Source organism: Pseudophryne corroboree, chromosome 4 (assembly GCF_028390025.1).
Source record: "Pseudophryne corroboree isolate aPseCor3 chromosome 4, aPseCor3.hap2, whole genome shotgun sequence".
In the NCBI taxonomy this organism is placed as follows: Eukaryota; Metazoa; Chordata; class Amphibia; order Anura; family Myobatrachidae; genus Pseudophryne; species Pseudophryne corroboree.
Window position 1 is genome coordinate 484,096,629 of NC_086447.1, and position 288,358 is coordinate 484,384,986.

The 288,358-nt window shown below is 44.8% G+C and overlaps 1 protein-coding gene across 3 annotated transcripts; it reads right to left on the reverse strand.

Moving 5' to 3' along the window:
- Window positions 1-21,346: 21,346 nt before the first annotated feature.
- SCML4 (Scm polycomb group protein like 4) lies at window positions 21,347-223,392 on the reverse strand. 3 transcript variants are annotated; one of them, XM_063919689.1, is made up of 9 exons: window positions 222,990-223,392; window positions 97,313-97,524; window positions 74,766-74,885; window positions 64,883-65,012; window positions 63,860-64,060; window positions 51,727-51,921; window positions 32,166-32,438; window positions 23,534-23,679; window positions 21,347-22,636 (listed from the first exon to the last, which is right to left on the reverse strand). In XM_063919689.1, the coding sequence occupies exons 1-9, from the start codon at window positions 223,069-223,071 to the stop codon at window positions 22,511-22,513; spliced, it is 1,485 nt and encodes a 494-aa protein (XP_063775759.1). In that variant the 5' UTR covers window positions 223,072-223,392; the 3' UTR covers window positions 21,347-22,510. The 3 variants fall into 3 exon arrangements, with proteins under 3 accessions (XP_063775759.1, XP_063775757.1, XP_063775758.1); XM_063919687.1 differs by lacking the exon at window positions 74,766-74,885 and having other exon boundaries at window positions 32,166-32,441; window positions 222,990-223,386; XM_063919688.1 differs by lacking the exon at window positions 74,766-74,885 and having other exon boundaries at window positions 222,990-223,385.
- Window positions 223,393-288,358: the final 64,966 nt, after the last annotated feature.

Consider the following 288,358-nt stretch of genomic DNA (forward strand, 5'->3'; position numbering starts at 1 on the left):
TTCGGCATACAGGACTGGATCCTGGTGACCACGGATGCCAGCCTTCGAGGTTGGGGGGCAGTCACACAGGGAAGAAACTTCCAGGGACAATGGTCGAGTCAGGAGACTTCCCTACACATAAATATTCTGGAACTAATTGCCATTTACAATGCCCTAAGTCAGGCAAGACCCCTGCTTCAACACCAGCCGGTGCTGATCCAGTCAGACAACATCACGGCGGTCGACCATGTAAATCGACAGGGCGGCACAAGAAGCAGGATGGCAATGGCAGAAGCCACAAGGATTCTCCGATGGGCGGAAAATCATGTGTTAGCACTGTCAGCAGTGTTCATTCCCGGAGTGGACAACTGGGAAGCAGACTTTCTCAGCAGACACGACCTCCACCCGGGAGAGTGGGGACTTCATCCAGAAGTCTTCCAGATGATTGTACACCGGTGGGAAAGGCCACAGGTGGACATGATGGCGTCCCGCCTCAACAAAAAGCTAAAAAGATATTGCGCCAGGTCAAGGGACCCTCAGGCGATAGCTGTGGACGCTTTAGTGACACCGTGGGTGTACCAGTCGGTTTATGTGTTCCCTCCTCTTCCTCTCATACCCAAGGTACTGAGGATAATAAGAAGGAGAGGAATAAGAACTATAATCATTGTTCCGGATTGGCCAAGAAGGGCTTGGTACCCAGAACTTCAAGAAATGATATCAGAGGAACCATGGCCTCTGCCGCTCAGACAGGACCTGCTGCAGCAGGGACCCTGTCTGTTCCAAGACTTACAGAAACTGCGTTTGACGGCATGGCGGTTGAACGCCGGATCCTGAAGGAAAAGGGCATTCCGGAGGAAGTCATCCCTGCGCTGATTAAAGCTAGGAAGGAGGGGACCGCAAACCATTATCACCGCATTTGGTGAAAATATGTTGCGTGGTGTGAGGCCAGAAGGGCCCCAACGGAGGAATTTCAGCTGGGTCAATTTCTGCACTTCCTACAGTCAGGGTTGACTATGGGCCTCAAATTTGGTTCCATTAAGGTCCAGATTTCGGCTCTGTCTATTTTCTTCCAAAAAGAACTGGCTTCACTGCCTGAAGTTCAGACGTTTGTTAAAGGAGTGCTGCATATTCAGCCCCCTTTTGTGCCCCCAGTGGCACCTTGGGATCTCAACGTGGTGTTGGATTTCCTTAAGTCACATTGGTTTGAGCCACTTAAAACCGTGGAACTAAAATATCTCACGTGGAAAGTGGTCATGCTGTTGGCCTTGGCTTCAGCCAGGCGTGTGTCAGAATTGGCGGCTTTGTCATGTAAAAGCCCTTATCTGATTTTCCATATGGATAGGGCAGAATTGAGGACTCGTCCCCAATTTCTTCCTAAGGTGGTATCAGCTTTTCATTTGAACCAACCTATTGTGGTGCCTGCGGCTACTAAGGTCTTGGAGGATTCCAAGTTGCTGGACGTAGTCAGGGCCCTGAAAATCTATGTTTCCAGGACGGCTGGAGTCAGGAAAACTGACTCGCTATTTATCCTGTATGCGCACACCAAACAGGGTGCTCCTGATTCAAAGCAGTCTATTGCTCGCTGGATCTGTAGTACGATTCAACTTGCACATTCTGCGGCTGGACTGCCGCATCCTAAATCTGTAAAAGCCCATTCCACGAGGAAAGTGGCTCTTCTTGGGCGGCTGCCCGAGGGGTCTCGGCTTTACAACTTTGCCGAGCTGCTACTTGGTCGGGGTCAAACACATTTGCTAAATTCTACAAGTTTGATACCCTGGCTGAGGAGGACCTTGAGTTTGCTCATTCGGTGCTGCAGAGTCATCCGCACTCTCCCGCCCGTTTGGGAGCTTTGGTATAATCCCCATGGTCCTTACGGAGTCCCCAGCATCCACTAGGACGTCAGAGAAAATAAGAATTTACTCACCGGTAATTCTATTTCTTGTAGTCCGTAGTGGATGCTGGGCGCCCATCCCAAGTGCGGATTGTCTGCAAAACTTGTATATAGTTATTGCTAACTAAAAGGGTTTTTGTTATGAGCCATCTGTTCGTGAGGCTCAGTTGTTATTCATACTGTTAACTGGGTATAGTATCACGAGTTATACGGTGTGATTGGTGTGGCTGGTATGAGTCTTACCCGGGATTCCAAAATCCTTTCCTTATTGTGTCAGCTCTTCCGGGCACAGTATCCTAACTGAGGTCTGGAGGAGGGGCATAGTGGGAGGAGCCAGTGCACACCAGGTAGTCCTAAATCTTTCTTAGTTGTGCCGAGTCTCCTGCGGAGCCGCTATTCCCCATGGTCCTTACGGAGTCCCCAGCATCCACTACGGACTATGAGAAATAGAATTACCGGTGAGTAAATTCTTATTATATATATATATATATATATATAATCCTCTGAGGTGTCAATACATTAAATTAACCATTTATAAAATAGGATTTTAATTATCTACCGGTAAATCCTTTTCTCGAAGTCGGTAGAGGATGCTGGGGTCCATTTTAGTACCATGGGGTATAGACGGTTCCGTAGGAGCCTTCGGCACTTTAAGACTTTTCATCAGTGTGAACTGGCTCCTCCCTCTATGTCCCTCCTCCAGACCTCAGTATAGGAACTGTGCCCGAGGAGACGGACAACTTCGAGAGAAGAATTTACATTAAACTAGTGGCGAGATTCACACCAGCTCACACCATACAAAACATTCCGCCTAACATGGCTTTCAACATAACCAATGCTAACGTGTATGCATAACGCAACAGCTGTGAACATCTTAACACATGAGAACCTGTGTAAAAAGATAAAACGTAATTCTGCAGGAAAAATTAGCACTGGGCGGGTGCCCAGGATCCTCTATGGACTACGAGAACAGGATTTACTGGTAGGTAATTAAAATCCTATTTTCTCTTACGTCCTAGAGGATGCTGGGGTCCATTTTAGTACCATGGCTCCCAGTATGGGCGGGAAAGTGCTAATGTTCCTGCAGAACTGACTGACCAAACTGAAGGTTGTCAATAGCCAAGGTGTCAAACCTGTAAACTTAGCAAACGTGTTTGCCCCTGACCAAGTAGCTGCTCGGCAAATTTGCAACGCCGAGACACCCCGGGAAGCCGCCTAGGAAGAACCCACTTTCCTTGTAGAGTGGGCCTTTACCGAACTCGGTAACAGCAATCCTGCCGTGGAATAAGCGTGCTGAATGGTACCTCCGATCCAGCATGCAATAGTCTGCTTAGAAGCAGGACTCCCAATCTTGTTGGGGTCATAAAGGACAAACATAGATTCTGTTTTCCTTATCCGAGCCGTTCTTGCAACATAAGTCCTCAACGCTCTGACAACATCCAATGACTTTGAAACGGCTGAGGGTGAGAAGCCACTGGCACCACCACAGGTTGCTTGATATGGAAATAAGACACAACCTTTGGAAGAAAATGCTGACTCATCCGCAGTTCAGCTCTATCTTCATGAAAAATCAAATAAAGGCTCTTGTATGACAGAGCCCCTAATTCAGACACTTGTCTGCCTGAGGCCAACAGCATGACCACTTTCGAAGTGAGAAACTTCAACTCTACCTCTTGTAGAGGCTCAAACCAGTCAGATTTAAGGAACTGCAACACCACATTAAGATCCCATGGCTTGCTGGAGGCACATAGGGAGGTTGGATGCGCAGAACCCCCTTCACGAACATCTGGACCTCAGGAAGGGAAGCCAACTGTTTCTGAAAGAAAATGGACAAGGCCGAAATTTGGACCTTGATAGACCCTAATCTCAAGCCAGCATCCATACCCACCTGTAGAAATAGGAGAAGACGTCCTAATTTAAACTCCACCGCAGGAGACTTCTTGGATTCACACCAAGATACATATTTTCTCCAAATACGATGGTAATGTTTGGACGTTACCCCTTTCCTGGCCAGAATAAGTGTGGGAATGACTTCATTGGGAATACCCTTACGGGCTAGGATCTGGCGCTCAACAGCCATGCCATCAAACGCAGCCGCGGTAAGTCTTGATAAACAAACGGCCCCTGCTGAAGCAGGTCCTCGCGAAGTGGAAGAGGCTGAGGATTTTCCAGTAATAACTCCTGAAGATCTGGATACCAAGCCCTCCTTGGCCAGTCTGGAGCAATGAGAATTGCTTGAACCCTCGTTCTTCTGATGATCTTGAGAACCTTTGGTATTAGTGGAAGTGGAGGGAACAGATACACCGACTGAAACACCCACTGGGTCACCAGTGCATCCACTGCTCTTGCTTGTGGGTCTCTCGACCTGGAACAATATTTCTGAAGCTTCTTGTTGAGACGTGATGCCGTCATATCTACTTGAGGAACGCCCCAACGATCTGCTACCTCTTTAAAGACTTCTGGGTGGAGGCCCCATTCTCCTGGATGGAGATCGTGTCTGCTTCCCAGTTGTCCACTCCCGGAATGAAAATTGCCGACAGAGCTTTTGCATGTCTTTCTGCCCAGAGGAGTATCTTTGTCACCTCTACCATTGCCGCTCTGCTTTTTGTTCCGCCCTGGCGGTTTATGTAAGCTACTGCCGTTACATTGTCTGACTGGATCTTTATGGGACGACCTTGAAGAACGTGTGCTGCTTGATGAAGGCTGTTGTACACAGCTCTCAATTCCAGAATGTTTATGTGAAAGAGTACTTCTTGACTTGACCATCGTCCTTGGAAGCTTTCCCCTTGCATGACTGCTCCCCAACCTCGGAGGCTTGCATCTGTGGTCACCAGGATCCAAGTCTGAATCCCGAACCTGCGACCCTCCAGGAGGTGAGACCTTTGAAGCCACCACAAGAGTGCAATACTGGCTTTTGTTGACAGGATTATCCTCTGATGCATGTTTAGGTGCGATCCGGACCACTTGTCCAGTAGGTCCCATTGGAACACCCTGGCGTGGAATCGGCCAAATTGTAGAGCCTCGTAGGCCGCTACCATCTTCCCCAGCAGGCGGATGCACTGATGAATCACGTGCTGGTTTTAAAACTTGTTTGACCATCCTCTGGATCTCCAGAGCCTTTTCCACTGGTAGGAATACTTTCTGTGCTTCCGTGTCCAATATCATTCCCAGAAATGATAACCTCATTGTGGGTTCCAATTGTGATTTTGGAAGGTTTATGATCCAACCGTACTGTTGAAGCACCGTCAGGGAAAGTGCAATATTCTGCACTAGTTTCTCCCTGGATCTCGCTTTTATGAGATCGTCCAAGTATGGGATGACTTTGACTCCTTTCTAGCGAAGAAGAGCCATCATCTCCGCCATCACCATGGTGAATATTCTCTGAGCCGTGGAGAGCCCGAAAGGCAATGTTTGGAACTGGTAGTGGCAGTCCTGCATCACAAACCTCAGGTATGCCTGATGCGGCGGGTAGATGGGAACATGTCCCTCGATACTAGAAATTCCTTTTCCTCCAAGCTGGAGATCACCGCTCTCAGGGATTCCATCTTGAATTTGAACCTTTTCAAATAAAGTCTTCAGGTTTAAAATCGGTCTGACCGAGCCATCCGGTTTCGGCACTACAAACAGGCTTGAATAAAACCCTTTTTCCTGTTGTGACACAGAAACTAAGGAAATTACGTTATCTTGACATAATTTTTGTATTGCGTTCAGCACTTTTGCTCTGTCCTGAACAGACGCTAGTAAGGCTGATTTGAAAAAATTGGCATGGGGAAGTTCCTGAAATTCCAATTTGTACCCGTGGGATACTATCTGCAATACCCAAGGATCCAGATCTGAGTGAACCCAGAACTGGCTGAAAGACAGTAGATGTGCCCCCACCTGATCTTACTCCCGCAGGGTAGCCCCAGCATCATGCTGAGGTTTTAGCAGAAGTAGCTGTTGACTTCTGCTCCTGCGAGCCTGATGGTGTTGTCGATTTTTTTTCGACCTGTCCTCGACCTCTTCCTGCGAAGAAGGAGGTACCCTTTGCCTTTTTGGACTTGTTGGGTCGAAAGGATTGCATCGTATGAGAATGAAATCCTTTCCTAGGTGGAGCAGCTGCGGAAGGCAGAAATGCTGACCTGCCTGATGTAGTTGTTGAAATCATGGCATCCAGCTTGTCTCCAAAGAGGGCTTCTCCATTGTAAGGAAGTGCCTCAATATTCTTTTTTGATTCCACATCAGTATTCCGTTGGCGGATTCTCAGCGCCCTGCGGGCTGAAATCGCCATAGCGGAGGATCTTGAACTCAGCAACCCAATATCCTTCATAGCTTCAACTAAGTAACCTGCAGCATCTTTGATATGGCCGAGAGTTAGGACTATTTCATCCCTGTCAACTGTGTCTATGTTAACAAGCAAGTTGTCAGACCATTTTTCCACAGTATTACCTACCCACGCACAAGCAATGGTGGGCCTGAGCACCATTCCGTTAGCCGTATATATGGATTTTAGGGTTGTTTCTAATTTACGGTCAGCTGGATCTTTTAAACAGGCTGAACCAGGGGCAGGCAAAACTATTTTCTTAGACAGCCGAGAAACTGAGGTGTCTATCATTGGGGGTGTCGCCCATTTGTGCCTGTCTTCCTCAGGGAAAGGGTACGCTACACGTATCCTTCTGGGAAGGGTACATTTCTTCTCAGGGTTAGCCCAGGATTCTTCAAAGAACGCATTCTAATCCTTTGAAGGAGGAAAAGTCACAACCTGCTTTTTATTTAATTTAAAATAATCCTTTTCCTCTGGGACCAGTGTTGTTTCAGGAAACTCCAACACTTCCTTTATAGCAACTATCATACATTGTATGCTTTTGGCTAATTTGGGGTCTACCCCTCTCAAATCCCCAGTGTCGACATCGGAGTCGAAATCTGTGTCTGTTTCCCCTTGCATTATCTGGGCCAGAGACCTTTTCTGGGAACTGGATGGGACCCGAGTGGATGATATGGAGGGGTCAGTAAACAGTGCATCCTCCACAGACTGCCTCCAATATTGAGTTGTTGTTCAGATAATTTCTTTGCAAGCATTGACATATTCTTTTGCAACATTCTCACCCACTCCGGCTCCTTCTGAGAGGGAAGGGCCACCACATTACCCTCTTGTGCATCTAAAATGAGTTCTTCCTGGGAAGAAACCTCCCCAATGTCTGACATGTTACACACTTGTACACACACACACACACACACACACACACACGGGAGCTATTGGGGACAGACCCACACCAAAGTCTGTCAGAGAGACACAGAGGGATTTGCCAGTCCACACCCTGCGCCTTATTGTGAATTGTGGAAATATTACCCACTTACAGCGTATATACCAATAATAGGCCCACAGACCTAATTATAATGAACACTCTCTGCCCTTTCTATAACACCCTGTACTTGTATCAGCGTTGTCATGAGGAGAAACAGCGTTCAGGAGCTTCACATTGGAGTTTCTGCAGGAGAAAATGGTACCCAGTGAGTGTTCTGGCAAGTCTGAGGAGAAGCCCCGCCCTTCAGCCTCAGCAATGTAATATTTATACTGGCTGGGGATGGCACATCAGTGGCTGTACCTGTATGTACCCTTTTTGCCAGTGAGAGTAAGGTTTTAAAACACGCCCTCAGAGCGCGCCCCCCCCCCGCACTCTGCACCCTTGTGCTGGGAGACGTGGCGTGCAGCGTGCACGTGTACCTGTATGCCGCCAACGATGACCGGAGGATCCCCTCTCTGCAGGACTCCGGTAATATACTCACCAGCCTTCTGACTTCTGGCTCTGTTAGGGGGTGGCGGCAGTGCTGTGGGAGTGAACGTTGGCCAGGCTTGGGCTGTGTTCAGTACCCTTCAGGAGCTAATGGTGTCCTGTCAGTGGAAGCAGAACCATTAACTAATTGAGAAGTTGGTTCCTACTCCCCCCCCCCCCCCTAAGTCCCATGAAGCAGGGAAGCTGTTGCCAGCAGCTTCCCTTTAAAATAAAAAAACCTAAGAGTCTTTTTCTAGCAAAGCTCTGTAGAGCTCCACTAGTGTGCATCCAGTCTCCTGGGCACATTTTTTAAACTGAGGTCTGGAGGAGGGGCATAGTGGGAGGAGCCAGTTCACACTGTTGAAAAGTCTTAAAGTGCCGAAGGCTCCTGCGGAACCGTCTATACCACATGGTACTAAAATGGACCCAGCATCCTCTAGGACGTAAGAGAAGTATGCCAAGTAATATGCCCAGCAACGAGTCATGTACATGCCCAACAAGACTTCATGGATGTATGACGCAACATGCTTTCACTTTGTGCCCAGTAAGATGCTCTGTTGCATGCAGCAAGTATTGTTCTGCCCAGCAGCATATCATGGGAATGTCCAGCAAGAAGGCAAACATGTGCCCAACAACAGTATAATCAATCAAATCAAAATAAGCAGCAATAATGAAGCGGCCATGAAAAACCGGGGTTTTTCACATTTTTTTTTTACATTTTATCACTGATTTTTTTTTATCGTCCCCAATTAACTCACAAGAAAAGCTGCAGACCATGTATTTTTCGCTGCACTTATCGCTGCAAAAAGTAGTCACTTATCAGGGCTTTGGAAACCAAGCCCCAATAAGTGCCGGTATCGGGAGATAAGCACTAGCTCTTGGGGTTAATTTGATAGCCCCCGGGGGAACCACTTAGCTATGGGGGTCATTCAGACCTGATCGCTAGGCTGCTAAAATTGTAGTCCTGCAATCAGATAGTCGCCGCCCAAGAGGAGTGTATATTTGCCGTGCAAGTGTGCGATCGCATTTGTACGTCGAGCTGCTAAAAAAAAACCTCAGTCGGTGGACAGCTGCAAATCCGTTCGCACCTAACTCACCAGTGAGTGATTTCACAGCCCAGGACTTACTCCTCCAGTGCGATGAGAAGAGGCTGATCAGACCGGAGCGGACGTCACACATCCTCCCTGAAAACGCTTGGACACGCCTTCAAATTCTCTGATACTCCCAGAAAATGGCCAGTTACCACCCACAAACGGCTTCCTCCTGTCAATCAGCATGCAAATGGCTGTGCGATTAGAATTTTCGCACCATCCTGTCGTGTTTGCCGATGCGCATGCACATTGTGGTGCATATGCATGCGCAATAATTACCTGATTGCCCGCTGTGCGAAAACGCACAGCATCGATCAGGTCTGAATCGGACCCTATGTCTCTAACTTTTCAGCTAAAGTAATACACATCAGAAAGTGAGGGTTTAATTAAATTGTGTTTAATCATAGTAATTTAATAGTATTGAAAACATAAAGCATCAAATATGAAAGAAACTTAAAAAGTTACCTTTATTAGAATTAAAAACATTAAGGCCAGGTATATTCCATTTTTTAATTACTATGCAAACATCAAAGATACAATCCACATAACAGTAAATGTACAATTACAATATTGAAAACATGCCTCTAATCAGTGACATTGTACACTTTAATAAATTACAAATAAAATATATGAAAAACGTAAAGCACATTTGACACTTTTTACATTGTACAATTGGTAGTATTTCTCCTGGCACACTGCGTACATCAATGATTGGCACCACCCATAGAAAGCATGCTGCTATGCAATCCTTGGCTGTGAGCAGGAGGTACTCCATGTATGGCAGACTGGTGCATATATAAAGTTTCATCATACACCTAGTTTTACGCTGGTATGTTTAAGTATTTTAATGTATATTGTACTTACATACATACATGTATATAGAAAATACACATAACCTCTATGGGGCCATTATTCACACATTAGAAAGCTGAATGTTGCTGGAAACACTTCTTCCATTCATCCACTGTTTGACAGACACAGGATCTTCTGGTCACGATGCCTGGTTTGGTCATGGCTGCCAAACAACAGATTGCAGGTGTTGGCAACAGCAAAATCAAACTTGATGGCATAGGTATTCAACCTGTGGCCCTCCAGCTTCTATAGAACTACACATCCCAGCATGCCCTTCCTCAGTTTTAGCATGCCTTAATAGCAAAACTGTGGCAGGGCATGCTGGGATGTGTAGTTCCACAGCACCTTGAGGGCCACTGGTTGAAGACCCATGCTTTATGGCGTACTTAATTTTAAACAAAGTTCTGTGAAGGTAAAGTCCTGTTTAACTGTCAATGAGACATGATATACTGTATATGGATATATTTCATTGCCATCTTTTATGTGCACACTGGTCAAACACGATGCAACTGTATATGAGTCTTGGAGCATCTAATTATATGATTACATTTTCTGTACATACAGTCTGAAGTTACTTTATTGCAAAATAAATTAACATACAAAACACATGAATTATATTTAGATGTGAAAAACAGTTTTCCCTGAGCTTTATAAGCCCAAACAGACAAAAGACATTGCTACAGTCTTGTTCCTATTGCATCTAAAAGCTACATTTTGTAAGCATGAAACATGTTTTGATATATGTCAACAATGGGCCTCATTGATTATGTAAACATTTCCATACCTGCCCTCTAGGGCAGTCCTCTTCCCACCTCGTCACATTATTTATTCTCTATCATAAACCACTGCAAATAGACTTTTAATATGGGATTATTTGGAAATAGCACCATGTGTGTTATAGTTTAATATATAATTTATACATATTACCCACCACAAAATAATGTGAGTCTTACCTTACTATAGCACCAAACTGACCAATAGTAGAGTAGGTGGGAAACAAATAGACACTGACATATTGCCTTCTATTTTAGCACCAATTGAAAAAATAATTTACTAAGTATTGAAATCTTTGTGGCTATTTGGCTATTACTAATGCCCCTAGCAGATATACTGTACTGAAGTATTTTGTGTAACAAAGGTATTCCTAACTCAATGAGGCTCATTTGTTAAGCACAGAATATGCTAATTTAGTTATGGACAAATGCAACAATTTGTCTAACAGATCCTAAGAGAATCTTAACAGTGCATGTTTTCCATGTTTCCCATACTCTGCGCCACTGCACAGGTGTATTTATTACTTACTTGAAACATTTTAAACAGTACTAATTGTTTCTCTTATGATTATGTGAGGAGACCTGGAACACATGCACTGTTAGGGATCCATGAGCACAGACGTAACTCCTAAGGCAATGGACCAAGCTGTCAGGGGGGCCACCCACCCATCCTGCCCCCTCAGAACTCTAGAGTGGAGTACGCACTGATGCTGCAGTTGCTGCTGGACTATAGGTGCCACACGTGGCTGAATGCAGCGAGGGACACACATCTTCTTCAGTGAACTGACATGTGGGGTAATCAATGTGCATTTTTTTTCTGTAGGAGCCCATGTTTTTTTTCCCCGCTGTACATTACCGGGGGTAATGATATCGCCCGTGGCTCCGATAAGCTGGCACGAGCCACACCTATCAGGGATTGTGTCATCTGCCAAAGCAACGGGCATCGGATCCTGACTGCTCCGGCTTCTGACTGCTCCCGCTCCTCCAACAGCTCCAGCTCCCCTGTCACATGACACCTGCCTGGGGTTTCACTGAACCTGTTTGTTTTCGCAAATATATATTTTTTTTTTACAGATCTCATTGGATGCAACGTAAAAAAATATCTGTGAATCATTTGGAAAAATCACGAAAAACTCCAGTTTTCCTCTCCCGATGTTTCATCGTATCTAATTGGATACCCCCTAAAGAGTTTTTTTTTGTTCACTGAGAGACAATGGGGTATATTTACTAAGCTCCCGATTTTGACCGAGATGCCGTTTTTTCTTCAAAGTGTCATCTCGGTTAATCTCGGTAATTTACTAAACACTAATCACGGCAGTGATGAGGGCATTCGTAATTTTTTGCAAGTTCAGGTAAAAAATTACGAATGAATACACCATCGGTCAAAACGCGGCTGTTTAAGTATGAATCTCGGTCATTTACTAAGAAGTGCAAAGCCAAAAAAGAACAAACACTGCCGTGAAAAATTACAACTCGTAAAAAAGTGCTAAAAAAAAACAGACCTTTTTTTTTTATTCGTGATTGGATAGGCATGCACGGATCCATGAGATCCGTGCATGTATATCAGTGGGAAGGGGTGGGAAAGTGCTTATTTTTTCAAAAAAAATTGCGTGGGGTCCCCCCTCCTAAGCATAACCAGCCTCGGGCTCTTTGAGCCGATCCTGGTTGCAGAAATATGGTGAAAAAAATGACAGGGGTTCCCCCATATTTAAGCAACCAGCATCGGGCTCTGCGCCTGGTCCTGGTCCCAAAAATACGGGGGGAAAAAAGAGTAGGGGTCCCCCGTATTTTTAAAACCAGCACCGGGCTCCACTAGCTGGACAGATAATGCCACAGCCGGGGGTCACTTTTATACAGCGCCCTGCGGCCGTGGCATCAAAAATCCAACTAGTCACCCCTGGCCGGGGTACCCTGGGGGAGTGGGAACCCCTTCAATCAAGGGGTCCCCCCCCCCCAGCCACCCAAGGGCCAGGGGTGAAGCCCGAGGCTGTCCCCCCCCATCCAATGGGCTGCGGATGGGAGGGCTGATAGCCTTTGTTGTAAAATAAAAGATATTGTTTTTAGTAGCAGTACTACAAGTCCCAGCAAGCCTCCCCCGCATGCTGGTACTTGGAGAACCACAAGTACCAGCATGCGGCGGAAAAACGGGCCCGCTGGTACCTGTAGTACTACCACTAAAAAAATACCCAAAAAAACACAAGACACACACACCGTGAAAGTATAATTTTATTACATACATACACACATACATACATACTTACCTTATGTTCCCACGCAGGTCGGTCCTCTTCTCCAGTAGAATCCAAGGGGTACCTGTTGAATAAATTCTACTCACGAGATCCAGGGGTCCAGGCTCCTCGGCAAATCCAGGGATAATCCACGTACTTGAATAAAACAAAAAAACGGTTGCCCGACCACGAACTGAAAGGTGACCCATGTTTGCACATGGGTCACCTTCCCACGAATGCCAGAAACCCACTTTGCCTTCTGGCTAAGTGGGTTTCTTCAGCCAATCAGGGAGTGCCACGTTGTAGCACCCTCCTGATCGGCTGTGTGCTCTTGTCCTCACTGACAGGCAGCACACGGCAGTGTTACAATGTAGCGCCTATGCGCTACATTGTAACCAATGGTGGGAACTTTCTGCCCTGCGGTTGACCTAAAGTGACGTCACCGCTGAGCAGAAAGTTCCCACCATTGGTTACAATGTAGCGCATAGGCGCAACATTGTAACACTGCCGCGTGCTGCCTGTCAGTGAGGACAGCAGCACACAGCTGATCAGGAGAGTGCTACAACGTGGCACTCCCTGATTGGCTGAAGAAACCCACTTAGCCAGAAGGCAAAGTGGGTTTCTGGCATTCGTGGGAAGGTGACCCATGTGCAAACATGGGTCACCTTTCAGTTCGTGGTCGGGCAACCGTTTTTTTGTTTTATTCAAGTACGTGGATTATCCCTGGATTTGCCGAGGAGCCTGGACCCCTGGATCTCGTGAGTAGAATTTATTCAACAGGTACCCCTTGGATTCTACTGGAGAAGAGGACCGACCTGCGTGGGAACATAAGGTAAGTATGTATGTATGTGTGTATGTATGTAATAAAATTATACTTTCACGGTGTGTGTGTCTTGTGTTTTTTTGGGTATTTTTTTAGTGGTAGTACTACAGGTACCAGCGGGCCCGTTTTTCCGCCGCATGCTGGTACTTGTGGTTCTCCAAGTACCAGCATGCGGGGGAGGCTTGCTGGGACTTGTAGTACTGCTACTAAAAACAATATCTTTTATTTTACAACAAAGGCTATCAGCCCCCCCATCCGCAGCCCATTGGATGGGGGGGGACAGCCTCGGGCTTCACCCCTGGCCCTTGGGTGGCTGGGGGGGGGGGACCCCTTGATTGAAGGGGTCCCCACTCCCCCATGGTACCCCGGCCAGGGGTGACTAGTTGGATTTTTGATGCCACGGCCGCAGGGCACTATATAAAAGTGACCCCCGGCTGTGGCATTATCTGTCCAGCTAGTGGAGCCCGGTGCTGGTTTTAAAAATACGGGGGACCCCTACTCTTTTTGTCCCCCGTATTTTTGGGACCAGGACCAGGCGCAGAGCCCGATGCTGGTTGCTTAAATATGGGGGAACCCCTGTCATTTTTTTCCCATATTTCTGCAACCAGGATCGGCTCAAAGAGCCCGAGGCTGGTTATGCTTAGGAGGGGGGACCCCACGCATTTTTTGGGGGGATTTTACATTGTTTAATTAAAAATAAAAAATAAAAAGAACCCCAGCACGGATCACACAGATCCGGCCGAGATTGATTGTAAAAAAAAACGGCAGTGTTTTGCTAATCACTGCCGTAAAATTAGGAAAAAAAAAACGAATGACATCGACATCGGAAGAAAAGAAAAACACGAATACGACAGCTTAGTAAATCCATCGTAATAAATTCAAAAAGTTGCAGTTTTACACTCTCGATGTCATTCGTGATTGAACTTTGACCTATTTTCGGAAATTACGAATCTTAGTAAATATACCCCAATGTGTATATTTTTACACTGGGGAAATATTTTGTTTTGTTTTTTACTAGGGAACAATGTGAGTTTTTTCTCACTGGGGGACAATGTAATGTGACAATCTGATCACATTACTTTATCATTTGCTCCATAAGCTGTGTTACTTACTGTGCATGCACCGACAGAAATTGGGGAGGAGGACACCACCCTTTATTTCACCTCCTGCCGACTGGTATGAACTTACACCCCTGTCCACGAGGACTACAGTTGGGTAACACTGACCTACCTAGTTCATACATAGTTACATTGTTCTGTCTGACTGTGGCCCAGAAGGAAAAAAAGTAAAATGTAATTTCAAAGTGTAATTGCTGTCAAAACTCCTTTCCTTTTTCCCCTTTCTTTTGGTTTTATTTCGTATGAACATTTGTACATTCAAATTGAGTGATTACATTGGGGGGTATATGCAATTGCGGTCGAATTCCCGAAATTGGCGAAAAACTGGACTTTTTCGCCCCAAAAAAAAAATCGTCAATGCAATTCAGTACTTTCCGTCAAAAAAACGGACTTTCAAAATTCGACTTTTTGAAATTCGACTTTTGTCAAATTCGACTTTTCTGCAATGATACAAGTGCTGCAATTCGACCAAAGTATATTCAATTGAAGTTTGGAAATTCGACAACAGTGCTTTTAGACAGTAAATTCGTCATTTTCAATCCGCCACACTTTGCTGGGTGAAACTAATAAAAAAAATTTAAAACATGTTTTTTTTGGTGTTTTTTTTTATTGATAATAGCATATCTATTTATATTAGAAGGGATTAGGTACTTGGTTTGTCTTTTTTGGAGGCACAAGTATTATTTATATATTTTTAAAAATAATATATATTTTTTTTTTAGATGGAATGGTAAAATTCCGGAAAAAAATGGCGTGAGGTCCCCCCTCCAAAGCATAACCAGCCTGGGGCTCTTTGAGCCGGTCCTGGTTCTAAAAATCCGGGGGGAAATTGACATGGGATCCCCCGTATTTTTAAAACCAGCACCGGGCTCTGCACCTGGTGCTGGTGCAAAAAATACGGGGGACAAAAAGAGTAGGGGTCCCCCGTATTTTATACACCAGCATCGGGCTCCACTAGCTGGACAGATAATGCCACAGCCGGGGGTCACTTTTATACAGCGCCCTGCGGCCGTGGCATTAAATATCCAACTAGTCACCCCTGGCCGGGGTACCCTGGGGGAGTGGGGACCCCTTCAATCAAGGGGTCCCCCCCCCAGCCACCCAAGGGCCAGGGGTGAAGCCCGAGGCTGTGCCCCCCATCCAAGGGCTGTGGATGGGGGGCTGATAGCCTTGAGAAAATGACATGAATATTGTTTTTCCCAGTAGTACCACAAGTCCCAGCAAGCCTCCCCGCAAGCTGGTACTTGGAGAACCACAAGTACCAGCATGCGGGAGAAAAACTGGCCCGCTGGTACCTGTTGTACTACTGGGGAAAAAATACCCAAATAAAAACAGGACACGCACACCGTGACAGTAAAACTTTATTGCACACCTGCCGACACACACACATACTTACCTATGTTGACGCGCCGACTGCCACGTCTCGTCTCCGACGATTCGGGGTACCTGTGAAAAAAAATACACTCACCTGATCCAGTGTCCAGAGATAAATCCACGTACTTGGCAAAAAAAAAAACACGAACACCCGACCAGCGGACTGAAACGGGTCCCATGTTGACACATGAGACCCCTTTCCCTGAATGCAGAGAGACCCCTTCGTGACTGCTGTCACTGAAAGGTCTCTTAAGCCAATCAGCGAGCGCAACGTCCTTGCACTCTGCTGATTGGCTGCACTTCTGAGCTGTCAGACAGTGCCTCGCAAAGCCTCTCCATTATATTCAATGGTGGGAACTTTGCGGCTAGTGGTGGGGTCACCCGCGGTCAGCGGCTGACCGCGGGTGACCCCACCGCTGACGGCAAAGTTCCCACCATTGAAAGTAATGGAGGGAGCTGTGCGATGCGCTGTCTGACCTCAGACGCGCACAGCCAATCAGGTGAGCGCTACGACGTGGCACTTCCTGATTGGCTGAAGGGACCTCAGTGACAGCAGTCACGTGGGGTCCCGGCACATTCAGGGAAAGGGGTCCTGTCAACATGGGACCCATTTCAGTCCGCTGGTCGGGTGTTCGTGTTTTTTTTTTGCCAAGTACGTGGATTTATCTCTGGACACTGGATCAGGTGAGTGTGTCTTTTTTCACGGCTACCCCGGATCGTCGGAAACGAGACGTGGCAGTCGGCGTGTCAACATAGGTAAGTATGTGTGTGTGTCGGCAGGTGTGCAATAAAGTTTTACTGTCACGGTGTGCGTGTCCTGTTTTTATTTGGGTATTTTTTTCCCAGTAGTACTACAGGTACCAGCGGGCCCGTTTTTCTCCCGCATGCTGGTACTTGTGGTTCTCCAAGTACCAGCTTGCGGGGGAGGCTTGCTGGGACTTGTAGTACTACTGGGAAAAACAATATTCTTGACATTTTCACAAGGCTATCAGCCCCCCATCTGCAGCCCTTGGATGGGGGGGACAGCCTCGGGCTTCACCCCTGGCCCTTGGGTGGCTGGGGGGGGATCCCTTGATTGAAGGGGTCCCCACTCCCCCAGGGTACCCCGGCCAGGGGTGACTAGTTGGATATTTAATGCCACGGCCGCAGGGCGCTGTATAAAAGTGACCCCCGGCTGTGGCATTATCTGTCCAGCTAGTGGAGCCCGATGCTGGTGTATAAAATACGGGGGACCCCTACTCTTTTTGTCCCCCGTATTTTTTGCACCAGCACCAGGCGCAGAGCCCGGTACTGGTTTTAAAAATACGGGGGATCCCATGTCAGTTTTTCCCCGCATTTTTAGAACCAGGACCAGTTCGAAGAGCCCGAGGCTGGTTATGCTTTGGAGGGGGGACCCCACGCCATTTTTTTTCGGGTTTTTCCTGTTTTTTCACGTTTTTAAAAAACTGGATCAAAATCCGTCAAATCGGCCGTTTTTCGCCCGCGGGACTGTCGAATCCGTTTTTCATTGAATATGGTGAATTCCGGCACCCACCTGCCGGAATTCACCTGTCGAATTGTGTCGAATTGAAAAACGGGCGAAAAAATTGCAGCGATTCGCCCTGGGACTTCTGTTCTTATTAATGCATGTTCCTGAAGAATTCTCACCAGGCTGCTACAAAACATGCAACCGCAATTTTGTAAAAAAAAATAAAAAATAGCTGGCCATTATTTACTGGGAGCCATCTTAAGCACGTGATAGCCATGTGGTTATAACATAGGTCATATGCATTAATTTGCAAAGCATGACGATCCCCAGATAAAAAAAAAAGTCCTAAGAAAGCTACTGTACAATATAAGTATAAACTTGTGCTATCAAGGGGACTCACAGGCTGAAATAGTAATGCTGCACTATACTGTGAAGTGAGGCCTCATAGGCAGATGTCTGCCTCCGCAGTGGAAGGCCGGCAGTGTATGGGGGCGAGCAATGATATGTGGTAATGGTATGGGTAGACACCCATAATATGTTTTACACAACAACGCTGTTATGGGGGCAGGAACAGAAGCACACTAGCAGCTCATAGACCATGACCTCCTATATTATAATCGTGACTGCAGCTTTGTCTGTACCGAGGTCTGTGATTGCTGCTAGGGCCTGGGAGCACATAACACTGACTACAGTAATCGTAAAAGAGAAAGAAGTCTTGTTTTTTCTTTGTGCTAGACCTTATCTTTAAAAACAAGTACTTCCCTCCTCGTAGTGACTCTGCCCAGTGCTATATTACCATTTATCATTCTACTTTATAGCAGGTGATAAATAAAAACTAAAATTCCAATGATATTGTATCCTTGAGAGATCTGAGTGCTAATTGTGGGATGCAGTTAAGATGCTGACTGTCGGGATCCCAACAGTTGGCATACCGATGCCGGAATCCGGACACTCGTCAAAATGCCGACAGCGGAATCCTGACAGATGGCATCCCAACCGTAAGTATAGAGGGTGGGTTAGGGCCAGGGAGGGGGGAGTTAGATTTAGGCGCCACCCAGGGGGGTTAGGCTGCGGGTGGGAGGTTAGGGTTAGGCTGACGCGAGGCGGGGGTTAGGGTTAGGCACCAGCGGAGGGAGGTTAGGTTTAGGCACTAAGGGGGGAGAGTTAGGGTTAAGCTTTGGGGATGGTGAGGTTAGGTTTAGGCAATACCCGGGGAGGATAGGGTTAGGCACTAGAGGGGGAGATTATGGTTAGGCACTACAGGGGGAGGTTAGGGTTAGGCCGTGGAAAGGGAGCGTTAGGGAAGAGGGGGGAACATACTTACCTCGCCCCTGTCGGGATTTCACAGATCGGAAATTCCAGCTTTGGTATCAATCATACTGAATTCTTAATAGCAACAATGACTCCATTTCTGTAATGTTCTTATCTCATGGGTGAGCATGCATGGTTGCCCCTATGTTTTTTTGATGCACTGCAGTGATCTATAGTAGTTCTCTGCAAAATGAACTCACACATTATTGAACAGAAACTAATAATGTCACTCACAAATTGCATGCGAAGTGTACTGGCAGACAGGCTGGCAATGTCATATGCCATAGCACCATTTAGTAATAATGATATGTGTACTGTATGCTTCTTTTGGTATGGTTCAATGATAAACTGACTGTTTTATGCAGACAGGGTGCTTAGGCCGACTTATTTATTTATATAAAGTAATAATTATAATTAAAAGTATTTTTTGAATGACTACAATGACCTATTCTAATAAAAGGTACTTTCTTTCAGCAATGTACAGTATATTAATGTGGCTGCGAGGCATTGAAATATACAAAAAAAATTTCTAGAACAAAAATATTTTCAGATTATACATTTTCTTTTATATAAAGCTGAATGTAGAACTGGGAAACAAAACAATGAGCCAAATTTTCCCTTTTTTCATTTTGGAGGTTAATTCTTTAGCTCGTGCAGAAAGAGAATTGATGGGAGTATCCAATTAGCCACGATGCTGCATTTTTTATGATACATTATCACAAATACGATCATTTGGTATCCTATTAGTGGTGATAAGTTAATGCTGATAAGTCTCCATAGGGTTTATCACGGATTTCTCTTCACCAGCTCTGAGCTGGTGATAAGTAGTGCAAAATTCCTATTTTAAGCTAAAAGTGTTGGGATTTGGTTCAGTGCACCTGCCCCCCTAATGACTAATTAGGCACTTAATTAAAAGTTTTCAATTATTTTAAGTAGCCAATAATGACATGTCATTTTTGGCAATAAAAAATGCAAAGTGATGGCATTCACGGTACAGAGTATGGGACAGGTATATTGAGGTGCTATATTAGTGGGACAAGTGTTAGACTTACAGGTCAGAGTAATCGGTCCGTTTCCACCTTTTTTTTTAAATGTCCCCTAAAATGACCCAAATATATACTTATACCCATTTTTATGTACCAAAAAATTTAATGTGATCACTTATTTTACAGGAAATGAATAGCATATATCAGCCATTTGACCCGATTTAATGAATTAGTTATATTATGGCCACTAATAGACTTCTGTAATGTTTTCCAATATTAGTTTGGCATTTTTGGGGGTACAGGCACATTTCCCAACTTTTTTTCTATGCTTTTCCCATGCGATTGCCTTTATCGCCAATTTTAATAGGATAGGTGCTATTTTTTGGGAGATAGGTGCGATAACATTAGTCACGATCGTGGATCCCGTTATCATGGCTAATAACATACCCCCTTAAGTATTTCAGTGTTGTAATAGTAAAAAATACACGTTCTTCTTTAATACTTGTGAAAACCGCAACAAAAACGTTATCATGTTGAGTTTTCTATATAAAATACCATAACTTAATTTCATGTTCATGACATTGGGTCTAAAATCATTGATGTATGTAAATGCAATGTTTATGCACATCTCCAATGTTTTTAGATTTGCACATGTATAGAAGCTGGACTGCGCACTGCAAACGCAGCAGCATGACTGACATGGTGCTGGCATTTGGGGACAGTGCCAAGACATCATCAGGAAGCTTCTCAGAAAATAGGAGCATGTCTGCCCGTTTCCTGGACATGCCAAAGCCAGTGGCGTTAACCAAACTTCCTGAGGATGTCTGATGGTCGCACAGTTGATCCGATGCTGCTTCATCGGACGCAGCAGCGAATCACAGAAGCCGGCAGTAGGCGTCTTCTAACTCTAGATGCCTCCTGCAACTTTTGCATACTTTAGCACAGCTGCTGCGTACAAAGAGGCAGCAGAGGTGCCAACTGCTTCCATCTTTGAATCAGGCCCATCGTTGGGTAAATCGCCACCTACATTTATGAAATTAAAAGAAAAGAATTCAAATGCAACAGCACAAGCATGCTGTTCCAAGCATTTCAAGAAGCAGAGGCCTAAACATATTAGCACCATGCAGGTGTCTGATACATGGCAGTTACATTTAATAATTCATTTTATTATTATTCCATTTTATTTATAAAGAACATCAAAGATAGATCTCAAATAATGTATCTAACTTCAAAGCAACCTATTTACTGCATAGTTCAAAATGCACATATTTACTTATATAGAATAATCATCTTTTTACAGGAACTGTGTCAGACTGATTAAACTGGATGTTAGGGAGATTCTCTATGGAGCTCAGTGCTTGAAACAATGCCCCCTAATGTACTGACCATGCCCTTTCCCAGTACAATTCTGTGGGCCCCTGCAAGCGGCGTTTCTAGAGAGTAGGGGACCTTTGTGCAGACTCGGTGTGTGGGCCCCCTCCTCTCCTGTAGCCGTCACCGCCACTGTCAGCGCTGAGACTCTGACACAGTGCCAAAGTCTACAGCGCATGCGCAGGACTCCGAAAAATGGCCGCTGTGCCATCTTTCCGAAGTCCTGTGCATGCGCTGTAGACTCTGGCACTGTACCAGAGTCTCTAGCGCTCAGTGCGCTAGCAACGGCGGTGACGGCTACAGGAGAGGAGGGGGCCCACACACAGTCACCAATGGACGCCGGAAAGGTAAGTATAGAAGAAATGGGTGCAGTGTGTGCAGTGTGGGCCCCCTCTGGACTCAGGGGCCCGTGTGCACCGCACACATTGCACCCTTTATAGATATGCCAGTGGTCCCTGCTTACCCAGTGGGCCCTTCATACCTTAATCTGGCTCTGTACAGAATTGTACTTAAACAGACCAAAAAATAGTAACAAAACCAAATGTATTAATTAAAACACATTTACAATCAATCTATTTTGGGGTCTGATTGATGGATTACATTGGAGGAAATAGTTTTTTTCCTGTATGTGGATTTATATTTTTAAATGACCATATTATTTGTGGCTGGTACATATTATACTGTAGTATAGTCAGATGATGTAGATATGCACTAATTTAAAACTGTAATAATCTGCTTTGAGAATGAATAAATATCTGATCAATATATAAACAATAACATAAAAATACATTTTTTTAGATGAAATGTGAAGAGAGTTTTAAGTGACCACCTAACGAGTGTATACATATTTGAAAACATAATTTTCACTGTATACAGCAAAACTACAAGACCTACAGTATATAGTTACCACTCTGTACAGTAAATGCCTATTTAAGGATGGTAAACTGTAACAGTTATGTACCGGTAGTTAAAAATGATTGGAGTTGAGTTTTAGCTACAGTACAACCATCCTTAGAAGCACTGCACAGTGTAATCCTGTGATAGATGAGAGCTATATAAAAATGTTATTTGAGTAGTAGACACTTTATAAGAGTGAAATTTGATATTCCTGAAAAACCAAAGTGATACTTTCAGGTTTCCAAGAGACCCAGTTGATATGGCAATTATTTCTTTGATATTGGCTATCCAATTGTTGAACAATGCTAATTGGAGTCTCATTGCTTCTGCCATACAAATAGTTCAGTGTTTGCTAGTAATTACATGCTTGCTTTGGCAATGCTTTACACTAGCCATCTACAGTAATGTCAACCACATTCAGAGCAATGACTTGCACACCTTTTCAGTAAAAAAGATAGGCTGATATGAAAATTACACAACCATTTTTAAAACACAAGCTTATGACAAAAATAAAAAGGTGTCAAAATGGCCTTTTCATAAGGCAACATGTTACCACTCTACCATGTGACAGTGCTGTGTTACGAACATTGAAACATCAGAATTTTGCTTGTTTCAGCTTATCGATATGATAGCAAAGCTTCAGGGCAGGCCCCAGTTTTAGTCCCAAATACTTCATAACCATGTCACTCCTTAGAAGAAGCAATGCATTGCCATCAATCTCCTATAGAGAAGAGAAACAGAAGGCAGGTCACTATATAAATGCATGGTCAGTTGTTATGTTTGTATTTGGTGATACTGTAATACACATATATGGACAGCTCCTTTATGGTGCCCGTCGTTCAGGCAGAAATCGCAGAAATTCCCCGTTCTGCCAACACAAAGGTCGGGGGATCACGGATTTGCGAAATGGGGAATTGAGGCCATAGATTTATGGCCTGTATTTCGTAGATGCATTGATGTATTCCTCTTGTAATTCTGTCATGCACTTACAAAGTAAAAAAGGAATATTTCCAGACATGTTGTTTTTGTTCGTTCAAATCCCAAGATTTCTGTGCACAATACTACATGCCACAGGCAATCACTATAGATTTGTGCCTAGCTTACTGTAGAACCTCACTCATCTATCTCATCACTGAATGTCAGTAATCAATAGACTGTGGAGAAAAGTCAATGATCACAGTTAAGCAGTGAAATACAGAGTACTGGTTGTAGAAGATTCATTTCTCTTGTTAGTTTTTATTGTTCATAGCAGAAACAGGGTTTTTTTTTAAAGAACAAAATATATTGAATAAGATTTCAGAGAAAAATTTAAGGAACATTTCTCAAAAGAAATTAGCTTAATACAATATGATGTAGCGAAAGTTGATCCTCAAATTTATTTTAACTGATTATATTAAATTTAGAATAGTAAGAGAGTCTGGAAAGAAAATCAGTTATTCTGAAATCAAATACATTTTGTATTGCCATTATTGCTTATAAAAACAAGAGTACATCTAAGGTTGACATATGAATAATTCTAAAGTTAGTATTTTGTAAGGCTAAGTAAGTGTTCTGCAATTGTTAATGCAAACTTGATTACTTGGTATCACTATTGTATTGTGGTCAAAAAGTAACTTACATGCTTTCTGAAAAGGTCAACATGGGGGCCTAGCGATTGTGGATCTGCATCTTTCACAAACCAGACTACATCTTCCACACTCCAGTTTGATGGATCCTTGCTAGTCGGTCTGACTGTTTCCTGGTTTTCAGGAGAAGGGCTTGACGCTGTAATGAGGGAAATTAATTTACTGTCATTTCAATTTGTCAAATGGCACCAAATGCAGAACTTGTTTCATTCTGAATGGAATGAATTTATGTATTACCTACCTAGGCTTTTGATCACATTTATATAACAGTTTTGCACTTTGATAGACTTTACATGTCATACTTATGCTGTTGTCAGCAAGAGAATTTTAAAACATCTGGCCGCAGGAATCAGTAGTGGTCATGTGGAGGTAGTAAAAAAAAGAAAAAAGAAACACACAAAAAGGGCTTCCTAGTTACCCCACTTCTCCCAGTGCATACTCCGAATAAAGCTTTCAGTTAGTAAATGTGACTGCACTAAACCATTGTGTTATTGGATATCTACTATGAATTTTAAACATAATATATAAAACCAAATAACATAAATGATAACCACACACGCACTGCCACACACACTGCATGGAGAGGGACACTGGCAAAACAGTTGTCTGCTTGAAACAGACAAGAAAAAGTAAGGGCAAACATCATAGTGCTGGGATGTTAGCAAGTTGCCTGACTGAAATTAATGCTTGGCATCAGGTAAGAGTCATTCAGTACTTGGGTAACTTACTAAACTCCCCCTAAAAATAAGTTATGATTGAAGTATGTTTTTCACATATAAAAGATCACCTAAAATAAAAGAAAAAGTAAATGTTATATCAAAATGAATTTTGCATCATTTGGCAAACATATACTAAATGTCAGATTGTCCCATCGGGAAACCTAGTCAGTCCCACTGCGTAATTCTCGGTGGTGATGAGTCAAAGACTGGAAGCCAATAATAACAGTGCAGCTAAGCACACACTGTCTGATTTTTTTGGGTCAGTCCGACAATCGGGCTACATACTAAAATAATTTTTTTGTTTCAAAGTTATTGATTTTCTGCCACATCACACTGCATTTGCCCACAAGGAGGATGATATAGTGACAAGAAAACATAGGAAATATGGGCAGATTATTAAGAATGCACACACCTTGGGGTATATTTACTAAGATCCCGATTTTGACCGAGATGATGTTTTTTCTTCAAAGTGTCATCTCGGGAATTTACTAAACTCAAATCACGGCAGTGATGAGGGCATTCGTATTATTTTGGAAGTCCTAGGAAAAAATTACGAATCAATACACCATCGGCCAAATACGCCTGGAATTTGGTAGAAATCAGTCATTTACTAAAAAGTGCAAATCACAAACACTGCCGACAATAGCCAAACACTGCCGTGATAAAATACAAATCGTGAAAAAGTGCTAAAAAAAAACAGACCTGCTTTTTTTACCGTGTTCGGATAGGCATGCACGGATCCATGAGATCCGTGCATGTTTTTCAGTGGGAAGGGGTGGGAAAGTGTTATTTTTTTTTTTTAAAAATGCGCGGGGTCCCCCCTCCTAAGCCAAACCAGCCTCGGGCTCTTTGAGCCGGCCCTGGTTGAAAAAATATGGGGGAAAAAATGACAGGGGTTCCCCCATATTTAAACAACCAGCACCGGGCTCTGCGCCTGGTCCTGGTTCCAAAAATACGGGGGACAAAAAGCGTAGGGGTCCCCCGTATTTCTGAAACCAGCACCGGGCTCCACTAGCCAGATACATAATGCCACAGCCGGGGGACACTTTTATATAGGTCCCTGCGGCCCTGGCATTACATACCCAACTAGTCACCCCTGGCCGGGGTACCCTGGAGGAGTGGGGACCCCTTCAATCAAGGGGTCCCCCCCTCCAGCCACCCAAGGGCCAGGGGTGAAGCCCGAGGCTGTCCCCCCCATCCAAGGGCTGCGGATGGGGGGCTGATAGCCTTTTTGTAAAAAAATGAATATTGTTTTTAGTAGCAGTACTACAAGTCCCAGCAAGCCTCCCCCGCAAGCTGGTACTTGGAGAACCACAAGTACCAGCATGCGGTGGAAAACCGGGCCCGCTGGTACCTGTAGTACTACTACTAAAAAAAAAAACCCAATAAAAACAGAAGACACACACCTTGAAAGTAAAAGTTTAATACATACATCCACACCTCCATACACACATACTTACCTATGTTCACACGAGGGTCAGTCCTCTTCTCCATGTAGAATCCATGGGGTACCTGTTGGAAAAATTATACTCACATAATCCAGTGTAGATGGCTCCTCTTCTTTTCTATTTGTAATCCTGGTACTTTGCAAAATAACAAAACGGACACCCGACCTCGCACTGAAAGGGGCCCCATGTTTTCACATGGGACCCCTTTCCCCAAATGCCACGAACCCCCGCTGACTTTTGTCTAAGAGGGTTCCATCAGCCAATCAGGGAGCGCCACGTTGTGGCACCCTCCTGATTGGCTGTGTGCTCCTGTAGTGTATGACAGGCAGCACACGGCAGTGATACAATGTAGCGCCTATGCGCTCCATTGTAACCAATGGTGGGAACTTTGTGGTCAGCGGTTGACCGAAAGTAACCTCACCGCTGACCACAAAGTTCCCACCATTGGTTACAATGGAGTGCATAGGCGCTACATTGTATCACTGCCGTGTGCTGCCTGTCATACACTACAGGAGCAGACAGCCAATCAGGAGGGTGCCACAACGTTTTCCACGATTTTCCAGATTTATTGGCAAAATGCCAAAACGATTGTTTTGTTTGTACACAGTATACTATAAATCAGGCCGATGTCCCAATTATTGGCAAATTGGCTAAATAATTGTATAGTGTGTACTTAGATTAAGTGTGTCTTTTTCTATCAATCTCTCCTGCCTGTGCCATTTTCTCATCCCTTCTCCTGTCTGCACTAGACTCTCTGCTCTCTACCCTTGCCCTGTCTGTCACAGCTTCTCTGTCCTTGCCTTGTCTGTGTCAGTCTCCATGCCTTGTCTGCACCAGCCTCTCTACCCTTGTGCTGTATGTCACAGCTTCTCTGTCCTTGCCTTGTCTGTGTCAGTCTCCATGCCTTGTCTGCACCAGCCTCTCTACCCCTGTGCTGTATGTCACAGCTTCTCTGTCCTTGCCTTGTCTGTGTCAGTCTCCATGCCTTGTCTGCACCAGCCTCTCTACCCCTGTTCTGCCTGTTTCAGCTTCTCTGTCCTTGTCTTGTCTTTGTCAGTCTCCATGCCTTGTCTGCACCAGCCTCTCTACCCCTGTCCTGCCTGTTTCAGCTTCTCTGTCCATGCCTTGTCTATGTCAGTCTCTTTGCCTTGTCTGCCCCAGCCTGTCTGCCCTTGCCCTGTCTGTGTCAGTTTCTTGCCCTTCTCCTATCTTCTCCTATTTAATTCTGCTGGTGGGCACTTCATTACCCAGTTTGTCACTGCATATATTGGCCACAGTTAAGTATCTGACAAGTAAAATGTCTCCGAATGATTGTATATAAAATTGTCTGTGTGATTAGTCTAATCAGATATATACTGAAAGCAATGTAAATAAATGGTCTATTAGTTTTGCAGCGTAGCGGTCTAAATTATTAAAATGGCACAGTGAGCAATAATATGCCTTAACCTATAACAGTCAATTAGATATCAACTTATAGAAATGTTACTGTATTAAAAATTCTTCTCTGATTGCATCACTACATGTAGCAATATGTTATTAAATAAACTACAATGAACATATTACCTGTTCTTGAATATGTCACTAATGACTGTTTTGTTGTTGTTGCCAAATAAATAGTTGGTGATACAAGTCTTCAAATATTACTCAGCCAAACACATTATTATTGGCAGACGCCTATAAATTATTAGGTGCATAGCGGATGTAAGTAAGGAAGTTAGTCCACATGTTAATTCCAAACCAGATTAGGTGTTATTAAATATAACAGGACACACATTATAGAAAACAGCTGTCAATATGATAAGGTATCAATCTCTCTTAAGCCAAGTACTATACAACAGTAAAGCACTATGGCGCTCCAATAACACAGTGACATGTATATACTTTTATAGAGGCATGTAAACAAGTCCTGCACCTGAAGTCTAAACAGTCTGACCTTTAAATTTGGTGATTAATATTTGCTCAGACATGTGACGTTATTTAGACAGATGAGTCACGCACAATAATGCACTGTTAAGAGACAGCATGTGGGTATAATCCATTTAACTATATACATATATATATGCAGCGGTGAAGCCTGGCACTCTCGATGGGTTTACTGATTACTTGTTGCGGTGCCTTCTGTGGACCATAATGATGGTCCCTTTATAGACAGCTGGAAAACAGCGGCACTCCACAGGCTGATATGATGAAAAATAGAAACTAATAAAATTAAAAGCATCTAGCAATAACAATCATTAATCATCACATTTCAGGCCACATTTTTCACGAAATGCTCTCAGCATTTTGGCTATACAGTAAGACTATTAGTGAGTATCATGGCAATATATTGCTCGCTCATGATAAAGATCACAGTAATTAACTTATTCTTAACAAGTTCTCTAATAATATGATGTTTTATAGCGATGTGCTTTGATCTGTCATGGTGCTTTGTACTAGCAGATAAATCTATAGCACCTTTATTGTCACATAGGATGTTGATAGTTTCTTTAGAGTTTAAAGTGTTTAGTTCAATTAAAGTACTTTTAATCCAAAGTGCCTCTTTTGCTGTTTCAGTCAAAGCCATAAATTCTGCTTCTGTTGAATATAAAGCAACTGTTGGTTGTTTCTTACTTGACCAGATTATCGCTGCACCTACTAATTTAACTAGGTATCAAGTATATGAACATCTACTGTCTTCATCTGCTCCCCATTCTGTATAGCAGAATATTTCAAGTTTTAAAGCTTTTGTCCTTGAAAACATAAGTTTTAACAAACTAGTATCATATCTCAAGAGCCTCTTAACTACTAACAAATGCTGTTTTCCAGGATTCAGTGAAATCTGGCTAATGTGGTTCACTGCAATGTGTGATGTACGGGTGACTTTCAACCTTCCATACACCCTATACTCCCAACTGCATTTTGATATGGGATAGATTTCATCTCCTCTATTTCATATATTGTGTAGTTAGTGACATGCTTCTTGCTGGTTTTGTACTTTTGTCGACAGTAATACACACTGGTCTTGCATCTTACATGCCATATTTCAGTAGTACAGTTTCAATATAGTTTGGCTGATCTATACTGAATGGTCCAAATTTTAGATCTGAATAATCCATATTCCCAGCAAGTGATTTGTGGGACCTGTGTCTTTCAATCTAAATTTTTCTTCTAAAAGTCTCTTTACATTTTCAATTTGACTTTCTTTACGCACTAGAAGCAAATTATCCTCATACACAACAACAAGGAATAGCATCCGTGTATAATTTTGTGGTATAGACCATAATCTGTTCCTGATCTTTTAAAGTCTATTTCTAGCAACACGGTGTCTAGTTTAATCAGCCAACATCTGCTGCTTTTTTAAGCTGTATAATGATTTCTCAAGTAACATTCTTGAAACAAAGTTTGATCACAGTGCTCTTGTTGCTCCACAAAGATTTCTTCAGCTAGTTCATCATTAAGAAATGGCAAATCAAAATCTAGTTGATATACAGTAACAACAAGTCATATAGCGCAGATATAGCAATTATCAAATGTAGGGTACTGTACCTTGTGACAGGGGAGAACACTTCACTGTAATCAATTCCATGCCTTTGAGTAAATCCCTTTGCAACAAAGTGAGACTTGTAACATGCAATTGATTCGTCTCTATTTCACTTTCTACAGAAAATCCATTCGCTTTTAATTGTTTCTGGTGAGTCGTTCTGTTCACAATAGTCCAAGCCCATTTTCATCTAAAGATGCCATTTCCTTATCTACAGCAGACTTCCATTTGGACCACTCACTACTTAATTTTGCTTCTTCTAAACTTTGGGGCTGAGAATTCGATATTGGAAAATATGGGGGTTTTCTTTGTTATGTCTTGTTGCAATACGTGTTTGCTATTGGTTTTTCAAGGTTTAAAGTCTCTTGGTTAGTAGTATTGGTATTCACAAGTAGTTCAAGCATTACACATTTCTCAGGCACTTCACAGTCTGATTCATGAACATGACAGCTTGGTATTTAACAAGTTTTTTGTTAGCAATGTCCCTAGTCTATATCCCTTCCATTCTCTAGACAATATCCAAGAAAAACCAGTCTTGTGATTTGTAATCCAACTTGTTTCTTCTTTCTTCTGGATTATGCACATAAATTTTGCAACCAAATACTCTTAAACAATTTATGGCAGGTTTCTTACCAGTCCACAATTCAGTCAATGTTTTCCCTATCACTGCAACAGTGGGTGAATTGTTCTTTAGATAAACTGCTGTTTGAACTGATGCAGCAAAACATATCTTTTCAAGGCCATTATTCAGCATTGCTCAAGCTCTTTCCAATACAATGCGATTTACACGCTCACTAACACCATTTTGTTCTGGCTTACCTGATGCTTGATCCCATATTTTCTCATGAAGTTCAAAAAACTTTTGTTTTGGTAATCTACTCCATTGTCGTCTCTCAAAGTTTTTAGTTTATAACGCTTTGGGGTTTCTACTAAATTCTTCTAGTCCACAAATTTGTGTATCACTTAATTTTTTACTTTTAGAAAGTACACATCGGTCAGCCTTGTAAAATGATTTATTAGTGTCATGAAATGCCTGAATCCACTGAATGATTCATGTTCCACAGGATCACATAAATCTGTGTGCATCAACGATAATGGTGCATCAGCTCTAGTTGCTGATTTCGGGAATGGGTATAATTTGTTAACCCTTGATGCAACTGTCACATATTAGACGATCAGGATTGCTTATTGCCATTCCTGTCACCATCCCTTCTTGAGATTTTTCTCTACATCATCATACCCTAAATGTCCCAATCGCATTTGCCTACGTACCATAGTCTGGCTAGAATCCAAAGCAGTCATCGCATAACACTGTGTTGTTGGCATTTAGTAGCAGAAGCTATTATTGTCCCTTATTGCGCATGATGCACATGCCTTCTGTAAAGTTGATTTTGTATTTTTTCTTCTCAAGGATACTCATGGTGATTAAGTTACTTCCAAGGTCTTGTACAAATAAAACTTTTTCAATATCTGTGACTAGTTTTGCTTTTGATTTTTTATGTTCACTGTAATTGTCCCGATTTTAGATGATGTGAGGACGTAATTCCTGATTTCTTTGACTGTAATGGGTTCCCATTCACTCTATGAATTGAACCATTTTTTTTATTTCAAAATGTCTAGTGGCCCCCAAGTACATATACCAGCAGTTTCTCCTATGCTGGTCTGCTCTCTTCAAAGGTGACTCAATTTTGTTATAACGCTTTTTCAGTGTACCGCTTTAGTCTTTTAGTCTGCAATCGGAAGCCTTGTGCCTTACTTTATTACAAATAAAGTATTTGTACTTTTTGTTTTTTAAACTAAGTGTCTTTAGTATATAAGACAGATGTTCCAGCAATATTGTCCCCAGGTATCTGCTCCATGAATTATAGCAGCTTTGCCCTAACAATATCAGTAGTTAATTCAGTAGTATTGACTCCAATGCCACTATCATAAAATCAAATTCTGTGGTCAGGTTCTACAACATAGCCATAGCGACCTCTTCATCGTCTACCTGGACTTCAAAGGATACCAATTGCTGGGTAATGGACATCTTAAAGGCTTATTTAGTTATGTCCTTACATTAATTTAGTTTAGTACCGTACAAAGTGCATTTGAGGTTTATTCTCCTCATAAGACCCTTATCTTTGTAAGCTCTTTGAAGGGCTACCCACATTTCCTTTGTAGACGCCTTCTTTTTGATGATGGAATATACTTGCTGTTCTACAACTAAGCCAATGGTTCCAATGTCTCTATCCACCGCATCAGGATTTTGACCTTCCACATCTTCTCACACTTTAAAGTAACTTCATTTCTATAGCAAATTTCCAAGTAAAGTATCCTCTGAGCCTTTCAATTTTATGAAACTAATACTTACACTTTGAGTATACATGTTCACCTTCAATATGAAATTGTAATCCTGTTGTACGTGTCCTTCACAGCTGCAGAAATGGGCCCATAACCTACTGGCAGATTCCTACAAGCTGGTAGGTGTATAGCAGATGTGAGCAAGGAGGTTAGTCCACATGTTGATTATATAACAGGATACACATGATAAAAGGCAAACAGCAGTCAATACAATAAGGTATCAATCGCTTTTGGGCTAAGAACTGTACAACCATGCAGCTCTGTGGCACTCCCATATGACAGACTTGTGAACATGCAGATACTTCTATAAAGACATGTAAACAAGTCCTGCACCTGGAGTCTAGACAGTCTGTCCTTTAAGTTTGTTGAAAAATATTACTCAGAAATGTGATGATATTTAGACAGATGATAATGTGCAATAAGACACAGTTAAAAGTCAGCACATAGTGATTAACCATTTAACCACATATCAACAATTATATGGACATGGAAATTAATGGCAGGTATGACATGAAATCATCACATTAACAGTAATAACTTATACCAGGGACCTTTATAGTCATTAAAAAAAGTCACAAAATATAAATTTTGTTACCATTTCTGTTTCCCTCAAGGTAACTTCCGCTTCGAGTGGGACTTGATGTTTGGCGCCTTAATCCTGCTGATGATTGACCTCCTGAAGACATCTGGCTGGAGCGATGGTTGCATGAAGAAGAGGAACTACCTCCCCCACCCAGACGCCCTTCTCCAGAGTTCTGTCTCATGGGGTAAAGGGAACCCATATAGTTGAAGGCAGAATCAGAGGGATCAACATTGTATCGCTTTGTATTTACAGGATCAACCAAGTAATCTTCTGGTATGACAGTTTCTGCTGAGAAAAAGGCAACTACATAAACACTTAAATAGTCAAATAAATATTGCTGCTAGCAAATCAGTAACAAATTTCAGGAAAGGGCTGGATGTTAGAAAATTAAAACGGGATGCGGTCAAGATCCCGCCGGACAGGATCCCGGAGGTCGGAATCCCGACATATTCTCCCTCTGTGGGTGACCACGACACCCATAGAGGGAGAATAAATTAGTGTGCCAAGCATAGCAAGGCACCGGGCCCGCAGCGGGGTGAGCGCAGCGAGCACGCAAGGGGCTGCCTTGCGCTCGACCTCCTGTCGGGATTGTGCCGGTCGGGATCCCGGTGTCGGTATACCGGCGGGACCTCATACTGATCCCATTAAAACATAAACATGCATATATTTTACAATTTTTTATGAGTTAGCTCCACCTTAGAGCATACTTGCATATCTGACAGTGATGTATTTCAAACTTTTCCTGTCCTTTTTCCTTTACCATGATCTCTGTAGCCTCAAGTACATTTTGCATTCTTCACCGCACCTCTACCTTGGGTGCTAAGAATGACCCTTAGTGAGTTCTTCACTGGCCTCCATTTGTTGAGAACCCATCCTATCCTCTATATGGCATATTTCTTGTAAAGGTACAGCCACAGTGGATGAAAAGATTGGTGCCAATCTATTAGGGAAGAGCTCTGTACATGTATTTATGTGAAAAGGGTCCTGTGTGTGCTATAGCTTAATGCTCACATATTAAAAAATAGGATTTTAATTACCTACCAGTAAATCCTTTTCTCGTAGTCCATAGGGGATACTGGGAATCCATTTAGTACCATGGGGTATAGACGGGTCCACTAGGATCCATGGCACTATAGACGTTTGATTGTGTGTGATGGCCCCTCCTACCAGACTCAGCCTAGGAAACTGTGCCCGAGGAGACGGACATACTTTGAGAGAAGGATATAGAAAAGGAAAATGGTGAGAATTCGAACCCACAACCAGAACAAGAGGAAAGCCATGCTAAGCAAACTTGCAAATAGGGACAGCAACAGCTGAACCAAACAACATTACTGAATCAACTAATAGAGCAGGAAGAGCGAAGCACCGGGCGGGCACCCAGTATCCCTTATGGACAATGAGAAAAGGTTTTACCGGGAGGTTATTAAAATCCTATTTTCTCTTACGTCCTAGGGCAGTGGTTCCCAAACTGTGTGCCGTGGCTCCCTGGGGTGCCTCGGGACACTTGCAGGGGTGCCTTAGATTGGTGGTCCAGGACCAAATTATTTATGGTCAATATAATAGGCAAAACTAGTGCTAGTAGCTGTCAGTCATAAAATATGGGGACAAACAGAAGCAAATCTTGTCCCTCACCACACAATTGAGCCTAAGGATGACATATAAACACAATCTACTTAATTTAATATTTCTTTCTAAATTTCTCAATAAGAAATTTTTGCCTAGGGGTGACATGAAAAAAATTCTGATACTCTAGGGCGCCGTGATTCAAAAAAGTTTGGAAACCACTGTCCTAGGGGATACTGGGAATCCATTTAGTACCATGGGTAAGTACCAAAGCTCCCAAACCGGATGGGAGAGTGCTGAGGTTCCTGCAGAACTGATTGACCAAACTGAAGGTCCTCAGAGGCCAAAGTATCGAACTTGTAAAACTTAGCAAACGTGTTCGAACCCGGCAGAGCTGTAAAGACGAGACACCCCGGGCAGCCACCCAAGAGGAACCCACCGACCTAGTAGAGTGGGCTTGAACAGATTTCGGAATCCGCAAACCTGCCATGGAATAAGCATGTTGGATAGTGAGCCTGATCCAGCGTGCAATGGACTACTTTGAAGCAGGGCATCCAATTTTATTGGGATCATAAAGAACGAACTGCGAGTCCTATTTTCTGTGACGAGCTGTTCTCTTCACATAGACCTTCAAAGCCCTTACAATATCCAAAGACTTTGAAGTAGCAGAGGCGTCCCTAACAGCCAGAACCACAATAGGTTGGTTGATGTGAAACGCGGATACCACCTTAGGAAGAAATTGCTGACAAGTCCTGAGTTCAGCTCTGTCCTCATGGAAAATTAAGTGGGGGCTCTTCTGAGACAACGCCCCCAGCTCCAACACACATCTTGCTGAAGCCAAGGCCAACAGTGTGACGGTCTACCATGTTAGGAACTTTACGTCTATCTCCTGCAACGGTTCAAACCAGTCTGATTGAAGGAACTGCAGTACCAAATTGAGATCCCAAGGTGCCGTAGGAGGCACAAAGGGAGGCTTTAAGTGCAGAACACCTTTTAAGATCGTCTGGACCTCAGGGAGAGAAGCCAATTGTTTCTGAAAGAAAATAGACAAGGCCGAAATCTGAACTTTAATGGAGCCTAGGCTTAGGCCCACGTCAACTCCCGACTGCAGAAAAAGCAGGAAACGTTCCAGATGAAATTCCACCGCAGACTATTGTCTGCTCTCACACCAAGAGACATGTTTCTTCTAAATACAATGGTAATGTTTAGACGTTACCCCCTTTCTGGCTTGGATCATAGTCGGGATGACCTTGTCAGGAATCCCTCTCCTGGCTAGAATCAACCTTTCAACTTCAATGCCGTTAAACGTAGCCATGGTAAGTCTTGATAGACGAACGGGCCCTGCTGCAAAAGACCCTCTCGAAGAGGTAGAGTCCATGGATCTTCGATCAGAGTCTCGAGAAGATAAGCATACCAGGCCCTTCATGGCCAGTCCGGAGCAATGAGGATTGCTTGAACATTTTCCCTTTTTATTCTTTTTTTAGAATTCTTGAGATCAGAGAAATGGGAGGAAACAAGTACACCAGCTGCTAAACCCATGGAGTTGTCAGGGCATCTACCGCTACTGCCTGTGGGTCCCTCGACCTGGAACAATACCTCTTGAGCTACTTGTTGAGTCAAGAGGCCATCATGTCAATTTGTGGATACCCCCACCGACGTGTTAACCACCGGAACACCTCTGGGTGGAGGTTCCAGATCGTGTCTGCTGAGGAAGTCTGCTTCCCAGTTGTCTACTCCCGGAATGAAGATCGCCGACAATGCCATGGATTGTTTTTCCGCCCAGAGGAGAATTCTTGACACCTCTGACATTGCGGCTCTGCTTTTCATTCCGCCTTGTCGGTTTATGTACGTCACCGCTGTCACATTGTCCGACTGGACCTGAATGGCCTGATTCTGAAGAAGAGATGAGGCCTGCAGAAGGGCGTTGGAGATAGCCCTGAGTTCCAGGATGTTTACTGGAAGGACAACTTCTTGACATGACCATCTTCCCTGAAACTGCACCCCCTGGGTGACTGCTCCACAACTTCTAAGGCTTGCGTCTGTGGTTAGCAGAATCCAATTGTGAATCCCAAACCTCTGACCCTCGACTAGGTGAGAAGTCTGTAGCCACCACAGGAGGGAGATCCTGGCTTTTGGTGAAAGACGAATCCTCTGGTGCATGAGAAGATGCGATCCGGACCATTTGTCCAACAGATCCAGCTGGAAGGGCCTTGCATGAAACCTTCCATACTAAATTGCTTCATAAGAAGCCACCATTTTCCCTAGAAGGCGTATGCAGAGATGCACTGAGATTCTGGTCAGCTTAAAGACAGCCCAAACCATCGACTGGATTACCATTGCCGTTTCCAAGGGAAGGAATACTTTCTGAGACTCTGAGTCCAGTATCATTCACAGGAACTGAAGCCTCTGCATTGGTTCTAGGTGAGATTTTGGCAGGTTAAGAATCCACCCATGATCCAGGAGTATTCTGGTTGAGACGGCAATGTTATCCAACAGCTGTTCCCTGGACGGTGCCTTTATCAGAAGATCATCTGAGTACGGAACTATGTTCACTCCCTGTCTGCGGAGTAACAGCAACATCTCCTCCATCACTTTGGTGAACACCCTCGGTGCCGTGGAGAGACCAAATGGCAGGGCCTGAAACTGGTAAGGGCAGTCCTGCAATGCAAACCGTAGATAAGCCTGATGAGGCGGCCAGATCGGAATGTGAAGGTACGCATCCTTGACATCCAGAGACGCTAGGAATTCCCTCTCCTCCAGACCTGTGATTACCACTCTCAACGACTCCATCTTGAATTTGAACACTCGTAAATATGGGTTCAATGACTTGAGGATCAGAATCGGTCTTACAGAACTGTCAGGTTTTGGTACTATAAACAAGCTGGAATAGTAACCCTTGCTGTGTAGATGAGGTGGAACTGGAATAATGACCTGGGTCTGTAACAGTTTTTGAATGGCATTATGTAAGTTTACTCTCACCTCTTGTGAAACTGGTAAGCCTGATTTGAAGAATCTGTGAGGTGGGAGCTCCTGGAACTCCAGTCCGTAGCCCTGGGATATAAGGTCTATGACCCAGGGATCCTGGCACGATCCTGTACAGATGTGACTGAAGAATTTTAGCCGGGCTCCCAACCGCATGGCTTCCAGGCATCGCGGTCCACCATCATGTGGAAGATTTTGAGGAAGCAGAGACTGAGCCCTGTTCCTGTGAACCAGCAGTCGCTGGTTTGCGTGGTTTACCTCTAGCACCTCTGGCGGCAGTAGAAGAACCTCTGGCCTTGCCCCTAAACTTGGCAGTCCGAAAGGACTGTAGATTAGGTCCTGAGTAGGCCTTCCTAGCTGGCGGAGCTGCAGAAGGTAGGTATGTGGACTTACCTGTAGTAGCTCGGGAGATCCATTTGTCGAGTTCATCTCTAAATAAGGCCTCTCCTGTGAAAGGAAGGCCTTCCACTCCTTTCCTGGAGTCCGCGTCAGCAGTCCACTGACATAGCCATAATCCTCTGTGTGCCGACACTGCCATAGCTGTAGTGCGTGCATTAAGTAAACCTATTTCTTTTATGGCTTCCACCATAAAGTTCGCAGGAGCAAAATAATTTCCGCTTGTGGTAAGGTGTCTAACCCCTCAATTAAATTACCTGACCATTTAGCAATGGTTCTTGTAATCCACCCACATGTTATAGTGGGTCTATGGGCCACCATGGCAGCAGTATACAAAGATTTGAGTGTAGTCTCAATCTTGCGATCAGCCGCATCTTTTAGGGAGGCTGCACCAGGCACAGGTAGTATAATTTTACGTGAGAGCCTGGAGACAGGCGCATCCACTATCGTGGATTTTCCCATTTTTTCCTATCCTCAGGAGGAAAAGGAAAAGATGATGATAACAACCTCCTAGGAATTTGAAATTTCTTATCTGGATTAACCCACGGTTCTTCAAACAGGGTATTTAGTTCCTTTGACACAGGAAAAGTGGCTGAGGATTTTTTCTTAATATTAAAGTAAGATTCCTCACTCTCCTCTATCACCTTATCAGGGATATTTAGAATTTCTCTGATTGCATCTATGAGAGCCTCTACACCCTGTGACAGAGTACCCTCCCCTACCTCTGTGTCCACCTCACCTTCCTCCATTTCTGACCCTTCATTATCAGAGTCAGAATGCAGTATATGGGCCAAAGTACGTTTTTGCGGACAAATGGTAGAGGACTGAGACTCTGGTCTGGGTACTGAGTCCTTTTTCATAAACTCATCCATAGACTGCCTTAAGTATTGCGTCTCTTTCTCATTACGAGATAATTTTGTAGAAATGGTGGAAATCATTCCCTTAATGGAGTCCCGCCATGCTGGTTCTGGCCCACTAGCCTGGGAAGGGATACTACACTGAGCACACACTAGTGAACCCCCTGGAGTAGAGGAACACTGTGCCTTACATGAAACACACTCTTTGCCTGACATACTGCAGTAGTGACAGCACACACACAGGAAAAGGTTAAAAGCACAATTAACCCCCAAAGAGCCCTTCCAGAGAGACACAGGGGTATATTCAATTAGGGTCGGATCCATTCCGACATGCATTTGTCGGAATGGATCCGACAACCCCTATTCAATCTCATCTCAATCCAACTTTTAAAAAGTCGAATTGAGATGAGGGACCCAGAGGAGGAGAGGGGGGGGGGGGGGGGAGCCGCGGGGAGACCAGCGGGAACAGCCGCGAGCAGACAGAGGAGAGCAGAGCTACAGTAGCGCTGCAGGAGGTTGTCTCACAGCCGCCAGACCTCACGGCATTGTCCACCCGGCTCCAGCAAGCGTGACCTCACTTGCTGGAGCCGGGTGGACGCTGCAGTGAGCGGTGCAGCTGTGAGACATCCTGCTGCAGCGCTGTGCTGTAGCGCTGCTCTCCCCTGTATGCCCACGGCTGTCCCCCATCTCCCCATGGCTCCCCCCCTCGCCTCCTCTGGGTCCCACATCTCAGTCCGCCATTTTTTTTATGTCGGACTGAGATGGTCGGAAACGGGGCCAAATCCTGACGAATTTGGCCCCGTTTCACTGAAAAGTACGTGAATCGGCAGCTATACTGCCGATTCACGTACTATTCAACAAGTCGAATTCCACGACTTGTCAAATAAACACTGATGGGATTGAATAGGTCAAATCACTATTCGACCTTAAAAAGTCGAAAACTGCCGTCTTTTCGACAGACGGCAGCTTTCGACCCTAATTGAATATACCCCACAGAGAGAGTATGAAACCAGCACACGGCGCCCTTATCGCTAATGCCAAGCTTAGCCGGGTCGCAGACGAAGTACCTAGATTAGGGATTTAGGGGGTCATTTCGAGTTGATCGCTCGCTAGCTACTTTTTGCAGCCGTGCAAACGCATAGTTGCCGCCCACTGGGGAGTGTATTTTAGCTTTGCAAATGTGCGAACGCCTGTGCAGCCAAGCACTACAAAAATAGTTTGTGCAGTTTCTGAGTAGGTCTGAACTTACTCAGCCGCTGCGACCACTACAGCCTGTCCGGTCCCGGAATTGACGTCAGACACCCGCCCTGCAAACGCTTGGACACGCCTGCGTTTTTCCAACCACTCCCTGAAAACGTTCAGTTGACACCCATAAATGCCTTCTTCCTGTCAATCGTCTTGCGATCGGCTGTGCGTATGGATTCTTCGTTAAATCCATCGCCCATGCAACGATCCGCTTTGTACCCGTACGATGCGCCTGCGCATAGCGGTGCATACGCATGCGCAGTAGTGACCTGATCGCTGCGCTGCGAAAAACAGCAGCATGCGATCAGGTCAGAATGACCCCTTTAGTACACTAGTAAACCGCTCCCCCCTGCTATAACCCCCTGGTACCGCTGAGGTAAACTGGAGGCTTTCCAGAGGAGCTGCGCGTCCCTGTCAGTCAGCGTCTGTGTCAACTGCAATAGGGAAAATGGTGCTTGTGAGTTGCTGGATCAGCTCAAAGTGATGCACTGCCCCTTCAATGGCGCGCGGTCTTCCCACTCTTCTTTATACTGGTTTATGTGTCTGTGCATAAAATGAAGACATTCCCCTTTTATGGCTGTAGTGCCAGTCTGGGTACTGTGTAGAGATGAGCGCCTGAAATTTTTCGGGTTTTGTGTTTTGGTTTTGGGTTCGGTTCCGCGGCCGTGTTTTGGGTTCGAACGCATTTGGCAAAACCTCACCGAATTTTTTTTGTCGGATTCGGGTGTGTTTTGGATTCGGGTGTTTTTTTTCAAAAAACACTAAAAAACAGCTTAAATCATAGAATTTGGGGGTCATTTTGATCCCAAAGTATTATTAACCTCAAAAACCATAATTTACACTCATTTTCAGTCTATTCTGAATACCTCACACCTCACAATATTATTTTTAGTCCTAAAATTTGCACCGAGGTCGCTGTGTGAGTAAGATAAGCGACCCTAGTGGCCGACACAAACACCGGGCCCATCTAGGAGTGGCACTGCAGTGTCACGCAGGATGTCCCTTCTAAAAAACCCTCCCCAAACAGCACATGACGCAAAGAAAAAAAGAGGCGCAATGAGGTAGCTGTGTGAGTAAGATTAGCGACCCTAGTGGCCGACACAAACACCGGGCCCATCTAGGAGTGGCACTGCAGTGTCACGCAGGATGGCCCTTCCAAAAAACCCTCCCCAAACAGCACATGACGCAAAGAAAAAAAGAGGCGCAATGAGGTAGCTGTGTGAGTAAGATTAGCGACCCTAGTGGCCGACACAAACACCGGGCCCATCTAGGAGTGGCACTGCAGTGTCACGCAGGATGTCCCTTCCAAAAAACCCTCCCCAAACAGCACATGACGCAAAGAAAAAAAGAGGCGCAATGAGGTAGCTGTGTGAGTAAGATTAGCGACCCTAGTGGCCGACACAAACACCGGGCCCATCTAGGAGTGGCACTGCAGTGTCACGCAGGATGTCCCTTCCAAAAAACCCTCCCCAAACAGCACATGACGCAAAGAAAAAAAGAGGCGCAATGAGGTAGCTGACTGTGTGAGTAAGATTAGCGACCCTAGTGGCCGACACAAACACCGGGCCCATTTAGGAGTGGCACTGCAGTGTCACGCAGGATGTCCCTTCCAAAAAACCCTCCCCAATCAGCACATGATGCAAAGAAAAAGAAAAGAAAAAAGAGGTGCAAGATGGAATTGTCCTTGGGCCCTCCCACCCACCCTTATGTTGTATAAACAAAACAGGACATGCACACTTTAACCAACCCATCATTTCAGTGACAGGGTCTGCCACACGACTGTGACTGATATGACGGGTTGGTTTGGACCCCCCCCCAAAAAAGAAGCAATTAATCTCTCCTTGCACAAACTGGCTCTACAGAGGCAAGATGTCCACCTCATCATCACCCTCCGATATATCACCGTGTACATCCCCCTCCTCACAGATTATCAATTCGTCCCCACTGGAATCCACCATCTCAGCTCCCTGTGTACTTTGTGGAGGCAATTGCTGCTGGTCAATGTCTCCGCGGAGGAATTGATTATAATTCATTTTAATGAACATCATCTTCTCCACATTTTCTGGATGTAACCTCGTACGCCGATTGCTGACAAGGTGAGCGGCGGCACTAAACACTCTTTCGGAGTACACACTTGTGGGAGGGCAACTTAGGTAGAATAAAGCCAGTTTGTGCAAGGGCCTCCAAATTGCCTCTTTTTCCTGCCAGTATAAGTACGGACTGTGTGACGTGCCTACTTGGATGCGGTCACTCATATAATCCTCCACCATTCTATCAATGTTGAGAGAATCATATGCAGTGACAGTAGACGACATGTCCGTAATCGTTGTCAGGTCCTTCAGTCCGGACCAGATGTCAGCATCAGCAGTCGCTCCAGACTGCCCTGCATCACCGCCAGCGGGTGGGCTCGGAATTCTGAGCCTTTTCCTCGCACCCCCAGTTGCGGGAGAATGTGAAGGAGGAGATGTTGACAGGTCGCGTTCCGCTTGACTTGACAATTTTCTCACCAGCAGGTCTTTCAACCCCAGCAGACTTGTGTCTGCCGGAAAGAGAGATCCAAGGTAGGCTTTAAATCTAGGATCGAGCACGGTGGCCAAAATGTAGTGCTCTGATTTCAACAGATTGACCACCCGTGAATCCTTGTTAAGCGAATTAAGGGCTCCATCCACAAGTCCCACATGCCTAGCGGAATCGCTCCGTGTTAGCTCCTCCTTCAATGTCTCCAGCTTCTTCTGCAAAAGCCTGATGAGGGGAATGACCTGACTCAGGCTGGCAGTGTCTGAACTGACTTCACGTGTGGCAAGTTCAAAGGGCATCAGAACCTTGCACAACGTTGAAATCATTCTCCACTGCGCCTGAGACAGGTGCATTCCACCTACTATATCGTGCTCAATTGTATAGGCTTGAATGGCCTTTTGCTGCTCCTCCAACCTCTGAAGCATATAGAGGGTTGAATTCCACCTCGTTACCACTTCTTGCTTCAGATGATGGCAGGGCAGGTTCAGTAGTTTTTGGTGGTGCTCCAGTCTTCTGTACGTGGTGCCTGTACGCCGAAAGTGTCCCGCAATTCTTCTGGCCACCGACAGCATCTCTTGCACGCCCCTGTCGTTTTTTAAAAAATTCTGCACCACCAAATTCAAGGTATGTGCAAAACATGGGACGTGCTGGAATTTGCCCATATTTAATGCACACACAATATTGCTGGCGTTGTCCGATGCCACAAATCCACAGGAGAGTCCAATTGGGGTAAGCCATTCCGCGATGATCTTCCTCAGTTGCCGTAAGAGGTTTTCAGCTGTGTGCGTATTCTGGAAAGCGGTGATACAAAGCGTAGCCTGCCTAGGAAAGAGTTGGCGTTTGCGAGATGCTGCTACTGGTGCCGCCGCTGCTGTTCTTGCGGCGGGAGTCCATACATCTACCCAGTGGGCTGTCACAGTCATATAGTCCTGACCCTGCCCTGCTCCACTTGTCCACATGTCCGTGGTTAAGTGGACATTGGGTACAACTGCATTTTTTAGGACACTGGTGAGTCTTTTTCTGACGTCCGTGTACATTCTCGGTATCGCCTGCCTAGAGAAGTGGAACCTAGATGGTATTTGGTAACGGGGGCACACTGCCTCAATAAATTGTCTAGTTCCCTGTGAACTAACGGCGGATACCGGACGCACGTCTAACACCAACATAGTTGTCAAGGCCTCAGTTATCCGCTTTGCAGCAGGATGACTGCTGTGATATTTCATCTTCCTCGCAAAGGACTGTTGAACAGTCAATTGCTTACTGGAAGTAGTACAAGTGGGCTTACGACTTCCCCTCTGGGATGACCATCGACTCCCAGCAGCAACAACAGCAGCGCCAGCAGCAGTAGGCGTTACACGCAAGGATGCATCGGAGGAATCCCAGGCAGGAGAGGAATCGTCAGAATTGCCAGTGACATGGCCTGCAGGACTATTGGCATTCCTGGGGAAGGAGGAAATTGACACTGAGGGAGTTGGTGGGGTGGTTTGCGTGAGCTTGGTTACAAAAGGAAGGGATTTACTGGTCAGTGGACTGCTTTCGCTGTCACCCAAAGTTTTTGAACTTGTCACTGACTTATTATGAATGCGCTGCAGGTGACGTATAAGGGAGGATGTTCCGAGGTGGTTAACGTCCTTACCCCTACTTATTACAGCTTGACAAAGGGAACACACGGCTTGACACCTGTTGTCCGCATTTCTGGTGAAATACCTCCACACCGAAGAGCTGATTTTTTTGGTATTTTCACCTGGCATGTCAACGGCCATATTCCTCCCACGGACAACAGGTGTCTCCCCGGGTGCCTGACTTAAACAAACCACCTCACCATCAGAATCCTCCTGGTCAATTTCCTCCCCAGCGCCAGCAACACCCATATCCTCCTCATCCTGGTGTACTTCAACACTGACATCTTCAATCTGACTATCAGGAACTGGACTGCGGGTGCTCCTTCCAGCACTTGCAGGGGGCGTGCAAATGGTGGAAGGCGCATGCTCTTCACGTCCAGTGTTGGGAAGGTCAGGCATCGCAACCGACACAATTGGACTCTCCTTGTGGATTTGGGATTTCGAAGAATGCACAGTTCTTTGCTGTGCTGCTTTTGCCAGCTTGAGTCTTTTCATTTTTCTAGCGAGAGGCTGAGTGCTTCCATCCTCATGTGAAGCTGAACCACTAGCCATGAACATAGGCCAGGGCCTCAGCCGTTCCTTGCCACTCCGTGTCGTAAATGGCATATTGGCAAGTTTACGCTTCTCCTCCGACAATTTTATTTTAGGTTTTGGAGTCCTTTTTTTTCTGATATTTGGTGTTTTGGATTTGACATGCTCTGTACTATGACATTGGGCATCGGCCTTGGCAGACGACGTTGCTGGCATTTCATCGTCTCGGCCATGACTAGTGGCAGCAGCTTCAGCACGAGGTGGAAGTGGATCTTGATCTTTCCCTAATTTTGGAACCTCAACATTTTTGTTCTCCATATTTTAATAGGCACAACTAAAAGGCACCTCAGGTAAACAATGGAGATGGATACTAGTATACAATTATGGACTGCCTGCCGAGTGCAGACACAGAGGTAGCCACAGCCGTGAACTACCGTACTGTACTGTGTCTGCTGCTAATATAGACTGGTTGATAAAGAGATGTCTATGTAACTATGTATGTATAAAGAAGAAAGAAAAAAAAAACCACGGTTAGGTGGTATACAATTATGGACGGACTGCCTGCCGAGTGCAGACACAGAGGTAGCCACAGCCGTGAACTACCGTACTGTACTGTGTCTGCTGCTAATATAGACTGGTTGATAAAGAGATGTCTATGTAACTATGTATGTATAAAGAAGAAAGAAAAAAAAACCACGGTTAGGTGGTATACAATTATGGACGGACTGCCTGCCGAGTGCAGACACAGAGGTAGCCACAGCCGTGAACTACCGTACTGTACTGTGTCTGCTGCTAATATAGACTGGTTGATAAAGAGATGTCGTAGTAGTATGTATGTATAAAGAAGAAAAAAAAACCACGGTTAGGTGGTATATACAATTATGGACGGGCTGCCGAGTGCCGACACAGAGGTAGCCACAGCCGTGAACTACCGCACTGTACTGTGTCTGCTGCTAATATATAGACTGGTTGATAAAGAGATAGTATACTCGTAACTAGTATGTATGTATAAAGAAAGAAAAAAAAACCACGGTTAGGTGGTATATACAATTATGGACGGGCTGCCGAGTGCCGACACAGAGGTAGCCACAGCCGTGAACTACCGCACTGTACTGTGTCTGCTGCTAATATAGACTGGTTGATAAAGAGATAGTATACTCGTAACTAGTATGTATGTATAAAGAAAGAAAGAAAAACCACGGTTAGGTGGTATATACAATTATGGACGGGCTGCCGAGTGCCGACACAGAGGTAGCCACAGCCGTGAACTACCGCACTGTACTGTGTCTGCTGCTAATATAGACTGGTTGATAAAGAGATAGTATACTCGTAACTAGTATGACTATAAAGAAAGAAAAAAAAAACCACGGTTAGGTGGTATATACAATTATGGACGGGCTGCCGAGTGCCGACACAGAGGTAGCCACAGCTGTGAACTACCGCACTGTACTGTGTCTGCTGCTAATATATAGACTGGTTGATAAAGAGATAGTATACTCGTAACTAGTATGTATGTATAAAGAAAGAAAAAAAAACCACGGTTAGGTGGTATATACAATTATGGACGGGCTGCCGAGTGCCGACACAGAGGTAGCCACAGCCGTGAACTACCGCACTGTACTGTGTCTGCTGCTAATATAGACTGGTTGATAAAGAGATAGTATACTCGTAACTAGTATGTATGTATAAAGAAAGAAAAAAAAAAACACGGTTAGGTGGTATATACAATTATGGACGGGCTGCCGAGTGCCGACACAGAGGTAGCCACAGCCGTGAACTACCGCACTGTACTGTGTCTGCTGCTAATATATAGACTGGTTGATAAAGAGATAGTATACTCGTAACTAGTATGTATGTATAAAGAAAGAAAAAAAAACCACGGTTAGGTGGTATATACAATTATGGACGGGCTGCCGAGTGCCGACACAGAGGTAGCCACAGCCGTGAACTACCGCACTGTACTGTGTCTGCTGCTAATATATAGACTGGTTGATAAAGAGATAGTATACTCGTAACTAGTATGTATGTATAAAGAAAGAAAAAAAAACCACGGTTAGGTGGTATATACAATTATGGACGGGCTGCCGAGTGCCGACACAGAGGTAGCCACAGCCGTGAACTACCGCACTGTACTGTGTCTGCTGCTAATATAGACTGGTTGATAAAGAGATAGTATACTCGTAACTAGTATGTATGTATAAAGAAAGAAAGAAAAACCACGGTTAGGTGGTATATACAATTATGGACGGGCTGCCGAGTGCCGACACAGAGGTAGCCACAGCCGTGAACTACCGCACTGTACTGTGTCTGCTGCTAATATATAGACTGGTTGATAAAGAGATAGTATACTCGTAACTAGTATGTATGTATAAAGAAAGAAAAAAAAACCACGGTTAGGTGGTATATACAATTATGGACGGGCTGCCGAGTGCCGACACAGAGGTAGCCACAGCCGTGAACTACCGCACTGTACTGTGTCTGCTGCTAATATATAGACTGGTTGATAAAGAGATAGTATACTCGTAACTAGTATGTATGTATAAAGAAAGAAAAAAAAAACACGGTTAGGTGGTATATACAATTATGGACGGGCTGCCGAGTGCCGACACAGAGGTAGCCACAGCCGTGAACTACCGCACTGTACTGTGTCTGCTGCTAATATAGACTGGTTGATAAAGAGATAGTATACTCGTAACTAGTATGTATGTATAAAGAAAGAAAAAAAAAACACGGTTAGGTGGTATATACAATTATGGACGGGCTGCCGAGTGCCGACACAGAGGTAGCCACAGCCGTGAACTACCGCACTGTACTGTGTCTGCTGCTAATATAGACTGGTTGATAAAGAGATAGTATACTCGTAACTAGTATGACTATAAAGAAAGAAAAAAAAACCACGGTTAGGTGGTATATACAATTATGGACGGGCTGCCGAGTGCCGACACAGAGGTAGCCACAGCCGTGAACTACCGCACTGTACTGTGTCTGCTGCTAATATAGACTGGTTGATAAAGAGATAGTATACTACTAATATTATATATACTGGTGGTCAGGTCACTGGTCACTAGTCACACTGGCAGTGGCACTCCTGCAGCAAAAGTGTGCACTGTTTAATTTTAATATAATATTATGTACTCCTGGCTCCTGCTATAACCTATAACTGGCACTGCAGTGCTCCCCAGTCTCCCCCACAATTATAAGCTGTGTGAGCTGAGCACAGTCAGATATATATATACATTGATGCAGCACACTGGGCAGAGCAGTGCACACAGATATGGTATGTGACTGAGTCACTGTGTGTATCGTTTTTTTCAGGCAGAGAACGGATATATTAAATAAAACAAACAACTGCACTGTCTGGTGGTCACTGTGGTCGTCAGTCACTAAACTCTGCACTCTCTTCTACAGTATCACAGCCTCAGGTCAATCTCTCTCTCTCTCTCTCAACCCTAATCTAAATGGAGAGGACGCCAGCCACGTCCTCTCCCTATCAATCTCAATGCACGTGTGAAAATGGCGGCGACGCGCGGCTCCTTATATAGAATCCGAGTCTCGCGAGAATCCGACAGCGTCATGATGACGTTCGGGCGCGCTCGGGTTAACCGAGCAAGGCGGGAAGATCCGAGTCGCTCGGATCCGTGTAAAAAAAGCTGAAGTTCGGGCGGGTTCGGATTCAGAGAAACCGAACCCGCTCATCTCTAGTACTGTGTACACTACAGTGTACTTAGTCAGGAGACCCAGTCCGCCCCATGTAAAATCCATGTGTCTCCGTACCCTCATGCCACCATAATGGCCGGGGACCCTCTAACCGGGACACTGGCTTAGTACTCACCACTCTTCATTCTTCTGGCTCTGTTAGGGGTGGCGGCGTGCTGCAGGAATGTACACTTGCCGTGGTGGGGCTTGCAAATAGTTCCCCCAGGAGCTAGCGTCCTGTCAGCGGGGAACGGGACCATTAACCCTTAGTGGGGTTGGGCCGTTCCGCCCACCTGCCTGAAAATAACAAACTTTCAAAATAAATGTAGAAAACTCTTCAGGAGCTTCCAGAGACGTGACCGAGTCTGGTAGGAGGGGCATAGAGGGAGGAGACAACACACACAATCAAACTTCTGTAGTGCCCATGGCTCCTAGTGGAACCGTCTATACTCCATGATACTAAATGGATTCCCAGTATCCCCTAGGACGTAAGAGAAATAAAAACAATTAAAAGAAGATGGATGATGTTTCCTAAAGGCTTGTATCTGGAGCAGGCCTTTATGTTTTTGTTTATTTTTTATAAACACATAGGCATAGTGTAAATGCTTTTTTTCTTCTGTGAATATATTTTGACCTATATGCTAGAGGCTACAAAATGTGGCTATTTTTCATGAGAGGAAAGGTTAGACTGTACTGAATGGAGGCTAGTTAAATGTTTTCTGTGCTGTACATCTGTAATATACTATTTAGCAGAATTAAGATAAAAATACAACTAGCTAAAAATAACATATTATGTACCTACTTGCAGACTAAGCATGATATATCCAAACTAAAGCATCTCAGTACTGTTTTCTCAAATTTATAAAATGTGACTGTCTTACTGGCAAGTGAAAGCTTTTTTGTGAATTGTGGCTACTCAATGGTAGGTTGATAACATACCTCTACAGGACAAAAATAAAGTGGCAGTAAGATACTGTAATCATCATTGACTTAACCAAATTAAATTCATTACCTACAAAGACCTGGATTTAACATGCAACATCTGAGCTTGGCAGAAAAATGTTTTCAGATCCATAATTGGCTATCTAGTGCAGATACTATATACATCCAATTTTGGATCTGAAAACAGTGACATATTGTATACACACCCAGTAGCGGATCTTTCTACGGGCAAGCAAGATTTTTGCCCGGTACGCCGCCTTCCGGAGGGCGCCACCGCTGTCCGGTGGGCGCCGCCGCTGTGGCAAGATCCGCTACTGGTGCCGCCCGGAACCAGTGCTGTTTAGATGCCCGGTGCTGTGCGGTGCGCGATGAAGTCATCGCGCACCGCACTGCATTGTGGGAGCGGCACATAGACATTAGATGTCATAATTGACCTCTAGTGTCTATGCGGTGCCATGGCAGAGACATCATGACATCTTTCCCATAGATCCGAAGAGCGGCGCCGGCGGCCGGAGACGGAGGGCGGCAGCGGTTGGGAAGCAGGAGCGGGGATTGTAAGTATTCTTTTTTTTTTTGTAAACGGTGCAACTAGGGGGCACAACTCTACAGGAGGCACAGTACTGGGGGCAATACTACTGGGGGCACAACTCTACAGGGGGCACAGTACTGGGGGCACAACTCTACAGGGGGCATAGTACTGGGGGCAATACTACTGGGGGCACAACTCTACAGGGGGCACAGTACTGGGGGCAATACTACTGTGGGTACAGCTACAGAGGACATAACTGACCACGCCCCTTCTCCGTGAAGCCACACCCCTATTTTTGCCTGGGGCACCGCAAGGTCTAGATCCGGCCCTGTACACACCCAACAACCATTTCAATAAAATCACTGACAGGTACCTCAATGTCTCGCTTTCACCCTCACCTGAAGCATGTTTATTACTTTGGTTTGACAGTTGGGAGTTGGGTCCTCGTCCCCATACACGAATCCCCTTCCTTGTCATTATTTTAACTCTGGCAAAAAAGTTAATACTACTCCATTGGATTAAAAAAACGGCTCCCACTCTACAAGAGTTGAAATCTCGTCTTCTCCAGTTTATGTATTTTGACATGCGATCTTTGCTTCTCAATGAGCCATTGTCCTATGGACGCTCACTCAAAACAAACATTTTCGCTGTACTTTGGGAATCAGGACTAGTCCAGAATAAAATCCCACTTTGTTTTCTGAGGGACTCCGTTGTGCCCCCTCTTTGCTTTGTACCGTTATCCTGTAACTGCTACATTGCTATGAACATATGTAACCCTGCAAATGCTTCCTTTCCTCTACAGATTTAGAATGTATTCATCTGTCGCTAATTTTCCCACATTACACTGTGCTCTGGTATCCTCTGTCTTACCCCTCTCCTCCCCCCCCCCCCCCCCATTCCTTCTTAGATCCCCCCACACTCCCCCAGTTCTATTTCCTTTTGTCCCTGTCTCGTGTCGTGATTCGTCTGTATTGTCTTGGCAACTCCGTAGCCTAAATTGTATATGGTACTTTCTCTCACTCCCTGATTATATAATCTGGTTATTTGTTTGCTCTTACTTCTTGCTGGGAGTATCTCCCACTTTGAATGTTTTATTTGTCTACTTTTTGAAATACAGGTTGAGTATCCCTTATCCAAAATGCTTGGGACCAGAGGTATTTTGGATATGGGATTTTTCCGTATTTCGGAATAATTGCATACCATAATGAGATATCATGGTGATGGGACCTAAATCTAAGCACAGAATGTATTTATGTTACATATACACCTTATACACATAGCCTGAAGGTCATTTTAGACAATATTTTTTATAACTTTGTGCATTAAACAAAGTGTGTCTACATTCACACAATTCATTTATGTTTCATATACACCTTATACACACAGCCTGAAGGTCATTTAATACAATATGTTTAATAACTTTGTGTATTAAACAAAGTTTGTGCACATTGAGCCATCAAAAAACAAAGGTTTCACTATCTCACTCTCACTCAAAAAAGTCTGTATTTCGGAATATTCCGTATTTTGGAATATTTGGATATGGGATACTCAACCTGTACAATAAAATGTGTTTACAAAAAAAAAATCACTGACAGGTAAAGTGATTATTACATTGATTATCTTGTTACAATGGCACCTGTCAAGGGTTGGGATGTATTAGGTAGCAAGTGCAATGGGAAGCAAGAGTAAGGATCTGAATGACTTTGACAAGGGCCAAACTGTGATATCTAGGGCATCTCTAAAATGGCATGTCTTGTGGGGTGATCCTAGCATGCAGTGGTTAGTAGCTACCAAAAGTGGACCAAGGAAGGACAACTGGTGAACTGGCGACAGACTTACAAATGCCCAAGACTCATATGTGTGTGGAGCAAAGGCTAGCATGTCTGGTTCCGATCTCACAGAAGAACTACTTTAGAACAAATTGTAGAAAAACGTGGCTATTATAAAAAGGTGTCAGTACAAATAGTGCATCACAGTTTGCTGTGTATGAAGCTACGTAGCCACAGTGCGGTCAAAGTGCCCATGCTAACCCATGTCTGCTACTGAAGCACCTACAAAGGGCACATGAGCATCAAAACTGGGAAATGGATAAAGATGGCCTAGTCTGAGGAGAGGAATCATGTTTTGTTTTACATCATTTGGATGGCCAGTTGCGTGTACTTAATTTATCTGGGGAAGAGATGGCACAAAGATACACTATGGAGAGAAGGCAAGCTGGCCAAGGAAGTGTGATACTATGGGTAATGTTCTGCTGGAAACCTTGGGTCCTTCCATTGATGTGGATGTTACTTTGACACATACCACCTACCTAAACATTGCTACACATTGAGTACACCCATTCATGGCAACCATATTCACAGATGGGAGTGGCCCTGCCACACTGCAAAAATTGTTCATTGATGATTTGAGGAATATGACCAAGAATTCAAATATCTGTGGGATGTGCTGGAAAAATAAGTCCAAGCCATGGAAGTCCCACCTTGTAATTTACAGGACTTAAGGATCTGCTACTAATGTCTTAGTGCCAGAAACCACAGGATACCTTCAGAGGTCTTGTGGAGTTAAAGTCTTGACTGAGCAGAGCTCTTTTGATGGCTGACCTAAACAATATTGGGCAGGTGGTTTCAATGTTAGAGTGCAAATGATTGTGCAGTTTTGGAAATCATGTCTGATACTGAAAATCTAACTCTTACCTGACTCCATCCTTCCAGTATCATATTCCTTGGGGTTATCCAAATTGGTGCTATACTGTATAAAGGGCTGATTGCTGAATAGATTGTCACAGATGAGGCTGCGACAAAGCTTTTTCAGAAAACGCAGGACATATCCTATGCTGTTCACCACAGGTAGGCTGAGGAGATGCTGTTTGCCTTCAAATGAAGCAGAAACTGAAAAACAGCAAAAGCACCAATTTATTATAACACACACTTATCTGGTTTTACTTTACAGGTTCCACAAAGCAAGGTCATGCCCAATTTTTTGGACTGCCAGGGATTGCTGACACTTGCAGAACCCCTGGCAATAGGGCCTGCTGGCACCTGCAGTGAACCTGTATAGGAAATATTTATTTAAAGAAAACAACAGACATATAAACACTCTGGGGCATATTTATTAAGCCTGGTGAAGTGATAAAGTGGACGGTGATGAAGCACCAGCCAGTCAGCTCCTACCTGTCATTTTTCAAAACCAGCTTGTAACATGGAATTTAGAAGCTGATTGGCTGGAGCTTTATCACCTTCCACTTTATCACTTCACCTGGCTTAATAAATCTTCCCCTCAATTACTACTTGCAAGACAGCTTTATTAAAATAAAAGTCCCCTAAACCCCTTGTTTACGGATTTATTATTTAAAAAATCCTATGGCATACTGAAGGCCCTTTTCTGTTCATGCAGGCACTCAATGGAACAAAGCAAAAAGTGAGTGAATCGGACAATGGGCGACCCTTCTGTATCCACATAAGAATACGCAGAATCTCAGTAAATATAACAGAATATATCAGCAGTATACATTCCTGTAGGCAGCTTGTATCATCAGCATGTAATAGATCAGTCTCCCCGTATTCCACAGTGTTCCTCCTCTTGTTCTGTTTCCTCTCAGAATACCCATAAAGCAAAGAAGATGGGCAAAAAATAGTGTAACACCGTTTTATTTTTTCACAAACAGAACAAATAGCTTCAATAAAACTGGATAGTAAAAATTGACACACAAGTGACAAGGGTAATCCCAGAAAATAGAGGTGATGTAATTACCGGATTAAAAGAGAACCTGACAAGTTCTCACAATCGCATAGAAATTACAGCAATCTCAGGCAGCCACCCGGGTTTACAGCTCCCTGGAACCGGTAGTCACTTTCACCAACAGTCGTCTGGACAATTCCTCGCACAACACCAACGCGTTTTAGGTCTATTCCAGACCCTTTTTCAAGGTTAGTGTGTCAACTGTAAGTGACCAACCTTTTATATAGACATCCCCCAATCAGAAAATGACATTTAAATTCCTAAAAGATAACACCTGTTGGTTAAAATGGCTGCTTTCATAAGGTTTATTCTTGTAACCCTAGTAACCTTCTCTACCGACCAATCATATGATGCCATGTTTCTAATCACATGACGTTATATCATGTGATCTCCTTACTATTTTCCCATGAAGGCATATTATCCCAACACTTATGGGTGTCAGGCGAGCACTTCCACCCTAAGCCAGCATCACATCTACATCAGAATGGGAATTTTTGATGGACACCACGAGATGCTGTGTGAGATATTACGTTGTGTATAAGGACGATTTAAATAGCTATGGACGCTGTTATGACTCTGGAATATAGTTGCTAAGATACCAGGATGTTCCAGCAACTAACTCTGGGCGGATATGATGTTTGTGCTGGGATTGAATGAGGGCGGAAGACGCCAGTCCGCCGGCGCTGTGTGGATAGAAGATGACGTTGGGCGGATATGATGTCTGCGCTACAACTGAGTGAGGGCGGAAGTGCCAGCCCGCCACTGCTATGTTGTCGGAATAAGATCCGAACCGCACATGACCGGCTATATTAGGGGGTGAAGTACCCAGCGGACACATATGATTTTAAAAGTTTTTAAGAAGTATTTGTGATTAGAGATTATTGTGGATTGTAAGGGGGCGGATGTGACGCTGGCTAAGGGAGGAAGTGCCTGCCCGACACCCATAAGTGTTGGGATAATATGCCTTCATGGGAAAATAGTAAGGAGATCACATGATATAACGTCATGTGATTAGAAACATGGCATCATATGATTGGTCGGTAGAGAAGGTTACTAGGGTTACAAGAATAAACCTTATGGAAGCTGCCATTTTAACCAACAGGTGTTATCTTTTAGGAATTTAAATGTCATTTTTTGATTGGGGGATGTCTATATAAAAGGTTGGTCACTTACAGTTGACACACTAACCTTGAAAAAGGGTCTGGAATAGACCTGAAACGCGTTGGTGTTGTGCGAGGAATTGTCCAGATGACTGTTGGTGAAAGTGACTACCGGTTCCAGCGAGCTGTAAACCCGGGTGGCTGCCTGAGATTGCTGTAATTTCTATGCGATTTTGAGAACTTGTCAGGTTCTCTTTTAATCCGGTAATTACGTCACCTCTATTTTCTGGGATTACCCTTGTCACTTGTGTGTCAATTTTTACTATCCAGTTTTATTGAAGCTATTTGTTCTGTTTGTGAAAAAATAAAACGGTGTTACACTATTTTTTGCCCATCTTCTTTGCTTTATGGGTATTCTGAGGGGAAACAGAACAAGAGGAGGAACACTGTGTGGAATACGGGGAGACTGACCTATTACATGCTGATGATACAAGCTGCCTACAGGAATGTATACTGCTGATATATTCTCTTATATTTACTGAGATTCTGCGTATTCTTATGTGGATACAGAAGGGTGCCCATTGTCCGATTCACTCACTTTTTGCTATGTAGTATTTCTTTGGGGGTGAAGGGAGTGCCCCTATTGTGTTTTGGATATAGGCTGTACCTTGTGTTTGCGCACTTACCTGAGAGTCAGGCTTTTTGTATATCAGAACTCAATGGAACAAAACAAATAATACGCTGCTACATCTCCGGTGTGAATGAGAAATCATTTGCAGACACTTTCATAGGACTTAATGGCCTGCTCTAGTTGGACCAGTGATATGTAGTGAGGTCAATGGCTGACGAGGCACTGTCTATTATCAGATCCAGATTTACACATACATATATGAACCAGCCCCACTTGCACAGAAATCCCCCCATCACACAGATACCCCAAACAAACACAGATCTCCCCATAGCACAGCTTCCCCTTTACACAGATCTCCACCTAACACAGAAGATCTCCCTCAAGCACAGGACAACCCCCCTCACACAGATCTCCCCACCACAGAAAATCCTCCCTCTCACTGATCTTCCACTAGCACAGAAGAGGAGGACCAGGGGCGGATTGGCCCTCCAGGACACCATGACAGATTTAGATGGGCCGGTCTCATATCCCCCTCAGCCAGGCTGATTCACACTCAGGCCGGGCTGGCATACACTGTTTCCAGTACTTGTGGTTCATTGGAATGCAATCCGGAAGTTAGGCTAGTGGGCACTTCCAGGTGTCGCTAGCTGTGAATATTGGTGAAGCTGTTCTACCAATGGGGGACTTTGAGAAAGTTAACCAGCCGCATTCTCTCTCTGGCCCCGATCAAAGGTCTCTTCAAAGAGCCTGGCCCGGGAGCAGCAGCATAGTGATGGCCTGAGCTGGGTTCACTACACCCGCCGCCACCCCAGCTGCCCCTAGAGCGGCAACTGAGCACTGAAGGGGACCTGGCAGAGAGGTTATTTTTAATTACATTATTTGCATTATCATGATGGTGTAAGGGTTAGGGCATCCCCGGTCACAGTGTATGGTTTCTGGACTGGACTGGAGCAGGATGTACTTTGTTCTCAGGATGCCAGCTGACCAGGCAGCACTCACAGCCAGCCCTGGGACAATCTCTCATGCAACGTCCTTCAGCCCTATAGCTGCCTAATGTCTGTCCATGATGATGGGCCTATTTATGTAATGTGGTGTCTACGTATGTAATGCAGTGGCTACGTATGTAATGTGGTGGCTATGTAGGTAATGTGGTGCTATTTGTGTAATGAGGTGCTATACATGTAGTGCGGTGCTATACCTGTAAGGTGGTGCTCTTCGTGTTATGTGGTGCTATTTGTGTAGTGCGGTGCTATACCTGTAATGTTGTGCTATTCGTGTTATGTGGTGCTATTTGTGTAATGCAGTGCTATATGTGTAGTGCGGTGCTGGGACAGATTCCGCTGCGCTGGTCCCCTGTGTCTGTGTTTCACTACTTGGGTGTGCTCGCTCCCTGTACTGTCCTGTATGTAGTGTGTGCTCCCTCCCTGTACTGTGCTGTATGTAGTGTGTGCTCCCCCTCCCTGTACTTTGAAACATTTAAGGTTAAAAAGGGGTTTGTAGAATGAAAAATCAATAAAATCAGAAGTAGATTAAAGGCATGACTGCAGTGTCAGTAGACACTGAAAGTGGGCATATCAGTCCTTGTATATTATTCAGACGTACAGATGTACATCAGGAAAGGGCATTGTAGCAGCATATGCATAAAGTCACAGGTAAACATTAGCTTAACGTAAAGCAAAGGAGGCCCCAACTGTGTCTCTCTCAGAATCAGGACCTCTGAGGAGTTACTCCGCACTCTTGACAGGCCCCTCCCCTCAACAGACTCCACCTCATTTAAGGCTGCTTCCATAAATTTCCCGGGCTGGTGTTCGATCCCAATCCGCCCCTGAGGAGGACCTTCCTCAACTTGCTCTCCTTCATGTGTATACACACATACCCTCCAACTGTACCTTTTTGCCAGGTACAGTACCTTTTTTTATGGTCTGTACCGATTTACGACTCTCCAAATTCCCATTAAAAGTATAGGAAAGGGGACGTGGCCATGCCCCCTTCACCTTTGACCACGCCCACTTTCCTAATTTGTACCGATTTTTATGTGTAAAATGTTGGAGGGTATGTACACACACACACACACACACACACACACACACACACACACACACACACACACACACACACAGCCCCAGATCCAGGCAGTGTCTTACTATCAGAAGTGAGGCTTAGCTCTTGCTGCCTGACCTTTTATCTCTCCATGTATTTCCACGCAGTGCTGTAAGTTTGGTGAATTTTGCCTATAAAAATCATCAGAATAATTCACAAAAGAGTTATAAAAATTTTCTTTGTATTATTCTAATAATTTTTATAGATAAAACTTTGGAATCTGACAGGGAGTATGATAGGTGAGACTCTGCCACCCCTGCCTACCCTGACTATGCATCCCTGGGTTGGACCAAAAATAATACAATACTTCTGAGAGTATCCTCTCTAAACCCTCTCCTTTTTAACGACCGTCTGGGTCCAACAAGTTGTGAAGGATGTGAAGTAAAGTGTGTACTGCAAAAGACATTTTTCTAAAGCAGTCACTTACACTTAGGGGGTCATTCCGAGTTGATCGTAGCTGTGCTAAAGTTAGCACAGCTACGATCATCTTCCCTGACATGCGGGGGGACGCCCAGCACAGGGCTAGTCCGCCCCGCATGTCAGTCCGCCCCCCCCCCCCTGGAAAAGTGCAAAGGCATCGCACAGCGGCGATCGCATCCCTGCTACGGCCTTCGGCCGTCTGCCATGCGCCGGCGCACTACGGTGCTGGCGCATGCGCAGTATGGAGCCGTTTGCTCTGCTGCGTTAAAAAGCAGCGAGCGAACGGGTCAGAATGACCCCCCTAGTCCTTACCAATTCTAATTATTTTTCCCATGGTCAGGCAATTTGTCCTTTTTTTGTCTAAGACAATCATTGATTGTGTCATACATTTTGGCACATGATGATACATTAGCTGCAGCTCTGCAATCCACTATAGTATTCCTAGGTTTGTCTGTATGCTTTATAATGTGCACTAGATCTTTTCTTGCTCTAATTCATTCTCTTTGTGGGGAAAGACAGCTTACTAATTATCTCAGCAGCTACAAAATCATGAATGGCTGAACAATTTCACAAAGCTTATTTTACTTGTGTGGCTTTTCTTCCTTTAGAACTGCCAGTGTTTCTGTTCCTAGTCATCACTTTTTTATCTTTTATCTGTATCTGTTTTCCAAGTTTCCATGGATGGACAGCAAAATAATATACATGTGTATAAAAAATTCTCACCTTCACAATTTTTCAGCATGTTACTGCCTGGTGACAAAAGTGCCACTCGTGTGAGATCATAAAACCTGTGTTTGTGTTACTTTTCCAGCAGTTCACTTCTGTCATGTTAAACTTAGGGGGACATATACTAAGCAGTGATAAAAGTGGAGAAGTGAGCCAGTGGAGAAGTTGCCCATGGCAACCAATCAGTATTGACGTAACATTTATAATTTGCATACTTTAAAAGTATACAGAGCAGCTGATTGGTTGCCGTGGGCCGCTTCTCCACTGGCTCACTTCTCCACTTTTATCACTGCTTAGTACATAGAGAGTGGTGGAAACTTGTGCTTACTTCCAAGTTATACAACAACCATGAAAACATTTCTTGAGCCGGCTATAATAACGTCTAAGTTGGCAGGAGGTGCGGGTTCCCGGACGAACTCAGACATTTTCTTTAAAGTGGCAATCATGTACAAGGCAAAACCATTCCTTGTAAATAATTACCACTTTAAAAAACATCCGAGTTCTGCCGGGAACAAGCACCTCCGGCCAACTTGGACTTCATTACATCCGTCCCCTCATGTTATGGAGATTATTATTTTCCATATAATACCTTAAGTGGAATGAAAAGATAACTTCACTCAAAGATAAAAATGTAAATGTGGGTGTAGTTCTATCATGAATTAATATAATAGTGGATACACCGTTCCATGGATCTTTAAGGTTCCTGATAATTTTATTAATCTCACCAGTGGCCTATATATAATGGGTGCAAGGTCTGCAGTGCGTACCGGCCCATGGGCCATCAGATCTCCGCACTGCACGCCATGCATCCAGAGTCGCCCTTTACTGTCTAGTGCAGTAGGCCCTCTATACCTGTTGCTGGTAGTACTATCTTTCCCATGATGTCTTGAAAAATATGGCACAAGGACAGCAACTAGCAAATACAATGGCACTGTGTCAGAGCCTTTGCTAATTTCTGCCTTCTCTTTGTGGACGTCGCCAGAAAGTTGGTGCTGGAGACAACAGTCGGGCAGGGGTCTCACGCCACATGCATCTCTTCCAGTATAAGTTGGCACTTAGAAATAGGCTTAGCATATCCTGGTGACCACTCCCCTATGAACTTATTATTCACGTCAATGTGAACTTCATTAAAAAGGTGCATCAACAGGCCAAACTGTGCTGTAAGACGAGAGGAGTGCAGTGTCAGACTTTTACAGCCATAGTGGAGCCTGGTGCACCTCGGTGGATATAGTGATTGGTTCATCCACAGCATTTGTACAGTATGTATTCTTATTGTATTTGAAGGGATCCTTAGTTGTGTTGGCAAACCAGTGTTATGTCTAGGTCTCACTTCTTAGCATGTCACGACCTTTTCAACAACTAGCATTTTCCTTATCACATGCACTTTTGTGGGATAAGCTGCACTGGTTACTTATGTCGTACAAAACTGACCCACCCAACAGTTCTACTAGATAGTTTGCCATATTGTATGTTGCATTTAACAAACACTAGAAAACGTGAAATCAACAAGAAGAAATTACAGATGCAGCACTAGTCATCCTAAAAAACAATAAATCATTAGTATAGCCCAGGTTATATCAACACATTTAACGTCTAATCTGACCTGTGTATTAATTGACAGAAATCAATTATCAAGCCCTAATATAATTATTATTATTATTATTACATTTTATTTATAGGGCACCACAAGTGTTTTGCAGTGGCGTACATATGGCACACATTGGAACAATACAGGGTACACAGAACTTAACATTACAGTAACAGAAAAACTGAAACAGAGCACAGGTAACAATTTGCACCACCATTCTCAGTACATACTACAGCCGAGATGTAAGGAAGCAAAGAAGTAGTCATAATACTCCTAGGGGCGGGCAGCCACTGGAAGAGATTAACAGTAATGAGCGAGAGGAGATGCCGGTATAGAGATACGCTACGGAGGAGAGAGCTGTAATTGAAGTGTGAAAGAAGAGGGTTGTGAGAACATGAGGGAGGAGGGACCTGCTCCAAGAAGCTCACAATCATTAACTTTGTATCATGTCAGATAATGCATCCAAGACCATTCCCTACAGTGTTGCTAATGTGCACAATGTGTTACATTCCTATTTTCCCTAATGTGTTTATGTAATCTACCTGCCCATGCAGAGAAGCACATACTGTATATAGGGCTCGACAACAGAATTTCAAAGGATTCCACATACCAGTATACTGTAAATCAGGGGTGGGGAACCTCCGGCCCATGGGCCGTATAAGGCCTGCAAAGCCGTTTGTTTTGGCCCACCCGCTTGTGTGTCAGCGAGACACGCCGCCGCTCAGTCCGGTGGGGGGGTGTCTCAGCTGTCAGGCCAGGGAGGAGAGCGCAGCTGTATGTCCGGCGGCAGCGGCGGGTAGGATCTCAAACCAACCGCCGGTTCTTGAGCCAATCTGAGCTCGCGGACCAGCAGCCAATCAGGAGCTGCCGCTGCTGGTCCGCGAGCTCTGACTGGCTCATGAACCGGTGGCTGATTTGAGATCCTACACACCACATCCGTCCGACATTGCCGCGCTCTCCTCCCTGCCCTGACCCCCTAACAGCTGAGACAAGCCGCCGCCGGACAGAGCAGCAGCAGTGGTGAGCAGCACAGTGGGGTGGGGGGGCATGTGTGGGGGCATTTGTGTATCTGGCACTGTGGGGGCATTTGTGAATCTGGCACTGTGGGGGGCATTTGTGTATCTGGCACTGTGGGGGGCATATGTGTATCTGGCACTGTGGGGGGGGGGCATTTGTGTATCTGGCACTGTGGGGAAATTTATGTATCTGGCACTGGGGGCATTTGTGTATCTGGCACTGTAGGGGCATTTGTGTATCTGGCACTGGGGGCTTTTGTGTATCTGGCACTGTGTGGGCATTTGTGTATCTGGCACTGTGGGGGCATTTGTATATCTGGCACTGCGGGGGCATTTGTATATCTGGCACTGTGGGGGCATTTGTGTATCTGGCACTGTGGGGGCATTTGTGTATTTGGCACTGTGGCGGCATTTATGTATCTGGCACTGCACTGGCATATGTGTATATGGCACTGCACTATTGGGGGCATATGTGTATCACATCCCATTTTAATTGGCCACACCCATTTTTTGGCACACTCAGTACCTCTAAAGGGCATAACTACTGGGGGGCAGGGTAATGTTTATGTTTATAATTTTTGTATGGCCCCAGAAGAATTTTATAAATATCCAAATGGCTCTGTGTAGAAAAAAGGTTCCTCGCCCCTGCTGTAAATGTATCAATAATACTGAATGGATGGTGGGGCTGTGATATCTTTAAACTAAGCTACCAGTTTTGGTTTTAAAATAGGATTAGCATAAATAATAATTATATATATATATATATATATATATATATATATATTTATTATTATTATTATTATTATTATTATTATTATTATTTTATGACCCAGACAATGTTACGGCTAATTTGATTATTCAGATTCCTTTTTAAACAGCTGATATATAGGTCATTTGCTATCACCACCCTGCTAAAAATGGGTTCATGGTAATGATGGGCCCTAAGCAAACAACACTACTAAAGTAGCATACTACATGTGTACCAAGTTATATGCTCCTCAGAAACGTCCAGTTGCCTCCATGGGTTTAAAAAAAATAAATCCCATATGTATTATACATTTTAACTTTGTAATCATGTCAGATCGAAAAACAAAGATTATTTTTAATAAAGTATTTTGCAGGGTACAGTCATTTGTTTAAAAATCATGGGGGCATAACATTTTATTAATTACGACAGCGGATATGAACTGCACATATAATACAAGGGGTCACTAATATATATTTTTCCTTTATGGGGCATCTATATTATAATATTATAGGAGTCATATGTTTATAATTTTCTTTATTGGGGCAGGCCATTACCTTTTAGTTTAATTAGTACTGGGGGCACTACTAATTATTTACTTTTTGATACGGTAACACTTAGTGCACAATCTTATGGCACTGGCACAACAGGGACCCTTAGATATGTACCAACAAAAGCAATACAGATAAATAATTAATATATTTCCTTCAAAGGACTAGATCAAGGCAATATGTCTTTATAAGTTAAGTTTCAGTGGAGACACTGTTCAAATAGACTGAGGCTGCGGTTCCATTCTGGGCGGTGACCGCGATGTCCAGCTGCAAACATAACTGCTACTTATGGTTAGGAATCGACTCTAATTCTCCTGTGCACCGGTATAAGATGCAAGGAAAAATGAGCATATAGATTAAAGGGTGCTGTCATTACTGTTCCAGGGGCAATCCCTGGCACACTGCAGAGAATTGATTTGCCCCCTCAGAATTCACAATTGACGTCAAACCATACATAAGTTTTGGCAGTTATCAGATCTTTGTGGCAATAAGAAATGAAATGCCACCTGAATCAGTGGTCTCTTCACTCCTCTATCGGGACTCCTGTGCATGCATGGTCTACTGACCACGCATGTGCGGTGGCCATCTCCCTGTAATCTTTGCGAAATGCAGCCCATAGGCTACAGCGGATTACACCATCTCAAGATTGCGTTAGCTGCCGGGGACAAACTCTAGAATGCTATGGCAGATATGTAGAAATCTGCTGCAGTCCCTCCATAGTACATTCGGGGATAAATCATTTTTTATTACAGATATGCAGTGACTACTATCTATGAGATAATTTATTTTATTTATTTACAGTTTCTTCTATAGCGTAGCATATTCCGTTGTGATTACAACTGGAAAAAACAGTGATTAGACAAACAGTAATAACAGACAGGCATAGAGGTAGGAAGGCCCTGCTCGCAAGCATACAATCTATAGGGAAATAGGAAGGATACACAAGGCTAGGCGCTATCTATAGCATAGCGGTCCCACAAGATTGGAAAGTCAGACCTGATGGGATGTAATTAGATATGAATGCTTCTGGAGGTTATGTGGGTGGTTCCGGAAGCATTGGTGTTTCTATCATGGTGCTATGTGTGCGGTGCACACGGGCCCCTGGGTCAAGGGGGGTCCACACCGCACACATTGCACCCATGTTGTTTTAATAGTTTCCAGAGTCCTGCAACGGGCACTGCAGCCACAGAAGTTGCAGCAAAAATCACTCTCAAAAATGGCCACCATGCTTGCGCAGTAGGTAATTAGTCTCCGGACCATGGTGAGCACAATGTTTCCAGAGACCTGCGGCGGGTGAAGAGAAGGGAGCCTGGAGTCTGCACACGGGCCACCTTCTCTCTTAAAATGCCGCTGTCCGTAAGATAATATCCCAGAAGATAGAGAAGATAATATTAAAGTATACTTTAAATGATCTGAAAATCATGCACACTAATCAGTCATTTTTGACTGTGCACATTTAAGGCATCAATGAAACAAGACAACTGCTGTATAACAAAATGTACTGCTGTTACAAAACCAGCTAATGAAGTCATTAAACAGAACAGAACACATTCCATTCATCTTTAGACCTCTGACTAGTGTACATCTCGTAAGAAGCTGGCAAACAAATAACAATATTTCTATACTGTAAATTAAAACATTCAGCCAACTGGATAGCTAAAGAGAAGAGCTAAACTCAGCACTTAAAGCAGTAATAAGCCCAAGCTGTCTCTCAGTGGGAGTCCGAACATATTCTGGGAATGTAAAGTCTCAGTGCACACTAGTTGATGCCAAATATGATGATTTTATTAGTCACATGACAAAAGGTCCATTGCAGGTTGTGTTATAATTGCATATTAATCAATAAAAGCCTAGTATTTTGCTTCAACCAGTGTTTACGAAGATTGCGGATTCTTCAGCCAAGGGAATATTTAAGTGGACAAGAAACATATTAAATACAATAAAAATATAACTTATATTGTGTAGCTGCAGATAAATTATTATGTGTTTTTATTGGCTGTCTCTACAGCTTTGCTTAGTGCAAGAAAAATATATTCAATCACTTGCTGAATGCCATTAACAACTCCATGCCATTTTCAAGTCACTGATTTAGTATGAGTAAATGAAGAATGCAAAATAGTTGGCTAAGTAAACATGAAGTGTTAAAGAAACTCTACACAAAAATGAGGGACTAAAACACAGATGAGACATGTCCTACTGTAGTTACAGTACCTGACACCATTTCTCCTCCATAGCCCTGCTTTACAAGGGAGAACACACTTTTCTGCTGATGGGCACAGTCAATACAGGCTTGAACTGCTTGCTGTAGCACCATTGAAGGACGCTCAGGCCCAAAGTGATCGGGGAGTATTTGGACCTTTTTTCTGTCAAGGTAAGGCCCTGTGTTAGCTTGTTTGTTCACATAAATGCAAACTGCAATTTAAAGAATAAAAAAAAATTATGTTAGAACTGGCCAATGAACGCAGTTGTATGACAATCTAGTTGTGTGGATGACAACCTACATTTTTTATATTCCTACTGGATCATGGAAACATTTGCCAGTTGACCTATATGCAGTTACCAATCGCTTATCTGTGGTTCCCCGGAATTGATACAGCGCTTATTCAGAATTCAAGGCTGGGGACACAAAGATAAGCAGGAGAAGTCTGTCTGTGTCTCTCTCTGATGCTGGAGGTGGCCAAAATATTCAAAAGGGGTACAGCCTGGGCAGACCACCAGCCTAACAGTAATAGGTGTCAGTAATAGATAACATCACCTCCTCAGTAACTCCAACCTACATCACAGATGGTGTAGTACTATATGCAGCTGACTGCTTCCTCCTGCTCCCAAGGGTAACAGTGGTTTTCTACCTGGCTCTGGCCTCCCGCCCCCCCCCCCCCCCGCCCCCTCTGTCCTTTCCGTTACCTTAGCACAGTGGTTCTCAAACTCGGTCCTCAGGACCCCACACGGTTCACGTTTTCCATGTCTCCCAGCAGGTGCACTGTGTATCACCAACTGTCACATTTAAAAAATCTACTGGTGACCTGCAAAACATGAACCGTGTGGGGTCCTGAGGACCGAGTTTGAGAACCTGTGCCTTAGCACATGACCAACCTGCCCCCTCCCAGCTCTGTTCCTGGTTCTATTAGAAGATTATCATATCAAATGTACCTTTATATAAAACAAAGTTTATCAATCATTTGTTGTGATATTCTGTTGTGTTTTTCTGAGTGTTCAGTAGACATGATCTTATACCTGTAAGTGCCTGTGGCACTGTGGAGTTGGGCACAGTAGCTGCATCCTGAGGAATAGAGCTGATGTCTGGTTCTGGGGTGCTGCGAGGAGGCGAAATTGCTAACGGGGTCATTACAACACGGGATTTCAGCTGCAAAACATATAGAAGGTGTTAAAAGAGGAAAATGGGAATTTGTGAAAAATATAGCATATTCAAATGTAATAAAACAGATGGTTATAAATGAAATGTATGAATGTTTCACAAAATATAAATAATTGTACCTAAAGTATAGACTGATGCATTTTGGCAGCTTATAGTGGATTTGTAAGGTAATATTATGGTTAAAAAGTAATTTCCTTTTTAAAATGCCTTTTTGTGGTATATTCTGAGTCATCTCATTTTACGAGCTGAAGTAGTACAGAAAGATGGGCCAAATATGAAATTAGAGATGGAAAGTCAAGATTTTGTTTTGAAAATTGGCCAAATTGTAGTCTTTAGCAAATTTGATTTGATCATACACAGTAGGATTCAACAAATTATCATAACATTTCTATTATTTAAAAAGACTTTGTACTTTATTAATCAAATTCTTAAAATATACATTTGGTACAGCGACCCCTAAAATATGAAATACATAACGAAGGACAGTATTAAGATCGCAAATGTGTTGTAGGTAGTATTAACTACAATATAGGACCTGCTCAGTATTTATTACTCTGACCTAAATCTCAGGTTTCATTTGGAAATCATATACGATAAACCTTTCCTGACAGTAAGTATACTCTGTTAGACAGAGCCGGATTAAGGGGGGGCCCAGGGGATACGTTACCCTGAGCCCCCCAAATCTCAGGGCCCCATTGCAAGACCAAATTAGTTTTTCAGAGATGGAGACAGCCATGTCTCCATCTCTGCATCGCAGGCATAACTGAAGCAGCTCCCCGGCTGGCAACTGCTCTCCTCACAGAGAGCTCTGATCACCAGAGCTCTCTACTTTGGAAACATTGTTGCAAAGACACACACACACACACACACACACACACACACACACACACACACACACACACACAGCCTGGGGAGCTTCTTAGCACCAGGTGCAGCAGCAGCAGCTCGGCTCACGTGGATCTCCTCCTCTCCTCTCTTGGTTACAGCTTCATTGTGTGTGTGTGTGTGTGTGTGTGTGTGTGTGTGTGTGTGTGTGTGTGTGTGTGTGTGTGTGTGTGTGTGTGTGTGTCTGTATTCAAAATATATCTAAATATATATGTGTGTCTGGGGGCCCCCTTGAGTTAAGTAACCCAGGCCCCCCGGAGCGTTAATCCAGGCTTGCTCTTAGAGTGAGCCTGTCTGTAGTAAAAGCAGAAGAAGCCATTTTGTTGTCTACAACACTATTCATTAGAATTCAGCCTATGAAATAACTGATGACATCACATCTATCTACAAGGTGGAAAATTAATTAACAGCCTGCAGTCTTATATAAAGTATGCTGAAGCAGCCCACAAAACGTCTGTTTCCCCCAGCTGTGTAGAATAAGTACACTTTAACACCTGCAAATAAACTGGTGCGTTTGCATGATTTATATGTACAGTAGTTACATGTATAGTGGCTATAAAAAGTGTTGATGTCCTTTTTTTCTTGCATCTGGAATTCTTTACTTTTTTCAATAAATTACATAAGAACAAATAATACATTAATACATTAGCATAAACAGGTATACTTTGCTGAAAAGGGGAGTGACTTTGTCCTTGCCTACCGCTACAGAAGGGTTCTGGAATGAATGGTTGACCATGGTAAGGTCGACAGTCAGTAGGTCGACCACTATTGGTCGGCATGGACAAATAGTCGACACATGAAAAGGTCGACATGGAGTTTTTAACTGTTTTTGGTGTAATTTTTCCGTAACATGACCAGGAACCCCAATTAGAATACTGCGTCCCCTTGCATGGCGAGCGAACTATACCCAATCGTAGTCCAAGTGGATGGTAAAGTATGAAAAAGTTAAAAATCTATCAAAAAAAGCAATGTCGAGATTTTCATGTCATATGTCGACCTGTTGACAACTTTCATGTGTCGACCATTTGTCCATGTCGACCATATCAATGTCGATCAGTAGTGGTCAACCTAGTGACTGTCGACCTAAGTAGGGTCGACCTGCCAAACGGATACCCTACAGAAGCACTGAGGGATTCTCAACCTCTTTGCTATCCATTGAAAAATAACCCTGGAAATACTGCATGAGCTAGAGGCAGATGCATGTGGCGCCCACTTCAGTAGTTATTGGTACAGATACTACTTGACAGTCCTGTGCAATCGGAACAACCTGACTACGCATTAATGTCCCTTCAAATTGGGACTGTCCTCCTGTCCTTGCCCCAATAGTTTTATTTCAGCCACTCTTCCATAAAGCACTGATTAATGAAGTGCTTGGGCGGCTCTGCCATGGAAGAGTGTAACGCTGCCAGAGTTTCTATAATCCTCTTAGTCGCTTCCATAAAAAATGCATATGTTGTGTATACTTGTGTAATTAATTACTGACTGGTTTCTATTGTAAATAATTAAGAAAAAAGCTCTGTTTATTTTATTTGGCATGCAGAGTATTTTTAAATCAGTGGTAAGAATTCCTAAATGAATCCATTCAATTTGCATAATAAATAAAATAAAATAAAACAAAAAAAAAAATGCCAAAGGAATTGAATACTTTTTATAACCACAATAAATTATGTGTAAATACAACATTAAAGTGATCAGACAAGGCACAATAATTTAGGCAGTAAATAATAAAACATTATCTTTCCCTTAAAAATAAATAACGACTCTTTGATGTGATGTTTGCACTCACTGTCCTGACGTGTTTTTACTCCTTATAGGTTAATATTTTACATTAAGTGTTCATATTACATTAAACATTAACATTAAAGAACATTTTAGTTTAATGCAATTCTGAGAGTAGAAACAAAGGTCCTGATTCAGAGGTGGGCGCTAATCGCATCTTTGCATACAGGGGACAGATAAAATATGCTAATCGCTAATTCCGCAGTTGCTGTCTTGTGTACAGAGACACTGCACCATGGGGGTCATTCCGAGTTGATCGCAGCTGTGCTAAATTTAGCACAGCTACGATCATCTTCCCTGACATGCGGGGGGACGCCCAGCACAGGGCTAGTCCGCCCCGCATGTCAGTCCCCCCCCCCCCCACACACACACACACACAAATACAAAAGCATCGCACAGCGGCAATGCTTTAGTATTTGTGGAGTAAGTCCCGGCCAGCGCAGCTCCTGTGGCTGGCTGAGAGTTGATTGTCGCTGCCACTGGACGCAGTGGCTGCGTGAAACGTCACGCAGCTGCCGCGGCCCACCCCCCCAACGGTCCGGCCACGCCGCTGTCCAGCCCCCTCCTGCCCAGAGGCGATCGCTAGGCAACGACAGCTGCCATGCGCCGGCACACTGCGGCGCCGGCACACTGCGGCGCCGGCGCATGCGCAGTTCCAACCCGATCGCTGCACTGCGACAAACTGCAGCGAGCGATTGGGTCGTAATGACCCCCCATGTCACAGATCCACCGTCTGTGTACAGAGACATCGCACCACGTCACAGATCAGCCTCTTGTGTAGAGACACAGCACCACATTACAGATCCCCCCCTTGTGTACAGAGACACTGCACCACATAACAGACCCGCCGCTTGTGTGCAGAGACACCGCACCACGTTACAGATCCACCTCTTGTGTACAGAGACATTGCACCACGTCACAGCACCACATTACAGATCCCCCACTTGTGTACAGAGACACTGCACCACATAACAGACCCGCCGCTTGTGTGCAGAGACACCGCACCACGTTACAGATCCACCTCTTGTGTACAGAGACACTGCACCACATCACAGATCCGCCTCTTGTGTAGAGACACAGCACCACATTACAGATCCACCACTTGTGTACAGAGACAACGAACTACATCACATATCTACACTGCTTGTGTAAAGAGCTACCACACCAATTCACAGATCTGCTGCATGTGTACAAAGACAGCGCACTGATAAAGATCCCTTGCTTGTGTACAGAGACACCGCACCATGTAACAGATCCACCGATTGTGTACAGGACACCGCACCACATCACAGATCAACCGTTTGTGTACAGAGACACCTCACCATGTTACAGATCCACTGCTTGGGTACAGAGACACTGTACCACGTTACAGATCCGCCACTTGTGTACAGAGACACCACACCATGTCACAGATCTACTGCTTGTGTACAGAGACACCTCACCACGTCTCAGATCTGTCGCTGGTATACAGAGGCACCACACAACATCACAGATCCACCGCTTTTGTACAGAGACACCACACCATGTGGCAGAGCTGCAACTTGAGTACAGAGACACCGCACCATGGTGGTCATTCTGAGTTGATTGCTAACTGAATTCGTTCGCTGCGCAGTGATGAGGCAAAAAAACGGCACTTCTGCACATGCGTATGCGGCGCAATGTGCCCGCGTGACGTACTATTACAACGAACGATGTCATTTCACACAGGGTCTAGCAAAGCTTTTCAGTCGCACTGCTGGCCGCAGAGTGATTGACATGAAGTGGGCGTTTCTGGGTGTCAACTGACCGTTTTCAGGGAGTGTTCGGAAAAATGCAGGCGTGACTGGGCGAATGCAGGGCATGTTTGTGACGTCAAAACAGGAACTGAACAGTCTGAAGTGATTGCAAGCGCTGAGTAGTCTTTGAGCTACTCAGAAACAGCACCAAAATTTTTTTTAGCCGCTCTGCGATCCTTTCGTTGGCACTTCTGCTAAGCTAAAATACACTCTCAGTGGGCGGCGGCATAGCGTTTGAACGGCTGCTAAAAACTGCTAGCGAGCGATCAACTCGGAATGACCACCCATGTCACAGATCCACCGCTTGTATACAGAGACACATTGCACCACATCACAGATCTGCTGCTTGTGTACAGAGACACCGTGCCACTCACTGATCCACCACTTGTGTACAGAGACACTGCACCATATCACAGATCTGCTGCTTGTGTACAGAGACACCGCACCTTGTTACAGATCCTCCTCTTGCGTACAGAAACACTGCACCACGTTACAGATCTGCTGCTTGTGTACAGAGACACTGCGCCATATCACAGATCTGCTGCTTGTGTACAGAGACACTGCACCTTGTTACAGATCCGCCTCTTGTGTACAGAGACACTGAACCATGTTACAGATCCACCTCTTGTGTACAGAGACACAGCACCACGTTATAGATCCACCACTTGTGTACAGACACACTGCACCATGTCACAGATCAGTCTCTTGTGTACAGAGACACCGCACCACATTACAGATCCACCACTTGTGTACAGAGACACCGCACCATATCACAGATCTGCTGCTTGTGTACAGAGGCACTGCATCTTGTTACAGATCCGCCTCTTGTGTACAGAGACACTGAACCACGTTACAGATCCACCTCTTGTGTACAGAGACACAGCACCACGTTATAGATCCACCACTTGTGTACAGAGACACAGCACCACGTTATAGATCCACCACTTGTGTACAGACACACTGCACCATGTCACAGATCAGTCTCTTGTGTACAGAGACACCGCACCACATTACAGATCCACCACTTGTGTACAGAGACAACGTACTACATCACATATCTACACTGCTTGTGTAAAGAGCTACCACACCAATTCACAGATCTGCTGCTTGTGTACAAAGACAGTGCACTATGTTAAAGATCCCTTGATTGTGTACAGAGACAAAGCACCATGTAACAGATCCACCGATTGTGTACAGGACACCGCACCACGTCACAGATCAACCGTTTGTCTACAGAGACACCGCACCACGTTACAGATCCACTGCTTGCGTACAGAGAGACTGCACCACGTTACAGATCCAACACTTGTGTACAGAGACACCGCACCACGTCACAGATCCACCGCTTGTGTACAGAGACACTGCACCATATCACAGATCTGCTGCTTGTGTACAGACACTGCACCATGTCACAGATCTGCCGCCTGTGTACAGAGACACTGCACCACATCACAGATCTGCTGCTTGTGTACAGAGACACTGCACCATTATTATTATTTATTAAGTTCAAAAAAAGAAAAAATGTGAATAACTCATGGTGACCTTTTGACCTGTCGACCTAGAACATGTTGACCTAGAGACCCTGTCGACCTAGAAACCCTGTCCACCTAGTTACTGTCGACCTAGAGACCGGATCCCGGCCATAGATAAAGATGAGCCTTTACCAGCAGGAGAAAAAGCGGGTAAAGATGGTCGCTGAGTAGGAGAGGGCTGTGAGTAAAATGTGACAAAAAGAGGGTTTTTCCAACAAGAGGAAAGAGGTCCCTGCTCTGAGGAGCTTACAATCTAGTAGGTAAGGCCAGCAGACAGATGACATGAGGTGCAAGCAGGCGGGAGGAGGTAGCCTAATGGCAGGATGTAAGCAAAGCAGAGATGGTCAAGGCATGAGGCAGGGGGATGGAGGAGCAGCCTCAGGACTAGGTTATGCATCGGAAGGGTACGCTTTGATGAATAGGTGGGTTTTCGGTGCCCATTTGAAGCATTGCAAGATCTGGGAGAGTCAAATGGTGCGGGGGAGCTCGTTCCACTGAAGGGTGCAGCACGGGTAAAATCTTGAACTCGAGCATGGGAAGCAGTGACCAGGGTAGAGGAGAGGCGCCGGTCGTTGGCCAACCGTAAGTGGCGGGAGGGAGTATGAAGGGAGAGGAGGTTGGAGATATAGGGAGCAGTGGAATTAGAGATGGCCTTGTATGTGAAGGTGAGTTTGAAGAGGATTCTGTAGGGGAATGGGAGCCAGTGCAGATTTTGTTGAAGGGGAGTGGCAGATATGGAGTGGCGGGATAGGAAGATAAACCTAGCTGTGGAGTTGAGGAGAGATTGGAGGGGAGCAAGATGGGAGCAAATGAGGCCAACGAGGAGAACGTTGCAGTAGTCGAGCCGTGAGATGACCAGTGCGTGGATGATAAGTTTAGTTGCACTCTGGGACAGAAATGGCGTGATGCGAGCAATGTTGCGTAGCTGGAACCGACAGGATTGCGCAAGAGCTTGGATGTGGGGTGCAAAGGGGGGAGAGGGAGGAGTCAAGAGTGATGCCCAAGCAGCGGAGTTGGGGAACGGGGGAGATGATAGTGTTGTCAACAGTGATAGAGATATTGGTAGGTGGTGTTACTCTGGCTGGGGGAAAGATAATGAGTCCAGTTTTGTCCATGTTGAGCTTCAGAGAATGCTCAGCCATCCAGGAGGAGTTGGCGGAGACGCAGCTGTAAACCTGAGAGAAGACAAAGGGAGACAGATCAGGAGAGGAGAGGTAGAGTTGTGTGTCATCAGCATAGAGGTGGTATAGAAGGCCAAAGGAGTTAATGAGCGCACCCAGGGAAGACGTGTACAGGGAGAGCAGAAGGGGGCCAAGGACAGAACCCTGAAGGACACCAACAGGAAGGATGGAAGGGTGTGAGGTGGTACCGGAGGAAGACACAGAGAAGGAGCGGTTAGTGAGGTAAGAGGTAAACCATTCAAGGACAGTGCTAGAGAGGCCAATGTTTTGGAGTGTGCGGAGGAGGAAAGGATGATCCACGGTGTCAAAGGCAGCAGAGAGGTCCAGAAGGATAAGCAGGGAGAAGTGGCCCCTGGATTTGGCCGAAAGCAGGCCATTGGTGACTTTCACCAGGGCAGTCTCAGTGGAGTGGAGTGGATGAAAGCCAGATTGCAGTGGATCAAGGATGGAGTTGTCAGAGAGGTAACTTGTGAGACTGCTGTAGATCCGTCGTTCAAGTAGTTTGGAGGCGAATGGGAGAAGAGAGATGGGGTGGTAGCTAGTGGGTGATGAAGGGTCGAGGTTGGGTTTTTTGAGAATAGGTGAGACCAGAGCATGTTTTAATGGTGAGGGAAAGATGCTGGTAGAGAGTGATAGGTTGAAGAGGTGAGCAAGGTGGGAGCAGGCAGTGGGGGAGGGGGAGCGGAGAAGAAGGGAGGGGAGGGGGTCCAAGGGGCAGGTTGAGGTGAGGGAGATAAGATGAGGGAGTGGACTGCTGCTTGTGTACAGAGACACCGCACCACGTTACAGATCCATTAATTGTGTAAAGAGACCACTATTGGTCGACACTGACATAGTCAACATGGACAAATAGTCGACACATGAAAATGGTCGACACAGGGCAGGTTGAAACATGAAAAGGTCGACATGGTTTTTTGAACTGTTTTTGGTGTCATTTTTTCCGTAACATGACCAGGAACCCCAATTAGTATACCGCATCCCCTTGCATGGCTCACTTCACTCGCCATGTTCACAGCTGCACTTGGCACAGGTTACTATTCTTAATCATAGTCCACGTGGATGGTAACCTATGAAAAACGTTAAAAAAAAACTAAAAAAAAAGGAGCCATGTCGACCTTTTCATGTGTCGACCTGTCCTGTGTTGACCATTTTCATGTGTCAACCATTTGTCCATGTCGACCGTGTCAATGTTGACCAATAGTGGTCGACCTAGTGACTATCAACCTAAGTAGGGTCAACCTGTCAAACGGATGACAATGCTCTCTACCTGTCAATCTGCATCCACATCCTCACTATGACTGCCATCTTAAATCCATTGCGCAATGTGACTCAAACTGAGATTCAGTAGATTAAACATCGGCCGTTTGCAAAAAAAATTGGCATTGTGTCCACCTCGGAATCAGGCCTAAAGTTACTACACTAGCTCCCTTTCAACTAAAATATATGATCTTTTGAATGTTAATCAATCAAAGCTAAAAGTATCCATCGAAAATGGTCGTTTTACAAACTAAAGAATGTCTGCATTACACAGTTTCTGACAATATGGAGGTAATTTACAAAGTGCACCTGATTCGCATAACAAAAACCTTCCTTTGGCACCAGTGTGTATCGATAGTTCACCCAGTACACGTCAAGGTGCATTACCTCTCATTTTCTCCTAACATACTTCTCTGTTAAACATTGTCCATTTATTACATATTGTGTGTATGTACGTGCATGCCTGTGTGTGTGTGTGTGTGTGTGTGTGTGTGTGTGTGTGTGTGTGTGTGTGTGTGTGTGTAAGCATGCATGCGTGTTTGTGAAACATTTTAAGAATTGCGTGGAAGTGGAAAGCAAGTCCCATTAGAAATACTATTCAGAATGAAATATGGAAAGTGCCAGCTCAGAGCTGGTGCAAATTCAAATCTTTTTGGGAGGGGGAAATGGCCCTGTGGTCCATCCGCCCAATGACAAATGCACATTCTTCATCTCTTTATCTCATTTGAATATCACAACGCAAAAGAAAATCTCATTTTTGTATTGCTCCGCAATTCTAGATGCAACTACTTCATAATTTGCAGATAACACTTCCCAAACTTATTCCCCAGAAAATAGAATCACACAGTGGGTTCAAAGCTGGCTTTGAACTGCGCAGCTGACGTACTGCACTTGGTAAAAAACCTCCTTTGTGTTAAAACCAGGTTATGTGAAAAATGTCTGACTATGAATCCATGTTTACATATATTACTCACTTGTACTTGTAAAATATGTTTAGCCGAATTTAATAACATTATAATGAAAGCATATTTTATTGGTTCCAGTTATTTTTTTTAAGAGTTATGACATTGTAAGATGAATTAACTTTATGAATCAAATGGCTTATGTTAAAATGTAACTATTTGATAGGACTGGAAATATTGGTCATACCAGTACCTAGTTAAGAAACAAAACATCTTAACTGACCATGCAATTTTGCTAATTGTCAATTAAAAATGAAAAAAACACAGAGATCGGCATATTCTTGCCTCGGCAAAATCTGTTGAAAAAATATGCATGTAAAGACAAAAGGTTGGTGGTGTATCCTGAATAAAAAAAAAATCAAATACTCACACTCCGAAGATGCAATGCTTGAAGATTTATTGTGAGGGCATGCAGAGAGTAACAACGTTTCGGGTTGGCTATGGACCCTTCATCGGGTAGGGTGAACAGTGGTACAGGAGCCCTTATGTACTAAAACATAAGTGAGAACAATGCTATCAGTTCCCAATTCGGATACACCACCCTTTTCGTCTTTACAAACAATGCATGGTAATGAATCACAGTACTATTAATAAATGGATGTTGTTACATATTGTTAGCCCAATGATGCACATGGAAGTAAAATATGGCACACTGTTTAGAGAATGCAACACTTCCCATTATTCTTTCCCTAATTACAGCAAGAGGAGCTAGAAATAATTTCAGTTATAGACAGACAGTGGAATATCCTTTCTACTAAAAGAATCCTGACCTGTTTTCATGTATGTAGTCCAGTACAAATAAAATTACCTCCTACTAAAACAATCCTGACGTGTCCCCATGTGTCTAGTCTAATAGAGGTAAAGCTTTTCTGAGTATATTTTGGATTAGCACCTAAATAGCAATAGCACTTGTAATGAGTAGTACAACACGCGTGCTGGTCTGTTGGCAGATGAAACCATGTAACAAGCTTCAGGACCCATATTTTACTCTTTGTACTTGCAGCCAATTAATGTATGCAATGAGAAACATAACTTGGGGGTGAGGGAGTTCAATGAAGTTGGAGAGGGTGTAAAATCCTACATTGAAAAAAAGGCCCATTTTATTCTGTCACCTCCATGTAGCCTCACTATGTCCACTCAACTAAGAAACGTAACTGTTTAAGCAAAATGTGCTGATCTTTCCTAGTCCTGCATGGTATGTGCAGTCAGTTTTGGCTGTGGATACAAGAATCCTGGCTGGCTCTGAAGGGATTACATATATAAAATGATCAAGGAACACTAGGGGGCAATTTTATAAAAAAAATACCCCAAAAGCACTCATTTTCAGGGGTTACCACAAAAACTAAGCATCTCCTAAATGTACAGTATGTACAGTATGTTGAACAAATCCAAAGTTTAGATTGCCTAAGCAGTCCTTTTAGGTTTCAAAGCATCCAGCAAATTAGCCTCGATAGCTAACAACAACTTCAAATGGCTACACTTAGCAAACTTTTCCAGAAGAGGGATCCACAGTAGTGCAGCCAGGTCCGAAACCTTGAAGTAAAATGATTGCATTAGCAATTTACTACTAAAACATCATGGAGTTCCTGTCACTGGATGTGATGTGATGTATGGTACATACCAGTGATCCTTAAATTCTTAATGCCACTATAAGCAGCAATAAGAAATGATAATTATTGGCCAATTGCTGTTAATTAATAAGTAGGTCCCTATCTTGGCTCATTCTGCTTATCGAGGTCCTTATTGGTTCTTTTGTATGTATTTAGGGCCTAATTCAGCTTTTCAATGCAATCCTTAGCAATGCAAATGCAGGAGGAGGTGCACCTGTTTCCTACATTTGCGATTGCAATACGATGTTCATCTTCGACGGCAGGCTGCATAAGCCTGAGCTTACTCAGACTACCTGTCGCAGGGCGGCTTGTGAGGCCAAGGAAACTGTATATGGGACACAGTCCATGGCCTCACCACTCCCAGAAAACATGGGCAACCCCCCCATTTTGGCCGCCCATGCCTCTGGCCCTCCTCCCGAATGCCTTTGCCTGTCAGGCAGAGGTGTTCACAATCCTGCAATGCGATCACAGGATCCATTCTGCACATGGGCAGAACGTGTCCTGTGCGTGCGCAGTTTCCCGATTATCGGGAAATTGGACGTTGGTTTGCAGCAGCAATCCAACCTGAATTAGCCCCATAGTCTCAAACTCTTGCATCACTCTGCAGAAAAATGTATATGGTCGGATTACTCGTACTTGTAGCTTGGTCCCGCTCAGGACCAAAATGTTAAACATACCCACACATCTATACTCACTCTCTCTTACATCTGGACACTGAAAATACCACATCATACTGTCTCATCTGGGGATGACCACTGGCGGCTGTGCCCTCAATGAACGATGGTTTTTAACCTATGGCTAGAAATCATTGATTGTTGAGCTATTGATGGTTTAGCACTATACAATTCACAGCCAGCGCTAAGTGCAGTCAGCACTGACAATCAGGGGTTCTCCACCGATGTTCACTATCAGCTGAACCCCATCAGTGTTGAAAACACTTTCACCATCAAACCATCAGTGGTCACTAATACCAGACAAACTATTCAGAACATTTTATGAGTTAATATTGAAATGTAAGCAGTTTAAGGTCTCCAAATGCTCTGAAATGAAAGTATAGAACAAAAAAAACAGGACATAAAAAATAAATCATAGAATAATTTTATTGAACAAAATTGAATCTAAATATTTTACTCATCTAAGTAGCCACGTTTTTCAGATATAATTGACAAAGATACATGTGCAGTTTTTCTACACTGAAAATCAAATATTGGGGGTAATTCCAAGTTGATCGCAGCAGGAAATTTGTTAGCAGTTGGGCAAAACCATGATCACTGCAGGAGGGGCAGATATAACATGTGCAGAGATAGATAGATTTGGGTGTGGTGAGTTCAATCTGCAATCTAAATTGCAGTATAAAAATAAAGCAGCCAGTATGTACCCTGCACAGAAACAAAATAACCCACCCAAATCTAACTCTCTCTGCCCATGTTATATCTGCCTCCCCTGCAGTGCACATGGTTTTGTCCAACTGCTAAAAAATTTCCTGCTGCGATCAACTTGAAATTACCCCCATTGTGTAGCAAGTTCTTCCCCACACTTTTGAAGAAGTTACCAAAAATGTGTGGCATGTGTAGGTCGCTTTGCTTTGAATATTCTGTTCAGCTAATAACACACAAGCTCAGTGGTGCTTAATTCTGGAGACTGTGCTGGCCATCAGGAGTGGCTCAAAGGGAGGGCTGGCAGGGCTATTGTCTGAGGTGCTGTGGCATATGGATGCAGCCACAGTCACTCCGCCAGCACTGTCTGTTAGAGGCATGCTCCATGCTATCTCTTTATACTGTCAGTAGTGGCCAACAGCCACCGGGCATTAGGGCCCAGCGGCTCTCCATGGAGACATGACCTCCAACATGTGCTTTCTGCACATGCGCAGCTCATGCCACAGCTTATCTCCACACTGTGCCGCTGAAAGGAAAAGAAGCAGGAAGAGGAGTGTGAAGAGGACCATGCAGGATGATACAAAAAAGGTGAGATGGTGGAGGCTGGAGTGACAGGTGGCAGAAAGCTGGAAAGACAGGAGGCTGGAGTGTCATGGGTCAGGAGGCTGGAAAGACAGAAGGCTGGAGTGGCATGGTTCATGCGGCTGAAAAGACAGGAGAATGGAATGAATGGAGGATGGAAAGACAGAAGACTGGAGTGACACAAAGCAGGAAGTTGGAAATACAGGAGGCTGAAGAGACATGGCAGGAGGCTGGAAAGATGGGGCAGGAGGCTGGAGTGGACATGCACAGAAAGTGACACAGGAGGGGCACGAGTCTGGTTGAACCTCTGTTGTATGTGTGATGACATTGGTTATATTCCTACATAAACAGACATCTTCCAGACAATGTGATCTCCTACATTAATAGTGTATATACCAACTAAAGACACTGTCTGCCTAGGGACGATCAATTTTTTCAGAGGTTCCCCTTTGCAGAAAAACCACCATATTGAAACCACCATACCACCATAAGATGTATTTTTATTTAGCACACACAAAAAAACAGTATAGGTTTGTTGTTGTTTTTTAAATGGGGGCGCCAAAAGGACTTTTCGTGCTGGACTCTACTTGATCCTGAACCGACCCTGTTGGCCATTGCAAGATTTGAAGCCTACTGGCTTGTTCTTTTCCTCAAAGATAGTTCTGACATAGCTTAGAGGTATGTTTTTGGTCATTACCTTGATGTAACATGAATCCTTGCCCAACTACACGTAGACCAAAGGGTAGTGAATGGCACTGCAAGATGCTGTGGAATCCATTTAAGTCTAGGGCACCAGTCACTGTGTAAGTCACCAACACAGTATCCAGCAAAAGAACCCCAGATGATCATGCTTCACTCTTCATGTTTGACAGTTGGTGTCACAGTTCTTTATTTACTAAGCGGTGGCCAGGGCCATCTTAACATATAAGCACACTGGCCAACTGCATAAGGTCCCACAATTCTAGGGCCTTTCAAGCAGGGTTGGGCTGGGCCAGGGGGCAGGCAGCATTATCTACCTGCTTCACAGCCTGCATCCACACAGTGAATTCCTGTCAGCATGCTGATTGGTGGTTGCCAGTGGATGGGGCCTTACCTTACTGCAGGATATGAAAGAGCTGTCAATTACAGCTCTGGAGCCATCCACCAATCAGAGTGCTGATGGCCATACACAGTATGGAATCATGTTGAAATATGGCGCATTAAGTAGTGATTTTTTTCTTAATTTATTCCCATTAATGGGTAGGTAGGGGACCTAATGCATTGCTTTTGCCCAGGGCCTACAATGCTGTTCTGTGCAGCTTCTACACATTTCGGAGAGTCCTCTCTCCTTTGTCCAGATCTTGACAAAGGAGAGAAGACTCTCCGAAAAGCGTAGAAGCTGCCCATGTTGAAAGAGAAAGACCTGGATGCTGATCTGAGAGGACGGTATTAAGTACACCATCTACCGGGTCCGCAAGCTGCAGCATGGGGGCTATTTCCCGGTATTCAATTCTTTTCTGATTTTATGAACTTAACCAGTCCAGATTAATTGTGGAGGAATAAACTTGTATTATTTAAAGAAGGTCCATATCGATACTTCCTATATTGTGCATACAGCGGTGGATAAAGATAATTTTATACGAACACGTGACAGAATTAAAATGTAAGTGTGGAATATTAAGGAAAGCTGAATTGTTTTGCTGGAAAAGCTTATCATTGAAGTGTGGATACAAAGATACCTTTATGGGAACGCATGGTAGAATACATATGTGACTAAGATTACAATCGTGTGATCACAGAGTGAAAGCTAAAAATACATCCAGACTGTCACCAGGTCAGTGTAATATCACCCACAGGGGTGCAGATTATTCACAGAAACTGTTACTACCTTTTAAGAGTTGGTTGCTTTTTGTATTTTGTTTGACATTGTGTTATGGGTGGGTGTACCCTTCAATTAGCTAACCAGTTGCTGTATATTTGTACCATTTCAGGTTATTCACCGGACTTGAATTGCTTAAATTTCAAAATAAACTGTATAAAAGGGGATGTTCTAAACCTTTTAACCAGTAGTGCTCACTCACGTACCAGAAAACAGAGACATCTGCTTCCATTCCCAGTACATGCTACAACTCCCCTGCATTATATGGTAACCTCTGTTAAAGCACCATACTGTAAGTACTGTAGGCAGATATCTCTCTATTCTGTTGTCATAATTCACAGCGACAATGGCAGTGTATCACAATTGAAGCAAATCTGGACCCTATTCAGGATGGATCACTAATCTTGCTAAAAAGTAGTTGCTGCGATCAAATAATTTCCACCCAGAAATAAAGATAAAAATACCAATTGCAGAAATTGCGAACGCATCACAATGGGCGATGTGATCGCATAACCATACGTAAATACCGAAACATCAAAGAGTTTTTCCATCTATGTCAGACAAGGTCATCCACAATTCAGCAAGAGGTTGGAAGTGGTCATCGCTGACGTCAGAGACCCACCTGAAAAACGCCTTCCCACGCCTGCATTTTTACAAACACACCCACAAAATGCCATGTTTCCTCCTCTAAATGTTGGCTTCCTGTCAGTCAAAATGTGATTGCATTGAAGCATAATGCATTCACAGAAATAATCGCAAATTGAGGGTGTGCACGCGCAATGCAAACGCTGCCCACGCGCAGTTGTTTGATCATCAGCCTGATTGCGTTTCCCAAATATTGTGATCCAACCTGTATAGGGTACTTTGAATGAGGCTTGATAGTAGTTGGCAGAGAAATGCGTTACTCCATCTCCGAAAATCAAACAAAATTTGGATTTTCACATGCAACAATTTCAAGGTTGTACCGATACTACACAACATCAAGGTAAGCATCCATCGTGTGACACTGTTGTGGCTGATGAAAACTCTGGGTGATCATGGACATCGCATTGTAGCATCTGAACAGCATATGTCAATGCCGCAGATAACAGCAACATGTAATGCTTGGGCCACAAGTAACATCAGCATTCAAACAATGTGCAATGTCCCCTTTCTTCTATGTGGTACAGGAGCCAGCAACGCACTCACCATTGCTGACCCCATACCATAAGGCTCTGTGTATCGCCTCGGCTCATGGAGACCACCACTGGATGTAAGATGGCTGGAAATGTGTAGCCTGGTGCAGTGAGTCGATGTTCCAACTGTTTGGCCAGAAAACCCCATGAGACAATGTACTCCACATGCCAACAAGGAACACTCCAGGACAGTGGCAGCTCTGTTATGGTGTCAGCTGGCATGCATTGCAGACATTACTGGCCAGCAGGCACTACGTAACCATCCTTGTAGATTATTTGCACCCGTCTATGCCATGCATTCACTCAGACAGTAGCGAGTTCTTTAAGCACAACTATATGCCACCACACAGGTTCGTAGCCACCAGATAATGCTGGAGAAGCATTGATCTGAATTTGGCACCATGAGCTGTTTACCGGATTTGAACCCAATAGAATATATGTGGGATGCAGTTCAATGTGCCTAAAATGGCAGGGTTTCATCACCGGTGAATATTAGGGAATTGTGGACCATTATTCAGGAGGCATGATCTACACTATCTACAAAGCATTTCATAGAGCTCGTGGAGACCATGCCACATTGTGTTGTTGTTAGTTTTTCTGGCACATGAATATATATAACAGCTTGGATCCACCCACACATACACAATGGACAGCAGATTGAAATGCACTGTAACACATACTCAAGGTAGCAAAGGATACTGTATATATTGTATTATGTTTTATATCATCTTTGTTATGTGAAATGATTGTTATTGAACATGCTAATGAGAATACAAAATACTGTATAATATTAGACTATACCTGTGAACATTCTTTGTTATATATTAATGCTATGAATATAATGGTTTCTGGGAATTTAGAGCAGAGAAAGGAATTATTGTCCACATTCAGAGTTGGAAGCAAACATAAAATGTGCCCAGGGAAAAATATTTATTTAGTTACTTTTGCAGAAGTGGTAAAATAGTAAAGAGTACATACAGTAGTTAATGAGGTTGAAAAAAAGACAAGTTGTCCATCAAGCTCAACCTAGTTGTGGTCACAAACAGAAGATTAAACCAACTCTATATAGGCTTTACTGTGAGCACACATAGATGCTCAAAACCTCTGTACACAATTTCTACACATTGCCGTAAATAGTAGGAAAGTGTACATAATAAGTATACAAGCTGCTTGGAGCTTGTTAAATAAAAATGAAACAAATCCACCCTAAAAGAATATTGTCTGCCTTATCTTACCAAACATTGGGGTATATTTACTAAGGTCCCGATTTTGACCGAGATGACGTTTTTTCTTCAAAGTGTCATGTCGGGAATTTACTAAGCAAAAATCTCGGCAGTGATGAGGGCATTCGTAATATTTTGGAAGTCCTAGGAAAAAATTACGAATCAATACACCATCGGTCAAATACGCCTGCAATTTGGTAGAAATCGGGAATTTACTAAAAAGTGCAAATCACAAACACTGCCGACAATAGCAAAACACTGCCGTGCTGAAATACAATTCGTGAAAAAGTGCTAAAAAAAACAGACCTGCTTTTTTTTGCCGTGTTTGGATAGGCATGCACGGATCCATGAGATCCGTGCATGTTTATCAGTGGGAAGGGGATGGGAAAGTGTTATTTAAAAAAAAAAATGCGTGGGGTCCCCCCTCCTAAGCAAAACCAGCCTCGGGCTCTTTGAGCCGGCCCTGGTTGAAAAAATATGGGGGAAAAAATGATAGGGGTTCCCCCATATTTAAGCAACCAGCACCGGGCTCTGCGCCTGGTCCTGGTTCCAAAAATACGGAGGACAAAAAGCATAGGGGTCCCCCGTATTTCTGAAACCAGCACCGGGCTTCACTAGCCAGATACATAATGCCACAGCCGGGGGACACTTTTATCTAGGTCCCTGCGGCCCTGGCATTACATAACCAACTAGTCACCCCTGGCCGGGGTACCCTGGAGGAGTGGGGACCCCTTCAATCAAGGGGTCCCCCCCCCTCCAGCCACCCAAGGACCAGGGGTGAAGCCCGAGGCTGTCCCCCCCATCCAAGGGCTGCGGATGGGAGGCTGATAACCTTTTTGTCAAAAAATGAATATTGTTTTTAGTAGCAGTACTACAAGTCCCAGCAAGCCTCCCCGCAAGCTGGTACTTGGAGAACCACAAGTACCAGCATGCGGAGGAAAACCGGGCCCGCTGGTACCTGTAGTACTACTACTAAAAAAATACCCAAATTAAAACATAAGACACACACCTTGAAAGTAAAACTTTAATGCATACATCCACACCTCCATATACACATACTTACCTATGTTCACACGAGGGTCGGTCCTCTTCTCCATGTAGAATCCATGGTGTACCTGTTAAAAAAATTATACTCACAAAATCCAGTGTAGATGGCTCCTCTTGTAATCCATTTGTAATCCAGGTACTTTGCAAAAAAACAAAACGGACACCCGACCTCGCACTGAAAGGGGCCCCATGTTTTCACATGGGACCCCTTTCCCCGAATGCCAGAAACCCCCTCTGACTTATGTCTAAGAGGGTTCCATCAGCCAATCAGGGAGCGCCACATTGTGTCACCCTCCTGATTGGCTGTGTGCTCCTGTACTGTATGACAGGCAGCACACGGCAGTGTTACAATGTAGCGCCTATGCGCTCCATTGTAACCAATGGTGGGAACTTTGTGGTCAGCGGTTGACCGAAAGTAACCTCACCGCTGACCACAAAGTTCCCACCATTGGTTACAATGGAGCGCATAGGCGCTACATTGTAACACTACCGTGTACTGCCTGTCATACAGTACAGGAGCACACAGCCAATCAGGAGGGTGCCACAATGTGGCGCTCCCTGATTGGCTGATGGAACCCTCTTAGACATAAGTCAGAGGGGGTTTCTGGCATTCGGGGAAAGGGGTCCCATGTTTAAACATGGGGCCCCTTTCAGTGCGAGGTCGGATGTCCGTTTTGTTTTTTTGCAAAGTACCTGGATTACAAATGGATTACAAGAGGAGCCATCTACACTGGATTTTGTGAGTATAATTTTTTCAACAGGTACACCATGGATTCTACATGGAGAAGAGGACCGACCCTCGTGTGAACATAGGTAAGTATGTGTATATGGAGGTGTGGATGTATGCATTAAAGTTTTACTTTCAAGGTGTGTGTCTTATGTTTTTATTGGGGTATTTTTTTAGTAGTAGTACTACAGGTACCAGCGGCCCGGTCTTCCTCCACATGCTGGTACTTGTGGTTCTCCAAGTACCAGCTTGCGGGGGAGGCTTGCTGGGACTTGTAGTACTGCTACTAAAAACAATATTCATTTTTTGACAAAAAGGCTATCAGCCTCCCATCCGCAGCCCTTGGATGGGGGGGACAGTCTCGGGCTTCACCCCTGGTCCTTGGGTGGCTGGAGGGGGGGGACCCCTTGATTGAAGGGGTCCCCACTCCTCCAGGGTACCCCGGCCAGGGGTGACTAGTTGGTTATGTAATGCCAGGGCCGCAGGGACCTAGATAAAAGTGTCCCCCCGGCTGTGGCATTATGTATCTGGCTAGTGAAGCCCGGTGCTGGTTTCAGAAATACGGGGGACCCCTACGCTTTTTGTCCCCCGTATTTTTGGAACCAGGACCAGGCGCAGAGCCCGGTGCTGGTTGTTTAAATATGGGGGAACCTCTATAATTTTTTTTCCCATATTTTTGCAACCAGGACCGGCTCAAAGAGCCCGAGGCTGGTTTGGCTTAGGAGGGGGGACCCCACGCAATTTTTTTTTTTTTTTTTTAACACTGATTACAATTTTTTCAAAGGTGCACAATGAAGCCCAGCACGGATCTCTCAGATCCGGCCGAGATTCATTGTATTAAAGTCGGCAGTGTTTTACAAGTCACTCACGTAAAACACTGCCAAAAAAAACGAATGACATCGACATCGTTAAATCCGAAAATGCAGAATACGACAGCTTAGTAAATTAGTCGTACTAAATTCAAAAAGTTGCAACTTTACACTTTCGATGTCATTCGTGATTGAACTTTGACCTCAAACGGGAAAATACGAATTTTAGTAAATATACCCCATTGAGGGAAATAGGGTTATTTTGAAAAACATGTGTTCAGTACAGTTTAAGGGGGAAATACAATTACCCGTGGAAAACATCGGGAGTGAAAAACTAAAAAAATTTCATAGTTTTTCCAGACGTTTCACTGATATTTTTTTTTACAGACTATCCAATTTGGTGGCCTGTAAATAAAAAGAAAAAGTTTCATGAAAACACACAGGTTCAATAAAACCTGTGCGTTTTCGCTAGAAACAGCTCTGTTTTCGTCCGAAAATAGGTCTGCTTTCTGGGTTTGGTTTCACCTGCTTGAGGCAGGTGAAACGAAATCATTGATAAGCCGTGGCTCGTGCTGGCTTATCGAGGTTACTTGGAAGCCCCCAGCGCGTCAGTGATCGCGGATAATTGGATACCACCCAAAGACTGCTATTATATCGCAGCCACTGCAGTTATGAAAGATTTGCATGATTTGTTGTCTAATAGAAGTGTTCAAGGAACAGACGTGGCATACAGACTTCAACATCATCGTCTTGCAAGTTGTAACAGAGGTTGAATTCCTGCAAGTCATATGCCCCTTTTAGGGTGCAATATTGAATGCATTTTGCATTGACATACCCTTACTGTACTTTGGTCACAGAATTCCCTCTTCCACAGCATGAGGAAGTGTACGGTCTGTCTATGAACGCGTTGTATATCTCAGAGGGAAGTTACTACTGTTCATTTTTTTCTTGCATATTTTAGTCTTTTGTCTTTATCTTTTTTGTATGTTTTCCATACTCTGTTTTTGTACCTTATATAGTCTACAGTATAGGCTAAATAAATTTGTCATTTATTTTGTTCTTTATTTATAAATAAAATACACAATTAATTTAAAGGGAAACCATATACTCTACACAAGCATATAGAGTGACCCTTTTCATTCCACTTATTATGGCAAAACATACTCTCTGTCTAGCTCATGCTACATGTACTGTATATATATATATATGCATGACTGCTATTACTGGTAACATCTTATAGGAACACAGAGACAATACTCAGGGCTGCCATCAGAAACTGTGGGGCCCGGGACTGACAAAATAGAGAGGGCCCCCACAAAAAAAAAATTCTGCCACACCACTCCACCCTATGTGATGTCACACATTGTGACGTTACATGCAGGAACGCAATGCTCCACCTGTAGGAATGATTCACGGAGAGCTGATGCACAGGGAAGGCTTGTTTTAAGAAGTCCTTCCCGAGTATCAGCCGGCTGTTGTTGAGCAGCCTATACTCTCCAGGTATTGGTGGAAGGAGCCAGGGTGGGGCCTCCTTTCTGTAAGGGCCCGGGACTCCAGAGCCCGCAGTCCCCCCCCTGATGACTGCCCTGACAATACTAATGGCATTACAAATGTTTTAATCATCAACAAGATCATAATGGTTGTAAGCACTGACTGGAGCAAGAACTCCAAAGAGTGTAATGTTGTAAATAGAAATTGTGCAAAGTAGAACTGCACTCAAATAGATTAGAGACATTAGGGATTCACTATAAAAGGTGTTGCTATCAAGAAATGGATTCCAGAACATATTTGTGGAACCAGATCAAATACTACATGATGTTCATTAGCATGATTGTCATTGGAGAAAATTAGTACACCAAACTCCTTTTCATGAGAGCATAACACATTCTGAAACCCGCTTGCATGTATCAACAGGTACAAGAGACAACTGATTGAGTGTGGCTGGGTACACACCTGAACGACTTTTAATTGGACCAATTTTACATCCAATTTCACTTGAGCCCAGAACATATGATATTGTGCATACACACTGTCTAATATCACATATGAACAAACGATATATAGTATTGCATGGTCGTATATGATTTATCGTTACTCCTTACACACTACAACGATCTCTGGCTAATTTTAATAATGGGCTGTGCTGTCAAAGGGATATACTGTATTGTATTGTATTGTATCGTATGGTTGTCCGGTTGGCTGTATACACTACACGACCGGCACCTAATCATCCACGAGATCATATGGTTGGCCATGCAGCACGGCCAACCAGAGGATGACGCATACGACCCACCGGAGTGCGCATTGTGCATACAATGTAGATGATTTGTTGTTCAAATACAGCAAATTGGCCCAATATCATTCAGGTGTGTACCCAACCTTAGTGATGCCCCAAAATAGGAATATATCAGTATTTTGCAGAACTTGGGGGTGATTGCAACTCCAGGAACTGACGTATTATGTCTGCACAGTGAGACACTTTGGAATGCTAACCCAGTCATCTACAGTACATCAAAAATGGAGACTGCTTAGTGAGTGATATTTGTCACATCATAGTGACAATAATGATAGCATCGAACTAAATATTTCAGCGACACAACCAGGGGCGGCTTAAGAGAGGAGGGAACTCGTGTGCAGACTCCTCTCTGTGGGCCTCCTTCTCTCTGCGGCGCTGTAGACTCTGCTCATGTGCAGGTATCTGGAAACATGTCTCCCGCCGCATTACTGGAGACTAATTTCTAGTGCGTATGCTCGAGTCTCTGAAAACATGGTGCCCGCCATGTTCACATAGACAAATCTTTACTACGCATGCAAAAATCACCAGGAAAATGTCCACCACGCCACTGTCCGATTGATTTCTTCGGCATTAGTATCGCTGATGCTGGACTCAGGAGAGGGGCGTTTTAAGAGAGGAGGGGACACGTGTGCAGCCTAATGCCAGTGTCTACTGCGCATGTGCGCCCACACCTTGTTACTGAGGACATCTCCAGTGCGCATGTGCAAATCACTCGGAAATGGCCGTGGTGGCCATTTTCCAAGTGATTAGTGTCCACACTGCAGTGCCACGGTACTCTGGAGGGGTAAGTATAATATATGGGTGAAGGTTGTGTGGTGGCTCACACTGCACTCATTATAAAAATGCCTATGACTTTAGAGAGGTAAAATAAGTAATTAAATTCAGGTGCAGGGTGTGCGGTGTGGGCCAACCTGGACCCATGGGCCAAGACTGCACCCATTATAGAAATGCCTATGGACACATCAAAGGATTATGACATTAGAATAGGAGTCCTTACTGATGGCATCACAACCAGTGTCATTACCATTGAATTAATGACCAAACTTTTTTTTTTAACTGAAGCCCTAAGTGCGTGGTCCACTTCACCCCGTGCATTTCAAAACCTGTGCTGCCGGCTTGGGTCTTCTGACCCTCTCCAAAGGAGAAGGGCCTGTTTCCCTCTCATCCCCTTGGTGCCAGAAGGCCCCAATGAAGGGAAAAGGAAATCCTCGAGTCACCTTTTACCAAAGCTCAGAATCCCCGACCCCCAAAGCCAGAAGCTTGAATCCCTGACTCCCAAAGCCAGAAGTCTCCTTGGGAGCAAGGATCTTCAGGTTTCACTTCTCCAAAAGGCTTGGGGTTGCCCTTTTCTCCATAGGGTTCTCCGAAGCTTCCCCCTGGGGAATGGACTCTTTATCATAGAAAGCATCAGGAGAATCACCCACAGAAGTGAAACACACATAAAGAAAAGTGTAGTGAAAAACGTCAAAAAATACAAAAAAGTGTAAGAAATAAATTGGTCTCAGCCTTTCAAATAAAAAATGATCCTTTCCTAGCCAGACGGCTAGGGCAAAGGAAAAATAGTGCAACTTGAAAAAGAAGTGCATTCTGCAAAAGTGCCTTACTGGTGCAGAGGTGCTGTCCTTTACTAATGCATTTTGAGGCAATGTTGGCTCAGGCTGCACCAGTGGCACAAAGCACCTCAGGTTTCAGGCTGCCGGCCTCTTGACCAGAGTACCAGGTGATGGCCCATCGCCTTCTGGGGACACTTCTAAGCTCCACAGCGTCTACATCTGATCTTAGCCACTGCAATAGACTAACTAGATATCACAATTTATTGTACTTCTGACAAAGTCAAAATGAGAGGAATCACAGAAGTGGAAACCAGTCATGGTAACACATTATGATCGATGGCTGCAAAACAGAAGTAATAAAGATGATTGAGTTCAATGAAGAGATGACAACTACATGATAGATGACGTCAGGATTTCCCAATAATGGGTTAGACATCTTTTTAGTATATGGCAGTGGAACAATAATCTATTCAGCTCTGACAAACCCCAACAAAAGTGAAAACATGTTTCTGTATGTGGGACTTCTCTGTTATGGAAAAAGTGTTATTGAAACATTATTTATGGACCCACCTAAACATATCTCCGAACTCTCTGCAGCTGCCCACTAGAGTATATTCTATTGTTTCATTGACTGTGCTGTGACTTATGTGCACATACAACTTCGAGGGATTAGTGAGGAACAGGCTACACCCAGAATGACAGTTGGCATGAAGGTGATCATTGCGACTCGTTTATGTCTCAAACTCACCAACACCTAAGGAGAAGGAAATGCAAATTATTTTGTTTTAAAGGAAGGCAATATAATACAACTGGTAATGGGCCTGTACAGGTGATTTGGCGTGCCAGGAACAGTACTTAGATCCAGCGTGTGGTAGGGCTTGTCTAAAGGAGGAGCAGCTGCAGATGCACGAGGTGAGTTCCTTTGGTCTGAGTCTGGAGGGGCACCTGAGGGTGGCAGGTTGTAGAGGCACGTTGGGCGGTTGGTTGGAGTGGCACATTGGGGAGGCTAGCTGGAGTGGCATATAGGGGCACATGGGGGGGGGCCCTGACTGGAGTGACACATGAGGTGGGGCTGGCTGGAGGGGCATATTAGAGGGGGCTGGCTGGAGGGACACAATGGACTGACTGGATTGGCACATGAGGGTGCTGGAGTGACACATGAGGTGGGGCTGGCTGGAGGGGCATATTAGAGGGGGCTGGCTGGAGTGACACATGAGGGGAGCTGGAGAATATTATGCAGAGCTGGCTTTATCATTTTATATGATGCGGAGCTGGCTGATTCAATGTATTTTTGTAGCTGTATCAGGGTGCATGTATATGGGAGGGGCCCTGCCTATTTTGTCAGCCCCGGGTCCCACAATTTCTGATGACAGCCTTGCTGAAAATGGGGCCCGGTTAATATGCCTGGTAATGGGGCCTGTACAGTTTGACTGGTAATTGGAACTGGGCTATAAGACTGGTAATGGGACATGTATAAAATAACTGGTAATGAGGTCTGTGTTCTACAGTATTACTAATAATAGTGAATGTGGAATATAACTGGTTATGGGACATGTGCAAATTGACTGGTAATAAAGCCTGTGCAATATGGCTGGTAAAGAGGATTGTGTACTATGACTGATAATGGGGCCTGTACAGTATAATAGGGGCCTGTGGATTATGTCTGGTAATGGGGCATTTGCAATACTGTATAACTGGTAATGGGGTATTTGCAATAAAACTGGTAATGAGATCTGTACACAATCACTGGTAATGCGGCCTGTGTAACATCAGAGGTATCACTAGACTTGATGACACTTGGTGCAGGAGAAAGACTCCATGTAAGGGGTGTGGCATATAGGAAGGGGAGTGGCCTCACAGCCCAACCCCCATTTTCATCACTCCGGTGGTCCCAGAGAGTCTGGGCTGCCCCCAGAGACTGTCTGTCTGCAGTGTCGGCTCCAACGCAGTAACAGGAGGTACTACTGTCTTGTGCTGCATGTATGTTCCTGATGGAAAGATATTTGATTTAAAAATGTGTTATATATTGAGGTTTTTTTGTAGGAAATAAACATTTACAGTTTAAAATATACAAGGTAAGTAATCCAGGTATATGCTGCATGATTGTAAAGTAAAAATTAGAGGCATGCAGTCATCTGCTTTATGTGGTTACTAGTAAAATTAACCTGGCTTATACTCGGTCATCTCAGCCTGCCCTCCTGAAATGCTTACCTGTGCTGACGCAGGGTTCACATCTGTTGGCTTTTACCCTCTCCGTCATGAAAGTGAGAGCCATTGGCGGTTGGGGGAGAGAAATAGTGCTCTTATGTTTTGTTAATAAAAATCATGGTTCTACACATCAGCAACTGATTTATAAGCATTTACCAAATAAAAATCAGCATGATTACATTTTACAATGCTCTTTATATATGTCTCTTATTGTTACATATGATTTTCTGTCATGCAACTCTGCAGTGTTTCTGTTGCGTATGTGAAATGTATGTGATTGAAACACTGAGTTAGATCACAGAGATTAGGTGACAAAGAAAGCCAGAAAAAATATTAAGAGAAATCAGACCTTAGAGAGCCAATGTTGATTTTGCAGATTACATTTTGTCGCCATGGTGATGGAGTCATTGAGAGCGTCATGGATTGCATACTCCTTATGAGTTCTAGTAAGCTGTTTGAATAATCTGTGACTTTTAGATATGGCTAATAACAGCCAGAATTGGCAGAGTGGGTGTTGTAAAAGGAGAAACAATTTACAAAATTAATCAAGTGAGCACGCAGAAAATCCTAGAGCTGCAGGATTCAGGAACAGATGGCTAAAATATTTAAGTCAAAAAATGTCTATTTAAAAAAGTAAAAGTAAGCACATAAGGGAAAAGGTGGCTTGTGTGATTGATTTAAAAGGACGCTCCCTCCACTCAAATGCCAGTGTCTGTTTACAGTTTAGCCATATACAAAACAAACTGTACTGTGGACAGGTCTAGTGGATTGATCAGATACAGGGGCTGGCTGGACCAGGGGACAGGGTGGTACCTGCTTCTCGGGCTGGTATGATTCTGAAACTTTGGGGTCAAAGCACACTCAGCATGCACATGCCTGATTGCCAGGGATGGATCATAGACATAGACATAGGGCCAGGAGACCACCACTCTGCCTAATGGGAGGGGATAGGTGGCGGGGAAAATGACCTTCACAACCTCTCCAGTGCCACTTTAAGTCCCGGATACGCCCATGGTCTTGTTACAAAGTACACTTGTTTGGAATAGCCTTTTGTGCAGTGTTGCTCTCAAAGCAGCCCTCTAAACAGTGGCATAGCAATAAGGGTGGGAGCAGTGACAGATTCCAGTTCACCTTAAGGGCACAGCAGCAACTCCTATATGCTACAGAAACTCAGGACAGGCATAATAAAGGTATGAAGGGGCAGACAATAACCATGGTCCAAATGTTTTAAAGAGTTTTTACAAAGTATGGGTATATATATATATATCTGCTGACTTTATTACATCATATTGATTCACTTGTGCAAGTACTGTATATACCTACAGCAGTCCATCAATTATAGTTGGCTCAACATATATATATATAATATCCTGTAAAACTATATGGCAAAGATTTAAAGCAGCAAAGTTTATTAAGGCAAAAGCACTTACGGTTTATTTCTGACTGCTAATACCAAAAACCTAGGCACGTTCAAAAACCCACTACCTATCATATTTGGCCCTAAAACTATTCCCATCTATAGATGATGTAAGAGGTACGGTAACAAACAATGGTACAATATGCTTACCGCTGTTTACTAAATAGTGATTATAGGTCATGACCCCTTTAGTAAGTGCTAAACGGGTTATGGTTTGTTCATAATTGGAGCCCTTAGGGTGTCCATTTTTTGATCACAGCCTTATAGGCTTCTAACCCACAAATGTAAATGGGCTCATTAGAACTGTGTTCCTGCTTTAGTTTGTCAGCACATGATTTAAAATCACATTAACTTGCTCCACACATGCTGACTAATGCATTTTTTTGCCTATTGTTTGAAATGTTAGAGGAAAAAATAACTATACAGTACAGATCAAATATATAATTCATTGAAACGAAGCTTACATTTTCAAATATGATTAGACCGCCTGAACAGATAAATAGCTATTAAGACTTACTACCCATGCACATGTCATACGTATATACAAATATATGTTTATCTTGTTCATTTCAGACCGCTACATTATGAAATATAAATAAAAATGACATACAAATTGTAAAACTGACAACAGAAAGTAATTTTTATATTTTCAATAATTGCATGACATTATATTTTGGTTAATTGTATCTATTCCCTGCCACAGCATGTAACAATGATCTAATGCTAGACTGATATCTATCACAGGAGTGTAATCACGTCTTCACAGCCCAACACTGGATTTCCACATTGGGAATCACATGAAACCCAGTGATGCAGTGATTTTATGCCCAGGAACCAAAATTTTAACACTGTTGTTATATTGAAAGAGATATAAAAATATACAATACTTCCTCTGCAGATACATGGCAACCTAACAAGAAGCACATACAGTACTCAGCCTGTGCTCTGCCAGTTCTCTAATAAAAACTTAAAACCTACTGTTACATGTACAGTAGCTTTGGGTGGAGTGACAATTCTTGCCCCCATAAATGGAGGCACCCCAAAAAGTTAGACAGGGTTACCCCTTGTTTTTAGGTGTCAGGTCACTGTCCCTAGGGGAGGGGTGTATTACATAGTTTAGTGTTTTCCCACTTAGCCCTAACAGAGCACATTTGTGAACTATAAGTGAGCCTTTCTCCAGTGTCTTCAACATAGCCAGATTAAGGGGGGAAGGGGCGCAGTGGATAATGTACCCCTGGCCCTCCTCTGACAGGGAGCCCCTCGGCCAGAACACAATGACATCACTCGCTCTCCCTCTGGTGCAGCAGCAAAACAAGGCAGCCAGAATGCGAGCAGGACAGTATGCAGTGCAGAGAGAGACACAAATGTATCAGGTTTCATGAGCTATTGAGGGAGCTTCCTGATCAGAGGAGTGATAGGAGGGGGAGAGCTGTAATTGACCCAAGGAACCCAGCTTCTCTTCCTCCCCGCCTGGGTGTCTGGGCCCTGTGTAACCTGTTATCTAATGAGAGCATTCAGTTCTAGAGAGACACACACACAGAGTCCTCTTGAGTCCTGTCCCAGTCTGTAAGCAGTACAGAGGCTGCTGTTATTCTTGCATGTGACAAGATACATTATAGATTTTATTTTATTTTTGTGTGTATTTTTAGGTTGTTCAAGTTGTCTTTGTTCCACTACATGGAAACTTTATAAAATGGCTGTCTCTCAATTAGTTGAAGCTATAAACAGTACCCAGGCATTATTAAATGATTAGTTTAAATCTAATATACACCATTGGTTTAAATTTCATATGCACAATCCATACATCCCAACATGGCCCATTCCAGGAGGGACAAAATGCTCTCTACCTGGACTTCCCTCTTAAGTGATGATTGCAATCACCTTTGTTGAAACACCTTTCTTATCAATTAAATAGTTCAACACAAGTGACGTCAATCTAATATTAGGGCATTCTGTCCTTCCTGGAATGGGTCATGTTGAGATGTATGCACAATCTAATATACACACCCCTTCACCCAGTGGCCCGCTGTCTGAAGTGCCAAAGGGCCCCCCCCCCCAATACTTAATCCGGCCCTGGCCTTCACTGAGCATGTGCAGGAAAGTCTGGCAAGGACCCTGTTGTTACGTTTGCTAATGCACTACTAGTACCACAATAGTGTGTTACAAGTCTGTTGGAGCATTAGGGCAAAGAAAGGACATTTATGATTAAACAGGCTCAAGAGGGCCTTATTGATAAATGTTTTTGTATAAATTTGGCAGATATTCAGTGGGGTCAGTTTTACATGCTTGTGTTCTGTGTTAATGAACTAAATAAATAGATGAATTCCCTGCACTTCAAACATGGATGCAGCTTAATTCCTAGTAGTAATCACTTAACTACAATACACAAGTGAATACAAAATAAAAATGCAACCATCGCTTCCTGTTTGGGATAAATCTTCTAAAAGAATACAATTCTTATATACTTAGTAACCAATGTCCTTTATATTTTATAAAGGTTCAATGTCCAAATGTTTGTGAACAATGTCCAAAACCTATGGTCCTCTTCTGCCAAAGGAAGTTCTCATAGTGTAGTACCACAAAAACATAAACATGAGACAATACAGCTTCTCATGGTGCAGATCAGTCAGTTAAGTTCCTAAAAAACAGAAAATAATATGTACTGCGGCCTCAAATTGGCCAATGTGACAGCAGAATTGATGTTATCGGGTCTTCCTCACGGGGACCCCACAATTATAACCTAAAAATAAATAATGTTGTTTCTCATATCGTAAAACAGTAACATTTATTCATAAAACATTATCAAAAGTAAAACCAACAATCACAGGAGGAGGAGAGTACCGTGTGTGGCCTTTTGCAATGTATCAGCTTAGGTAACACACAGCAAACAAGTCCTCCTCCACCACCAACATGATTCAACTCACTGGAGCCTTCTTCAAGGCGTGGACAAGTAGTTCAATACCCAGGAATTCCATCTGCCTTTCTTGCTGACTGCTTTGCCTTTGTAAAAGGCCACACATGGTGCTAGACTCCTCCTGTGATTGGTAATTTTTTCTGAATAAATTTTACTGTTTTACGCTATGAGAAACATTATTTCTTTGAGGTTAAAATTGTGGGATCCCCGTTCTACCCTTGAGGGTGACGGTGAGGAAGACCCGATTACAACAATTCTGCTGTCGCACTGGTCCATTTGACGCCCTGTATGGGTGCGCAGTACATATTACTTCCTGGTTTTTAGAGTCTTATCTGACTGATTTGCACCAAGAGAAGTGGTATTGTCTCACGTTTATGTTTTTGAGGTACTACACTATGAGAACTTGTTTTGGCAGTAGAGGACCATGGAATTTGGACATTGTTCGCACATGTTTGTTAGGACATTGTGTTAATTAACTGTTTTTATTATTTAATCCTGCTCAGAACCAGTTATTTCCACCAAAAATCAGCAAGTGAACTGTTCATGCATTAATTGAGAATTTCTTTTAGAAGAAAAACTGATGTTGGTAATTGTGTCCGAGGGGAGAAATTACCTAAAGGCCTGCTTCTCTGATCATACCCCGAACCTGGTCATTGTACAGTAAGTGAGCACACATCTAGTCTAAAGAAACAAGCAACGATTTAGGAGTATCATAGACACAAGTGGCAATTATAATGAAATGCAATTTGTCAAAATCTGCAATTTTCTGTGATTTTCTCTGCAAGATATAAAGCAGCTATACTTTTTCATGAAAAATAAGTGATAGTATAAGACTGTGATATGCTGCCCTGCATAATGCAGGCCATTTTTGCATACCCTATTAGGGGTAATAACATTTGAAAAAGCCCATGGAAAGACAAGAGTCGAACTGGACCTTTGCATTTTTTTGAGAGGTATTCTCCTTTCGTACTTTCATTCTTACTAAAGCTGGGTACACACTTAAAATATCAGATGACATGATAAAATGATATATGGGGGGGTAATTTCAAGTTGATCGCAGCAGGAATTTTGTTAGCAGTTGGGAAAAACCATGGCCCTCATTCCGAGTTGTTCGTTCTGTAATTTTCTTCGCATTGCAGCGATTTTCCGCTAATTGCGCATGCGCAATGTTCGCACTGCGACTGCGCCAAGTAAATTTGCTAAGAAGTTTGGTATTTTACTCACGGCATTACGAGGTTTTTTCTTCGTTCTGGTGATCGTAATGTGATTGACAGGAAGTGGGTGTTTCTGGGCGGAAACTTGCCGTTTTATGGGAGTGTGTGAAAAAACGCTGCCGTTTCTGGGAAAAACGCGGGAGTGGCTGGAGAAACGGGGGAGTGCCTGGGCGAACGCTGGGTGTGTTTGTGACGTCAAACCAGGAACGAAACTGACTGAACTGATCGCAGTGGCAGAGTAAGTGTCGAGCTACTCAGAAACTGCTTAGAAATTTCTAATCGCATTTTTGAGAATCTTTCGTTCGCAATTTTGCTAAGCTAAGATTCACTCCCAGTAGGCGGCGGCTTAGCGTGTGCAATGCTGATAAAAGCAGCTTGCGAGCGAACAACTCGGAATGAGGGCCCATGTGCACTGCAGGGGAGGCAGATTTAACATGTGCAGAGAGAGTTAGATTTGGTGTGGTGTGTTCAATCTGCAATCTAATTTGCAGTGTAAAAATAAAGCAGCCAGTATTTACCCTGCACAGAAATAAAATAACCCACCCAAATCTAACTCTTTCTGCACATGTTATATCTGCCTCCCCTGCAGTGCACATGGTTTTGCCCAACTGCTAACAAAATTCTTGTTGCGATCAACTTGGAATTACCCCCATTGTACACTGCACAATCCCCTGTATGATGACACAATATATCAGTTGCGGAGAACGCTACTGCACCGCATTGTAATTGCGTATTGTCCCATCTTATGTGCAAAATGATAAGTTGTGTGTACACACTACACAATGGCAGGCACCATGATTATATGTCATTCGTGTAGGGTGTACCCAGCTTTACAGAGATCATTGTCCCTCTCTTTGTTAAACTAGCAATGCACAAGAAAATGTGTAGAGAGATGCTTAGAACAGTACCTTGAAACCAGGCTTCCTGCCTCTCTTCTTTGGAATTTTTACGGTTGGGATAGACCCAGCTGACCCCGAATAGAGGTTGTGGACAGTCATTTTCAGAGGATTGGAATGAAGTGGCGGCCTCCCTCTTTTTCTGCCAGGTATTCTCGGAGATTGCATCTCCCTACTGTGATCTCTCACTAGAAGTACAGAATGATTCATACACCAGAACAGACCTGAAAATGAAGAAAACAAGCATTTTGTTTATTATCAAAACCAATTTGGTAAAGAAAAATAAGGTCCATCCATATTTAGCATGGTGAAAGGCTCAGTATGCGCGAAGGCGAGGCTTATAGAGCAGGATATCAGCATAACAATGCCATTCACCATAACTATAGAATCCTGCCTATGGCCCTTGATTTAGATGGACATTCCCTGACTTTGAAGATTTGGGGTGGGATGTATTAAGATACATCGCCGCCCCTCACCACTTATCGCAGCGATGTTGATCGCATATGTACTAACATATGCAATCAATATCGCAATGCGGTAACGGATGCCCCCCGCGATACCTGTGAGGTGGTCTGCGAGGGGGTCTCCGTCACCTCCCCGGGATCTTCACACTGCCTAGACGCCGGGAAGCAGCAGCAGGCTGCCCCCGGCGCCTCCTCCTCCCCCCTGCAGCCGGAAGGACCTCCGGCTGCGCTGCTAGGGGGAGGAGGAGACTACCTTCCTGGTCCAGGGCAGCCTGGAGAAAGGTATGCCGAGGGGGAGGCGTCTGCGGCAGGGGCGGCGGAGGCGGCGGGTTGCAGCGGTCGGCGATAAGAAGCCCATAGGCTTCTATAGGGTATCGCCATCCAAAGATGGCGATACCCTGGACGGCGAAAACGCGGCAGTGGGGTTTTAGTAAATTTGAAAATGCGGTAAAACCCCCGTACATCCCGCCATTGCCCTTTGTCTTTAACAATGCAATTCTGAGGATTCCACATGCATATTGTATCTTACAAAGGCAACTATCAATGTGGAAAATGCTACATTATATTTTTAATCTGTGTAGCATTCATATAATATCTTATTGTTCTATGCATATCATACTGTATATAGCAATTTTTATTATTTATCAGAGAACCCTAACATTGCAAGTTTTCAAGGTATCCTTAGGAATAATTAGTACCACCTTTAGATCTGTTGTATTACGGCCCCTATATATCAGCAATCACAAAAAAACAACTTGCAGATTCTGAGATTTTCCCCCCAGATTTAAAGATTCCCCAATCTACCAATCTGTACCCATAAATTTGATATATTTTTTTGTGATTTGCCGATCATTTTCAGCAAATACAAATCCTCCATTCTTGAAAAGCTCATCAGTTTACTAGAAACGGTCTGCAAATCTGCTGATTACAGCCCCAATTGATCTGTGAAATCCAACATGTTGGGCAACCTGTTTAAACAATCATTATTGATTTTTGGTCTTAATCCGTGATCTATGAACCCCATCAATTGCAGATTTATTTGCACAATCATCTGCAAAACAGCAAATTGCCCCAAGTGATTGCTGATGTATGGAGGCCTTAAGTCAATTAACCAGTTAGATGATCTGAAAATCATGCACTATTAAGCTGGTCTTACATCAGAAGATATTGTTCCATCCAGCCACCTAATTGGCTGGTTGGAATGGTAATTGACTAGTGTGTGGGAGCAAACAATGTTTGTACCCATACGCTGAAAATGTGTGATTTATCTTAACTAGTTTCTCTATAATCATTCCAACTTCCCCCAACTGAACGATAAGTAGGCTGACACTGCCCGCCAGTGTCCGTCTACTTTTGCCTTGGCTTCGGGACAGCAGACGTTCATTGCCTGCTATTCCGGCCACTCACCAGGACCTGTGACACGACCCCTAGTCGCTTACAATCTTTCCTCTGGCCGAAAGGGATCTGCGCTGTGCATCCACTGCAAGCTCCAGCTGCACAAACGTAGACACTGGCTGGCAGTATCCTAATTTCCACCACTGCTGAGACTGCTCCGGTCAGCCTGAGATCACTGACAGCATAGCGGGAGGAGGAGCGGGAGTCAGATTGTGCTGCTGCTGGTGAAAGAGCAGATGCGGCAGGGCACGGCCCCCAGGCCTTTGGTCATTGTGGTTTGTTGTCTCCCAGGGACAATGCCTGTTTCTCCTGCTTTAGTACTTGAATGGGAGGCAGTTCTCATTGTCTTACATCCCACCTTTATCATTCAGGACCCGTGGCATGACCCAGGACATTGTGATCTCATGTCTGTTTCCTGCTACAGTGGAAAATGTATATATTGCTTTATGATATGTGTGCGAGTAATGTGTTGGTTATTGCAGCCTGCTTTAAAATTAGCTTTTTTGGTTTTGCTTTCTTGCTTGAGGGGTACTCATTGCAATAATATACAGTAGGTCCTTTTCTTGAGTTTTTCGGTTAGAAAACATAGATGTCATTCTGACCAGTATTATCATCCGGAAGATATTGGTCTGTTCATATAATTGCCCTACATACGTTAATCAGAAATGCTGCACTACCATAATAAGGATAAAACAACTGTTTCCCAGGTTAAGTGGGTCAGATTGATATCTCATATAGGGGGTAATTCAGAGTTGATCGTAGCAGCAAATTTGTTAGCAGTTGGTCAGAACCATGGGGGTAATTCTGAGTTGATCGCAGCAGCAAGTTTGTTAGCAAATGGACAAAACCATGTGCACTGCAGGGGGGACAGATATAACATGTGCAGAGAGAGTTAGATTTGGGTGGGGTGTGTTCAATCTGCAATCTAATTTGCAGTGTAAAAATAAAGCAGGCAGTATTTACCCTGCACAGAAATAAAATAACCCACCCAAATCTAACTCTCTCTGCACATGTTATATCTGCCTCCCCTGCAGTGCACATGGTTTTGCCCAACTGCTAACAAAATTCCTGCTGCGATGAACTTGGAATTACCCCCCATGTGCAGTGCAAGGGGGCAGATATAACATGTGCAGAGAGAGTTAGACTTGGGTGGGTTATTTTGTTTCTGTGCAGGGTAAATACTGGCTGCTTTATTTTTACACTGCAATTTAGATTTCAGTTTGAACACATCCCACTCAAATCTAAGTCCCTCTGCACATGTTATATCTGCCTCCCCTGCAGTGCACATGGTTTTGCCCAACTGCTAACAAATTTGCTGCTGCGATCAACTCTGAATTACCCCCATAGTTTATTGTATTATTTTTCTTGTTAACGATAAAGGTACCATGCAGACAAAAAAAATACATGTAAGAAATTTAGGGACCTATGTATTAATAATCACAGCACTGCTGTGCATCGCAAGGGATATTTTAATTTTGAATAGATATATTCCCACTGTGTACTAAGTGTAACTCGCAGGGACATAGCAATAAACCGCTCTCAGTTACATTCCTGGCATATTGGAGAAGTCTTTCACATTTTTGAAAAGACTCCTTCTGAGAATCTTTCAGTGCGCATACCCGTGCGGAAGCTGCCGAGGTAAGATCCCTCTCCTGCCAGTAAGCCTCCATAGGCATAGAGTAGTTTATGCCATCTGAGGATAGGGGTCAGATTGTAGTCCCCATTGATAAAAATGGGAACTGCTGTCTACAGCGCTAATTAACCTTCTGCAGGAGATTTCTGTGAAATCTCCCGCATAGGGCTGAATACATGGGAATACATAAAATTATGCAGAAACTGCTGCATAATTGTATGAAAAATGGGCTTAATACATAAACCCCTTAGTGAATTAAATTATTATATAATATATTCATTAAAAAATGTTATGGTTTCTGAAACTTTGTAATATACTGTATCTGCTTTTCTCATTTATTTTCCAAAGACATTACCTAGTGCTTAATGAATAAAATGTAATTACATGGCTTTTGCTCTAGTTTACTGAGAATATTGCAAATAGGAGCAGCAGAAACCATACTAACACAGTATATATAGGACAAAATCTGTGCACCTGTTCCCACCCGTACATACACAGCTTCCACATTTTACAGTGTCTGGATGGTAGGTGGACATGGATTAGGTGGACAGTCAATAGGTCTACTACTACTTGTTGACATTGACCATGTCGACACATGAAAAAGGTCTACACATTAAAATGGTTGACACATGAATATGAATTTTTTTTAAATACATTTTTTACTTTTTCATACTTTACCATCCACGTTGACTATGATTGGGAATAGTAACCTGTGTCGAGCAAGGCATGCAAGTAGATGCGGTGCATTAATTGGGGTTCCTGGTCATGTTACGCAAAAAGCGACACCAAAATAGCTTCAAATTTCATGCCAACCTTTTTGTGTCGACCTGTCCTGTGTCGACCATTTTAATGTACCAACCTTTTTCCTGTGTTGACCATGTCAATGTTGATCAATAGTGGACGACCTATTGACTGTCAACCTAATCCATGTTGTCTCTTGAATCCGTTTTACAGACTCATCTCTTTTAATACCATTTTTAATGTTTCTCTTTCCCTTTCTATATTCATCCTCTTCATTTCCCACATATATCCCTCATCATTGAGATGAATAAAATATTACTGCAGGAGATACTGAACTACAGTTACAAGTACAGGCTTGGCCGTCTTTGTCATCTTTGGGAGCAAACAGCTGATTGCCATTTGCTCCCATACATTACCAGATTTGAATTCCTACTAGCCAACTAGCTGGACTGGTGGACAGATTATCTTAAAGCGTATGGCCAGGTTTACCCCAAACAAACTGGTTGCACATCTAAAGATTATCTCTCCAATCCACCAACTATTTGGCTGGTGGGAATGAAAATCTGGAAATGCATGGGAGCAAATAACAATCAGCCGTTTGTTCCACTAACACTGAAAAAATGGCAAACAAAATGTCAGTCAGAAAAGTTGGTTAAACTAATTTGCCTGAATGACTGTTTTTGTCCATTTTCTAGCATTTGGGAGCAAACTGCTGATTGTCATTTGCTTCCATATGTTACCAGATTTTCATTCCCACCAGCAAAATAGTTGGATGGTGGACAGTTAATCTATAGGTGTGTGACCTCCGGGAGGGAGCAGCCTGATTACACAGAAGGCGGCAGGCCGGGGGTGTGGAGGAGACGGTCCGGAGGCGTGGAGATGCAATCACGTCAGCTTAGCCCCACCCACTGCTTGACCATGCCCACATTACCAGCATTGTAGAGCGGGGGCGGGGCTACAATTACACAATTTAGTGCGCATCGCGATATCGCCCCCGGGGTGAGCAGACGAAAAGGGGGGTGCAGCCAGTGGGGAGAGGGATGCGGGACACTTGCCCACTTCCCTGGGGGTAGGGCGTGCCTCACGTTTTTTGGGAGCCTCCCGGCCATTCCGGGAGAGTAGGCAAGTATGCCACAATGTCTAATAACATCTAACTGCTTTTAAATTACTGATATTCTGGGGTTTTGGCATGGGTAAAATGTTCCTGTAATTGGATTTGCTTTTGTTGTGAAAATATTTGCACATATACATAAAGAATGTACTGTAGCTGCTAACTAGAACAGAGGTTCCCAAACGTAGTCCCCAAGGCACTCTAACAGTCCAGGTTTTAAGGATAACCAAGCTTGGGCACAGGTGATTTAATTAGTACAGTACCTCAATCAATTTGATTTAACCATCTGTGCTCAGCCATGGATATCCTTAAACCTGGACTCTTAGGGTGCCTTGAGGGGAGAGTTTGGGAACCTCTGGACTAGAACTCTCAGAAGGGTGGCTACATGCTGCTGCTGCATGGGCACCCATTCACAAAACAGCGCTGAAGTGGACACCATACCTCACCAGGGACAGTGATAGTGATATCCCTGGCATTTTGGAGCAGTCTTTTAGATTTGTGAATGACTCTTCCAGGTAATCTGACATGGCACATGTGCACAGTGTCAGATTTAGGAGCAAGCTGGAGGGAGAAATATTGTACAATCCATCTCCTGAGAATATGCCTCCATAGACATGAAGCGGTTAACACCATCTGAGGATGGCATAAACTAAAGGGGTTAAACTTTTAGGCGGGGTCAGATAATAGTCCCCATTAATAATATTAGGGACTGTGATAGTTTGTTTTTAGATGGAGAAAATCTCTTGCATGAGGATATTAGTACATAGCGCTGATACATAATATTAGGCAAAAACTGTAGTTTCTGCATCTTTTTTTTAATAACTGCCATGATAATTAGGCCTCTTAATCTGTACTAAATACTTGGGATTAGAAGTTTTGTTGCAGATGAATTGTTGGAACAGACGCACCTATTGTAGATTTATTCTCAACATTATAATATCATTTGAACATATACATCACTGTAGACAGGATGATCTTTAAACGTATGGCAGGTATCCTATAGATGCACTGTTGGACATCATCTGTACACATATGTGGAATATACTGACCCTAAAAAAAACATAAAGTACAGCATGAGGACTAATACTGAGCCTTGCATGGGGAACAAGGGAAATGGTACTAGGCAGTTATTCTGCAATACACACAATATTGTTGGGTGTTCAAAGGTGACAACGACCTTGTAAATCAAATATGTTGTTCACTTTAGCAGAAAGACTTTAGGCCCAAATATATCAAGCCATGAAGAGTGATAAATTGCATGTTGATAAAGTACCAACCAATCAGCTCCTCATTTTTCAAACACAGCCTGTAACATGGCAGTTAGGAGCTGATTGGCCGGTACTTTATCACAGTGCAATTTAGCACTCTCCAAGGCTTGATATATTGGGGCTATATATAGAAGCAATGAATGAGCAGCAGCTTATAGACTGACTACAGCTTTATGTGTATCACTTTCCCTAAATGCATAATACCTTCAGATCCATTATTTAGTAGATCTTTTATTGTAGGCCAGAAGCCATGTACTTGAACTTGTTTGTCACCTTGTATTGACAGTAAACATGAAATTACTAATGCTATAAAGATTCCAGTGATGCGGCAAGCAGGGTCAGGGTATAATTTTGCAGTTGGAATAATGTAACATCAACAGGTATGATAGCAGAATAACAGTGGACAGAAGGGTAGAGAAAAGATGGTGGTTATTGTCACTCTAAAGGACAAATAACACAGCAACTGATCAGCGTGGCAGTACTTGCAGACAGGGGCATAGCCAGAATTTTGTGGGCAATATTTGAAGGGGTTCCTGTCCCAATGCTTCTACAGAGACACCTCCCCACAGCAGGTTTATGCCCCATAGAAGTGCCTTAGTTCACATTATGTCACATTGTAGAGCCACCAGTACACATAATGCAACACAGTAACCCCAATTTACATTATGACATACTGTACAGTGACCCCAGTTCATATTATGCCACATTACAGTGCCCCGGTTCAAATTATGTAACATTATAATGCCCTCCAGTTCAATTTATACCACATTACAATAAGCAGGTCCAGGGGCATAACCAGATACTGTATATTGAAAGCTATAAGGCAAAACTTTGTATGGGCCCCAATGGACCACCCAATGATGAAAATTGTATATAATACATGTACTGTGACAGGGAAGGTGGGCCCTCTCAGTGATGGGTCTCATAGTAGCTACACCACCTTCACCTATGGTAGCTACACCCTTGTATATAACACATGTAACTGTGACAGGGAAGGTGGGTCCTCTCAGTTCTGGGTCTCATAGCAGCTACACCACCTTCACCTATGGTAGCTACACCCTTGTATATAACATGTAACTGTGACAGGGAAGGTGGGTCCTCTCAGTTCTGGGTCTCATAGCAGCTACACCACCTTCACCTATGGTAGCTATACCCTTGTATATAACATGTAACTGTGACAGGGAAGGTGGGTCCTCTCAGTTCTGGGTCTCATAGCAGCTACACCACCTTCACCTATGGTAGCTACACCCTTGTATATAACATGTAACTGTGACAGGGAAGGTGGGTCCTCTCAGTTCTGGGTCTCATAGCAGCTACACTACCTGCACCTATGGTAGCTACACCCTTGTATATAACACATGTAACTGTGACAGGGAAGGTGGGTCCTCTCAGTTCTGGGTCTCATAGCAGCTACACTACCTGCACCTATGGTAGCTACACCCTTGTATATAACATGTAACTGTGACAGGGAAGGTGGGTCCTCTCAGTTCTGGGTCTCATAGCAGCTACACTACCTGCACTTATGGTAGCTACACCCTTGTATATAACATGTAACTGTGACAGGGAAGGTGGGTCCTCTCAGTTCTGGTTCTCATAGCAGCTACACTACCTGCACCTATGGTAGCTACACCCTTGTATATAACATGTAACTGTGACAGGGAAGGTGGGTCCTCTCAGTTCTGGGTCTCATAGCAGCTACACTACCTGCACCTATGGTAACTACACCCTTGTATATAACATGTAACTGTGACAGGGAAGGTGGGTCCTCTCAGTTCTGGGTCTCATAGCAGCTACACTACCTGCACCTATGGTAACTACACCCTTGTATATAACATGAAACTGTGACAGGGAAGGTGGGTCCTCTCAGTTCTGGGTCTCATAGCAGCTACACTACCTGCACATATGGTAGCTACACCCTTGTATATAACATGTAACTGTGACAGGGAAGGTGGGTCCTCTCAGTTCTGGGTCTCATAGCAGCTACACTACCTGCACCTATGGTAACTACACCCTTGTATATAACATGTAACTGTGACAGGGAAGGTGGGTCCTCTCAGTTCTGGTTCTCATAGCAGCTACACTACCTGCACCTATGGTAGCTACACCCTTGTATATAACATGTAACTGTGACAGGGAAGGTGGGTCCTCTCAGTTCTGGGTCTCATAGCAGCTACACTACCTGCACCTATGGTAACTACACCCTTGTATATAACACATGTAACTGTGACAGGGAAGGTGGGTCCTCTCAGTTCTGGGTCTCATAGCAGCTACACTACCTGCACCTATGGTAACTACACCCTTGTATATAACACATGTAACTGTGACAGGGAAGGTGGGTCCTCTCAGTTCTGGGTCTCATAGCAGCTACACTCCCTGCACCTATGGTAACTACACCCTTGTATATAACACATGTAACTGTGACAGGGAAGGTGGGTCCTCTCAGTTCTGGGTCTCATAGCAGCTACACTATCTGCACCTATGGTAGCTACACCCTTGTATATAACATGTAACTGTGACAGGGAAGGTGGATCCTCTCAGTTCTGGGCCCCATAGCAGCTACACTACCTGCACCTATGGTAACTATGCCCTTGCTTGCAGCCATCTATTACGTAGCATGTGCTATAGTAAAAAGTCAACTTATGCAGTTGATTGTATGACATTTGTGATGTGTAATGTCCTATATTTCTGAAAGGGAAAAACTGGTCACCTACATGATATAGCTCGCAGAGGGGAACTACATTTACAATCCCTGTGACAGCAGTTACTGTGGCTGTGCCCTTCTTGACTATGGCACTCTGTCAGCCCGCCCCTCGAACCATCCCTACCAACAACCATGGAGCCATCATTCTCTGTTGTGCCATCGGTTCAGGCAGTTGGTACTGCAATGGTGTGGGGGATGTTTTCTTGGCATACATTAGTCTCTTAATTATTGTTATTTATATAGAGCACACAGATTACGCAGCACAAAGAATATTTAGTTATTCGCATCAGTCCCTGTCTCAGAGGAGCTTACAATCTCTAGTATCTACCACATATAAACAAATACAAACTAAGGTTAATTTTTGTCAATTAACCTACCTGTATGTTTTTGGATTGTGGAAGTAAGATGAAGTATCAATCCGCACAAACATGGGGAGAACATATAAGCTCCATGCAGATAGGTCCTTGGTTGGAATCAATGTTAACCACTGTGCAACCATGCTGTCCCTAATACCAATTGAGCATCTTTTAAATTCAACAACCTACCATAATATTAATGCTAAGCATGTGCATCCCTTTATGGTCCCATTCTACCCATCTTCTACTGCAACTTACACTGCCACAACAAATTCAGTCTGCTCTGATGGCTAAGTTAAGAGAGTGACCCGTTGCATAAAGAAGTTTTTTGCTATCAATTGAGAACAGTTATGAGTGTGTAAGTTACAGTATTCAGAACAGCTATTATGATGTGTTTTTATTTTTTTTGTAAATCTGCTTTGTTAGAATATTTCTGCATGACAAGCATTAATAGAAGGGAAGGGAAACAATATTGGGATAGTGATAAAAATACAAGAAACAAGTTACCCAGGGTTCAGTATGTTATGCTAGTTGGGAATGCCGGCGGTCACATGACCGTCACCGGCATCCGAGTGGTGTCTCCCGAGTGGTGTCGGGATTCCTGCATTGGTCACATGACTGCTGGCATTCCGTCCATCGGGATGCTGAACACATCCTATTACCAATCATTATAATAACAATAGAGTATGCTTATTCTTAATATCAGCTTGACACTGGTAAAATATAAACTACAGCACAATTAGAATATCATCATATCAAAGTATTGACAATAATGGAAATAAAAAGGCAGACTGCAATATAATTGATGAATCAATAGTGATAACATAAAACATTTATAGATATTAGAAAGGGGAGAGCAGACACAGGATGTGCATGAAAGGAAAGTGTGGACGGGGTGACATTTATTCAAATAGCTTGAGATCCTAGACTTCAAATAGTGTCTATTAGCATATATGAAACTAACAGCAAAATATAGAGGGAAAATGAAATATGAAAACTTCATTCCTCTGCTAGTAAACGATGATGGCGGTACCATCTTTAATACGCTTGTTTTAGAGGTGAGGTCAAGTTTAGCAATGAAGTATCTCCATTTTTTTTTAATCTTCGCCACCCCTTGCTCAATGTCTGGAATTGTGGAGTGCCTATCAAAATATAACAGTTGTAACATCTTTTGTTTAAGCTCATTGAGTGAGGAGGATGACCAGGATGTACAATGTTGCAAGATGATTTTCCTAGAGATGGTAATCATCACAGTCAGAAGGAAGAGCATTAGGTGTTTGGAAGAACCTAGTTCCAATTGGAGAAGTTCGCACATAAGCATGCTAAAAGGTCTGAGAGCACAATGAGATATAAAAAAAAATCTCTCTCATAGAATAGAACTGTTTTCCAAAATAGACGTATTTTTCCCCACATTCACAGAAATTCCCAGTATGGCAGCAGCATACGGCAAAATCCTGATTCAGTGGGGACCATGTGCTTACACTGATTAGGGGAAATGTTATCTCTGTGAATAGTACATGCATGCACCTCTCGCAAATGAGCAGATTGTAAAATTTGCATTGTCTTATCATAATGTTAGAGTAAGTCGGCCGGGATACTAAGGGAATATCTTTTTGCCAGACCAAGACCAATTTTTTTCCATGAAGAGTCAGATGTAGCGTTATTAAGTTTAAGGTACAAGTATCTAGTTTTATAGGAGTTGGTGACGGTAAACTTAATAGAGGTATGTAGAGGGACGAGTAAAGTTGGAAGTGGGGAGATTGGTTCTAAAGAGGTAAAAAGTGTTGGCTTTGTAAATACATGAAGAATAGGTAAATGGTATTGTGTTTGAACCTCAGAAAATTGATAAAGTGTGCCCCAGGAGTCAAAAACCTTAGAGGCAAGACTTAGTCCTCTGTCACACTGGAAATGCAAATTCGAATTATAATGTAGATAGTGGTGGGGGGGAAAGAAGGATTTCCCCATCATGAGAGCATTACTAGGAGATCTGTTCAGTTTCTTAGCTAGTTTGTTAGCCAGGAGTAGTAGGTATCGTGAAAAAGAATGTGATTGAGGAGATTGGAGAGCTATTTTATTCATTAAAACTCCACTATTTCTATGTATGACTAAACCCTAAAAGCAGCTCTCAGATATGATACCATATTTCATTATTGGAAACTTATTAAATTCAAAATAAAGCCCAAAAAATTCACAGGGAGCGGAGAATCAATCATGGAAATGAGCCAAACTCTGTCTCAGCTGTCTTGTGCAACCAGAGACAGACAGCTTCTAATACATGATCAATTCTCATCACTTTACATCTATATAGGGGGAATTCTAAAAAAATGGAGCAATCATATAGTGGAGGTAAATTGAGTTTAAATGGTGTTAGAGTATATTCTACTGAAAAAAACACTCCACCAGATTTACCTCTTGTTGATGGTAAGATGTAAGTAAAAAGTGGGGTGTTTTAGAAAAGGTTTTGGGCCTAATTAAAATATCTGATATTGCAATGTGACCTTTAAAATAATTTTTCTTTCAACGGCATCATAATTCTTTCTACACAGATATGAAAAGATTTGAAGTATGTGACTGATATTCTGGGAATGTGTATATATGATCCTTGGCATATCACTTCCTAGCATTCTAGTGCATGCGTTCTGCTTTGTTTGATTAGACTTTGTCACCATTTTACACTGGCCAATACAGACAGTAAGTGTTGTTCCAAAATCCATTGGTTCTCTTGCTGTACTTCTTTTCAAATCAAACCCCATACTATCACAAGATCAGTTGGATGCTTTCATATACTAAACCATTCTTATTAATTTGTTTAATTAAATTAGCAATTAATAATACTGTAAACTCATTTACTCTGAAGTCTGAACATGTTCCTAACCATATAAATAATGAATAACTCATCAATAATCACACATATTAACTTTAGGCCACCCATTTCACTATGCCAAATATATGTTTAGGAGGGTTTTATTGTTACACTTACTCTATGCAAAATGGTGATGTCTGGCAACCTTCCAAAGGGAACACAGTGCCATTTCTCAAGAGACCATTAATTAAATAGCTGAAAAGCCTGGATACAAAATAGGCATAAAATTAGAGTCTTGTTTTGCATTAGCTCAGGGTCACGGTAGTTACGATAAAATGAGAACGCACATTTCCATTTCTAATTCTTGGACTAAATTATGCATTTTACTGGAAACGGGGACCTGTTATTTTTGCTAAGGCAGTACTTCAAATATATAGTTAATGAGAATATTATCTGCTAAAGTTATAATAAATATTATTATTCTGTTGGTGGACCGTGGATAGGCAATGAAAATACAAGAAAACTGGAACAAAAATGTACACACCGGTAGAGCTTGTGCTGTTTACCTTCAGACAGAACAGAACTCTTTTGTCTCAGGTTAATATTACAAAATTATCAGTTGCTCATCTGTTTCAGATTACATCTCCAATTTACTCTTGATCCAGTATTATGAAATTATTAAAAGTGACTTGTAGATAGTTATGATTAAAAGGAATGCGGTTAATATACCGCCTGTCGGTCAGGATATTAATGCTGGAATCCCAACAGGCAGCATAATGCCAGCGGTTGGAATCCCGATCACAGCCCGGTATTCCCACTCGAGAGGTGGGTCCACACCACCACCTGAGTGGGTGAGCAAAGCTTGCAACCAGGCCCAAAGTGTGGTGAGCACAGTGTGCCCACGAGGGGACTCGCTGCCAGGAATCCGGCTGCTGGGATGACAGCCGGCATCCAGTCTGATGGTTTCCAATACGTATTCGGATTACAATGACAGTGGAAAACCTACCTTGGGCAGACACATTTTCCAATTTTTTATGCAAATTAAAAATCTTTTATTTACCGAACATCAAAGTAGCATCATAACATTTTTAGGATCACAAGAAGCTCCATCCTTCATTAGACAGGAGGTTTATGTCAGGCCCGGGTGTTTTTGTGAATCCGTTAACCCGGAACCAACCACAGGTGTAGGTGCTGGGGTATGAAGAAAGCAGGGAGGACGAAGAAAGTTCCGCTTCATATATTTATTAAATAACAATTCAGTAAAGAGTTAACTGACAAGTTGTTAATCATCATATTATACTGAAGTATTGCAGGAATAATATACAAGAGAAAACTCAAAAATAAATAAAAGAAATGTTCATGGAAACATATGCAAAACAAGCTGATGAATAAATGTTAGATTGTCCAAATATAAACAAGCTTTGATGCTGAACTGCAGAATGTGATTAACTGGATAATGCAGACATGAAGAGATAACTGTAAGGATTTGCAATGGAGTTTTGAGAGTTAACTGAGAGACTGTGAAGAATTATCCTTGTTATGACAACATAGCAAATATAAACAAGCTTTGATGCTGAACTGCAGAATGTGATTAACTGGATAATGCAGACATGAAGAGATAATTGTAAGGATTTGCAATGGAGTTTTGAGAGTTAACTGAGAGACTGTGAAGAATTATCCTTGTTATGACAACATAGCAAATATAAACAAGCTTTGATGCTGAACTGCAGATTGTGTTTAACTGGTTAATGCAGACATGGAGAATTAACTGTAAGAATTGGCAATGGAGTTTTGAGAGTTAACTGAGAGACTGTGATGAATTATCCTTGTAATGACAACATAGCAAATAAAAGTACTGGATTGGGTTACTTGCGGGTTCCAGAGATCACTGTGAAACTGTAGTAGAAGACAAGGTGATGAATGGGTTAAATGCAGAGTTGAACAAACGAACAGCTGAGAGAAATGAGATCCTGCAGACTTTGTAGGATAGGCAGACTGACAAGGTAACCTCATGCAGGGCACTGGGAATCCAACTATTTCCAATAGGAGTGCAATTAACTGACAGCACAGCGGAGAGCCGGTGGATCTTTCAGCAGTGAAAGCTGCAGACGGACCTCTGGGAACGGAGGCGATATCTGGACCACGGGAATCACACAGGAATGCACGGAGAGAGCTCAGAGCTAGAGCACAGCTTTGATACAACAAAGCACTGGCCCAGAGTAACATAATCCCAGCCTACTTAAAGGCAGCACAAGCACGGGATTGGCTTACACCTGCCCACAGGTGTTTTCACAAGTGCTCTGTATTAGCTATTTGGTCTCCAACATGGCCACCTCCTATACAGCAGTGCCTTAGGCCATTTGGTCCCCGCACTCACAGTTCCCAGACTCTGCATTACCTGTGCCATTGATCACGCCGTGTCCCCACACGGGCGCACAGCACTGCGAGCAACCGCACTGGCAACGGATGAACCCCAGAACCCGCAAAGGTGAGAGACCGGTTCGTGACAGTACCCCCTCTTCTACGGGTGGTCTCCGAACACCTTTGAACCTTGTCAGGATTTTTGGAGAAGTATTTCTGTACCAGACTTGGAGCTTGAACATCTTCAGAGAAAACCCAGGATCTCTCCTCCGGACCGTAACCCTTCCAGTCGACCAGAAACTGTAAACGTCCATATCGGAAACGTAAGTCCACAATCTCTTTAACTTCAAATTCCTCATTCTGCAAAGAGTGAACTTTAGGAGATTTGGACTGGGTAGTACGGAACTTATTGAGAATCAAAGGCTTCAGTAAAGATGTATGAAAGGCGTTAGGAATTCTCAAAGACGGTGGCAACTTGACTTTGTATGACACAGGGTTGAGTACCTTTACAATGGGAAATGGAGCAATGAACTTGGGAGCAAATTTCTTAGAAGGAACTTTGAACTTGAGATTGCGCGTAGAAATCCAAACTTGGTCTCCCACTTTGTAATTCGGTACAGTTTTACGTTTTCTATCTACAAAAGATTTATAACGAGCGAAAGTTTTGACCAAGGACTTACGTACACAACTTCAGATGCTAGATAGACGTTGAAGCTCTTGATCTGCTGCTGGAACCTCTAGGGCTGGCAATGGATGAAACCCTGGTGGAGAACTTCTTGGACTCTTATGTTGGGCACATTTAGGACATGCTGCTATAAACTCTTGGACATCGGCTTTGAGACGTGGCCACCAATAAGACTGTTGAATAAATTTGAGAGTCTTTAGAACCCCAGGATGACCCATGAAGGAAGAGGAGTGAGCCCAGGTAAGCAGCCGTTTTCGGAGACTTGTGGCGACAAAGGTCTTGCCAGGCGGAGGAACTGGAGAGGTTCGAGTCATTAAAAAGGACGTAGGATTCACAATGGCTTGATTCGTGGTAGCATCATTTAATTCAGAAGAAGCAAAGGACCGGGAAAGGGCATCTGCCTTTTTGTTCTGAGACCCTGGACGATAGGTGAGTTTGAAATCAAATCGTGAGAAGAAAAGCGCCCATCGAGCTTGTCGTGGATTCAAACACTGAGCTGACTGCAGATACAGAAGATTCTTATGATCAGTATAAACTGTAATGCGATGTTGAGCTCCTTCTAGAAGGTATCTCCACTCCTCAAATGCCAACTTGATGGCAAGTAACTCTTGCTCACCGATTGCATAATTACGTTCTGCCGGGAGGAACTTACGGGAGAAATATCCGCAGGGATGGACCTTTTTATCTTCAAAGACTTGTGACAACACAGCTCCTACTGCTTCTGTAGATGCATGCACCTCCAGTAGAAAGGGACGATTCAAATCAGGCTGTCGAAGAATGGGGGCTGACACAAAGGCTTGCTTTAAATCAGAGAAGGCTTTGATTGCTTCAGAAGACCAGTTCGTAGGATTTGCTCCCTTGCGAGTTAGGGCTGTGATAGGAGCAGCTAACGTAGAATAATTCTTAATGAATCTCCTATAGAAATTAGCAAAGCCAAGAAATCGCTGAATCCCCTTGAGAGTTGTAGGAGTGGACCAATCCCGGATAGCTCGCGTCTCTGGGATGGATAGCGGATGAATTTGTCCCCTAGGAGGGGTCTTGCCCGGAACCAGGACGACTGGGCAGTCCCATTCACGATGAGGAGGTAGAGAGTCTGCTGCTTGCTTACTGGAAACATCCGCAAGGGATTGATACACCGGAGGTAGATCGGAAAGGCTAATTGACCGAAGAGGTACAATTGTAGCTACACAGTCCTTGGTACAAGATTTACCCCATGAAAGGACTTCCATGGTTTGCCAATTAAGTTGAGGATTATGTTTCTGCAGCCAAGGTAAACCAAGTATCACATCTTGAGAGGCTTTGGGAATCACGTAGAAGGAGAGGTATTCGGAATGGAGCTCACCAACTTTCATCTTGAGACATACGGTTCGATGAGTAATTATACCATCTGGAATTCGACTTCCATCCACTGCTGTAACGGCAACTGCTGCTTCCAGAGGCATGGTTTGAACCTTAGACCGTATGACAAAGGCTGAGGAGATGAAGTTCTCGGCTGCCCCGGAATCTAGGAGAGCTGAAACTTTCACTGTAGAACTTGGAACTTCTAATTGAATAGACAAGGTCGGCTCTTTCCCAGAATGTGATTCTAAAGTAACTCCTAGCTTAACCTCTCTTGAATAAGCTAGGAGGCGAGAGTTTCCCGGTCGGAGTTTGCAGAATTTAACTAAATGTTCGGAGGACCCACAGTACATGCAGAGGTTACCCTGTCGACGACGAAGTCGTTCCTCCTCTGTGAGGCGAGAGCGCCCAATCTGCATAGGTTCTTCAGTCATTACTGGAGACTGTGATGAAGAATCTTGTCGAGGTCTAGGATGATCACGTGGACTGGATCGCTCTGCCATGGATTTCTCTAAACATCGCTCCCTGTAGCGTAGGTCAAGTTTGTTACAGAGAGAAATCAATTCATCCGGTTTAATTGGCACATCCCGGATAGTTAAATCATCCTTGATTTTTTCTGAAAGTCCATTCCAAAACGCGGCGATCAGGGCCTCCTCATTCCAGTTTAACTCTGAAGACAACGTGCGAAACTGAATAATATATTGACTGACAGGACGTAAACCTTGACGTAGACGGAGAATCTCCAAGGATGCTGAGGTGGTCCTGCCTGGTTCGTCAAAGATTCTCCGGAAGGAAGATATGAACTCTTTGTAATTAGAGAGGATAGGATCACCTCTCTCCCATAATGGTGATGCCCACTCCAGAGCCTGACCAGAGAGGAGGGCAATAATATATGCGACCTTAGAACGAGCTGATGGGAAACTGGCGGACATCAGTTCGAACTGGATCTCGCATTGATTCAGGAATCCTCTGCAAAGTTTTGGAGTCCCGTCAAACTTACTTGGAGAGGGTAACTGCAAGCGGGACGTAGGCAGCGTCACAGGAGAAGCTGTAGTGGTAACTGGGACATCCGGGGTTGGAATCTGGACTTGGGACGTTTTAATAGCCGTATGAAGAGTCTCTAAACGGTCTGCCATAGTTTGCATAAACTGCACTATTTGTGTCTGTATAGACTCCTGGTTTTCCAGACGGGAAAGGATATCTGACGTAGCACCGCCTCCTGCGAATTGGTCACTTGACGGATCCATGTGGCCAGTGCTTACTGTCAGGCCCGGGTGTTTTTGTGAATCCGTTAACCCGGAACCAACCACAGGTGTAGGTGCTGGGGTATGAAGAAAGCAGGGTGGACGAAGAAAGTTCCGCTTCATATATTTATTAAATAACAATTCAGTAAAGAGTTAACTGACAAGTTGTTAATCATCATATTATACTGAAGTATTGCAGGAATAATATACAAGAGAAAACTCAAAAATAAATAAAAGAAATGTTCATGGAAACATATGCAAAACAAGCTGATGAATAAATGTTAGATTGTCCAAATATAAACAAGCTTTGATGCTGAACTGCAGAATGTGATTAACTGGATAATGCAGACATGAAGAGATAACTGTAAGGATTTGCAATGGAGTTTTGAGAGTTAACTGAGAGACTGTGAAGAATTATCCTTGTAATGACAACATAGCAAATAAAAGTACTGAATTGGGTTACTTGCGGGTTCCAGAGATCACTGTGAAACTGTAGTAGAAGACAAGGTGATGAATGGGTTAAATGCAGAGTTGAACAAACGAACAGCTGAGAGAAATGAGATCCTGCAGACTTTGTAGGATAGGCAGACTGACAAGGTAACCTCATGCAGGGCACTGGGAATCCAACTATTTCCAATAGGAGTGCAATTAACTGACAGCATAGCGGAGAGCCGGTGGATCTTTCAGCAGTGAAGGCTGCAGACGGACCTCTGGGAACGGAGGCGATATCTGGACCACGGGAATCACACAGGAATGCACGGAGAGAGCTCAGAGCTAGAGCACAGCTTTGATACAACAAAGCACTGGCCCAGAGTAACATAATCCCAGCCTACTTAAAGGCAGCACAAGCACGGGATTGGCTTACACCTGCCCACAGGTGTTTTCACAAGTGCTCTGTATTAGCTATTTGGTCTCCAACATGGCCACCTCCTATACAGCAGACACACCGCAGTGCCTTAGGCCATTTGGTCCCCGCACTCACAGTTCCCAGACTCTGCATTACCTGTGCCATTGATCACGCCGTGTCCCCACACGGGCGCACAGCACCGCGAGCAACCGCACTGGCAACGGATGAACCCCAGAACCCGCAAAGGTGAGAGACCGGTTCGTGACAGTTTATGCTCACCCTAATGTCTACCAAAAGGTCTATATATAATTTGTGGCAGTAGGGCGATCAAAAGTATAATTTTTTTTATAGTTGCATATAACAGCAATGAGAAATGGTTTTGTACAGTCATTTATCAAAAGCCTCTTGCAGGCACAATAAGAGCCATTCCTGGTAAAGTGTATATAGCAAAGTGATTTTTTGCCATCACCTTACTTCCGGACTCATATTCAACTTATTTACTGTGCACATAGCGCTATCAGGGAATGCACACTGTCTTGGCCATCAGGGAGACATCTAAATAGCCTTCTGCGGTGGAACAGTAGCCTGCAGCTTTAGCTCCAGGAGTCAAGTCTGCCTAATGCTGGAGATACCTGTATTGTTTGGCATTTCAATATTAACTCTGCTAACTATATTTGCCCAGACCATGTGGAAAAAGCCATTTTGGTTTAAGGCTTCATAGACCACTAAATAGAATATTTTCAATCTTCATGGGACTGTGTCACAGTGATTACTATGCAGTCTAATGGGGCATATACACTTGCCGAAAAAATTAGCAATGCCGCTTACTTTCTCGGCAAGTGTGTATGCCGCCGCCGACCAGCAATGCGCAGCCCCGTGGGTCGTTAACAACCCTCGCTGTTGGCCATGCAGGCAGCTCAATTTGGACTGTCATCCAAGAGCTGCCTGCATGGGCCAGCCACTGCGTGACGTCTCTGACCGATATTAACATCATATCACTCAATATGTATGCCCGGACGCCGACTGCCCTGGCCTAGGAAGGGAAACACTAGGCAACATCGCTCATAGAGCACGTCGCCTAGTGTGTACCCACCTTGAGAGGTTGTTTGCAAGTTATTTCTTTCTTTATTTAAGTACATTTAACAATAACTCTATTACATCATCCTCATGGTTCTCTAGTAATAGAGATACATGAAAATCCCCTTCTATATACACCATGTTTAGTATGGCAGGTGCTAAGGAAAAGACAGGGTCTTAACACGCAAACTTGTTGGTTCCAGCCCTTACGTTTTAATCAAAATTTCCAGGAGGGAAAGGAAAATACAGTGGTGCATAACTGGCATCTTAAGGGTCCTAAATTTATATATCAGTTCTTAACTAATGACTGCTCTGCAATACTTGCTCAATCACAGTTGAAAGAAAAATATCCAACTATACATTTCCCGTATTTTGCATATTTTCAGGGACGGAGTTATATAACACATACTCTACCTCTTTTGAAATCCAAGGACTCTACTTTTCCCTTAGATGGTATTGTACGTTTACAACAGGGATAACCATACTCCACATCCTTGATATATACACATATTAGATGTAAACTAGACTTAACCAAAATCACCACCGGCCTTACCAAATGGAGGGATACTTTTGTGGAAATAGATCTGCAAACAGTGATCAGATGGTGCCCCACACTCAACAAGCAACTTGTTTCTTCATCATATTTGGAGATGTATTATAAAATACTGCACCGTGCCTATTACTCTCCTAGGCTTACATACCTCACTGGTGTATAAGACAATTTGCCATGTTTTAAATGCTCAACCACAGATGCAGACATTATTCATTGCATATAGAACTGCTCAATAGTACAATTATTCTGGAACGAGGTACACATATATAAATACTAGTTTGGGTACCCCTTTTACGATAACGAAGCCTTGGGCGTTTTGGAATTACTATACTCCTCAGAATCAAATAATACTTAGAAATACTAAATTATTGTTAGGCTGCATTGCAGCGGCCTCCAGGAAACAAAATTCTATCCCAGTGGATTCACAAAGATCATATACCTCATTCACTCATGTTAGCCCATCTTTCTTTTTTATAGCAAATGGATTGGGTAGAATGTTTATTAGATATTGAAGCTAGATAAAAATTGTCTTTGCTATTTGGTTACCCTATTCAAATATGTTGCCACCCTCAACGAAGGATTGTGTTAGTAAAACTTACCACATGGTGCTGTATAATACTGAGGTACTTATTCTAGATCACGACGTACTATGTTGTATACTGTTGTTGGCTATTGTCTTAACTGTTTGAGTTGAAATGTAATGGATACTGTACCATTTGTCTCCTAATGCTGTTTTTATAGGTATTATTGTTACACTGTCAGAATGTATATATCATTTGATATGTTTAATTATGTGATATCTGTAATGTGCTGTGTATGTATCTTTTCTACAAAAAAATTTGGAAATTTAAAAAAAAAAAAAGTAAATTCAACAAGTTTGGCTGTTCTATTTTGCTTGGTCATTTCCCATACAATATTTTTGTATATAGAACATCTGACAGTGGTTCTATTTACAAGGACTGTTAAAATTGGTATCTTCATGAAGCAGCAAGCAGTCCAGTTGATTCTCCTTCTTTGTTGCAGAAGCTATTGTGCTCTCTGATAAATGGACATCAAGCAGTCTCTTATTGTATGTCATATATCTTTGTCACCACAGCTGGAAATCTCATTTTCTAAGAAATTAAAAGCTCCTCAAATGTCTTCAATGATGAAAGATGTAAATAACAAAAGTCACAAGGCTAAGAGAAAAATTTAGAGGAAAGCTATTATCAGAATAGTTTGTAGTAAGTTAACATACATACTAAAATCTTACTATAAAAAGAAAATAGTTTCATTTGTGTTAATACATAATAATATTTATTTTTTTATTCCTACAGGTGTTCCCTACTTTACTGCTGCAAATGACAAGGTTAGCTTGTGACTAAAAGCTCTCTAAAGACAGTAATATACGAAAGCATCAGGACAAAGCATTACACTGTGATCAAAGTTGTGCAAGAATTTCAAAAGAAATCCACTGTTCAATTATATCTAACTATAACCAGCATTTGTTGGAAATGTGTTTTGATGGTAATTTTCTTTGAAGTTGACAGAGTAGAGAAAAGAGACAAGAAAGTCAAAAGTGAGCCACTGAAACATCTCACACACATATTTTCCTTCATACAACCGGTCTAGTCTCTCGTGCTACTATTATGTGAATGATTTCTTATCATTGGCAACGTGACTCAGAGAGAGGGTAACATTTATAAATTGTTTATGAACTCATTCTCAGATAAAGCACTTTAAGTGCATTACATTTATAAACCCAGGCTGCACAGAGAATCTTAATTCCTGGATTTTGCAAGTTTCATCCTCTCGCACATATAGTTTGCTGTCACACAGAGTTCAAACAAGTTGTGTTTTACCTGTGCCTCTTAAAAATGCTTAGTTTAAAAGTAGAGCAACATGTAACATGTTGACTTACATTTTTTTGTTAAATTGAAAAAAACACCCACTGAATCTTTCCTTATGCTAACCAAGGCTTATGTGGCGGATTGTATGTCACGTGCACGTGTGTTTGTGTGGCACAAAAGATTTAGTGACGTTGTGAGGATGTCGAAGAAGCCTTGCACATCAAAAATGAATTTGTGGAAACATTATGAAAATTGTTCAAATTGACCAAATGATATCAGAAATGGTAAAAATCAACAAAGAAACTTTTAGACAAGTTTTGCATCCAAATCTTAACATGACAAAAGTTTGTGTTAAAATGCTTCCAAGGCTTCACACTGCTGAGCAGAAAGAAAAGAAATCGAAAGCAAATTTATACAGACATTTTGGAACAAATTCAAGTGGATTCGCAATTTTTCAGATTAAAGTTATTACCTGTGATGAAACATGCATCTTCCAGTACAATCCTGAGACAACTCCATCATCACCAAGAATGAAGAAAGCACGTCAAAGCAATCCAAATTCAAAGCCATTTTAATTGTTTTCTTTGATATCAAGGGTGTTATTTTGACAGACTGGGTTTCAGAAGGAGCAATGGTGAATCAACATCACTAGAAACCTTGCGAGAAAGAACCAGAAGAAAGAGGCCGGAGTTGTGGTAAAATGGTTCTGTGAACCAGCTTTCGGCTGAGAAATATTGCATTGCTAGAACACCCTCCATACTCACTAGACCTAGCACTGTGTGATGTTTTTCTTTCCCTATATTCAAATCTGTGCTCAAGGGCTGCAGCATGGCTTTGACCAATGGAATATAAGAATGCAGCGGTGTGTGTATGCAGAAGGGGAGTACATAGAAGGGAAACAGTGTAAAAATGTACTTAATATAATTAAAATAAAATTATAGCATCAGTCTCGTTATTTAATAGTCACACCTCGTATCTCATAAAAGCTCTTATTTCATCAGTTGGCAACAGGAGGAAACAGAGGACCTGCATAACTCACTGTAATATGTGTGTGCAGTCTCCTATCTCAGTGGTTCTCGACTCTCATTAATCATGCACAGGTGAGTTGATCTATTTTGCTGGGTCAATAATTATCACACCTGTTTCCACAGACAGAAAACATGTTCGGGTTACTTGATGACTAGAGCTGAGGACTACTGTCCTATTTTATCACTAACCATACACTTACACGGGTTCGGTATGATTTACTGGCAGACGGGATGCCGGCTGTCAGTATACCAACAGCAGCATCCCATCTGCTGGAATCCCAGCAGCGAGTCCCCTTACAGGCTCGCTGCGCTCGCCACACTTCAGGCCCGGTGGCTCGCTGCTTTCGCCACAGGTTCTATTTCCACTTGGATGGTGGCATGGTCCCACCAACCGAGTAGGTATACCGGGTAGCAGTCTGGATTTCACCTGTCAGGATTTCACCGGCTGTCGGGATTGCGGCGGCGGTCTCCTGAACGCCGGGATCCTGACAGGAGGCAGTTTAACTGCATCCCACTTACACCTATGCACAGTAAGATTCACCCCAGGGTAATTTTTCACTTCTTTAGCCCTAGGTAACTGCATAGAAAACTTCAGGGATAGAACCCTATAATGCTGCTTAACACAGAGTACAGTCTGTTTGCGTGCCACAGAAATTGCAATTCTATGTGACGAAGACTATTCTACTAACATGTTTGAACTTGCCATCTAATGATGTTTGTGGGTTATAAAAAAAAGATTTTGGAATCTGGGGAATGCGAGGAATACTCTAAAGATAATGCTGGATCACAAAGAAAACGTTTCAGTGGTAAGTTACATGGTTATATCAGCATAGACATCTGCTACTTTGTGAACTGCAGGTATTTACCCTCATCAAGGCTTAGGTTTCTATTTTATTCCTCAGATGGAACAGATGGAGCAGTTGGAGAGGGAGACCACGGAAGTGGGCACCTTAGCTGTGGGCAGAGGCTGATTCGGCCATGGCTCTCCAGACAGGGTAGAGCCAGAGGCTGACCCATGGTGTGGAAGTTACTGAGAGGCGGCCAGTGTGTACTTGCCAGGCTGCAAGCCGGATCCCCCACATCTATGACAGGAGGAGTGCAGTCTACTGAGAGAGAGCGTGCCAGGATTAAAGAACATCCATCAGGCAGATTGGGACCTCAGGAGATAGCCACATGAAGTGGAAAGGCTTCTGGCTGAGTGGACAAATGGAGAGCTGTATTTACTACAGACTCGGGTGGTAACTTTTGTGAGCACTAATCACCATATATTACACAGCTGCTATACACAGGACAGGCACCTACCCAGCCAGCACATATGTAATATAAGTTGAAGGAGTAGGAGTAGGGGACAGTTAACCAGGGACTTCATCTTATAACCTTAAGCAGTTATCAGCTAGGCCAGATAATGCCTTTTGCCCAGTAGACAGAAACCACAGTTAAATTGTGATTGATTGATTGATTGATTGATTGATTGATTGAAAGAATGAAAGCAGGTGTGAGTAGCCTTATTCACCTAACCACAGATTTTGTGGAATAAACCCATATATTTGCACACCCGTAGACTTATCTGCCCAGTGCCTGAACAAAGCAACAAATAGAAACATCAAATAAGTAGCCTCAGCTGGAATTCATAACTGTTACAATACATACAGTATGCAAGCCAATAACCCGGCTGGAGCTGGCAGCTACAGTACTAATAAATAAACACTATGTAAATCGTCAATGTTGCAGCATAGTTAATACTACGGTAACATTCGAGATTTGGGAGCATCTACTGCAGTATAAAATTTAGTGTATAGTAATGGCCAGGATTCATATTGTTTTCGAGTATATTCTTAGTTGTTAGTTTATGTCTACTATTATGGAAGAATTTTTGTTTATTAAGACCTCAGAGGTGGTTTTACATATCTATACCCAAATACTTGTCATTGCATCCATTTGTGAAGTTGTTAATGTTTACATTTGTAAACATGGGCCCTCATTCCAAGTTGATCGCTCGCTAGCTACTTTTTGCAGCCGTGCAAATGCATAGTCGCCGCCCACAGGGGAGTGTATTTTTGCTTTGCAAGTGTGCGAACGCCTATGCAGCCGAGCAGGCCGAAAAAGTTTTTTTGCAGTTTCTGAGTAGCTCTGGACTTACTCAGCCGCTGCGATCACTTCAGTCTTTTTATTCCCAGAATTGACGTCAGACACCCGCCCTGCAAACGCTTGGACACGCCTGCGTTTTTCCAAACACTCCCAGAAAACGGTCAGTTGACACCCATAAATGCCTTCTTCCTGTCAATCTCCTTGCGATCGGCTGTGCGAATTAATTCTTCATTAAATCCATCGCACAGCAACGATCCGCTTTGTACCCGTACGACGCACCTGCGCATTGCGGTGCATACGCATGCACAGTAGTGACCTGATCGCTGCGCTGCGAAAAACAGCAGCGAGCAATCAACTCGGAATGACCCCCATATTCCATAATCTAAAGTCAGAGCTGTATGCTACCTTTGTCTCCAACAGCAGCCTGTTAAATAAAAGAAGTTTATTTAAAATCTGTGTGATTAATGGGTATGGGGTCAGGTTACTTTTGCATCTCTGCCATGGAAGAAAGAGGAAGCACACCTGTTATGATTGATTTAACCTACCCAATCCATTGTATGCAAAACCTGGGTGTTACATAATGGTAAATCAGACACTGCTGTTTTGTGCCATCACACGCGCGTGCAAAAAATGGGGGCGTGGCCTAGTTGTCGCAAAGACACACCCCATTTTTGTGCGCACACCTTTTGGTATCACATTTGTAGGAGTATGACCTTGTGTCATAACCCCGTTTTTAGTCATGTTGTACAGTGCCACATACATATAATGCCCCAGTACAGTGCCACATACATATAAAAATGCCAAAAAATGGGTGCCTCCACAGTGCCAGATACACATATGTCCCCACAGTGCCAGATAAATATATGCCCCCAGTGCCAGATACACATGTCCCCACAGTAGCAGATATACATGCTCCCACAGTGCCAGGTACATGCCCCACAGTGCCAAATACATATATTCCACACAGTGCCAAATACATGTATGCCCCCACAGTGCCAAATACATATATGCCCTACAGTGCCAAATACATATATGCCCCACAGTGCCAGATACACATGTCCTTACAGTGCCAGATATGCCCCCAGTGCCGGATACACATGTTCCCAGAGTGCCAGATACACATGCCCTTACTGTGCCAGATATGCCCCCAGTGCCAGCTATGCCCCCAGTGCCAGATACACATGTCCCCACAGTGCCAGCTATGCCCCCAGTGCCAGATACACATGTCCCCACAGTGCCAGCTATGCCCCCAGTGCCAGATACACATGCCCCCACAGTGCCAGACATGCCCCCTGTGCCAGATACACATGTCCCCACAGTGCCAGACATGCCCCCAGTGCCAGATATGCCCCCAGTGCCAGACATGCCCCAGTGCCAGACATGCCCCCAGTGCCAGATACACATGTCCCCACAGTGCCAGATATGCCCCCAGTGCCAGACATGCCCCCAGTGCCAGATATGCCCCCAGTTCCAGACATGCCCCAGTGCCAGACATGCCCCCAGTGCCAGATATGCCCCCAGTGCCAGACATGCCCCAGTGCCAGACATGCCCCAGATATGCCCCAATGCCAGACATGCCCCACATGCCCCAGATATGCCCCAGTGCCAGATATGCCCCCCGTGCCAGACATGCCCCCAGTGCCAGACATGCCCCAGTGCCAGACTTGCCCACAGTGTCAGATATGCCCCCAGTGTTAGATATGCCCCCAGTGTCAGATATGCCCCCAGTGCCAGATATGCCCCAGTGCCAGATATGCCCCAGTGTCAGATATGTCCCCAGTGTCAGACATGCCCCCAGTGCCAGACATGCCCCCAGTGCCAGACATGCCCCCGAGCCAGACATGCCCCCAGTGTCAGATATGCCCCAGTGCCAGACATGCCCCAGATATGCCCCAATGCCAGACATGCCCCCAGTGCCAGACACACATGTCCCCAAAGTGCCTCAGCCCCCCCCCCCCCCCCCCCAAGTGCTGCTCACCGTTCTGCTGGAGTGGAGGAGAGCGCAGCATGCGCCTCTCCTGCCCCGCTGACTCCGGCAGCGGTGTTTATCTTCAATTCGGCGCCGGCCTGTGGATGGATGAAAGAGCCGCATGCGGCTCGAGAGCCGCGGGTTGGCCACCGCTGATTTACAGTATGAAGCAGTGAAAAGAGTGGAGTAATGGCTGCAATCAGAATACAATAGGTTTTGGGGTGATACAAGTACCATCTTAATACTTGTGCGATTTCCATGGGAAAGTCTACAATGACAAAAGACGGTCAATGTTACTGCCGTCAGGAGTTTACCAAGACCAATGTGCTTATTTGTTATTTTCAAGTTCTTCCATGTCACCTCTAAGCAGCTACAAGCAGGACTCTGGCAACTTTAACAGAAGAGAAAAAGGTAAGGTGTAAAGAAGGCAGAAGTGTAATAAAGTGGTAGCTGGAGTTTAGGGAAACTGGAATACCTGTAATATGTGGTTTGGGCACATAGAAGAAGGTGGGGGATAGCTGTGAAATAAACAATCACACAAACTTTCAAGAAAATACTTTTTTTCTATGTGTGTATGGGAGGGAGCAAATGGCAAAAAAAAAACAGACAGTGAGTAACTGTGTGACTGTGTGTACACAATCCTGGCTCTGGAAACGTCCCCTCTGCCTTCAGGTACCAGGAGCACACACTCCACTTGCTACACCCCTGGCAACCACTTATTTTGATGATGCCATGGAGCATCATCATCCGGAACTGGTGACATCACACTGCGACTGGCATAGAAACTGACTAGGCACCCATTTTCAGCTGGGAGAATGGTCACTACCCCGGTAGCCCCCTGACTATTCCACTGGGTAGAGCACTGTTGGTTTTGATTTTATGCACAAAAAATGTTTTGGAGCTGCACCATTTGCCTTGATGGGGGATGGGGGGGAGGGTCCCAAAAACCTGTTAACTGTTTCTTAATAAACGTCCCCCATAGTGTTCATTCTACTAGTGGTGCGCTGTCATTGTGTCACTGACACCAAATGGTTAACTATACATGGAGCCCATATGACTGGACTGCCACTGAGTGAGCTGGGTGACACTCTTACTGCTGAAGCATACTGTAAGTCAGATCCTTGTACAAACCGTGCTAATTGTTTATAGAGCAGTTGGGTTCATATATTTAATACAGTGTTAGTTGTTAGTTAATACAGTGTTAGTTTGCAGCTAGAACAGATTAACAAAGATCTCTCTGGAGCCTTTTAGCAGTCCAAACTCGTATCAAATAGAAATCATAAACTTTCACTGTAGCCACATAACACATTATTGTATAAATTACTTGTGTAGGAGAGAATATTAGAAATACAATGTAACCCTGTAATTTTACTCACCGTAAAATGCAACTATAGTGCTTTTATTGATATAAAATATAGAAATATATTTCAACAATAAAATTCCCACTCTGATACAGTCCTCCTTAGGGCAAAGGAACTAACTTTTAGTAGAAAGCATATTACATGTGTATCTTTTTTAATACTGCAAAAGGAATTCTCAGAGCATCATTAAGAAAATAGTTACTTTGTTTTCAAACCTTAATATTATTTGTACAATTAATACACAGTTGAGTCACATTATTATGATCACCTCCTACATTTGACGTTGGCAGTATGTAGCCCATGAAGTACGTCATATGTTGTGTGCTGGCTTGGTGGGAATATAAGGTGTGGGATAAGCCATCTGCACACACATCACTCATTGATGTCATGGGTAAAAGGCAGAGACGTGCAGTCAGGGGAGGCAGTGCCTCCCCTGCCCTTAATGATTAAAATAATACAAAGACGATACTTATGACACACATTCTGTGTCATAAGTATCTCCTTTATATTAATCTAATCATTACTCCTCTGTAAATGGAGTTCGGAGGCACCGATCGTGGTGCCTCCCATTGTCAATGGGAAAGGTGTAGTAGCGGGGGGCGGGCGCTGGCGGGGCCAAGCCATGGGCAGTAAAAGCCCATTGAAAATGCATTGAAAAGCGGTACCATTAGAAGTGCCGCTTTCATACAGGGACGTGCTTTCAACCCATGAAAGCACGTCACTGTCAGTGAGGCCACAGTGATTGGCCAGCGGATCCATCACTGGATCCGCTGTCATCACTGTGTGGACGCGGCGGAGGTGTGGGTGGCGGCGGGATGCGGCGGAGGTGCGGGCAGCAGGATGCGGACGGCGGGATGCGGCTGAGATATTAGCGGCATTCTGCAGAGTTTGGCAGTGGAGCGGTACCAGTTTAAAAAATGGCGCCTCAGCGTCATTTTTTAAATTAAAGATGGACACCGCGAGCCAGTCATGGCTCGCTGCATCATCGCCCCGCCCCCTCCAGTCCGACGGCAGAGGAGGAGCAGTGAAGAGCTCCAGAAGAAAGAAGATGACGTGGAAGTCCTGGATGGGCGGCGGCTATGCAAAACAGCTTAATAGCCGCCGCCCACCAGGTGAAGACACCGGAAGTCCTGGGGAGGCAGCGGCCATTCAAAAGAGCTTAAAGGCCGCCGCTCCCCAGGTGAAGACGCTGGAAGCCCTGGAAAGGCGGCAGCCATGCAAAAGAGCTTAAAGGCCGCCGCCTCCCAGGTGAAGATGCCGGAGGAAGACGCCGGAAGCCCTGGGGAGGCGGTAGCCCCACAGGTGAAGATGCCGGAAGCCCTGGGAAGGCGGCGGCCATGCAAAAGAGCTTAAAGGCCGCAGCCCCCAGATGAAGACCCTGACTAATAAAGCTTTTTTTAAAGACAGTGTGGTGTTTTATTTTAATATTTTCTTTACAGGTATGCTCCAGGTGCCAGCGGGCCCTTTATGTCTGGACATGCTGGCACTTGTGGTTCTCCAAGTAACAGCATGCTGGGGCAGGCTTGTTGAAACCTGTAGGCCACCTGTAAAGAACAATATTAACATACAATGAATGAATCCAGCACCCACCGCCACCATGGGTGCGGGGCATAGTACTGGGTTATCAGCCCAGTGCTGGTTGTTGCTTGGAGGGGGGATCCCATTTTTATTTTTTGGGGTTCCCACTTTCCGAGGAATTCCAGCCCTGGGCCGACTGGCTTGGGTGGTGTCTCCCCTGCTATGACATTATCCCCCCTGGCTGGTTCTGCCTGCTGCTGGTTTTAGTGATGTGTGTGGGACTATTATTATTTTTAATTCCCTCTATGGGGGGGAGGGGGGGGTAGCTGCCAGTGCCTCCCCAGCCACAGACCTCACCGCACGTCACAGGTAAAAGGGGCAATTTATCTGAGTTGGAGAAAGGGATGATTATCGGCTTTCGGGCCAAGGGTGGCAGTATTTCTGAATCAGCGCAGTTTGTGGACTGTTCTCGTGCTGCTGTGGTGAAGGTGTATCATGACTGGACAAATGGCACCATTGCAAATAACCAACGTGGAAACTGTGGAGCACCACGTGCCATTGATGTGAGAGGTGAACGTCGGCTACGAAGGTGCATAAGGGCCAACTGACACACTACAGTGGAGCAGCTCACCGTCAAAATTAACCTGGGGGCTGCCAGACGTGTATCTAAAATGACAGTTCAGCGAACATCTAGCTGCTGTCCGTGCTTCACACGGCGGTTACTCTGGCTAATAGCTGGTGGTCATAAGAATGTGACTCGACCGTGTATAATCATTGGCATTATATTAGTATGAGGAACGCATGTAATCTAATAGCCATATGAATCAAGTTATTTTCCTAAAGTAATCTGACAAAACTTGGAAGGTGATATGTTAACCAATATACTTGCATGTTAACCCACACACAAACAACACAACCCAAATTAATATGTAACAATGTAAGATCTATTGGTCTAACAGACAGATAACAGCTTAAAAAAACAACAACAACTGCGTCTATAAGTCCCAGGAAATCAATATGACTACTTCCAAACTGGTACAGGCAGTATGTATTGTGATTATCTGCTCAGGACACATCTCTCAGTGTTAGTGCTTGCTCCTGCTCTTATGTCCATAATAGCTGACACAGCCCATATCTTTGCTTGGGGTGGTATTCATGTGACCGCCGGTCAGCTGACCGACAGTCACATGACCTCCTCCACGAGCCCGACGGCTCACTTTCCCGATGGTCGGCATGCCGACCAACAGGGACTATTTCCACTCGTGGGTGTCCACGACACCCATAGAGTGGGAATAGAACCCGTGGCGACCGCAGGTCGCCACCGAGCCCGCAGCGCGGCGAGCGCAGCGAGCCCGCAAGGGGCTTGCTGCACTCGCCCCTCCCCGCCGGGATCCCGGCATCGGTATGCTGCCGGGATCCCGGCGTCGGTAAGCTGACCGGCGGTCAGGAGACCGCCGGTCAGCCATACTACACCCCTTTGCTTGTATTACCATGTTTATATATCTCCTGTCATTTGCTTAGTCATTTAGACCCGGCTGCGCAGTTTGCCGACAGCTGCAAACTGCTCATGCGCAGCGGCCGCACAGTGGCTGCACGGACACACATATTGCAGTCAAATCCCCAATGGATGCGACCGCAATGTGAATGACAACGGTGGGCATTGTGGGGGTGGCGCTGGGAAAACAGGGATTGTTGATGGCATTTTCAGGGCGGCTGTGTGACATCACACGCAGTCACTCCGATAAAAATAATGACCGCTGACCGCCTGACAGCACAACCACGCTGCACTGCCAGGGGTCAACTTTAGTTCCGATGCATTAGGTTGCGGATGCATTGGGAGGCAGCCTTACATATGCTGGGCAGCCCCCAGCATGTTCAAAGATAGACACAGATCTGGCTGCGTATTCAGCGATCTGCGTTCATCTCTGAATAACCATCTATGGAGGTTATTCAGGTTGCATCGCTAATCGATGTGACCGCAATAACCCAGTTGGCGGTGCTAGTGCACACGCGCAGGTCACATCTTCATGCAAGTGATAAATAAAACTTTTTGGATTGCATAATTGCTTATTTTAAACACTTGCCAATAGTAAGCTTTTGGAAGGAAAATATTACGTCAAATACAAAAAGAAAAAGAAAAAAATAGCAGTATTTGTGAAGGTAACATATGCAGTGTTTCTCATTATTACCTTTTCCTTATAGTACTGTATTCATTGGCGGATCTAGGAAGGGGGGCATTCGGGCCCGTGCCCCCCTTGTCGTTACCCAGGAATTGATATGGGGACACAAAACATAAAAAAACGCCGGGTCCCGACTCACTCAGGACGCGCTGTGAGCCGCAGCGCTGTCCTGTCCTGTCAATCAGTCTGGTGGGAGGGACGGAACGGAGGGAGGAACTTGGAAGAGGCGGAGACCATGAAGAGTGTGATCTCCCGCCCTCCCCTCCACCTCTGCTCCGCATGCTCTCCCCCCCACGATGAACTCCGCTGCTGTACCTGAGGTGGGGGCAGTTCGGTCCCTGGTCCCCCGGCTGGATGCCGCCGCACTCCCCGCTGATTCCCCTCTTCTCCCTCCTCAACCATGCGGCCGCCCCCTCCGCGTTTTCCGCTCCCCCCTGGCCGCATCCTGTGACTCCATGCTGGCGGCATTGTGGCCTCATACGGATCGGACTATACCCCCTAGCCTGACAGCGCTGCTGCTCACAGTGTCCATGGTAAGCGGTGGGGGCCTGGTCCCTGGAGGGAGTTATTTGGTGGGGTTTCTGTCTGCACACTCTCCTGCCTCTTTGTCCCTACCCCCTGGTGCCTCTGTCCCTACCCCCTGGTGCCTCTGTCCCTACCCCCTGGTGCCTCTGTCCCTACCTACTGATGCCTCTGTCCCTACCGCCTCTGTCCCTACCCCCTGGTGCCTCCATCCCTACCCCCTGGTGCCTCTGTCCCTACCCCCTGGTGCCTCTGTCCCTACCCCCTGGTGCCTCTGTCCCTACCTACTGATGCCTCTGTCCCTACCGCCTCTGTCCCTACCCCCTGGTGCCTCCGTCCCTACCCCCTGGTGCCTCCGTCCCTACCCACTGCTGCCTCCGTCCCTACCCCCTGCTGCCTCCGTCCCTACCCCCTGCTGCCTCCGTCCCTTCCCACTGCTGCCTCCGTCCCTACCGCCTGGTGCCGGCTCCGTCCCTACCCCCTGGTGCCTCTGTCCCTACCCCCTGGTGCCTCTGTCCCTACTCCTTGCTACCTTTGTCCCTATTCCCTGGTGCCAATCTCTGTCCCTGCTACCTCTGTCCCTATTCCCTGGTGCCTCTCTCTGTCCCTTCTCCCTACTACCTCTGTCGCTACTCCCTAGTACCATATAAAACGTGTATAACATGCTCTACCTGGCGCAATGTGTATAGAACACTAACTGGTGCAATGTGTGTAACGTGTTCTACCTGGTGCAGTGTGTATAACGTGTTCTACCTGGTGCAGTGTGTATAACGTGTTCTACCTGGCGCAATCTATATAACGTGTTCTACCTGGCGCAATCTATATAACGTGTTCTACCTGGCGCAATCTATATAATGTGTTCTAGCTGGTGCAGTGTGTGTAACGTGCTCTACCTGGCGCAGTGTGTATAACGTGCTCTACCTGGCGCAATCTGTATAGCGTGCTCTACCTGGTGCAGTGTGTATACCGTGTTGTAACTGGTGCAGTGTGTATAACATGCTCTACCTGGCTCTGTCTGTATAACGTGTTCTACCTGGCGCAGTGTGTGTAACGTGTTCTACCTGGTGCAGTGTGTGTAACGTGCTCTACCTGGCGCAGTGTGTATAATGTGCTCTACCTGGCGCAGTGTGTGTAACGTGCTCTACCTGGCGCAGTGTGTGTAACATGCTCTACCTGGCGCAGTGTGTATAACGTGCTCTACCTGGCGCAGTGTGTATAATGTGCTCTACCTGGCGCAGTGTGTGTAACGTGCTCTACCTGGCGCAGTGTGTATAACGTGCTCTACCTGGCGCAGTGTGTGTAACGTGCTCTACCTGGCGCAGTGTGTATAACGTGCTCTACCTGGCGCAGTGTGTATAATGTGCTCTACCTGGCGCAGTGTGTATAACGTGCTCTACCTGGCGCAGTGTGTATAACGTGCTCTACCTGGCGCAGTGTGTATAACGTGCTCTACCTGGTGCAGTGTGTGCAACGTGCTCTACCTGGCGCAGTGTGTGTAACGTGCTCTACCTGGCGCAGTGTGCATAACGTGCTCTACCTGGCGCAGTGTGTATAACGTGCTCTACCTGGTGCAGTGTGTGTAACGTGCTCTACCTGGTGCAATGTGTGTAACGTGCTCTACCTGGCGCAATGTGTATAGGGTGTTCTAACTGGCGCAATGTGTGTAACGTGCTCTACCTGGTGCAATGTGTATATAACGTGCTCTACCTGTGTGGTGTAATGTGAATTGGCACTGTTATGTGGCCATGCTCTTTCCCCATGAAGCCACACCCCTAAATTTTTGGTGCGCGCCTTCGGCGCACACTGTCCTTGGTTTGAAATATGGCAGGGGGACCACCAATTTACTTTCTGCCAAAGGGCACTGAAATGTCTAGTTACAGCTCTGGGGCAGAGTGTCCTGTTGGCTACACAGCCCAGCAGCATTGTCACCCCCCTCCTCCCCCTCGCAATACTTTTGTAGTGTCCAAATCAAGTCTGTTTTTATATTTGAATAATTAATAAGATTAATATGAACCTTCATTCCGATGGGACCCAGAAAAGGACAGATAGGACCCCAATTTTTAAAAGTGAGGGGTCCGTGGGACCCACTTTTTTTGGGCTCAGCGCGATCAATGACACTTCTTTTTTATTTTTATTTCAAAAGGAGAACCACACTCCTTATCTTGGAGCAAGCGTGCCTTAGGTGCATGTAAATATAACTATTACTGTTCCCATATTATGGTGCCCCCCCCCCCCTTTCATTTTCTTCTGGATCCGCCCCTGACTGTATTTCTACATTTCACAGTAAATGCCCAGCATCCAAAAGCATAGATTTGGACAGAGCAAGATCCTTTGAAATTAACAAAATGATTGAGGGCCTTTCACTAAGCACCAATCACTGAGTTCAAGTCTAACCATGCCCCACATAGCTACACTAGGGTCCATTCTCTTCTATTTGTTATTAGAGATGTGCAGATCGTTTTTTTAAGAAATCCGAACTCACCTGAATTTAGAGGATCCGTGTCCAGCTGAGTCCAGATTCAGAGTTTCCCTCAGTTCAGAACTAGGATTTAAAATCAGAATCTTGGGTTTTCTAGAGATGAGCGCCTGAAATTTTTCGGGTTTTGTGTTTTGGTTTTGGGTTCGGTTCCGCGGCCGTGTTTTGGGTTCGAACGCGTTTTGGCAAAACCTCACCGAATTTTTTTTGTCGGATTCGGGTGTTTTTTTCCAAAAACACTAAAAAACAGCTTAAATCATAGAATTTGGGGGTCATTTTGATCCCAAAGTATTATTAACCTCAAAAACCATAATTTCCACTCATTTTCAGTCTATTCTGAATACCTCACACCTCACAATATTATTTTTAGTCCTAAAATTTGCACCGAGGTCGCTGTGTGAGTAAGATAAGCGACCCTAGTGGCCGACACAAACACCGGGCCCATCTAGGAGTGGCACTGCAGTGTCACGCAGGATGTCCCTTCCAAAAAACCCTCCCCAAACAGCACATGACGCAAAGAAAAAAAGAGGCGCAATGAGGTAGCTGTGTGAGTAAGATTAGCGACCCTAGTGGCCGACACAAACACCGGGCCCATCTAGGAGTGGCACTGCAGTGTCACGCAGGATGGCCCTTCCAAAAAACCCTCCCCAAACAGCACATGACGCAAAGAAAAAAAGAGGCGCAATGAGGTAGCTGTGTGAGTAAGATTAGCGACCCTAGTGGCCGACACAAACACCGGGCCCATCTAGGAGTGGCACTGCAGTGTCACGCAGGATGGCCCTTCCAAAAAACCCTCCCCAAACAGCACATGACGCAAAGAAAAAAAGAGGCGCAATGAGGTAGCTGACTGTGTGAGTAAGATTAGCGACCCTAGTGGCCGTCACAAACACCGGGCCCATCTAGGAGTGGCACTGCAGTGTCACGCAGGATGTCCCTTCCAAAAAAACCCTCCCCAATCAGCACATGATGCAAAGAAAAAGAAAAGAAAAAAGAGGTGCAAGATGGAATTGTCCTTGGGCCCTCCCACCCACCCTTATGTTGTATAAACAAAACAGGACATGCACACTTTAACCAACCCATCATTTCAGTGACAGGGTCTGCCACACGACTGTGACTGATATGACGGGTTGGTTTGGACCCCCCCCAAAAAAGAAGCAATTAATCTCTCCTTGCACAAACTGGCTCTACAGAGGCAAGATGTCCACCTCATCTTCACCCTCCGATATATCACCGTGTACATCCCCCTCCTCACAGATTATCAATTCGTCCCCACTGGAATCCACCATCTCAGCTCCCTGTGTACTTTGTGGAGGCAATTGCTGCTGGTCAATGTCTCCGCGGAGGAATTGATTATAATTCATTTTAATGAACATCATCTTCTCCACATTTTCTGGATGTAACCTCGTACGCCGATTGCTGACAAGGTGAGCGGCGGCACTAAACACTCTTTCGGAGTACACACTTGTGGGAGGGCAACTTAGGTAGAATAAAGCCAGTTTGTGCAAGGGCCTCCAAATTGCCTCTTTTTCCTGCCAGTATAAGTACGGACTGTGTGACGTGCCTACTTGGATGCGGTCACTCATATAATCCTCCACCATTCTATCAATGTTGAGAGAATCATATGCAGTGACAGTAGACGACATGTCCGTAATCGTTGTCAGGTCCTTCAGTCCGGACCAGATGTCAGCATCAGCAGTCGCTCCAGACTGCCCTGCATCACCGCCAGCGGGTGGGCTCGGAATTCTGAGCCTTTTCCTCGCACCCCCAGTTGCGGGAGAATGTGAAGGAGGAGATGTTGACAGGTCGCGTTCCGCTTGACTTGACAGTTTTGTCACCAGCAGGTCTTTCAACCCCAGCAGACCTGTGTCTGCCGGAAAGAGAGATCCAAGGTAGGCTTTAAATCTAGGATCGAGCACGGTGGCCAAAATGTAGTGCTCTGATTTCAACAGATTGACCACCCGTGAATCCTTGTTAAGCGAATTAAGGGCTGCATCCACAAGTCCCACATGCCTAGCGGAATCGCTCCCTTTTAGCTCCTTCTTCAATGCCTCCAGCTTCTTCTGCAAAAGCCTGATGAGGGGAATGACCTGACTCAGGCTGGCAGTGTCTGAACTGACTTCACGTGTGGCAAGTTCAAAGGGCATCAGAACCTTGCACAACGTTGAAATCATTCTCCACTGCACTTGAGACAGGTGCATTCCATCTCCTATATCGTGCTCAATTGTATAGGCTTGAATGGCCTTTTGCTGCTCCTCCAACCTCTGAAGCATATAGAGGGTTGAATTCCACCTCGTTACCACTTCTTGCTTCAGATGATGGCAGGGCAGGTTCAGTAGTTTTTGGTGGTGCTCCAGTCTTCTGTACGTGGTGCCTGTACGCCGAAAGTGTCCCGCAATTTTTCTGGCCACCGACAGCATCTCTTGCACGCCCCTGTCGTTTTTTAAAAAATTCTGCACCACCAAATTCAAGGTATGTGCAAAACATGGGACGTGCTGGAATTTGCCCATATTTAATGCACACACAATATTGCTGGCGTTGTCCGATGCCACAAATCCACAGGAGAGTCCAATTGGGGTAAGCCATTCCGCGATGATCTTCCTCAGTTGCCGTAAGAGGTTTTCAGCTGTGTGCGTATTCTGGAAAGCGGTGATACAAAGCGTAGCCTGCCTAGGAAAGAGTTGGCGTTTGCGAGATGCTGCTACTGGTGCCGCCGCTGCTGTTCTTGCGGCGGGAGTCCATACATCTACCCAGTGGGCTGTCACAGTCATATAGTCCTGACCCTGCCCTGCTCCACTTGTCCACATGTCCGTGGTTAAGTGGACATTGGGTACAACTGCATTTTTTAGGAGACTGGTGAGTCTTTTTCTGACGTCCGTGTACATTCTCGGTATCGCCTGCCTAGAGAAGTGGAACCTAGATGGTATTTGGTAACGGGGGCACACTGCCTCAATAAATTGTCTAGTTCCCTGTGAACTAACGGCGGATACCGGACGCACGTCTAACACCAACATAGTTGTCAAGGACTCAGTTATCCGCTTTGCAGTAGGATGACTGCTGTGATATTTCATCTTCCTCGCAAAGGACTGTTGAACAGTCAATTGCTTACTGGAAGTAGTACAAGTGGGCTTACGACTTCCCCTCTGGGATGACCATCGACTCCCAGCGGCAACAACAGCAGCGCCAGCAGCAGTAGGCGTTACACGCAAGGATGCATCGGAGGAATCCCAGGCAGGAGAGGACTCGTCAGACTTGCCAGTGACATGGCCTGCAGGACTATTGGCATTCCTGGGGAAGGAGGAAATTGACACTGAGGGAGTTGGTGGGGTGGTTTGCGTGAGCTTGGTTACAAGAGGAAGGGATTTACTGGTCAGTGGACTGCTTCCGCTGTCACCCAAAGTTTTTGAACTTGTCACTGACTTATTATGAATGCGCTGCAGGTGACGTATAAGGGAGGATGTTCCGAGGTGGTTAACGTCCTTACCCCTACTTATTACAGCTTGACAAAGGGAACACACGGCTTGACACGTGTTGTCCGCATTTCTGGTGAAATACCTCCACACCGAAGAGCTGATTTTTTTGGTATTTTCACCTGGCATGTCAACGGCCATATTCCTCCCACGGACAACAGATGTCTCCCCGGGTGCCTGACTTAAACAAACCACCTCACCATCATAATCCTCCTGGTCAATTTCCTCCCCAGCGCCAGCAACACCCATATCCTCCTCATCCTGGTGTACTTCAACACTGACATCTTCAATCTGACTATCAGGAACTGGACTGCGGGTGCTCCTTCCAGCACTTGCAGGGGGCGTGCAAATGGTGGAAGGCGCATGCTCTTCACGTCCAGTGTTGGGAAGGTCAGGCATCGCAACCGACACAATTGGACTCTCCTTGTGGATTTGGGATTTCAAAGAACGCACAGTTCTTTGCGGTGCTTTTGCCAGCTTGAGTCTTTTCAGTTTTCTAGCGAGAGGCTGAGTGCTTCCATCCTCATGTGAAGCTGAACCACTAGCCATGAACATAGGCCAGGGCCTCAGCCGTTCCTTGCCACTCCGTGTGGTAAATGGCATATTGGCAAGTTTACGCTTCTCCTCCGACAATTTTATTTTAGGTTTTGGAGTCCTTTTTTTACTGATATTTGGTGTTTTGGTTTTGACATGCTCTGTACTATGCCATTGGGCATCGGCCTTGGCAGACGACGTTGCTGGCATTTCATCGTCTCGGCCATGACTAGTGGCAGCAGCTTCAGCACGAGGTGGAAGTGGATCTTGATCTTTCCCTAATTTTGGAACCTCAACATTTTTGTTCTCCATATTTTAATAGGCACAACTAAAAGGCACCTCAGGTAAACAATGGAGATGGATGGATTGGATACTAGTATACAATTATGGACGGGCTGCCGAGTGCCGACACAGAGGTAGCCACAGCCGTGAACTACCGCACTGTACTGTGTCTGCTGCTAATATATAGACTGGTTGATAAAGAGATAGTATACTCGTAACTAGTATGTATGTATAAAGAAAGAAAAAAAAACCACGGTTAGGTGGTATATACAATTATGGACGGGCTGCCGAGTGCCGACACAGAGGTAGCCACAGCCGTGAACTACCGCACTGTACTGTGTCTGCTGCTAATATATAGACTGGTTGATAAAGAGATAGTATACTCGTAACTAGTATGTATGTATAAAGAAAGAAAAAAAACCACGGTTAGGTGGTATATACAATTATGGACGGGCTGCCGAGTGCCGACACAGAGGTAGCCACAGCCGTGAACTACCGCACTGTACTGTGTCTGCTGCTAATATATAGACTGGTTGATAAAGAGATAGTATACTCGTAACTAGTATGTATGTATAAAGAAAGAAAAAAAAACCACGGTTAGGTGGTATATACAATTATGGACGGGCTGCCGAGTGCCGACACAGAGGTAGCCACAGCCGTGAACTACCGCACTGTACTGTGTCTGCTGCTAATATATAGACTGGTTGATAAAGAGATAGTATACTCGTAACTAGTATGTATGTATAAAGAAAGAAAAAAAAACCACGGTTAGGTCACTGGTATATACAATTATGGACGGGCTGCCGAGTGCCGACACAGAGGTAGCCACAGCCGTGAACTACCGCACTGTACTGTGTCTGCTGCTAATATATAGACTGGTTGATAAAGAGATAGTATACTCGTAACTAGTATGTATGTATAAAGAAAGAAAAAAAAACCACGGTTAGGTGGTATATACAATTATGGACGGGCTGCCGAGTGCCGACACAGAGGTAGCCACAGCCGTGAACTACCGCACTGTACTGTGTCTGCTGCTAATATATAGACTGGTTGATAAAGAGATAGTATACTCGTAACTAGTATGTATGTATAAAGAAAGAAAAAAAAACCACGGTTAGGTGGTATATACAATTATGGACGGGCTGCCGAGTGCCGACACAGAGGTAGCCACAGCCGTGAACTACCGCACTGTACTGTGTCTGCTGCTAATATATTGACTGGTTGATAAAGAGATAGTATACTCGTAACTAGTATGTATGTATAAAGAAAGAAAAAAAAACCACGGTTAGGTGGTATATACAATTATGGACGGGCTGCCGAGTGCCGACACAGAGGTAGCCACAGCCGTGAACTACCGCACTGTACTGTGTCTGCTGCTAATATATAGACTGGTTGATAAAGAGATAGTATACTCGTAACTAGTATGTATGTATAAAGAAAGAAAAAAAAACCACGGTTAGGTCACTGGTATATACAATTATGGACGGGCTGCCGAGTGCCGACACAGAGGTAGCCACAGCCGTGAACTACCGCACTGTACTGTGTCTGCTGCTAATATAGACTGGTTGATAAAGAGATAGTATACTACTAATATTATATACTGGTGGTCAGGTCACTGGTCACTAGTCACACTGGCAGTGGCACTCCTGCAGCAAAAGTGTGCACTGTTTAATTTTAATATAATATTATGTACTCCTGGCTCCTGCTATAACCTATAACTGGCACTGCAGTAGTGCTCCCCAGTCTCCCCCACAATTATAAGCTGTGTGAGCTGAGCAGTCAGACAGATATATAATATATATAGATGATGCAGCACACTGGCCTGAGCCTGAGCAGTGCACACAGATATGGTATGTGACTGAGTCACTGTGTGCTGTGTATCGCTTTTTTCAGGCAGAGAACGGATTATAAATAAAAGTGGTGGTCACTGGTCACTATCAGCAAAACTCTGCACTGTACACTACTGAGTACTCCTAATGCTCCCCAAAATTAGTAAATCAAGTGTCTAAACGGAGAGGACGCCAGCCACGTCCTCTCCCTATCAATCTCAATGCACGTGTGAAAATGGCGGCGACGCGCGGCTCCTTATATAGAATCCGAGTCTCGCGATAGAATCCGAGCCTCGCGAGAATCCGACAGCGTCATGATGACGTTCGGGCGTGCTCGGGTTAACCGAGCAAGGCGGGAAGATCCGAGTCGCTCGGACCCGTGAAAAAAAACATGAAGTTCTGGCGGGTTCGGATTCAGAGAAACCGAACCCGCTCATCTCTAGTTTTGGATTGCTTGTAAGTCCCTCCCTGGTGATTTGAGGTATAATTTCACACCGGAAAGTGTCGTAAAAGTATACTGGAAATGACTAAATTAATCTAGTTGATGTTAACAATACTGTGGGAACAAAAATATGCCCAAATTACACGTTTTTAGCTGTTTTTATCAATTTTTAAGAAATCCAAAACCAAATCCGAACCAAAACACTTGAGGGTGGTTTTGCCAAAACCGAAAAACAAAAACAAAACACTTTGGCAAAACTAAAACACATGGGTCCGCACACATCTTCACTGTTATATATTCCGCTAGGTGGCAAAATGATTGTAGCACTGTCTACTGTACGAGTATTTCTGCGTTGCAAAAAGAGAACTTTATAGCTGTTTTAAAATGCATTAGGAAGCAAGAGGTGGCGATTATAAAATCAGGCAAACATCTTGTCTTGGTTTTCTATTTCAAAACCATGGGATCGCCAGGGGTAGTTTACATTGGCATTCTGAAGTAAGTCTTCATAATAAGTTCAGTTAGTATCCAAAGAGAACATGTTTATTGTTACACAGAAATGAGCACATGCGCTGGCCACTTATAGAATTAATTTATTTTCATATAGAATTCATTGATTTGCATTTTTATAGTTTCCCCAAAGACTACATGCGTAATTGTATACATATACGTATGCAGAAATGTGTTAAGCAATATAATGTCTGATGCTATGACAGATTACTCACAAGAAAAACCCTTTCTTCCTGTATCCTGTTAGTTATTTCTGGCCAAGACTGTAGTTGCAGGTGGCTGGGTGGGATAAGCTTTTGGCTGCTGTATTCAAAATGTCATTGCGTATACAGTACTGTGAGAAAGTATCCCACCCCATTTCTTTTCTCACACTAAAAAATCTCAGTGCCTGCAATTTTATTTTTTAGAATGAGAATTGTATTTGCTGAGTTACACATTCATATTCAAAGGGGATCATTCCGAGTTGATCGCTCGCTAGCAACTTTTTGTACCGCTGCGATCAGATAGTCGCCGCCTATGGGGGAGTGTATTTTTGCTTTTCAAGTGTGTGAACGCTTTTGCAGCTGACAGCACACAAAAGTTTTTTGCAGTTTCTGAGTAGCTCTGGACTTACTCAGCCACTGCGATCACTTCAGTCTTTTTGGTCCCGGAATTGACGTCAGGCACCCGCCCTGCAAACGCGTGGACATGCCTGCATTTTTCCAAACACTCCCAGAAAACGGTCAGTTGACACCCACAAACGCCCTCTTTCTGTCAATCACCTTGCGATCGGCTGTGCGAATGGATTCTTCGTTAAATCCATTGCCCAGCTCCGATCCTCTTTGTGCCTGTACGACATGCCTGTGCAATGCGGTGCATACGCATGCGCAGTTTTGCCGAGATTTAACCTGATCGCAGCGCTGTAAAAAGTTGCTAGCGAGCGATCAACTCGGAATGACCCCCAAAGTCCCCACAAATAAAGTAACCCATGAAATGTCTAGTTGGGGAACAGATATGAAAAGCAAGTTTGTGATATTGCCACATCTTTTTGTGGGAATAAATTCAGGACATGGGATGGGTCATTGAAGCACATCTATATTTTTCATCTTAAACCACCAGTGAAGCTTTTGCAGATTGTGTTGAATTATTGTCGACTATTGAATGATAACTTTCCTCCTTGCCACATAATATTCTGGCTAAAAATGTCCACTTCCACTTTAGTCTCATCAGACTATAAGACTCTCTACTGCATCTCTGCATTGTTTTCTAGTTGGTGTTTAGCAAACTCTTTTTGGGAGGGTATGGTTATGATTTGTCGACAGTTGTCATGTTGACATAATAATGTCAACAGGGTGAAACTGTTGACATGCAACATGCTCATCATGTTGACAGTGACCGTGTTGACATTCATCATGTCGGGATGGTATTGGAATCCCAGCGGCGGTCAGAATGACAACAGCATCATCCTGATGTTCAGAATTCAGATGGATCCTGGTAAGTATTTTAACCCTACCCCTAACCCACCCCTTTCACAGTCTAACCCTAACTATCCCTTTCTGCAACCCAACCCTAACCGCCCCACCCCATGCAGTCTAATCCTATCCGTCCCTCTAGTGCCGAACCACTTACGTTGGGATCTTGACCATCAGGATAGCACTGTCAGCATTTCATACTGTTAACCACCAGGATCCTGGCCGCATACCATCATGTCTACCCAGTAAATATGTTGACATGTTGAACGGTGAACAAAGTGTTCCTCGTGCTCTAGTTTCCAGGTCTCGGAGGTGCTGTGACAGTCTCTGGCACGGGCTTGTGATGCTGCAGTGTTTCGGTGAGTATTTCTCTCACTATCCCTAATCCTTGTCCCTCCCGCTAGTGTCTAACCCCCCCTCCCCCCCCCCCCCCGCCCCCAGCCTAATCTCTCCCACAGCCTAACCCTAATGTTGGCCATACATCAGGATGACCAGCATCCAATCCGATTCCTCATACAATTTCCCTTCAATCCCCCATGGAACCTATCATACATGATTTGGCTTTTTTTGTTGCATTATATAATTCATACGATCTATCGTACAATCATATGCCTCACCTAACACGTGATCACTAAAAAAAAGTAATTTAAAAGGACTCTGATCGTACGCACCATCGTATGATGCATTGTATGTGCATACAATATGCATACGATTACAACAGATAGTATGGGCTGTGCAAATGATCATTTGATGTGACATTCGACCAATGGGGACGCGCATTGCATCGTAAGCCTACCGAAAACACATACGATGTGTACACAATGCATCATATGACACTTTGAAATTACATTCGTATCCGATATCATCCTAATGTATAGCCAGCATAACCCTCCCAGCGGTACCTAACCCTAACCATCAGCATCCTCAGAATGTCAACATTTTATATGGCAACACAAAGTGCAGGTTGTTAGAAGTGGAGATGTTGCCCATAGCAACCAATCAGATTCCAGCTATTATGGTCTAAAAGATAAATAAGTAGATTCTGATTGGCTGCTATGGGCAACACGTCCATTTTTAAAAACCTGCACTTTAGTAAATATGCCCCGTAGGGAGGGGAGTTTGATCTGTGGCTTTACTTTGTATTATTTCTGTTATTCATTTCTAGTAATTTGTGAAAAAACATGAAAATATTTATTTTTATTTAACATGGTCCACAATAACTTGCGGGTCATTACTCAAATTTGTATTTGTCATTTAAAACCTAAAGGTGAAAATGTGTCGGATTGTATACTTTTTCAATGTTTTGATGTAGTGGCTGTGGAAACATTGTCTGTGGAAAACATTTCTGCATATAAATACTGTATATACCAAATAATAAAAAGTACAATCAGATTGATGGCTACCACAATTCTATTACTTCCTCTCCCACTCCCACTTATTGCATGCCACCAATGAACATGACACTATTAGTAATAACTGATCATGCTCCTTATCGTTTATAGGCTCAATTCCCTATCCATTGTATTTTTAAAAGCATGTTATGAATTTAAAACCTAACCAATTTTTTTTGAAGCTGATCGATATAGGTCATTTAGATCCAGCATGATAAAGTATAACGACTCCTGTGTTGAAGCATGATGCAGAGATTATCATTATTACACCATGGTTTATAGCTGATATTTTCTTACATAAATCTCAAGTTTTAATTCACTGAAGTTGGCACTATGCCACATACGCATTAGTAAATTTATCAGTTAAATACAGGGTATGTTAATGCAAATGGAGCCAGCATATACGTACAGATATTAATCACATGTCTGCTGCAGTCACAAAGTACAATGCTCTTTAAAACCTCAGTATAAAATAGTCTGTGATATTGCTTTGCTAGACTGTAAATGAATCGCTGCTGTGAAGGAAAGCATTTACATTTAGAAATAAAGAGAAAGAACCACACAGATCACATAGCATAGAGCTGCTGATATATTGATAATACATGTACTGTGCTGCATCTTACTCATTTTAATGTGTTCGAACCATTGCAGTGGGAGATTCAATTAAGAGTGAGGCCTTGTAGCCACCTCACGTGAGTGTGATATACAAGGTTGACCGTTATTAGGTCAATAGTGTCTAGGTTGACCACAAAAGGTCAACATGCACAAGGACGACATTGACATGAGTTTTTTTAGTTTATTTTGGTGTCATGTTCTCCGTATTAGCACGTGGAACCCCAATAATTGTACCGCATCCTCTCTCTTCGCTCACCATGCTTCAGGAAGTTAGCGCTCCCTATTGTAGTCCACGTGGATGATAACATATTAAAAAGTAAAGAAAAATTTAAAAAAAATTGAAAATTTATGTCAACCTTTTGCTGCGTCGGTCATTGTCAATGTTGACCTTTTGCCAATGTCGATCTAATGCATGTTGACCATATGGTGTCTACCTATTGACTGTCGACCTATCATAGTGTATAAACATTGCCTTGTTTTGGCCATGTCGCGTTGGGTGTCCCTGCAGAATGCCAAATTGAGGGGGTGGGGTGATAGCACTATCTTGGCTGGCTATGTCTCCCTGAAAGGATTACCTTCAAAACAATGTTTACGGTACCGTGTAGATCTTGCTTGTTATGTCACTTTAACAAAACCAATAAGTATTGCTCTCAATGTGGTCCTATCTTCAACAATCAAAATCTTATACAAGCAGAACTCACCCAGCAAGACAAAAACCAAGTGGACCAGTGAAACCCATTAGTACTTGTAAGTATTGCCAATTTTTCCTGGTAATCCAATTGTCTAGCTTGGTAGTTGATTGGATGCAATTTGGCACTGAATATGTGTTTAACTTGCTCATTAAGAAATCAGAAATACTAATTTGGGTGCAACTTGCAAACTAAATCAAGACACACAAGAGAAAATGTTTTATCTATATAGCGTGGAACTATCAAATATTAGTGGTTTCTGACCACAAAATTATTATTATTATTATTATTATTATTATTATTATTATTGTCATAAGAATGATCTTGTATAGAAAATGATAGGTCAGGTTTTAGGTCTTTGATTTGGGATGGAGGGGGTCAGTCACAGTACCGTGGTCGGCCAATAGCCCTTCTGCACACGTTAAAGGTAAGCTTCTCTGGAAAGGGTGCTAGGTCTTGTTAGAAGTCCCTGCTGACATCTCTATGGGGCGACTCCTTGTGGGAAGGCCAACGTTTACTCTGTCTGCACTGCTGGCTCCTTCTCAGTGATAGTGTCGGACTGGGACATGAAGATCGCACCGGGTAAAAAGGAGTAGTAGGGGGCCCATGTTTAGGGGTGTGGCCAGTCTCCAGATGGGGTGTGACCAGCCAACACAGAGGCTTAACTAACAATTAGAGAGTGCATGGTCTGGTCCCCATGATAAATAAATATAGTAAATACTGCTTGTACATGCATGATAACGTACCATATTTGAAACAGCAATGTACTGTAGAAAATACACCATTGCCCTGTGCAGTATAAGGTAACATATGTGTAATGTACAATTTAAGTGCACAGACTGGAACCTGATTCCTAGATAAGGTGGTGGGGGCCCAGGCAGTGGGGCCCACCGGTGGTTTCCCCTGTATCCTTGTGGGCCAGTCCAACCCTGCTCGGTGACAATAGCCGGGTGCTGCAGGATTATGTCACACCGCAGAACCCAGAGTCCGGTACTGCCTACCAATAACCTGCAGTTCCCATTGTCCAGTATGAACTAGCAATGCACTCTCTCTAGTTACCAATGTCCAGTACTGCCTGCCAATACAGTGCAGTTTCTAACTGTAGATCAGTACCCTGCAGTACCTAGTGTACAGTGTATTTCACTATCTACCAATACTCTGTAGTACCCAGTGTCCAAGACTGTCTGCTGAGGGGGATTTCTAGGCACTCCTCAATCTTGCAACGCCTATTTCTTTTTAAATCTAGGCTATAGTCAGATACTCAAGCACCTTAAATAGTTAGATCAGTATGTGCTATTGATGTTTTCGTGCATTTCAGTGCTATTGTGAAAAAATATTAATTACAGTACTTTAGACACAGTGATATGCAAATCTTACATTGGTGTTTGCATATAAATACTTCAGGGACTTTGAAATAAATAGCAACGTAGTGAGAAAGTGTGAAAGCAGGCACTAGTTCCCAGTGGATTTCAAAAGTAATTGCTATTATTTTACCATTCAAATCGGTCAGTCATGATGCACCTTCCAATAATGGTGTGTGTCCTAGTGATCTATTGCTGCCAGTATTTCAAGGGAACGACTGCATCTGACACACTGCTGAGTCTGCTACTACATGTCTATGCCTTGTGTGGAATTAGGACACAGTCAATCTATGCCTGTGTGTTAGTAGGCAATTGAAATTAACTATTTCTTGAAATGTTTCATCTGTAGCTAAATTTCTATAGGTCAAGTTAGTGTGTGATTATTATTTCTTCATTCCCCTAATGTTAATAAGCATATATAGAACTCAGAGACATGATTTCAATATTTATGAGACAAAAATCCCAGGTTGTACAACCTCCATTTACTATGCACTGTTGGACGCGGCCACGTCTGAGTCTTTTGGAGGCCGCCTGTCTGCTACATTATGTAAATGGTGCTACAAAGGCCTTCCCTGGAGTTCATCCTTGTATGAATGTGCAAGCACTGCAGACACTGTAATACGACCTGGTGAGTCTTGAGATGCCACCATCAACACTTGCAGCAGCCCTATGGCAGGTGCAGATTTTCCATCCGAGTATGGCCTCCAACGTGAGCAATCGAGCATCTGTGTAGCCAAACAGTGCAGTGATACACCGGCAACACTCCCATAGCACGCCCATACGATGGACCATCTTTGTGCGTCTGCTAAGCCAACTTCGTATCACTGCCCAGAAATGCCCATCACTTTTCTGAGACATTTCTGTTTCCATGCATCTCATTCACAACAGCACCTTTGTGCGCACACTCTGTATAATGCATGCGCCATATAACTATTTAGGGGTTTACACGCATGTGCTAACCCCCGGGCTACAGCGCCCCATCTAAGGTGTGCAGGGGGAAGCTGCCCAGTACAAATGAACTTACATGTGAATTGGCTTCCTTTCCCGGGAATCAGCAGCCGCCACATCATGGGACACAGTGTCAATCGTCATCTAGTCCACCCCCGGACTCCCAAGGGCAGCAGCCGCGGCTGGTCGTATTTGATTCTTGCACATTTGCAAGGTTAAAAATCTATATAAATTCAACATAACGACCTACATAGATTAGTCATGTAAACCTGACCCTATGACAACTCTGTGGTTTATACATATGCATTCAGTTAGCTCTTCTAAGGTGAGGTGAGAAACTCTTCAGTAGAAACAGAATTCTCACCTCTGCCACTGGCCCCAGTAATCAGGTCCCACCCCCCTCCTCTCGGCACCCTGATTGTAACCGTACGACACCTTCAGTGTCAATCACTAATTGCTGGTTTAATATGGGCTGCTGATATTGTTTTTGTCTAACATTAGTCGCATGCACTTTCCTATCAGCAGCTATAATTGAAATTCTACCTTATGTATAAATTGTTCTCCAAGCTATTAAGATTGTCGCTTGGTTTTATGTCATTGTACATGCAGTGGAAGATCCAGGTATAGGGGAATGATCATCCCTTCCATAACACTTCCTCCTGCCTACAGGTGTTGGCTCTAGCAGCCGAGCGGAGATGTGCGCTGTGTGGTACATCAGGGCAGGTAGAAAGCAGAGACCGGCCTCCTCCCCCCCCCCCCCCCCTGATCCACTACGCTGTACATTATTCATTTGTGCATTAATGCCCCCCTTTCTCCCATTTCTCTTGTCCAGCTCTGTGGTGCTTTATAAATAGTAATATTAATAATAATAATAATAATAATAATACATATTAGCCTTGTAGGGTCAATTTATTCCTATTCAGTATTACAGGTATATCTACTTTAATTCTTCTTAAATAAATAATGTAGGTTAAAAAAAAGATAGTCATCCTGTAAGAGCCCCTCTGTCTGACACAGTCTTCACTATAGGAGAAATCAATAAGCATTACAGAGATGAAATTCACAGCTTAAAACAATCTCTCTTTTATTTTACGATGCATCCTACTCACCACTGAGAGCTAGAGAAGCTGCAATTCCCACGTGTTAAACTGCAATTTTATTAAAGAATTTAAAAATAAAAAGCATGGGCCCTCATTCCGAGTTGTTCGCTCGGTATTTTTCATCGCATCGCAGTGAAAATCCGCTTAGTACGCATGCGCAATGTTCGCACTGCGACTGCGCCAAGTAACTTTACTATGAAGAAAGTAATTTTACTCACGGCTTTTTCATCGCTCCGGCGATCGTAATGTGATTGACAGGAAATGGGTGTTACTGGGCGGAAACACGGCGTTTCAGGGGCGTGTGGCTGAAAACGCTACCGTTTCCGGAAAAAACGCAGGAGTGGCCGGGGAAACGGTGGGAGTGCCTGGGCGAACGCTGGGTGTGTTTGTGACGTCAACCAGGAACGACAAGCACTGAAATGATCGCACAGGCAGAGTAAGTCTGAAGCTACTCTGAAACTGCTAAGTAGTTAGTAATCGCAATATTGCGAATACATCGGTCGCAATTTTAAGAAGCTAAGATTCACTCCCAGTAGGCGGCGGCTTAGCGTGTGTAACTCTGCTAAATTCGCCTTGCGACCGATCAACTCGGAATGAGGGCCATTGTTAGGTCACGTTATCTTCTAGCCCTGGTGTTGATCTTTCATTTGACTAAAGTATTATAAATCAAGGCTTTTTAATATAAGGACAATTAGTACACACAGATGTGCTACACCAACATCACTAGAAATAGGGGGTATTGTTCTGTTTGGAAATGGATTTGTGGTTACCCTGTTAAAAGTCTAATGAGAAAAATGGCTTCTCACTCTGACATCTCCCAAATGTAACACCAGGACTTGTTGTTCCTATCTGAGAGTCTTTTGTGGTGTAAAAAATAAGTTTAACATTTTAATGGCACTATAAATGGAAGTCTGGTTCCTTTGCTGACCTTTGCTTGAGGCCACACTTCTGTGTGAAGAGCATTTTGGGGGTTATTCAGATCCTGAAGGATCTGTGACGGAACGCGCAAAGTACAGATTATCAGTTCATTCTGCCCATGCGCAAGTGGGTCTTGCGATGTAGCACACAGTCCGTCATCAGACTGTCATTGTTTGACTGGATGCTGTTTGGGGGCGGCAACGGCCTCTGTTTCTCGTAAAAACGGAAGCATGTCACTGTCGTTTAGGGGGAGGGAAGAGGCCAGGGGTCTCTGTGGTTGCACGGAGATTTCCTGGTCTCTGCGACGGGTGACTTGCACTTCACCATGGGTGCCACAAGCCGCCTGATGGTGAGTGAATGATCCGATGCGTCGGATCACTACTGCTGCAGGAGTATGCCTGCTTGTAATAGACGCCTCCTGCTGCATCACCATATAGTCGCTCCTTGGAGCAGCAGAGATAGCAACTCCAACCACATCTGAATCAGGCCCATTATTTCTTTGGGAAAAACTGAGGCAAATAAATAATTGAAAATGTTATTTACAAACCTCTCTGCCACCTTGCTCTGCAAACCCCGCTTTGCTGCAGATTGTGCCCCTCCTACATAAATGAAAGTGCTCAGCCCTACTAAAAGCAAATTTGCATTGCGACAAAGCCATTTTGCTTAGAACAATGGGGGTCATTCCGACCCGTTCGCACGCAGCGGTTTGCCGCTGTGGTGCGAATGGGTCTGGAATGCGCATGCGCGGTGGCCGCACTGCGCATGTGCGATGTTGCCCTGTCGCCGGGGTTACGTCGCCTCCTACGAAGGAAACGGTCGCAGAGCTGACTGCAAAGAAGACTGACAGAAAGAAGGCGTACCTGGGCGGATTCGGACCGTTGGCTGGCGTTTTCGGGGAGTGGTAAGGAAAAGGCAGGCGTGTCCAGAAGAACGGACGTCAAAGCCAGCTCCAGCATCATAGAGATCGTTGCACAGGGTAAGTATGTCCAGGGCTGGTCTAGTTTTACTTGAAATTTTTTTAGCATAGAAGGGCTGCACAAGCGATCGCAGCCCTGCTAAGCTAAAACACACTCCCCCATAGGCGTGTACTAGTTGATCGCAACAGCAGCAAAAAGTTGCTGGCTGCGATCAACTCGGAATGACCACCAATAGCTTATGCACCAGGTAGATCAGGACTTAGAGCTAATAAAAATGATCAAACATTTTATAAGAACTGTAGGGAACAATTTTAAATGCTTGTAATTATAAGTTTCACATCCTGTGTCACATATCCCAACATGTATGCTTTTGTTAAAGACATGCAGACACTTCAGACTATCAGTACAATATATCACACAACACATATCTAGCTAAATGTAACACATCATATCATGTATGTAACCTATCATACCACAAAACATGACACAAAATATAAAACAAATACTTTTACCAATTATAGGGGTATGGGTCGTTGGGTCGACACAACTTAGGTCGACAGTCATTAGGTCGACCACTATTGGTCGATGCGCATTAGGTCGACAGGGTCATTAGGTCGACATGTAGTAGGTCAACAGGTCGACGTGAGTTTTTTTTACTTTTTTTTTGTGTTGTTTTCTTCGGAAAAGTGACCAGGAACCCAATTAGTGCACCGTGTCCCCTCGCATGGCTCGCTTGCCAGGTTACCATTCCCAATCGTAGTCCACGTGGAACGTAAAGTATGAAAAAGTCCAAAAGTTGAAAAAATGTGAAAAACTCATGTCGACCTTTTGAACTGTCAACCTAGTACATGTCGACCTACTGACAATGTCGACTTAGTGACCCTGTTGACCTAATGCATGTCGACCCATAGTGGTCGACCTAATGACTGTCAACCTAAGTGGTGTGGACCTAATGACCGTATCCCAATTATAGAATCACACATATTTGTAAAGCGTATCCATCCAGGTCTAAGGATCATACCAAAGAGACGGACAAACTGGAAGCAATGAGGCATGAGGAAGAGTGTGCCTAATAGACCAAGAGCTGGAAGTGTACAGCAACCCTTAAATGACGCCAAAGAGATGATCTGTTTGAAAGTTCTCAGGCCGGAGTTGCAGAAGCCATCCATAAGGCAGACAGCCTTCTATCTGCTACATTGCAACTGCCAATAGTCACAGCATGGCTAAGGTATTGTGTATCTAAATAGAACATCTACGTTCTGTCCAAGGGCATACTGTGATGCAGATTTTCAGATAAAAGTCTCTCTCTAGTTCACTTTCTAATAATTGTCATAAAGTTAGCATATATTGAGCAACAATGTTATTTACTTTACCAGAAGTAATGATTGTAACTATTATTATTGCAGTTGTTAATTAGCCTTAAGTGACTATTGTTAACATATTAAGCTAACAGATAACCAATATTCAATAATGTATGCTGCACAGGGCCAGATTAGTAATGGGGCAGATCATCTTCAGGGCCTGACATGTGTCCCTCAATCCATTCCTGATGCTGCATATTATAGTAAGCGGGTTTACGTGTACAACAATGATACCTTAGGCATTTTGTGAATGAATGGAGACCAAGATTTGTAAAGGTGGATTGCTCATTCGTAATGTATTGGGTCATACCTTCTTTTATTCAACTGCAAATTGCATTGGAGATATTCTGCTTTTCCATTTATTAAAATACCAAATACTCAGTCTCTATTGTTCATCCTTCAATCAGCTGACAAGACTGAGTGTAAATAGCAGACTTTTATTGAGGGACTGAAGGAATACACCCTGAGGCACCCGAAGCATAATCCACAATCAGGGGGTTATTCAAAGATGAATGCAAATCGCTGCATACACAGCCAGATCTGCGTTCATCTCCTCACATGCTAGGGGCCAGCCAGCAGAGGGCAAGGCCGCCCAGCATGTGTGAGGCCAACCCCCGATGAGTCCACAATCTAATTTCGTACGCATCTGAACTACTGTAAGGTTGACCCCTGACAGCATAGCCTGGCTGCACTGTCAGGCAGTTGAACGCCATTGTTTTTGGAGCGGCTGCATGTGACGTCACACAGCTGCCCCCGAAAACGGTCCCGGCCCACCCTGCCCCTGCAACGCTATGTCACCACTGTCAATCGCATTACGGTTGCATCCATCTGGGATGCGACCGCAATGTGTGTGGCCGCGCAGCTTATGCGCAAACTGCAATGCAGGCAGCTGAATGCAGCTGGGCCTGAATGGCTAATAGGATAGCCCACAGCGATACAATTACCTGCGGTCATTGACAAAGGGTAATTGTATACCCCCTTCAGAATTTGTGATTGGTATACAAGTAAGCAAATTACAGTTCAGCTATCCAATCTGATGAATTGTTGGTAAAGAGACCTATGCAATATCATAATAGTCACATTCACGGGATAAAAGTTTATTAAGCAATAGGAAAAATATTTTACTAGAAAACATTTATAAAGTTCTTACGTGTTTCTTCTTTGTAGTTACTAAACAAATGTATTTATATATTGCTTCATATTTTAGATAATATATGTCAGTTAGTAAATAATAAAATTTTTCTGTATATCACCACTTATGAAAGAGTATTGTGACTTCCAAAATTGTCATATTTAATATAACTGTATAAAGGAGTACATCATGTTATACTCTGTTGTTTATACAGGTATCCGGGGCTCTGGGTTGATTATGTAAAGGTTGACAGTCATTAGGTGGACCACTAATGATCGACAAGCATTAGGTCGACATGCTCAAAGGGTCGACATGGGCAATAGATAAACATGTCCACAGAGCTTAGGGTTGCCCGGTACAAAAGGTTGACAGGTGCAACTGGTCGACACACATAAAGTCGACACACGTGTGGTTGACATAGTTTTCTTTGGGGGGTTTTCATACTTTACCATCCATGTGGACTACGATTGGGAATAGTAACTTGTGCCATGCGCATCGGTAGTGGAGCGAGGCACCTTGCCTGAAGCATGGCAAGTTAAGCGAGCCATGCGAAGGGCCACAGTTCACTAATTTGGGTTCCACGTGCTTTGATGATGAAAGTGCTTTGACAGGAAAAGTGTTGTGTCGACCTTTTAGCATGTCACCATTTTCACGTGTCGACCTTTTGACCCTGTCGATCTAATGCGTTCTGACCATTAGAGGTCGACCAAATGAATGTAGACCTTTTTCATGTAGATCTGATGATCCATACCATACTGTATGTAAAGAGAATCTCAATTCTAAGCAGAGTGTATATGTTAAGCACAGAAGCCAATTATAAAATCCAATGTTTCTGAATTATATTTTGTTCTCTCCTCAGGTGTCTTTGAGAAAAGACCAAAATATATTTCTTAAAACATCATATTCTACAATTGACTTCTGTGCTTATTCGTGCTACGAGTGTGACCGCAGTTTGCATTTACTGTATGTTCTAGCCAGAAAGACTGAAAATGGAAGCCACTGGGTGAAGTTAGGGTTGTATTGTAAGGGTTGTATAGCTTAGATTATTTTATTTTGAACACAGGGTATAAACACAGTTTTTAATTCAGGCTCTGATGTACATTAGTTACCTACAGTAACTTCTTGGCTGCTCTCTTTTGTCCTCAATCTACCTATATCTTGCTCAGAAAAGACCAAGGCCCAGATTTATCAATCCCTGGAGAGTGATAAATTGTACGGTGATAAAGTACCAACCAATCAGCTCCCAACTGTCATTTTTCAAACACAGCCTGTAACATGGTAATTAGGAGCTGGTTGGCTGGCACTTTATCACTGTGATATTTATCACTCTCCAAGGCTTGATAAATGGGGGCCCTAATTTGGGAAGGTACTGTATTTCAAACAAAATTGTCCTTGATAATTGTTGCCTGCTGATTATATTTGATTATGCAGTATCTAAACCATACTTGCCTACTTTATTTTTCTCCTCTCTGGAAAAAGCCCGGGTAGGAGACTCAGAAGAACACCTTGGGGGGCAGGACTGGACTGTCACACCATTAGGACCCGCCCCCAAGCCAGAGAAATGTCCGTGATTTGTAGGTCTGCAGGTATGGATTTGCATATTTGGCTCTGCCCCAATTTCACAGCTGCTTTGTTTTCTGTGATGTTATCTCTGTCCTGCCCGCTTCACTGAGAAGGGGGCAGGATGTGGGTGGGTTGCGAGAGAGTCATACACCCTTCTGGGGCTGTGGGGACTACCCCAAAAAACGTTAGTCTCCCGCAGAATCCGGAAGGGCTGGCAAGTATGATCTAAACATGGCATAATATTACCATACAAAGTCATCTTCTTATAGTTAATTAGAAACCATTTTTTTAAAATAAAATATAGTATGAAATAATGTAATCAAAATAAAATACAATTCCTGTACTGTCTAAATGCAAAAATCTTATGGTTATTGAGTACAATTGAATCTGAGTGTATTGTAGTAGCTTTCTTTTATATTCTAACCACCATAGGAATGTTGCAATAGATGAAGGTACGACCGTATTTTTTTTCATTTACTGTCTGTGTTTTCAAGGGGCATATTTATCATTATTATTTTTACAAAATAGTGTGAAAATGGGTATTACCACACCCTTTTTACATTATTTCAGTATCACAGAAATGTATGAAAGGACAATTGGGGGAGAATTCACAAAATTATCCCCCAAGCCCTTAAATTCAATTTTTTTTGAAAGCAGATCATATTTCCCATACTTGTAAAGGGAAATGTGATCTGCTCAAATTTACTAAACTCTAATTGTGAAAAAGTACCAAAGTAAGCCCTGCAATAATAGCACCATCTTCAGATGGCGTTAATAGGGCATCCCCCATTTCACATACTCTAGCTCATCCTTCCGTGGAAAACAGAGCGAAGATTAGGCTTCTTTGATCAGCCATGTGTGTGTTATGATTCCAGCACTCTGGTCTGGGGAGATCTTATAGCAAGGACCTGAGTACTGGAACGTAATGCTGGGAAAGGGAGTGGGAACGGAAATAGCCCCTGGCGCCCTAACTCCGTTGTCTCGCCCGTGCTGTCAGAAATCTCTTGCGAGACTATGGTTGCTTGAGCCCATGGCAGCCGCATTTGAAGGGCGGATTAGGTCTGCCCAACTCCGATGCCCCCTCAGGTCTTAATGGGAGACAAAGAGAAATCCGAGACAGGGTGATAACAAGGGGCCCTCTAACTAAGCAACAAAGCCAGGGGCTACAAGCTAACCTAAAACTAGAATATGTGCGGAAAAACCGCCAGGGAAAAGGACAACCAAAATACCCACTTGTCCTTTCTCCTACCCGGCACCGCCGAGTTCCGGAGAGGACTTGTGGAAGCGGAAACCTCCGCAAATGCTCCGAAACAGAATACAAAATTAAGCGGGCTGAGCCGCAGCACACGGCAGAGCCGCAACTCACGAACACCACACGAGATTCTCTGGCGACGGTTGCGGACAATTGGGGACCAGAGACTTCTTGGGATGAGATGACAACTCCAAGATTCAGGAACTCTGAGGACAGGAATGACCGGACACAGCAGGACTGGAAAAGACGTTCAGCAAACCTAAGCAGCATGCAGGAAGCTATTACCGGCATCTGTGTGAAGCACTGAGAAGGTATTTATCAAGGAGTCCTCCAATCAGATGTTCAGAGCCTGATTACCCTAAATGCCGTGCAGCTGCCCTGCTGCACGCCCAGAAGACCAGTGTGTGTGTGTTACAGGATTGACCCTGCAACGGGGAACGCGGTCCGCCCGTGGCGTCCCCGTTGCTAGGGTCCAGGCGGCTCAGCGTGCCCGGCGTCCCTGCGTTGCTTGGGAGCCGGCGGCTAAGCGCGCACGGCGTCCCAGCGTTGCTAGGGACCCGGCGGCTAGCACGCTCGGTGTCCCTAGTTGCTAGGCGCCGGGCCGCGAGGACATCGCGGACCACGGCGTCTAACAGTACCCCCCCTTGAGGAGGGGTCAAGGAACCCCTAACGCCAGGTTTCTGAGGAAATTCCCCAAAAAATGCCCTCTTGAGCTTAGGGGCATGAAGATCCTTATCCAGGACCCAAGACCTTTCCTCCGGACCATAGCCTTTCCAGTGAACTAAAAAATAAAGCCGACCCCGGGACAATCTAGAATCAAGAACTTTCTCTACCAAGAACTCCTGTTGTCCCTGTACATCCACTGGAGATCTACCCTAGGAGATCCTCCGAGGAAATCTACTAGAAGAAACATATTGTTTCAACAGGGAACAGTGAAAAGTATTTCCAATCTTGAGAGATCTTGGTAAATGTAGCCGAAAGGCAACTGGGTTGACCTTCTTAATAATAAGAAACGGTCCAATAAATTTGGGTCCCAGTCTAGCCGAGGATTGTCTAAGCCTGATGTTGCGAGTTGACAACCACACCTTATCTCCCACCTTAAAAGTGCAAGGACCTCGGAGCCTGTCAGAAAATTTCTTCTCTCGGAAGGCCGCTTTTCTGAGAGCAAGGTGCACTTTTTTCCAAATTGCTCTGAGATGGGAGGTCAAGGTTAGCAAGGAGACTGGAGAATGATGAAAAAAAGAATTGGCTCTGGGGTGAAAACCAAAAACTGAAAAGAATGGAGACTCTTTGGTGGAGGAATGACAAGAGTTATTGTAAGCAAATTCAGCCAAAGGGAGAAACTCAGACCAATCATTCTGGAGTTTGGCTGAATACAAACGCAAATATTGTTTTAATGACTGGTTAACTCGTTCGGTTTGCCCGTTAGACTGTGGGTGTTAACCAGATGTTAAAGACAGTTTCATCTTCAATGAAGCACAAAAACATTTCCAGAATTGTGCGATGAATTGTGGACCCCGATCAGAAACAATATCAGTGGGCAAACCATGAAGCCTGAACACATGGCGGAGGAACAAAACTGCCAACCCTTGAGCAGAAGGCAATCGGGGAAGAGCAATAAAATGAGCCATTTTACTAAAACGGTCCACTACCACCCAAATGACTCGGAATCCGGCTGAAAGGGGAAGGACAACCACAAAATCCATGGAAATATGAGACCATGGCCTGAGAGGAACAGATAAAGGCATGAGATGCCCGATAGGCAACGAACGAGGAACCTTATGCTGTGCACAAACCTGACAGGAATGGACGAATTCCTTAACGTCTTTAGAAAGACTAGGCCACCACACTGAGCGAGAGACTAACTCCAATGTCTTAGTGATTCCCGGATGCCCTGAGACTTTGTTGTCATGAAATTCAGTTAAAACAGTGGCTCTCAAAAATTCAGGGACATAAAGACGACCAGCAGGAGTAAGTCTAGGAGCTTGGTGTTGAAGCTGGTTTAACTGGGTAAATAAATCCTGTGTGAGGCCTGCCCGGATGACCGAAGATGGAACTATGGGGGTAACAACAGGAGTGCTATTGTGAACCGGAAGAAAGCTACGTGACAGGGCATCAGCTTTCGTATTCTTGGAACCAGGCCTGAAAGTGATTATAAACCTGAAACGGGTAAAAAATAATGCCCAACGTGCCTGCCGAGCATTAAGCCGTTTAGCTGATTCAATATATTGCAGGTTCTTATGGTCAGTCAAAACCAAAATAGTATGTTTAGCTCCCTCCAGCCAATGCCTCCACTCCTCGAAAGCCCATTTCACCGCCAGTAACTCCCGATTACCAACGTCATAGTTGGATTCAGCGGAGGAGAATTTCCTGGACATAAAGGCACAAGGATGTAACTCCAGAGACTCCGGATCTTCTTGAGAAAGGACAGCCCCCACTCCAACCTCTGAGGCATCAACCTCCACAACAAAGGGCAATTCCGGATTAGGATGTCTGAGGACTGGAGCTGAGACAAAGGCTTGTTTCAAGGCCTGGAAGGACAACTCAGCTTCATGCGACCAGTTGGTAGGATCCGCTCCTTTTTTTGTCAGAGCTACTATGGGAGCAACCAGGTCAGAAAAAGAATGAATGAACCTCCTATAATAATTTGCAAACCCTAAAAAGCGCTGAATTGCTTTTAAATTAGTGGGTTGCGCCCAATTAAGGATGGCCTGGAGCTTCTTTGGTTCCATGGAAAATCCCTGAGGAGAAATTATGTACCCTAAAAAAGATACTTCTGTGATGTGAAAATCACACTTTTCCAGCTTGGCATATAAGTGATTCTCACGTAAGTTTTGAAGAACCAGACGCACCTGGGTAACATGTTGTTCCATCGATTCAGAATAAATCAAGATGTCGTCTAAATAAACGACCACGAATTTCCCTAGGAAGTCACGGAGAACATCGTTAATGAGGTCTTGAAAAACTGCCGGAGCATTAGACAGGCCGAACGGCATCACCAGGTATTCGTAGTGACCCGACTGAGTGCTGAAAGCCGTCTTCCACTCATTCCCAGATTTAATTCGGATGAGGTTGTAAGCTCCTCTAAGGTCAATTTTAGAAAAAATCACAGCAGAACGTAACTGATCAAAAAGCACAGAAATTAACGGCAAAGGATAGGTGTTTTTAACGGAGATCTTATTCAGGGCTCTAAAATCAATGCATGGTCTGAGCGAGCCATCTTTTTTCTCCACAAAGAAAAAACCTGCACTTAAAGGGGATTTTGATGGTCTAATAAATCCCTTCTTTAGGCTTTCCTGAACATAATTATTCATGGCCGTGGTTTCTGGCCCGGACAAGGCATATAATCTCCCCTTAGGCAAGGTGGCACCTGGAACTAGCTCAATTGCACAATCATAAGGCCGATGGGGAGGTAGAATGTCCGCAAACTCCTGGTATTCCACAGGAATGAGCTCTGGGACGACTGCTGCAACTCTGACTGGATACGAAATACATTCTTTAGCACAAAAAGTACCCATTGGGAAATCTCTCCGGACCGCCAATCAATAGTGGGATTATGAAAGGCAAGCCAAGGGTGACCCAAAACAACAGGAACTGCCGGGCAATGTGTAAGGTAGAATTCAATATCTTCGGAATGTAAGGCTCCTACTGCAAGTACTACTGGAGGTGTACGGTGAGTAATTACCCCATTGGAAAGCGGACCCCCATCCAAGCCGTGCATGGTGATACATCTATCTAAAGGGAACTGCGGAATACCTAAGGTCTTAGCCCAAGTTAAATCCATAAAGTTTCCTGCAGCTCCACTGTCGACAAAAGCCGACACCAAAGAACTGAGGCTGCCAAAGGAAACCTTAACAGGGACTAAAAGAGAGTTGTTTGAGGAGATAAGCTGCAGACCTAAGTGAACCCCCTCACAATTCACCTGGTCAGAGCGTTTCCCGACTTGTTCGGGCAGTTACGAGCAAAATGTCCCTTATCCCCACAGTACAAACAAAGACCGGATTTTTGTCTTCTGGTTTTTTCCTCTGGAGACAGCCGGGAGAGACCCATCTGCATGGGCTCCTCGACGTCCTCTGGGAAGGTATATACACAAGGACTAGACCTTACAGTTGTTCCTCTTTCAGTCCTCCGCTCTCGGAGACGACGATCAATCTTTATAGCAAGCTCCATGAGTTTATTGAGAGTCTCAGGAGCGGGGTACTGGAGGAGACTGTCTTTAATAAATGCAGATAAACCGAGGCGAAACTGACTGCGCAGGGCCGGGTCATTCCAGCCACAGTCGTTCGACCAACGGTGAAACTCGGTACAATAAACCTCCGCAGGATTTCTACCTTGTTTGAGAGCGCGCAGATGACTCTCAGCGGACGCCTCTCTATCTGGGTCATCATATAAGAGCCCCAATGACTTAAAAAAGGCGTCTACAGATAACAACGCAGGATCCCCAGCTTTTAAACCAAATGCCCAAGTCTGTGGATCCCCCTGGAGTAAAGAAATAATAATCCCAACTCGCTGAGATTCATTACCAGAGGATGTAGGTCTTAAACGGAAAAAAAGTTTACAGGCTTCTTTAAAATTAAAAAATTATTTTCTGTCCCCGGAAAAACGGTCAGGCAAATGCATCTTTGGTTCAGGGACTACCTTCGGGGAGGCTCGCAAAAGATCTTCCTGCGATCTCACCCGAAGAGAAAGATCCTGAACCATTTGAGTAAGTTCTTGAATCTGGTTGACTAAGAGCTGACCGGGATTTGGCCCTAAACCTGTCGGATTCATGAGGCCGATAAACTCTCACAAAAACAGAATGAGAAAAAATTAAACCCTGTTTAATTTTAAGTTTTGGTATGGCCGGTAATAATGTTACCAGCACTCTGGTCTGGGGAGATCTTATAGCAAGGACCTGAGTACTGGAACGTAATGCTGGGAAAGGGAGTGGGAACGGAAATAGCCCCTGGCGCCCTAACTCCATTGTCTCGCCCGTGCTGTCAGAAATCTCTTGCGAGACTATGGTTGCTTGAGCCCATGGCAGCCGCGTTTGAAGGGCGGATTACGTCTGCCCAACTCCGATGCCCCCTCAGGTCTTAATGGGAGACAAAGAGAAATCCGAGACAGGGTGATAACAAGGGGACCTCTAACTAAGCAACAAAGCCAGGGGCTACAAGCTAACCTAAAACTAGAATATGTGCGGAAAAACCGCCAGGGAAAAGGACAACCAAAATACCCACTTGTCCACTCTCCTACCCGGCACCGCCGAGTTCCGGAGAGGACTTGTGGAAGCGGAAACCTCCGCAAATGCTCCGAAACAGAATACAAAATTAAGCGGGCTGAGCCGCAGCACACGGCAGAGCCGCAACTCATGAACACCACACGAGATTCTCTGGCGACGGTTGCGGACAATTGGGGACCAGAGACTTCTTGGGATGAGATGACAACTCCAAGATTCAGGAACTCTGAGGACAGGAATGACCGGACACAGCAGGACTGGAACAGACGTTCAGCAAACCTAAGCAGCATGCAGGAAGCTATTACCGGCGTCTGTGTGAAGCACTGAGAAGGTATTTATCAAGGAGTCCTCCAATCAGATGTTCAGAGCCTGATTACCCTAAATGCCGTGCAGCTGTCCTGCTGCACGCCCAGAAGACCAGTGTGTGTGTGTTACTGGATTGACCCTGCAACGGGGAACGCGGTCCGCCCGTGGCGTCCCCGTTGCTAGGGTCCAGGCGGCTCAGCGCGCCCGGCGTCCCTGCATTGCTAGGGAGCCGGCGGCTAAGCGCGCACGGCGTCCCAGCGTTGCTAGGGACCCGGCGGCTAGCACGCTCTGCATCCCTAGTTGCTAGGCGCCGGGCCGCGAGGACATCGCGGACCACGGCGCCTAACAGTGTGTCTGATTGACCGCAGGCTGATCACAGATTGAATATAGAAAAACTTCGAAACAAAAGATCCCATACCTGCACCCAGGTATCTGTGAGCATGATGATCATCTGATCACTGTGCTCTGTAACCCGGTCATCTGATCTGTAAAGTGCACTGAGATTAGAGATGTGCACCGGAAATTTTTCGGGTTTTGTGTTTTGGTTTGGGTTCGGTTCCGCGGCCGTGTTTTGGGTTCGAACGCGTTTTGGCAAAACCTCACCGAATTTTTCTTGTCGGATTCGGGTGTGTTTTGGATTCGGGTGTTTTTTTAAAAAAACCCTAAAAAACAGCTTAAATCATAGAATTTGGGGGTCATTTTGATCCCAAAGTATTATTAACCTCAATAACCATAATTTCCACTCATTTTCAGTCTATTCTGAACACCTCACACCTCACAATATTATTTTTAGTCCTAAAATTTGCACCGAGGTCGCTGGATGACTAAGCTCAGCGACCCTAGTGGCCGACACAAACACCTGGCCCATCTAGGAGTGGCACTGCAGTGTCACGCAGGCTGGCCCTTCCAAAAAACACTCCCCAAACAGCACATGACGCAAAGAAAAAAAGAGGCGCAATGAGGTAGCTGTGTGAGTAAGCTAAGCGACCCTAGTGGCCGACACAAACACCTGGCTTATCTAGGAGTGGCACTGCAGTGTCACGCAGGCTGGCCCTTCCAAAAAACACTCCCCAAACAGCACATGACGCAAAGAAAAATGAAAGAAAAAAGAGGTGCAAGATGGAATTGTCCTTGGGCCCTCCCACCCACCCTTATGTTGTATAAACAGGACATGCACACTTTAACCAACCCATCATTTCAGTGACAGGGTCTGCCACACGACTGTGACTGAAATGACGGGTTGGTTTGGACCCCCACCAAAAAAGAAGCAATTAATCTCTCCTTGCACAAACTGGCTCTACAGAGGCAAGATGTCCACCTCATCATCATCCTCCGATTCATCACCGTGTACATCCCCCTCCTCACAGATTATCAATTCGTCCCCACTGGAATCCACCATCACAGCTCCCTGTGTACTTTGTGGAGGCAATTGCTGCTGGGGAATGTCTCCATGGAGGAATTGATTATAATTCATTTTAATGAACATCATCTTCTCCACATTTTCTGGAAGTAACCTCGTACGCCGATTGCTGACAAGGTGTGCGGCGGCACTAAACACTCTTTCGGAGTACACACTTGTGGGAGGGCAACTTAGGTAGAATAAAGCCAGTTTGTGCAAGGGCCTCCAAATTGCCTCTTTTTCCTGCCAGTATACGTACGGACTGTCTGACGTGCCTACTTGGATGCGGTCACTCATATAATCCTCCACCATTCTTTCAATGGGGAGAGAATCATATGCAGTGACAGTAGACGACATGTCCGTAATCGTTGTCAGGTCCTTCAGTCCGGACCAGATGTCAGCATCAGCAGTCGCTCCAAACTGCCCTGCATCACCGCCAGCGGGTGGGCTCGGAATTCTGAGCCTTTTCCTCGCACCCCCAGTTGCGGAAGAATGTGAAGGAGGAGATGTTGACAGGTCGCGTTCCGCTTGACTTGACAATTTTCTCACCAGCAGTTCTTTGAACCCCTGCAGACTTGTGTCTGCCGGAAAGAGAGATCCAAGGTAGGTTTTAAATCTAGGATTGAGCACGGTGGCCAAAATGTAGTGCTCTGATTTCAACAGATTGACCACCCGTGAATCATTGTTAAGCGAATTAAGGGCTCCATCCACAAGTCCCACATGCCTAGCGGAATCGCTCTGTGTTAGCTCCTCCTTCAATGTCTCCAGCTTCTTCTGCAAAAGTCTGATGAGGAGAATGACCTGACTCAGGCTGGCAGTGTCTGAACTGACTTCACGTGTGGCAAGTTCAAAAGGTTGCAGAACCTTGCACAACGTTGAAATCATTCTCCACTGCGCTTGAGACAGGTGCCCTCCACCTCCTATATCGTGCTCAGTTGTATAGGCTTGAATGGCCTTTTGCTGCTCATCCAACCTCTGAAGCATATAGAGGGTTGAATTCCACCTCGTTACCACTTCTTGCTTCAGATGATGGCAGGGCAGGTTCAGGCGTTTTTGGTGGTGCTCCAGTCTTCTGTACGTGGTGCCTGTACGCCGAAAGTGTCCCGCAATTCTTCTGGCCACCGACAGCATCTCTTGCACGCCCCTCTCGTTTTTTAAATAATTCTGCACCACCAAATTCAAGGTATGTGCAAAACATGGGACGTGCTGGAATTTGCCCATATTTAATGCACACACAATATTGCTGGCGTTGTCCGATGCCACAAATCCACAGGAGAGTCCAATTGGGGTAAGCCATTCTGCGATGATCTTCCTCAGTTGCCGTAAGAGGTTTTTAGCTGTGTGCGTATTCTGGAAAGCGGTGATACAAAGCGTAGCCTGCCTAGGAAAGAGTTGGCGTTTGCGAGATGCTGCTACTGGTGCCGCCGCTGCTGTTCTTGCGGCGGGAGTCCATACATCTACCCAGTGGGCTGTCACAGTCATATAGTCCTGAGTCTGCCCTGCTCCACTTGTCCACATGTCCGTGGTTAAGTGGACATTGGGTACAACTGCATTTTTTAGGACACAGGTGAGTCTTTTTCTGAGGTCTGTGTACATTTTCGGTATCGCCTGCCTAGAGAAATGGAACCTAGATGGTATTTGGTACCGGGGACACAGTACCTCAAACAAGTCTATAGTTGGCTCTGCAGTAATGATGGATACCGGAACCACGGATGCCAAGGCCTCAGTTATCCGCTTTGCAGCAGGATGACTGCTGTGATATTTCATCTTCCTCGCAAAGGACTGTTGGACAGTCAATTGCTTGGTGGAAGTAGTAAAAGTGGTCTTACGACTTCCCCTCTGGGATGACCATCGACTCCCAGCAGCAACAACAGCAGCGCCAGCAGCAGTAGGCGTTACACGCAAGGATGCATCGGAGGAATCCCAGGCAGGAGAGGACTCATCAGAATTGCCAGTGACATGGCCTGCAAGACTATTGGCATTCCTGGGGAAGGAGGAAATTGACACTGAGGGAGTTGGTGGGGTGGTTTGCGTGAGCTTGGTTACAAGAGGAAGGGATTTACTGGTCAGTGGACTGCTTCCGCTGTCGCCCAAAGTTTTTGAACTTGTCACTGACTTATGATGAATGCGCTGCAGGTGACGTATAAGGGAGGATGTTCCGAGGTGGTTAACGTCCTTACCCCTACTTATTACAGCTTGACAAAGGCAACACACGGCTTGACAAATGTTGTCCGCATTTCTGTTGAAATACTTCCACACCGAAGAGCTGATTTTTTTGGTATTTTTACCAGGCATGTCAATGGCCATATTCCTCCCACGGACAACAGGTGTCTCCCCGGGTGCCTGACTTAAACAAACCACCTCACCATCAGAATCCTCCTGGTCAATTTCCTCCCCAGCGCCAGCAACACCCATATCCTCCTCATCCTGGTGTACTTCAACACTGACATCTTCAATCTGACTATCAGGAACTGGACTGCGGGTGCTCCTTCCAGCACTTGCAGGGGGCGTGCAAATGGTGGAAGGCGCATGCTCTTCACGTCCAGTGTTGGGAAGGTCAGGCATCGCAACTGACACAATTTGACTCTCCTTGTGGATTTGTGATTTCGAAGAACGCACAGTTCTTTGCTGTGCTTTTGCCAGCTTAAGTCTTTTCATTTTTCTAGCGAGAGGCTGAGTGCTTCCATCCTCATGTGAAGCTGAACCACTAGCCATGAACATAGGCCAGGGCCTCAGCCGTTCCTTGCCACTCCGTGTGGTAAATGGCATATTGGCAAGTTTACGCTTCTCCTCCGACGATTTTATTTTAGATTTTTGAGTCCTTTTTTTACTGATATTTGGTGTTTTGGATTTTACAAGCTCTGTACTATGACATTGGGCATCGGCCTTGGCAGACGACGTTGATGGCATTTCATCGTCTCGGCCATGACTAGTGGCAGCAGCTTCAGCACGAGGTGGAAGTCGATCTTGATCTTTCCCTATTTTTGGAACCTCAACATTTTTGTTCTCCATATTTTAATAGGCACAACTAAAAGGCACCTCAGGTAAACAATGGAGATGGATGGATACTAGTATACTTATGGATGACGAGTGACTGCCGACACAGAGGTAGCTACAGCCGTGGACTACCGTACTGCATCTGCTAGTATAGACTGGATGATAATGATATAAAAAATATATATATATCACTACTGCAGGACAGGTATATATTACATAATGACGGACCTGCTGGACACTGTCAGCAGCAGACTCCTAAACTACTAGTATGAAGAAGATAGAAAAAAAAAACCCACCACAGGTAGGTATACAATTATGGACGAGCACTGCCGACACAGAGGTAGCTACAGCCGTGGACTACCGTACTGCGTCAGCTAGTATAGACTGGATGATAATGATATAAAAAATATATATATATATCACTACTGCAGGACAGGTATATATTATATAATGACGGACCTGCTGGACACTGTCAGCAGCAGACTCCTAAACTACTAGTATGAAGAAGATAGAAAAAAAAAACCCACCACAGGTAGGTATACAATTATGGACGAGCACTGCCGACACAGAGGTAGCTACAGCCGTGGACTACCGTACTGCGTCTGCTAGTATAGACTGGATGATAATGATATAAAAAATATATATATATCACTACTGCAGGACAGGTATATATTATATAATGACGGACCTGCTGGACACTGTCAGCAGCAGACTCCTAAACTACTAGTATGAAGAAGATAGAAAAAAAAACCCACCACAGGTAGGTATACAATTATGGACGAGCACTGCCGACACAGAGGTAGCTACAGCCGTGGACTACCGTACTGCGTCTGCTAGTATAGACTGGATGATAATGATATAAAAAATATATATATATCACTACTGCAGGACAGGTATATATTATATAATGACGGACCTGCTGGACACTGTCAGCAGCAGACTCCTAAACTACTAGTATGAAGAAGATCGGAAAAAAAAACCCACCACAGGTAGGTATACAATTATGGACGAGCACTGCCGACACAGAGGTAGCTACAGCCGTGGACTACCGTACTGCGTCTGCTAGTATAGACTGGATGATAATGATATAAAAAATATATATATTATATATCACTACTGCAGGTATATATTGTAATATAATGAATGACGGACCTGCTGGACACTGTCTGTCAGCAGAATGCGTTTATAGAATTAAAAAAAAAACACCACACGAGTGTTTAACTTTTTCAGGCAGACAATATACTGGTGGTCACTGGTCAGTCACACTGGCAGCAAAAGTGTGCACTGTTATGTACTCCTGCTATAACTGCTCCCCAGTCTCCCCCACAATTAAGCTGTGTGAGCAGTGAGCACTCAGCACAGTCAGATATACATAGATGATATTATCATGCAGCACACTGAGGCTGAGCACAGATATGGTATGTGACTGTGTATCGTTTTTTTTCAGGCAGAGAACGGATTTTAAATAATAAATAAAACTGGTGGTCACTAGTATAACTATCAGCAAAACTCTGCACTCTCTGAGTACTCCTAATGCTCCCCAAAATTACTAAAATTAAATTACTAGTAAATCAAGTGTCTCACTCTCTATCTAAACGGAGAGGACGCCAGCCACGTCCTCTCCCTATCAATCTCAATGCACGTGTGAAAATGGCGGCGACGCGCGGCTCCTTATATAGAATCCGAGTCTCTGCGATAGAATACGAGCCTCGCGAGAATCCGACAGCGGGATGATGACGTTCGGGCGCGCTCGGGTTAGTCGAGCAAGGCGGGAAGATCCGAGTCTGCCTCGGACCCATGTAAAAAGGCTGAAGTTCGGGGGGGGTTCGGATTCCGAGGAACCGAACCCGCTCATCTCTAACTGAGATGCTGTGAAATCCCAGCCTGCATCTCAGTTTACTGCATGGATCAGATTACCAGACTCAGAGCAGGAGCACAGGATCAGATGACTGGAGCTCACTGATCAACAGTCCTGGCTGCAGGTAAGTGTGTTAGCTTAGCAGAGCAGAACGAGGGAGGGGTGGGGGGTAGCCACGTCGCAGGCACAGTCTCAGAAGAGTGGGGATAGAATTTGCAGGGACAGAGCTTTCTCACAAACTGTGTCCCTGCATACAAAATATTCAAATATCAAATTGCGAATTTGGGTGATTTTATCACATCCTGCGGATTGTGATGAATATGTGCCCAATTCTCCACAACGGAAATTTTCATATAAAATATGGATGCTAAAAAACAGCTTTCATGAGACAAACTGAATTATTTGCCAACAATAAATGGAGAAGCGTGCTTGGCTTCTTTTGTCTCAAATATCAGAACTTGGATAAGCAGTTGACAGGAATAAATCAAACAATCATTGCCACTCAGCCACCACTTCCACCTGGGGTGTTGGATTTCAGAGTGGAACAGTTCTGAATCCACGCAGCTTTATTCCTATATATAATAAAAGATCTGCACTCTGGGGCATCCGGCTCAGCTGAAATGCCTCTTCAGTTTAGTAACTGCAGAGTGAAAAAAAAATATAGTGCATTGTTTGAGTACATCATACCACCTTCACCAATTGCTAGAATAAAGAGGAATTCAGCTGAGCTAGATTCACAAGTGTGCAGACCTTCTATTGTTTATAACTAGAAAGACAGACTGATACAACCTATGGTGCTCATCATATGCCAAGTATATCTGTCCCCTGGAAAGCTCTATTCAAAAAAAGGCACCAGTAGAAACTGCGGATCTATCCAGCACTTACTGTACAGATAGCAAACGAATTATACACAGTCGAGTCACTTTATTATTATAATCACCTCCTACATTTGATGTTGGCAGTGCGTAGCCCATGAAGTACGTCACGTGTCGTCTGCTGGCGTGGTGGGTATATTAGGTGTGCGATAGGCTGTCTGATCACATATTGTTCGTTGCTGTAATGGGTAAAAGGGGCGATTTATCTGAGTTGCAAAAAGGGATTATTATCGGTTTTCGGACTAAGGGTGGCAGTATTTCTGAAACAGCGCAGTTTGTGAACTGTTCTCGTGCTGCTGTGGGGAAGGTGTATCGTGACTAGACAAATGGCACCATTGCAAATAACCAACGTGGAAACTGCGGAGCACCACGTGCCATTGATGTGAGCGTCAGCTACGAAAGTGCATGAGGGCCGTCCGTCAGTGGAGTAGCTCTGTAGCCTTGAGGCTGGGATGCAATCAGGATCCCGCCTATCGGGATCCCTGCAGTCAAATTACTGACGCTGGAATCCCGACACTATTTGGAATGCCGACACCGGCATCCCGATTAGGTTAACATCCCGGCATCGGATTCCCGATGCCCGGAATGCCGATTGCACACACAGCGCGCCACTGCAGGGGTAAGCCACAGGGGGGATAGGTTTATGCTGCAGGAGGAAGGTTAGGGTTAGGCAGCACCCCGGGAGGGTTAGGGTTAGGCTGCTGGGAGGAAATGTTAGGGTTAGGCACCCCCCTCGGAGGGTTAGGGTTAGGCTGCAGGGAGCAAGGGCTATGTTTATGCCGCGGGAACGGGAACTTAGGTTTAGGCATGCACGTGGGAAGGTTGGGGTTAGGCAGCAGAGAGGGAGGGTAAGGGTTAGGTTTAGGGGGGTAGGGGAGAGGGTATAACACCCTGAACTCACCCCTGTCGGCTTCATCTCAATCGGAATCATGACTTTGGTATTTAGTACGTCGGTATCCTGGACGCCGGCATTTCCTACTGAACCCTTGGGGCCAGTGGTGCAAGTTGAAATGTTTTCTTAGTGGTACTGATAGTAAAAATGGGCATGGCCATGTGTCATGAGGCGGCGTGGTCACACGAAACTAGGGTAGTGGCTACATGACAATAGGGGCATAGCCACATTATGCCACACACCGTAATGCCCCTTACACATTATGCCAAACACCGTAATGTTTATTACACATTATGCCACAAACTGTAATACTTATTACACATTATACCACACACTGTATACACATTATGCCACACACCATAATGCCTATTACACATTAGACCACATACCGTAATGCCTATTACATATTATGCCACACACAGTTATGCCACTGACACCATTTTATGTCCCACACACAAAAATGCCCCTTATAAATTATGACCCAGTGGTGGGCTAGTGGTACTGAGCACCACCACCATATTTTTTAATGGTACTCCGTACCACCCCATGCCACCCCACTTTCAGCACTGCTTGGGGCTACCAGACTTGTGTCTAAAATGACAGTTCAACTTGTCTAGCTGCTGTCCGTGCCGCACATGGCGGTTACTCTGGCTATTAGCTGGTGGTCATAATAATGTGACTCGACCGTGTAAATACAAAATAGTCCTTATTGATCTATTATACCAAATTCAGGACAAAAAGGTCCAGGATTGTGAAATAAGGGTCTGATGCAGAGAAGCTAGGCCCACACTTGTACAATCATACTTCAGATGAGATTTTTCCAAACACATTGCCAATATTTGCGTATACACCTAAAATCTAGCTTGCAATCCACAATCCTCATTTGTCAAAATTATCTACTAAAAAGATTGTGACTCCATACACACTGTACAGATATCTAGCTATGCTGCTGTCAGATGTAAACATGATTAACATAATAGGCAGGAAAAGGGCTGGCTGAACAGCACATAAACATACAGAACATACAGGAGGAGAACTGGAAGCATCACTGTTTCGGTACAGTAGTGCTACTGCTTTGTGTAGATTACATTCGGTTAACGCATCCATCATGAGTTTACATAGAAAAAACAGCATGTGCTCATTGTGGTGAAAGCATGGGCAGCAATTAAATAAAAATAAAAATAAGGAGCATAGTTTGTGGGCCAAAGGTTGACTGCAGAGATTAGACACCTTTTTCCATATGCCAAAGCTACAGGAGATCCCTGAGAATAAACCTGATGACTTCAGAAGTTTTCTGCAAATGGAAGACTACAGGAGCCTTTCCAATTGGTCACCCCAATCATATAAAAGGAAGACACCTATTTCAGGAGACCAATTTCTGCAGAGCAAAGACTGGTGGCTGCATTATGGTTTTTCGCTACTGGAAAGACACTGGCTGATCTGAAGTACAGTACGTACAGCTCTGGTAGTGATAATACCTGAGACTTGTGCGGCCAACATAACTAAAACTAATAAATATTAACTTTAAATATTAACTTATAAAAATATAAACATAACTATGAATAAATAATTATTCTAAATATTAAACTAAAGTATAAAAATGAAATGTTTCACAATTAATAACAAGTATTAATAATTGAGGATGTACATATTCAAAACCTTCCACGGAAGATGGAGTTTTCTCAAAATCATCATGAAAATATTTCCTGTCATTGAAATGGTTGTTGGCGGAGGTCAGCTAAGCACAGAGGGGTTAGCAAACCATCTCTCAAATTGGGGAAAATGTCTCTGTGGGTATGATGGTTCCTGAGGCAATGGAACAGGACTAATAGGCCCATACTTTTCCCATCTGGTAATTGGGTTTAATTCTGCTAGACCAGTGTATTGCATCGGTTCCACTTGTGGCCCCTAAATAGGACCCCATTGACCATCCTCTCTGCAGCAGCTCTATACTCGAGATCCATTCTCCTCCGTTTTTTGAAACGGCGGTTTCCACCAGGTCCATCTCATCCTAATCTTTCTCCATTAGCCTGTTTGCTGACTCAAGGATGTGTCATGACCTCAGCGTTATTATACTCTCCCTCATGTGGCCTTTTCCATCCCCTCCTTAAAGACTTGCTGGTTGCTAGGAGGACTGATGTGTGGAGGGAGCAGTGAACTGGGTGTGCGATGGTTTCTCAGCTGCTTCCTCCATAGTAGCCGGTGTCCCCTCCTTGACAAGCACTAATGACTTAATAAAAATATATATGTAAATATTGCATAATTGTGATTATTAATTTTGCATTTCCTCAGTTTTTTAGACTACACACTATTCATATGTTTTGGTAATGCTTTTGAGACACATGTGGGTAAATGTGTTAAGCAGTGGATATGAGAAACCCCCAACATTTCTCAAGGTTGTGCATTCCAGATATAGAATTTTATTAATATTCAAAACTACAATTAGCTGATTTTGCATTTCCATCAAACTGTACTGTAAATAGTGTAGATATGAACCACAAAAATATATTTTTTCTTATATTCAAACAGATACACTACTCACTCTCTCTATACACATACTGTATATCTATAATTGGCACAGTAAGTATATATTGTATGAGTCTATGGACATGAATAGTGTAAATAAATAGATATATAAATGTGTATATATATATATATATATATATATAAACACAAGAAAATAATCAAATTGCGCTAAAAATTTGCCTTAAACACAATACTCCTCAAGGAGGAGCAGCTGCTAATCTCCAAAACAGTCCTCATGCCAGTTGAGAACCAGTGGTTGAAAAATGTTGATAGTTGTTTGGAGAGCGCTCAAGTATGCATTAAAGTCTCTTTGCAATCTTTCTATAGTATCTCACAAAAATGGTCACGGATAGTGGGATGATCCTGAAAAATATCCTCTCACCAGATTCACCAGACAGTAAAATCACTCGTTAGTCCTTCGCAAAAATTAATAAAAATTATTTTATTTTTTTAAAAGGTTTATAACTCTTACATTGGTCTTTAGACAATCATGGGATATGATCTTATATGGACTAGCTGTCCACCCCAGCCGGGGAGGAGCTCAAATGACAGCTTGTCCACCCACTATGTCTCATCACCCAACGCATTTCGTCTAAACATAGACTTCCTCAGGGGTGTTTTTATATGTAAGAGCGATGTCCTAACTGTAGAAACGTAATGCTTGGGAAATTATCCCTAAATACGCACCACTAAAAATCCTAATGCTAATATCCTAAATTTAGAGGAATATCCAATGTAGGGTACTGCAAACTTCTTAAACCAACGTACAGGAACAATTCAGACTCTCTAAGACAGCTTTTATTTTTTGTTAGCTGCAATCTGGAGCTGCTGTCCTCAATGCTGTCCTCACACTAGTTCTATGTTTAGACGAAACGCGTTGGATGATGAGACATAGTGGGTGGACAAGCTGTCATTTGTGCTCCTCCCTGGCTGGGGTGGACAGCTAGTCCATATAAGATCATATCCCATGATTGTCTAAAGACCAATGTAAGAGTTATAAACCTTTTAAAAAAATAAAATATTTTTTATTAATTTTTGCGAAGGACTAACGAGTGATTTTACTGTCTGGTGAATCTGGTGAGAGGGTATTTTTCAGGATCATCCCACTATCTGTGACCATTTTTGTGAGATACTATAGAAAGATTGCAAAGAGACTTTAATGCATACTTGAGCGCTCTCCAAACAACTTTCAACATATATATATATATATATATATATATATATACACAGTTGTGCTCATAAGTTTACATACCCTAGAAGAATTTGTGATTTTCTGGCCATTTGTTAGAGAATATGAATGATAACTCACAAACTTTTCTTTCACTCATGGTTAGTGGTTGGGTGAAGCCATTTATTGTCAAACAACTGTGTTTACTCTTTTTAAATCATAATGACAACAGAAACTACCCAAATGACCCTGATCAAAAGTTTACGTACCCCAGTTCTTAATACTGTGTATTGCCCCCTTTAACATAAATGACAGCTTGAAGTCTTTTGTGGTAGTTGTGGATGAGGCTCTTTATTTTCTCAGATGGTAAAGCTGCCCATTCTTCTTGACAAAAAGCCTCCAGTTCCTGTAAATTCTTGGGCTGTCTTGCATGAACTGCACGCTTGAGATCTCCCCAGAGTGGCTCAATGATATAGAATTCAGGAGACTGAGATGGCCACTCCAGAACCTTCACTTTAGTCTGCTGTTGCCAATGACAGGTGTTTGACAATAAATGGCTTCACCCAACCACTAACCATGAGTGAAAGAAAAGTTTGTGAGTTATCATTCATATTCTCTGACAAATGGCCAGAAAATCACAAACTCTGCTAGGGTATGTAAACTTATGAGCACAACTGTATATATATATATATATATATATATATATATAGTAGTTGAAAACTGCTCTATTTAAAGTAGTTGGAGTGGAAATTACAAGCAATCATGTAGACATGCAACACAATATATATTAAATAAAAAGTACTCACCAAATTTGAAAACAAGTGAAGAAAGTATAAAAAATCCATTAAATCGCTGATAATGGAACTCAATGCTCTCCTGTAGACGAATGGTAATGGCGAATATTCAGTCAGTGTTGACGTCCTAAAACAGGAAGTGATTGGTCCATACCAACTAAAAGTCTGCAGCCTGCCTATGTATGTCATGCGGTGCATGAAAACATGGTAGGAGGAAGTGAGAATAGAGAAGCAAACACCATAGTAAAGGGTCACAGATAGCGTTTTGGAGGAAGGGCGAGAAGAGATGACAACAGATGTAAGAAGAGCTAAAGTAATGACTGAAAGAGATATGGAAGTGATAGTAAAAATTCTAGACCAACATGACTAATATTGTATAAAGAAAAATTCTACCAGAATAAATTACAGAAAAGAAAGGATAATGCAAAGATTGATAACAGTTTTGAGAGAAAAACTAAAAAAAAGGAGAAACGCGTTACAAACATCCAGAAGAGATGGTCTGATCTTAAACACAAACAACATACAAAATGAAATAAAACTTCATGAAAAAATAAGAAGGAATTACAAAATCTAATTAATATATTATATATATATATATATATATATATATATATATATATATATATGTAATAGCTGTCATTAGTTTTTTATTTAAAAATCATTGGGTTACAAAACATGTCATTTTTATAGAATGCAGAATTTATGAAAAACTGTGATCTGCAATAAACAAGAGTGCACAAGTCAGTGCCAGTGTTGTTATAAAACAGGAAGTAAACAAAGGTAAAACCTAGTAATGCCCAATAGTTCTGGCCTTTCTACCCCATACATGTCATACCCCAAAAAAATGGTTTAAATTGAAAAGATCTTTACAAAAACATATTGTTTGAATGAAGACATAGTGCATGGTACAGTGGGTATGACAATATCTGATTCTACTATATTGAGCCTGCTACAATAAATTTGTGCATACTACACGTGAAAATTAATGGCAAAAGTATCTATTTTCACATGTGTCACAATCTCAATGCCATATGCACATGTAAACAATAAAAAACGACGATTCTCTATAACAGTACTGTGTCCCATGTGCTGAAGTGATACGCTTTGATGAGAGCACGCATCATTCCATTTTGGAGATGTAATTTTGCACGCCCACAAAGGCAGTGCTGCTGCTGGAGAAGCATCAGCATAATGGTCATTAGTGTGTATACAATTTAAAGTAGTTTGTCCGACATTGTACCATCACATTTGATAAATATTAGGATGCCCGTAAAACCAGATCATCAGGTGTAATTAGTTATGTTCGGATAAAACATGATCGTAGGGCTATACTATACACACATTCTTAAGATATCACATGAACGGGTCGAGAATCAAAAGATCCGTCCAACGATTGTTCAGGTGGGTACCCAGCTTTTTTTAACATATAATTTTCCAAATTACTGACCCCTATCCTTGTGCCAAATTACTTGTCACCTATCTCCTTCTTCAATGATAATCCCTGCTGGACAACGTGATAGTACAGACAGAGCATGTTTCTTTGCCCAATAAGGTGAGGTGCAGCAACTCTCATGTGATTGGACCAATGCATCATTATTGGCCCCAATATGGGGGGGTGGGTGGGGGGGCAGGTACTTTTCACCCAGTACAAGCCTGATGGAGCGCCCGCACTGCTGCCCCTTCCCCATCGTAGACAGCGGCACTTGGAGTGGGGAGAAAAGTTTGAATGCTGCTGTGTGCTGTGCTTGGGAGACAGGCAGCTGCAGAGGCAGCCAGTAATGTCTCTCCCTGCATGATGTGCAGGGGGGTGAGCAATCACACCCGCCACCCCCTGAGAGCCACCATCAGTGCCCATCATTGTTCACACCGATGTCCCCGGCTGCACAGAAGCTACAATTTTTTTAATATTTCCTAAGAAGGGGGGCTGGCCTTAGCTCCCTGCCCCCCCTAACGGCTGTCAGCACCCCAGTGCATCATATTACTTCTATTCACTCCATATTAATTTGTGTATCCAACTACCGTGTTTCCCCGATAATAAGACACTGTTTTATTTTTTTTCCGGTCCAAAAACACCATAGGGCTTATTTTCGGGGTAGGTCTTATTTTAATAAACATTGACAGCAATTTCAATAAACAGGTAAGTGTGAACAAAACAAATCTACCTTTATTCAAAAATGGTCATGTCACCTTCTTCAACAACATCATCATAAGTGTCCATACCCCTCAGTCCTGCTTTTATCCCCATCAAGTCTTCAGTCCTGCTTTACAATACTTTACTTGCCGGGTTTTTTTTGTCTTCACTTTCCTCTTTTTCTGTACTCTCCTCCTCTGCGCTGCTGTAAATGACGCTGGCACGCACGCCAGCGTCATTCACAGAAAACAAGGGGAAGGTGTGCGCTCACTGTGAGAAAGTGAGACGCTGCAGCTGTGATTGGATGCCACTGTTAAATCTTTAACAGCGGCATCCATTTCATGCGGGGGGCGGAGCTGGGGGCATTGTAGTGTAGCGCAGGGACCGGAAAAAATGGGGATTTAGCTAGGTCTTATTTTCGGGGTAGGGCTTATTTTGGACCGTTCTGCAGAAGTAAGGGTAGGTCTTATTATCGGGGTAGGTCTTATTATCAGTGAAACACGGTAATAAGCATCCATCAGAAAACAATATAAGGGACACATATATCAATTCTATTTTGCGGGATATCCTGCACAAAAAAGTCATTTTGGGGGGTTTCCCACAAAAATGAAGCATCCCCTATATAAGAAGGAGATGCTGCAAAAGATGATTTCTGCTGCGGTCCTTCTGTGAACTGTACCAATCCCTCGCACTCTGGAGCTTGGCTCCGACAGCTAACGCCATCTTCACATGACATTAGACATTGTAGCCTATGGGTTACAGTAAAACAAGTTTTTATAGAGAGAGATGAGTATCCGCTTTTACATGGACCGACATTGCCACCTGCGCAGTAGAGTGCAGTAGGCCCAACCTGAGAGTAAATCAATCGCATATGCAATCACTTTACTTCTTACCAGCAAGTCAGACATAAATCAGGTGAACAAAGATTCCTTATTGACGCAAATTGCAGCGATAGGGAATATTCAATTTCAGGTGGAAACTACAATTATTAATAAATAGGGAATATTCAATTTCAGGTGGAAACTACAATTATTAATAAATAATTGAATAAATAAATAAATAAATATATAATAATAATAATAAAAATTAACAAAAATCTCATTGTGTGTCTGAAGGCCCATACACACTAGAAGAATTGAAAGATGTGAAAGATTAACAATTTGGAAGATGAGCAATTTCCCTTCAACTCCCTGACAAACGATATTGAGTGTACACACTAAAGCCTGATAAACAGTAGATGAAAAAGTAAAAGATATCTCTCAGAAGGACCAATCTGAGCGATATCTTTTACTTTCTCGCCTAGTGTGTACACTCAATATTGTTAATGATGCGCGCTACCGCGTATCGTTAATGACCCTCCTCCCTCGTCAGAACAGTCCAGCCGAGAGAGGACCTCGTTAACAAGCAGACCCCGCTCCTCCGCCGTCGCTGCCTTCATGCCGACATCAGCAAGTGTGTATGCACTTGCTGATAACGGCACCCTGCCGGGTCCCCGCCACCGACAATATCACCGGGTACACACATCGGCTGGTGTGTACCCAGTTTAAGCGATTTTACAAACGATCTGAACAATGAACGATCTGTTCTGCTGGGATTGAGGGGACTGAGCTGCGTGCATGGGCGATTGAGGACCCGCGCACATCATTTATCCTTTGCTACACAATAGATGAATTGTAGCCGTTGTTATCACTCAAATCGCTGGAAAAATTATTCTAATATGTCTCGGCCTTAAGTCATTGACAGTAATGTACAGTACTAATAAGCTGCCCTTAGCATTATAAAGCATTTTATTTATTGTAACTTAAGTTTATTATTTATTACCAGTCATTTATATAGCGCACACATATTCCGCAGGGCTTTACAGAGAATATTTGGCCATTCACATCAGTCCCTGCCCCAGTGGAGCTTACAATCTATATTCCCTACCACATACACATTCATGCTAAGGTCAATTTGTAGGGAGCCAATTAACCTACCAGTATATTTTTGGATTGTGGGAGGAAACCGGAGTACCCGGAGGAAACCCACGCAAGCACAGGGAGAATATACAAACTCTACACAGTTAGGGCCACGGTGGGAGTTGAACCCATGACCTCAGTGCTGTGAGGCAGTAATGCTAACCATTACACCGTCTCGTCTGTGCTGCCCATTGTGAATACTAAAGCATTGGAACATCTTCATAAATATGCCATACCTTGGATGCTCCTCCATTTGTGCCCTGACTGAACTGGCAAATTATATTCCACTGTTCAGGGAGTGACAAAAGCCTCTGGCTTCTCCAACTCCAGTACAAGAAGAACTAGGTTAACATGAAACTGAACACTTTGAAACTACAATGCAATTAATATACACTCTAAATGATACAGGGACAGATGTTTTGGGCATCTATGAGACAAGGATAGTGACATACACATGCCTAACATACTGTGGGAGGTACAGAAAGGGGTCTATGAAACACAATCCAAGGATAAACTAAATACACCAGTAGTTTTCACTTACAAGATAAACCAGAGCATCCTCACATTTGATATCCTGAACATGTAATACAAGCATGTTGGTGCCTCTGACATTCATTTTTATCAAAGATAAACACTCCTCATGGTTGTTTAAAGTACTGTATAAAGCGCTGCATGCAAAAACAAAACAATTTCTGCCTCAGTTAGCCAAGTATAAACATGCAATTCATCATTAGACATCTGCCACAGTGTTATGATAGGCTGCATCAGAGCTAGTAAGGGCCATTTAAAAAAAAACTGTCCCAGCAAAAATTTGCAGACAGAACTGACCCCCATGTTCCTTCCTGTGCAACATTTATAACACCAGCATAAAACTAAGGCCCTAATTCAGACTGCGCAGTGTGAAGCCCTTGCTGGAGTGCGCACACGCAGTGGCTGCACTGCACGTGTGCACCCCGAGAGCCCAGTGAGATGCTAACTGATTGACAGGCAGAGGCGGTCGCGGGGCGGGAGGAGGCGTGCCAACGGTGTAAAAACGCCGTCGACGGGGCGCGGTCCGGACAATGCACGCGTGTCCAGACCATTGTGGGGGCGGGCCGTAGTGACTGCGTGACATTGCATGCAGCCGCTGCGACCCGGGACACGGCAGGTAGCCCCCTGCCAGCGCGCAGGAGCTGCGCTGGCAGGGAGCTACTCACCGGGTGCAAAAGCATCACAGCTGTGCGATGCTTTTGCACCCTTGCAGGGGAGGGCAGTCATGCGGGGCGGACTAGCCCTGTGCTGGGCGTCCCCCCGCATGTCTGAAAAACGGATAAATTTAGCACATCTACGATCAGATCTGAATTACCCTCTAAACCCTCCTGAAACACCCTGCCATGTTTGTTGCTATTTGTGCAAATGTTTCAGATTTTATTTTAAATATCTACATTTCACCTTCATTCATTTGTTAATGACAAAAATCTTCACTTGGGGGCAATAAATACACTATTTCAAAGATGAATATGTTAAATAAGTGTAATAAATTATTTCATAGTTTGTGCTGAAATTTATTACTGGGGCCTTTAAAAAAAAGTTTCTTCCTGGGCCCATTCACACCTACAGTATATGCTGTCAATGTGCTATGTGTAACTCATAGTTAATGCATAAAAAGCATATTGAAATTAGGATGATGGGATTCTTATTACTCATGTCCATCACTGTCCAACCATTCTAAACTCTGAGGCTGCATGCAAAATTTTAGAATGCAGCATGCTATGCTATGCACATGATATACATGTGTTGGTGTGCGCTACCAATACAATCACAACACATTAAATGTTCATGGTAAATGCATCACTAATACCCCTTTCACACTACTGTAAAAAAACAGGTTATTGTCGGGTTAACCCGGGATGCTGCTTTGCAGTGCTTTGACTAGACATTTTGGTGCCCTGTGCCAGAAAAAGAATTGGTGACCCCTCTCCCACCATATAGAAAATAGGGACAGTGGGCACAATTTTTTTTAGGGGTGTGGCTTTATGGGAAGGGGCGTGGCAACATAATAGTACCAATTCACATAACACAGCACAGTAGTGTCCGTTATTTACATTATTTGGCACAGTAGTGTCCGTTATTCATATTACACCACACAGTAGCACTCCTTATACACGTTATGCCACATGGTATCCCTTATACACATGGTAGAGCCCATTACACACATTACACCACAGTAGAGCCTCTGATACACATTATGCCACATAGAGTTCCTGATACACATTATGCCAGGTAGAGCCTCTGATACACGTTATGCCAGGTAGAGCTCACATTATGCCAGGTAGAGCCCCTGACACACATTATGCGAGGTAAGGCCTACATTGTGCCAGTTATAGCCCCTGAAACACGTTATGCAAAGTAGAGCCCCTGATACACATTATGCCAGGTACAGCCCAATTATGCCAGGTAGAGACCTGATAAGCCTTAATCCAGTTAGAACCCACATTATACCAGGTAGCACCCCTGATGCACATTATGCCAGGTAGAGACCCTGACACACATTATGCGAGGTAAGGCCTACATTGTGCCAGTTAGAGCCCCTGAAACACGTTATGCAAGGTAGAGCCCCTGATACACATTATGCCAGGTACAGCCCAAATTATGCCAGGTAGAGACCTGATAAGCCTTAATCCAGTTAGAACCCACATTATACGAGGTAGTGCCCCTGATGCACATTATGCCAGGTAGAGCCCACATTATGACAGGTAGAGCCCCTGATACATATTATGCTAATTAGAGCCCACATTATGCCAGGTAGAGCCCCTGATACACATTATGCCAGCTATAGACCACAGTATGCCAGTTAGAGCCCCAGATACCCATTATGCCAGGTAGAGAGAGGTGTGTGTCTGTGTTTCCATGTGTCCGTGTGTGTGTGTTCTCGGACCACACATCTCTACTTTGCAGAAGACGCTTCACCAACAGACGCTTCAGATAGAGAGCCGGAAGTGCCTACATGACAAGCTGCAGCGCTGCCCAGCTACCGATCTATTGAACACTCTGACAAGTAGCCGGGCACTGCATCTACATACTGCAGCCACACAATACTACTCCAGCGAGGACCTGCCGGTGTTGCCGGTGGTTACGTGCCTACACTGCATATGCAATGCACATGCACTGTGTGCCAGGCACCGCTGGCACACACCTAGTTATGGCTCTGCCGCATGGTATGAAAGAGTCCCGAAAAATAACCTTGTCAGACACACATCCTACTCACAGGTGCTTGGGCTGATAAGCTTGCCCCCTATCTTAAGGGGCCCATACATCAGCAATCGATTGGGGGCAATTTGCCAATTTGCAGATAAGTGTGTCAATAAATCTGCAATGTATGTAGTTCACAGATCGCAGATTTCCCCCACAAATCGATTGGGATTGTTAAAACAGGTTAATGATGACGAAAACAAGGTCATGTCCCCTCTTTTGGGCGCACGTCTGCGGTGTGCAAGGATCCCAAGATAATGTCAGGAAAGTTCAGAGGTATGAATTATCTAGAGGAAATGTTGAGTGAAGCCAAGCTGAAAAAAGGCATATTTGTTGCCCACCAAATAAGAAAACAGTTTATGGATTAAATATTAATATCGTTGACTATTTTTGCAACGGAGGGATTAAGGCAAAAATGCGCATGCGCATGGTACGCAGTGCGCATGCGCTAAGTATATTAGCACAATACTTAGTAGATTTACTCACGTCCAAACGAAGAATTTTCATTGTTGAAGTGATCGGAGTGTGATTGACAGGAAGTGGGTGTTTCTGGGCAGAAACTGACCGTTTTCTGGGAGTGTGCGGAAAAACGCAGGCATGCCAGAATAAAACGCGGGAGTGTCTGGAGAAACGGGGAAGTGGCTGGCCGAACGCAGGGCGTGTTTGTGACGTCAAACCAGGAGCGAAACGGGCTGAGCTGATCGCAGTGTAGGAGTAAGTCTCGAGCTACTCAGAAACTGCTAAGAATTTTCTATTCGCAATTCTGCTAATCTTTCATTCGCAATTCTGCGATACACTCCCAGAGGGCGGCGGCCTAGCGTGTGCAATGCTGCTAAAAGCAGCTAGCGAGCGAACAACTCGGAATGAGGGCCATTGAGTCTGCTGCTTGGTCTTCCTTCAAGACTGCTATGTGTGGATTCTTAGGCAACAGAAAAGAGGCCAACTACGTGTCTAACATAAATTAACTATTGGACAACTACAATAATATGGATTGTAGAATGTCAAATGAAATTCACTTTTTACATTCCCATACAGACATTTACCCTGATAACTAGAGATGAGCGCCTGAAATTTTTCGGGTTTTGTGTTTTGGTTTTGGGTTCGGTTCCGCGGCCGTGTTTTGGGTTCGACCGCGTTTTGGCAAAACCTCACCGAATTTTTTTTGTCGGATTCGGGTGTGTTTTGGATTCGGGTGTTTTTTTAAAAAAACACTAAAAAACAGCTTAAATCATAGAATTTGGGGGTCATTTTGATCCCATATTATTACTAACCTCAAAAACCATAATTTCCACTCATTTTCAGTCTATTCTGAATACCTCACACCTCACAATATTATTTTTAGTCCTAAAATTTGCACCAAGGTCGCTGGATGACTAAGCTAAGCGACACTAGTGGCCGACACAAACACCTGGCCCATCTAGGAGTGGCACTGCAGTGTCACGCAGGATGTCCCTTCCAAAAAACCCTCCCCAATCAGCACATGACGCAAAGAAAAAAAGAGGCGCAATGAGGTAGCTGACTGTGTGAGTAAGATAAGCGACCCTAGTGGCCGACACAAACACCGGGCCCATTTAGGAGTGGCACTGCAGTGTCACGCAGGATGTCCCTTCCAAAAAACCCTCCCCAATCAGCACATGACGCAAAGAAAAAAAGAGGCACAATGAGGTAGCTGACTGTGTGAGTAAGATTAGCGACCCTAGTGGCCGACACAAACACCGGGCCCATTTAGGAGTGGCACTGCAGTGTCACGCAGGATGTCCCTTCCAAAAAACCCTCCCCAATCAGCACATGACGCAAAGAAAAAAAGAGGCGCAATGAGGTAGCTGACTGTGTGAGTAAGATTAGCGACCCTAGTGGCCGACACAAACACCGGGCCCATTTAGGAGTGGCACTGCAGTGTCACGCAGGATGTCCCTTCCAAAAAACCCTCCCCAATCAGCACATGACGCAAAGAAAAAAAGAGGCGCAATGAGGTAGCTGACTGTGTGAGTAAGATTAGCGACCCTAGTGGCCGACACAAACACCGGGCCCATTTAGGAGTGGCACTGCAGTGTCACGCAGGATGTCCCTTCCAAAAAACCCTCCCCAATCAGCACATGACGCAAAGAAAAAAAGAGGCGCAATGAGGTAGCTGACTGTGTGAGTAAGATTAGCGACCCTAGTGGCCGACACAAACACCGGGCCCATTTAGGAGTGGCACTGCAGTGTCACGCAGGATGTCCCTTCCAAAAAACCCTCCCCAATCAGCACATGACGCAAAGAAAAAAAGAGGCGCAATGAGGTAGCTGACTGTGTGAGTAAGATTAGCGACCCTAGTGGCCGACACAAACACCGGGCCCATTTAGGAGTGGCACTGCAGTGTCACGCAGGATGTCCCTTCCAAAAAACCCTCCCCAATCAGCACATGACGCAAAGAAAAAAAGAGGCGCAATGAGGTAGCTGACTGTGTGAGTAAGATTAGCGACCCTAGTGGCCGACACAAACACCGGGCCCATTTAGGAGTGGCACTGCAGTGTCACGCAGGATGTCCCTTCCAAAAAACCCTCCCCAAACAGCACATGACGCAAAGAAAAATAAAAGAAAAAAGAGGTGCAAGATGGAATTGTCCTTGGGCCCTCCCACCCACCCTTATGTTGTATAAACAAAACAGGACATGCACACTTTAACCAACCCATCATTTCAGTGACAGGGTCTGCCACACGACTGTGACTGATATGACGGGTTGGTTTGGACCCCCCCAAAAAAGAAGCAATTAATCTCTCCTTGCACAAACTGGCTCTACAGAGGCAAGATGTCCACCTCATCATCACCCTCCGATATATCACCGTGTACATCCCCCTCCTCACAGATTATCAATTCGTCCCCACTGGAATCCACCATCTCAGCTCCCTGTGTACTTTGTGGAGGCAATTGCTGCTGGTCAATGTCTCCGCGGAGGAATTGATTATAATTCATTTTAATGAACATCATCTTCTCCACATTTTCTGGATGTAACCTCGTACGCCGATTGCTGACAAGGTGAGCGGCGGCACTAAACACTCTTTCGGAGTACACACTTGTGGGAGGGCAACTTAGGTAGAATAAAGCCAGTTTGTGCAATGGCCTCCAAATTGCCTCTTTTTCCTGCCAGTATAAGTATGGACTGTGTGACGTGCCTACTTGGATGCGGTCACTCATATAATCCTCCACCATTCTTTCAATGGTGAGAGAATCATATGCAGTGACAGTAGACGACATGTCCGTAATCGTTGTCAGGTCCTTCAGTCCGGACCAGATGTCAGCATCAGCAGTCGCTCCAGACTGCCCTGCATCACCGCCAGCGGGTGGGCTCGGAATTCTGAGCCTTTTCCTCGCACCCCCAGTTGCGGGAGAATGTGAAGGAGGAGATGTTGACAGGTCGCGTTCCGCTTGACTTGACAATTTTCTCACCAGCAGGTCTTTCAACCCCAGCAGACTTGTGTCTGCCGGAAAGAGAGATCCAAGGTAGGCTTTAAATCTAAGATCGAGCACGGTGGCCAAAATGTAGTGCTCTGATTTCAACAGATTGACCACCCGTGAATCCTTGTTAAGCGAATTAAGGGCTCCATCCACAAGTCCCACATGCCTAGCGGAATCGCTCCGTGTTAGCTCCTCCTTCAATGTCTCCAGCTTCTTCTGCAAAAGCCTGATGAGGGGAATGACCTGACTCAGGCTGGCAGTGTCTGAACTGACTTCACGTGTGGCAAGTTCAAAGGGCATCAGAACCTTGCACAACGTTGAAATCATTCTCCACTGCGCTTGAGACAGGTGCATTCCACCTCCTATATCGTGCTCAATTGTATAGGCTTGAATGGCCTTTTGCTGCTCCTCCAACCTCTGAAGCATATAGAGGGTTGAATTCCACCTCGTTACCACTTCTTGCTTCAGATGATGGCAGGGCAGGTTCAGTAGTTTTTGGTGGTGCTCCAGTCTTCTGTACGTGGTGCCTGTACGCCGAAAGTGTCCCGCAATTTTTCTGGCCACCGACAGCATCTCTTGCACGCCCCTGTCGTTTTTTAAATAATTCTGCACCACCAAATTCAAGGTATGTGCAAAACATGGGACGTGCTGGAATTTGCCCATATTTAATGCACACACAATATTGCTGGCGTTGTCCGATGCCACAAATCCACAGGAGAGTCCAATTGGGGTAAGCCATTCCGCGATGATCTTCCTCAGTTGCCGTAAGAGGTTTTCAGCTGTGTGCGTATTCTGGAAACCGGTGATACAAAGCGTAGCCTGCCTAGGAAAGAGTTGGCGTTTGCGAGATGCTGCTACTGGTGCCGCCGCTGCTGTTCTTGCGGCGGGAGTCCATACATCTACCCAGTGGGCTGTCACAGTCATATAGTCCTGACCCTGCCCTGCTCCACTTGTCCACATGTCCGTGGTTAAGTGGACATTGGGTACAACTGCATTTTTTAGGACACTGGTGAGTCTTTTTCTGACGTCCGTGTACATTCTCGGTATCGCCTGCCTAGAGAAGTGGAACCTAGATGGTATTTGGTAACGGGGGCACACTGCCTCAATAAATTGTCTAGTTCCCTGTGAACTAACGGCGGATACCGGACGCACGTCTAACACCAACATAGTTGTCAAGGCCTCAGTTATCCGCTTTGCAGCAGGATGACTGCTGTGATATTTCATCTTCCTCGCAAAGGACTGTTGAACAGTCAATTGCTTACTGGAAGTAGTACAAGTGGGCTTACGACTTCCCCTCTGGGATGACCATCGACTCCCAGCAGCAACAACAGCAGCGCCAGCAGCAGTAGGCGTTACACGCAAGGATGCATCGGAGGAATCCCAGGCAGGAGAGGACTCGTCAGAATTAACAGTGACATTGCCTGCAGGACTATTGGCATTCCTGGGGAAGGAGGAAATTGACACTGAGGGAGTTGGTGGGGTGGTTTGCGTGAGCTTGGTTACAAGAGGAAGGGATTTACTGGTCAGTGGACTGCTTCCGCTGTCACCCAAAGTTTTTGAACTTGTCACTGACTTATTATGAATGCGCTGCAGGTGACGTATAAGGGAGGATGTTCCGAGGTGGTTAACGTCCTTACCCCTACTTATTACAGCTTGACAAAGGGAACACACGGCTTGACACCTGTTGTCCGCATTTCTGTTGAAATAGTTCCACACCGAAGAGCTGATTTTTTTGGTATTTTCACCAGGCATGTCAACGGCCATATTCCTCCCACGGACAACAGGTGTCTTCCCGGGTGCCTGACTTAAACAAACCACCTCACCATCAGAATCCTCCTGGTCAATTTCCTCCCCAGCGCCAGCAACACCCATATCCTCCTCATCCTGGTGTACTTCAACACTGACATCTTCAATCTGACTATCAGGAACTGGACTGCGGGTGCTCCTTCCAGCACTTGCAGGGGGCGTGCAAATGGTGGAAGGCGCATGCTCTTCACGTCCAGTGTTGGGAAGGTCAGGCATCGCAACCGACACAATTGGACTCTCCTTGTGGATTTGGGATTTCGAAGAACGCACAGTTCTTTGCGGTGCTACTGCTTTTGCCAGCTTGAGTCTTTTCATTTTTCTAGCGAGAGGCTGAGTGCCTCCATCCTCATGTGAAGCTGAACCACTAGCCATGAACATAGGCCAGGGCCTCAGCCGTTCCTTGCCACTCCGTGTGGTAAATGGCATATTGGCAAGTTTACGCTTCTCCTCCGACAATTTTATTTTAGGTTTTGGAGTCCTTTTTTTACTGATATTTGGTGTTTTGGATTTGACATGCTCTGTACTATGACATTGGGCATCGGCCTTGGCAGACGACGTTGCTGGCATTTCATCGTCTCGGCCATGACTAGTGGCAGCAGCTTCAGCACGAGGTGGAAGTGGATCTTGATCTTTCCCTAATTTTGGAACCTCAACATTTTTGTTCTCCATATTTTAATAGGCACAACTAAAAGGCACCTCAGGTAAACAATGGAGATGGATGGATACTAGTATACAATTATGGACGGACTGCCGAGTGCCGACACAGAGGTAGCTACAGCCGTGAACTACCGTACTGTGTCTGCTGCTAATATAGACTGGTTGATAAAGAGATGTCGTAGTATGTATGTATGAAGAAGAAAGAAAAAAAACCACGGTTAGGTGGTATACAATTATGGACGGACTGCCGAGTGCCGACACAGAGGTAGCCACAGCCGTGAACTACCGTACTGTACTGTGTCTGCTGCTAATATAGACTGGTTGATAAAGAGATGTCGTAGTATGTATGTATGAAGAAGAAAGAAAAAAAAAACACGGGTAGGTGGTATACAATTATGGACGGACTGCCGAGTGCCGACACAGAGGTAGCCACAGCCGTGAACTACCGTACTGTACTGTGTCTGCTGCTAATATAGACTGGTTGATAAAGAGATGTAGTAGTATGTATGTATAAAGAAGAAAGAAAAAAAAACCACGGGTAGGTGGTATACAATTATGGACGGACTGCCGAGTGCCGACACAGAGGTAGCCACAGCCGTGAACTACCGTACTGTACTGTGTCTGCTGCTAATATAGACTGGTTGATAAAGAGATGTTGTAGTATGTATGTATGAAGAAGAAAGAAAAAAAAACCACGGTTAGGTGGTATACAATTATGGACGGACTGCCGAGTGCCGACACAGAGGTAGCCACAGCCGTGAACTACCGTACTGTACTGTGTCTGCTGCTAATATAGACTGGTTGATAAAGAGATGTCGTAGTATGTATGTATAAAGAAGAAAGAAAAAAAAACCACGGTTAGGTGGTATACAATTATGGACGGACTGCCGAGTGCCGACACAGAGGTAGCCACAGCCGTGAACTACCGTACTGTACTGTGTCTGCTGCTAATATAGACTGGTTGATAAAGAGATGTCGTAGTATGTATGTATGAAGAAGAAAGAAAAAAAAACCACGGTTAGGTGGTATACAATTATGGACGGACTGCCGAGTGCCGACACAGAGGTAGCCACAGCCGTGAACTACCGTACTGTACTGTGTCTGCTGCTAATATAGACTGGTTGATAAAGAGATGTCGTAGTATGTATGTATAAAGAAGAAAGAAAAAAAAAACCACGGTTAGGTGGTATACAATTATGGACGGACTGCCGAGTGCCGACACAGAGGTAGCCACAGCCGTGAACTACCGTACTGTACTGTGTCTGCTGCTAATATAGACTGGTTGATAAAGAGATGTAGTAGTATGTATGTATAAAGAAGAAAGAAAAAAAAACCACGGGTAGGTGGTATACAATTATGGATGGACTGCCGAGTGCCGACACAGAGGTAGCTACAGCCGTGAATTACCGTACTGTGTCTGCTGCGACTGGATGATAAATAATGATATAAAAAATATATATATATCACTACTGCAGCCGGACAGGTATATATATTATATAATGACGGACCTGCTGGACACTGTCTGTCAGCAGAATGAGTTTTTTATAGAATAAAAAAAAAAAACACCACACAAGTGAAGTCACACGACGAGTGTTTAACTTTTTCAGGCAATCACAATATAGTATACTACTAACTATACTGGTGGTCAGTGTGGTCAGGTCACTGGTCAGTCACACTGGCAGTGGCACTCCTGCAGCAAAAGTGTGCACTGTTTAATTTTAATATAATATGTACTCCTGGCTCCTGCTATAACCTATAACTGGCACTGCAGTGCTCCCCAGTCTCCCCCACAATTATAAGCTGTGTGAGCTGAGCACAGTCAGATATATAATATATACATAGATGATGCAGCACACTGGGCTGAACAGTGCACACAGATATGGTATGTGACTGTCTTGTACTCCTGGCTCCTGCTATAACCTATAACTGGCACTGCAGTGCTCCCCAGTCTCCCCCACAATTATAAGCTGTGTGAGCTGAGCACAGTCAGATATATAATATATACATAGATGATGCAGGCATGCAGCACACTGGGCTGAGCAGTGCACACAGATATGGTATGTGACTGAGTCACTGTGTGTACCGTTTTTTTCAGGCAGAGAACGGATATATTAAATAAAACAACTGCACTGCTGGTGGTCACTGTGGTCAGTCACTAAACTCTGCACTCTCTTCTACAGTATCAGCCTCAGGTCAATCTCTCTCTCTCTCTCCTAATCTAAATGGAGAGGACGCCAGCCACGTCCTCTCCCTATCAATCTCAATGCACGTGTGAAAATGGCGGCGACGCGCGGCTCCTTATATAGAATCCGAGTCTCGCGAGAATCCGACAGCGTCATGATGACGTTCGGGCGCGCTCGGGTTAACCGAGCAAGGCGGGAAGATCCGAGTCGCTCGGACCCGTGAAAAAAAACATGAAGTTCGTGCGGGTTCGGATTCAGAGAAACCGAACCCGCTCATCTCTACTGATAACCTGATTAAGTAATGAACAGGGGGAACATATTTTTACCAAGACATTCTGACAATGTGGGACTAGAGAAACCAATGAGACACTGTATACACGGAAAGTATCAACATCCTATTTCCCTAAAGTAAAGTGACTTCACATTTTATCTTTTATTCACAATTACCTTACAGCAGGCAATTGGAGGCTAGTCAATAGCACAAGTAGCATATACACACACAGACATAAGTGTTTCTATAATGGGTGCCAGGTGTGCGGTGCACACGGGCCCCTGGGTACTTAGCCCTCTGGAGTCCCCTATTCCGAGTGATTTGCGCATGTGCACTGGAGATGTCCCCGGGAACAAAGCACGGGTGCCATGTTCCCGGAGAACTGCACATGCGCAGTAGACTCTGGCTTAATGTTAGAGTCTACTCACTGCCAGAGAGGAGGAGGCCCACAATGGAGGCTGCATCCAGGCCCTCTCCTCTCTTAAAATGCCCCTGCACACAGAGGTGTATCATGGAGCCATGGTGCCCAGAGCATGCCTTTGCTAAAGTCGGCATAGCCTTTCTAAGGATAATTGGAAATGGGGGAGTAAAAAGGTATACAGGGATTGACTTTTGCTGGATAATTAATGTACCCTGTGCTGCCCCACCCCTATTCTCTCTGTCCCTCTCCTCTCTTTGACTTTCTCCTACCCGTCTCTACCAAGGGTATAGTGCTGTGTGCTGCATGTGACCTGCCTTTACTCATTTTTTTCTGCCCAGGGGGAAGGACACACTGATTAACATTAGTAGCTACTCTGCCCTATGATACCCCTGCCTGCAGCCATGAGTGGCGTCGGCAAGTCTCACCCCCATCAGTTACACAAAGTACACTCAGCAGCCCAGGCTCTGTCTCACTGCTGTCAGTGTGTATCACTCAAAAATCAAGAAAATTGCAACACAGTGATCCTGGTGTGTAGCATCAGTCACACACTCTTCTGGATCAGCGTGGCGTGAGTCCAGCGACTTTTAAGTGCACTGACAACAGTCTGTGTATGTGTGTGTGTGTGGTGTGTGTGGTTCACAGTGGCCAAGACAGTGCCCTCCACCACCACCATGCACCCAGGGCACCAGCTCCAGGGGCTCCGCCCTTTCTGCACACACCAAAACACAAGGCAGTTAAAATGAACTTATCCCTACTTAGACCACTCTGGAGTGAGTTTTAAGGTTAATAATGAAGAAAAATTTGGACAACAGGTACTTCAGAAAATATTTATTGAATAAAAAGACTTACAAATTTTGTCACTAGATGGCGATGTGCTAATACGAATTACTTGCAAAATGCTAAAATTATTCAATGTGTCCTCCAGTGTGGACAACATCAGTTTCCATTTGAAGAACAGTATTTTCTGTAGCACAGCATAACATGTCAGGTGGATTTGTTAGCACATGACGTCTAATGCTCTCTTTTAGCTACTTTTTCATACACCTGGTTTATCAAATAAATCCAGAGCTAAAAGATGCATGGATGAGGTCTGATGATTGGGATGGCCTAGATGTCTATTTAAAGCAGCTGATGACCCATTCTATGTTAAAATAGGATTTTAATTACCTACCGGTAAATCCTTTTCTTGTAGTCCGTAGGGGATGCTGGGGTCCACATTAGTACCATGGGGTATAGAGTAGACGGGTCCACCAGGAGCCATTGGCACTTTAAGAGTTTGAGAGTGTGGGCTGGCTCCTCCCTCTATGCACCACCTACGAGACTCAGTCTAGAAACTGTGCCCGGAGGAGCCGGTCACAACTAGGGGAGCTCCATAGGAGTTTCTTTAGTTTTATTATTTTTTGAATAGAGTTTAGGCACAGGGAGGCTGCTGGCAACAGCCTCCCTGCTTCGTGGGACTAAGGGGGGGAGTAGTGTCCGCCCTGAGGGGTGCGAGCCACTATCTCCGCTGACAGGACACTGAGCTCCTGAGGGGACAGATCGATCGCTGCCACAGGGGATCACTCACCCCAGCAGCATGCCGCCAACCCCCTTACAGAGCCAGAAGACGTCGGTGGCGAGTTAGTCACCAGCCCTCTGAGAAGCAGGGAGCCGGTGTGAAGATGGCTGCAACAGGGTAGGGAACGCGGTACTAACTGCACTCCGGGGCTCAGCGGCACATGGTGCGGCACTGTGAGAGGCGCCCTGAGCCAGCGCCTACACCCTAAACTGGTAACACAGCCTAGCATCCTCTACGGACTAAGAGAAAAGGATTTACCGGTAGGTATTAAAATCCTATTTTCTCATACATCCTAGAGGATGCTGGGGATGCTTCAAAGCTCTAGAACGGGCGGGAGAGTGCGGATGACTCAGCAGCACCGATTGACCCAACAAGAGGTCGTCATCAGCCAGGGTATCAAACTTGTAAAACTTCGCAAAGGTGTTTGAACCCGACCAAGTAGCTACTCGGCAGATTTGTAATGCCGAGATCCTCTGGGCAGCCGCCCAGGATGAGCCCACCTTTATGGTAGAATGGGCATTCACCGATTTTGGCAATGGCAAACCTGCTGTAGAATGAGCCTGCTGAATCGTATTACAGATCCAGCGTGCAATAGTCTGCTTGGAAGCAGGAGCCCCAATCTTGTTGGGAGCCCACAGGACAAATAGAGTGTCTGTTTTCCTAATCTGAGCCGTTCTGGCGACATAGATTTACAAAGCTCTGACCACATTGAGAGACTTCGATTCCGCCAAGGCGTCAGTAGCCACTGGCACCACAACAGGCTGGTTTACGCGAAACGATGAAACCACTTTTGGCAGAAATTGCTGACGAGTTCTCAACTCCGCTCTATCGGCATGGAAGATTAAATAGGGGCTTTTGTGAGACAAAGCCGCCAATTCAGACACCCGCCTTGCGGATGCCAAGGCCAACAGCATGACCACTTTCCAAGTAAGGAATTTCAACTCAACCTTACGTAAAGGTTCGAACCAATGAGAAGTGCAGGAACTGCAACATCACATTAAGATCCCATGGTGCCACCAGGGGCACAAAGGGAGGTTGGATGTGCAGCACACCCTTCACGAAGGTCTGAACTTCTGGAAGGGAGGCCAATTCTTTCTGGAAGAAAATAGATAAAGCCGAAATTTGTACTTTAACGGAGCCTAACTTTAGGCCCGCATCCACACCTGCTTGCAAAAAAATGGAGCAAACGCCCCAGCTGAAATTATTCAGTAGGAGCCTTCTTGGATTCACACCAAGACACATACTTCCTCCAAATACGGTGGTAAAGCTTTGCTGTTACTTCTTTCCTAGCCTGAAGCAGTGTGGGAATGACTTCACTGGGAATACCCTTTCTGGCTAGGATATAGCGTTCAACCGCCATGCTGTCAACCGCAGCCGTGGTAAGTCTTGATACACGCACGGTCCTTGCTGTAATAGGTCCTCTAGTAGAGGAAGAGCCCAGGGATCTTCTATGAGTAATTTTTGAAGATCTGGATACCAAGCCCTCCTTGGCTAGACCGGAACAATGAGAATCGCCTGAACCTTTGTTCTTCTTATGACCTTTATCACCTTCGGAAAGAGTGGAAGTGGAGGGAACACATAGACCAACTGAAACACCCACGGTGTCACAAGGGCGTCCACCGCTATTGCTTGAGGGTCCCTTGACCTGGAACAATATCCCTGAAGTTTCTTGTTGAGGCGAGACGCCATCATGTCTATTTGAGGAATTCCCCAAAGACTTGTCACTTCTTTGAAAACCTCTTGATGAAGACCCCACTCTCCTGGATGGAGATCGTGTCTGCTGAGGAAGTCTGTTTCTCAGTTGTCTACACCCGGAATGAAGACCGCTAACCGAACGTTTACATGCCTTTCCGCCCAGCTGAAAACTTTTGTGGCTTCTGCCATTGCCGCTTTGTTCTTCGTTCAGCCCTAGCGGTTTACTTATGCCACTGCTGTTAAGTCGTCCGACTGAATTAAGACGGGCAGATCGCGAAGAAGATGTTCCGTTATAAATAGCTCTTAATTCCAAAATGCTTATTGCAGACAAACTTCCCGGCTTGACCTTTTTACCCTGGAAATTCTTCCCCTGGAAAGACTGCTCCCCAGCCTCGGAGACTTGTATCCATGGACACCAGGATCTAATCCTGGATCCCGAACCTTCGTCCCTCTAGGAGGTGAGAACTGTGAAGCCACCATAGGAGAGATATCCTGGTCCTGGAAAATAGGATTATTTTCCGGTGCATGTGCAGGTGAGACCCGGACCACATGTCCAACTGGTCCCGCTAAAACCACTCTGGCATTTAACCTGCTCGCCGAATGGCCTCGTAGGCCGCAACCATCTTCTACATCAACGGAACGTATTGATGGGTTTACACTGTTGCAAATCTGATCCGACTCTGGATCCTCAGATCTCTTTCCACTGGAAAAAACAAACTCTCAACAGTTCTGTATCTAACCTTATTCCCAACTCCGACATCCGCGTCGTTGGGATCAACAGTGATTCTGGCAAGTTCAGGAGCCAACCACTGTGTTGAAGAACTGTCAGAGAAAAACAACGACTTGCACCACTTGTTTCTTGACCTCGCCGTAGTCAGGAGAGCGTCCCAGTACGGAATAATAATGGCTTTTACTATCGAAGGAAAACCATCATACTGCCATCACTCCGGTGAACTGGCAATGACAATCCTGAATAGCAAACCCAGGAAAGTCTAACGCAGAAGAAACCGCACTTAAAACCTCTTTCTCCTTTAACAGATTGGAGATCCCTGCCCTGAGAGATTCCATCTTGTAGTTCAACTTCTTAAGTAGAACTTTTTGGAATTGTTCTGACCGAGCTGTCCGGGATCAGAAGCACGAAAAAGCTTGAATAACAGGTTTTTTTGGGGGGGTTTTGTGACAGGGACAGCAGGCTAATGTCCTGATCCTGACCCAACTCTTGTATGGCGTCGCATACTACCTCCCCATCCAGAGGAGAATCAGTAAGATATATTTGAAAAATCAGTGAGGGGAATTATCTGGATACTCCAGTATGTCCCCCTTGGGACTCTATTCTTAACTCACTGGTCCATGTCCATTCCAGGACTGACTGAAGAGTATTAGACGTGGCCCCACCGGTGTGGGCTCCCGCAAGATAGACACAGCGACATGCAGTGGATGTGGTAGAAACAGAGGATGATTTCTGCTTCTGCGAACTTGAAAAGGCTGCTGACCTTTTACCTTTTCACCTTCCTCTACCTGCAAAGAAGGGGAAAAACCGTATCCATCCGGTCGAAATGACTGCATCCTACAAAAATGCGTCACCAACCGTTGTGAGAGAACCTAGCTCAAGAAGGTAGACTTACCAGTGGTATCTGCGGAGAGCAACATAACAAAGCCATCCCCAAACCAGGTTTCACCTTCATAGGGAAGATACTCCAGTACTTCTCGGAGTCACCCTCAGCATTCCATTGGTGAATCCGCAACGCCCTCCTAGCCGAGACCGCCATGGAATTGGCCCGCAAACCCAAGAGTCCCATACCTCTTGTAGTTGCATGGCAGCATGCTGCAATGTTTTAGAGATGACCCAACTTAAGGAGTATCCTATCTCTCCCCATTGTAATTATATCGGATGACAAGGTAACCGAACATTTCTGAATACAAGCACTCCCTCATGCGCATGTAATGCAAATATAATCAAAGCATATAATTAAAATATCACTTAGCTTCCTGTATACGATCCTTTGTGACAGGGCCCCGTGCAGAACAGGGGTTGACTCTCACTTTATTCTATCCACGGCGGGAAAACAATAAACACTCGGACTCCTCGTGAGGATTTGAAAACATCTTGTCACGGCTGACCTAGAGCTTTTCAACAGAGCGACCAGCACATGAGAAGGAATAACTTTACTTCAGCATTCATTATAATTTTTTAATATGAATGTACACATTTAAATACACATATACACACATATATCTATATATAGATATTTTATATATTTTTGTCAGGAACAGTAGGGTCCCTATTGACGTTAATACGTTCTTAATGTGTATGAAACGTACTGAATGCCGATGTTGTGGATCTAATCAGGAAACATCATGGTCGACATAAGAAATAGTATTCGTGTCGATATCAAGGAGTAGTAACTGGGCAAAATAAAATTTTTGCGACCCCGAGGGGTCTGAGGGAAATAAAATATTAATAATACGCCCTCCACAAAAATTACCACGTCTGTGTTGGAGCCACAGACCTATGCAACCGTACCATACATATATATATATATATATATATATATATATATACATATACATACAGGTGTAGCCTTCTGAAATGCATCACATTATCATGTCAATTTTTACCCAGCCAGATTAGTTGGTGCCGACAGGGTCACCCACACACGTCTGTGCCTCCCATATAGTTTTCTTATTGGAAAAGCATACATCTACTGACATGTTGACACTTATTTACATGAACCAAGTACTATCAGGAGTCGGCGGTGCCGACAGAGACATTCCCATAGCCGTTTGTGGCAGAGCCCTCAGCCTCAGACATGCTGACTATAAGGGATAGACCCAGTACTTTCTGTCAGGGAAACACAGCAGACGTTTACCAGCTCTATTACACCACACTCATTATATATTGTGCTTTATTCTTAACATATATTGCACTAAACACTGTGCCCACCCCCGTTTTCCACTGTGATCTGTTCAGCAGTGCTTCGGCAGTGCCAGCGTCTTTGAGGAGAAAATGGCGCTGGTTAGAGCTGTGAGGGCTAAGCCACGCCCCCTTAATGGCGCGCTTCAGTCCCGCTATTTTCTATATATTTATACTGGCGGGGGTCTGTATTTAGTGCCCAGGCACTTAATATCTCTCTTGCCAGTCTTTATCTGAGGTATACATGCTGCCCAGGGCGCCCCCCCTGCGCCCTGCACCCTTGTAGTGCCGCTTGTGTGTGGGAGCAATGGCGCGCAGCGCAGTACCTCAGAGTCACAAAGTCTTCTGCTGTCACTGAAGTCGGTATCCGTTCACATGGTCGAACATGTTATGGTCGACAGTCATTAGGTTGACCACTATTGGTCGACATTGACATGGTCGACATAGACACATGGTCGACACATGAAAATGGTCGACACATGAAAGGTAGACATGAGTTTTTTAACTTTCTTTTCTTTTGGGGAACTTTTCCATACTTTACGATCCACGTGGACTACGATTGGAACGGTAATCTGTGCCGAGCGAAGTAATAGCGGAGCGAAGGCACCATGCCCGAAGCATGGCGAGCGAAGCGAGCCATGAGAGGGGACGCGGTGCACTAATTGGGGTTCCCAGTCACTTTACGCAAAAAACGACACCAAAAAAAGTTTAAAAACTCACGTCGACCTTTTCATGTGTCGACATTTCATGTGTCGACCATTTTCATGTGTCGACCATGTGTCCATGTCGACCATGTCAATGTCGACCAATAGTGGTCGACCTAATGACTGTCGACCATAACATGGTCGACCATTCATACCTGAACCCATAGAGGGAGGAGCCAGTTCACACCCCTTATAAAGTCTTAAAGTGCCCATGTCTCCTGCGGATCCCGTCTATACCCCCATGGTTCTTGAAGCATCCCCAGCATCCTCTAGGACGTAAGAGAAATTATTACCTTAGCAATCTTGAGCACAATGTATTTGACCTGGTGACAAAATTTGTAACTATTATTTTATTTTCATTTAAAGTTTGCATGCAGTATCTGTCCACATTATAAAATGATACATATGAACAGCATAGGCGTGCGCACGGGGGGTGCCTGGTGCGCACAGGCACCCCCTAATGTCCGGCACCCCCCTCGCCTGTTGCAGCACAGCGATCAATAGTCATCCTGTGCTCCGACCCGCCGCCGCAGCAGCGCTCTGTACTATTGGCTGCCAGCCACACTGGGTACATGGATGCTTCTTCCTGGCTCCGCCACGCGATGTAACATTAAGATGTCACTCCGCGTCCACACTCCTTTCCTCCCCGCCTGCACTCGGTCTCTTCTCTCACCGGCGCTCCAATCCTCAAGTGCAGCGGCCACCACGCCAGCACCACAGCATTCCTCTAATGAGGACTCAGAGCTGGAGGACACACATTTAGCAGAAGAAAACAGAGAGCGAAGGACAGAGAGAGTTCACTGAGGTCTCGGAGTGTGTGTCACAATGGCAGTAAGTCTGTGTGTGGAATGCTCAGTCCTGCAGCCTGCTCATGCAGGGAAAAGAGAGGGGGCCAGCCCAGCAAAGCCATGGGGACTAAAACAACATGTACTGTATAAATGTGGTGGAGTTACAATTAAAAAAAACTAACTAAATAAAACAAACATCTGTGGGTGCACTCTGGGAAAAAAAATAAAGAAGAAAAGGGTTAGATAAATATATTAGCCAGAGAGCCAAACACTCAGTAGTTTCCTGAGTGCACCTATAGATCTCATTCTTTCCTTTTTTCTAACTTATTGTATTTAGCCTGGCCAGCCAGAGGGAATAACAGCCTCATACTGTGTGGCGTAATGTGAATGTGGCTCATACTTTGTGGTAATGTGAAGTCGGCTCATACTATGTGGCGCAATGTGAATTTCGGCTCATACTATGTGCTATAATGTGAATTTCGCCTCATACTATGTGGGGTAATGTGAATTTCGGCTCATACTTTGCGGCATAATGTGATATTGGCTCATACTGTGTGGTATAATGTGAATATTGGCTCATACTCTGTAGTATAATGTGAATTTCGGCTCAGACCATGTGATATAATGTAAATTTCGTTTACAGTGTGGTATGTGTATTTTGGCTCATACTGTGTGGCGTAATGTGAATTTCGGTTCATACTGTGTGGCATAATGTGAATAAGAGGCACTACTGTTAGTAGCTGGTGAGCATGGTTATATGTGAGACAAATGCTGGTATCCCGCATAGTTGAGGTCAGATGGTATAGAAAGAGGCAAATGTAACTCTGATGGCACATGTGTAAATTTTAAACTTTACTTATGTTATATTAAACTTAAATGTTGGGTCCCCTAAATCTCCTGTACTTTTCAGAGTAGCCCACTCAAAATCAGGGTGTAGGTGCTGGGGGGTGCAAGTGGTGGGGTCTGTGAGGTGGGGAGGGGAATGTATATTCACTAGGCCCCCACTCTATAGTGCCGCTACAGGGTCAGGGTTAGGTTCGGAAAGTGTAAGCAGCGGTTGGATGCAGTGGCAGCTAGGACTCAGGGTTATGCCATAGCGGCCAGTGGTCGCACCAATATGTTTAATTTTATTTTGCTGGTGTGTATTATATCTACTTTATTATTAGGAACTAGAAAGAAATTAGATTAAGCCATGTGATTTTACTGAGAATGTAAAATAGTGCTAGACATGTCCCTGGGCGGTGCTGGACACGCCCAAAAGGCGGTACCAGACATAGCCCTCCGGCAGTGCACCCCCTAATAAAATTAGCTGTGCACGCCTATGATGAACAGATCTTCTGTCTTAGGGGGGGATGTATCAAAACTTCTAAAGAGTGGAGAAATGGACAAGTGAAGAAGTTGCCCATAGGAACCAATCTGTTTCTACCTATCATTTTATAGAATGTATTTGATAAATAACAGCTGATTGGATGGGCTACACAGTGTAGCTTTTGGGTCACATGTAGCTTTATAAGTTATTTGTGACCAGATTATCTCCTCTTGTAAGATATTGTACTGTCCAGTTACTATGCGGTCACATAGCAGAAGCAGGGCAGTTATCACTCTACTGTAAGGTAGTCCTTCAGGACTTGTGTTGCCCTTTCCTAAAGAATAGTCTGACAAAAGTTGAGTGAGGAATGTTTCAGTCCCAATGTACAGTACACAGTGTCGGACTGGGGCATGAAGGGCCCACTGGGGGATGCTGTTGTAGGGGCCCATGCTTAAAGGTGTGACCAGGCTCCACTGGTGCGTGGCCAGCCACCACAGAGGTTTGGCTAACCATTGCAGAGTACATGTACTGTTCCCCTTGGTAAATATATAATAAACCATATTATTGTGAAGTATAATGTAGCATAAGTATAATGCATAATTCAAGTGCACTAGGATAGAGTCTGGAACATGATCCCTAGAGGAGGAGGAGGAGGAGGAGGAGGAGGAGGTGGGCCCACGGGCAGTGGGGCCCACCGGTGTTTTCCCCTATTCCCCTGTGGGCCAGTACGACCCTGACAGTACATATGACTTCTACACTTATTGTCAGCATATAAAAAACAACTATTGGGCAAGCATGCTGTAATTAATTCAGTTTAATTTTAGCAACAGCATGTGACTACAGCAGGTGGCATTAACTTAATATGCTTATTTATAAGTTCCCTGCCCTCTGTTGAATCAACAAAAATGCAAACTGTAAAATCTGAAAACCAATGATTTACTGGGCTGGAAATGGATTATTTAGGAAATATCGCCACAGGCAACACTTGCTGTACACTATTATTGCCACTCATCAGTGACTCTGAATTCAATTAATCATTACACCATAAAGACAACAGTGTTTCTATTTATCATGTGACATTTAATTCATACCACACCAACATATTCCCATATAAGGTACACAACAGAAGTAGTGAAAATAAGGTTCTGCATATGGATGAATTACAACTAGTAACTTGCAGGACTTAGCATTTCAATTTATAACATCCAAAGAAAATAATGCAACTACCGGCATTAAGGGGTATCAAAGTATGGAGAGAGATAAAGTGCTCCTAACTGTCACATACAGCTTGTAAAATGAGAATTAGAAGCTGAATAGTTAGTGCCTTATGGGGGTCATTACGAGTTGATCGCTTGCTAGCAGTTTTTAGCAGCCGTGCAAACGCATAGTCGCCGTCCACGGGGGAGTGTATTTTCGCTTTGCTGGAGGTGTGCGAATGCCTGTGCAGCAGAGCGCCTGCAAACACATTTTGTGCAAAACAAGACCAGCCCTGTAGTTACTTATCCTGTGCGATGATTGCTGCGACGAGTGACATGGTTATGACGTCAGATACTTTATTTTAATTATAGTACATATATATCCATGTGCATACATATATACACATGTATATACATACATACATATAAACACACACATATATGATATATATACAGGTGTATATATACGTGTACTGTATGTATGTATATATATATATATATATATCTATATATATATATGTGTATGCATGTTTAATATGCTATATATATATATATATATATATATATATATATATATATACACACAGACATACTAGTTTTACGGACCCAGCATATGCTGGGTCACCTCAGTCCCCACCCCCGTGATTGACTCCACCCAGTTCTGGAAACCCCCCCATGCAAATCCTGCGTTTGCCACTGAGCAAACGCCCGACCCTGCCTGTGTTTTTCCAAACACTCCCAGAAAACGGTCAGTTGACACCCATGAACGCCCTCTTTCTGTCAATCTCCTTGCGTTCAGCTGTGAGAATGGAATCGTCGCTAGAACCAGTGCAAAACCACAATGGACTTCGTACCCGTACGACACGCATGCGCATTACGGTGCATGCGCAGATTAGCCGTTTTTTTCACTGATCGCTACGCAGCGGACAACGGCAGCTAGCGATCAACTCGGAATGACCCCTATATCTCCGACTCTCCACTTTATCTCTTTCCATGCTTTGATGAATACCTTAGTGCCATATAAGCTTTTGAATTACCTTTAGGATGGGAAAGTAGAAGTTGGAGAGAAGAATATTTTTAAATGATGTCTGTCATCAAAATGTAATATGTAATATACCGTAAATTAACTTCACTGATGACTTTTATGTGCATTGGAACAATTTTTAGTTGAGTAAAATCTGGTCTTAAAAAGGAGAGAGACAGGAAGAGCCCAAGTAAGAGAGAGAAGAGAGTGGAGATGCAGTAACGCAAGAGGGGGATGCTGCTAAGCAGGCCATAAAGAAACCGTGATATGATGATCAACGTCTGTTAATGAGTGAGTACGGTATGCATCACTAGCCACGAAAAATCGTTTTACTTATACAGATAAAGATACCTTTATGTGCGGATTTATACACGACCTATTGTGTGTGGGGTACGCATTGTATGCTCATTGGGTTTGAAAATTGAAGTTTGAGGGTTTATGATATCTTCTGGATTTGAAGGACATATTACACTATGATGTATTATTGTTTTTTATTGTATATCATCAGGAGATACCTCTTTGGATAGAAGATTACTCCATATCAGAACAGAAGGATAGCGCCGGGAGGAGAGACATTCAAATTGGAGTATCATACTATCATTATTTGATAACTATATGAAACAGCACTGAGCGCTTTTTATTTGAGGATTTTCTTTTCTATTAAAAAGGATGGCTGCCTATTTTGTAGGTCCATTACTGGGTAATAAAGCCATATGGGGTTTGTTAAAATCAGGAAGGTCTACAAATATATGAAATCTCAACCCACTTCCGGATAATCAATATAGCTAGTAAAATGAAAATCTCCTGTCTACAGATCTAGTATATTACGGTGTACAGTATTACGATGTGCATATTCAGCCTAGCTAGTAATACAAAGGAATGCTTATTTCCTGTCTAGGATACACATCAGATTTGGACATTGTGGGTAATTCAGACCTGAATCCACCCGCAAATTTGTTAGCAGTTGGGCAAAACCATGGCCCTCATTCCGAGTTGTTCGCTCGCAAGGCGATTTTAGCAGAGTTACACACGCTAAGCCGCCGCCTACTGGGAGTGAATCTTAGCTTCTTAAAATTGCGAACGATGTATTCGCAATATTGCGATTACAAACTACTTAGCAGTTTCTGAGTAGCTTCAACCTTACTCGGCATCTGCGATCAGTTCAGTGCTTGTCGTTCCTGGTTTGACGTCACAAACACACCCAGCGTTCGCCCAGACACTCCTCCGTTTCTCCAGCCACTCCCGCGTTTTTTCCGGAAACGGTAGCGTTTTTATCCACACGCCCATAAAACGCCGTGTTTCCGCCCAGTAACACCCATTTCCTGTCAATCACACTACGATCGCCGGAGCGAAGAAAAAGCCGTGAGTAAAAATACTATCTTCATAGCAAAATTACTTGGCGCAGTCGCAGTGCGAACATTGCGCATGCGTACTAAGCAGAAAAACGCTGCGATGCGAAGAAAAATACCGAGCGAACGACTCGGAATGAGGGCCCATGTGCACTGCAGGAAGGGGGGAGGGATTGGCAGATATAACATGTGCAGAGAGAGTTAGATTTGGGTGGGCTATATTGTTTCTGTGCAGGGTAAATACTGGCTGCTTTATTTTTACACTGTAAATTAGATTTCAGTTTGAACACACCCCACCCACATCTAACTCTCTCTGCACATGTTATATCTGCCCCCCCTGCAGTGCATATGGTTTTGCCCAACTGCTAACAAATTTGCTGTTGCGATCAACTCTGAATTAACCCCCATTGTGTAATCTAAACATGCAAATTCAGGCATTGGGAGTCATTCCGAGTTGATCGCACGCTGCGGATTTTTGCTGCGCTGCGATCAGGTATCTACTGCGCATGCATATGCACCACAATGCGCATGCGCGTTGTACGGGTACAATGCGGATCGTTGCTGAGCTATGGATTTAACGAAGAATCATACGCACAGCCAATCGCAAGTAGATTGACAGAAAGAGGGCGTTTATGGGTGTCAACTGACCGTTTTCTGGGAGTGGTAGGGAAAACGCAGGCATGTCCAGGCGTTTGGAGGGCGGGTGTGTGACGTCAATTCAGGCACCAAAAAGACTGAAGTGATCGCAAGGGCTGAGTAAGTTAAGACCTACTCTGAAACTGCACAAAATGTTTTTGCAGAGCTCGGCTGCACAGGCGTTTGCACACTTGCAAAGCAAAAATACATTCCCCTGTGGGCAGCGACTATGTGTTTGCACGGCTGCTACAGTGCGATCAACTCGGAATGACCCCCATAGTCCCATATACTCACAGTCTGTGCAGCCACTTGCAGCATCCTAAGGGCTATTCACATGCTGCAAGTGATGGCTTTTTGCCTTGCCGGTATTCTAATGAATAATATAAGGTGTAGGCATGGCCGGTGCTAGGGTGTTCGGCACCCCCCTGCAAACTATAAATTTTCGCCCTCCCATGCTTTACAAAGGAACAGCGCACATAATGCCCCCTGTAGCAGTGACGCATACACATGTAACGCCCCTTGTACCAGTGATGCTTACATACGTAACGCCCCGTGTAGTAGTGACGCTTACGCACATAACACCTACACACGTAATGCCCCCTGTACCAGTACGCTTACACACATAACGCCCCCTGTACCAGTGACCAGTGACGCTTACACACGTAATGCCCCATGTAGTAGTGATGCTTACACACGTAACGCCCCCCTGTACCAGTGACACTTACACACATAACGCCCCCTGTACTACTGGCACTTACACACCACACACCCCCTGCATTAGTGACGCTTAGACACGTAATGCCCCCTGTACCAGTGACGCTTACATGCGTAATGCCCCGTGTACCAGTGTCGCTTATACATGTAATGCCCCCTGTAGTAGTGACGCTTACACACATAACGCCCCCTGTAATAGTGACGCTTACACACGTAACGCCCCCTGTAGTAGTGACGTTTAAACACGTAACACCTCCCTGTAATAGTGACGCTTACACACGTAACGCCCCTGTAATAGTGACGCTTACACACATAACGCCCCCTGTAGTAGTGACGTTTACACACGTAACAATCCCTGTAGTAGTGACGCTTACACACGTAACACCACCCCCTGTAGCAGTGATGCTTACACGCGTAATGCCCCTTGTAGTAGTGATGCTTACACACGTAACGCCCAGCGTAGCAGTGCCACTAATACACACACACACACACACACAGATACACACACCATATATACACACACATACATACTTTTCATACATTACACACATACACACACATACATATACACAGATACTGTATACACACACACTTTCACTCACTCTCTTTCCAGACAATTACCTAAGGAAGTGTGGCTGGCCAGAGCTGTAGCAGTTCATCCTCCTGCTGCAGCATGGTCTTGTGTAGCCCTGCCCCCTTATTCCTGTGTAGCCCCACCCCCTTTTAGGTCTGCACACTGCTGTACTGTCACAGGGGAGGGGAGAGGAGGCTCTGTGCTGCCAGCGCCTGTCATAGAGTGTGACAGCCAGCAGCAGCAGGGACATCAGCAGGGCAGTGAAAGCGCCTCTACAGCCGGGCGCCTCCATGCTTTGAAACAGGACTAAGGATGCTCCGGGCAGTGCTGCACTTCCCGTGCTGGCAGCCCTGAGCAATATAATGGCGTCATGAGGGGCGGGGCTGGCACAGGGCACTCCGGAGCACTGTTACCTCACTGGCTGTATATGTGACTCTGGGCGGGATGTACTATTAGACATCGCCGCCCCTTGCCGCCTACCGCAGCGATACTAATCGCATATGTACTAACATATGCGATTAGTATCGCAATGCGGTATAGGAGGCCCCCAGCGATGATGTCTGCCAGGATCTGCAGGGGTCAGCGGGGGTCTTCGTCACCTCCCAGACTCGGGAGGTGACGTGTGCAGGGAGTCCACGGGCTCCTCCTCCTCCCCCTGCAGCCGAAAGGAGACAAGGCTTTGATGCGGGGGAGAAGGAGGACGGGGGATGCACCAGCAGCGGCTCAGGTATGCCGGGGGGAAGGGGGGGTCGTCGTGAGCGGTGCGGGGCGGCGGCGGAATGCGGCGGGTCGCGGCGGCGGTAAGAATCCCATAGACTTCTATAGGGTATCGCCATAAAAAGATGGCGATACCCTATGGTGCGAAAACGCGGCGATCGGGAGTTAGTACATATGAAAATGCGGTAAAACAGGGGTTTTACCACATTTTCCCTTTAGTAAATCCCGCCCTCCGTATTTCTAACCCTGCATCCTTGACCCGCTGCATGTGTAACTGCATCTGTGACCGCTGCATGTGTAACTGCATCTGTGACCGCTGCATGTGTCACTGTATCTATGATTGCATTTGATTTTAGACCATAGCACCCAGTAGCGGATCTTGCCACGGGCAAGCAGGACTTTTGCCCGGGGCGCCGCCTTCCGGAGGGCGCCGCAATAGGGCAAGATCCGCTGCTGCTGTGCGTCTAGTTTCCCTTCGTGGAGAGGACCTTTGCTGTGCGGTGCGCGATGACGTCATCGCGCACCGCACATCATTTCAGTCTGTACAGGGGGCGTAAATGACCATGCCCCCTGTACGTAGCCACGCCCCCTATTGTCACCCTGGGCGCCCAAGAACCGGCCCTGATAGCACCACCACCCTGTATTAGTGCTTAACCCAGCCCTGTATACAGCTATAAGAAATCAACTCATCTGGCCTAAAATCCATGGTAAAGATGGCATATTAGGTCACTCAAGCAGTGTCTAAAGGCCCATACACACTTGACGATAAAATGAGCGACATCGTTCATTTCAGCCCTCATCAACGACGTCGCTCATTATATCGTCAAGTGTGTATGCATCCGACGACCACTGATGCGCGGCCCCGCGGGACGTTAACGACCCTCGTGGAGCATGTATGCTCAATTTCCACTATGGTCGTTACCGACCAGAGACATCGTTGAATGTGTATGGTGTGAACGACCAACGACCAAGCCACTGTCCACCAGCCCTGTTCCCAGCTCATTATTTTAATAAACTGTTCAGCTTGGATGCTTCAACGATGAATGGTCTTTGGTCTTTGGTCGTTGGTAGTGTGTATGCTCATGTCGTTTGCTCAGCTGTTCAAGGGAAGTTCAAGGGAAGTCGTTAACGACGGTCGTTAACGACGTGTGCATCGTCAAGTGTGTATGGGCCTTTAGGTATCACCTAGCTTTTGGCACCATAGGGAATTGAGTAGATTCTAAAGATAGCACTGGCCCTGGCTGTAAGAAAAAAAAAAAGTAATAAAAATAAAACAGTGTTCTATGTGCAATTCTACAGATACAATAGCCTACTAATTTGCCAATTATGTTAAATTATTTTTTTTTTAATAGGAAAACTTGCTTACCGAGCAGATGTATTATAGCATAAAGACATAATCTATGCAGATCTGCAGTGTATTGCAGAACTCAAAAGCTTTGAAAGGGTCTTTGTATTTTCACATACCCACAGTGCTTTCTCTAAGAGCTATAGATCATGATGCTGCACTGCAGTGTTGGTAAGCAGAGCTAATACACACATGATAGATTTCCATTCATTCAAGCCATACGGCGAGCTACAAATATACTGCCACACACTATACATACCATTGTATGTCATCTAGCACAGTACCTCAAGCTTTTGCACACTGTAGATAGAAACAATAGCACCCAGATTTATCAAACCTTGGAGAGTGATAAATTGCACGGTGACAAAGTACCAACCAATCAGCTTCTAACTGTCATTTTTCAAACACAGCCTGTAACATGGCAGTTAGGAGATGATTGGCTGGTACTTTATCACTGTGCTATTTATCACTCTTCAAGGCTTGATAAATCTGTGCAAATCAGGGCTCACTCTCCAAGTGAAACAGGAGAACTAGCCCATCAGGCCAGCAGGGTTGGACTGGCCCACTGCCTGGGGGCCCATTTCTTCCCCTAGAGAATAGGTTCCAGACTGCACACTTGAATTATACATTGTATATGTATATATATATATATATATATATATATATATTAGAGATGAGCGCCTGAAATTTTTCGGGTTTTGTGTTTTGGTTTTGGGTTCGGTTCCGCGGCCGTGTTTTGGGTTCGAACGCGTTTTGGCAAAACCTCACCGAATTTTTTTTGTCGGATTCGGGTGTGTTTTGGATTTGGGTGTTTTTTTCAAAAAACACTAAAAAACAGCTTAAATCATAGAATTTGGGGGTCATTTTGATCCCAAAGTATTATTAACCTCAAAAACCATAATTTACACTCATTTTCAGTCTATTCTGAATACCTCACACCTCACAATATTATTTTTAGTCCTAAAATTTGCACCGAGGTCGCTGTGTGAGTAAGATAAGCGACCCTAGTGGCCGACACAAACACCGGGCCCATCTAGGAGTGGCACTGCAGTGTCACGCAGGATGTCCCTTCCAAAAAACCCTCCCCAAACAGCACATGACGCAAAGAAAAAAAGAGGCGCAATGAGGTAGCTGTGTGAGTAAGATTAGCGACCCTAGTGGCCGACACAAACACCGGGCCCATCTAGGAGTGGCACTGCAGTGTCACGCAGGATGTCCCTTCCAAAAAACCCTCCCCAAACAGCACATGACGCAAAGAAAAAAAGAGGCGCAATGAGGTAGCTGACTGTGTGAGTAAGATTAGCGACCCTAGTGGCCGACACAAACACCGGGCCCATCTAGGAGTGGCACTGCAGTGTCACGCAGGATGTCCCTTCCAAAAAACCCTCCCCAATCAGCACATGATGCAAAGAAAAAGAAAAGAAAAAAGAGGTGCAAGATGGAATTGTCCTTGGGCCCTCCCACCCACCCTTATGTTGTATAAACAAAACAGGACATGCACACTTTAACCAACCCATTATTTCAGTGACAGGGTCTGCCACACGACTGTGACTGATATGACGGGTTGGTTTGGACCCCCCCCAAAAAAGAAGCAATTAATCTCTCCTTGCACAAACTGGCTCTACAGAGGCAAGATGTCCACCTCATCTTCACCCTCCGATATATCACCGTGTACATCCCCCTCCTCACAGATTATCAATTCGTCCCCACTGGAATCCACCATCTCAGCTCCCTGTGTACTTTGTGGAGGCAATTGCTGCTGGTCAATGTCTCCGCGGAGGAATTGATTATAATTCATTTTAATGAACATCATCTTCTCCACATTTTCTGGATGTAACCTCGTACGCCGATTGCTGACAAGGTGAGCGGCGGCACTAAACACTCTTTCGGAGTACACACTTGTGGGAGGGCAACTTAGGTAGAATAAAGCCAGTTTGTGCAAGGGCCTCCAAATTGCCTCTTTTTCCTGCCAGTATAAGTACGGACTGTGTGACGTGCCTACTTGGATGCGGTCACTCATATAATCCTCCACCATTCTTTCAATGTTGAGAGAATCATATGCAGTGACAGTAGACGACATGTCCGTAATCGTTGTCAGGTCCTTCAGTCCGGACCAGATGTCAGCATCAGCAGTCGCTCCAGACTGCCCTGCATCACCGCCAGCGGGTGGGCTCGGAATTCTGAGCCTTTTCCTCGCACCCCCAGTTGCGGGAGAATGTGAAGGAGGAGATGTTGACAGGTCGCGTTCCGCTTGACTTGACAATTTTGTCACCAGCAGGTCTTTCAACCCCAGCAGACCTGTGTCTGCCGGAAAGAGAGATCCAAGGTAGGCTTTAATTCTAGGATCGAGCACGGTGGCCAAAATGTAGTGCTCTGATTTCAACAGATTGACCACCCGTGAATCCTTGTTAAGCGAATTAAGGGCTGCATCCACAAGTCCCACATGCCTAGCGGAATCGCTCCCTTTTAGCTCCTTCTTCAATGCCTCCAGCTTCTTCTGCAAAAGCCTGATGAGGGGAATGACCTGACTCAGGCTGGCAGTGTCTGAACTGACTTCACGTGTGGCAAGTTCAAAGGGCATCAGAACCTTGCACAACGTTGAAATCATTCTCCACTGCACTTGAGACAGGTGCATTCCACCTACTATATCGTGCTCAATTGTATAGGCTTGAATGGCCTTTTGCTGCTCCTCCAACCTCTGAAGCATATAGAGGGTTGAATTCCACCTCGTTACCACTTCTTGCTTCAGATGATGGCAGGGCAGGTTCAGTAGTTTTTGGTGGTGCTCCAGTCTTCTGTACGTGGTGCCTGTACGCCGAAAGTGTCCCGCAATTTTTCTGGCCACCGACAGCATCTCTTGCACGCCCCTGTCGTTTTTTAAAAAATTCTGCACCACCAAATTCAAGGTATGTGCAAAACATGGGTTGTGCTGGAATTTGCCCATATTTAATGCACACACAATATTGCTGGCGTTGTCCGATGCCACAAATCCACAGGAGAGTCCAATTGGGGTAAGCCATTCCGCGATGATCTTCCTCAGTTGCCGTAAGAGGTTTTCAGCTGTGTGCGTATTCTGGAAAGCGGTGATACAAAGCGTAGCCTGCCTAGGAAAGAGTTGGCGTTTGCGAGATGCTGCTACTGGTGCCGCCGCTGCTGTTCTTGCGGCGGGAGTCCATACATCTACCCAGTGGGCTGTCACAGTCATATAGTCCTGACCCTGCCCTGCTCCACTTGTCCACATGTCCGTGGTTAAGTGGACATTGGGTACAACTGCATTTTTTAGGACACTGGTGAGTCTTTTTCTGACGTCCGTGTACATTCTCGGTATCGCCTGCCTAGAGAAGTGGAACCTAGATGGTATTTGGTAACGGGGGCACACTGCCTCAATAAATTGTCTAGTTCCCTGTGAACTAACGGCGGATACCGGACGCACGTCTAACACCAACATAGTTGTCAAGGACTCAGTTATCCGCTTTGCAACAGGATGACTGCTGTGATATTTCATCTTCCTCGCAAAGGACTGTTGAACAGTCAATTGCTTACTGGAAGTAGTACAAGTGGGCTTACGACTTCCCCTCTGGGATGACCATCGACTCCCAGCGGCAACAACAGCAGCGCCAGCAGCAGTAGGCGTTACACGCAAGGATGCATCGGAGGAATCCCAGGCAGGAGAGGACTCGTCAGAATTGCCAGTGACATGGCCTGCAGGACTATTGGCATTCCTGGGGAAGGAGGAAATTGACACTGAGGGAGTTGGTGGGGTGGTTTGCGTGAGCTTGGTTACAAGAGGAAGGGATTTACTGGTCAGTGGACTGCTTCCGCTGTCACCCAAAGTTTTTGAACTTGTCACTGACTTATTATGAATGCGCTGCAGGTGACGTATAAGGGAGGATGTTCAGAGGTGGTTAACGTCCTTACCCCTACTTATTACAGCTTGACAAAGGGAACACACGGCTTGACACCTGTTGTCCGCATTTCTGGTGAAATACCTCCACACCGAAGAGCTGATTTTTTTGGTATTTTCACCTGGCATGTCAACGGCCATATTCCTCCCACGGACAACAGGTGTCTCCCCGGGTGCCTGACTTAAACAAACCACCTCACCATCAGAATCCTCCTGGTCAATTTCCTCCCCAGCGCCAGCAACACCCATATCCTCCTCATCCTGGTGTACTTCAACACTGACATCTTCAATCTGACTATCAGGAACTGGACTGCGGGTGCTCCTTCCAGCACTTGCAGGGGGCGTGCAAATGGTGGAAGGCGCATGCTCTTCACGTCCAGTGTTGGGAAGGTCAGGCATCGCAACCGACACAATTGGACTCTCCTTGTGGATTTGGGATTTCGAAGAATGCCCAGTTCTTTGCTGTGCTGCTTTTGCCAGCTTGAGTCTTTTCATTTTTCTAGCGAGAGGCTGAGTGCTTCCATCCTCATGTGAAGCTGAACCACTAGCCATGAACATAGGCCAGGGCCTCAGCCGTTCCTTGCCACTCCGTGTGGTAAATGGCATATTGGCAAGTTTACGCTTCTCCTCCGACAATTTTATTTTAGGTTTTGGAGTCCTTTTTTTACTGATATTTGGTGTTTTGGATTTGACATGCTCTGTACTATGACATTGGGCATCGGCCTTGGCAGACGACGTTGCTGGCATTTCATCGTCTCGGCCATGACTAGTGGCAGCAGCTTCAGCACGAGGTGGAAGTGGATCTTGATCTTTCCCTAATTTTGGAACCTCAACATTTTTGTTCTCCATATTTTAATAGGCACAACTAAAAGGCACCTCAGGTAAACAATGGAGATGGATGGATTGGATACTAGTATACAATTATGGACGGGCTGCCGAGTGCCGACACAGAGGTAGCCACAGCCGTGAACTACCGCACTGTACTGTGTCTGCTGCTAATATATAGACTGGTTGATAAAGAGATAGTATACTCGTAACTAGTATGTATGTATAAAGAAAGAAAAAAAAACCACGGTTAGGTGGTATATACAATTATGGACGGGCTGCCGAGTGTCGACACAGAGGTAGCCACAGCCGTGAACTACCGCACTGTACTGTGTCTGCTGCTAATATATAGACTGGTTGATAAAGAGATAGTATACTCGTAACTAGTATGTATGTATAAAGAAAGAAAAAAAAACCACGGTTAGGTGGTATATACAATTATGGACGGGCTGCCGAGTGCCGACACAGAGGTAGCCACAGCCGTGAACTACCGCACTGTACTGTGTCTGCTGCTAATATAGACTGGTTGATAAAGAGATAGTATACTCGTAACTAGTATGTATGTATAAAGAAAGAAAAAAAAACCACGGTTAGGTGGTATATACAATTATGGACGGGCTGCCGAGTGCCGACACAGAGGTAGCCACAGCCATGAACTACCGCACTGTACTGTGTCTGCTGCTAATATATAGACTGGTTGATAAAGAGATAGTATACTCGTAACTAGTATGTATGTATAAAGAAAGAAAAAAAAACCACGGTTAGGTGGTATATACAATTATGGACGGGCTGCCGAGTGCCGACACAGAGGTAGCCACAGCCGTGAACTACCGCACTGTACTGTGTCTGCTGCTAATATATAGACTGGTTGATAAAGAGATAGTATACTCGTAACTAGTATGTATGTATAAAGAAAGAAAAAAAAACCACGGTTAGGTGGTATATACAATTATGGACGGGCTGCCGAGTGCCGACACAGAGGTAGCCACAGCCGTGAACTACCGCACTGTACTGTGTCTGCTGCTAATATATAGACTGGTTGATAAAGAGATAGTATACTCGTAACTAGTATGTATGTATAAAGAAAGAAAAAAAAACCACGGTTAGGTGGTATATACAATTATGGACGGGCTGCCGAGTGCCGACACAGAGGTAGCCACAGCCGTGAACTACCGCACTGTACTGTGTCTGCTGCTAATATAGACTGGTTGATAAAGAGATAGTATACTCGTAACTAGTATGTATGTATAAAGAAAGAAAAAAAAACCACGGTTAGGTGGTATATACAATTATGGACGGGCTGCCGAGTGCCGACACAGAGGTAGCCACAGCCGTGAACTACCGCACTGTACTGTGTCTGCTGCTAATATATAGACTGGTTGATAAAGAGATAGTATACTCGTAACTAGTATGTATGTATAAAGAAAGAAAAAAAAACCACGGTTAGGTGGTATATACAATTATGGACGGGCTGCCGAGTGCCGACACAGAGGTAGCCACAGCCGTGAACTACCGCACTGTACTGTGTCTGCTGCTAATATATAGACTGGTTGATAAAGAGATAGTATACTCGTAACTAGTATGTATGTATAAAGAAAGAAAAAAAAACCACGGTTAGGTGGTATATACAATTATGGACGGGCTGCCGAGTGCCGACACAGAGGTAGCCACAGCCGTGAACTACCGCACTGTACTGTGTCTGCTGCTAATATATAGACTGGTTGATAAAGAGATAGTATACTCGTAACTAGTATGTATGTATAAAGAAAGAAAAAAAAACCACGGTTAGGTGGTATATACAATTATGGACGGGCTGCCGAGTGCCGACACAGAGGTAGCCACAGCCGTGAACTACCGCACTGTACTGTGTCTGCTGCTAATATATAGACTGGTTGATAAAGAGATAGTATACTCGTAACTAGTATGTATGTATAAAGAAAGAAAAAAAAACCACGGTTAGGTGGTATATACAATTATGGACGGGCTGCCGAGTGCCGACACAGAGGTAGCCACAGCCGTGAACTACCGCACTGTACTGTGTCTGCTGCTAATATATAGACTGGTTGATAAAGAGATAGTATACTCGTAACTAGTATGTATGTATAAAGAAAGAAAAAAAAACCACGGTTAGGTGGTATATACAATTATGGACGGGCTGCCGAGTGCCGACACAGAGGTAGCCACAGCCGTGAACTACCGCACTGTACTGTGTCTGCTGCTAATATAGACTGGTTGATAAAGAGATAGTATACTCGTAACTAGTATGTATGTATAAAGAAAGAAAAAAAAACCACGGTTAGGTGGTATATACAATTATGGACGGGCTGCCGAGTGCCGACACAGAGGTAGCCACAGCCGTGAACTACCGCACTGTACTGTGTCTGCTGCTAATATAGACTGGTTGATAAAGAGATAGTATACTACTAATATTATATATACTGGTGGTCAGGTCACTGGTCACTAGTCACACTGGCAGTGGCACTCCTGCAGCAAAAGTGTGCACTGTTTAATTTTAATATAATATTATGTACTCCTGGCTCCTGCTATAACCTATAACTGGCACTGCAGTAGTGCTCCCCAGTCTCCCCCACAATTATAAGCTGTGTGAGCTGAGCAGTCAGACAGATATATAATATATATAGATGATGCAGCACACTGGCCTGAGCCTGAGCAGTGCACACAGATATGGTATGTGACTGACTGAGTCACTGTGTGTATCGCTTTTTTCAGGCAGAGAACGGATATATTAAATAAACTGCACTGTGTGTCTGGTGGTCACTCACTATATAATATATTATGTACTCCTGGCTCCTGCTATAACCTATAACTGGCACTGCAGTAGTGCTCCCCAGTCTCCCCCACAATTATAAGCTGTGTGAGCTGAGCAGTCAGACAGATATATATAATATTATATATAGATAATAGATGATGCAGCACACTGGCCTGAGCCTGAGCAGTGCACACAGATATGGTATGTGACTGAGTCACTGTGTGCTGTGTATCGCTTTTTTCAGGCAGAGAACGGATTATAAATAAAACTGGTGGTCACTATCAGCAAAACTCTGCACTGTACTGAGTACTCCTAATGCTCCCCAAAATTAGTAAATCAAGTGTCTCTCTAATCTATTCTAAACGGAGAGGACGCCAGCCACGTCCTCTCCCTATCAATCTCAATGCACGTGTGAAAATGGCGGCGACGCGCGGCTCCTTATATAGAATCCGAGTCTCGCGATAGAATCCGAGCCTCGCGAGAATCCGACAGCGTCATGATGACGTTCGGGCGCGCTCGGGTTAACCGAGCAAGGCGGGAAGATCCGAGTCGCTCGGACCCGTGAAAAAAAACATGAAGTTCTGGCGGGTTCGGATTCAGAGAAACCGAACCCGCTCATCTCTAATATATATATATATATATATATATATAAATGTTACCTTACACTGCACAGGACTATGGTGTTTTCTCTACAGTGCATTGCTGTTGTTAGTCTGGTACATTATCATGCATGCACCCAGACCATGTACTCTCTAATAGTTATCCAAGCCTCTGTGACAGCTGGGCATACCCCCTCTGGGGACTGGCCACACCCATAAATATGGGACAATACCACAGCATTCCCCCGGTGGGTATCCGGACTCCAGGTCGACAACAAAAAGGTCGACACACCTTAGGTTGACGCCAATTGGTCGACATGGACAAAGGGTCGACATGGACAAAAGGTCGACATGAACAAGGTCAACATGGAAAAAGGTCGACATGAGTTTTTCACAATTTTTTTCTTTTTCACAATTTTTTACTAAACACATGTTATTGTTAACGTGATCCATGGCTTCTGGTAAACAAGATTTAACTACTAACGAATGTGGATGGTGGTAAATAAACTTTTAAAATGTATACTATAATCAACACAAAAGGAACATGAGTATATTTGAAATATTACTTGTGTTTGAAGAGTGGTGATGTCACATAGCTCATTGTGAACGTGTCCTGTGGTGGAATGTTACCTGTCAGTGCAGGTGAAATACATCTGTATATAAGAATCAACTAAAACAAGCAAATTTCTTGGGTTTAAATTGAAAGGATTTAGGGCCTAATTCTGGTTGGATCACAAATCGCGATCCAACCAGAATTTTTACGATCGGGCAACGCTCCATTTCCAGGGAGGAGACGGAGCGTTGCAGGGGTGGTGCAGCACGAACAGGGGATGGAGGAGGCCGAACAAGGGCATGATCACTGCGGCTGCGTTCAAGAACGTGGCGGCAGGACTCCTGTGGACGCAGCTAAGCTGCACCGGCAAGAGCCGAAATATCGATATGATCGTAATTTCTGCTTGTTGAAGGTGGGGAGGCGCCGGTCAGCATGCTGGGTGGCCTTGCCCAGCGATGGGCGGCCCCCAGCATGCTAGGAAAAGGATAGCAAATTCTGCTAATGATCAGATTTTGCTATCCTTACTGAATTAGGCCCATAGAATGAAAAATCCCTCTCCTTTCTGTAAAATAAACAGTGGCGGCACTGGGGTTGGTGACACCTGCAGCACCCAAGGAGGTGTGGTCTCACGGAAGTCCCCATTTGTGGCACTTTGGGGCATGGTCTTGTGGGAAGTACCCTGGTTACATCACTCTGGGAGCATGCCCAGAATCTCCAGAGAGGCTAGATGCCCCCAGGGACTAGTGTCTGCAAACCAGCTCCTTCTCAGTGATAGGAGCCAAGTGCCTGCAAGAATGTCACACTGCAGTACCTGTCTCCTGTCTCTACGGAGGAGTGGAAGGTGGCATCTGGGTGTGGCCTGCAACCTCCTTGTGATACCTCAGACATAAAAATTATATTAAAAGTAGAGCTGTGCACCAGACCATTTTTGCTAGTTTTACAGTAGTTCTAATTCGTCGCCCAGTTTTGGTTTTGGATTAGATTTTTGGATTTTGTCCGTGACTGGTTTGGGTTTTCGTTTTATTCCAAAACTTGTCAAAAAGCTAATATCACATTTTTGTGCCTTTTCTTGTTCCTATAGTATTATTCACCTCAATAACATTTAATTTCTACTAATTTCCAGTCAATTTTGACCACCTTACAGCTTACAATATTGTTTTCATCCACTTTAGGCCAAAGGCTGCAGCAATCTGGCTGATTACTAAGCAAGAGTGGAGCGGCACAAACACAAATCAGTTTATAGCACATCTAAGAAATATTGCCACACAACAGTGGCAGAAATGAAAAGTGGTGCAAACAATATATAACAATAAAAAAATGTCTTTTTTTTTTTAACTGGCAGCTCGGCTCACACTGTGTGGAGTCAGACTGATTTTACGCATGTGCACTAGGGTGCAGTGCACAGAACAGTACAAACAAATTATATAACAATGGGGGTAATTCAGAGTTGATCGCAGCAGCAAATTTGTTAGCAGTTGGGCAAAACCATGTGCACTGCAGGGGGGGGGGGCAGATATAACATGTGCAGAGAGAGTTATATGTGGGTGGGTTATTTTGTTTCTGTGCAGGGTAAATACTGGCTGCTTTATTTTACACTGCAATTTAGATTTCAGTTTGAACACACCCCACCCACATCTAACTCTCTCTGCACGTGTTATATCTGCCCCCCCTGTAGTGCACATGGATTTGGCCAACTGCTAACAAATTTGAGCTGCGATCAACTCTGAATTAGGCCCAATGTACAGTGGCGTAGCAATAGTCCCCACAGACACAGCGGAGGCATGAGGGCAGTGCTGATGTTCCCTTCCACCTACAGCGAGCAGCAGCCACGAGTGGCACTCAATCAGCGAGAGGTGATGGCAGAGTCTCCCAGTTGATGTCTGTGTGTTAAGTAACATGGTGTGCAGCCAGGAGGAGAGTAGCTGCAGCAGCCCCGGTAAGCATTCCGTAGCCTCCCGCAGCTAACAAAATGCTATTGGCCCGAACACCATTGAAATAACTATGGGGAGGATAGCTTCCCGCTACCCCTGCTTATTGCCTTCCACTGGCTACCCTTTACTATTCTGGGCAGCGGGAGCATCGCTCTCCCGCTGCCTGCTTCCGCATTTGAGGCATTCTGTTCTTGTGTAGAGAGGGTGTGCATATGCACGCTCCCGCTACAGTACGTTCTGTCAAGATATGCAGGTACGCATTGCAGGCAAAGTTCTAAGAGGATATATCAGTTTGTATCTAGAATTGCGATAAAAATAGTTACAGAGTTGTAGCCACATTTTGCTTTAGTATATCCCGCCCCAGTCTCCCTCATTAACTAGTTATAAAACTATGTTATTGTTTAGGGATTGCCAATTAGACTTTGATTAGGGATTTGCCAATTATGCCAAATGCATTAAAATATCAAAAATTACGTTTATATTCCATGCTGGAAAAAATGTTTCACAAGTTATTATTATTATTATTATTATTATTATTATTAAATGTAAATATTATTATTATTATTATTATTATTATTATTATTATTATTATTATTATTATTAAATATAAATATTATTATTGTTATAATTATTATTATTATTATATATTGAAAATGGGTCCTCTGGACAAGGACTCAATGTATTTACAGTATGTGAATATGTTTTGGGATCCATAGTCCAGTAATGTGGCCACCATCTTTTTCCATACAGTAGTGCATGAACCATTCTCTGTAGAATGACTTTAGAATGTCATAAAAAAAATTAAGATATCAAAAAATTAAGATATCAATTTGCTGTTGCCATTAAGTAGGAAATTTATTTATCACCAGAATTAAAAAGTAAAATATGAGGCCATACAACAAAGTCTTTCATATATTACAGTATTAGGTGATTATTTTTTTTCAGATACTGGGAAAGAAAGAGTAAAAGACACATCTATTTTCTAGTCAGCAACAGTATATAAGATTAGTATTGTATGGCAGGAGCCTGAAGGTAGAAATCATCTTCAACTCTAATTTAGAAATCAAGCCAGCTCCTACCTAGACCACACACTATTAACATTAGCATATATATAAAAAATAAACACTAGTAGAGGAAGACCTTGAGGGGAAATTTTGGAATATAGGTATATGCCTTGTTCTGTTATATTGAAGGAGAGCGCTCACTGTTATATTGGGGGAGAGTCCCATACCCACAGTAAGGGAGGTGCGGTAGGTGCGCTCACTGCACATAGGCGACCTCTGACTCAACGTGCCTTTTGCGCATGTGCGGCATACAGCGCATTTCTCTTCAGCCGTCCTTCATAGAAGTAGAACATGTACACGAGTGCTCCTGTGTGTCACTGAATCTGCAGACGTGGCAGTGCCATCGCTTACCATTATGTCACTTACCCCTATGTCACCACCGCTTGTAGAACTACAAGTCATATTGTAGTTCTACATGTGTATTATCCTGTGCAAAGCCCAGACACAGCATGTAACCTCTGTTAACCCACTCCTGGCTGGATGTTTATCATAATACCACATGTATCTGAGTTGTGTTGCATGTGCTGTCTCACACCCTCTTGTTTTGGTCAAGCTATCCAAAGTGTGGACTGACCTCAATTAATAACACACCGCTGCCTCGTACAGCTACAGGTTCTGCCAATATTTTAAAATATCAAAATGTCTACTGAGTCTTTTACATCTGAATTGATTCAATATCTTATATCATATATTTATCAAACCTTCTAAAGAGGACAAGTGGACATATTGCCTATAGCAATCAATCATATTTCAGCTAATATTGTATAGAATATACTAGACCAGCGGTAGGGAACATGTGATACTCCAGCTGCTGTGGAACTACAGATCCCAACATGCCTTGCCACAGGGTTAGCATTCCCTAACAGCAAAACTGTGGTAGGGCATGCTGGGAACTGCAGTTTAATGGCACCTGGAGTGCTACAGGTGGCATACCCTTGTACCTCTGTTCTAGATATATTATAGAATCTGATTAGCTGCTATAGGCAACATCACTTTAGAAGGTTTGATAAATCTCTCCATAGTGAAAAGGAATATAGAGAAAACATATTAAGCTTGTATGCAACTAAAGGCTAGCATGATATGCGCACAGTGTGCCTGGTTCAGAGATGGATGCTGCTGTGTCCGCTCTAGCATCCATTGCCAGAGTGGCAGGGGCTATAATATGCAAATACTACTGCCAGCCTTTCTCTTGTGCACTAGCGTGCACCGGAGGATGCCAGCACTGAGACACCCAATTCTGCACCCAATAGCTCCACCAGTTATTACACACAGTCCACCACTGGCGCACAATCGCATCTAACTACAACTAGTTATGGCAGGTGCAGTGTCTCCGCCTGAACATGGCCTCTGTGGAAGCGGCCGTGCGCCTGGGAAAACAACCCGCTGTCAGTGGCATGTCAGTGACAGTCCCATAACATGCCCAGGAACGCCCATCGCTTTGCCTCTCGAGTTCTGATACCAGCTCTTCCATAAGCAATAGCAGCTTTGTGTGTCCACTCAGGGTAATGCATGCACTGTAGGGGATTCCAGAGTCATTCGCACATGCACAGTGAAAAAAATGTCTCAGCTGCGTGAACATCGACATTGCATGTGGACTGCGTGCGCCTCTGATCAGACCCAGTGCGTGATGTTCTAATGATTGAGAAAATATCAGTATGTGGTGATAAGTCCCCCTTAAGCGGCCAGTGGTAATGACTTTGGTGATGGTACAGCTCACTCACATTACTGGCCATTAGATATATATCCAGCTAGAGAGAGCACATCATGCATTGGTATTATTCTAACATGCATGTATCACACACTATCTAATCCGCTATCTAATCCTATGTAATTTTACAATCCATAGACACTTTCCTACTTATAAAATGAACAATACACTTGCATACTGTTATTGGGAGTGCTGTAGACACTTGAATAGCCAACATTTTATATTGCAGCACTATATGAAATACAATCAACGCAGATAAAACATTTCACTTTTAAGAAACTTGAAATAAAGTATAGGTTCTGGAATGCTTATTTGTAATAATATTCCCAAACATATGATATAAGAATGAGATATTCCTTTAAGTTTTAATTAATGGGGGGAAATAAAAATGCGGTTGTTTACTTTACGGTAGTTGTCAATGTGGTGTTAATTCTAGAATATACCATGCTAGCTTTTAGTTACATACATGCTTAATCTGTTTCCCTCCATCCCTAAACTAGCAATCTACAGTCTGTGTCAATCAGCCTATAATTCTGATGATGCTCAGCTGTCAGGCAAATATGGAACAGCTGGAGACACATGGGTGCAGGCCTCTGGGCTAGATCACTGTAGCTGCCTACCCAGCAAGCAATGGGCCTCTGCTACACAGTACTTCACTTATAAAAGAGCTAAAGAAATAGAAAATATTCTATAACATGACCATTATCATTATTACAAAGTTTACCAATGACATTGGAACAGTGACTTGTATATTTTACCATGCCTGAACAATTACAATCCAGAATTATATATTTTTTCCTATAACATTAGTATAAGTTATTGAGCTCAGCGATTCACTGGTATTCAGTAGAATGTGTGCTCTCAGTGATGTCTGCTTCTGACTGACTTCATAGACGGCTTTCTTACACTAGAAAATCTATGCCTCCTGTCAGGATCCCATGTACTTAAAAGCGAAGTTATGATAAAGAAACCAAATGAATCTTACATGACACATATGAAATAAGTACATGTATAAAAAAAATCATTATAGTGTTCTTGTTTTCTTGCAATGTACTGCCTCTTTAACAGTTTTAAGAGTCTCATTCTAACATACTTATATTGATGACATATGAAATATACTAAATAAATTGCTAGAACAAAATGCTAATTATACTGAAAATAATGAGCATTTTTTTTTATAGTGGCCTGTTAGTCTGAACAATGGTATTGTGGCCCTAGCGAGTGCACTGGACTGTATTGGAGAAGTGTTGTCTTTATCATGGGATACTGTAGGTGAGTAGAAGAAGCTACTGTTCCTGGTGTACATGGGAATAGAAAGTGTTATGCTACAATTCTTGTAGTTTGGCTGCCTTCATTTCCCAATTCTGTGAAAAAAACAAATACTAGATAAAAAGAAAGAATTTTGAAGGCAATACACAAACACACCGAATACAAAGCAGTTGCTTCCCCAGAAGAGGCAAATAAGAAGAAATATTAACATTTTAGACGTTACACATGACGCTGGTAATTGGAGTGCACCAAAGAGGCTAAATGAGGTCTCCTTTTGTATATCAGTCAGACTCCTCTCCCTGTCTGTTTGACAAGAAGGGGGGGATACATGGTGGTACAGTTTTGTACTGTCACTGAAGGGAAGCACTGCTAAATGTATCTGTCCACACACTTAAATTGTGGTTATGATGATAAAAACCCTGTTGCTACAGGATCCACCTATACAAGGGGTTAACCCAGCACATACATAACACAATACAATACAATACACATTTACCACATACACCACAAAGCACTAACATAGTCACACATAGATTAGAACTCAATATACATTTGATGAGCTAAGTGAAGAGTTTATTTGTTAAGAGGGACACAGTGAAAAGAAAGAGGGTCTGAGGAAATATTAGTGCATACCCTCCAACTGTACCTTTTTGGCAGGTACAGTACCTTTTTTTATGGTCTGTACAGGCCAAAAGGGGCTATGTACCGATTTTTGACTCTCCAAATTTACATTGAAAGTATAGGAAAGGCCTTTACCCGTGGCCACGCCTTCTTCCCGAACTTGTACCGGTTTTTATGTGTACAATGTTGGAGGGTATGTTAGTGTCCCTCGCTAGCATCTGCTGGCTATGCATAGTATTTGGAATTAAGCAGAACATTTAGTTTATGATATGCATTTTCCCACAACAGGATTATTTGCACATCTGAATACATGTAGACACATTTTTTTTTAAAACATATGACCAATTAAAGATAGCATAAGCATTCTACAAACAATAACAGCAAATGTGAGCAGCCATATTGCTGTGATGATGCAAACATTGAAGATCTCTACAAACAACCAGTGAAAACAACTTTGCCCAAAAAGTATTGTCCAATTCTAATAATAATCATCAATAATTCAGTCTCAGTTTCCCCTTATACAACGTGATGACAAGAACAAAAAACAATATTAAACATATATTTGGTTATATTAGTAACCTTTCTGATTTTGTATTTTAAAATGTAATAAAAAAGGTAGCCCTATGCTGTCAGATACTGAGTCAAATCCATCTTGCTCTATACATGCTTGTCTGAAGTGCATTACTATCAGGATGACATTACGCTATTTATGTTGCTAGGTTACTAGATGTGAGTTTGCATATTCAGTTTACATTATGTGCATTTGTGAGATAGGTACAGACAAGTGACACAGACAAGGACATTCATTGAGAAACAATCCTGATGCAGCTTTAGAAAATACATATGATATGTATAAAGACATACTGTATATATATATATATATATATATATACATACATACATACAAACACACACACACACACACACACACACACACACACACACACACACACACACACACACACACACACACATAGAATTCTAAGTAGATTCTTGTTTTTTTGCTAACACAAGAATTATACTACACTCTGTACTGTATAGTGTGTGGCTGTAATGGTGATCATGGATCACGAAGGTACGCTGTATTACTTTAGTATGTCTGTGTATGTAAATATATATATATATATATATATATATATAAACACTGCAAATTAGACCCTAATTAACAAAAACATTACATGTTGAACGCTTGACAAAATAATGTCACAGTTTATCACTCTGTATATTGCAAATAAATATGTTTTCTTGTGGCAAAAGATAAGGCTCTTGTACAGTATGTCTTAGAGCTCTCTCATTTCATCGTTGCACTAGGAAGAAACCAGAAAACTTGAACGTGACCAGATAAGATTACAATGTGCAGCCACAAATGAAACGTGCAAGGATTTACCAGTAGTCTTTTTAATAAGAAAATAATCTGTTACCTTTCAATAAATAATGAACATAAAAGGCTCTAAAGTTTTGGACACTAACAAACAAAAAGATATGTTTGACATGTGAGCACTGGAGTGGCCATACTCCCAAATCCTATTATCATAATGTGACGCTGTGACAGCAAACCTCAACCATGACCAGATGAAATTAATGTCAGTTTTTAAAAAGCATTTAAATCTGCAAGACATCAAAATATTAGAATATAGGCTGCATTAGTAAAGATTACACTTTCTTTAAAACCAAAGCTGCATTAGTAAAGATTACACTTTCTTTAAAACCAACGTCATTCAAATGACCATCAGGATATAAAACCCCCTTAAAGACAGTGTCCAGTAAGAAATCTATTCTTTCTATTGTAGAAGGGCAGGACTAATCGTTGTGCAGTTGTACCTGTATCTAACACTTGGAAGTAGAACTGACTGTACAAAGTGGTACTATTACAGCAGAGACTGGCCGGCATAGAACTGTTGTGTTCCCATGACAGGGCTCTAGGATGTTTATATTAGTCATCATAAAGTAACTTAATAACACAACAGCATGAATACTACTTTCCCTTTACATATATGCTATAACTGACATGATCAAATATCAAGCATGTTGATCTTTGTGAAATACAATACAACCTCCATCCACAATTCTGCATCATAAAATATATTTTTCTACAGCACATTGTCATTATGGAATCTGGGAAACAATTTACAAAGCTAATATAAACCTAATATAGACATTCAATATCCAATAACCATCTAATACATACATGGTGGATTTGTGAAACAACTATTCCAAATAACATATACGGCAGAGCTTGCTGCATGTCAAACATTATACTCTGTCCTGTGCCAGTAGATAGCTGAATATTATATATGATGCTACATATTTTTAGTGCATAGTGAATGCTTATAGTCAAACAAACATGTCATCATAATGTACATCACACACACAGAAATCTATATTGCACAGTGCATAGTCACAGCATAGCTGTAGCTTACAAATTGGAATTGGTGGTACCCATGCAGAATAAGAAGCAGCATGGCAGATAGCAAATCTCTTCTTACCTTTGCCTTTTTGTGAACAGTTGTCAGTGTCTTTACAGAGCGCTGGTGTTTTGACTTGAAGGACAGATGATTGCCAGCGCATGCACACAGACCATTGCAAAAGCCATCTTCTCCCTGTCTGCTAGCAAGCTGTAAGTCTCCAGCAGCTCAGCTCTCCAGCTGCAAACATCTCATTAGACTAATGCATTCAGCACAGGCAGAAAACTCGATTTACCATAGCTACAGCAATGAATTTCCATTACGATGACAGATTCAACCACATCATGTCCGGAAAACCAGCCAACCACTGGCTTTTAAAGAACACACACATTTTACATGCAGAAAATGAGGCCTGTGTGTTGTGTCCCTTCCTCTCAGCTGCTGAGCCAAAAAAATGTCACTGTGAAAAAGTATATGTTTACTAGTATATGCAGTTATATTTAACGTACACATTCTAACATTTGCAATTTAATTGTTCTGTTCTGTGAAAATAAGTAACATTATATGTATAACACTTTTCCAGAATAATAAATCACTGAACTGTATTACAACAAAACACTATGAATATTATTAAGTATTTTTGGTTATAACTACGCCTTCTACTGTTGCCATAGTAACCAGACTGTAACATCTCTTTGTCCTCATCATGCAGCAGCCTGGTGCTCTACTAAGCTCGCATGAGATCCACACATACAATTCCTAGAATAGCACAATGTGGTAGTGAGAAATAAATCTGTGCACATAAATAAACAGCAGAAATATTGCACTGTCCACATCACAAAGTGTTTGGCAGCCAATATGCATTATTATTTGTAACCTTAGCATGTTAGCATTTACATAGTGCCCAGGAAGGTTTAAGAACCCAGTTAGGTTATTATTTATGCAGATGTAGTCATGTATTAATTCTACATGAATATTAGACTGCCTTTCAATCAGCATTCAGGAAATTCATCATGGGGATAAGCTTATCTCTCCCTAAGCGATTGTGAATGTAATGTTATTAGAGGAAGAAGACACTGCTGCTGCCTGTACATACATTCCCCTCCTCCACCTAATTGTAGCCCTCGCCTGCAATACACAGCCTATCTGCCAATAATACACACACACACACACACACACACACACACAGTCACACACACACACACACACACACACACACACACACACACACACACACACACACACACACACACACACAGTCACACACACACAGACACACACACACACACACACACACACACACACACACACACACACACACACACACACACACCTGATAACGGCAAAATTGAATATTTGTATAATAGCACACTGCTAGTCTATAGGCTAGGCTTCATTCCATTTGTAATGCATTGCTATTTTCTAGTTGTGTTAAACCTAGCTTCTCTGAATGTGCACAAGAAAGCTTTCTGCCTCACTTCTACACCCCTTCCGCCTTGTCAGATGTGGGTTGTGTGGTGGTGTCCTCTCTCTACACTTCCGTTTACTTAATGCACAAAAGAAGTTGGAGAGTGTACTCAGAGATTGACATACTAAACATACTATTACTTTTATGAACATGTGTGGGTCCCTACTTAGTGGCAAATGTAACAAAGTCAGCAAAGTGGGACTCAGGGTGACAGTAATGCTGGTTGTCCAATATATCTTTTGCTGATCTGCAGGTGTGTACAAGCAATATGTCTGTGAAAGACGTCTTTCACAGGGATCAGTACTAAATCCCGCTGGACGGGATACCGGCGGTCGAAATACTGACGCCGGAATCCCGACCACACAATCCCGACAGGGGTGGCGAGCAGAATGCAGCCCCTTGCGGGCTCGCTTCGCTCGCCACGCTATGGGCACAGTGCCTCGCTACGGGCACAGTGCCTCGCTACGCTTGGCACACTATTATATTCTCCCTCTATGGGTGTCGTGGACACCCACGGAGGGAGAATATGTCGGGATTGTGCCGGTCGGGATTCCGGTGTTGGTATTTCGACCGCCGGGATTCCGTCCGGCGGGATCTTGACCGCATCCCCTTTCACAGATATATTGCATCTGCTGTGCAACACAGCAGATGACCAATATATCTGCAGAATATTAGTGCATCTTTCAGTGTGTATGAACAGTCCCCATCTGCATATTGATAAAGCTAAATATTTATCGTATATAATACCCTTTATGAGGTCTAAGAACACTGTACGCTATTTACGTATGAAGTACCGTAAGGGTACGCTAGTTGCGTAACAATCGCTTTGCCGTGATCGAGACGCTCAAGCGTCACATTCACTCATGGCCAAGAGATCACAGGCAGGCACGTTATTGGCTGTTGACTAACGTAATGATTCGCTATAGCGTAGCGGACGCTCGGGACCACGAGGAGATCACCAGCGGCGCTGACGCTCACTATATTAAACCTTTGTATCTAAACCATAAACAGTGTATTGTGCAGTAAAACCTTAGTGTAATGTTAGAGTGTAAATGCAACACAGTATAACCTTATTACCTTAAAAGCTGTTTGAGCGTCACCGACGCTCTGAGAATACTAGACACTATAAGAAATACACTGATACCTGGGCTTAGGGTCCAACGCCTAATATGTATATATTTTGAATGATAAACTTGCAAAAGAATTAATACAAATACAAATAATACACTACAATATAACATAGACTACCTAACCAGATAACTACACAGGAAATACAATACAATTACTATTTAAAGGAAAATAAGAGAAAAAGAGGAGGAGAGGGAGAGAGAGAAATTGGCCCACAATAACAAGAAGATCAATATAGCTGCGGAGAAACACTTACGCACAAGGGGAAACGATCGCATGCGCCTCGATATCCAGCTCCCGATTATCAGCAATGAGAACCGTTGAAGAGAGTGTACTGGATATGGTCGGCCTGCCTATTTATGCCCCACACACAATACAATTCAATGGTCCCTACAATCTCATTGTTCATTGGACACAGGAATTCGGCTTCGCATTATAACAAAAGGTCATAGGTTGATTCATACAGGTGGGCTGTGACTGCTTCCAACTGTTCAGGTGGGTGGGATACTGAGTTTCCCGCCGCATGACTAAATAAGAACAAATAATAGTAAATGGACATAAACTTCTTATGTCCATAACTATTCGCATGAGCGATTAATCCGCTCCAAACCAACACCGGAATATTGCTATTTAAATACTCTTCCGATGGGTACCAAACACCACTGTATGACCCCTGTTAGACCCTTCGTACAATACAAAGAGGGATCTCTCTGTTCAGGAACATGCTATGTTAACTAACCTTTCAGAATCTATCAAAGGGACCATGATCTACAAAATACATTATTACTGAAAATATGTAACGATTGAGTCGCACGCTACGATCACATAAACTCTACCGTAAATACGCATACCGTGCGCCTGCGGGTGCCCGCGACTGTGAGTATGCGCACGCACGGGAGAGCGCACGCATGCGCAGCGCGGACCAGAATGAGGTGCAAATATGGCAGTGTGTATAGAGATATTTTTCTGACTTTGACAGTCCACCCTTTGGCAGTCAATAATAACTGCCACCTTCTAAAACATTTCAAAAGAGAAAAATATATGTCAGGGGTTAATACATTTACATGGTTGGGTAGGGGAGGAGAGGAGAAGGTAGGAAAAGGGTATGACCTAGTGAGATAGCAGAAGCATGTGTGTATGAATCCGTGCTTGGGGGTCATGTATCATCGTGCCGTACGTGTTTTAAATCAAGCTTCGAGGTATTGCGAAGTATACATGTGAATTCCTTCTTATCCCGTGGTACGGGTCTGTGGATGGGCTGTCAAACTTTACCGAGCTCTTTTCGGCTTTGGTTGTAACAAAATGGGGGAGCACATTTTAGTTGATAATACATGAATGGGGGAGATATGTGATTGCTGATATCTGTGCCTGTATTCCCTATCGACTATGTGTGTCATTACCTGAGGGTTGTAGAAATGAAGAAAATACATAATTACGGTAAATGCGGTGGTATTCTATGTCAGGTAAATGTACATTCGTCGATTGAGGTCTTGTTTGGTGTCTGTTGAATGCAGTCTTCTTTGTGCTTTTGCCCATAAGGTGCGAGCAAAAGCTGTCAATGTCCATAGATTTACAAAAGTGTTGGGCTAGCGTAATTTTAAAATTTCTAGGGAAACTGGGGATCCATGGCATAGTTCATCAAAAATCTGTGTATCAGGTTGTCAAACTTCTTCTTTAATCCCTCTGTTGTCTGTATATCGGCTCATCAAATTCCTCGTCCAAGTGGGTCTTGTTACCTTGGAGAAAACGGAAAAACAGGTGAAAGAAACGGACCGTAGAAATCGCATTTTCATCACATCATTGTTTCTACATTTGGGTCATAAATCAAGTCCATTGGAATTACAGTTTCCTCACTCCTTAAACTCATTACCCTTGTACGATGATTGCACTTCATTAAAGCCTGACCGCATCTAAATATCAATCCAATTGATATGACAACACCTAAGATACATAGGAGAAACTTCCCAACATCCATTATGACTCCTTGAGCCCAGTCTCCTAAACCAGAAAACCAATTTCGCGGGTTCAACCATGACACCCAACCGGTCAGCTCATTACCTACAGCAGCAAGAGTGAGATTGTGTCTCCTGCGAAATTCCCACTTCAATTGGAGAATATCATCCATCTTTTGGTCTATGACCTCGACCGGATCCTCGGTGCTATTCGTAATATATGTGCAACACTTCACGCCGTATTGTGTTGCCAGAGTGACACAATATCCGCCTGTCACTGCTGTGAGATAATTAAGAACCATTCTATGCTGTACCAGTTCTGTTTTACAAGCTTGAAGTTCCCTTCCCGTATACCTAAACGTGTCATCATACATTTCAGTGATATTATCTAACAAATTTGCGAGCGCAGATATGTATTTATAATTCAGCACTCCTCTGGCGGTGCGGGTGAAATCTAATGCGATTAAGAATTGAATCCCGGTGGATTCACTTATCAGATCAGAGGCCGGATGCTCTGTCTTCTCTATCAGGTGCCTTTTAACAACGTGCTTGTAATGGGTGTGAGTATAAGGAGCTTGGGCACCACGGTGTATGTCTTTCATTTTGTCATGTGATACAGTCATTACTTCAGGCAGTACTTTTCCAATATAACACAATCCTTCAGAGTTTGGGGCAAGCCACTTGTACGCCTTTCTCCCGCATATGAAATATGCATCATCGGGGAGAACATATGGGACGGAGTAGGACATAACCATATTACACACCTTCCATGTGAAATCTCCTAACCCTAATTCTTCCATCTGCTTAGTACACGTATCAGGTTGTACGATATGTGCACAGTATCCTGGTGATACCTCTCCAACTCTAGTAATCCTATTTCCTAAGGTATACCTATACCGGAAAGATTTTCCTCTACTGGCTATGTGGCGTACAAGCTCTGTATCTGTAGGCATTCTATCTGCTCTATGCGAAAAGGTCATGGTTTGGTTACTCCATGACACTTCCCAATTTCCCGGCTTTCGGGGATTGGAGATGTTGAAACATAATAGGGACCTATCCACATGGTATTGGTGGAGCTTCAGACTAGGAGGACTGGAGATATTAAACCTCTTGTCCACCGGTCTCCCACCACTTAACTCAAGTACCTCCCCTAACGTTAAAGGAAATGGTACTAGCCCTGATTTTCTGTGACCTTGAGGTACTTGAGAGCATACCCAACAATCTGTTTTATTAAGCACACTACCCACTAAAGAGTGATAGTCACTCAAGGGATGCCGGTCCATATGGATATTAAAACTGGATTGGCATTTCTTAATACACCCATCCTCAATGACATTATCACAGAGCCTACAGATACAGTTTTCTTCAGCTAACAATCCTTAAAGGAAAATGTTTACAGATAACATGGCTGCTAGATCGTTTCCGGTACTCGCCTTTGCTTGGTGATTGGGTTGTTATTGGAAATTTACACCTCCATCTTTATCATCAGGACCTTTCTGGATCTCGACCTCACTGATACTCTCACCGAAACAGACTGCTCTGGTCAACATCATGGTCAACAGGAAAATCCATATCACAGTCTCTTGGGGCAAGTCCATCTTACAGGAGGAGAAAAGAAGAAATTTTGTAATGGGGGTACAAAAAAATCAGTTTGAGGGGGAGAGAGACTTGTTACGATAATTAAGTTCTCTAGTCTTGTCGTTCTTCTTGTTCTGTTGTCATCTCAAAGGTGCTGTCTTTCAGTCTTCCAAACGAACATTCCGATGATGCAATATTCTTTCCAAATCAGCGATCTCTCTGTAAGGAGCAAAAATCTTGCATTACCATTTGTCTAACTGATGTGTGACATACCATCTTTAAATCATGAAAACATGTGAAAGAAGAGAGAAAACATCAAAAAAAACAAACGAGAGAGAGAACAATTTATGTGCATGTGTATATTACTTGAATCAACAATAACCATCAATAGGAAAAGAGAAAAAAAACATTTTTCAAACATTTTAAAACATTGCCAGATCATCAGGCTGTCATATCCACATGTCTATTGGTTTCCTTGCGCAGTCCCTTCCCCACCAGCACCCCCATTACTCCACTCTCCCTGTATCTGGCCAGGATACCTTGATGTGGATAGGTCATGCTGAGGTTTGGTAGACTTCTGCAAAGACCAAGCGGATATGCAATGTTTGAGTCCTTACCACTAATCGTCAGAGATGGGGAGAGAGAAAGAGAGAAAAGAAAAAAAAACATTTTCGCAAATACATTTACAACATTTCACCTGGTCATTCCTGTGTCTTCAGGGAATGACCTCCCAATTTATTAACCGTTACCTCAGGCTTACCATCAGTCGTATGATCACCATTCTTGACTACATATCATGGGTGTGGCTCAAAATTCTTCCTATGTGGTCCCTGATTGTAATTTGGTGTGTCATATTCATGCTCATTTTCATGTCTAGGGGGTCTATATACCTTCTAGGCCTGCAATCTCTTGCATAATGACCTTCCTTCTGGCAATTATAACAGACTTTCATATTTAAATTTTTCGCAGTGGTGTGGGGCTTTTGTTGGGGTGATCTTGTGGTTAGGGCCTGTATACTTGCTGCCATTAACTTGTTACTTAGTGATTCTCTGTATCGGGTGATATACTGATCATGATTAATGATGGCCTCTCTTAATGCGGCCACCGAGATATCTCTCCAGTCTGGGTTGGTGGTCTGTACCCTTGTACTTAATTCATCCTTTAAACCATTCATTAATACTTGAACCGCTATTTCTCTATGCTGTGTATTTGTCTCGATGTCTGTGATCCCAGTGTTTCTAGCCATTGCTTGCAGTGCTCGATTGAAATAATTAGAAATATTTTCCCCTTCGTTTTGTCTTATGGAGAAGATTTTGTTCCACTCGACAATGGCTGGGAAATATACTTCTAATTGTTGGTTGATCTGCTTAATACATTCCTGATTGTGTTCCTCCGTTTGAGGTACCTCCGTGTCTAATTTACAATCAGTAATTAATTTTTCAGGGTCAACACTGGAGGGCAAACATGTCCTCAGCACTGCTCGCCACCCTTTGTTGGTGGGTTCTGTGGAGTTTCCTAGTTCTTTAACAAATCTTTGACAGGCTACTAGATTTTTCCTAGGATCAGGGAATTCAGACATAATTGATCTCAATTCGGTCCGGGACCAGAGACAGCGCATTGCACTATCCTTGACGGGAATGATTCCCTGATCGTCAGTCTTCCCATTGGGGACTGCAATCACCCTGACCGGATCAAACTCAGCTACGTCATCTTGTGCTGGTCTTACAATATGTGGTACATCTGTTTGTGCGTGATATGAAACATTGTACGTACCTGTGGACACGACCTCACCTGACCCTCCGTTAGGGGGTTTGATTATTGCCTTTACCGATTTGGTCGCGTCCACCTGGATGTCTTGTAGGATGGCTTCTGGAAGAGGTGCCGACATTGTTCTGGGCTCACTTTCTTGTTTGTATTCCTGAGGGAAGTTTGACATGGGGTGCAACTTGCATAGGTTAATAGTTGTACATTCAACAGTATTACAATTATCAATGCTACATTTATTACACTTATTCTTATCATCTATACTACAGTTGCTAAGAGCGTTTTTATTGTTTACCCCTGTGCTTTTCTCCGCAACCATAATCCTCTCCATCGCCATGTCTCTTCTCTCAAGTTAAGAGTCAGATAAGTCAATTAAATCTCTTTGCAATTCACTTTCCTGTAGCCATAACTGCAAATAATCATAATGTTTGATTCGTCTCTTTGTTGGTTCAATGAGACCTATCCTTCTCCTTAAATTCAGTAACACTTTTGGGCTAAAGCTACCTATATTTGGGAACTTCTCCCCATCATGTACTGTCATTCTCTCCCATTCATCACATAATACTTCTGTGTGACTTCCGTACTTCTCACACATTACGTACCTTGCCGACCCAACGGGCCGGTTTACGGAATCAACCCGAACCGAGGTTGATCGCCTCCTTCCTGAACAACTGGCCCCCATTATTTGCAGGTGTTACGGACCCTTACAAAAAACCGAGAGGTTCACGATAGGTTGACGGTAAGGTTTACCGAGCACCTTACTCACTCTGCCCACGCCGACTAATGCGACCTGATCACACCGACATGGTGCTGGCGCACTCGACACAGGGCACCCTATAAACCTCTATTTACTGGAACATGCGAGGATTATCCGAAGAACACTTACTCTTTCCAGTAACTATTGGTTGTTGGACAATTCCTGAGTGACCAGCGAACTTCCCTTCAGAAAATAAAAAATTACACAAATCACGTCAGAATGTACAAATAGCGTTTATGACCCGTGGTACGTAAATGGTACTGGTCAGGTTTACTAATTTGCACACAATTACGTGCGGTACAATCGTTCAGCACATAAGCAACTAATCTTATGTGCTGGGCGACCAGTGGAATCGAAAATTGCGGCTGCGAATTCCTTCAGCAGAGCTTGTATGGCCTATATGGGTGTTGCACCAACCTTTTTGGGCGTAGTGCCTGTGGACTGTATAGCGGACTTCCTTGTCTGCTGTACCTGAACCTGCTGGCCTGTTATGACCTCCTGGTCTGTTACAGTATGACCTCCTGGTCTGTTACCGTATGACCTCCTGGTTCGCTATACTCTAATGCTCAATTTTATGTTTAACCAAGGATGCCTCCCTAGCCACCGTGCATGTCACTTACACGTATGTTCTCACGAGTACTCGGTGATTTCTTTTGGTTCAACCTCAAAATTGTATAAATGACAAAAAAACACTCACTCACCACATGTACACTTTTGTTTCTATCTCTATTTCTGCGCAGAAATTTCTCTTTAGACCAGATGTGTTACAAATTAGGAGAAGGATCTATTAATTTAAATTTCGAATGTTAAAATAAATTTGCGCTATTTATCGCCTGTTGCGTTATTTATCTCTCACCTGTAAAAATAACACTTGTGATTTGAGTTACGTGGGCGTACACGGACGCTCCGTTGCGTAATGTACGCTGCGTGCGTCGGTCCTTGGGTTGCGTACGCAAGTCTCAGTCCTTTAGAGACACGTGTACGCACAGCAAAGATCCACCGTAACACAATTTATATGTTTATCAATGTAGATGATCCTTTATCATCTACCCCGTACCACACTGACTCCGCCTTGTCTATCAGGCAAAGCTGTGTTTATCTATACTTTAACTATATTACCTTTTCACTCTTACACTAAAATAGCGGCAAATCTCTCTTTAACACGTTTTATCAATTATATATATAAAAAAAAATTAATTTAATGGCAAACAGGAGAGTGATATACGAAAATACACAAATGAAAAGAAATGCAGATATGCGTGCGTGTGTATGCAAGACAGAAAAAAAATAAACAGTTTTAAAAGACACTAACGTTTTGTTCTTACCTCCGGTCCCGGATTCCTTCAGCACTCTTTACTTAAGCGAAGCAGACGCTTATCCCGACAGCACTACGAGGAATATAACCTCCCGCCCTTTGCTGATGGATAATGTCTGCTATATCTACCTAGTGCAGATATGTGAAGGACGGGCGAGCCGCCAATTGATAAAGCTAAATATTTATCGTATATAATACCCTTTATGAGGTCTAAGAACACTGTACGCTATTTACGTATGAAGTACCGTAAGGGTACGCTAGTTGCGTAACAATCGCTTTGCCGTGATCGAGACGCTCAAGCGTCACGTTCACTCACGGCCAAGAGATCACAGGCAGGCACGTTATTGGCTGTTGACTAACGTAATGATTCGCTATAGCGTAGCGGACGCTCGGGACCACGAGGAGATCACCAGCGGCGCTGACGCTCACTATATTAAACCTTTGTATCTAAACCATAAACAGTGTATTGTGCAGTAAAACCTTAGTGTAATGTTAGAGTGTAAATGCAACACAGTATAACCTTATTACCTTAAAAGCTGTTTGAGCGTCACCGACGCTCTGAGAATACTAGACACTATAAGAAATACACTGATACCTGGGCTTAGGGTCCAACGCCTAATATGTATATATTTTGAATGATAAACTTGCAAAAGAATTAATACAAATACAAATAATACACTACAATATAACATAGACTACCTAACCAGATAACTACACAGGAAATACAATACAATTACTATTTAAAGGAAAATAAGAGAAAAAGAGGAGGAGAGGGAGAGAGAGAAATTGGCCCACAATAACAAGAAGATCAATATAGCTGCGGAGAAACACTTACGCACAAGGGGAAACGATCGCATGCGCCTCGATATCCAGCTCCCGATTATCAGCAATGAGAACCGTTGAAGAGAGTGTACTGGATATGGTCGGCCTGCCTATTTATGCCCCACACACAATACAATTCAATGGTCCCTACAATCTCATTGTTCATTGGACACAGGAATTCGGCTTCGCATTATAACAAAAGGTCATAGGTTGATTCATACAGGTGGGCTGTGACTGCTTCCAACTGTTCAGGTGGGTGGGATACTGAGTTTCCCGCCGCATGACTAAATAAGAACAAATAATAGTAAATGGACATAAACTTCTTATGTCCATAACTATTCGCATGAGCGATTAATCCGCTCCAAACCAACACCGGAATATTGCTATTTAAATACTCTTCCGATGGGTACCAAACACCACTGTATGACCCCTGTTAGACCCTTCGTACAATACAAAGAGGGATCTCTCTGTTCAGGAACATGCTATGTTAACTAAACTTTCAGAATCTATCAAAGGGACCATGATCTACAAAATACATTATTACTGAAAATATGTAACGATTGAGTCGCACGCTACGATCACATAAACTCTACCGTAAATACGCATACCGTGCGCCTGCGGGTGCCCGCGACTGTGAGTATGCGCACGCACGGGAGAGCGCACGCATGCGCAGCGCGGACCAGAATGAGGTGCAAATATGGCAGTGTGTATAGAGATATTTTTCTGACTTTGACAATATATAGCTGCAGATAGGTTGAACAGCAGATATATCTTTAAGATATATTGGTGCATCTTTCTGTGTGTATGAACAACCACCATCTGCAGATATATCGGCTCATTACTGAATCGCAGAAAGTGTGGTCCTGCTTTTTCTCTATGTGCACTTAGCTTTGAGGTTACATCTGAAAATACACTTGTTAGAGAGCGAAATGTTTTTTAAACAAGTTTTATTAAACAACAACATTTTACAAAATACAAAGATAAGCATAAAGGCATTTAGCGCAGATAAATATATCAAGCAGCTGCCAATGTGCAAATACAAAAAAAAATAATCAATCAAACGACCAGTAATCACAGACAAGAGTGTAGGTATCACCAGAGACAGTAAAATAATATATACATTTTAAGAAAGTAGATATGCATGCAAATCTTATGCAAATAAAGAATAATAAACATTAAACAATAGCTCAAAATGCGCAATTACTCCCAAAAGGTTTCAAACAACAGAAGCTCAAGGTTGCAAAAGTTGGTACCATCAATGCCACCCATACCAAAACTCCAAGTCACGGCCCAAAGTCATATGGAACGTTACCCCATGTACCCTAAATCATATGGCATACCAAAAGTCACTATCACTAGGTTACAGAATGAACCATCTTCTCACATTTCAATAGGGGTATTACTAAATTGTCTCTTATCAATGCCAATCTCTTGACTCAAATAATAACATCAAGGTGTTCAATATAGGGACACCATTTCTTATCTAACATTGAAAAACATAATTTTTGCTTTAAACCAGGACTAACACAAATCGCAGAATCCTACTTTCCTACTATCCCAGAACAGCTGGGAGTCTCCACAAAATTCCTACTGTCCTGACTACCTGGAAGAGTGGGCTAGTCTCCCGGAGCCAGCTGCTACTTGCCACCATAGGTGTGCGCAGGGGGGGTGCCTGGTGCGCACAGGCACCCCCTAATGTCCGGCACCCCGATCTCACATGCCTGATGCAGTGATTGTCGAGCAGGCTGATTACTGTCCCCTCTGCGCTGCACCCTGTCAGGACTGCATTACTGACCAGATGCCTGGGTTAATCAAGGGTGCCACTACCACCGGCTTTCAAACTCCCAGCTCCACCTCCATGTACAAAAACAGCGTGATGTGATTACGTCATGCTGCTCGCACGCCCACCCGCCACATGCCCACCTCTCTCCTTCTATGCTATGCCAATGCCAGCCACAGATGAAGATCAGCATGCAGCCAGCGTTCCTCTTAGGAAGACAAATTCAATACTGGCAGGCGGACGGCAGCAACATTGACACGTCACTCGTTTTTCCAGCAGCAGCAGTACTAGTCTGCGACTGTCAGTGTCAGTGAGTGACTGACTTGTAAGTAGGCTGCTGCAGCTTGCAGGGGAAAGAGACGGGGAGCCAGACCAGGCTGAGGAGGAGCACTGTAATTGCAGTGAGTGCCATCAGGGGTGTTTGTTTGGTTCACACCACAACATCTGACAATGTATCTGCTTTATTAGTATTGGTACAAGGGTGGATATTTTATATTGCGTCGACCGTCAATAGATGGTGCTAGACACGCCCAAAAGGCGGCGCTAGACACACCCCTCCGACGGTGCACCCCCTAATAAAATGTGCTGCGCACGCCTATGCTTGCCACCCAGCTGCAGAGACAGCACTGGGTTTGGTTAAACCTGGTGTTTTAAATAGTCCCTGGAAAAGGGGGTGTGGCCTCAAGGAGAGAGAACATGGCCTCGTGGAAGCTCACATTTAATTTAATCTGGGGCGTAGCCCATACATGGACGGGTCATGGACTCATGGGAACAGGGCCATAAGTAGATATGTATGTAGTGTGCCACCGCACATAGCACTGCAGGGTAGGGGGTACTGTTGGCAGCACTTGTCAGTTATCTATTTTAATTACTTTCACTTGCAGCGTCCCCCTTTTTGAAGCCCTGCATCTCCTGACTGCCCTGTCTCTTCCCCCATCTCTTCCTAATACCTATATGACACTCATGAGCATAACTTGAGAGCTCTTTGTTATTCAGTCACACTGTACTTTATTACATTTTGAGATGCTGACCTACACGGGATTCAAGCCCATTGCCTGTGGTATTGCAGTCAGACACTCTATTCATTGAGCTATTTGCCCTTGCATTGAAAGGTAGAGAATTCTAAACTAGAGAATTCTTACTACAGTATTTGAAGCTTAACTTGTACTTTATGAAAAAAATATCAGCAATGCAGCTGAGCAGATCTATGTAGTGTGTGGCTGCAAATAAATTGGATGTGTGGCTGCACACTACATAGATCTGCTCAATTGCAATGCTGATTATTTTTTTTACGAAGTACAAGTAGCTTTATATAGTTCTCAATAGTTTACGCAGGATTAAATAGCTCAATGAGTAGGGTGTTTGACTGGAATGCAACAGGTTATGGGTTTTAATCCTGGGTAAGGCAGTATATTGAAATGTGTTATTTAATAAAGGCTAGTGTAACTGAATAACAACAAGCTCTTAAGTTAAGTGCATGACTGTGGTATAAAGGGGATTTGTGTCAAAATTTTGTCATGCCCTTTCCCCACGAGGGCATGCTCCTTTTGTCCCTATTAGAAAAATGGAGGAGGGGTGGAGGGAAGGTGCCAGTTCTTTTTCTGGCACAGGGCACCAAAAAGTCTAGTTACGGCTCTGCATGGGAAGCCCCTGTTACATCACTTTGGAGGAATGCCCATCATCCCAGAGATGCTGGGCTACTCCCAGAGACTGTCGGCTCCTCTTCAGTGACAGAAGCGTGGCGCTGCACATGAATGTGACAGGCAGTAGAATAGAGGGTGACAGGGAGAGGCTGCGTGATGCCAGAGAGTGGTGAAAGGGAGAGGCAGCATGACGCCAGGGAGAGGTGACAGGGAGAGGAAGCGTGATGCCAGGGAGAATTGACAGAGAGAGGCAGGGTGATGCCAGCGGTGATGACAGGGAGAGGCAACGTGATGCCAGGGAGAGGCAGGGTGACGCCAGGGAGAGGTGACGGGGAGAGGCAGGCTCACGCCAGGGAGGGGTGACAAGGAGAGACAGTGTGATATAACTATTACAATTTTCAGTGCTTACCTGCCCCCAGAACTGCAGCGCATTGAAAATGGCTCCATCTTGGGGATTAACGCCGGGGGCAGTCATGAGATCCCTGGCACCGGTGGCAAGCAGAACAGCCTCAAGCAGAGCGGATCCGATGGAAGCCAGGTTGCAGGTTGGAGCAACTGGGAAAGGGAGGAGCTGGCAGGAGATGGGATTGTGCCCCCTCCTCTCCTTTTGGCCGGTGTGTAATAGAGCTGACAGCAACCTAAACTGCTGCTGGCGTGCTGCTCGTTGTTACTGATGGCCGGTGGAGAAGGCTCGAACAGTGTCATAATGAGTCAGTGTGATTCATTATGAAGTCAGCAGCTCTGTGCCCCTTCACTGGACCCCGGTACAATACACTGGCTGCACCAGCGCAAGTTTCGCCACTGAGTGTTCAGTGTACAGATATAGAGATGTCAGAATGGGAGCTGTCTTCTCACTTCTGCTTTTTGTTGTCATACATAAATTCAGAGGACAGCAAATGAGAGTCACAAAATGCTGATCCATGACAGAGAAAAAGTAGTGGGTTTACTTCTGCTTTCTAGTACACATGCTAGATGATCCCTGTTGTTAGAAACCTTGCAGGGAATACATCAAGCAAATTGAATGAGATACAGTAGTAGCCCAGTAAAATAAGTGTAAAACACACAAGTCCAGTCTATATGGTATGAGAGTAGCAAATGGTATAATTACAGAGAAAGAAAGATTGTCAGTAGTGGGAACTGTAATATCACTTCTGCTGTTGATTGTCACACAGAAGTACGCAGGACAACCAATTAGAGAGCTTCACCTGGATGAGAGAATATGCCAGAAATTGTGAACTATGGGCCTGATTTATTTTTGTAAATAAAGCAAAAAAGCAAGCAACTGGGCAAAGCTATGTTGCACTGCAAGTGCGGCACATGTAACTTGTGGAAAGAGATTTAGATTTGAGTGGGATGTGTTCAAACGGGATGTAGCTGGTATCCCGATGTATGGAATTGCCGCAGTCAGAAGACCAGTGCCGGAATCCAGACAGCTGTCCGAATGCTGATGCCGAATGCAAGTATGCCAGGGGAGGGTTAGGGTAAGGCTGTGGGGGGTGGGTTATGGAGGGTTAGGGTTAATTTACTTGTGCGCCCCGTTGGCATTCTGACAGCCGGCATCCTTACAGCCGGCATCCCGTACCCAATCTGTTCAAACTGAAATCTAAACTGCAGTGTAAAAATAAAGCTGTCATAAACATTTGTGAGCTACATGTAAAAGCAACAAGTATTTACACTGCACAGAAAAAATATAAATGTATTTGCCCCCCTTTTATTGTATCATGATTTGTTCCAAATACTAAGTCACTTGCTTTTTTTGCTTCACTTACAGTACAAACATGAATCAAGCCCTATGTTAGTGAAAAATAAATGTGAAAAAAAAAAAAAAAAGATGAATAACATATATGAATAACACAGATACTATATATGCATGTAGGTATTCCAATTAACCAGTTAGACCAAGTAGCTCTACAACAGTTGTTAAATGCTCTTTGGGGTACACATATATGCAACATTCTAATAATTGTGCAACAGATTGTATAACTCAATTGCATTTTGTCCCTGGAATAGGACATGTTGGGATGTATGAGATTGTTAGGTCTCAACTCTAGGTGCAGGGGATGCAGCTGCTATGGGACCCGGCTAACCCCAGGGCCTGCAGCTCCCTCTGCACCGCGTCACACTGCACTCCAACTACAGAAGGGCCCCCGCCGGGGCACACATTAGCTCAACACATACACCATCCCCCTCAACGCCGGAGATCTGAAAACGCTCTCCTCCCTCATCAGCACCGTCATGCCTTCCCTCTCTAGGCCCTCCAGTCTCGCCCACGTTTCCCTGGGGAGTCAGCCTTTCCCACAGCAGCCCCGGTAGATGGCAGTGCACTTCCATCAGCCGCAACATGTTTTGGTAATTACTTCCTTTTTGTGTTCTGAAAACCATTTTATTTTACATCTGCTGCTTCTCATTGGTTCAAATATAAGACATACTGTACTGCGTTGACAATCCCCCCCCCCCTCCTTCCCTTACAGAATACATTATTAAATTACTCTAGAAGTCTGTCTTTACTGATGCACAAAAGCTTATATGTTAAGCTAATATGTTATGTGAATGCCGTGGGGTGCAGCCTGCAGAGTCACAGTACTTATAAGTTACGGTATGTGAACACAGTGGGGTACGGCACCTATACCACACACCAGTTGTACAAAAAAAACAATTATAGTATTTATTTATTTAAACTTTTTTTTGCAAATGACAACTAACACTGCAGACTGACAGTGCTTATAATATGTGAACACAGAGGGGTACAGCATACAGCGATTGTACAAAAAAGCTATTTTTAAAAACATTTTTCCAAAAATGTTAATTGTATTTATTTATTTTGTAACTTTTTAAAAAAAGTTTTACTTTTTTTTGTAAATGACAACTCACACACTGCGGAGTCACGTCGCTAATATTTATTTGAACACAGTAGGCTATGGCCTGCCAGTGAAGCATCAGTTTGACTCACATAAACAATAGATGTAAATAAGAGCCTGTTTCAGACCCGATCGCAGCAGCAATTTTTTTCTCTAACGGGCAAACCATGTGCACTGCAGGAGGGGGGGGGCAGATATAACATGTGCAGAGAGAGATAGATGGGGTGCAGTGGCGGAACTAGCGAGCGGTGGGCCCAGGTGCGACAAAATGCTTTGCCCCCCCCCCCCCTCCCATCCCATCCAAGTCCACCCCCTCACCCCTGGAGAGGATCTGGTGAGGGGGACCTGCTCAGGGCCAGAGAAATGGATACCTAGCAACAGTGCCGTAACTAGACATTTTAGCACTGTGTGCAAGAAACGGCATCGGAAAACAGGGGCAGTGCGCGCCGTAGGCGCTCGCAAAAATACATAGTGGCGTGGTTTCGCGGGGAAGGGGTGTGGCCACAAAATAATACCAATTCATAAAACGGTGCACAGTAGTCTCCATTATTCAAATTACGCCGCACAGTAGCACCACTACACCAGGTAGAGACCCTTTTACACCTTACGGCGGACAGATTCCTCTTTTTACACATTACGGCAGACAGCGTCCCCTTTTTACACATTACGGCAGACAGCGTCCCCCTTTTTACACATAACGGCAGACAGCATGCACTTTTTACACATAATGGCAGACAGCGTCCCCTTTGTACACATAACGGCAGACAGCGTGCCCTTGTTACACATAGCGGCAGACAGCGTACACTTTTTACACATAACGGCAGACAGCGTGCCCTTGTTAAACATAGCGGCAGACAGCGTCCCCTTTTTACACATTACGGCAGACAGCATGCCCTTGTTACACATTACGGCAGGCAGATTCCCCCTTTTTACACATTGCGGCAAAGATTCCCCCTTTTTACACATTACGGCAGACAGATTCCCCCTTTTTACACATTACATCAGGCAGATTCCCCCTTTTTACACATTACGGCAGGCAAATTCCCCCTTTTTACACATTACATCAGGCAGATTCCCCCTTTTTACACATTACGGCAGGCAGATTCCCCCTTTTTACACATTACATCAGGCAGATTCCCCCTTTTTACACATTACGGCAGGCAGATTCCCCCTTTTTACAAATTACATCAGGCAGATTCCCCCTTTTTACAAATTACATCAGGCAGATTCCCCCTTTTTACACATTGCGGCAAGCAGATTCCCCCTTTTTACACATTGCGACAGGCAGATTCCCCCTTTTTACACATTGCGTCAAGCAGATTCCCCATTTTTACACATTGTGGCAAAGATTCCCCCTTTTTACACATTGCGGCAGACAGTCCCAAGAAAGAAAGAAAGAAAGAAAGAAAGAAAGAAAGAAAGAAAGAAAGAAAGAAAGAAAGAAGAATTATACTTACCCTCTCCGCTGGCTCAGGCTCCTCGGTGCAGCTTCTGGTCACGATTCCCGGGCAGGAGAGAAGGAGAGGGAGGGAGGTGGAGGAGGGAGCAGCAGCAGCGCTGTGTTATTGGTGGAGGCGCTGCTGCTGCTGCCCCTCTGCTTCACTATAGGCTGTTCTCGGAAGACAGCCTATAGTGAAGCAAAGGGACAGCAGCGCCTCAACCAGTAACAAAGCGCTGCTGCGGCTCCCTCCTCCACCTCCCTCCTCCTCCTTCCCCCGTACCGCTGCGCTCCTCTCCTCTCTGTCCGGGCGGCTGTGTGCTGCGGGCAGCGGTTGCCCGCAGCACACAGCGGCATGTAATGAGTCACTTTGACTCATTACATGCTTTGGGACCCTGGACAGAGGCGGGCCCCAGTGCAACGCACTGGTTGCACTGGCGGTAGTTCCGCCTCTGATGGGGTGTGTTTAAACTGAAATCTAAATTGCAGTGTAAAAATAAAGCTGCCAGTATTTGCCCTGCACAGAAACAATATAATCCACCCAAATCCAACTCTCTCTGCAGATGTTATATCTGCCCCCCCCCCCCCCCCCCTGCAGTGCACATAGTTTTGCACATTAGAGAACAAATTTGCTGCTACGATCAACTCTGAATTAGGCCCTAAGTTCTTGCACTATTAAAAATAATGGCCCTCATTCCGAGTTGTTCGCTCGTTCTTTTTCATCGCATCGCAGTGAAAATCCGCTTAGTACGCATGCGCAAAGTTCGCACTGCGACTGCGCCAAGTAACTTTACTATGAAGAAAGTATTTTTACTCACGGCTTTTTCTTCGCTCCGGCGATCGTAATGTGATTGACAGGAAATGGGTGTTACTGGGCGGAAACACGGCGTTTCAGGGGCGTGTGGCTGAAAACGCTACCGTTTCCGGAAAAAACGCAGGAGTGGCCGGGGAAACGGTGGGAGTGCCTGGGCGAACGCTGGGTGTGTTTGTGACGTCAACCAGGAACGACAAGCACTGAACTGATCGCACAGGCAGAGTAAGTCTGGAGCTACTCTGAAACTGCTAAGTAGTTAGTAATCGCAATATTGCGAATACATCGGTCGCAATTGTAAGAAGCTAAGATACACTCCCAGTAGGCGTAGGCTTAGCGTGTGTAACTCTGCTAAATTCGCCTTGCGACCGATCAACTCGGAATGAGGGCCAATAAACTATGACTTGCTAACTGCCTGTACTGTAATCTAGCTTGGCCAATATTAACAGCAATAAAGAGCCAAATCTGTCTGGAGAGGACAGATTAGTCAGCTCAGCACTGGAGTGGATGGACACTGGACAGATATATCAGTTCAGCAATGGAGTGGATGGACACTGGGTTCACTACGGCTGGCCGGCGGTCGGGCTCCCGGCGACCAGCATCCCGGCGCCGGGAGCCCGACCGCCGGCTTACCGACAGCTTGGCGAGCGCAAATGAGCCCCTTGCGGGCTCGCTGCGCTCGCCACGCTACGGGCACGGTGGCGCGCTACGCGCGCCACACTATTTTATTCTCCCTCTATGGGGGTCGTGGACCCCCACGAGGGAAAATAATTGTCGGTATGCCGGCTGTCGGGCTCCCGGCGCCGGTATACTGAGCGCCGGGAGCCCGACCGCCGGCAAACAGAAGACCACCCGTAGATACAGTAGGTCAGCTCAGCAGAACTGGAGTGGATGGACACTGGACAGATATATCAGCTCAGCACTGGAGTGGATGGGTACTGGTAGATACAGTAGGTCAGCTCAGCAGAACTGGAGTGGATGGACACTGGTAGATAGGTCAGCTCAGCAGAACTGGAGTGGATGGACACTGGTAGATAGGTCAGCTCAGCAGAACTGGAGTGGATGGACACTGGTAGATAGGTCAGCTCAGCAGAACTGGAGTGGAGTCAGCCCAGAGCATTAGCACTGTGTGAAATGGCGCAAAATATGGATTCCAAAACCCATGAGAATTTGATGCCAGGATGATGACTTTTGCCTTGATGTGGAATCCAAACAAGGCAGTAAAAATTTGAGACGCCGCTTGGATTCCGTCAGATCCCAGAAGTTCGAGTGAGCAGAGACCTGGTCAGTTTGGCCAATAATCCTGAGGAAGGTGTAATTTTTTGTTTTTCGCAAACCAGACTTTCCTATTCTTAGATGCAAACCATATAGGGCGGAGTGCATGCCTGCATTGCATACTGCCAGTCATCACAGGCATCACAGTCTTTACTAACACTCCCAGTAAGAGCTGTCCTTTGCTATGGAAGGACTTCTGGGTTTAGGACCCGGAAGTCTTCCTGCGCTGCACGCGTATGGGGGGGGGGGTCCTTGCTAGGAGGGATCGTGAATAGAAGGGGCAACGCCATCTAAAGCTGGTATTGCCCACTGCATCCAAGCCCCATAATGTATTGCATGTTTGGAGGTTTGACTACGAAATATACATTGCTGCATCCTGCCCATAATCTCTTTAAGGTTATATGGTTATAATTCCAGCACCTGAAAATTGTCACAAGTGGACAACTGTCCATATTGGTCTTATATGATGAGCCCCGTCAATAATTAAATCCTTGCAGTTGTCAGAGGATTTCATAGTATTGGAAGAGTATATATAAGGAAATGGTGTGGTCCTTTTAGCAGTCTTGACTGGCGCACACCAGGGGCATGTCTTGGTAAAGGGCCCATGCTTTGGGGAGTGGGCAGTCTCCAGAAGGGGAGTGGTCAGCGAACACAGAGGTTTGGCTAACCATTAGAAACTGCATGATCTGGGCCTCTTGATAAATATATATAGTAAATACTGACAGTGCATGCATGATAATGTACCAGATTAACAACATGAATGCATTGTATAAAATCCACCATAGTCCACGATCTACCACTCTGTGGAATATTGGACAAGTGCGGGAGTCTGGGAGAGCGGTAGAAGAACCTAGTAACGACCATGGACATTAATGTAAACTTTGGGCATTTTATATGCTGGATAAACTATAGATGGTATATATAGCATAGGTTGTATCAAACATATTTAAATAATATAAATAAGTAATCAGGAAACAGTTAAACATACCATCTCCTATATATTAGCCCAACTCTGTGATTCTGTGCCTGGCCGTAACGCTGGGCGGAGTCACATGCACAGATCTGGGCAGGAGCAGTCCCCTCCCTCTCTCCGCCCAGTCCCCTCCCCATCTCCGCCAAGGGTCCTGTCTCCCTTCTCCCCGTACACTCCCTGCCCCTGGTGACATCGCAGCCGCTGACTGTGAGCGGAACTCACACTACCCGCCTCACAGTCTTGCGGCTGCCGCTGAGTCAGGGGGACATGCTGAGCACTCACAGCCGCACTCGCCCCCCCTCCCACCCGCAGCAACCACCCGCGGCCCTCCCGCAGTACCAACATCCGCGGCATCCACCCGCGGCACTCCTGCCCCAACCCGCAGCACAAACACCCGCCGCATCCGCCCCCCACCCGCGGCACTACCGCCCTCTCCCCCTCCCGCAGCTCCAACATCAGCGGCATCCACTCGCGGCACTCTCGCCCCCTCCCCCACCCGTAGCACAAACACCCGCCGCATCCATCCACCACCCGCACCACTCCCGCCCCCACCCATAGCACAAACACTCGCGGCACCCACCCGCGGAACTCCCGCCCCCTCCCCCACCCGTAGCACCAACACCCGTGGCAACCAACCGCATTCGCCCCCCACCCGCGCCACTCCCACCCTCTCCCCCACCCGCAGCACCAACACCCGCACCACCCACCCGCGCACCAACCGCATCCACCCACCACCCGTGGCACTCCACCCCCTCCCCCACCCGCAGCACCACCCACCCGCGGCACCCACCCACCACCCGTGGCACTCTGCCCCCTCCCCCACCCACAGCACCAACACCCGATGCCCCCCCCCCTGCTGCACCCAACGCATCCCCCACATCCGCTCCCACCCGCGGCACTCCCGCCCCCACCCGCAGCTCCCACACCTGCAGCACCCCCCACCCCTCCCCCACCCGCTGCAACCCTGCCCCTCCCCCATACCCACCTCTCCCCCCCCGCTACACCCCTGCACCTTTCACCCAACCCGCACCACCACCGCATCTGCGCCTCCTGCACCCCCCCCCCCCGCACCCCCCCCCCCCCAACCCTCGGAACCCCTGCAGCTGCCTCCCACCGCCCAACTGCACCACCACTGCTCCAGCCCCTGTCCCCCCTCCGCACCTGTCCCCCCACCCATGGCACCACGCCCCCACCCCCAGCACCCCCCCTCCCCCATCCACGGCACTCCCACAGATCTCCCACACCCAAATCACCCCTGCTCCCAACCCCCCACCCATGGCACCCCCTCCACTCCCCTACGCACAGCACCCCTGCTCCCGCACCCCCACCCCTCCCCTACCTGTTGCACCCGCCCCTGGAACCGTGGCACCCTGAAACCCACCACCCCCCCAAATGCACCACACCAGCAAACCGCCCCCTCCCCCACCCGTGGCACCACTCCACCCCCATACCCACCTCTCCCCCCGATACACCCCTGCATCCTCCACTCCACCCGCACCACCACCACATCTGCCCCTCCTGCACCCACCCCTCCCCCATCCGCAACACCCCTGCTCCTGCACCCCCTCCACCACCCATGCCACCCCCCCATCCCTCGGAACCCCCGCTGCCGCCTTCCACCCCCCATCCGCACCACCACTGCACCCGCCACTGCCCTCCCACACCTGTCCCCCACCCATGGCACCACGCCCCCACGCCCAGAACCCCCCCTCCCCCACCCACGGCACTCCCACACCAGCTTCTCCCACAGCCCCCCCAACCCTCCCAAACCCACATCACCCCTGCTCCCAACTCCCCACCCATGGCACCCCGCCCCTCCACTACGCACAGCACCCCTGCTCCTGCACCCCCACCCCTCCCCTACATGCAGCACCCCCCACCCGCCCCTGCAACCATAGCACCCTCACACCCACCCACCCCCAAACGCACCACCCCGGCAAACTGCCCCCTCCCCCACCCGCGGCACCCCCGCCCCTCACCCACTCCACCCCCATACCCACCTCTCCCCTGCTGCACCCCTCCACCCCACCCGCACCACCACCGCATCTGCCCCTCCTGCACCCGCCCCTCCCCCATCCGCAACACCCCTGCTCCCGCACCCCCTCCCCCACCCGCGCCAACCCTCGGAAACCCCCGCAGCCATCTCCCACACCCCAACCGCAGCACTACTGCACCCATCCCTGCCCCCCGCACCTGTCCCCACACCCATGGCACCACACTCCCACCCGCAGCCCCCTCTCCCCCACCCACGGCACTCCCACACCAGCTTTTCCCACAACCCCTCCCACACCCATATCACCTCTGCTCCCAACCCTCCACCCATGGCACCCCGCCCCTCCCCTACACACAGGACCCCTGCTCCCGCACCCCCACCCCACCCCTCCCCTTCCTGCAGCACCACCCGCCCCCGCAACCGTGGCACCCTCACACCCACCTCCCACCCAACCGCACCACCCCGCCAAATGGCCCCCACCCACAGCACCCCTGCACCCGCCCCTCCCCCCCAACACCCACGCACCTGCCCCTCCACCACCCGAAACACCACCACAGCCGGCCCTCCCCAACTGCGTTAACCCCGCACCAGCCCCTCACCCACCCACAGCGCCCTCTGATCCCCTCCCCCATCCGCCCCATCCCCGCACCCGCCTCTCCCCTGCCCGCGGCGCATCCGGACCCCCACCACACCCCCACAGCCACCACTCCCCCACCCACAGCACATACAAACCATCACCCAACCTCCCCCTCTGCAACCCCACCTCCCCCTACATCGCCCCTCCCCCACACACAGCACCGCCAGACCCCCACCTTCATCCATAGCCTCCTGCACCTGCCCCTCCACCACCAGCATCATCTACAGACCCCATCCACACCCCCTCACGCCCCCCCCACCCCTGGCACCCCAACAGCAGCATCCCCACACCCGCCCCTTCCCCACCACCGCACCCCCTCCCCTGCCCCTCCCCGCCGCAGCTGCACCAACCGCCCTACCCCAACCGCGGTATCCCTGCACCGGCACCCTCCCCCACCCACCGCAGCAGCACACCTGGCCCACCACAACCGCCGTAACCCCGCACCCACCCCTCACTCATCCACAGCGCCCACGGACCCCCTCCCCCATCTGTGCCATACCCGCACCCACCCCTCCCCTGGCTACCGCACATCCACATCACCTACCCCATCCAGATCACCTACCCCACCCGCAACACCCCCACCACTCCCACAACCACAGCACCTCCCCACCCGCATTATCTACAGACACCCTCCACATCTGCGGACCTCCCACACCTGCCCCTCCCCCACCCGCAACACCTCTGTACCACCACCCGAACCACCTCCGGACTCCCTCTCCCTTCCACAGCTCCCCCGCATCCACCCCTCCCCCATCCACAACATCTACATCCCACACCTCCCCCACCCACAGCACTTCTGAAACCCATCACCTAAGCTCACCCCCCCTGCACCTCCAAACGCACACCCCTACATCGCCCCTCCCACACACACATCACCTCCATACCCACTCCTTCATCCAGAGTCCCCCGCACCCACCCCTCCCCCACCAACAGCAACTACACTCCCCATCCGCGCCCCCTCTACACCTACCCCTCCCCCACCCACTGCACCTCTGCACCCTTTCCGCCATCCGTGCCCCTGCACCCACCCCTCCGCCACCCACAACACCTCTGGACCCCCTCCCACACCCACCCCTCCACCACACGTAGCACCTCGGACACCATCCACAGCCGCTACAAGTTATTCCCTGAATCGGGCTGATCAGCCGCACGGATAGGAACCTCACTGAACCCACCCCCTTTCCAAACCCCCCAAACTTTTGTGAGTATAGTTGCTACCAATGGACATTGGATTAATTAGAAACACTAATACTGTGGCCATTATGTGTATAAGCAACACTGCTACCTGTGCCCATTGTGTATAAGCGGCTCTGCTACCTGTGGGCACTGTGTGTATAAGCGGCTTTGCTACCTGTGGGTATTGTGTGTATACGCCGCTCTGCTACCTGTGGGTATTGTGTGTACACGTGGCTCTGCTACCTGTGCCCATTGTGTGTATAAACACCTCTGCTACCTGTGGGCACTGTGTATAAGCGCCTCTGCTACCTGGGGGTATTGTGTGTATAAGCGGCTCTGCTACCTGTGGGCACTGTGTGTGTATAAGCGCCTCTGCTACCTGTGGGCACTGTGTGTATAAGCGTCTCTGCCCCCTGTGGGTATTGTGTGTATAAGCGGTTCTGCTACCTGTGGGTAATGTGTGTACATGTGGCTCTGCTACCTGTGCCCATTGTGTGTATAAGCCCCTCTGCTACCTGTGGGCACTGTGTGTATAAGCGGCTCTGCTACCTGTGGGTATTGTGTGTATAAGCGCCTCTGCTACCTGTGGGCACTGTGTGTATAAGCGCCTCTGCTACCTGGGGGTATTGTGTGTATAAGCGGCTCTGCTACCTGTGGGCACTGTGTGTTTAAGCGCCTCTGCCCCCTGTGGGTATTGTGTGTATAAGCGGTTCTGCTACCTGTGGGTAATGTGTGTATAAGCGGCTCTGCTACCTGTGGGTATTGTGTGTATAAGCGGTTCTGCTACCTGTGGGTATTGTGTGTATAAGCGGCTCTGCTACCTGTGGCCATTGTGTGTATAAGCGGCTCTGCTACCTGTGGGTATTGTGTGTATAAGCGGCTCTGCTACCTGTGGCCATTGTGTGTATAAGCGGCTCTGCTACCTGTGGCCATTGTGTGTATAAGCGGCTCTGCTACCTGTGGGTATTGTGTGTATAAGCGGATCTGCTACCTGTGGCCATTATGTGTATAAGCGGCTCTGCTACCTGTGGCCACAGCACTTTGATATCTTATCTACAGTGCATTGCTGTTACTCATCTGGTACTTCATAATGCAGACACTAGCAGTATATACTACACTATGTTATTCATTGTGCCCTGCGGCCACTCTGCACGCCCTCACAAAGGCCTACGCCCCTTTGACAATCGCACGCCCTCCCCCCTTACAATATTTACCCACTGCCATAAAAAAAAATCAGGTAATACTCCATCTAAAAACAATTATAGCACAGCTGAAGCCCGTGCAGGGGATAACGGGTCATAGCCTCTTGCAACGGTATTTTCTGTCTAACCCCTTGCCTCTCTTTATCCTCTCCTTACCACCCTGACTCTCCCTATCCTTTACCAATCGCACAGCGTTTCTGTACATTCCCTTTCTCCCTCCCCCCTACGCCTCTCTATCTTATCTCAACCGGACACCATTTCTGTATGCCCTCTATACTGCCCTGCGTTTCTGATTCTGTTATCTACCGCCCTGCGTATGTTCAAAGGCGTGCAGAGGTTAACGGGGCGTAGCCCCTAACGACGGTGTGAAGAGCGCCCGTAGGGCGTGATGAATCACCTAGTAATAAATAAATACACAAACATAATAGAACCAGTACTGCACATTCTAAGCACACGTTCTTCCACCTTATGATAAGGCTCCTCTCTCTTCTTCCTGGTAGCTATGCTCTGGTCAAGTGCACTGATTGAGGCACACAAACAGCAAACTTGGTATAAGAAACTGCTACCACAGGCAATGTGCAGCAGCTCTGCTCTGTCCCTTAATCTGCATGATGTGGCGGCAGCTCATATTATCACAACAGCTGTGGTGGCAGCTCATATTATCTCTGCTGTTGTTGTAAAAATTTGAGCCACTTTCCAAGAGGAGGGGGAAACATCCCCCCCTCCAATGGCACGAGCAAAGGAAAAATGTAAAGACACACTAAAGGCGTGTACACACGGGGAGATAAATCTGTAAGATTTTGACTATATAGTCAAAATCTTAAGGAAAGTTAGTGCACATCTTAAGGTGTAAGGCAGTTTACGATCCCGATCGGTATCGCAAGGCTAGATAGACTGTACAGGCAAGTCAATCTTGACTATCTAGTGTACAATCTAGTACAAAGAATAGTCAAAATTGGCACTTAGTCAAAATCGTACATAGACAAAATAGAAAATACAGATCGTTAAAATCTGTCCTATCTGTGCTATCTGGGCTCTGGGGGAGTTCAAGGGAAATCACATAGTAAAAAAATTGGGAATATCAAGGATCCCACCGTGTGTGTACACACCATGAGAATAGTGTTTTCAGATGGAAACCAAATATTTAGTATTACTTTGAAGGTTGCTCTTATAGATAATAAATACAGTATGTAAAGAAAAGAGAAGAAAATGGTGTTATACTTTTTAAGGAGGCACTTCCTGTACCTTGGTGGGATTGTAATTTGAATTAATTTGTGAATGGGGTCTATTTATCAAATAATGGGGGTTATTCAGAGTTGTTAGCAAACCAAAAAAAAGTTAGCAATTAGGCAAACCCATGCTGCACTGCAGGTTTGGCAGATGCAACTTGTAATATGTGCAGAGAGATTTAGATTTTGGTTTGCTAACAACTCCCCCAATATCTGCAGCATATATAATAAAACTCATTGCTGATTAAAATTCCATCATCACTGTAGTGCATGCATGCACGCTGCACCTAATGTTCACTGCACGTGCCTGTCACTAACTCTCTCTCAACTCGACTCCTGAGTTCCAACACACTGCCAGATGGGCAGCAGACAGCTGTATATGATTCCCCATCAGATCACTAGTCTCTTCATGGCATCATGGTGTCCAAGGCCAGAGCGATCACTGACAGCATAAAGCAGAGAGCCTGCACTGACAGGGGAGGCTGGTAGTACACAGTAACATGGGCAGCCAGAAACTGTAGTGGCAAACATGCAGATGGGAGCGACCATCTTGGGGTAGGTAAATCGATATGGAGCATGCTGAGGGCCTGGATAATGTTCATAGATGGTAAAACTTCTGCACCTTCAGTGCTCAAAAAGAGACATTTGCTATCATAACAAATCCTTAAAGTGACCATATAGATGCGAACCAGACATTAGCGACTGCTTGTAGCAGTGTCTTTTTCAAGATCCTTCCTCTGTCCTCTTTTTCAGTGTAATCAATGAATTTTCCACATAGACAGACTTATTGGGGGTATATAATTTAAAGTGCACTTTATATAAAATGACTCGTGCCATCGTGTGGACATTGCCATCAGCTACCTCTCCAAAGATGCATTGCCATCTTTCCTAAGTGTGAGTTGTTTTTTACTTAGGGCTCTCTTACACGTTTTCCCACCTGGGTGTTTTCTGTTTGGCAAATATAGATATGCCTTTTAAAGTCACAAGGTTTTTTAGTGGCTTATTTTAGCTATTGCACATAGCACTTTTTTCTACACACTACTGTGGAGATGTGCCCTGTGTCCCAGGGCACATCACTACAACAGTGTGCAGGGGATCTGTGTCCCCTGCAGAGCGCGAGGGTGGACAGCGCTGGGGCAGCTTTTCTGTCCCCAGCGCTGGGTGTGCGGCGGCGGGTGTCTGGTGCAGGGATCGGATGTTTCCCTGCACCAGGCTGTCGGCGGCTGCGAGTAGCGGCGGCGGCGAGTAGCGGCGGCGGTGCTTTAAACTTGGCACCGTTCTGGCCGCCAATCAGAAGCGCCGCCTCCAGGCTTTTCGAATCCAGCGCCGTCCACGAGCCAATCGCGGCTCGCGGGGCGCCGGTCAATCAGAAGCGGGCGGGGTGAGCCAATCAGCACTCGCCGCGTCACAGGCCCCGCCCCCGCCGTCTGACAGAGTCAGGCCCTCCCGGTCTGTGGGCAATCAGTCGGGCCCTCCCGGCCCGTGGGCACAGTCAGGCCCTTCCGGCCTGTGGGCACCTTTAGTCGGGCCCTCCAGGCCCGTGGCCACGCGCAGTCGGGGTCCCCCCCGGCCCGTGGCCCTGCTAAAGATTTGGGGGTCACCATTTGGTTGGTTTGGGTATTAGGCCCAAGCTACCCCTCCAGCGCCAGTTAGGCGGGCATTAGGCCCGAGGGCAAGTACAGGCAATAGGCCTGAGGGGACAGTAGGGGGCATTAGGCCCTACTTCAGTTGGCGGTCGCTAGGGATATATAAAGGTGACGCTGGGTACTAGGCCCAGGTCACCCAACGAGTGATGAGTTAGGCGGGGGCTAGGCCCATGGGTGAAGTCAGGCCTACGGCCTGTGTGCAGTCAGGGGGCGCTAGGCCCAGTGAATAAGTGTTCCCCCGAGGCGAATAAAGGTGGCACTGGGCACTAGGCCCAGGCCACCCTGAGGTGTTTAGGTAGGCAGGTCCGCTTGACCTGAGCCCCATAGAAGGAAGTATACAGGAGGTGGGCAGGCTGTGTGGCGCCCACCCCCTTCCAGCGGTAGGTAGGGATTTAAAGGGACAGCACCGTGGGATCTTGTAATCCGATATTGTGATGTATGTTGTTACCGTGCAGGGCAAAGTGTCTGTTTGTTTTAAGTTTGTGCATAGTTGTGTTGCACCACCCACACGAGCTAGTTTGAGGGCTCTGTTTATGTAGCTAGTGTAGCGGACGCACACTAGGGTAGTTCTTGGCCCTGCACGGCTGTTTTCTCTTTACCTCCTGACAGGGACCTGTAAGTGGAGAAGATCGGAGTGCAAGACTTGTAACGGTGAGTAGCATCTGTGTGCGTTTGTCCCTTGTCTGTCCCCGAGCGCCGGAATCGGGATTGCTCACGGACGTGAGAATCCCCTTCATCACACTACGTGCGAGAGCGCGAGTGTGTGAAATCTGGGTGTCTGAGGCTTTGTGCCAGTGATGACCTTTCACCCAACCGGTGAAGGTCGCTGTCACCCCTGGGGTATCCCCTTTTCCGGTGGAAGAATGGTTGATACCCCCCCTTAAGGTAGACTATTTTCTCCTCAGCTCGGTCGTCGGTCAGCTCCGAGAGGGAATCGCCGTGTCCGGATCCGACTGAAGATTGCCAGGTCCGTTGAAGGTTCCGGTACCTGAAGGTGAGAGAGAGCGGCGCCTGGTGAGTACCGAAACTACACCTGCACGGCAGCAGGCACCACCACACGCACCGCCGCCCTCTTACATTTTGGCGTAGTCGGCAGGATCAAGGATACAGGATCACGGACACGATGTGGAACGCCACCAAGAAGACCTCCCTGTGGACGGCTCTGGAACAGACTCACCCCCGGACGTGTGCGGACCAGAGCGACTAGGTGACGGTGTCTGAGGCAGACCTCCTGAAGATGGTGCAGCGGTCGGTCCAGCGTGAAAAGGAAGAGCGCCGGGAGAAGGGGCGCAAGAAGGCCGCTGTGACGCCCTGCAAGAAATGTCGGCAAACGGGGCACTTTGCCGACGAGTGTACTTGGCGAGAGACGTCCCCAAAGAAGGTGGTCCAGGAAGCGGACCAAAGACGTCAGAAGGGCCAAGCGAAGAAGGAGTCCTAGTGTTTGCTCTGCGGAAACTACGGGCATGAGCATAACCATTGTCCCTGGGATGAAGAGTGGAGCCAAGACGAGGTTGATTTCCAGTGTGAAAGCTGTGGAGATCCCCGACATAGACTCCCGGAGTGTCCATGGACTAAAGACAGGACGGACTACAAGGCCACAGTGAAGCAGATGACGGAGTCTCATCAGCAACTTCGGAACCGGGTGGCTGCAGAGCCCGTGTGTGCGCTCTGCGAGGCGAGAGGACATGCGCTACCCGATTGTCCGTGGAATGAAGACCGGATGATTGCGGATGGTCGTGCCCAGAGATGGGAGGAGGAAACCAGGGAAATGGAGCGGAAGACCCTGCTTGAAGTTAGTTCGCAGGTGCCCATTTCCTCTGAGCCGGAACCAACGGGTGAAGATTCCCCAGTGAAGGAGGTGGACAAGGAACCCGTCTTGGAGAAGGTGGCGGTGGCCCTCCCTTGTTGGAAGTGTCGGCGACCAGGACATGCGGCCAGTGAGTGCCCCTGAGAAGATGCCGCGGACCTACTCTGTCCCAAGAAAGCGACCCCAGTAAGGCAGAATCCTTTCCCGCATAAGGCGGAGTTGGACGACGGGGAGGTGAAGAGACCACGCTGCGACGAAAAGCGTGAAGACCCAGTGAAGGTGACGTCCGGAATCTCCCCGTGATGGAACTGTCCACAACCAGGACGTGTCGACCAGGTGTGTCCTGGGTACCAAGAAATGCCAGCGGAAGCGAAGGAGTATGCTGAGGAAGTAAAGATACCAGCGGAAGCGAAGGAGTACGCTGAGGAAGTGAAGATGCCAGCGGAAGCGAAGGAGTACGCTGAGGAAGCAGAGGTGCCAGCGGAAAGGACTAAGTATGCTGAGGAGGAAAATAATCCCCTAGTCCAGATATCGGAGGAGGACTCGGACTATGGTGAGCTGTCCGCCGACGAATCCCTCCAAGAACAGTTGGAGGACGACTCTGGCATCGGAAGCGCCGACGAGAGTGACTGGCAGGACCGGGTGGAGTCGTGCTCCCAGTTGAATGCCCTCCGTGAAGAGGAGGAGATAGTCCTGGGGCAAGAAGACCTGCCGGGAGTGCCGAACTGGACGGACGTACGGGGAGAGAATCATGATGCCGTGGGAGGACCTGTTCCAGAGGAAGACATGGGACCTTTGGAGATGCCCCACGAGGGGATGCGACAGATGGTGGTTGTTGCCCGGGAGGAAACGGATGCCCCGGAGGATTCTGCTGTTGGGTGGTGGTCGGTACCACACCCTGAAGACAGGGACGAAGACACAGACGATATCTGAGGTCAAGAGTGGGTGACTGTTGTCCCCGTGGAGGAAGATTCCCCTTGGTGGCCAACGTCGAGCGACCGTGAGGAGATGCCACTTCCCCAGAGGATCCGCCGATGGAGGTCAGGAGGTAAGAAGAGGAACCCGGAGCTGGAGGTGGAAGGATGTGGGGTCACGGTCTGTCCGGGCTGGACCCTCGAACACAACCTCGCCGGAGGGACCTCGGAATTCCCTGACCCGCGGACGATGGACATCGTGGAGACCTTTGTAGGGACTACAAAGGAAAAAGGGGGGGGGGAATGTGGAGATGTGCCCTGTGTCCCAGGGCACATCACTACAACAGTGTGCAGGGGATCTGTGTCCCCTGCAGAGCGCGAGGGTGGACAGCGCTGGGGCAGCTTGTCTGTCACCAGCGCTGGGTGTGCGGCGGCGGGTGTCTGGTGCAGGGATCGGATTTTTCCCTGCACCAGGCTGTCAGCGGCGGCGAGTAGCGGCGGCGGCGGTGCTTTAAACTTGGCGCCGTTCTGGCCGCCAATCAGAAGCGCTGCCCGCGGCTATTCAAATCCGGCGCCGTCCGCGAGCCAATTGCGGCTCGCGGGGCGCCGGCCAATCAGAAGCGGGCGCGGCGAGCCAATCGGCGCTCGCCGTGTCACAGGCCCCGCCCCCAGCATCTTACGTCAGATGCCGGGCGGGAGCCGAAGAGGTCGAGAAGCGCGCGGAAGAACGCTGAAGACGCCGGGCGGGAGCCGAGGAGAGAGGAGGCCGCACCAAAGAGCGGCGAAGATCCCGGCGGCGCGAGGAAGAAGACGTCGCGGTGGAAGGCCCTGAGGCCGCGGAAGAGGCGAGGAGACGACCGGCTGCGGGAAGAAGATGTCCAGCGGTGGCTGGACGCGTCGAGGCGACGGCGGCGCCGCTGGCCAGGACGGGCCAGCGGCCGAAGATTGAAGAAGAGAGGGCCAGAGAGGTCACCAGGGGTGGAAAGTAAGAGAGCTGACGTAGCTCCCCCCTGGTGCCTCTCCCAGCGGGTCAGGTAGGCCCTTCTCAGGTGCCCCAGTACCCGCTCCTCCCTAGACCACCGGGTGTTCGGGCATTAGGCCCGTGGGCAGAGTCAGGCCCTCCCGGCCCGTGGGCACAGTCAGGCCCTTCCGGCCTGTGGGCACCTTTAGTCGGCCCTCCAGGCCTGTGGCCACGCACAGTCGGGGTCCCCCCCGGCCCGTGGCCCTGCTAAAGATTTGGGGGTCACCATTTGGGTGGTTTGGGTATTAGACCCAAGCTACCCCTCCAGCGCCAGTTAGGCGGGCATTAGGCCCGAGGGCAAGTACAGGCAATAGGCCTGAGGGGACAGTAGGGGGCATTAGGCCCTACTTCAGTTGGCGGTCGCTAGAGATATATAAAGGTGACGCTGGGTACTAGGCCCAGGTCACCCAACGAGTGACGAGTTAGGCGGGCGCTAGGCCCGTGGGTGAAGTCAGGCCTACGGCCTGTGTGCAGTCAGGGGGCGCTAGGCCCAGTGAATAAGTGTTCCCCCGAGGCGAATAAAGGTGGCACTGGGCACTAGGCCCAGGCCACCCTGAGGTGTTTAGGTAGGCAGGTCCGCTTGACCTGAGCCCCATAGAAGGAAGTATACAGGAGGTGGGCAGGCTGTGTGGCGCCCACCCCCTTCCAGCAGGAGGTAGGGATTTAAAGGGACAGCACCGTGGGATCTTATAATCCGATATTGTGATGTATGTTGTTACCGTGCAGGGCAAAGTGTCTGTTTGTTTTAAGTTTGTGCATAGTTATGTTGCACCACCCACACGAGCTAGTTTGAGGGCTCTGTTTATGTAGCTAGTGTAGCGGACGCACACTAGGGTAGTTCTTGGCCCTGCACGGCTGTTTTCTCTTTACCTCCTTACAGGGACCTGTAAGTGGAGAAGATCGGAGTGCAAGACTTGTAACGGTGAGTAGCATCTGTGTGCGTTTGTCCCTTGTCTGTCCCCGAGCGCCGGAATCGGGATTGCTCACGGACGTGAGAATCCCCTTCATCACACTACGTGCGAGAGCGCGAGTGTGTGAAATCTGGGTGGCTGAGGCTTTGTGCCAGTGATGACCTTTCACCCAACCGGTGAAGGTCGCTGTCACCCCTGGGGTATCCCCTTTTCCGGTGGAAGAATGGTTGATACCCCCCCCTTAAGGTAGACTATTTTCTCCTCAGCTCGGTCGTCGGTCAGCTCCGAGAGGGAATCGCCGTGTCCGGATCCGACTGAAGATTGCCAGGTCCGTTGAAGGTTCCGGTACCCGAAGGTGAGAGACGGCGGCGCCTGGTGAGTACCGAAACGACACCTGCACGGCAGCAGGCACCACCACACGCACCGCCGCCCTCTTACACTACATGTTGCCCCGGGCCGCAATGTAAAAAAATTGCTTCTTCTGCCCGGTTCATTCCTGTCACCGGCCCTTCCACCTGCCTTTGCAAAGGGGATAAGAGCTGGCAAGAGTCCTGCACGAGGACCGGCTCCTGGCAACCCCACCCGCACCGGACTTCAGCTCCATGTAGACGGAGCGCAAACTACAGATACGGCTGAATGCCTTTAGACCTTGGTCCTTTAATTTGCTGATTACTCAACTATTTTGCCTCCTCTGAAGACTTTCAAAACTATATAACGGATAATGATGTACATACTGACAATATTCATTTGTTTTGGCAAGCTTCGAAGCCGGTTTTATGGGGCCACTTATTGGCATATACAACTTCCCACCAAAAATGATTGCAGCAAAGAATCTCACAAGCAACACATAAGGTATCTTCAACGTACTCTTCATTATTGGCGGACCCTTCTGAAGTTAATAGATCCTTATATAAAGATGCCAAATCAGTGTATGATGCCATGGATACAGAGAGTTGAATCTCCAATACCAAAAGAATAAGTATTTTAGATGGGGCAATCGCCCTGGTAAATTATTAGCGAACTTGGTTAAATCTTCTACAGGCCACAGACCCATTTCTTCTGTTAACACTGCTAATAATGCTATTACAACTGACCCGAACCAGATTGCAGATGCCTTTTTAGCTTATGTTGAGTCTCTTTACCAATCTCCATTGGAGAATATTAACTTTTTGAAAAAAGCAGGTCTCCCTCAGATGATAAAGAATCCCTAATGTTACCAATTACTGACGAGGAAGTTGACAAGGATATTAAATATTTACCTTATTATCTGTCAAGTTACCAGGCCCAGATGGGTTTACGGCCTCCTATTACAAATTGTTATCTGTACAATTAACTCCACATCTACGAAAGTTATATAATTCTATTCTTACAGGACATAGTGCCCCTACAGATTTTAGTAATGCCAGGATCATAGTTATACCTAAGCCAAATAAAGACCCAGCCCTGGTTTCCTCATGCAGACCTATCTCTCTACTCAACCAAGACCTAAACATTTTTACTAAAATTCTTGCATCACATCTTCAATCTATTCTGCCTATGCTTTTGCACCCTGCTCAAACAGGCTTTCTCAAAAATTGCCATGTCAGAACACTTTTATCAGTCATGTTAAAAACACACCAATCTAAAAGCAAAGATACCATGGTAATAAGTTGTGATGCTGACAAAGCGTTCAATCGCGTTTCCTGGGCACACCTAATCCATGTATTCCATATGCAGGAATTTGGCTCAGAATTCATACATGTTTTTCGGACCTTATACCACCCCCACAGCCTTTTTCATTATCAACAACTATAATTCAACGTAATTTTGGTTTATCTCGGGGCATGCGATAGGGTTGCTCACTTTCTCCATTATTGTTCAACATAGCCCTTGACCCCCTCCGTAGATACTTTTTAAAGGAAACTAGATGGAAAGGTATCCAAATGGCACATTCCGAAATTATATTTGCAGCATTTACTGATGATTTGTTACTATACTTGGCTAACCCAAAACTAGCAATCCTTGTTTTGCTCCCGATTTTTGGTACCTTTGAGAAGGTAGCGGGTTTTAAAATTAATTCTACCAAGACGGAGTCCTTACCTTTTTTTTCTGAGGCAAAATTGGGTTGGGGCAACTGCTTTACTTTTAAATGGGTGGCCAAGATGGGCATCACATACCTAGGGATTAAGATACCTCCCCACTCTTCTCAAATATATAAACTCAATTTTGAACCCTTTTATCTAAGAGATTTTTGGAGTTCACAAAGTGGGCTCATCTCCCTTTATCTTATTTAGGTAGATGTCAACTCTATAAAATGATCTGCTTTCCAAGACTTTTATATGTGGCACAAATGTTACCAATCATTCCTCCAAAGAAGGACCTAATTAGGCTGAACAAAGAATTAATGAGATTCATCTGGGCTGTTAAGCGTCCAAGAGTGTCCTTGTTTAAAATGCAACAAAGAAGGGAATTAGGTGGTGTAACTCTGCTCTGTCTTAGAAACTATTCTATTGCTGCAAACTATAGAACAGCGATAGACTAGATTACTGGAAATTACACCTTTACCAAAAGACATATTGAGCAAGCGCTTCTACCAGATTTGAACTTAGTATACCTTTTACATATGGAACCACAATCACTGCCGGAATTGGCTAAAGATAATATCTTATTATATTCCACCTGTAGGGCTTGGAGACTAGATCGAGCTACTTTTAAAACATCAAAAACTATATCTATTTTCCTCCCTCTTTGGGGTAACCCACGTTTCCCTCCCAATAACTCATCTCTACTGTTTAAAGCATGGCACTCTGGTGGTCTCAGGTATATAGCCCATTTTATAGCTTCAGACTCCTATACCCTGCTCACTCACTCACAATTAAAAAAAAAAATATTCCCTACTTTATATACCAATATTTGCTTACATGCAGATAGTTAGTTATGTACAAACGGTATTAATGAGTCTACGTGAAAGTGATGAACTGTGCAGTTTGGACAAACTGTTACGTGTCAGACTCGACACTCCCCTAGCTACGCCTGACATCTATGCACAATGTCGCCCACAGCTTATTACTGATGTTGGCACAAGAAGGTTGTTGAAATGGCAAATAGTAGTTTCCTAATCTTGTTATGGGGGATATCTTTCGAGCCTATATTCATCTAAATAAATATCTGGTTTCGACGTCATATATAGAAATACATCGGAATATTTTACATAGATCATACCTGACTCCTAAACTTAAATTCCTCATAGGGTATGCCTCCAACTCAAACTGCTACAAATGTGGTGCACCCGAGGCTGATATTGTCCATTGCTTATGGAGTTGCCATAAAGTACGTGAATTGTGGTTTGCTCTTCAGGACTACGTTAATCAAATATTGGGTATCACCTTCACTGTCACTAAAACCTGGGTTTTCTGGGGCATCTACTCCCCTGAGGTAGTAAATACATTGTCAAGGAGTATTCACGTACTCTTAATAAAATTTGCGTCTGCCACCAAAAAGAACATTGTCTCTCAATGGATCTGTTCTGACCCCTTATCATTGACTCTGTTCCACCCTAGAGTCTCTTATCTATTTCTGATGGACTGGACAGAAACTTCCACCATATGTCCGTAAACTGTCCCCAATATTTAAAGAGGCTTTGAGGAAATGCTTCTTCTTAACTTCTTGGTATAATTTGGAAATGTTAAGTAATAGTGCCCCATTCTGACCTTACTCATAACTCTGATAGTGTCTTGATAACCTCTCTTCTTGGTTATGTTGGATTGTATATCTTTGTCATACCTTGTATCGTTTTTGTATTTTATGTCTGTCACACTTTTGTTTCTTTGTGTGATTTGGTTATTGTACCCAATTGAATAATGTGCATGTCAATAAAAGATTGAATAAAAAAAAAAGTACAATTCAGGAGATAATTTATCCATCATCCTGGTTGCCTGGATCGTTACCAGAGCCGGCGGAACCCACTCAGCAAAGGGATTCAAAGCAAGGAGGCGCCAAGCTGGAAAGACACTCTCCCTACTCTACTTCCCTGCTTGTGTGCACTGTTGCTGCCAGCTGCCACAGCGCCTATCACACTGTACAAGCAGCGGAGCCGGCAGCATGATCGCGGATTTTGTAGTCCTGCACCACCGCTGATGTGATCTTCTGTATCAGCGCAGTGTCACTGGAGGGAGGGGGGAGTGGGACTGACGAGCAAAGGCTGGCTCCGGGAGCAGAGTGCTGCAGTTACTGCTGACTGCAGTACTGCTAGGAACCACTAGATGCCCGCATCTTCATTGAGCCTTCTTACCTTATAGGGCCCTGATCAATAGAGAGACTGCTTAGGCCCCTACAGAGGAACTAAGTGAGTTTTCTTTTATGTGTGATTATCTATATGTCTGTTTGTCTGCCTATTAATTTGTCTTTCTGTCTAACTAACCATCTATCTATCTATCTATCTATCTATCTATCTATCTATCTATCTATCTATCCATCTATCATCTATCTGTATCTGTCTGTCTACACAAATCTATCTCTATATATGTGGGGTTGGATGATTTCCATATATATATATATATATATATATACATACACATATACATATACATATATATATATATATATACACACATATACATATATATATATATATATACACACACACACACACTAGAGATGAGCGGGTTCGGTTTCTCTGAATCCGAACCCGCACGAACTTCATGTTTTTTTTCACGGGTCCGAGCGACTCGGATCTTCCCGCCTTGCTCGGTTAACCCGAGCGCGCCCGAACGTCATCATGACGCTGTCGGATTCTCGCGAGACTCGGATTCTATATAAGGAGCCGCGCGTCGCCGCCATTTTCACACGTGCATTGAGATTGATAGGGAGAGGACGTGGCTGGCGTCCTCTCCATTTAGATTAGAAGAGAGAGAGAGAGAGATTGACCTGATTTACTGGAGCTTAGGAGTACTGTAGAACTGTAGAGAGTGCAGAGTTTACTAGTGACTGACCACAGTGACCACCAGACAGTGCAGTTTTATTTAATATATCCGTTCTCTGCCTGAAAAAAACGATACACAGTGACTCAGTCACATACCATATCTGTGTGCACTGCTCAGTCCAGTGTGCTGCATCATCTATGTATATATCTGACTGTGCTCAGCTCACACATCTTATAATTGTGGGGGAGACTGGGGAGCACTGCAGTGCCAGTTATAGGTTATAGCAGGAGCCAGGAGTACATATTATTATTAAAATTAAACAGTGCACACTTTTGCTGCAGGAGTGCCACTGCCAGTGTGACTGACCAGTGACCTGACCACACTGACCACCAGTATAGTTAGTAGTATAGTATACTATATTGTGATTGCCTGAAAAAGTTAAACACTCGTATCTGACTGTGCTCAGCTCACACATCTTATAATTGTGGGGGAGACTGGGGAGCACTGCAGTGCCAGTTATAGGTTATAGCAGGAGCCAGGAGTACATATTATTATTAAAATTAAACAGTGCACACTTTTGCTGCAGGAGTGCCACTGCCAGTGTGACTGACCAGTGACCTGACCACACTGACCACCAGTATAGTTAGTAGTATAGTATACTATATTGTGATTGCCTGAAAAAGTTAAACACTCGTCGTGTGACTTCACTTGTGTGGTGTTTTTTTTTTTTATTCTATAAAAAACTCATTCTGCTGACAGACAGTGTCCAGCAGGTCCGTCATTATATAATATATACCTGTCCGGCTGCAGTAGTGATATATATATATTTTTTATATCATTATTTATCATCCAGTCGCAGCAGACACAGTACGGTAGTTCACGGCTGTAGCTACCTCTGTGTCGGCACTCGGCAGTCCGTCCATAATTGTATACCACCTACCCGTGGGTTTTTTTTCTTTCTTCTTTATACATACATACTACTACTACATCTCTTTATCAACCAGTCTATATTAGCAGCAGACACAGTACAGTACGGTAGTCCACGGCTGTAGCTACCTCTGTGTCGGCACTCGGCAGTCCGTCCATAATTGTATACCACCTACCCGTGGTTTTTTTTTCTTTCTTCTTTATACATACATACTACTACTACTACATCTCTTTATCAACCAGTCTATATTAGCAGCAGACACAGTACAGTACGGTAGTCCACGGCTGTAGCTACCTCTGTGTCGGCACTGGGCAGTCCGTCCATAATTGTATACCACCTACCCGTGGTTTTTTTTCTTTCTTCTTTATACATACATACTACTACTACATCTCTTTATCAACCAGTCTATATTAGCAGCAGACACAGTACAGTACGGTAGTCCACGGCTGTAGCTACCTCTGTGTCGGCACTGGGCAGTCCGTCCATAATTGTATACCACCTACCCGTGGTTTTTTTTTCTTTCTTCTTTATACATACATACTACTACTACTACTACATCTCTTTATCAACCAGTCTATATTAGCAGCAGACACAGTACAGTACGGTAGTCCACGGCTGTAGCTACCTCTGTGTCGGCACTGGGCAGTCCATCCATAATTGTATACCACCTACCCGTGGTTTTTTTTTCTTTCTTCTTTATACATACATACTACTACTACATCTCTTTATCAACCAGTCTATATTAGCAGCAGACACAGTACAGTACGGTAGTCCACGGCTGTAGCTACCTCTGTGTCGGCACTGGGCAGTCCGTCCATAATTGTATACCACCTACCCGTGGTTTTTTTTTCTTTCTTCTTTATACATACATACTACTACTACATCTCTTTATCAACCAGTCTATATTAGCAGCAGACACAGTACAGTACGGTAGTCCACGGCTGTAGCTACCTCTGTGTCGGCACTCGGCAGTCCGTCCATAATTGTATACCACCTACCCGTGGTTTTTTTTTCTTTCTTCTTTATACATACATACTACTACTACATCTCTTTATCAACCAGTCTATATTAGCAGCAGACACAGTACAGTACGGTAGTCCACGGCTGTAGCTACCTCTGTGTCGGCACTGGGCAGTCCATCCATAATTGTATACCACCTACCCGTGGTTTTTGTTTCTTTCTTCTTTATACATACATACTACTACTACATCTCTTTATCAACCAGTCTATATTAGCAGCAGACACAGTACAGTACGGTAGTCCACGGCTGTAGCTACCTCTGTGTCGGCACTCGGCAGTCCGCCCATAATTGTATACCACCTACCCGTGGTTTTTTTTTCTTTCTTCTTTATACATACATACTACTACTACATCTCTTTATCAACCAGTCTATATTAGCAGCAGACACAGTACAGTACGGTAGTCCACGGCTGTAGCTACCTCTGTGTCGGCACTCGGCAGTCCATCCATAATTGTATACTAGTATCCATCCATCTCCATTGTTTACCTGAGGTGCCTTTTAGTTGTGCCTATTAAAATATGGAGAACAAAAATGTTGAGGTTCCAAAATTAGGGAAAGATCAAGATCCACTTCCACCTCGTGCTGAAGCTGCTGCCACTAGTCATGGCCGAGACGATGAAATGCCAGCAACGTCGTCTGCCAAGGCCGATGCCCAATGTCATAGTACAGAGCATGTCAAATCCAAAACACCAAATATCAGTAAAAAAAGGACTCCAAAACCTAAAATAAAATTGTCGGAGGAGAAGCGTAAACTTGCCAATATGCCATTTACCACACGGAGTGGCAAGGAACGGCTGAGGCCCTGGCCTATGTTCATGGCTAGTGGTTCAGCTTCACATGAGGATGGAGGCACTCAGCCTCTCGCTAGAAAAATGAAAAGACTCAAGCTGGCAAAAGCAGTAGCACCGCAAAGAACTGTGCGTTCTTCGAAATCCCAAATCCACAAGGAGAGTCCAATTGTGTCGGTTGCGATGCCTGACCTTCCCAACACTGGACGTGAAGAGCATGCGCCTTCCACCATTTGCACGCCCCCTGCAAGTGCTGGAAGGAGCACCCGCAGTCCAGTTCCTGATAGTCAGATTGAAGATGTCAGTGTTGAAGTACACCAGGATGAGGAGGATATGGGTGTTGCTGGCGCTGGGGAGGAAATTGACCAGGAGGATTCTGATGGTGAGGTGGTTTGTTTAAGTCAGGCACCCGGGGAGACACCTGTTGTCCGTGGGAGGAATAGGGCCGTTGACATGCCTGGTGAAAATACCAAAAAAATCAGCTCTTCGGTGTGGAAGTATTTCACCAGAAATGCGGACAACAGGTGTCAAGCCGTGTGTTCCCTTTGTCAAGCTGTAATAAGTAGGGGTAAGGACGTTAACCACCTCGGAACATCCTCCCTTATACGTCACCTGCAGCGCATTCATAATAAGTCAGTGACAAGTTAAAAAACTTGGGCCGACAGCGGAAGCAGTCCACTGACCAGTAAATCCCTTCCTCTTGTAACCAAGCTCACGCAAACCACCCCACCAACTCCCTCAGTGTCAATTTCCTCCTTCCCCAGGAATGCCAATAGTCCTGCAGGCCATGTCACTGGCAATTCTGACGAGTCCTCTCCTGCCTGGGATTCCTCCGATGCATCCTTGCGTGTAACGCCTACTGCTGCTGGCGCTGCTGTTGTTGCTGCTGGGAGTCGATGGTCATCCCAGAGGGGAAGTCGTAAGCCCACTTGTACTACTTCCAGTAAGCAATTGACTGTCCAACAGTCCTTTGCGAGGAAGATGAAATATCACAGCAGTCATCCTGTTGCAAAGCGGATAACTGAGTCCTTGACAACTATGTTGGTGTTAGACGTGCGTCCGGTATCCGCCGTTAGTTCACAGGGAACTAGACAATTTATTGAGGCAGTGTGCCCCCGTTACCAAATACCATCTAGGTTCCACTTCTGTAGGCAGGCGATACCGAGAATGTACACGGACGTCAGAAAAAGACTCACCAGTGTCCTAAAAAATGCAGTTGTACCCAATGTCCACTTAACCACGGACATGTGGACAAGTGGAGCAGGGCAGGGTCAGGACTATATGACTGTGACAGCCCACTGGGTAGATGTATGGACTCCCGCCGCAAGAACAGCAGCGGCGGCACCAGTAGCAGCATCTCGCAAACGCCAACTCTTTCCTAGGCAGGCTACGCTTTGTATCACCGCTTTCCAGAATACGCACACAGCTAAAAACCTCTTACGGCAACTGAGGAAGATCATCGCAGAATGGCTTACCCCAATTGGACTCTCCTGTGGATTTGTGGCATCGGACAACGCCAGCAATATTGTGTGTGCATTAAATATGGGCAAATTCCAGCACGTCCCATGTTTTGCACATACCTTGAATTTGGTGGTGCAGAATTTTTTAAAAAACGTCAGGGGCGTGCAAGAGATGCTGTCGGTGGCCAGAAGAATTGCGGGACACTTTCGGCGTACAGGCACCACGTACAGAAGACTGGAGCACCACCAAAAACTACTGAACCTGCCCTGCCATCATCTGAAGCAAGAAGTGGTAACGAGGTGGAATTCAACCCTCTATATGCTTCAGAGGTTGGAGGAGCAGCAAAAGGCCATTCAAGCCTATACAATTGAGCACGATATAGCAGGTGGAATGCACCTGTCTCAAGTGCAGTGGAGAATGATTTCAACGTTGTGCAAGGTTCTGATGCCCTTTGAACTTGCCACACGTGAAGTCAGTTCAGACACTGCCAGCCTGAGTCAGGTCATTCCCCTCATCAGGCTTTTGCAGAAGAAGCTGGAGGCATTGAAGAAGGAGCTAAAAGGGAGCGATTCCGCTAGGCATGTGGGACTTGTGGATGCAGCCCTTAATTCGCTTAACAAGGATTCACGGGTGGTCAATCTGTTGAAATCAGAGCACTACATTTTGGCCACCGTGCTCGATCCTAGATTTAAAACCTACCTTGGATCTCTCTTTCCGGCAGACACAAGTCTGCTGGGGTGCAAAGACCTGCTGGTGACAAAATTGTCAAGTCAAGCGGAACGCGACCTGTCAACATCTCCTCCTTCACATTCTCCCGCAACTGGGGGTGCGAGGAAAAGGCTCAGAATTCCGAGCCCACCCGCTGGCGGTGATGCAGGGCAATCTGGAGCGACTGCTGATGCTGACATCTGGTCCGGACTGAAGGACCTGACAACGATTACGGACATGTCGTCTACTGTCACTGCATATGATTCTCTCAACATTGAAAGAATGGTGGAGGATTATATGAGTGACCGCATCCAAGTAGGCACGTCAGACAGTCCGTACTTATACTGGCAGGAAAAAGAGGCAATTTGGAGGCCCTTGCACAAACTGGCTTTATTCTACCTAAGTTGCCCTCCCACAAGTGTGTACTCCGAAAGAGTGTTTAGTGCCGCCGCTCACCTTGTCAGCAATCGGCGTACGAGGTTACATCCAGAAAATGTGGAGAAGATGATGTTCATTAAAATGAATTATAATCAATTCCTCCGCGGAGACATTGACCAGCAGCAATTGCCTCCACAAAGTACACAGGGAGCTGAGATGGTGGATTCCAGTGGGGACGAATTGATAATCTGTGAGGAGGGGGATGTACACGGTGATATATCGGAGGATGATGATGAGGTGGACATCTTGCCTCTGTAGAGCCAGTTTGTGCAAGGAGAGATTAATTGCTTCTTTTTTGGTGGGGGTCCAAACCAACCCGTCATATCAGTCACAGTCGTGTGGCAGACCCTGTCACTGAAATGATGGGTTGGTTAAAGTGTGCATGTCCTGTTTATACAACATAAGGGTGGGTGGGAGGGCCCAAGGACAATTCCATCTTGCACCTCTTTTTTCTTTTATTTTTCTTTGCGTCATGTGCTGTTTGGGGAGGGTTTTTTGGAAGGGACATCCTGCGTGACACTGCAGTGCCACTCCTAGATGGGCCAGGTGTTTGTGTCGGGCACTTGGGTCGCTGAGCTTAGTCACACAGCTACCTCATTGCACCTCTTTTTTTCTTTGCGTCGTGTGCTGTTTGGGGAGTGTTTTTTGGAAGGGCCATCCTGCGTGACACTGCAGTGCCACTCCTAGATGGGCCAGGTGTTTGTGTCGGCCACTAGGGTCGCTTAGCTTAGTCATCCAGCGACCTCGGTGCAAATTTTAGGACTAAAAATAATATTGTGAGGTGTGAGGTATTCAGAATAGACTGAAAATGAGTGGAAATTATGGTTTTTGAGGTTAATAATAATATGGGATCAAAATGACCCCCAAATTCTATGATTTAAGCTGTTTTTTAGGGTTTTTTGAAAAAAACACCCGAATCCAAAACACACCCGAATCCGACAAAAAAAATTCGGTGAGGTTTTGCCAAAACGCGGTCGAACCCAAAACACGGCCGCGGAACCGAACCCAAAACCAAAACACAAAATCCGAAAAATTTCAGGCGCTTATCTCTAACACACACACACACACACACACACACAAACACACACATACATACGGGAATCCACGATCCACGGCACTCGCCATTCCCAGGAGAGGGGTGCACTCACGTACTCCCCACCCCAGGTTGGGGTGCAGTGGACTGTGACCACATTTTCTCCTATGAGATAGCAGTTGCCAGGTCTCCAAAAAAATCTATGTGAAAATGTATGTGATAGAGTAGGACTTGCAGTGAAATGGGATCCCGTGAAGTACAGGTAGCCCGCTGTCACAGCTATTAGAGCGGCCCGTCTATAAGGCGAGAAGAGGCTCCAAGCCCCTACCCAGCGGAAAAGGGAGCTCCAGCACACATGCTTATGGATATGAACTGAGGATGTTCTGTTAGTACCTTATATACACATACACCCAAATAATAAAATACTTTTTTATTGTTAAATACAAGACTTAAGAAGTAAAAAGTGAGGGAAATAAATACTTACTATGGACTTAGAAACCATGGGGCAGATGTAAGAAGGTGCGCTATGTGCTTTTTTGCACATAACGCACGCTAACTCCCGCTGTTACCGCATCACCTCTATGTATGATGCGGCTCACAGCGGGAGTTTAAGGCAATCGCTATGTACATGGGGCCACTTCTTCGGGAGCGCTGTGCTGTGTGTTGGCCGTGGCGGTTACCTGATGTATGATGTGGCTGGCCGCGCTTTACCGCTCGTTATTCCACTCTGTGAGTTCGTCAGGGCTAGGCTGGCACTGCCGTTGTGGCTGTGGATCGCTATGGGCTTTGTTTTTGTTACAAATTGTTTCAAATTGTTGCAATAAAGCTTTTTTGTTCAATTCACAAACACATATGTAGAAATGTCTCATTTACATTCCCTCCCAAAAAAAAAATTAAGCGGGGGAAAGCGTAAATGTGAAAGGCTATGGAAAGAAGCAATTTCTAATAAATGTAATTGTCTACAAACACTGCTTACAAAATGGAGGACTGGAGAAATTAAGAAGATACGTGGTAGTTTGGGTCACGGCAAGCTCATAGCCGCCATCCTAATAAACACCAGCCGTGGCAACCTCTCTGCCTCAAAGCATCCAGCTGAATCTACGGAGGTCAGAGAACAAGAGCCGCGCATGCACAAACGACCAGGTGGGGGACAGCACATGCGCAAACCCACACCGAATGCCACTGGAACACATCGCTGCAGGGCTGTCATAGCGCATCGCTATGACAGCTGCCCAGGAAGTCATACATTCCGGTGATCTGCTCAGGAAGATCACCGCGAAAAAGCAGAGAGAAGACAAAGCGCACATAAGGGGGCAGATGTATTATCCTGTAGAAGGCATAGGGAAGTGATAAACCAGTGATATGTACAAGGTGATAAAGGCACCAGCCAATCAGTTTCAATAAGTAAATTAACAGTTAGGAGCTGATTGGCTGGTGCCTTTATCACCTTGCACATATCACTGGTTTATCACTTCCTTATGCCTTCTCCATTTATTTTATTATTTATTTATTAGCAGTTTCTTATATAGCGCAGCATATTCCGTTGCGCTTTACAATTAGAACAATTATAGAACAAAACTGGGCAAAGACAGACACACAGAGGTAGGAAGGCCCTGCTCGCAAGCTTACAATCTATAGGGAAATAGGCATTGATACACAAGGATAGATGCTACCTGTCACATAATGGTTCCCCATGTTTGCTAGGTTCTTAATGGTTTGTATAGGATATGATCACCCAGCAATGTTGGAAGACAAAATGTGAGTTTATGTGGACTGTACAGAGGGGATGAAACTTGATAGGGAAGCTGTGAAGGTTATGTGTGTGGATCTGAAATTTGGTAGGCTTGCCTGAAGAGATGAGTTTTCAGAGAACGTTTAAAGGTTTGGAGACTAGAGGAGAGTCTTATTGTGCGTGGGAGTGCATTCCACAGAGTGGGTGAAGCCCGGGTAAAGTCCTGTAATTTTGAGTGGGAACAGGTAATACATGTGGATGAGAGACGCAGATCTTGTGCAGAGCGGAGAGGTCGGGTAGGGAGATATTTTGAGATGAGTGAAGAGATGTATGTTGGTGCAGTTTGGTTAATAGCCTTGTATGTAAGTAAAAGTATTTTATATTTGACACGGTAGAATACCGGTAACCAATGGAGGGACTGACAGAGCGGATCAGCAGACGAAGAACGTCTGGCGAGGAAGATTAGCCTCGCAGCTGCATTTAAAATGGATTGAAGTGGTGATAGCCTATGTTTGGGAAGACCAGTAAGGAGACTATTACAATAATCAATGCGGGAGATGATGAGTGCATGGATTAGAGTTTTTGCAGTGTCTTGTGTAAGATAAGGGCGTATTTTGGATATGTTTTTAAGGTGCATGTAACATGATTTAGAGACAGATTGAATGTGTGGAACAAAGGACAGTTCAGAGTCGAGGGTGACACCTAGGCAACGAGCTTGTGGGGTGGGGTGGATAGTTGCATTGTCAACAGTTATAGAGATATCAGGTTGGTAACTACTCTTTGCTGGTGGGAAAATAATTAATTCAGTTTTGGAAATGTTGAGTTTGAGATGGCGAGATGACATCCAAGATGAAATGGCAGACAGGCATCCAGTGACACGAGCCAATACTGGTGGTGACAAATCTGGGGAGGATAGGTAGATTTGAGTATCATCAGCATACAAATGATACTGAAATCCAAAGGAGCTGATTAGTTTACCAAGAGAGGAGGTATAGATTGAGAAAAGCAGAGGACCTAAGACTGAGCCTTGCGGTACTCCAACTGATAGAGGTAGAGAAGAGGAGGTAGAATCAGAGAAGTGAACACTGAAAGAGCGATTAGATAGGTAGGATGAGAACCAAGAAAGGGCTGTGTCCTGAAGACCTAGGGATTGTAGTGTTTGTATGAGAAGAGAGTGGTCAACAGTGTCAAAAGCAGCAGAGAGATCTAGAAGAATGAGTAGTGTGTAATGGCCTTTTGATCTAGCAGTGACCAGATCATTCACTACTTTGGTCAGTGCTGTCTCTGTGGAGTGTTGGGCACGAAAGCCTGATTGAAGTGGATCCAATAAGTTGTGCGAGTTAAGAAAGTGTGTGAGGCGAGTGTAGGCAAGCCTCTCAAGTAGTTTGGAGGGACTGGGTAGCTGAGAAATGGGACGGTAGTTAGAAAGTGTGTTTGGGTCAGAGTTGTGTTTTTTTAGAATGGGAGTAATGACTGCATGTTTAAACAGAGAGGGAAAGATGCCAGTAGAGAGAGAGAGATTACAGATTTTAGTTAAGGTTGGGATAAGCACAGGAGACAAAGTTTTACTGACCTGTGAGGGTATAGGATCAAGAGGAGAGGTAGTGGAGTAGGAGGATGAAAAGAGTGATGATACTTCATCTTCACTTGTGGGATCAAATGAAGAGAAAGTGCCAGAGGGTTCAGGTAGGGAATTGAGCAGGTCACTGGCTGAGTTAGAGCATACCATTTCATCTCGGATTTTATCAATCTTATCCTTGAAGTAGGAAGCAAGTTCTTCTGCACTGATAGTAGCTAGTGGGGGAGGTGAGGGAGGGTAAAGAAGTGATTTAAACGTATTAAAAAGTCGCTTGGGGTTGTTGGCATGATAAGAGATGAGAGATTGGAAATATGTTTGTTTGGCAGTGTCCAGGGCCTGACGATAGGAGTGGTAGGTAGTCTTATATGTGAGAAAGTCACTTGGATTCTGAGATTTCCGCCACTGACGTTCTACCTTACGTGACAGTTTTTGTAGGTGTCTTGTTGATTTAGAGTGCCATGGTTGGCATCTAAGCCTACGTGGAGTGTGATGGGTAGCTGGAGCCACTTCATCAAGGGCACTCTCTAGGGTCTGGTGCAGGTGTGATACAGCAGTGTCAGGTGTGGTGAATGTAGAGATTGGTGAGAGACGTTGTTGCAGGGAAGTGGAAAGTTGTTGAAAATGTATACTGTTAGTATTTCTGCGGGTTAGAGGAGGCTTGCTTGGTTTTAATGTCCTAGAATTTAAAGTAATAGAAGAGATTGTGAAGGTGATCAAGTTGTGGTCAGATAGAGGGAAAGGAGTGTTAGTGAATTCAGAAACTGAGCAGAGCCTGATGAACACAAGATCAAGGCAGTGGCCCTCCTGGTGAGTAGAGGAGTCGGACCATTGGGTGAGGCCAAGAGAGGAGGTTAGAGAGAGGAGTTTCGAGGCATGAACAGATTGTGGACTGTCAAGAGCTATATTGAAATCACCCATAATGATGGTGGAGATGTCAGAGGATAAGAAGTGTGGGAGCCAGGCAGAGAAATCTTCTAGAAATTGTTGTTTAGGTTGCCCAGGAGGGCGATAGATAGCTGCAACACGCAGAGAGAAGGGGGTGAAAATCCTGATAGAGTGAACTTCAAATGAGGTGAATGCGAGTGATGGAACCTGAGGTAAAACAGTGTATGTGAAAAACTGTGACAGTAAGATTCCGACCCCACCACCTTTACTATTAGGCCTAGATGTGTGTGAGAAGTGGAAACCACCGTGTGACAGTGCTGCAGGGGAGGCTGTGTCAGATTGTGTGAGCCATGTTTCTGTTATAGCCAGCAGATTAAAGTTGTGAGATATGAAGAGGTCATGGATGGATGTTAATTTGTTACAAACAGAGCGTGCATTCAATAAGGCACATTTTAGTGACTTGGAGGGGGATGGGAGACACGTGATATTTATGAGGTTAGATGGATTTCTATGTTTTGAGACAGCAGAGTGTGAGGGGGAAAGGTGGTTGGGGCCTGGATTTGGTGATATGTCACCAGCTAATAAAAGCAGAAGAGTGAGATACATTTTGGTGGATGTTTGCGAGTGTTTGTACTGGTGGCCAGTTGCGGTTGTCAAAGTACTTGCAGAGAGGAAAGTATAAATCTCATGAGTATTTAGAAGAGGTGAGTGGAGAATAGAAGCTGTAATGTGTACAGAGGGGTGAGTTTCTGGGTGTGTGCAGAATGTGTTAAATTTGGTGAGAATTCCATGAATTGAAATTAGACACAGTAGTTTGATGAACATGCTGTGGTTGTTTGTATTTTATGGGTTAAGTGGAGTTAGAGTAAGTTGTTTTTGAAAATTACCTTTTCTTGAAGTTTTTCAACTGTTTTTTTAACTGTTCGGATAACACACTTATTAATTCCACACTTAATAAATTCCAGCAAGCTACCCCCAGCAAGCTGACCCCTTAACTGACTCTAAGGAAATACTGTCTCTAATTAGGAACAGGTCTACCTCTGAACATTTGGCCACCTGATTGAAATGCAAATTGATCATAGAACAAATTGCACAGGGAGGGTCAGCAGACTTAAACTACTCTAGCTATTCACAATAAATTCAAGCACATACATAGAAAATTACAAGAAACACATAACATACATTCAAATATAAGTTGTGGTTTGCACATAGCATGTGTGTCAGTCTGAGCCTGGTAGCAATGTAGCAATGAATTCACATACATTCAAATATAAGTTGTGGTTTGCACATAGCATGTGTGTCAGTCTGAGCCTGGTAGCAATGTAGCAATGAATTCACATACATTCAAATATAAGTTGTGGTTTGCACATAGCATGTGTGTCAGTCTGAGCCTGGTAGCAATGTAGCAATGAATTCACATACATTCAAATATAAGTTGTGGTTTGCACATAGCATGTGTGTCAGTCTGAGCCTGGTAGCAATGTAGCAATGAATTCACATACATTCAAATATAAGTTGTGGTTTGCACATAGCATGTGTGTCAGTCTGAGCCTGGTAGCAATGTAGCAATGAATTCACATACCTGAGAGATGAGAAGAAAAAAAGGTGATTAGTCCAGTCCCAAGAAGAAGAACTGTTTTTTTAACTGTTCGGATAACACACTTATTAATTCCACACTTAATAAATTCCAGCAAGCTACCCCCAGCAAGCTGACCCCTTAACTGACTCTAAGGAAATACTTCTCCAGGTTAATACATCTGCCCCAAGGTACGTTAAGGAGGGGATGATACATCTGCCCCAAGGATCCTTAATAGCTTGTATAAATGTTCTTAACAGTTGTTCAAATTCTTATTTTGACCTATTTAAGAAACATTATATTAATTGGTCCAATAAGTATATTTTACTTTAAAGTATTACATAAATTAGATAGATTAAATAAATGGGGATAAATATTAATCTTACCAGCAGCAATCATACACGCCTGTGTGCTCTGGAATCCAAATGCAGAGTGAATGATAGTCCCTATAGCTCTCTATTTAAGCCACTTAATGGATTACATCACTTCCTGTTTAGTGCTGAACTTAAATCATTTAAAGCTCTTTATAAACCTCATTTTATTTATTTAAAATCCCATAATGATGATGTTTTTTATTGGTTAATCCTTTAGGTTACATTGGTGTTCAGTGGGACAATTTCATTAGTTTTGCGCTCCAGGAGCGGGAAGTCTGCATCCTGGTTGTGATCAATGCCTCCTTCTGACATGCGCAACATCATTGCACATGTCATGTGACCGCTTCTAGGCCCAATCACGTGGGGGCAATCGTGGTCCATGATAGGAAAGGCTGTTGCCAAGGTGACACAGCCTCCTATGTTGGCCGCGCCTTTGTTCATTTCAATGAGCTTTTCATTGTCATAGCAACGCAATGTCTGTGTATTGGACCCAAACTCCTATACAGGTTCTTTATGAGTAATTTTTACCTCAATAGTGTATGTAGTGTATATAATTATTATTCTAACTTATTAATTAATGAAAATAATTATAAATATTAAATATAAATGTTAAATAATGTGCTTAAAGAGTGAAATATTTTCTTTTTAATGGCGTGCTTATTTATATATTAGTCTATTCACATAATGACTGCCCTCAATAATGACATTATATTTTAGACGTGAGATATACAATTTATTTCAAATGTGAAATATACATTTTAGTGGCATACTTATTTATATGGGTTAGTCCTAGTCATATAATGATTACTCTCACATAATGGCAACCGCAATAATTTAGCAGGGATCCGTTGCCTATGGCAACGCAATCTTCTACTGTTGGCTGCTTTTTTCTTAATTATGATACAACCATGCAGCACCAAACATGAAATACTATTTTTTTTTAAATACATAGGGATGTTTTAGTTTTGTTGCTATATATCATTTTTAGTGTATATGAAAGTGTCACTTCTTTTATATACGTGTAATGTGTACTACAACCTTTGTAAATACTGAATGTTGTTTTAAAAAAGTCTTTCAGCTAACACGCACTTTACAAATTTATAAACAATTATTGCACAGATTATATATGAGACAGTATTTATTGTCAAAAAGGGAGAAGAGGAGGTACAATAATACATTAGAATGACACCTTTTGTTATCAATTAATAAAAAATGTAAAAGTTATTTTATTATCCAATGGCTCCATGGAAATAAAGCCTGGACATAATTCAGCAATGAGTTTCAATAGAACACTATATATATATATATATATATATATATATATTTATGTACACAAAAAAAATATATATAATACATTGAATGACAGAGCTGACCGGACCACCCACTTTCTTTATAATAGCTATCAGAAGAAGGAAACTATATTGATGCCCTCATTGATCCCATGTGGGGTCAAAGTGTTGAGGGTAAATATCCAATAGGACTCCCTTTTGGATAGTTGTAATTCTCTGCTCCCACCCTTTTCACTTTCTTTAATGTGTTCTAATATAGTAAACTTAAAGCTTTTTGTATCAGAATTGTGACATTCAGAAAAGTGTCTTGGTAGTTTATGAATATTGATTTTATTTCTAATATTTATTAGATGTTCTTGAATGCGTAATTTCACCATGTGTTTAGTTTTAACTACATAGGCTTTCCCCCATTCATAGGTAATTCTATATATGGCGAAAGTCGAATTACACGTATATTGTCCTTTCAGACTGAATTACTTTTTATTTATTTTGTCATATATGACTGGTGATTTTTCTACAAATTTACAACAAATACATTTTGTACATGGGTAGCATCCTGATTGTTTTAAAAAAAATTACCTGATTTTATGTTTGCTGTTTCTATGGGTCTTATAGTGTTTGGGGCTAACACACCTTTGAGGTTTGAAGCTTTACGAAAACTGTTCATGGGTTTGGAAGGAAGATGAGGGCCCAGAATGGGGTCTCTTTGTAGAATACCCCAATTGGTTTCTATGATTTTCTTGATCGGTTTGTTTTCCCTATTAAATTGAGCGGTAAATGGTCTATTTTTGATGATATCAGTTTCTTTCTTTAAAGTGGGATTCAGTAAGTCTGTTCTGTTTCTTTTGAATGCTTTACTGCTTGCTTCTTCAATTTTAACATTACAATAGCCTCTTTCAAGGAATCTATTTACAAGTTTATCCGATAGTTCCCAATATTGAATGTCATTACTACATCTCCTTCTAATTTAAAGGAATTGTCCATAGGGTACATTATGTTTCCAATTAGGATGATGACAACTGTCTGCATAGATGTAACTATTGGCATCAGTTTCTTTAAAAAATGTTGAGGATTCTATTGTACCGGATGACAAACCATCTAACATAAGACCTAAACAATACATCTGTTTTTATCTGTTTTATAAGTGAATTTTAGATTAAGGAGTTGATATTAATGTATTTTATGAACTCTTCAATACTTTTAAGATCTCCTATCCAAATTATAATGAAATGATCTATGTACCTTTTATACATTATGATGGGGGGTTTTTTCTTCAAAATCTGTATATATGAATTTCTGTTCCCATTCCCCCATTAGTAAATTCGCATATGCTGGTGCAAATTTGGTACCCATGGCTGTACCTTGACTTTGGAGGAAAAACTCTCCTTCAAATTTAAAATAATTATGCTTTAATATAAATGTAATACTGTTAAGGATAAACGTTCGTTCTTTTTCTGATAATTCATTGTCCTCTGAGTGTTTACTGGAAGTGTCTGGAAAATATGCTGGCATACCCAAGCATTTTCAGGAATGTGTGTGATGTCAGCTCCAGCCCCGATCAGCCTGTTCTCATCGCACTGTAGGAGTAAGTCGTAGGCTGCTCACAGACTGCACACAGTGAGGTGCATACGGATTTGCAGCTGCCCACATGCGATTGCACACTTGCACAGGTGTTTTTCCACTCCCTCTTGGGCGGTGACTATCCGAATGCAGATCTGCAACATTAGCAGCACAGCAATCAAGTCTGAATCACCCCCTAAGTCTAATAGCAATTTGCAGGCTAGCAATGTCATCGACACCTGCTACAGGACATTTAAAGACTGACTGGCTGCCTGCAGAGCTGCACTGGTTGATAGAGGTCTCAGGGGGATGGGGGATCTTCTGTTATAGGGGAAGAATATCTGCCTGTGGGGCAGGATTCTTTTATAGAGGAAGAATAATAATCTGCCTGTGGGGGGAATTCCATGCTAAGGAGAGATAATGATGTATCTGAGGGGAAGGGGGGGATCTTCTGTTCTGGGGGAAATTATATATCTGGGGGCTGAGGGAGTGAGGTATAGGAGCAGTTTATTGGATTGTATACAAGTCCTTGGAGTGCAGCCTAGTTTTGTTTGATGCATATATTTGGAAAGCCCCCACCCTATGAATCCTGTGTTTGGCCCTGATCCCTCCCTCCTCCCTTCCCCGCTGCACCTGTAAATCAGCTTTACTGAAATCACTTCAGTCTCCATCATCTCACCCCCTCTCTCCCTCCACTCCTGTGGGCATTATGTGTAAGGGGCACTATTACTGTGGGCATAATGTGTAACCGGCACTACTACTGTAGGCATTATGTGTGTAATGGACACTACTACTATGAGTATGAGCATTATGTGTGTAAGGGGCACTACTACTGTGGGCATTATATGTGTAATAGGCACCACTACTGTGGGCATTGTGTGTAAGGGGCACTACTGCTGTAGGTAATATGTGTGTAAGGGGCACTACTATGTGGTGTAATATGAATCAGGGGCACTATGTGCGGTGTAATGTGAACAAGATTGTGATACTGTGTGGCGTAATTTGAATTGGTACTATTATGTGGCATTGCCCCACCCATTTCTTGTGGTGTGTGACTTCTGTGTTGAGTATAGGAGGAAGGGCGCAAATTTATAGTTTGCAGGGGGGTGTCGAACAACCTTGCACCGGCCTGATCAATACCATCAAAACTTCATATATGCACCTAGGACCTTATTCAGGTTTGTCAGCAAACCAAAAAAGGAAGCTACTGGGTAAAACCATGTGCAGTGCAGGTGGGACAGATGTAACATGTGCAGAAAGATTTAGACTTAGATTTAGTAATTAAACTGAAACTAAATTGCAGTGTAAAAATTATGAAGCCTTTATTTACCCTGCGCAGAACAGTATAACCCGCCCAAATGTAAATCTTTCTGCACATGTTACATCTGCCCCATCTGTAGTGCACATGGTTTTGCCCAGTAGCTTGCTTTTATGGTTTGCTAACAAACCTGAATAACCCCCCTAATAGCAGTTTTGTGCTACGTATGCAATGCATTTGTCAAAAGTGATATAGTGGACTATGGGGGTGATTCAGATATGATCGCTGGGCTGCTAATTTTGCTGTCCTGCGTTCAGATAGTTGCCGCCTCTAGGGGGAGTGTATTTTCGCCGTGCAAGTGTGCAATCCTATGTGTACGCCGAGCTGATAAAATCCACTTTGTGCAATCTCTGCGCACCCCAGAACTTACTTCTCCAGCACGATCACATCAGGCTGATCGGGGCCGAAGCTGACACCAGACACCATCCCTGAAAACGATTGGGCACGACTGCATTTTTCGGGACACTCCCAATAAACGGTCAGTTACCAGCCACAAACGGCTTCCTCCTGTCAATCACCTTGCGTACTCCCATGCAAACTGATTTTTTGCACCATCCCATCACTGACCAGCGATGCCCTTTGTTGATGTCCGATGTGCATGCGCATAGCGGTGCATATGCATGCGCAATTACGACCTGATTGCCCGCTGTGCAAAAACACCAGCGATCAGATCTGAATCACCCCCTATGAGCGCCCACCTTTTTTTCTTTTAGTATCCTATTATTAGTCCCAGACTGGTGAGTACTTTAAATAGGTGGAGCAGCCATTTTACCAAAATATCAACTGATTGTGCACTGAGTAGTACTCATTTCTTAAACAGATTATTATTCTTATCATTTATTTATATGGCGCCACAAGGGTTCCACAGCGCCCAATAACAGAGTACATAAACAAACAATCAAACAGTAAAACAGCAACTTACAGTTGATGACCGTATAGGACAAGTACAGGGTAAATAAACATAGTTACATCAGCAGATGACCCTTGAATAAGTATCAGGTGGCAGAAGACTGCTGGATTTGGTGCAGTTGAAGATTATTGAAGTAAAAAAGGATAAGCACATGAGGGAAGAGGGCTATGCTCGTGAGAGCTTATATTCTAAAGGGGAGGGGTAAACAGACAGGGGTGACACAGATGGGGTACATAGAGAGCGTTGAAAAGGGGGTTAGGATGAGATTTGGCTGAGTTTGGTGAAGCTGTGGGTCTTGAGAGCCCGTTTTAAGTTTTGTAGAGAGGTGGAGAGTCTGAGGGGGAGAGGTAGGGAATTCCAGAGAAGTGGTGCAGCACGTGAAAAATCTTGGAGGTTGGAGTGGGAGGAAGTAATCCGTAGGCAGGAGAGTCGGCGTGCATTAGCAGAGCGAAGAGGACGGGTGGGAGTGTAAAGGGAGATAAGGTCAGAAATGTAGATGGGAGAGGACTGGGTGAGGGCTTTGTAAGCGAGTGTGAGAAGCTTGAAATGGATTCTGAAAGGGAAGGGGAGCCAGTGAAGGTCTAGTAAGAGAGGAGAGGTGGACATAGTGTGTTTGGTGAGGAAGATGAGACGGCCAGCAGCATTGAGGATAGATTGGAGTTGAGAGAGTTATTTGTCAGGAATGCCAGTCAGGAGGAGATTACAGCAGTCCAGTCTGGAGATGACCAGTGAGTGGATAAGAATCTTAGTAGCATCCTGGATCAGAAAGGGTCTGATCTTGGAAATATTTTTTAGATGAAAACGGCAGGTTTGTGAGAGGAGCTGAATGTGAGGTTTGAAGGAGAGGGAGGAGTCAAGGATTACTCCAAGACAGTGCACTTGGGGGCTAGAGGAGACAGGAGTGCCATCAATAGATAATAAGATTGTAGGAGGTGAGGTTATGCGGGAGGGAGGGAAGATGACCAGCTCGGTCTTAGACATGTTAAGTTTAAGAAAGCGCTGGGACATCCAGGAAGAGGTAGCAGAGAGACAGTTGGAGATACGAGTGAGGAGAGCAGGGGAGAGGTCTGGAGAGGAGAGATAGATTTGGGTGTCATCAGCATAGAGATGATATTGGAAACCAAAAGAACTAATGAGCTTACCTAGTGAGGACGTATAGAGAGAGAAGAGAAGAGGACCAAGGACAGAACCTTGGGGTACCCCTACAGTTAGTGGAAGTGAGGGGGAGGTAGAGTCATGAGAGGAGACAGAGAATGAACGGTCAGAAAGGTAGGAGGACATCCAAGAGAGGGCAGTGTCACGCAGACCAATGGAGTGAAGGATTTGCAGTAGGAGAGGATGGTCCACAGTGTCAAAAGCAGCAGAGAGATCAAGTAGAATAAGTAGAGAGTAGTGTCCCTTAGATTTAGCAGCATGGAAGCCATTGCATACTTTTGTAAGGGCAGTTTCAGTGGAGTGGAGAGGACGGAAGCCAGACTGGAATGGGTCAAGCAGTGAGTGTGAGGAAAGAAAGGAAGTAAGGTGATTGTATACAATACGCTCAAGGAGTTTGGAGGCAAAAGGGAGGAGAGAGATGGGTCGGTAGTTGGAGAGAGTGTTTGGATCAAGGGTAGGTTTTTTAAGAATAGGACAGATGAGTGCATGCTTGAAGGCAGAGGGGACAGTGCCTGATGAGAGGGAGAAATTGAGAAGGTGAGAAAGATGGGAACAAGCAGAAGGAGAGAGGTAGCGGAGGAGGCGGGAGGGTATAAGGTCAAATGGGGAGGTGGTGAGGGGACAGGAACGAATGAGGGCCATTACTTCCTCTCCAGATGCATGGGAGAAAGAGGTCAGAGTAGGTGCGAGGGATGGGGAGGGTTGGTAAGGGATGGGAGAAGGCTGGTTACTGATGGTCTGGTGTGATGTGATGACCTGACGTATGGAGTCAATTTTGGATGTGAAGTAAGTGGCAAAGTCAAGAGCAGAGAGTGAGGAAGGGAGACGAGGTGGAGGTGGGCAGAGGAGTGAGTTGAGAGTGGCAAAGAGGCGCCGGGGGTTGGAAGACTGGGAGGAGATAAGGTTCTTGAAGTATGATTGTTTAAGCAAGAGAAAGGGCAGCACTGAAGGATGAGAGCATAAGTTTGAAATGGAGGAAGTCTGCCTTAGAGCGTGATTTCCTCCAGTGTCGCTCAGCAGTACGTGAGCATTTTTGCAGATATCTGGTGAATTTGGTGTGCCAGGGTTGAGGTGTTAATTTGCGAGGGTGAATAGTGGTTGGTGGAGCAACAGAGTCAAGAGCAGAAGTAAGGGATGCATTGTATGTGGAGGTGACTTGTTCAGGGCATGAGAGAGAGAGAATAGGAGAGAGAAGTGAGTCAAACAGGGAGGAAAGGAATGTGGTGTCAATAGCTTCAATGTTACGCTTAGTGATGGTAGCCTTAGGTGGTAGAGATGGGGAAGTCGAGAGAGATAGGTTAAAGGAGAGCAGGTGGTGGTCAGAGAGGGGAAATAGGGAGCTGGAAAAATCAGAAATATCACAGCGGTGAGTGAAGACCAGATCCAGTGAGCTCCCATTCACATGGGAGGGTGAGGAGGTCCACTGGGAGAGACCAAGTGAAGAGTTGAGGTTAAGGAGTTTAGAGGCAGGGTATTGTGTGGGGATGTCAACAGGGATGTTGAAATCGCCTAGGATAATGGAGGGAATGTCAGAAGAGAGGAAGTGAGGAAGCCAGGAAGCAAAGTTGTCGATGAATTTGGAAGCAGTGCCAGGGGGGTGGTAAATGACAGCTACTCTTAGATGGACTGGTTGGAAGAGGCGTATGGCATGGACCTCAAATGTAGAGAATGTAAAGGATGGTTCTGGTGGTATAAGTTGGTAGGAGTAACTAGAAGGTAAAAGGACCCCAACACCACCTCCACGGCGACCCCCAGGTCGGGGTGTGTGTGTGAATGTGAGGCCCCCAGCAGAGAGAGCAGCAGGAGAAGTAGTGTCAGAGGGCGTAATCCAAGTTTCAGTAATGGCTTGTAGGTGTAGGGAGTTGGAAATGAAAAGGTCATGAGTGGTGACCAGATTGTTACAAAAAGATCTGGCATTCCAGAGGGCACAGGATAGGGGGTATAAATTTGTGGGAGAGATGTGAATGAGATTATCAGGGTTGCTGTAGCAATGAGGTGAGATTAATTTTGAGGGCAGGGATGATGAGAGAGTAGTGATGGTGCCTGAGCTAGGAGGGGAAACTGCAGGAGGTGGGCAGGGAGGGAGGTCAGTGTGATGTGGATGGGGGTGTGGGGAGGTGACAGGGAAGGGAGAGAGGGAGCAGGGCTGAGTTGTGGGGTAGCAGGACCTTGGGGCAGAGGTGAATGAAAGTGGGGTAACAGGAAAGGAGGGGGAAGGAAACAGAGGGATGGAGGGGATACAGAGGAGGAGGTGTAGGAGATTAGGGTGGAAGGATAAAGATACATTATTAGATAGACACTGAGTGATGTGGGGAGTATAAGGAAGCCTTGACATAGTGTTAAGTAGGTAAATAGGTTGAGGGAAAGTGGAAGTAGGAGAGGAGACTGTGATGGAATCAGAGCAGAAGAATTGCAAAAATGCAGGTGAGAAAAGCAGTGTAGGCTCAATGGGTGTAGATTTAGTATTAAATGAGTCAAAAGCGTAGATAAAGTGGGTGCAGAAATGTATTTGGGCTGTAAGAAATTAAAGGATTGTGAGAGGGTTAAGAAGCAATGGTAATTCTGTTCGATTTTTTAAGTGTTTGTAGATGAGAAGATAAACTCACAATTGTCCCACAGAAGATCTTTGTGATTCTGATTATGGATGATGAAAACTTGATCTTACATATGTTCCTTTCTGCAAATGGGTTGCATATTGTTCACAGAGTGTAAGTTGGAGGGTGATACATTTGCACATACAGTTATTTTTGATAAGTAGTTCAAGGAAGTTCAACATCCCACAGAAGCTTCTGCTCCTCTTCTACTCCGCGATTGTGGAGTCGGTACTGTGCTCCTCGATACTCGTATGGTACAGCTCCGCCAGCGCAAGGAACAGATGCAGGCTCCAAAAGGTGGTCAGAACCGCAGAGAAGATCATCAGGGCCGACCTTCCCTCAGTCCAGGACCTGTACCTGTCCAGAGCTAAAAAGCGGGCAATGAAGATAGTAAAAGACCAGCTACACCCCGGCCACAGCATGTTTAACTTGCTTCCTTCAGGCAGGCGTTACAGGGCTGTCCCCGCCAGGTCCACCAGAAGCCTCAAAAGTTTCTTTCCCCAAGCGGTCCGCCTGCTGAACTCCTGAACATTGACTGACTAGACGTACATGTAACTAACTTGTGTCCCTACGGTATACCTATCTGTGTGACTTTACTTGCCCCACCCCCACCTGCTTATCTGTTACCTACTTGGCTGTTGTATAGCAAACCAAAGACAAATTCCTAGTATACGCAAGTATACCTGGCCAATAAAGCTGATTCTGATTCTGATCTGTTGTTGTTTGTGTTGTTTGAGGTTTTCTTTCAGTTTTTCGTCCAGTTTAAGTCCAGGCTAAGTCCAGGCTTTGATATTAAAATTATATATCTACTCCCTTTGAGCCTACTCCCTTATAGTCCTACACCCTGGATCAATCAGCCATATAACAATAACTCCAGATTACCTAAGCAAAACAGACACTGCAGGCTATAGTATCCTAGTTCCCTATGCAGCTGCTGAGAGTTGCTATAATTGTTTTGATTACCTGTAGGTGAGAGAATAAGATGTTAGGGGGAGATCATAGTCCTTTGCCTACTGTATTTCATCCAGGCTAAGTCCAGGCTTTGATATTAAAATTATATATCTACTCCCTTTGAACCTACTCCCTTAGAGTCCTACACCCTGGATCAATCAGCCAGGCTTAATCAGCCAACTATACTCTAATATGAACTAACATTAACATGTGTAAGGTATAGGTTCACTGATTAAAACTCCACCCATTGCCCAACACCCACTGGTGGGCAATAAAAGCTAAAACAAACAAATAATGATATGGGAGGAGGACATCCCAAATTCCCCAAATATCTAACAATTAAACAGCCTAAATTCTGCATATAACAATAACTCCAGATTCCCTAAGCAAAACAGACACTGCAGGCTATAGTATCCTAGTTCACTGTGCAGCTGCTGAGAGTTGTAGTAATTGTTTTGATTACCTAAGCAAAACAAACACTGCAGGCTATAGTATCCTAGTTCACTGTGCAGCTGCTGAGAGTTGTAGTAATTGTTTTGATTACCTAAGCAAAACAGACACTGCAGGTTATAGTATCCTAGTTCACTGTGCAGCTGCTGAGAGTTAAAGTAATTGTTTTGATTACCTAAGCAAAACAGACACTGCAGGCTATAGTATCCTAGTTCACTGTGCAGCTGCTGAGAGTTGTAGTAATTATTTTGATTACCTAAGCAAAACAGACACTGCAGGCTATAGTATCCTAGTTCACTGTGCAGCTGCTGAGAGTTGTAGTAATTGTTTTGATTACCTAAGCAAAACAGACACTGCAGGCTATAGTATCCTAGTTCACTGTGCAGCTGCTGAGAGTTGCAGTAATTGTTTTGATTACCTAAGCAAACCAGACACTGCAGACTATAGTGTCCTAGTTCTCAGTGCAGCTGCTGAGAGTTGTAGTAATTGTTTTGATTACCTAAGCAAAACAAACACTGCAGGCTATAGTATCCTAGTTCACTGTGCAGCTGCTGAGAGTTGTAGTAATTGTTTTGATTACCTAAGCAAAACAGACACTGCAGGCTATAGTATCCTAGTTCCCTGTGCAGCTGCTGAGAGTTGTAGTAATTGTTTTGATTACCTAAGCAAAACAGTCACTGCAGGCTATAGTATCCTAGTTCACTGTGCAGCTGCTGAGAGTTGTAGTAGTTGTTTTGATTACCTAAGCAAAACAGACACTGCAGGCTATAGTATCCTAGTTCACTGTGCAGCTGCTGAGAGTTGTAGTAATTGTTTTGATTACCTAAGCAAAACAGACACTGCAGGCTATAGTATCCTAGTTCACTGTGCAGCTGCTGAGAGTTGTAGTAATTGTTTTGATTACCTAAGCCATAGGTTCTCAAACTCGGTCCTCAGGACCCCACACAGTGCATGTTTTGCAGGTAACCCAGCAAGTGCACATGTGTATTAATTACTCACTGACACAGTTTAAAAGGTCAGCAGGTGGAGCTAATTATTTCACTTATGATTCTGTGAGGAGACCTGCAAAACATGTACCGTGTGGGGTCCTGAGGACCGAGTTTGAGAACCTGTGACATAAGCAAAACAGACACTGCAGGTTATAGTATCCTAGTTCACTATGCAGCTGCTGAGAGTTGAAGTAATTGTTTTAATTACCTAAGCAAAACAGACACTGCAGGCTATAGTATCCTAGTTCACTGTGCAGCTGCTGAGAGTTGTAGTAATTGTTTTGATTACCTAAGCAAAACAGACACTGCAGGCTATAGTATCCTAGTTCACTGTGCAGCTGCTGAGAGTTGTAGTAATTGTTTTGATTACCTGTAGGTGAGAGAATAAGATGTTAGGGGGAGATCGTAGTCCTTTGCCTACTGTATTTCATCCAAGCTAAGTCCAGGCTTTGATATTAAAATTATATATCTACTCCCTTTGAGCCTACTCCCTTAGTGTCCTACACCCTGGATCAATCAGCATGTACCAAAGTGAATAAAAGCTATAAGCAATAGCATATATCATGTTTCTATATAATATTAAGGATTATTAAATTTTAAGATTACATAGATATGGAACTTCTATGAAACCCCATACAAATAATCTGCTGTGAAGGTGATATTAAGCCGCAGACTCACTGCATCCAGTTCAGAAACAAGACTCCATACATTGATTGTCAAAAGTTTCTTTAGCACAAAAGTCATAAGGGACCTTGGCCAAAAAAACAAAAAACAAAACAAACATACAGCCCAGAAATTGTCAGGTTTTTTTATGATTGAATTAGGTATGAAACACATTTAAAACTTTATGTGACATATGTAACTTTATATGACATCAACGTTTTGAAGTAGAAAATAATTACTTTGGAACATTGATGTCACATACATTATCCTGCTGACCTGAGCACTGTGGCCGTATGCCGCCTATACAGAAATATATATTGGACTTCTGGCTAGGGAAGGCACTGGAGGGCTGAGGTGGGGGTGGGATTTAATTTGCATTTCCCAGGCAGCTGTTCCTCTGTGCAACTGCCCGATGGGGGATCCTGCTGTGCTGGCCGACCAGCAGTGATCGGCAGCACAGCAGACACTGGAGGAGAGTGCAAGGATGCAGAGGAGCCAGGAGGTCCCTCTGCGATTGGTGGCTGCTAGAAGTATATCTTCCAGCAGTCACCCACTCTGTGTTTCTAGCTGGTCACATTGTTTGTGACACACAGCCTGGTATGTGACCACGATGCGAACCACCAGGCAAGTGGTTAATACAAGATGATACTTGAAGAAATGCTAATCTTTAAGACAGAATAGCGATGTTAGAAGATATCAACCCACTTAGGGACATATTCAATTAGTGGTGAGGTTTACCCCATGGATAATTGTTGTGTATGTTCTGCGCGGCATGGGGAAAGGCTATTTAATTAAATAGCCTTCTCCCCGCATCTAAAATCGAGGATTACCACGCATAAACTCACTGATTCTGCATAAACTGCGGGATAAATGGGTCTTTCTCCTGCGTGAACCCCCGATTTTGATATTTTTTTGCAAACCTTACCTTGCACCTCTTGAAGCTGTGAGGAAAAGTACACCCCCAGGTGAATCCCCAAGAACTGGATCATCATGGCATGGTAATTAGCTGTGAGGTAAACCCCGTGCCCCATAATGCGTTTCACCGTTCAGTTTAATCACACGCATGTGTCCAGTTCAAAACGTTCCTTATTTATACATACATTGGGGGTCATTCCGAGTTGATCGTTATATTTTTCGTTCGCACAACATAATCGCACAATTGCGATTATATTGTAAAATTGCGAACATCCGCCCCCATCGTAAATTTGCTATGTCGTACGCAGTATTACACATGGTAGGCGTATGCCAAGTTACAACGCATTATTGCGAATCCAACGCATTCGCACAATCATCATCGCAAAAATACGATGTCATCGTAGATTTACGCATCCAACTTAAATTTACTAAGGTTTGTGCAAACAAACGCACAGCAATGGGTTTTTTCCCCTAATTTAGCTGACACCTTGCAATTCAAACTCAGCAAGCGTCCCTCAATTATAAATCCAATTGGTGTAATAATTGATTGTGTGCATGACCAATTAAGTCTGCAAAGAATACCTCAAGAACACTTTGTAGGCATAATTGGACATTACCATGTTTTTTTTTAAAGAAGTGCAAGAGATGTGTAAACTGTGCCTGACATAAATGTAAATTGATTATTTTGTTGTGGATGTTTAGTGTGTGAATGTATGTGTTTACATGTTATTAAACAAAATAAGCAACTAACTAACCTAATTTGTATGTAATAAATAAGACTAATACTCTTTTTTTTTTTTTGGTTTTTGTTAGTTAACCAATTTCTGCTTTGCAATATGCTTTTTTTTTTGGACAATAAAAACATCACAAGCGCATAACGGTTCAATATTTGTTTTTTATTTGTAAACATTTTTTTTGTTTTTTTTTTTGTTAAACATTTTTTTAATCTTTTCTTTTAAAACATATTTTTTTTCTTTTTTAAATTTATTGGGCCAAATTGTTTACTTCGGACAACATGGCCTCCAAATTAATCTTTATTCGTCCAACGATGCCTGCCAGGCTTGTGGGATCTCCAATGGCAACATCTGAAATGCAGAGTAAAAATACTATTTAAAACATAAATCACATTAGCTA

Bases quoted from the DNA above. Each gene is read 5' to 3' on its own strand.
- SCML4 (XM_063919689.1), bottom strand. From the start codon at position 223,071: ATGCGCTGGCAATCATCTGTCCTTCAAGTCAAAACACCAGCGCTCTGT. The intron at 97,525-222,989 runs GTAAGAAGAGAT...CTTCATTTTCAG, and splicing joins CTGTTCACAAAAAGGCAAAG to GTCTGTTCTGGTGTATGAAT. The intron at 74,886-97,312 runs GTACTGTTCTAA...CTTATGTTTTAG, and splicing joins GCAGGAAGCCTGGTTTCAAG to TACATAAGGGCTCCTGTACC.